This window comes from Ciconia boyciana, chromosome 2, assembly GCF_034638445.1.
Source record: "Ciconia boyciana chromosome 2, ASM3463844v1, whole genome shotgun sequence".
NCBI lineage: Eukaryota > Metazoa > Chordata > Aves > Ciconiiformes > Ciconiidae > Ciconia > Ciconia boyciana.
Window position 1 is genome coordinate 150,021,515 of NC_132935.1, and position 286,998 is coordinate 150,308,512.

General features: G+C 41.6%; 3 protein-coding genes across 6 annotated transcripts; 2 read left to right on the forward strand and 1 right to left on the reverse strand.

Annotated features, from left to right (window-relative positions):
- Positions 1-53,836: 53,836 nt before the first annotated feature.
- Positions 53,837-168,720, forward strand: MYO3A (myosin IIIA). Of its 2 annotated transcripts, none has more exons than XM_072851520.1 (35): positions 53,837-54,004; positions 58,271-58,405; positions 79,512-79,616; positions 80,410-80,509; positions 94,750-94,826; positions 96,123-96,268; positions 97,938-98,003; positions 98,411-98,566; positions 110,530-110,629; positions 112,953-113,069; positions 114,169-114,273; positions 114,358-114,441; positions 115,195-115,397; positions 117,708-117,806; positions 117,910-118,024; positions 121,384-121,510; positions 122,507-122,717; positions 124,775-124,922; positions 132,386-132,539; positions 133,630-133,718; positions 135,470-135,599; positions 135,717-135,887; positions 138,044-138,123; positions 138,752-138,829; positions 140,895-141,100; positions 143,104-143,215; positions 144,729-144,891; positions 145,545-145,631; positions 148,770-148,893; positions 150,027-151,002; positions 151,678-151,816; positions 162,352-162,461; positions 164,990-165,030; positions 166,759-166,899; positions 168,606-168,720. In XM_072851520.1, the coding sequence occupies exons 1-35, from the start codon at positions 53,837-53,839 to the stop codon at positions 168,718-168,720; spliced, it is 5,178 nt and encodes a 1,725-aa protein (XP_072707621.1). The 2 variants fall into 2 exon arrangements, with proteins under 2 accessions (XP_072707621.1, XP_072707622.1); XM_072851521.1 differs by lacking the exon at positions 135,717-135,887 and having other exon boundaries at positions 150,027-150,162; positions 150,220-151,002.
- A 3,151-nt stretch (positions 168,721-171,871) lies between these two features.
- Positions 171,872-210,664, forward strand: GAD2 (glutamate decarboxylase 2). Its single transcript, XM_072851522.1, has 16 exons — positions 171,872-171,947; positions 172,213-172,272; positions 172,429-172,578; positions 173,725-173,958; positions 178,888-178,978; positions 179,816-179,928; positions 183,905-184,020; positions 193,968-194,047; positions 197,421-197,475; positions 198,906-199,022; positions 200,142-200,206; positions 204,081-204,159; positions 205,873-206,022; positions 207,823-207,930; positions 209,692-209,781; positions 210,491-210,664. Exons 1-16 carry the CDS (start codon positions 171,872-171,874, stop codon positions 210,662-210,664), a joined length of 1,758 nt encoding a protein of 585 aa, XP_072707623.1.
- A 47,542-nt stretch (positions 210,665-258,206) lies between these two features.
- Positions 258,207-280,293, reverse strand: LOC140648463 (uncharacterized). Of its 3 annotated transcripts, none has more exons than XM_072854475.1 (5): positions 280,179-280,293; positions 279,358-279,937; positions 270,154-270,473; positions 268,527-268,593; positions 258,207-263,649 (listed from the first exon to the last, which is right to left on the reverse strand). In XM_072854475.1, the coding sequence occupies exons 2-5, from the start codon at positions 279,923-279,925 to the stop codon at positions 262,130-262,132; spliced, it is 2,475 nt and encodes an 824-aa protein (XP_072710576.1). In that variant the 5' UTR covers positions 279,926-279,937; positions 280,179-280,293; the 3' UTR covers positions 258,207-262,129. The 3 variants fall into 3 exon arrangements, with proteins under 3 accessions (XP_072710576.1, XP_072710575.1, XP_072710577.1); XM_072854474.1 differs by having other exon boundaries at positions 269,935-270,473; XM_072854476.1 differs by lacking the exon at positions 258,207-263,649 and adding an exon at positions 263,913-264,178 and having other exon boundaries at positions 269,935-270,473.
- Positions 280,294-286,998: the final 6,705 nt, after the last annotated feature.

Genomic DNA, 286,998 nt, shown 5'->3' on the forward strand with positions numbered 1-286,998 from the left:
ATCAGTTCTGTACTGAGCAGAGTCATGGAGCTGGGTCAGTTATAAAATACCAGTTTCGACTCCTTTGCCAGCCTGAACAGTGCATGTTTACTCCACAGAAAGTCCCTGTTTTTTTCAGTCTGATCATTGGTGAAAATGTTCAAGCCTACCATAGATGGACAAAACATACAGAAATGTATAGAAATGTATCTCCCAGATAGACCCTAGCAGGACAGCAACTACCACGGAATCCATTACTGCACTGTAAGACATTTGTCAGTTTGCCACTTTTTCGATTCTTTTCTCAGATTTGTATTTAAATAATTATTGTAAAATGTGGAAAAGTGTATTTATTGTTCGATACTTTTTCTCACAAGAGTGGAGTAGCAGCCAGACCACAACCACAGGCAGCCCAGGACTTTGCCCTGAGCAGCTGGAGAGCAGTAAAACCATAGGGCAAGCTTGGAATGAGGCATCCTGGCTCTACCATTCCAGCCTCTGAAAATTTGCACCTCAGACACTTCCTGAGACAGAAATAACTTTATATTTAATATCTGTCAGTGGATTTTTCTTGCTGGGATTTGTCTCCTTGGTCCTATGGAAACAACACTTAGAAGCCACAATTCTGCAGCAAGGAGTAACAGTTTTACTGTACATCATGGGAGAAACAACCTCATTTGATTTGCTTTGAGACTATGATTTTTTTAATCTGAAGTTCATCTACTCTTTCCTCACTGCTACATTCACCCTGTTCAGGTCACTCCTGCTTTTATAGAGTACCCTTTTCATTTATTGCTACCCCAAGCAAAAGCATCTTAGTGTACTTAATCAGTGCTGAAATGGAAGCTGCACTATACCAATTACCATCCTACTCCCTTTCTCTGATCTTCTTCCAGTTCCAGTATGTCCCCTGTGGGCTGGACTCTGAGGACCAGAACTACATAAACAAGTCAAGATGCAAACGCATCATGCATTTAGACAGAGGCACAACCATGTTCTCTGATTTGTTTGCTGTTCCTTTCCTATAACTCCTCATGTTTGTTGCATTTCTTTGACTGCTGTTGAACTTTGAGCTGACAGTTTTAATGGGATACTTATAGCCCAAGTTTTTGCTCAAGTCAGTTCAAACTTTTTTCATTGTGATTTACATTTATCTACTTTTATATCTACATTTCTACATTTATATGTACATTATCTACATTATATGTACATTATAATGTACATTATATGTACATTATCTACATTTATCTATTCAACTTCATTTCCTATTTTTTTGCCCGGTCTCTCAGCACTTGCAGGTTCTTCTGCTGCTCTTAACAATCAGCCCTTGTCTTTTTCTCCCCGAGTAACTTTGTGTCACCAGCAGGCCACGTCACCTCCCTGCTCACCCCTTTTCCAGATCGTCTATGACTATGCTGCACCACTCAGGCCCCACTGGTAACCACCTCTACTGTTAAAACGGACCATTTATTCTCATCCCCTTTTTCCTATCTTTTAACCAATTAATTTATTCAGGCCAGGGCCATCTCTGTTCCTCCCTGGCAGTTGAACTACTTGATAAGCCCCTTGATAAGGGACCTTGTCAAATAACTTTTGGGTATCTAAACACATGACACTATGTATGTTGATGTCTAGATCTATTGATGTTGGCTGGAAATCATCTGGTCTCAGCAAGCTGATGGAGTTCGGTTTGTCCATATTTGCTCTGTAACTTTTCCCACTGACCCTTCATGATATTTTTTCCACATGTATTTGGTACTAGATGTCTCTAGTACAGTCTGATGGTTCATAACCAGCACCTTGAGCGCAGGCTGTATGGGGCACATACTGTACAACAGCACTGAAGGTAAAACAACCTGAGCATTAGAATTTCACATCTTTTCATTTCTGAATTTCACATCTTCACAATTTGGAATCTCACATCTTTTCATTTCTGAAAGTAATTCTAGCACTTGTCCCTTTGTGCACAATGTGGATACACTCCCTAATGCACACTAGTTCTTTGTTAACAATTTGATATGTTATTTAATGAATACAGTAACTGTCATGTTCAAAAAAGAAAAAAAAATAGTGTGAGGAAAATGGTACAAATCCTCCTGTCCTCCTTCAAACAGAGTAGAAAAAGGTCCAACAATGCGGAGTGTCTGCTGATACCCCACACAAATAAATCAGTTTGACAGAATTGGTGGGATGGAAAAACCATTCAAAAGCTGTGAGGTGCCAAAGTGAAGGTTGGCAGTGCCTTGCTGAGAGCACGTCAGTGGTGGTCTCCTGGCTCCTGCTGGGACCCACCAGGCTGAACCCTGCCAGCCACTGGGACACCATCATGTACGTCCCATGGACCCCGGGGCCACAGACTGTGTGCCTCACTCCTGGTTTGGAGACCTCTTCCACAGTCTTGTTGCCCTTCATGCCTCTGACATCCCCAGGTTTCTGCCTCTCTGCCCCCTCTTCAGCAGCATTAAGAGAGGGTGCTGCCCCTCCTTCTTTATTGCTCACTGCTCTTCTTCAGCGCTGCACGTCACAGCAGGAGCTGTGTTACAATAACAGCCCCAGTGAAGGCAAACCACAGGATCCTCTGCCTGTCCTGCGGCTGGAAACAGGCTCCCCCTGACTTCCCCAGTGCTCACACAGCCACCCCTGCAGCCACCCCTCCAGCCGCCCCTGCAGCCACCCCTCCAGCCACCCCTCCAGCCGCCCCTGCAGCCACCCCTCCAGCCGCCCCTGCAGCCACCCCTCCAGCCACCCCTCCAGCCGCCCCTCCAGCCACCCCTCCAGCCGCCCCTGCAGCCACCCACCCCTCCAGCCACCCCTGCAGCCACCCCTGCAGCCACCCCTGCAGCCACCCCTCCAGCCGCCCCTGCAGCCACCCACCCCTCCAGCCACCCCTGCAGCCACCCCTGCAGCCACCCCTCCACCCCCCCCTCCACCCGCCCCTGCAGCCACCCCTCCAGCCACCCCTCCAGCCGCCCCTGCAGCCACCCACCCCTCCAGCCACCCCTCCAGCCGCCCCTGCAGCCACCCACCCCTCCAGCCACCCCTCCAGCCGCCCCTCCAGCCACCCCTGCAGCCACCCCTCCAGCCACCCCTGCAGCCACCCCTCCAGCCACCCCTCCAGCCGCCCCTGCAGCCACCCCTCCAGCCACCCCTCCAGCCACCCCTGCAGCCACCCCTGCAGCCACCCCTGCAGCCACCCCTGCAGCCACCCCTCCAGCCGCCCCTGCAGCCACCCCTCCAGCCACCCCTGCAGCCACCCCTCCACCCACCCCTCCAGCCACCCCTGCAGCCACCCCTGCAGCCTTTCTATGCTCCTGCCTCCCCCGCAGCCCCGCACCGCTGAACAGCCGGTATGTTTTAATAAGGGAGGAGGGAAAACAGAGACTGAAACGCCGAAGCTGCCAGTCAAATCGCCTTCCAAGATGTTATGTTTCCCTGAAATGGGGATGCTCTTATACAGCCTAGGAAGATTTTTAAATTGCTGTTTCTCACAATACCATCATTCAGGTTGTGGATACCTGATAGTGCGAGGGGAGGCAAACTGTGCTGCTGATGGAGGAACATGGGCTGTCCAACTGTGGCTGGGGAGAGACACATCATTCTTCTATTTTGAATGATGAAAATGATTCTATGTTATATGTAGTAAGTGGCACTACAATATTATTTTGGTTTTCTGTCAACACACCTCCCCCCCGCAAGATCTTAATTTTCCAAAAACAGGAGGAAAAAAATCAGCTTTCTGTCACAATTTTCTAACATTTTGTAGTCAGCTGCTTGAGGACACCATTACATGCCAGCCATTTTTTGAGCAGGGCTTTCAGTATATCATAGCAAGTGGTTATATGCCTGGGTTAGTCTATTTGGGGATAGAAAATCTACACAAGATATATGAAGTAAAAGGATCTGTGGGAAGTAAATGAGTTCCATTCTTGCTGGATCATGCATAAGATAAGGTCACAGCAAGACAAAATAGGGTCACTTTCAGATAAAATGTATATAATAATATCAGCAAAGAGTTTCTTCGATTAAAGATAACTTCTAGAGGAATTAAGTGATGTTATGAAAGCAATTTCCAAATATAGTTGCAAGATAACCTTTACTGCACTGCCTTTATGGTTATCAATTAAAATATCTATCCCCATGAAATTTAATCTGTCAGTTATAATAGCTTTCTAAATCTTAATGTTCTTCCATGTGTAGTTCAAGAGGTAAATTCATGGCACAAAAAGAGGACATACTCTTTCCTTCAAGGAAGTATCTGGTATTCCACAGACATACCAGGTATAAATAAAAATAAGCTCATACACATACTACATATATATGCATACATATACATGAAAGTAAGTTATTCAAAACCTTTTATTTCTTTTAAATGTGCTGCTTCCATGGTGCTCTGTGTTGAACTAGGTGATTAACTCCTTTATTTGGGGGAACGTGGCTTCAGCATTGATCACATTCTCCTTCGGCCACCACCAATAAAAATTAAATAATTCAGCATAAACTAGACAGACATGGATTCCTGGCATCTAGTCCACTGGAAACAAGGCAGAGAAATGAATAAAGAAATAGATGTCATTATCAGATTAGGCTTATTCTCAGGCACCAGAGTCCTGAGCAAGCCAAGCAATCATTTTTGCAGTACTGTTCAGGGCCCAGCATGGTTTTGATAGTTTGGGTCTCTAATTTCCTTTTGCCTACCTAAGGCATTTCAGCCCTTAGGGGCTAAGCGTGGCTTCCTAGCCCCACGCGTTTCAGATCATGCTAGCCTACATCTACCTCATCAGAGCTGATTTTGTCCACCGCATTCACTAAGAGGAGGGTGGGGTGACATGGTGGTATGCTCCGCGCTGTCCTCATAAGTCTCTCTATCTCACACTACTCCAGGGAATTACCATTAATTTTCCCAAGCTAGCAAAAGGTAATCCTAAAAAGGACCTCACTGGCAAAACTTCAGGAAAATTCAGCATACTACAGAAAATATGCTTGGTGAGACAGACACAATGTAGCATGCCTAGCTGTATTGCTTTGCTCTCCAATAGACTCCTTTTATGATTGTATTATGGTAACCTGAATAGGACTACGTGTCCTCTTTATGCTTAAAGATCCCATGCATTTAACTAATTTTGCATTCAAAATACTGGTGGGGACATTCGTTGTTTGTGTCATGGACATGCCATAGCCTTGATTAAAGCAATATATATTATTCAAGCGTAATCAAACGTGTTTTAGGTTTGGTGAGTTGCTGAACATCACAACCATAAATTGTATGTGAACATTTTCCAAAATAATGCAGATACCTCAGGTAAATGCTGCCACTGTTATTACAGAACCTTTTATACTCATACAGCTTTAGCAGATTTATTATTAAGTTTTCTTCCCTCAAGTCTCCTCAGTCTGCTGTAGGTGACAGGTATAAACCCAGAAGACTGACCCTCCACAAATGCCAAGCAAATATAAAACAATTGCAGTGCCTTTTACAAACACATCAGTCACTCATCTCTCAGCACATCAGTCACTCGCCTCCCAAGGCTGTAAGTTTTTGATCTGAGTCATTGCAGCCTTTCGTACTTCTTGTTCTCTGTGTCCTTTGTCAGGTTGAGGATTGTGTCAAGCCCCAAGTGAGCGTGCTGCTGCTTGCCCTCCTCCTCCAAAAATCAGCTGGTTCACTTCCAAAGGGAAGGAGTATTTGGCTTTAGTGTGGTTATCCTGCTTCCCTCAGAAGGTGTCCTGGTGCAGCCCAATATACCTTTGCTAGGCAGCAGTGAACTAAGAGGGTGCATTTTTTTTTCATTTTGCTTGCTAACCTCAGACCCCAGGTACTTCTCTTGGGTGTCTGGTTTTCAGAGTATTCCCTCCCATTGTAAGAACTTACTTTCTACTAAAACGAAATCTCAGCGAATTATGTCCAGCCTCTGCTTTTACAGGATACCCCAATTCAGCAAAATGTTCACACTGAAGTATCTTTTTAGTCCTAAAGCTGGTCCCCTTCAGTCTGGTGGAAATGTAAAGAGTTGATGGCACATGTTTTAGGATAAAACAGGGCACAAATCCATCTGTTCAGTGTTGCGTTTGACTCTTGGATCCTGATCTCTCAGATGACACTAATTACTCTGCATCCAGCAATTTAGTATCAATCTTTCTGACATTCTGGGGTCTCCATAGATAGAGATCTCGATGCTTTAATTTATTAGACTGACATTTTGTTCTGCTATTAAACAAAAAGAAAAGGAAGAGTGGAATGCCAGGGTTCATCAGAATAGTTATTTCTGATTCAGTCATTGACTATCTGGAGCATAAATATGGTTGTTTTATGTAGGAACAAGATATATTGCTTTTAGCTTTGCATTTAGGGAACAGATCATTCACTTCCCATTGCATTTAATTTTACCATAGGGAAAAACTTAATGTGACTTATGAATAAAATCGTTATAATCATGATTATTGAGCAAGATGAGAAGAAAGTTTGCCAGGAACTGAGCAATTTCTGTTCCTTGGCTTCATATTCTATTTATTTACTGAATAATAATGTCATTTGGAAAACAAATGAAGACTAAGATTAGCCTTGCTAAAGAGAAGACAAGAACTGCTATTAGGCAACATTTTGTCTCAGGTTGTTAGAAATAATGTTCCATATGTTTCAGCATTTCTAGTTTTGCTGCTGTAAATATTTTTCGTTTTACATAACTGACTTAAACCATATGTCCTAGAGATCCAAAAAGACACATGTCCCTCATTCAGATAGCCAGATACTGCTATCATGTCAAGGCTGATTAAGCCCAAGTCCATATCAAAGTGTTACACTATTGGCCATGGGAATCATAAGATGTGATTTTTTTCCTGCTTCTTGAGGACCCAGAGCTGATTCATAGGGAGGGCTTCTCCTTGACTGGGCATTGCTGTGCCACGTTAGCGGGTCTGTGTCCACATAACCACCTTGGTTCTGATCAGGAGAGTGCTGTTTAAGCAAACCATCACCACTTACCATGCGGTGTAATCCGAGAGCCTGCAAAGTGTCTCCCTTTTGGGTGAAGCTGAGCAGAAGCCAGGCTCTGCAGGCACACCTCAGGTGCTTCGGCCAGCCCTGGGTGTTTGGAGGTGGTGCAAAGTGGCCCCCAGCTGTGGGCAGCGCGGACATTTGGCCCTCAGCACCAACTGCTTCGCTCACCACCTCTTTTGGTGAGCCAGCCATGCCGCTCTTTCTGCCAACACAGACAGTGGTTATTTGCTCATTCCTCGTGTCAGGAAAAATGATGTTAGATGAGCAACTGACAGGTCTGTTTGAGACATGGCTGGTAACTGATGGGTGTCACGGGTCTGACAGATCGGTCTATTGTAAGGGCAGAAAGAGGCTGCTGTGCTCACTGTTGTATGACTGTGGATATTGCAAAGGAGAAAGATCCCCCCGTCATTAATAGCTGTACTACCCAGTCATAACACCTGCAATAGCTGGAGGAAGCAGGGCAAATATTTCAAAAAGAAACCCAAGATTTGTTTACATCGCCAAGTGGTGGCAGCAAGGACACTTCATCTGTAATTATTTGTTCCCGTGGCTTATTACTCTCCCTATTTAAAAAAGACTTCATTTCAAATCTGTTCAGTTTGCTGAGCTTCAGCTGTTCACCTTTGCATCCCTGTAGCAGCCAGCGAGAGCTGGATTGCTGCAGGGCTGTCTTGGTGAGGGTGCCCCATCCATGTCCCACCGCTGCCCCATCCAGCTCCTCTCCATGACCCTCAGCTGTGTCCGTATGGCTCACGCATGGGCCGTCACTGCACCCCTGGCCTTTGCCATCCCTGTCACATGCAACACATGAAGTTTTGGGGGAGGAGGAAGTAGTCTGAGGGGTAAGCTCCTTTCCCTGAGCACCACAGCAAGAGCAACGGCAGCCCGTTACCTCTGCGGGAGACTAGATGGTTTCCCAGCTGGTTCATCAGCGGGGCATCCTTGTGGCATCGTCTGGCTAGATGCCCAGAGCAAAGCAACGTGTGTAGTCGAGAAAGTGGTTTTCGAGGTGCTACCACCATGCTCTGAGACACGGGTGTAGACACAGACCCATCTCTCACCCTTGGAGCTGGGGACTGCCTGTGTGAGGAGCTGCTACCTAACGTGAATAACCCCTCTAGACTTCGGCATCAGTGCCCACACATATTTCTAATGTAAAGCAGATTCCAGCTGTGTATTTAAGAAGTAAAAAAAAAGAAAACACAAGAAGTTAGACAATTGTGTGCCATACTGGTTTTAAAAAAGTGTGTCTTATTTGGCATTTTCTCCCATATGGTGGCCTTGGGACGAGGGGAGTGTGTATGGAGGGGGGAGAGTGTCTTTCTTATGCTCTCTCTTTCAAAAAACTTGTATCCAGATAAGGTAAAATTTAATAATCTCACCCAGGACAATTACTTGGATTCTAATAAAACATGTAAATATAGTAAAGATTAAAATCCTCCTGTCAATAAAGAACTTGAATCTTTAAAAGTTCATACTAAAGCAGAGGGAATGTCTCCTGACAAAGGCCCTTCAGTTCAGCAGGATGCTGTGACTGTGGCTTTGCAGTGGAAGTCTGGCCAAGAAACAAACTGCTGTTCTGCTCTTCCCCCTCCATCCTCCTGGACACACAATAATGTCAATTAGCTGAAGGGCTTGCAAGGCTTTCACTGCTTCTGTGCCCTCGTTTCAGTTCTGCAGGCACATCTGGCGGTGTCACGCTTCACTAACACTAAGTGGTAGCATATAAATGGGTGAGAAACAAATGGAGGAATATTATTAGCCAATATGAAACTGCATCAGTCATGTTAAGATAGTTTTAAAGTAATAGCTATTGTTGTTTTAATTAGAAGAAAATGCATGCCATTATTAGTATCTAGCAGGCAACTGCAAATAGTTCATCTCCAGGAATATGCTATGTCTATTGATTCTGTATAATCTCACTGAATGAAGTCATAACTCTGAACTGTTTTAACAAGACATAACCCCATTTTTGTAAGATATTTATTTTCAAGAGGTGGTTTTAATCCTGTTTGTGTGCTTGGGAGAATTTGGAATATTTTACTTTCTTTAGTTCATTTGTATGTTAAAAAGACCAAATATATTTGTCTTTTTACAAACAGGATGATGCCAATTGCTGGACAAGGGCTCTGTGAAACCACCTGGTATATGGCATCTGTTTTAACTCTCGTATTGCCCTAGCACATTCAGAGCGAAAGCTTTACAAAGCTTTACAAAGCTATGAGCTTTACAAAGCTCATAGGTCTCCACATCCAGTAGCTGCTGCTTGATTTCCACAGCCTACAGAATACAGCTGGGCAACGGGGCTCTTCCATGCAAATAAGCTGCCTCCCAAATTCAGTATAACATTAGTGCCACTTAGCTGCTAGCAAGGCTGAAGCTGCGCAGTGTCACTAGGATGGATGAATTGACTCTTTATGAATGGTTGTATTTTAGCAAATGGTAAAGAAGTTACTTAAGGAGAAGTTTGTCAGGGAAATGCACTGGAATTTTATTGTGATGATGTCTAGCTTTGGGGGAGTCACATAGTTAAAGCACCGAACAGATGAGAAAATTAATCTTGGCTGACTGTAAATGCAAAGTGGTGGGCTGCAATCAACAGCAATCTGTCCATCGGTGCTTACTTCCCTTCTCTTTCTCAGCTTTAACTAAAGTACCCGTTTCTCTACTAAAGAGAACAACATAGGAGTATAACTACTGCTACTAGTAACATATAATTGACACTTTTTACCTTTAAAGTGTTTACAAAGATTAACTAAATAATCTGCAGAACTTCCCATCATGCATAGCCAAAGTCATTTAAAGTGTTTTCTAGACCTTCAAGGCAGAATTTTCATGTATTTTAGCAAGATTTCAGCATCTATGCAAGCAGCTCAGACGGATTTTTAGAAAAACTCTATTAAGATGAGGGATTTCTCTGTACACACAAGTTCCAGTTTGATCTTGTGAACTGTCTGTGTCCCTAGGAGTAACTTTCAGGACCCCCAAAGACAAGGTAAGTAATTGCCTGGGTCACTGTGAGGCTGGCAGCCAGCCATGGCCCTGCTGCCTGCTCTGCCCATGCCAAGCCCTAGGACCCAGCCTGGTAACTGCTGGCAGAGGAAGGAAGATGTGAAGACTGGCAGAGAAGCAAGTGCTTTCAAAAGAGTTTTGATACATTTTCCCAAAAGCACTTACTACTCTCTTTCACATAGCAGCAGCAGCAGAGCAATTGCATTAATGACCTTTCACTGTTCCTCCTTCCTCATTCTCAAACCCAGCCATACCTTCATCCTAGTTCGGTTGCTTCTCCAACACCTTCACTAGCCCCTCTCCCTTAGAGGGGGATTAAATAATTAAATTTGCCTGTACTGCGATTGTCAGCTATGCTGTATTTTATTCTATACACCCCCTGTGCTTGTGTTAACAAGACAGAGAAATTGCATACCACAAATAGATCTTGTCTGGGAAGAAAAAGGACACCGGCAGGGCAGCAGCAGGAATGGAGCACAGAAGTTCAGAGGAGAAATTGCATTTTGGTGTAGGACTCCAGGTACAGAGTCCCCTGGTCGTATGCCAGAGCAATGAGGGCAGTGAGACATGGATCACGCATTTGTGTCTTACCTCTTTGGTAGAACTATACATTTTTAATGTAATCCGATGTGAAGAAAGGGCTTTTTGCAAAGGATGCAGCCATTCAGTTCCCAAAGTGCTCCTGAACTGCTCAGCTGTATACCACAGCAGCTCTGAGTTTGGAGGTCCAAGGAGACTACACATGAGCAACTCACATCTAGGGAGGGTACCTGCACTGGGATGGAGTGTCCCATTTTCCAAGAAATGAGAAAGGGCAGCCAGTACATTGCACAGGAGGGATGCCAGAGGGGCTGAAACATGAGATAATTCTGGAAAATTTCCGCAAAATCTGGAGATATTTCAAAGCAAACTGAGGCAGCTGCCTTGTGTAAAGGCTGTGATATCTTGACTGCAAGCAGCTATCACTCCTGCACAGCTAGCTGTGAAACCAAGTGAAGGACCTTTTCACTCAAGGGTGTATCTAATTAACATCAAAATTCAAGATATTAAATTTCTGCCAGTTCAAACATGCAGAGAAGGGGACCACCCTGCACCAGTGCTATTGAACTGAACATCAGACAGCCAGTGCCCTGGACCAGTACACCTTCACTAAGTGTTCAGCCTTGTACCGTTGTAAATAGAGAGTCCTGAAAACCTTGCATCTGCTTTGCTGCAAAATGTTCCCTTTGCTTCAGAGTGAAACCATCTTGTTTGGGTACATATAAGAAAAAAAGAGCCTTGTGAAGGGGCAGCAGCACAGAGCAGCTGAGAGAAGAGGTGTGAGACCTTGCTGGGTTGTTAGGAGAACAGACATGCGGTGGTAGTGAGCAAGGTTTGGTGCTCTCCTCTGCATGGATTCAAGACCAGGACATCTCTCAGGAGACTGCTCTCTAAGGTATTTATCATGAGGGAAGGAGTGATAGCAGGAAGCACATTTCTTATAGATTTTTTTGTTTTTTAACATTTACATTTCCTGCCATCCACACAGAAATAGAGTGAGAATCATGCTCTCACCTACCGAGCCATAAACCATTTTCAGTCATTTGTTTTTTGTTTCAGTGAATCTTCAAGTATTTCAAAGAGCAAGGAGGACAAAAGCACCTTTCACAAGGATAATTACCTAACGCACGTGCATCAGAAGAGGGCCTCGTATTTGATTGTTTTAAAGAAGAATCCAATGGCAAACAATGGAATTATAAATCTATTATTTGGGATCACTCCATGACAATAAATCAATGACTGCATCCCTCAGTTCCATTTTCAGCCTCTGTAAACTTCTTGGTACCCCTTAATTGGTTGGATTCTCTTATTGATTTTTATAGCTTGCAGGGGTCAGCAAGGTTACAGAGAAGCTGTCTCTTTCCTTAGCCCGCTCTGTGTTGCCACCCACTGTATAATAAGCCTCCTGCTACCTTTTAAAATGCTAACTTACTTCTTTTCAGTATTTGAAACAAAGTACCAAAAATCAGCACTAAGCATATAAGGAACTCATTGTCTGTAAAATGCTAGTTTTTTTAATAGTTTTGAATGTAGTAAAATATTGCAGAACCTTATTATAGGGATTTTAGCATGACTGAGTTTACTTACATATTTCAGTATTTATGTCTGGAAGACAGACAAAAAACCCCAAGTAATTATTCAGAAATCAGTGCCTGAATTTCTGCTCACAGTAGATATATGATGGTGTCCCTCCCTTCCATCATTACCATCACCTGCAAGGTTGCTAATAGACATTATGAGGGTCTCTCAACTATAGAAGTGCTAATAGATGCCATTCTAATGCTGTCCATCATAACAAATTATAATAATTTACAGCATGTCCATAGAGAGGTAGGAACAAAGCAGAGATTATAATTGAAATAGTGCAGTGGCAATTAAAACACTTGTGGTTAGCAGCTGCTTCTAAATTGCTAGAAATGGGTATTTACATAAACAAGGGCTTTCCTTTACTGAAAGGGGCTTGTGTGTCATGTAGGGTTTGCTGTTCCCTTTTCTAGTTTCTGGGCATCCAGCAGCAAATGGAGAATTTCAGCTGCATGATCATATTTACTCCTTCCTCCTGTAAAGACCTACTTTATGGAATTTGTATGACTGGGTCTCCCCTAGTAACAAAGCAATTAAATTACCCTGAGGAATAAGCCGCATTCTTAACTTGTAATCCAAATGCAGACATTTAGTTTCTCATAGACTTTTTGAAAGGTCTTCCTTAGCTATTTCGAGATTCAATCCAAGACTGTCTTCTAAAGAAATCTGTTTGAGCTTTAGACCTTCAAGGTAAGTCCTGTTTGAAGGCTAGGATTTGTGTGAGCGCCCCCTCTATGGAATTGCCTTCTATCCCCGAGGATATGCAGAGGGGTAGCCTTGCCAGCTAAGGGTATATTACTGGCAGGTTTTCTCTTCTGATTGTTCTAGGTATTTTCCAAACATAAATAAGACAAAATTAATAGGGAGAAGATATTATTTTAACCCCCTTAGTTATGTTTGTACCTATTATTAATCAATCAAATTCCTCTTTGGTTGCAGAAGCAGTACTTTCAAGAGAGATTTCAGTAGCAAGTGGCCCAGGAGCAGCCTGTGCTGAGGTGTGGCAGGGGCTGGGGCCAGGGCTGGCTGTTGGTGCAGGGCACTGGGAGATGGGCGAGAAACTGGGAAGGAGAAGGGTGATGCTGGCTGTGAAGGAAGGGATGTCTCAGCACTCAGGTACCAGTGGGAAGGTCCGATGGCAGGGTAGGTATATTTCAGAGGCATGGCAGGGGCACACTTCTTCCCCGTGCAAGACAGGGCAGGCAGGGGAGGTTGGTATAGGGTCCTCCTATATAATATAATTAAATACGTTTCTGTGGTTGATGCTTTTAAGGGAGACAGAGACTACTTAAGGCAGAGAATCTATTTCAAAGATGATTTAAGAACAAGGTAATCAGTGAGCAAAGATGCTTGCTGGCTTGTTTGTTTGTGTTTCTAATGGATGCAACAAGCTGGGGAGAACAGAATTCTTCTAGGAAAAGCAAAAAGAATCGTATTGGAGCACATACTAGTTTACTTCACTTTATAAAGACATTTCCCCCTTTACCCTCTCAGCACAGAAAGTGTTCTCATAACATACATCCTAGGTAGGAAGGCTTTGCTAGTGCACTGTTACAGACTGAGAGAGAAACATCACCCAGAAACTTCTTGACAAAAGGCAATTTTGAATGTCAGACACTAGTCAAGGACTTCTCAGCTTCCCATGCTCTGCCAGGTGCAGAAGAAGCTGGGAGGGGACACAGCCAGGATGGTTGATCCAAACTGACCAAAGGGCTATTCCATACCATATGGCGTCACGCTCAGTATATAAAGCTGGGGAAGAAGAAGGGGGGGGGGGGGAACGGGACATGTGGAGTGATGGCGTTTGTCTTCCCAAGTAACCGTTACGTGTGATGGAGCCCTGCTTTCCTGGAGATGGCTGAACACCTGCCTGCCCATGGGAAGGAGTGAATGAATCCCTTGTTTTGCTTTGCTTGCGTGCGCGGCTTTTGCTTTCCCTATTAAACTGTCTTTATCTCAACCCAAGAGTTTTCTCACTTTTACTCTTTTGATTCTCTCCCCCATCCCACCGGGGGGGAATGAGCGAGCGGCTGTGTGGGGCTTAGTTGCTGGCTGGGGTTAAACCATGACAACCTTTTTTTCTATAGGGAAATTCTGTATAGGAGGCAAAAAGAGAACTTTTATAAGAGAGAAAGAAGAAATAAGAGAGAAAAGCTATTTTATCTCTGGGAATTGAACACTGTCAATTAAGTTATCAGATACGACAATGTGGAACAGTAATATATTAGAAATGTTTTTTGTTACTTTTTATAGACCACTGACTGTGATTTGACTGCCATCGGTAAGCATTTGGAGGGGATGAAGATTTCTCACAACACAAGGTTCATTTTTTTCAGGAAATAAAGATATTTAGTCAAAATGTCATAGTACAGACAGGCAATACAAGCTAATAGTGAGAAATTAAAAATGGACAATATCAACTTGATAAGGTATTTATCCTTCATGGTATGTGGCAGTTAAGGATTCAAATTAATTCATTATAAAGGTAGTGGTTTCTCCATTATTTGAAGTCTTAATACTGCATGTTTTTCTAAAAAAAATTCTCTTGGACGAAAGTTTGCAGCTATGTTATGCAGGAGGTCATAACCAAAGGAAGATAATGGTCCCTTTCTGCCTTTAAAACACATAATTCTATTAGCAATCTGCCATCTAGGCAGAAATATCAATTTGTTGGAAACTTCTTCACAGGTGTCGGGGGATTCTGACACACACCTTTCGTTCATTTCAATTCCCTTGCACAACTTTGCAAAGCTTTGACTAATATTTTTTCTTGAAACACTAATCTTCTGAGCCTCACATCATTTCAGTTTGATCTCTATGCTGGCAATGATTACATTACGGAAAATATAGAACAATAGTTACTATTACTGATTTCTATATCACCGTCTGTTGTGGGTATTACACCACTGATGAAACCTGCACGTGCTGAGAGCTTTCCACTGTTGCCCACCCAGAAAGCTGTAACAGCCCCATTTTCCTGTTGCAGGAACAGTCCTTGTTCACTCCTCACAGTTTATGGCAGAGGGAGTCAGCTGTGCTAGTATGATCCTTTTCTTTGTTTTTTCTTTTTTTTTCCTTTTCTCTATTAAGGGATATACCAGTCTTATGTGATAAAGTGTCAAAGTCATTATTCTGTGCTTTTTGATTTCTCTTATATCCTTCTGTTCCTTATCATTGATTAATGATTCTCATAGACTTTTGCCTTTGACTTCTTCTTTTCCCCATTTTTCATATTTTATGATGCATGCAGATGTGTGTGATAAAGACTCATCAATGTCAGCATCATTCTACATCTGTTCCTTTCCCAAAGATCGCTCTATTTGGCTGGATCTCTGCCCGTTTCAGAGATGGGGTACTCAGGCTGTCTCTCACTGATGCCCTGCTTCATGCTGGCTGTAATTTGCGTAGCCAAAAAATCTAAAATCTAGCATTTGGGCGATGGTTTGCTTTGTTGGTAGGATATGTTTCAAATTGAAGGTGAAGCGATGTCCCATTACAGCTGACACAGCATTAAGGTTTGGAAAATTTCAGTGGAAAAAAGTTCTAAATAACTGTGTTTATTACTGAGTGCACAAATCCTCGCTGCATTTATATCCTGCTGACCTACTGGTGTTTATGGCTTCCTCAGACAATGTCAGGGAGGCTGACTAGACATCATTCAAAACTTATAGTTGACTATACGGTACCTGTACCTCGGTCACTGGTAACTGGTGGCAGCTGCTTTTCTAACTGGCTTTACATGCCGCATCTTCCAGCCCTACAGTTTTCTCTGTCCATGTCCTTCCTTTTCTGGATGGCAGCTAAAATTTTCTTCTTCTCAGTGATGGCCTCCTCTGTTGTATGACTTGCCCGTTACCAGTTTTGCTCATTCAGACCTATTTTGTATCTTCACCATAATATCAGCTTTTACTGTGCCTGCTGTGCTGGTGTTACCTGCCACTTGGCAAGACCTGCATCACCAGGTGACACAAATGTGCTTGCGTCAAGCCACACCAGGGTACAAGCTTCCACCTATCAGTCCCAGTGCCTTGACAGTTTGTATTGCCTGGGTTTCTTCCCAAAACTTATTAAAGAAATTAAATTTCCATAGGATTGGAGTAAAGGTCCTTTTATAGGGTGAAAGCTGAGTAAGGAGCAAGAAGCAAGTGGTAGTATTTAACAATCACTTTTCAGGATGGGGAAAAGTCAGCAGTGTGGACCAGACCTGGATGAGTTTTGTTCAACATCTTCATCAGTCACAGTGAAATCTCCAGGTTTGCAGATGGACAAACCTTTACCGGGTAGTGATATACAATCTAATCACCATGCCAGATGCTGGTGAATGGAACTGGCAGGCCCAACACAGGCAGAAGATCTTTGATCTTCTGAAGTAACTGGTTCAATGTGCAGCAGCAAGCAACAAAGCCAGAAAAATGTTGCATATCAACAGGAACAATACTGAGAACAAGACGGAGTTTTGGTGCTACGTGTTTTGCGTGTTGGCACACCCACATCTTCAGTGGCCTGTGCAATTCTGGTGTGCACATCTCAGGAGAGACATGTGGAAGTGGCAGAGGCAGCCCAGCAGTCACAGGGGTGGGACAGCTGCCCTGCAAGGAGAGGTGAGAACACCACCACTCTTCGAATGGGGCACTGGAGGAGAGCCCAGCCTTTTAGTTTGTCCTCATAAGGCAATTGTAATTCCCCCACTGAGGATAAGCTCAGCATTTACAAGATTGTGAAGGTCATGGGAAAAATGAATGCAGACCTGTTATTCACAAAATCTCACAATCTGAGCACTTTGGAGCTCCATGGAACGAGTAGGAAGTGAGTTTAAAGCAGATGAAAGAAAGCACTTCCTCACACGGCAGGTAGCAACCAGCTGCAGGAACCTGCTGCCATGTGAGGTTTCAGAGGCAAACTGTGTCAGTAGGTTCAAAAGTGCTTATGCCAATTTTTTGACAAGTCCATAAGGAGTTCTTAAAAGGCTTAGGCTGGGATAGTCCTTCTAACATCCCTGATCCAACAGTCATGGATGCTGGGGAGGTGTGAGAGGATGGACTGCAGAATATGGCCAGGCGCACGTGTGCTCCCCAGACAGCAGCTCTGGCTGACGCTGGCAGAGACAGAGAGCTGGTTGACTGGTGTGACCCAGCAGGGCATCTCTCCTGTCCCAACACATGCGTGTCTCTGACGCACTAGGGCAGCCACAGCCACTACAGCAGCCAGGCCCTTCCTGTCCCATCCACCTGCAATTCCGATCACCTCACCGCCCTGTGCCAGACGTGGCGGGGCAGACCTGCTTGTAAAGGGAGAGAGAACATAGCTTATCTTCCATGCAATCTGCATGCACTAAAATACCCTGGCAAACAGAAGACAGATGCTCAGATCTGTCTGGTTTGAATTTCTGTTACCTGGAGAGTTACGATAGCAGGGTAGCAGGGTTGTTGGTTTTTTTTTTCACACAACCAGGTGCTCTCTGGCACAGGCAGAGCATGGTCATATCTAACAGACCTTCTGGATTCAACCTAATTTTTGCTGACCAACTTCAGTATCTCTCCATTGTACTCCCCCGAGCCCCAAGCTGTTGATTAATATCTCATATAATGAAGAATTAACAGTAAAAGAATTGCCCATGAGGCTGATGTTGCACTTTCTGTGAGGCTGAGATGTGGCTGATTCTGTTTTTAAAAAAGGAATAAATAAAATAGTGAAAGATTTTGTACAGTCTTTATCACTTTAAAGGAGGAGGAACATTAAAGAAGAGGAAAGTAAATCTCAAGGTCAAAAGCATTGTTGTCATTACACAGTCAATGTTATTTTCACTCACAATATTTCTGGTAAGAATGCACTTCATGTGATGCTGCTGTAGGAGCGATGTAGATGTTCTTTATATCCTTGAAAATCCTGCCCTGCACTGCTCGGAAGAGGATCAGGTACCTTACTGGATGCATGGATGGATGGATGGAGTCAGGAACCGCATCAGAGTCAGGATGTGTCTCGGGAAGCAGAGACAGATTTGACCCAGGAGCAATGTGCCAAAGCCCTTCAGAGGCCATGCTGGAAGAATGATAAAAGAATTCTTCCTCTTTTTTTAATAGTCTGGGGAAAGTATTCTGAGCCTACATGGCTAAGGGAAAAGAAATGAACTCCTGTAATAAAGCCCACAGTTTTAGTGTTCAAACACCTGTGGCTTCAGGAAGGAAGACCTCAATGCTGATTTAACTCTCAGATGTTCCAGATTTTCTCCTATGTCTCAAAACATACATTTTTAAATCTGCTGGCAGAAACTTAAGTAGTAACATGGAACAAGAACCTGAAGGACAGAAAGCCCAAATGTGAGTTTAAACTACCTGACCTGGAAGTAAACTGACACAGGCAGGAAGACTGCTGTGTCTGCCATGTCTACACAGGAGAAAGCAGAGAGCAACATCTACCCAGTGCACAGATAGCTCAAATCTTCTATACAATGTCCCCAGGGATCAGCTGTGGTACTCGGAAATACCTGTTCAGTTATATGCCACAATAGACCAGCTGTGATATATAGCTGTCACTGTTCTTTTTCCCAAATGCCAATCAAGGAAACCTTGGGATTCACAGGACTCTAAGGAATAACTGCTTCCCATATTGCAAGACAGACTGGACTGACTGTAACTTATTTTCCTCTCTGTTTCTGTCATTGCAGCTGAACATCAGATCTGAAATAGGGAGATCTGAAATTCAAGATTGAGCAGTGCCCTAAAAACTAAAAAAATAAAAAAAACCCAAAAAAACAAACAAACAAAAAACCAACCAAAAACCAAAAGCCAAAAAAGCAAAATCATTGGCATTGCTTCTGCTTAAAGCCAGGCAGTCTGCCAGTTCCTACAGAAAAGGAGATTAAGAGATGAGAGAATTACCGAGTTCAGAGTTAGAACGCAACTGCAAAACACTGAGCCCGATTCACTGCGTGTGGGTAGGTCCCATGTGAAAAATGGGGAGTCAAACAGCTTCTAGAAAAGACTTTTAGTATTTGACTGTATAAAACTGAGGTTTCTGCCTAAACTTTTCTGTTCTTGGTCCAGTGTACTGCAAGAACTGTTCCCAGGCTTAGCGTCAGTAAGAAATACCCTGTGTGTTTCCTTCCAATGAAAAGAGACATTCATTTTACTCTCCAGTTTAAGGGAGGTGGTACCATAACAAAAGCAACATCACCACCTGATTCAAAGCACTGAACCACTTACTCTGCCCAAAGTTGCCAAAAAAAATTTTTTTTTAATTATTTCTAACTTTTCTCTGGATCAGCGTATTTCTGCACTACATGGGAAAGTCAGTGTTTTCACTCATGCCATTTTACTTACCTTTTTTGCCCCTCCTTTCCTGGTTGTCTGCGGTCTCCTTTCTGAGCAGGCATCACACAGCCTCCCCTCCCCAGGGTTGGACCTTTCCTCCCTGAGCCAGGTACCTGTGCTGCAGTGCAGGTTACCCTGAACTGTGGCATGAGCGTTGCTCAGCCAGGGGCTGCCCTGAAGGCAGAGCTAGCCCATGTGGAGGAGGCATTCGCACTCCCCACTGGGTGTGATCCCAGCTGAACTGAGGAGGAGGACCCGATTGCCTGGGTTTTGAGGAGGTGCGTCTGCCAGAGGAAGTCATACTTGGAAATAAAGTGTAATGACCACCCTCTCAGCACTAGTAAGTACCCTAGTAGACACCCGATGGGGGAAAGGCTTTTAGATGGACCACAGGAAGACTGCAGAGGATGATGGAAGTGCTGGGACTGACATTTTCTGCCCTAGATACAGGAGGCTGAATCCTCTTGAGGGACTTTTGAGAGAAGCATCAGAGATGTTTCTTTGTTTGAAGGCAATTTGCCACTTCAGAGGAAGAGGACAAGACAGAGGGTAATGACCAAAGTTTGTGGAAGGAGAGGACACTCAAGAGTGTACGGAGAAAGGCTCACAGAAGCTAGGCTATCTTTGAATTGCAAATGCCATGAGAAGATACTCTCAGAGAACTGAGCAGATTGCTACCACAGTCCATAAATTAACTTTGTTCTTGGTGATCTGCCACATCTTACACACTTTGTCAACAGTATGGGCTGTTGCTTCAGGCCATATTTGCTGCAGGGCCAGTCTGTCCATCCATGCTGCATGGGCCACAGCCCCATCCTGGCTGGTCTGGCAAAAGGAAGTACAGAGTGGCAAGCTGAGAAAGTAAAGGCAGGCATAAATGCAGATTCAATCATTTTTTCTTCTAAAGAGTATTTTGTGCAATAACATGAAGCACTTCAGGGCCAACCCCTCAACCCCAGATGTCCATCTGTATTAAAGCAGCTGACTTCTCTGCTAACACAGCACCAGACACAGCCCATGTCCAAGACTCAGCACATCCACCAGACCTGTGTATCACACAAGACATACATGACTTGAGGGCAAGGAGTTTCTCTTGGCCTGGCATGACAAGAACCACTGTCAAACGCCTCACTGTGATTAATATGAAGGAGCTGAGAACACGTCAGGAAACAAGAGCACTATGAATACACTGGCCTGGGGACAAGGCAATTCCACATGAGGGGGCGACATGCAGGTGCCAGTCTTCAGTTCTGTAAGTATTTAGCGGCTGGATGCAACCCAGAACAGTTGTACATTTCTTTGGAAAACAAACAAACATCATCCCAAAAAAAAACCATTCCAGATTGACCCCAAACTTTTTTTAAGTTCTTCACTTTTGCAGTGGTATCAGAACAACAAAAATTATTTACACAATTATAATTTTAATACCTGATTTGTAACTGCAACTCTAACAGTAGAAATAATCCATTTCTGCAGTCCTCTGTGAATCTTCCCGTTATGGCATTGCCAATAATCTGTCTGCTTCTGATCTGGTCTTTCTAGCCCTTTCCTTCCAATGAGAAAATGACAGTATTTTTCTTCTTTGTTCTTTCAGTAGATCATGATAGAAAGTACCAAAATATTGGTATATATTTCCATGACTATATATGTAGCCAAAAACATTGTTGCCAAATACAGTCCAAAGCATTCAGCAAGAGTCACTGTATACAGCAAAATGCATACACAGTGCATAACTACAAATGGTTCAAAACGGCATGTTTGTATTATATTCATATTTCAAAATTATGCAGTCATTGTATCATTGACAACATTAGACTTTTCTTTGTGTTTCTCTAACTAAGAGAAAGCCAAGTAATGACACACTGACATGAAGCAAAAATATTTGTTTCATTGGTTTAACAAAATGTTGTGAAGAAGTCTTCGAATGTTTAATAATTCTTGGAATAAAAATTACAGTGCAAGAGTTTATAAAACCAAGCTTCCTTTATATGATTAATGTATTAGTGGTTATTATTGATTTCTGTTATTTCTAGTAGAAATTTGATGTTCCTCTTTCTTATTCTACTAATTAATTAAATAGCCAACTGGTATCAAATAGATTCTCTAGTGATTATTTCCTTCTCTGTAGGGTTTATGAGATGGGCTTGATGATCTGATATGATTTTCTACCTCACATTAGGCTGACTGCAAAATGAAGGAGTATTGCTGAATGAGCCAGCAAAATACCTGATCATCAACTCAGTTTTAAGCAATTCTTAAATCTCATTAACATTTGAATTTACTGTGCATTGATGAACATAGATATGACATAGTGCACCTGGATGCTTAGGGAAATGGTATCGAATATATACATTTATATATATAATATATATATTTATATTTTTATATATATACACAAATACATATTTGTAGGAGGATTGGGGTGAATCATTACTTGAAGACTTGCATTTTAGTAGATTTGGTCCTAAGATGGGGTAGAGAGAAGAGTTCAGCAACTGCACTCCTTCCTTGAGGGCTCTTGTGGATCCTATCTTGTTGCCGTAGGTCAGAGATAAAATATCAGAAGATGTACCTCAAAGAACATTGAATATTCCCTCCTGAACCCATTGGTGCTGTGGGATAAGTGATGGCCTGAGTGACAATGACAAGGCATCACAGGCTATCACTCCCTTCTCGCATGGAACAAGGAGTGTCACTAGAAGAGAGCCCTGTCCTTGTGCTATAGCCCTCCACTTAATGGCAGTTCCTGGAATCATCTCTGTCCTGTCCAGCCTGCCTTTCTGTAGCAGCTTTTAAGGAGCAGTACCCAAGTCTCTGTTGCCATTAATCACCTTTGGCTGGCCAAGAGACTGCAGACCTTACAGCATTCATCCATGACTCTGTCTCCGCCAGGTTTGTCTACTGTAGTGCAACTACTTTAAGTCATCTGCTGAGCAGTGCTGCTGATGGAGGGAACATCAAATGCCTTCTTGCAAGATTACCTCAAATAGGTATGTTTTTTTCAGTGATTTGTCATGCATATTTATACTGCTAAGAACATTACTTTCCCTTCTATATAGAAAAGTGATATAGTGAGATTTGATATTGCATGATTTCTGTGGTATCTCTGCCCTGCAATGCTAATCAACTGCCTAGAATAACAAACAAATACCTACGTAGATGAGCAGGTGTTTGCACACGTTCCATTGAATTATAGACAAAAAGAGCTTATGACTAGCTAATACGCTTTATGGTAAAAATGTGTGCTGATACCAGAGTGCGCAGGGAACGTACACGCAGTGTACTTGGAAGCTTAGAAGTGAGTCACTTCATTTAGGAGAGGAAATAAGCACCCAGAAATTGTCTGCCTACTAAGCTGCTCTGATTTTCTTTTACTTACAAAGATTCTTCCAGGCAGGCCTAGAAAAGATTTGAAGCCGTACAAGCGAGGTGTGCAAAAAAAGAGAGACATTAACAAGGTTTAACTTACGGTCCTCCCAGGATGAGTTTTTCCATATCCCCATGTCTGCAGAATCTGGCAGCTTTCCAGGACTCTTCTTTCCAGCAGGGCTTGATCCCATCGACCCTCATAACCCCTACAAACCTTTGAAAGGAACCGCTGGAAATGGGGCAGAGCTCCTGAGGTCCCAAGCTGACGCAAAATGGGTAGAAAGAGGGCCATTCCCCACGTTCCTTGCTCCCAGCTCCCACCCCCCACTCACCCACAGGGCTGGTGCAGGCAGCAGGGGTTACAGGGAGGTGCAAGCAGCCGGGTGGCTGTGGCTCTATTACTTTTTAAACCTTTCCCTTTTGCAGGGGAATTAAACCCCAGCACCAACACTGATTTCCTGAGCTATTTGCTGGGATTGCCCCCGCTGCACCAGGGCGAGCTGGGCTCCTGTCGCAGTGCTGCAGGCAGGGCAGGCACCAACGAGCCGACAAAATCACTGCTCCCTCCCTGCTCACGGCTGGCCATTACCTCCCCGGCTGTCTTGATGGTCCCTGTCTAAAAAGTGATTCCTAATGGCACCAGTGATTTCTAAAGCGGGGCTGCCTTTCTCTGTAGGAAAGGCCCTTTAGATCTTGGCTCCTCTCTCTCCTAGTCACTGGGAAAAGAGCAGAGAGAGGGTTTGATGTAGAGGAAGCCCAGTCACTTTGCAGCCTGCCATGCCCCCTGCAAAGTGTTGTTCTCTTCATGTAGAGGCTGCAGGTTGAAACTGCACCCTTGTCTCACGGGCCTGGAAATGCTACTGATTCAGCCAATAATGTCTTCTAGTAGTCAACTGTCACCACAGCCCTTTCAGTGCACCTCACCCCAGCCAGGGTGGACCCCCATCTAGAAACTCCAGCTTATGGGGTTTGATGGGGGCCCATCAAATGGGGGAATGGGTGGCACAGCTATTTAAAATGCTTCCTCGGTTATCGTGTGTTAGTAGGTTCCTGCGAAAGGGCGTGACAGAGAGGGCAGCAGGGTGGAAGGCTGCTCTTCAGCCTCTTCCTGATGGTTCTCCTCCCGGTCTGAGGAAACCCTCTAGAGGAGATGAGACCGTGCCATCCCGTGGAGCCACGCAGCCAGCTCAGGGGATGGAGGTGTCTGAAAGGCAGGCCGTGGGGGCATAAAGGCTGAGGAGGATGCAAAAGCCCTGTGAGGAAGTAGAGTATTGAGAAAAGTAGGATTCAGACACAAAAGGGTTTGTGTAGCGTTTGCTGCATCGCAGGAAGCCACTGAAAGGGTGTTAGACCGAGAGCGAGCCGCTATGTGTCAGACCTAGTGCTTCCGTGTCGACTGCTGCCCACATGTTCGGGGTTAAGAGAGTTTCCTCCTGAGTGGAGAAGTAAGCCAAGTGCTGTCTGATGCTTTCAGTTTAAGGGCTCAGATGCTTAGGCTGACAATTCCTGTCCTGGATACATAAACTCCTTCTTTCCTTTCACTGTGGGTGAACATTATGGGATGTAACTTGCAGGAAGCAGAAAGTGAAAAGTGACCTGCGACCAACATGTAAGAAATTAGTTTCTAGAAATGATGCTATATACATGGTGTGACCAGTAAGTACCTCACAGTTCTGCAAATACAGCTACAAAAGGAAACAGTAAATATAGAGAGAAAATTATAAGCCCCTGGTGACCATAAACCTAAATGGTCATAGCCACTTTTTACTTAAGTGTACATAAGAAAGAGGTCCCTTCAGAGATTTTATATAAATAATAATATTATTTATGAACTGTGGTATCGGCTGTGCTGTGCATGCTGGATCTCCAGACCCGCCTGCATAGGCTATGACTGTATCAGTTCTAACATAAATATGGCCAGGCTGGGTTAGTGACTGAGTGAAGGACATCTAGATCCTGCAGAGAGGCAGCAGGTAGCGTTCTTCCTTCCCGGTCTGTCTGATGTGGCACCTCAGAACGGTTTAGGGACATTATGGTACTGTGCCTTTAGTTTTATAAAATAATAAGAGGTATCTGGGTACTCTCCATGCACCTGGAGGAGCACAGGAAAGCCCAGAACTCTGTCTTTGCCTGTCTGTGATTTCCTACCACATATACATTTGGCATAAGAAAGGATCATTAGGCTCAACTTCCCATTTCTCTTTGCATGATTATGCCTTGTTGTAGTGAAACGCCCCCTGCAATTTCAGCTGACCGTGATAATCCTCTGTGTATCTCGGTGGGAACTGTAAAATGTGGGGTGCGTTACTAATCAGCTGCCAGGAATTACACTAGCGAACTCTATTTCCGATGTGGCTAAAGCAATTTCTTTTGCCCGTATATGCATTGTAACTTGCTATTACCCCTGCCTTATCTGGAACGTTTAGACTGTTACAGTATTTCACATAGGTCTATTGAACAATGGGCTCATTTAGTATTTCACTTAAAAAAATATTGCAGGTGGCTAGAAGTAATTTCTTGAAATACATGACACATGCTAGCATACGATCATTGCAGTTTCTCAGCCTGTGTCGCATCATTTGCCAGGTGTTAGCTGTAACCTGTCCCTAATGCAGGGCATTTTACCGGAGCAGTTTACTGCATAGAGCTTCACAGTTAAGTCCCTTGGGATACTCTCCTCACATGTTTGTGCAGTGGGTAATCTGATAGAGCTGATCAGAGTGTTGGCAGTTCTGCTTTACTTTATTATTGATTGAATTACAAGTTGAGTCTTAATAGAGGAAAATGAATCACTGAACAAGTGTGTACACTGCCCCAGATATGAACCACAAAACTCCAGGTAGGCAAGCAATGTCCAAACCAACCCAGTGACTGTTCTGATTTTGAATGACAACCTGCATACAAATCAGAAAACATCTATATTTGTATATGCAGATATAATTTGGAAAACTGCATCTCTTACTCATAAGAGAATTATTATTTTATTTATAAGCAGTAGTTAAAAAGAAGTTTTGATGAACTTAACAACGTTGCTTAGAGCCGTAGACTTTTGATTGCAGGATGGGGTTTGAGCAGACTGAAGCAATGGTTTAGCTGGGTACTTAGAGAAAAAGCAGAGCTAACAGACCCCCTGGACTTCTTCCTTTTGTATCCTAACACTTCAGCAAATAATTACAAGCTGAGTATGACAGGAATCAAAAGACAGATTGGTCCCTTAAATGTGATCTTTCATCCTTATGCCAAATTATGGTAGCCTTTCATATAGCCTCTCTTCATGAATTACTTTCTGTAAGACTTGCAGAACAAGGTTCATCGGGAATTTAATCCCAGAGTGGAGGAATTAGGATCTGGTGATATAGATGCTGTGTGTGCTGTATGCAGACTTCTTACTGACAATACTTAGCTTGATTCTTCAAGCCTGGAAACCTGAGTAACTGCTTTAAGAGTGTGTTAACAACTCACATTTATCTTGGTTCATAAAAATGCAGCCGGAACTAATATAGAAAACCCCTTTCTTTTAAGGAAGAGAGACATTTACAGAAGGTTTAGATTAGTTCAGTGGATATTTAATGTAAGCAGAAAAGATGATTCAGCAAGACAAGAGTGAGATAAAAGCTATTGTGGTTTTTCTTGGATACAAAGACATGTTAGCAGTGGTCAGACCTTTGACAACATATTAATTCATTGTTGAATCACTGATATTTGCCTTTTCTGTCCTTTGGTATCCCAGAGAGCCTTGGCATGCTCAAAGCACTCTGTGGTACTCTGTTGCTCTGGAATATTTCTTCTTATGGTCCACTATGCATGATTTTTCCTGAACAGAAGGTACTGCTTTGGTTCATGCCATCCAGAGTTACAAGCTACCTTCTAGCACCTGCATTATATACACACATGCATTTAAATGCAAAGTTTAAAAAAACTCTGTATTGTTATGCTTGGGATGTTAAAATAAGTAACATTTGGAACTCTGCCTGCAGAGAAAGCACAATGTACACACAAGTGCTGGTAAAGCCCCAAGTTTTGTTTGCTAGCCAGGTAGCTGGAGGGATGTGGGAAAGGAGACCATAGGTAAATGGCTTTATCCTTAATAGGTGAGAGACTGTTCTGTATTTTTATGGAATGTTCATTGGTAGCCTGGCCACTCATTGACCTGTGACTCATTAACACAGCTCATCAAAATTTTAAAAATTTGGTAGAAGTCAATTGCCTGAAAATCAGTTATTCAATCATCCAAGAATCCAACAGCACAGAGTAAAGGGGGGACACTGTGCATATTCAGTACTGTAAAGGGGGGGGACACTGAGCATATTAGGTACTAACACTGGGTCTCAAGTTCAATTTTAAATGCTTGGTTTTATTCACAAAACAGAAGGATGAAATAGCTCGCTCTGTCACACAGAGCCTGTGACTCTGGGGGCTATTTCAGAGTCATAAAATAGCTGGGTGAGCTTGCACTGCTCCCGTTAGGGTACAAGCATTGCCAGATAGGAGCAAGCAGCTGTTTTCTGTTTCTCCTGCAGGCCCTGTGCTATCTCCGGTTTGTAGCTTTGGTTCAGCATTCTGTCTTGTCTCCACAGCCCAATTTTCTGTCCCATTTGCAGCAGGATGTCTGTTGGGCTGTCTCATAGCAGTCCTTGCTGTCTTAGTTTCCTGACATATCATGGCTCTTTTTAACTACCCCAGGGCCTATTGTCTCTCACCCAAAAATAATGTGAAAGTTTGGCCCTTTGCCTGTGACGATTTCAATTAAGAATCGCCATGTGTATTTCTGACATTGCTTAATATATGGATCTCTCATATCTGTTGGTCTGCCTTTGTTGTCAAAGACATTTTACCACTGTGGTCTTGACTTCCTGCAGTCCTGTATGACTGCACATGGGCAGGTGTAGGTATGTTTTCAGCTGATGTAGCAAAGGAAATTGTAGTAACAAGGAGCCACAGCTATTATGTGGTTTCCATTGATCTGGAAAGCCATGCTGAGTGAGCAAGCTGTGGTTCAAGCTCCATCACAGCACTGCCGGTCTGTGGTGTGTGACCATCTAAACCTATGTGATTAGTTAGTCCCTACACAGGAGAAGTTTCTAGTAATTCAGACAGAAATGTAGGTATGCTTGGACAATTCTTATACACTTTGCCTTCTGTATTTCCTCTGGATTTCATTCATGGATATCTCCATCTGCGGCAGCTACGTTTCTTACCTGGTGACACACCATGAATGTTCCAGACTCATCCCCTGGGCCAGGTCCCTGGCTGCAATGCTGCAGTGCCTTGGGACTCCCAAATAGAACATTTTTCACCTAGAATATCACCATTTCCATCCATTTCATTTTGGTATTCTTAAGTGGGTAAGTTGCTATTTCCTTTTAGTCCAGTGTTGAATAGTGCTCTGCACAGGACATTGTTGAAGATGGTTATGGCCATGGCGCCTGTCGCGACGGGCTGAGCTTCAGCCAAGTGTATCCTCCCATGCTTTGCTGTTTCTTGACTTACCTGGCTCACTTCATACTCAAGACAGAGTGCCAAAACTGGGGCAGCAGGACAGAGTGGGAGGTTGGTCTCACATGCAAGTTAGGCCCAAGACTAATGTGACAAAATAGATTTGAGATGATTACAAAGTCCTCTTCCCATTTCTGCAGTTTGAAATAAATTATCTTAGCAGCTCATACTGACAGAGGGCAGCTCCGAGGCAGAGTGAGAAAGTGAAGTTTCTTACCTAGGTTGCGCTTAAATTCTAGACCTTCTATAGGACATAGATTAAAGGGGAAGAAAATAAATTACCAAACTTCAAGCCTGAGCGACAGCTGAAGCACCTAGCAGCAGCCTCCTTCCAAAAGCACAGCCCCTGATCCTGCTAGCAGTCTGTGAGGTGCTGGCGAGGAAATCCAAAGCAACAGATGAAGCACCCAGCTGCAGCCTCTAGCTAGCTGCAAAGGCCTGTATTTTCTGTACCCATGAAATTAACTTGGACATTGATAAGGAAAGTTGGTAAGGCAAACCAGACTAATGCAGCTAACCCACAGACATGGTATTGAATCCATGTGCATGACCAGTCATTTTTTTATAGTGAAAAAACTCACTGTGGGGCATCAGATCAGCTCCAGAAAGATAGGTGGTAATTCATGGGTAGCTTTATGTAGCCAAAATCTAGAAATCCCATTTTGGATCTTTCAAACCAAGAAGGTAGTCTATGAATTTAGGCCCAGAAGCTGCCCTGCTCTTGGCTCTAGGATGGGCAAGCACAGCAGGATTATGGTAAACCACAAAACTCCCAGAGTCCTGAGATTTTACCTTGCCAGAAGGAGAAAGATTAAGGTCTAGCAAAAGAACTGGATGATGGATGCTGCTTGAATTGCTGTCCACAAGACACACTGGGGGAGTCAAACTGGGGCCAAACAAAAAGTTCAGTATAAATCACAAGAAAAATATATTTCACAGGTTTGAAAACTATAGCAAATGAACTGGATGTAGGTAAGCTGACAGATGAACTGTCATTTTGAAACTATTTTTTGGAAAGAGTTCATGTGTCTTTCTAGTTCCTTCAGTGAGGCCAGACTGGACTTTTTGGGGCTTGTATGTTAAACTGTTTAAACAGAAATAAATTTCATGCAGCTGTAGCAGTGACAAGAAATGGATGATTGCTAGCTTATTCTAGTGCCTGAAGAGCTTCTTCAAGTGTGGTTGGCCAGCTCTTCCTTTCTGCACTGTCTCTGCTTTCATTTCCTCAAGAAATGCCTCGATTTTGCTGTCTGGGATCCTCAGCATTTTGAAAGACCTCCAAGGAGTCCACAGGCTGCATGAGGTAGGTCCTCAAACATTGAGGAGCCACTCTGAGCTTCACCCCCATTGGCATCGTTGTCAGTTCAGACAGCAGGACAGAACTCTTCAGATGCGCTTCATGACTCAAGACCATGCCAGCATCAAAGCAGACCACCAAGGCACCCACTGATTTCCACAGGGGTGACTTTTATTTCAGTACACCACAGGAGGCTTTTTCTTAGCTGGTGTCTTTTGTAGTGCCTTTTTGATGGGCTTTGAATTAGGCTAAAGCAGTAAGTCGTTATTTAGATATTTAGCAAATGCTGTTGCATCAGCGCTATTTTTGACATTTCCATGTATGCAGCACAATTAGCTGAGTTGGTTAACTCTCCATTTCCAATGAGAAGTGCTGCCAGTATGTCAATCAGGCAAGGCTGCATGTCCACTGGGAGGCCACCTATGGCTTCAGGCAGGCTGCCCTGTCACAGTGATCCGAACAGGGCCCTTGAAGGGCATTCCCAAGTCTTGCTGTCTAGTCAGCAGGGCTGCCTCTGGGATGTCTTATCAGCGCTCCCACTGCACTGGTAGGGAGAAACCTGAGGAGCAGCTGGTCCTTGCAGTGCCCTCGGCCAGTCTGGCCCCTATGGGAGCCTGTTCAGCCCCGTGTCCCACCCGTAAACAGCAAGGCATTGCCAGGCATGCTCCTGGCAGGACATCCCGCTCCCCTTTGCTGGGCAGACATGTCCAGGAGAGGATGGCCTTCCTGAAGCCATCCAGCACCACTGCACTTGCTGCATCTCAGAGAGGTTTGTGTTGGCTCACGTTGTGCACCAGACACATTCTCATAATACGGTAATTTACTCATGAATATACAAGTGGCAGAACAGGACAATAAGCCTTTTGCTGCTTAAGGGCAGATATGAAACATTTAAACATCCATGACCCAGAATCTCACCTATTCTTGCAGCACAATCAGATGTCTCTCAACATTTGATTTTAGTGTCTTTTTCCTGGTTTAGATACCTATGTGTCCTGTACTAACCAGTTAAGAGATTTGAATCTTTCTCACAGTTGTCCCTATGATGTTCCCTTTTAGTGTTACCATTTGTAAACAGTGGAGCAAGAAATTTGAAAGACATACTGGTAGGACTAGTTCCCAGATAACAGTAAATACACAGGATTTCAGAACCTTTGCCTTATTCGGACTGAAGGAGTGCAACTGTAAACAAATAATATTTATTGAGAAGAACCTATGAAATCACACTATAAAAACAGAAAATAGCTGAAGAGTAACTCACTGAGTACTACAAATAAGCATGTATGCATTTATGATAGAAATATCTGCTTATACTTTAAATAAAGTGTAAACAAGTGAATATAAAATTTACTTGTTCTACCAAAGCAAATGTAATCAATGCTTTTATTTTTTTCCTTGAATTTTTTTGTTTGTTTTTATATTGTCTTCTTTTCAGTTCTTCCCTCACAATGTGGATTTCGGGCTAAATATTTATGTTACTCATTCCCAGGTTTTCTTAGAAGCTGGAATAATGCTGGTGTAATTTACCAATATGATACAACAAAGAAAAATCCCAGCAGAGGTGGAAGGGTGGAGGGACACACTGCATTATCTTTGTACCTGTACTGATTTTAGACTGCATGGTACTAACAAGCCAAAAGTATTATTCTGTTCGTTGTTGCTGTTGTTGTCATATGGTTCAGGCTTCTGTAGCTCCTCAAACATTGACAGTATTTTTATTCTGCAGCTGAATGAATTTGTTCTCTCCTCTGTACATGAGAGATTAATTTGTCACATTCCCATTAGCATTAATAGGAGCTACTTGCAAAAATCTCTTGACGACTCTGAGCCAGGTCATTCAATAGCAATGCAGGCCTAATTCTGCTCTGGAGGCAGCTGTATGCTGTCTACAGACCGGTGTGAAATGAATAAAAATGGTGCTGTGGACTCAGTGTGCTGTGTTGCATTCTTTGCAAGTCACCCTTTTGAAGAACTGAGAGTGAAGCTGTCTGGGCACTGTGGAGTGTTCTCTAAGATAATGAGCCTTCAATTTTATCTTCCACATTTTTGTCTTCATTCTACTGGTCTAAAGCAAAAAAAAACCCAACCCAGAGATACGGAAAAATAGTAAATACAGAGAATAGTAAATAGTAAACATGGAGAAAATAGTAAATAAAAATGTTCCATTACGACTTTAGTGAAACTTTCTCCTTTGAGAAAGATTTCATGGAACATAAAAAGACAGCAAAATAAAAAAAACCTCAGTGTTATATATAACTGGACAAAGGTTTCTGCTGCCTATCTAATCTAACTTTCTTGTTTCTCTTCTTGAATAAGAAGCTGCTCAAGGTAAGTTGTAGAGGCAAAGTTATAAACTATAATCAATGTCATTGTTCATCCCAATTTGCCTAGTTGGATTTAGAAACTGCAGAACATATGACACGTGAGAAGAAAAAGTATTTTGAGCTATCTAGAGAACAAAAGCACAGGCCCTGATCCTGCTAGCAGTCTGTGAGGTGCTGCCAAGGAAATCCAAAGCAACCGACCTGGATTACAACAAACCTGAGACTCTGACCCAGGGTGACAAATGTGAAGGAGACTTGGAGAAGACTGACAGAAGCTGGAATGAATTTTTTGAGCAGCCCCAGACGGAATCTGAAGAAAGCTACTGCCAGCGAGGTTTGCCTGGAAGCCACATGAATCACATTGACTTCCCAGAAGCTGTCTGAAGGTTGGAGGTTGGACATAATTCTAATTTGTCACTGCATCTTTGACTGTAAGCACTTCAGTCTGTGTTGAGGGGCCTCACCACCAGGTGCTTCAGAACCAAAGGTTTTTACAGACTGCCACATCATCCACTTTGCAAACTAAACAGGTTTTGTTTAGTTCTCAGTTTTCTGTAGGGTGAATTACACATCTCTCGTGTCAGAGGATACAGCCTCCTCTCTGTGGAAGAAAGCATGACTACTTCAACTAGAAAACAGACAATGTGTCTGCAGTTTGATTTGAAGCTTTCTGTCCTGAGTCTCATGATAAAACTGACATTGAACCTCAGCATGTTGTGAAACAATCTTTACAGACCAGGGATGTGTCCCTAAACTAGTGAAGACAGAGTTGCCTATTGTGAAAAGAGAGGAAAAGAGATAATGCATCTACTAAGAAGAGGCAGGACAGTGGTTTATTGTACTAACTGATCATAACTCCACTGGTTCCTTGATAAATCCATCTTAGCATGCCTGCACAAGAAGACTACAAATCAGGAGATGCATAATCATCCGAGCTTAGGTACAGGCCTTCCAACTGACAGGCTCGATAAATATGGTATAAACTAGAACTACTTAAAAAAACAGTTCTTTGAAGAATATTAACTCAGCATTGATTCATTTTTAAATGCCCTTTTGCAGAAAAATGTTATCACTTTTAGAGCAGCCAGTACCTCAATAAGCCCTCTGCCTCGAAGTGAAAAAAAAAAGACCCTCTGCCTTAGTTAAACTGCACCTGGCATCAGAGCAAGCATTGTAAGATGGTACTGCCATCTTCATGAATAAGGAACATTTGACTTATTTATCAGTTTGAAAGTGAGAAGATTCTGGGAATTTGCTGTCAAGCCAAAAGACTTTCTATTGTATTACCTGTTCTTCCAATTTGTATTAATGAAGCTGCAGAGGAAACTAACAACTGCGTTAGTCTTTTATGAGTTATTTCCTCAGTTATTTCCTAAGTAAATGCACAAAGTAATGGAGTCCTCTATATTCATATTTCCTCAGTAGTGGTTTAGGACCCAAGTCACTTCAGGTTGTCACCTAGGTCCCAGGACACAGTCCTGTGTAAGAAGTGCCTAGGAAATGAAAGTCTCCTGTCACCTATGTGTCAGCAGAAAGTGATGGAAAGGTTATTTCCTACCTTGTTTCTCATGACTGGTCACTCTAAAGAAACAGAGGGGTAAGAAATGAGTAAATACTCACCCCATGTACCTTGTTGTTTATAATTTTGCCCATCAGGGAGTACAGTTTAAAGGTAAGGTACAACATTTATTTGAATAGTCCATCAGAGATGCTCTTTATGCAAGGTCTGCATCAGTTAACGATACTTTGCCATTCTGACAGATGGTATTTTTCTATTATATCAGAACCTGTAGACCTCCTGCAGGGTGATGAAATACTTTTTATTAGTCCCAAGGGTCTAGCTGTTCAATAAATTAAGAGCAGGAAATCCAAGACATGTTATCTCTTCTCTCTAACACTACCTGAATTAATTGGCAAATTGTTCTCTGTTGCATAACAGGTGCAAAACACATCATATCCCACGCCTTGCTCCTTCTGAGACAGCCATCTGAGGTGCCCTGCTGCTTTCTGTGCAGTGGGTCTTCTGTATCAGATTTCAAAATTGAAATCTTGCCCGCTGTCTGTGAGCATGGAGATCTCTACTGCTTACTGCAACACATTTGGCAATGGGCTGATGATGTGCATGTAGACTGTGCCATATTCAGAAATCCTAGGACTAAAAAGTGCCAGAAAAAGTAAAGTATTGTTCTGTATTGTTGTCATGTACCTAAACAGGCAGTAAGGGAAATAACTGAATTTCATTTAAAAATATTGCTTGTCAAGGGCCAGTCCCTAGTCCATTCCAAACCAACACAAGTTTTACTTTTACCTTGAATGAGACTGGGGTTAGGAATGTAAATCTTAATAGGTGCATCTGATCATCAGAAACTCGCATCTGCTCCCCAACTAGAAAATAGTGCCGTATTGAACTCCCTCACACAAATATAGTAATTAGCTGTACATGCAGTAGTGTTCTCAACATTAAGCCAGATGAGGTAGCTTTCACATACAAATTTGGGAGTTCCTTCTAGAGTCAGACAGGTACTGGTAGCAGAGAATCAGGCTCACTCTCCTTTGAGCACTTACAAACGGAGCAGTCAGGAGGTTTCCACTGCGTGGCAAGATACAGGAATAAGATTTTGAATCTCTCCTAAGCTGCAGTCCCTTTAAAAAAAAATAATTTGTTTGTATTTGTGGAAAGTTTGTAGGCAATTTTCTGCTTGCTACACACAAGTCCCTTCTTTGGATTCAAGCAGAATCGAAGGTAGAAATCCGAGCTCAATTGTCAGATGCAAGCAGGGGAGGCGGTGGGTGGTCCTGCTCTTTGCTGTGCCTCTGCAGCGAGCGCGAGCCTCCCCCCGCTGTTCCGATTTCTCTTTCCCTCTGCGTCCTGTGGTGCCTGCTAAGTAAGGCAGTTGCCACAATCAAAGCTAGAACCTCAGGACACAAAACCATCTCCGGGAAAAAACAACCTCTTCTATACTAGACAGGCTGATTGAGGATGGCAGTGCACACAGGATAGCAGCAGCAGCCCTGACCTTCGCATGGCTTAGAAAAACAATCAAAAATTGCATTGTTGCCTCAGTTGTGTGTGAAAGCAATGATTAACTACTGTGTTTTAGCAAAAAGGGAAAAACGAGACAGTCTTGGCTTGTGCTGAGGATGTTCTCCACAGGAGACCGTGGCAGGCAACAACAGGGTAGGAAAACACAATAATCCTGAGGCCAAGTGGCTGCAGTGGGAACACTGAATTTCCATAGCTGTGAGCCAAACCTGTGGGCCACCCAGTCCAAGCATCAGGTCTCCAGCAGCAAGCAATTTCAGCTCCATCAAAGAAAGGTGCAGGAAGCACCGTAACAGGCAAAGGTGGGATAAGCCAACCCCATATAAACTGCCTCATCTTAATTCTTAATTTGGGACTGGCTTGACATCTGAAATGAGAATTCCTCTGGTCTTTCCAAATAGCGTGTTTGTGGGTTCACAGTCGTGTAAGGACAGGTTAGGGGGGTGGAAATAGCATTAGTTATTATAAACTATTATATATCGTACATACAGCTTAGATGAAGAGAACATTATTATGGTTGCAAAGTCAAGAACAGACATGAGGACAGGCTGTGCTTAAGACTACCCAGGAATGAGGCCAGATCACATCTTGGGAAAAGCTGTTCTTCTCAGCACCTAGCTTTGTAGCAGTGGGTGAAACAGCCCACCTCTACTTCCAGCAACACATTTCCACCCCCATTCTCTTATCCCTTGAGCCACTGTGCTCTGGTGTGAGAACCAGTTCAAAGTCCAGTTCACACAGGACTCTGTAAGGGAAAACCTGACACCTACCTGATGCTCAAAATTTAAGGTGGATTGAAATTAAATTTCACTTTGCATGACCCATTCCTCAGAGACAGTTCACCATTAGCAGCTGCAAAGGCTGCTGAGTTTGAGGAGCAAAGTTTATTCCACTCAACCTATACCTTAGAGCACCTTCATAAAGACCATTTTCATCTCCAGGACTGGAAACTTCTCCATGGTTAGATCCATTATGCCTCCTCTGCAGGTTTGCTTAGCAATCCTTTTCAAAAGGCAACTTTAAGAGGCAAACTGAAGATCTAATTCTGGCACTGAAGAGCAGCTAGACACAGTAACTACTGGACCATTACACTAATTGCAACTTAAATGTTTTAAAGAGCAGCCAGATAAGTTTACCTCAGCTTTGCAAAGGTATATTATTTAACAAACACACAGAGTACAGTCTTCTTTGCTATCTAGATAATGTAATGGAGAAAACAAGCTTTTTTGACTGTTGGCTTTGGGTTTTTGAACGTTGGCTTTTTGATTTAATTTAAATATTGTTTATTGAAACCTTCGGAGCTTATTCAATCATTTTCTTTACTCTGGACAATTGCCATGTTGTTGTGACTTACAGATCATACTGAACCATGTCAGATACCATCTGAGGCATAAGTTTATATGAGCAACAGAAACAGGACCACCTGATGTAGAAATTATATATAAACTTACAAAAATGCATTCTGTGACATTTATTTGAATTTTGTATAATGCCAACCATAACATAGCACAGATAAGGTGCATTTGAGAACTGGGACTCTAGTCAGAAAAACATGGGGGGGGTATTAAGTTTATCTGGTTTGCCTTATGAGTGTTTTTGACAGAATACATTATCAGGCATCTTCTTAAATGTGGACCTTTGCTAACCATAGCAGCTTATATGAAATACCAAAGCCAGTCATTCTAGGTAAGTTGTATTAGTCCTAAGAATCTAAAAAATCAGTCTGTCACCATTGGACAGATTAGAAACTGGCTACTTGGAAGTCTCAAAATCTAACATGAAATGCAAAACCATCCTAAACCAGGTATATTTGTAATGGAAGTCTGTATCAATCGGTCTTGGTCCTAAAGAATTTTTTTCTGACAATAGCTGGGAAGCAAAAATATTTTCTGATAAAGTTTGCAGCTAATGGGAGAAATAGGAGGAGTTACAAATAACAGAGAGAGATGGTCATGGACAGAGCAATTGGGACCATTTAGCACACTAGCTGCCATAATCAATATGCAATTAATACTTCCATGAACACACAATTCTTGATGTTTTAACAGCCTCTCATTGTTTTAAATCCTTTGCCTTGATTTGAAGGTATTCTGAGATGGATAATTTACTGGTGCCTTTCACACTTCAGTGTTTAAATGACCCTCAGTGTTTAAAAATCAGTGGTTTTATTTCAAAGAGTGCCCGTTACCTGGAAAGTCCTAATGACAATTTGGCTCTAAAGAAACTGTCACCACAGAAATGCTGGAAGTACTCTGCAGGAGCGGAGAAGAATTGCCTCCATTCCTGCTAGCAGCCGAGATGACAAGGCCGTTCCGTCATTCAGGAGAACGAAGTGCTGGAAATGCTACATACAGTTAACTGGTAGAGCACTGGGACAAGTGCGGTAATAAAGATAGAGAAGAGGCCAAAAATCAGGATGGCACACAGCTTCCCTCCTTCTTCTTTCTTCTTTTTCTTTTTTAAGTCTGTAATTTTTCCAAAACAAATATGTTTTTTCAAGTGTGTTTACAATCAGCCAGAAAGGAGGAGGAGCAGCAGTCGGGAAGAGAGCAAACTGCAGAGCAGGAAACCGGAGCTGAGCATTTCTGTGTGCCGCTCGCATAACCAGGCATGGGCCCCTTCAAAATGTAATCCTGTTTGTGTCACTGTTTGCTATACTCGCTAACTGGATTAAAAAGAAAAAGAAGAAGACAAAACCAAATCCTCCGAGGGCTATCTTTGGAACATCCTCAGAGATTAATGACAGACTCACAAACAGGAAACTGTTTATAAGACTCATTTGTGGTGTGCCTCTGGATCAGGAGGCTGAGGAATTCATAATACTACCAGCAGAATAATGGAGAAAAACTTCAAAACAAACTTTTCACGTTATTCTCAGATTACGCTGTCATTCTTCATTTGGGGCTAGCGTGATACAAACAACCCGTCTCTTTTTTATTGTGCCTGAAAGAAAAAAAGAGTTTTCTAGGCTTTATTTATTTGTTTGTTATTTTGCAACTGCTCGGGATTAATGAAGTGTGGATTTGTGAAGTGTGTGAAGTCTGGCAATGAGCTTGCTACCTCTGGCTCCAAGGGGAGGAAGATCTAGCCTGACAGCAAGCTCCTGGTATGTCTGAAACAGTGTAAAATAGGAAAAAAATGAGCAGAACAAGGAACGCTTGAGACATTCTGTGTATCCATTGGAAGTGTTCTGCATATTATGTGATATTCCAAACTTGAAATTGTCCAAGAACAGTAATTTGAGTACTCCCACCCTCAAATTTGCAAACCTCACAAGTCATATCCCTTCAAAATCATGGTATTTGCTTTAAAAAATATTGTATTAAAAAAGGCACAGCAAAATAAAACTCATGAAATTTCTTAGGTTATCGTTCTTTTCCATCTTGTTCCCAAATACTTAGATGAAATTTTACAGTTCCTTACATATTACGAGGATTAGAAGCTTAATTTTTCCAAATGGTAACCTCAACGTCCAGTTAATCCACAGATTAAGGAGCTGGTGCCCTCTGACTCTTGCCAAGGCTACTGGAACTGATTCAGTCTTGAGAGAAGTTGGTCTTATGTAAACCATAGTGTCTTTAGTGCCTGAAATTTAACTTTGAAGAATTGTGATGGGGGTTTGTGGGAACTGTGAACATGGAGAATCTTTTGTCACTAGCCAAGGCTGACTGAAAGAAATCACATCAAGAAGAAAAGTGAGCAAGCGATTGGGAGACCTACTGGTCAGGCAGCTCCCAGGTGCTACTTTCTGTACAGAAATGTTATGTGCTTTGGCTACTGATCAAAACTGATTCCCTGTCCTTTTCACTCATACAAAATGCCATCCATCATTTCTGGCTGACACTTCCATTTATGCACTGTGACCCCTTCAGAGGGGGAAGAAAAGACACATTTGCTCAACACTGAGCCTTCTTTTATCACCTGATATGAAAAGACCTCTATTTGCCCCATTAATAAACATGGTTAAATGGCAGCACTTGGAATGCAATGAACTCAAGAGACCTGTAGAGCTAGATGCTATACAGGTATATATTATGTAGGAGCCTCTATACTGAACAGCGTCCGGGTTTTAGGTCTTTAGGGTGGAAAAAAAGTATAAATAACCTAATAGAAAGATTCTGCTGCATTTTTTTTTTTTAGTTAAAGGTCTTTAGTTAAAGGTCTTTTCAACTCTCCTGTAAGTACATACCAGAACAGCACAGATGATAACTAGATGTATATACCAAACATCAATTTAACTGCTTGAATTATCAATACATTGATGCTGCTTATACTTCATTAGTTCACAGTCCTACTTACATAACAAAGTACATTTGTGTTTAGTAATGTCAATGGTGATATTTGTTTAATGGGTATTTTTCTTAATGCCAGACTGCTGATTACCTAAACGTTCAGGGGCTATGAAGAAATACAGCTGTAAAGAAATACTTGGATTGTGCATAACACAGGCATTGCTACTCCAGGATATAAATAAGACCCTCTGTACAACGGATTCAAAAATATTTTGCAAAAAAATATGAAGTGCCAAACCTGAAATCTCTAAGCAGCTAGTAGGGGAACTGCTGTATTAACAACAATATTACCATGACTGGTGTTTATTGCTTAGTTTAGTTTTTTAATCCCACAATTTTCAAGCCAGCTTCATGACTCTGAGGGATCTGTTGTGCACACTTGGAAATGGCAGTACTACAACCCCTAATCTTTACCGGCACGTTTTCAAGATTGGCACTTCACATTACACCCAGGTATGCAGAAAGCAGCAATCCTCAGATGTCCTGCCACCTTCTTACTAGTTCACATCACTGCACATAAGCATAATCCTTTAAGGTTATTTTGGTGATCAGTGCATTCCAAGGAAGGGATAAGTGTATTCTCTAAGTAACTGCTGACACTAGAAGACATTTTGGAGCATCAATTTTCTCTGCAGTTGTAATTTGGCCCCTGACCTTCTGTGATTTTTTTAGAATAACTGTGGAAGGTTTTATATTCCAAATTTTCCAATACCTCTTTTCCTGATACTTTATTTAAAAAAAAAAAATTAAGAGCATTTTTTTTAAATTGAGTTTGAGACATGAGTTTGAATTGGGTCTGACTTAGAACTTTCTTAGATGGAAAACAATGCCTGCAAACCCCTAAAACTTTGATACCTCAAACTCTGTGAAGTAGAAACAGCTGTGTAATTTCAACACAATACCTTGCATATGTTTGCTTGTAATTTTTTTTCCCCTACCGGATATGAATCTATAAGTGTTAGTTAGGCTATCACCATTCAAAGGCAATACTTCTGTGCTAGATGTGCAGCTCCTGGGTCTAATGACAGGGGCTGATACAACGAAATTTTAGTGAAGAACTGTCAGTTTTCTAAAGCACTTCTACTTTCCAGCAATTCCTGCTTTTTGATTACTATAACCCTCACCTGTGCTTATGGGCTTGTTGAGACTGTGGAGATAGTTCTGGAGTGGGAATTTTGAAAATTCTTTTGATTGCAGTTTTAATTTGATTCATTAATTACCACAGAGCTTTTTAATTATTTTCCTGTTTGTCAAATGTTCTGTATTACACGTGCAGTTAAAAAAGCCTGAAAACTACATTCTGTAAATTTAAAGCAATACAAACATTTCTCCTTTAGGAACTGGGTTAGGTCACAGGACATGAAAGAGCTGTTAAATAGTCACAACTTTTCATCTGCATTGATCTGGGTTGGATGTGAAAGGTTTTGTATCCTATTAACAATCTCCTGAGCTAACCAGCCCCTTAAATGTGATTACAAGGATCACGCATCTAAGACCTTCAAAAGGGGTTACGGAGTTCTTTTGATCAACTAAAGAAAATATCTGGCAAAGCTCGGGGTTGCTTCGGAGAAATCTATGCATTCAATAAATAACTCATGCTTTTGGGCATGCTTGGTAATTCATTATGGTGGATAGTATTTATGATCAAAGGAATAATAAGCTAGCTGTAGATAAACTATGTGGTGGTTTTCCTAGAGGATATTTACTCAGGTGTCACAGGAAGTATTGTTTCTCTGTAATAAACACCAAAAGGGGAGGAGTTCCTCATATTTGCTCCAGGCTGTGCTCAGGTAAGCAGCCAGAGAGGTCAAAAAGCAGTTCCCCAGAGAGGTAAGTTCTTTAATTCTTATAGTGGTGATCTCTCTTCTGCTAGTTAAACATGCTTGTTTATTTTCTTAAGTTACCATTTATGTATCTGCTGATCTTTTTGTGCGTCACTTGTTATTTGCATATGTACATAATTAGCCATTAAAAGACCTCCTCAGGGATAGAATAGTACTAAAAGCTCAATTATAAAGCAAAGACAATAGATGAAAAGAGAGAACGTGTGCCTTAGGTCCCACAAGCCCTCCATGGCTGAGCTCTGCTGAACAGCAGGAGGACCTCCCTTTGTAGGGACATCCACGGTGTCCAGCGCAGCAGGATCCCGACTTTATTTGGATGTAGTAAGGACTTTCACAATACAGGAAATAACTTATTAAATAAATTAGAGTCTTAATTTGGTGCCTTAATCACAAGAGCATCTTCTTATCTTTTTGTCATTAGAAGCTTCTAGGAAGGTAAAAGGTTGAGTTTATCAGTTCTGAAGTAAGAGAGGTCCATTCTACTTATGTATGCCTCTGGACCATTATATTACAATGAAGAATAAGACTTATTCTATAAGCAATTGTCTGAAGATGCCCCAAAAGGGTGTCTGTTCACACTGCTTTCACATTTCTCATACAATAATTTAAAAATAGTTTTTAGACTTACACCCACAATATTTCTAATGAAATTAAAAACTATGTTGAAAGGCAAAGAGAGAGTCTGAAACCAATCTAATCGCAATCTGTTAAAAAGATAGTGTAGTATAAATGCTGTCTCGTGGCATTAAGCACAACTTAACCTCATACCAGGTACAACTGGAGATGATCATACTTAATTTATCTTTTAATATATATCTAGATATTGTCAATACATAACACTTGCCCTTAATTATTTCAAATTTATTTTGGGAGAGAGGGAGCATATACCCACATTCACTCAGGAACTTTGAAATCTCATCTGGAAGGCTTCCTAGAGAAAAGCAAAGCCATAAATGTTGGGGAAAAAGAGCAGCAAAAGCCAAGGCATGTTGAGATGGAGAAAGAAGAAGAACGTGAAGGAGTGAAATAAAGGGAAAGGAGAAGTGTGGCTAGGCTGCATGACACTGAATGTCACTTAATCACCTCGTGCCTAAGTTTTCCAGCACAATCAGCGTCTATTTGACACCTAGATTGTCACTCACTAATGGCTGAAACTCCTTGTTTGTTTGAACGGTGCCTACCTTTATAGGCCTCAGAGGTTGGTTGTGACTTTTGCTGGTTTAAACTAGGATCCTTTCTGCAGCAATGGGTTGTTATTACTTACACACCATTTGGGATCATCTAAATGAAATAGATACTAGTTTTGGGGAGTTTCACAGACCAGTTCACCTGAATAATTAATGCAGAAGACATGCAGAAGTGTGTACAACACTTCACTCCAAATGGACTCAGATGAGTCACATCATGGATTTTTGCCTTTGAGGCCCCTTTGACAGAAGAGGGAACGCTCGCAGGGAATTTCAGGCCTTCAGAGCCAAGGGACAGTGACTTCGGCACACAGATATTTAGAAGCAGACAAGGTGGGCAGCAGTGATTTCGTTTTCAGACAGCACTGCTGCGAGTGGAAGGGGACATATGAACCGATCACTGAAGTTATTCTCTTTTCTGGCTCCTAAGACTGTGTCTAAGCATTTCTCAGCTCCTTGCTCCAGGCCTCAGGTGCAAGCCAACTCTGTCTGGGAGGAGAGGTGTGAGTGTGCACCATCCCTTTTTTGTACCTAGTTTTCCACTGAGAGGCTTTTAGCCTTTTTTCATGGTGCACTCTGGTCAAGCTTCTGCATGATCGGAGGATTAGACTGTCACGCTTCTGCATGTGACCTGCCATCCAGCCAGACACGCAGCCTAAAGGCAGTGGGTGCTAGGTACTCATAAGCACAACTAAAATCAATGAGGGCTTTGCTCGGGGCGGGGGAAGCTTTCAGAAATGCCGCTCGTGTAGCGATTCAAGCCTAAAAGAGATGGATGTTTCTACAACTGAGGCCCTATTCTGATAGTGCTTCCAACCCCAATTAGTGAAATGGGATTATAAAACTGGGAAGCGCATTTTGTATTTTTATAGGGTCTCAACCAGGGGAGGAGGAAAGGTTATGAAGGGACAGAAGGGACAGAGCAGCCAGCAATGAAAGGAGTTAATAAAGACTATATGGCACCTTAAATTTTTCCTCATAAATTCCTATGTGCATAATGCTGCACACAGTCTAAAAATGTTAACAATTTTTATACAGTAAAGAAGTAGTGCTTTGATGAAGGGAATTAAGGAGGCTTCTTGTTCTTACAAATACCTGTCTCATGGCTGTTTAGCTTTGGGGTTTAAGAATATAGAAGTTTCTATTGATGATTTTCCCCAGAGTGAGGAATTTTATAAGGCTTCTTGTCCATGTGATTTCTTTGGTGTCTGGGATGGGAGAAGCAGCCTTTCCCATCATGGATATATTCACATGGAAAGGCCAACCATGAACTACCTGGTCTCTACTTTGCTTTTGTGAAAGACATAAAACACAGATAGCTCTGAAACAACTCCCCTACCGTCAGACCTGTATGAAAACAAAAACCAGGTTCAAATGTTATTAGAAAAATGGAAGGAGACAAACTCAATGCAACAGCAGAAGTCTCCAATGGAGGCACACATTCCCTGGTGCTGATTAAGTTTGGCTGCTTCTTTGCAGTGGATGTGGCAGGGGTCCTCCAAAGAAAACCTAAGAAGCGTAATTAAAGACTGGCTCATTATCGCATAGGAGCTCTACTGATAAAAATCATCCATCTCCCAACTTTTGAGTACTCTGTCTTGCAACTTCACCCTGCTATCATGTATACTTATGTTGAGCTGCCACTGTGTAGTGACCTCTCTGCAACTGGTAATAACATGAGCTCTGTGCACGCACCAGATCTCAATTATTTTTAGCGGTCCAGGTAAGTCCATTAGGTTTACGCAGGGCAGCGCGGCCATCGGCAGCCCCCGGGCCACGATTCGCAGCTCTCCCGTACTACGTCCGCAGCCTCCCCGGAGGCTCCGTGGCCAACAGGGCCGGCGTAATCCCCTGCTGGGTGGATCGGGCCCCGGAGGCTGCGACCCGGCTCCGGACGCGGCCGGCCCGCGGCCCCAGCTTGGTTCGGCCCATCCGGGCCGGGGCGGCTCGGCTGCACGCTCAGCAGCCGCCCGCTGCCCCGCCGGGCGGGGAGGCCGGGCCGCTCCGGCGCCCCCCGCCGCGCCCTGCCCGGGGCGGGCCAAGCCCTCAGGGCTTTGCCGGCGCTTGCGGGGGATTAGCGGGGCAAACCGCTCATCCGCCGCTGACCCCGAGGCGGGACTGCGGCCGAGCCGGGCCGGGCCGGGGCCGTCCGGAGGAGGAGGACGAATCCGAGACACGGTCGCCGGAGGTGGCGCGGCCCCAGCCCCCTCGGCGGGGCTGGCTCTGCGGGGACCGGAGGTTTCGCTGCGGGTAATCCCCGGCCCGGGAGCGGCGGGCAGGGCAGGAGGGGAGGTTCACGGGGCCGGTGACTGACTGGCGCCGCCGCCGCCGCTGTGTAACCCCGCTCCCCAGGGAGCTGCCGCGGCGGGAGCCGCGCTCCCCGGCGACCCCGCCCCGCCAAGGGGCTTCGGGGCGGCCCGCCCCCACCGCCGACATGGCGGACCGGCCCCCGGAGGGTGGCGCGGCAGACGGGCCGGGTCGGGCCGGTGCCTCCCACCGCCGCCGCCGGCAGCCGCCGTGTGGGGACGGGCGCTCCAGGCAGCTGCGGGGCGGGCAGGCGTGGCCGGGCGCTCCAGGCGGCTTGCGAGCGGGGCTGCTCGGGGCCGGGGAGATCTCGGCCTCGGGGGGCGTGTGGAGGGTGCGGGCTGGCCCTGGCACTGTCCCCTGGGCTCTGCCGTTCAGGCCCCCGGGTGAATCCTGCTTGTTTCTACTTTTTTTTTTTTTCCTGTGAGGGAGTTTCTGGGTAAGGAAAGTATTCAGGAGAGATGTCTGGACGGCTTCGTGCTTGTGGTGAAACCAGTCAGGGCACCGAGGCTGGCTACAGGTGCTCGCAGAGCAGGGCAAGTGCTGCCCGCCCGAGTGACGTGCAGGCCTGTAGCATGACCGTGGACCTCGGCAAGACACGGGTGAAATCTTACTGGTGCCCACAACATCCCAATATACACTCATACCCCATAACTTCTTGCCTGCTAATGTTAAGTGCTAGCAAATTTGGTGGTTGTCTGTAATGCCTTCCTTATCTTGCTATCGAATGACTATTATCACCTTAATTTCAAGCCCTGACAAAGCTCATTGATACAGCTGCTAAATTAATTTTGAGTTGCCACTTTACTGCTGTTAGAAGTTCTGAGAAATAGGGAGTGAGATGGCACCACATTGATTTTATGGCCTTATAAAGTTTTACTGTGTTAAAATAGGAAAATCAAGTGATGCTTTAGCTTTGAAAGCTAAGTTCTTTGCTAATATATTGATCTAGTGCATAGTCATTGAGAAATTATTCTCATCACTTGCAATGCCTCTCTTCTGGGAGCCACAAAATGAGCTGGATGTGATTCATTTCATGGATTGCTAATGTCAGTTCATTACTTCTGGTAGCACAAGGTACAAATACAATTTGATAATGACACCATTCCCCCTTCTGTTATTAATCTTGTTTTCATGATTGTAATGCCCATGCATAAATATTTTCTCTTGGATGACAATTGCAACAAAAATCTTTGGCTCTCATTTGTTTTCAAAATATCGGAGCTTTTAGAATTGACTACAATAACTAAATGTAGCATTTTGTTTCCATATTCTTTTCATACCCTCTTCCTATAAGTAAAGGTTGGCTTCAAAAAATTGGGATCCTGTACTGATGTCGTGTTAGAGCTCTGAAGGATTGTCATCCAGAGGGCAGCCCATATGCATGAGATTACATTGAATGCTTACAGCCCTTGCTGATTCTGTAACCTGTTGCTTAAAAAAACCCCTCCTCCCAATGGAGTTTCCTGAGAACTGTAAACCTCAGCATGCAGTAGGACTTCTACTGTTGCGGGACATGGGGGGGAACGGAAGAAAACCAAGGTGGAATCTAACACTGATGTAGATCTCTTCCAGCAGCGCCCTCTGAGAACATTCAGAGAGTGAAGAGCTGGAGCCTCCCGTGAGTGGGGGCTGGCCAGTTCAGTCTGCAGCAAGTCAAAATGTCAAGATCAGCTGAATAATAATCAGCAGATGAAATGTCAGTGTGGACACCCAATATGCATTTATCAATAGAAGGAGATCAGGTACCGATACCACACAGTACTGTTTCTCTACTGCATGTAGAAGTTTTACAAAGGTCAAGGAGTCCAGAGGCATCAAGTTTCTCTGAAAGCTGTCTTGCTTTGTTGGGAAAGTTGTTGCTGGATAACAGTCCACAAAGAGGAAAAGTGGTTTTAGAAACAGAAGAAGCAGTTACCCAGCCCTTTGGAGAATGAACACTAAAAAGTGCCCTCAAAAATGGATCAATTTTTTCCTTGAGCAGCCCTAAGATTAACATATATACTTTGAATTGTGCCCAGCAAATACATTGTCTGAGATTAAGCTAAATTTATCACCACTCCTTGCCTCCAAATGCTTTAAAGTAACCATTTGTTTCTGCATTTACATTAATTTAGGGTTCAGTTGTTGGGTTCAAAGTTTGCTTGGCAATGTCATTGCATGATTCTTGCCTTTTCTGTGCATCATCAGACAGTGTCCAAGTTGCCTGTCAACTTCAGGTGATGAGATGTGGCTGGCTTGCAGTTTCCCTGACTGTAGCATGGAGCGGATACTCATTTTGTCGGTTGTCAAGCTGTAACTCTTTGTTTCCAGCAGTTAAGTAGGATAGGATTAATTTCACCTACTGTGCCTACATCTGAAGCTATATAACTGGGTTCCTGTTGTAGTCAATGGAAACTTAGCCAATATAATCAATAGAGTCTGGAGAGCAAGTCTTCTTATGCTAAGGTAGATGCTAACCAGGTCAGGTAAATCAATTTTTGATTGCTTTGACTGACTAAAATGGGATTATAGTATCTAGCTTAGGTTCCAATAGGTATATTGTACACATATCAAGTTAGGTGAATTCCAGTTCTGGTGTCTTTCTTACTAGTGTAAGCACACAACAGTGAAAGAAGTGGACTGACTGCTAGAGAAGGTTGTTGATTTTTATTCTTCGTCAACCATAGCTGGAACTAAAGAGGTTTTTTTTCCTCTGGAAAATTTCTTGCAGATGGGAAAGACAATTTTTCAGTTCTGGGAAAACACTGGGGGATGTATAGAGTGGAAAGTAGTAAGCAAACTGATGTGCAATCAAAGGGGATAATTCAGATAGAGACATGGATAGTACAAAAATTATGTAATCATGCAAAATTATTGTTGTTGTTTTAGAGTGAAATTATAATGTTAAGTGTATTCAGCTTTTGACAAATTAAGTAAGAAAACCAGTTGTGTTCTAAACACTTGTTTTTAACTAATTGCCAAACTAGATAATCTGCTCACACTGAGTCTAGGTTTGACTGTAGTTCCCATTCAGATGTAGGTTGTATCATCATCAAAATCAGAGGCCAATATCCCCCAGAATTAAGTGGGGGTGGTATTGGAATTTCCAGAGCAAAACTTATTCTTTGAATGATGGATGAGATAGTATGCTGCATAAATGGCTCATTACAGCTACATTTATACTAGCTCAGGATCTGAGCTGCAATCCATGTTCATGGTTGAACAATCAAATTATTTGGACATTTATCCAGAAAGTGCTAGGTGTTAGTATGATGAATGGCACATTGTAGCCTCATGCTCTTAGCTTGTCTTAAGAATTCCATGCAGCAACCTTTAACTTTCTTATTAAGTACTTTTCAGTGTGGCATAAACTCATGAAATAAAAGGAAATGTGTTGTGGGATTTTATTGTTCTATTGCATTAAGTATTTCAAGGCCCCACTGTGCCTTATGATCAGTACCAGACCAAAGAGCTTATAAACTAGATATTGGATAAAGGCATCAGGTGGCAAAAAAGTGAGGTGAGAAGGGTTTTTTCTTTGATAAAACGAGCCTCAGTAGTCTCTGAATGAACATTGCCTGCAATTTCTTTTTCTTTCTTTGTCCTTTTTTTTTTTTTAGGGTGATTATTTTTATGGCATCTGTTGGGCAAGAGGTTTAAGTTTCAGAATCTGAAGGAGTGCAAGTGTCACCTCCACAGAGGTAACAGACCCAGTAGGCAATGTAAGATAGTGTTGCTGGCTCCTGACATCCACCTCCCGTGACACATGTGAAGATGTTTGGCAAATTAGAGGTTAGGATATGTGCAGGAGCTTTCTGGTTAAACACAAGTAGTATTTGCAATGGGAAGGGGGGAGTGATGTGGACAAATAAAACAAAAGAGATCAAAGAAGACCTCAGTAGCTCTGTTTTGAACTGAATCAATGAAGTCCTGGTTCTAATTTTCAAGACCAAAAGATTGTGGTAGCCAGGAGACAAGATCCTGATGGAACCTAAAGGCTGGATTCATTTTAGTCATATATGAATAGGTCTCCGCTTTGCTAATCATGTAGGCTCCCTTTATGGAGAAGGATGAATGACATGAGGCAAGATGCCCCTCTTGTTTTATCAGCACCTTATGGAGGAAATGGATATGCTTTCATCCAAGCAAGATGGCGATCCATTCAGAAACTATTGGGGGGGGAAGGTTTAGCAAGAAGTTGCAAACTTAGGTGATATGAAACAGTAGTAAAAATACTGGATTAACATGTAATGTTCTATGTAAAATTCAGGCTCCATTGTGCTTGCAACCCAGCCTGCAGAAGCAAAACCTATTGCTTTCTCCCACTTGACTCTATTGTCTGTAACACTCTGTGTCCTTGACCATAAAGCCCTCAACAGTGCAATTGGTATGTGTCTTAAGTTTTGGGTGTGATAAATGTGCTTCATTGAATTGCCTTTGCAGCAATCAGTCCAGAGGAGATACACTGTGTTCCTCATGAGGCTGCCCCTTCCCTGTCCAAACTAGCTACTGAAAATGATGGAAAATGTAGTCAATGCTGAACAGAGCATCTCTGGATATCTCTAGAACATGGCCTGAGGTCTGCTGCATATAGGGTGTGTATGTTTGATGTGACGTAGGAAGCGACGAATCACATAGGGCTGGCTCATAAGAATTCTCACCCAATTTATTCTTATAACTGTGACAGCCAGATCACTGACCAGATCCCCCTCTTAGGGGAAAAAAAGCCCCCACAAACCAAAAAACCCAACCATGTTGGCTTCTTGTCTTGGAAGTCCAAAATTATTTTTTCCCACCACAAATACCCTGAATTTAATCACTGCAAGTGTCACAGTCTGTTTGGATCTCTTGCCTTTATAGGACAACACACTCTGCAATATAAACTTTATTTCATGAGCTCATTAAGAAATACAACAAACAAACACAACAAACAGGGGATCAATCCCCTTTTGCCCGGATTAGTCTATCGCATGAATTCACTTATTCACCATTCATGTCCTAAGGTTTCATAACTTAGAACCCATAACTCTTAATTCAGGTGCCTACGAGCAAGAAAAAAAAATTTAGTTACCTAGCTGAGGGTGAAAGTGCTCATCCTTCCTCCTTTGTTACCATGTGGGCATCCCCTGTATCACACCAGGAAGCAGGAAAGCCTCCACTGCTGTTGGATCCACTTCAAAAGCTTTTTGGGTAAGCTGATGCTTTATACCTTCCAGCTTGAGGGTTTGGCCTATACCATTTACCTAAGTTAGCACATTCTGAGGAGACTACCAGGCAAAAGATAATGGCTGCAGGAGACAGTATTTGCAGGTGATAACAGTGCATAATGGCCCTTTAGCTCTTTCTGGCCACCTGTCCTGCCTACCTGGTGCTCTCCTTTGACCTAATGGTGCTGCTCCCAGCATACTTCAGGCCTTAGCAGGAGCTGGGTTAGCCAAAATCTGAGCAGAAGTTGAGTGAACAGTCATGCTGAGCACCCCAGAAGTATTTTATATATAAATTTATATATAAAAATTTATATAAATATAAATTTATATAATTTATATTTTTATATATTTATATTTTTATATATAAATATATTTATATATTTATAGTTATATATTTATATAATTTATATTTATATAAATATAAATATATATGTTTATATATAAATTTTTATATATACTTATATAAATTTATATAAATTTTAATATATAAATATATATTATTTATTTATATAAAGGGTTTTTATAGATGTTCAAGGGTACATTCCTAACTCAGGAGTTTGGAGCAAGTTGTAAGTTGTGGTTTTTTTAAAGTAAATTTTTAATGGTGAGGGGTATGGTAAATTACCCAGTTGCTTGGGCATCCAGACATATTCCAGAGACAGTCCAATTTATTGCTGAAATATGAAGTTAAATCATTATCAGCTTTCTCAGCTTCACTGAGATGTAATAAAACATTATTCCTCACCCGGAACAGGACACTTGAAAACATTCTATTTAATATATTTTTAATAATAGAAGTGGAAGCTAAACAATTTATCTGCAGGGGCTTGTTCTTAAACATGGTGGAAGTGAGGAAATATGGTGTTCATTATAACTTATTCAAGTTATGATTTTGAAGCTGTAAATCAAAAGACAAAGGATTAGGGTGAATAATTCTTTCTGGAATAGCACTCTTAAATTATTGAACTAAGTATGACAGCTATTGAATGTGTTATTGTTAAGTATGTGGTGACTTTTCTTAAGACAAGATGATGTGCAACTGGTGTGATTTGCAGAGGAAAATGCAAGCGTATGACAGTGTCTCTAGCACTCTTCTCTGGTAACCAAATGGCACCTGCAGGGTCATGTTTCTTCAGCCCTTTAACAGTTCTCCTTGTACCAGTCTTTGCAGACAAATAAGCAATTGATGCTGGGAGTCAATGAATTTCAGCTGTATTCTGTTAATGTATAGGGAGTTAATGAAGCCTGGGAAGCTGTCTGAAGCTGCAGGTTTTGATGTACATGGGTTTTCTTAGAATGTTTTACTTGCTGTAAAACCTCTGCACAGAGGGGTGGACCTTTGCTTAAGGGTCAAGGTATTGGAGTTCCCTGCATGGCTCTGGCATGGGCTAAATATGCGAAGCTGGTCTTTGCATTCCTGCATCTTAAGTACTTGTCTTTGAAGGTGAGGAAATGAGTCTTCCTGTCTTCAACTTCTGCATGTCTCCTACTGCAAGCTGCCTGGGTCAGAGGCTCTTACTGTGTATTCTTGTAATGTGGGACATAGCAGGCTGTAGATTTTGATGGAAAACTACATATTCTGGTAGGCAGTCTCCAATATGGTTTGGACATCTCAGTTCTTATGAAGACGTCCATTGATAGCTCTCTGCTTTTTTTTCCTCCCAATAAATCACTAGTTATGGATTGAGTATCCAGTAAAACTTTAAACAAATAGTTAAACCTCAATTCTAAAAACTAAAGCTCAGAGAGAGAAATTTTGAAATTCCATCACTGTTGAATGCCTCAAAGCAAAGGTTTGGGATGATGAATCCTAATCCCTTTATCATCCCCAATTTGGTTATATTTTGTGTAGCCCCAGTTATGAGCTAATTACAAAGCATTTATATATACATATAAAGTGATTTAAAAAAAACCCAGAACGATTGTATTTGGGCGCTATTTTATAGGCAAAAGAAAAATAAAGTTAAAAAAAGTAACTCGTTTGTGTTCATTTTCTGGGGAAGATATGGCTTTGCCTGGAAGTGGTGAAGCTCCCAAGGCATGGATAAATACTAGGCATGAGGTGGAAAGGTAATGCCTTAGGGAGAGACTGCAGTCAATGTCCTGGCTGAGTTGTGTCTATATGAATCCCACGGGGAGGGTTGGACAGAGGGAAAAAGCAAATTTTGAATCTGGAATGGAAATTTGAGGATTTACGTATTACAGCTACGTGTCTCCGGATGTTGATCCTCTATCTTTACTTTGGCCTTAACCTGGATTTGTGTTAAAGGAGATTTCATTGTAGCAGATAAAATTGGGTCATTTTGTTCCCACAGCCCATGAAATCAAGGTGCTGGGCCAGTACTGGTTGCAGTCCTTGGTACACAACAGACTGTTGCAGGTTTCCTGGTGTTAAGAGGATATTTCACTTTGCTGCATGAGTGGGTATAGAAGTTGGTAATGGTCATGTATATATTGAAAAAAGGGGGAGGGGAGAGGAGAGAGAGAAGAAAACCCCGTCGTCTTGCTCATCAGTGAGCTAATCAGCCAAGAGTAGAATGATGGGAAGAATCCCGAGCCCTGTGTTCCCCACACGAGCTTGTATTATCCAGCAGAAAATTAGTCTGAACGCACGAGATGTGCCAGTATGCGTATCAGATAATTGAAAGAGCTGGTACAATGTATGTTTGTATAGCAGTCTATTTCAGTTGCTTCTAGTTGGTATATATACTGTATGTGTAGTGGATATACATGCTGCATGTGTAGTGGGATATACATGGGTATATGATAAGCAGATGAATAAAGACAGCATGGCTAGTATGCTGGAAGCCATGGACAAAACTGAAATCGAAGCCATTCTCTTCATTGTCAAAAAAAGTAGTATGGTATCATGGTGCAATTTCTGTCACTGGAGTAGTATCTCATAAAATGCTGTATGTGTGTAGATTTGTGCTGTTGACATAAAAAAATCAAGAATAATTACATTGTAGTCTGTTTATAAAGTATTATATAAAAATTTAAAAAATGGGTATATGAACATGACTCTCCAAACCTGGCTCGTTTACTGCATATTGTGCTCAGGAAGGACTTAAGCACTCAGTAGCTGGCTCACTTATTTATTGCTTGCTTACTTAGTACGGGCTTCAGTCTGTCCTCTTCCCTGCCTCTTCTCTTTTTCAGTCTTGGCTCTACAATTAAGAATATGATAATGTAATTTTTAACACATTTCTACTTAGTTTTTGGCTGTTCTTAACAACGGGTAAAGGTGGGGTTTCTGTTTTGTTGTTTGTCAGGGAGGGGGGTGTGTGCTTAGTTTTTACCACTGTAGCTGCTGGATAGTTAGTCACTGTGAAGGCATGTATAAGTGAATTGTAGCCATCATTGACCGGGGCATAGGTGTAACCTGGTCAGTGATGGATACAATTCCATCATTGTAAAAGGTGTTTCCTTTACAGTATGTAAAACAGTTGTTAATGAATGTACATCAGTAAACACCCTTTCCATGACTGTGAATGCTTGGCTGTCAGAAGACCATAATATTGTGAAAAGGTCTGCCACTCCGATCTGCTTGGCCTTATGAGATCTATATAAAAATTCAAATGGTAAGAGTAGGATTATAAAACTGACCATTTGCTGTAAAAGTTTGAACAAACCTAATGCTACTATTTAACATGTTTTGTTTTGTGTTTTTTTTTTCTCTTCTTGCCTGATTCTTGGTAATGGAGCCAAATTCTTTTGGATTTTATGAACTTGACTCCCAGTCCCCTGCCCCTCAAAAAATCCCAGAGTGACATTATAGTTTCATTGAAGTGCATGAGAAAGCTACTACTGACTTCACTCTAGCCTGAAATTAGTTCAAATTATTATTTGAATTTCCCTTCATTTGATATTGGGTTGACTGCACATACCTGTATTAAAGTGCAGCATTTCTTGTTCATTATGCTTTCGGTGCATGCCCACTACATGCAAAAACATTTCTAGTGTTTGAGACTGGAATGTGTATTTCTCTTTGCATTTGTAGGAAACCAATTGCTATTAACCATTTGTTGAATGAATTGAAATCTCTTTTTCCTAGGTGCCATCATTTGAGATGCTTCCGTTGACTGGGAAAACAATAATATTTGATAGCTTTCCTGATCCTTCAGATACCTGGGAAATAATTGAGACTATTGGCAAAGGAACATATGGAAAAGTTTTCAAGGTGTTAAATAAGAAAAATGGCAGCAAAGCAGCAGTCAAAATTTTGGATCCTGTTCATGTAAGCTACTTAAATTACTTGGTTTGTGCTTATTTAATTGTAAGTGAATTTATGTAGTCTTTTTTCCTTTAATCTTGGTCAATCATTTGCATTGGAAGTGATAGTGAAATAAACTGCTTCAACCTGCTAAGTATCAGGCTAGCTACCAATGCATTTTTTGTATCATAAGTGATCTTGGAAGTGGTTGCATATGGTAGAAGTCAGAAGTATACCTAAACTTTGTTACTTTTACTTTTGGTTCCCCCTTGTTTATCTCTTACTTTCAGAAGCAGAGCTGATTATTTTCCTTTTCAGTACCTGGAGTCCTAGCTTATTCTATTTTTACTGTTGTTCCCTTTCCTTTTTTTTTTTTTTTTAACATACTAGCCAGTAAGAACATTACGTACTTTTAAGTACTTTAGATGTACCTTCAAGCATCTATTTTGAGTACATGCTTTTAGCTGAGTTACATGCTATGAGTGATACTTTAAAAATAAAATAGTATACTTTATTTTTATTGTTATTGTTGGTTCTGCGTTTTCAGAATGTGCCAAAATACGTAGGTATCACAGAGGGATCCATCTTTTCAAATGGAAAATACAAAGGCAATAACTCCTATGCACAAAGCACCAGGTGACTGGGAGGTGGAATTATTATGTTATAGAGTATGTTTTTGTTCTCAGTAACTGACATTTGTTGGGTGGCAGATTAATGCTCAAAGGGTAAAGGAGAATATTAGTCTGGTTTGTAAAGGCATACCCCATTAACTGCATTGGTGCTGCATGTGGCTTGGGATTTTCCTTGAGAACAGTAACCTGCAAAACATGGACAAGGAGCTGTTCCTGTTTCAGGTGGTCCCTTTAAGCTCATCTTTTGCACTCCTAGTATAGGGTTGTGAGGTATGTGCTGCCATTGCACGACCTCTGAGCAGGAAGGGAAGGGCTCGTCATGCCATGTGACATGCTGCAGGTCTGGAGCTGCACAGCCACCCAGGGCTCTGTCTACCCCTGCGTATCACACAGTGTCAAATTATGATCCCATGGCCCATAAGTCCATGAAATGTGTTTGTGAAAACATAGCATCTTGCATTATCTTTCTTGTGTTTCTTGTTGATCTACTTTTTATTTCGGCATGCTTTCAAAGCAACAAAAGGATGCTCATGTCAATTCAATATCATGTACCTCTCCCAAAGTAAACATGATTTGCAGCCAAGTGATAACGATCTTGCTGAATTCAAATGCATTGGAAACTATTTTTGACTCTGTTGCTTTCTGTAAACAAGGTTCTTGTGCTTACAGTGAATAGGCAGGACGTTCTTGCAGTTGGTGCTCGTCTAAATGCCTGTACGGCAGGAAATGCTTCTGCTTTCATCTATTTCACAAGTGTTCAGGAATGATTCTTAAGTGGCAGCTGGCTATGGCAGGGATTACTGAAGGCATTGGGGAAACTTTCAATGTTGTGTACACTTTGGAGGTTGTAGGAAAAGGATAAAGAATGATGACAGGAAGAAAGAAGAGGTAGTAAAGCTGCTGCTAGAGGAAAGAGAAATAGATTAAGTAGGAGATAAGGCAGTAGAACGTAAAGAAGACGGAAGAAATACAATGGATAAAGATGCAACATAAGAAATTGAAGAAGTGAAAAGGTATAACTGATGAAAACAGATTCCTTATTTTCATGAAAAAATTGAAGTCAGTAATGCAGTCAACATCACACTCCACGACTTGAATCTTTTAACTAAATATATTCTCCTTTTTATTCTAAGAATACTATTCTTCTTTTCCCCCTCCTATTTACAGGATGTCTGGAGTAACTGCTGTACCTCCATGTTACTGTTAAAATGGCAATCCTATATTAGAAATAGGGTGAAAGGAATAAACTAGTTCTTTTTGTTTAAACTGAAAGTATTATTAATGGCTGCAGAGGGAGCCATTGCAATGAAGAAAGATACTTTCTGTATTTTATTCTTTAAATTTTACAATTTTTTCCTTTAAGAAGGTTTCAGAATTGTGCCACTTGAGAGGTGGACTGAAAAAACAAGCAAAAGAAATGTGGTTTTGTATCACTTGGTTTAACTGATATTTCCAGATTAAACTGGGAAACTACATTATCATGGGTGACGTAAGACTGAAATAAGCATTTCATGTTTAATCCTTTAGAGCCCTCAGATTCTTTGTGCTGAATAACAGCTCAGCTTTTTGAAACGGAAACAGGAAAGTGAAGGTGTTGAAATGAGAATATATGAAGATGGAAGTGGGAATGCTCTTAGTCTTGTCCTCAGGGCTATAAGTAAATACCATTGTACTTTAGGGCTCTTAGCCAAATTATCCTATATCTAAGTTCACATGAAAATATTCCCTCTACCGTTTCTAAAAGAGGTATTCTTATGCAGGTAAGTATGTTCGATTCAACCAAATATTTCAAGTTCTCTTCCTTCATAAAATGCAGAGGAAGATTTTTCTTTCTAGTACGCATGGAATGAATATTCTATTAATTTCATTCTCTCTCTTTTCATTTCTCCTTATAATAGTAAAAATCTGATAAAACCTGAGTACCCCTCAGGAGACCGAAACCTCTATTAAATCACAGTAGGACAGTGGGCTAATTCTCTTCCAATTTCCCCAAGGCAGCTAGGGCTATTGTATGTTTTGTGTGTAGTTTTTTGGCTTCTGGCTCTTTAGTTTTTTTGTGGTTTTTTTTTTTTTTTTCTTTATGATCTGTCCTTTTGTTTTTGCCAGATGCATTTTCTCTCTTCATCCCTTCTTATCTTCCACGCTCCCTTTCCTTCCTCTGCCACCTTCAGTGTCTCGGTTCTTAATCTCTCCTTGGATCTCTCTTTTTATTGGCTGTATTCTGTGTTGTGCTTAGGGGAAAATTAACGTAAGGTGAGTTCCTCCTTTTTTGAAAGAGGAAAATTTCTGCTGTTTTTTGGCTACTCCAATAAAAAAATCTCTAAAACCATTCCTTGTGAGAAGATTTATTCTTGTAATCTCAGTATGAAAGTTTAATGGTCCAATTCCTGAAGATACTGGTGACGGGCAAAGTTCTTTGAGACCAGTCAAGCTGGTCTCAAGAAAAAAGGCTACTATGAGGAACTTGAGTTGGATTTACCATTGGAGAGACCTGTATAAGAAACAAGTGAGCAAAGTCCTGTTAGGGGCAGATGCCTTTGGTGGTGAACAAAATGAGGACTGTCATTCATTAGGAATACAAAGCATCCCTTTTATCTGCTATGGTCACTTCTATTTGGCAGTGGTGAGACAGGTTTTCGACACTGAGTAGGTGCTCTTCATTGATATGAAATCCATTCATATGGATAGTGGAGTTCATAGGTAGCCTTCCTCTAGAATTGATTTTTCATTTCTGTTTCTTTTTGGGTGGGTGTAAATAGCAAATTGTATTAAAAATGTTTTAAATCTAGAAACAAGTATGTTAACATTTTTTTGAGATCTAAACCATGGGGGGAAAATGACTGCAGCTATTCTGCCTTTACCTGTGCAGTCTGATAGTGTCCCTCAATGAGCAATTCCAGTGCATAGGTGGAAGGGGTTACCTGAGTCATCCAGTGCCCACCATTGCTAGCATCCATGTTTGGCCTGAAGGGGCTCGCACAGCTCCTGGTGCATGTGTTGGCAAAACTTGTCCTCATCTCTCACCACCAAATGGATTTCCTTCACTGTGTAAGAAACCCAAGGTCTGTAACGAAAGACTGACAAAAAGCCACAACTCTTATAGCTCAGCAGGAGAAGCCAGAGAGATCATGGATGTCACCAATTTCTATGGTAGTAGAAAATGAGAAAAATTCCCAGACAATTCTACAAAGTCGGATGATAAATGAGTAAGATGTGGCTGCAGTCGTACTTGTTTGTGCACAGAGGGGTAGAGAGGTAATTCCAGCTGCACCATCTCTAGCTGGGGATACCCTGGAGACTAGAGAAGTAACGTGTGACTTCCCGAGGCATCTGCATACCTACCCACTTGTGGATTGCACTGGCTTTGCCTTGAAATGCTCCTTCCCCATTCTTCTGAGGGCTGCTCAGTCATACCTGGTGTGTTCATTAGTTGAAACTGATAAAGACCAAGTGAAAAAACAGATGACTGTTTTGTATTGCGTAAACAGAACCAAGCTTTGTAGCCCTGCAAATGGTACATTCATGTTCTGCTTGGCTTTTTTCTTGGCATTATTTCAAACTGCATTTGAATAGCCAGAAAATGCTATGTGTGGGGTTTTAAAAATGGCTATCATTATTTATTTATTAACCACTATGTATTTCTCATTTGTGACACTAGGATATTGATGAAGAAATTGAAGCCGAGTACAACATTTTGAAAGCTCTCTCCGATCATCCCAATGTAGTCAAATTCTATGGCATGTACTATAAGAAAGATGTGAAAAATGGAGACCAGCTTTGGCTAGTTCTTGAGGTAAATAATTCAGAAAAATAAGAGTTTTCTTCCAGTTGGCATTCCTATGTTGAGTATAAACTCAATGAATGAGTTGCAAGTCAGTTGTTTGATGTTTTTCTTTAGAGTGGTTGCATGTGAAGTGATAAATGCTGTTGTTTTGTCTTTTCAGTGTTCTGAATTAATGGTCTGCTCTGAGTTCAGCATTCTTATTTTCATATTATACTGATAGTGCTGTGCCTTCAGAATTATGATATAAATTCTAATAGGACTTCATAGGATTTGCTGCCTAAAATCTTTCTTTGGTGAAAGGCTTGTCATGGGAATCTTCCTCCAGTAGCATTTATTTAAATAAGACTAAGATATGACATAACAGTTAAAGAAACCACTATCATGATTTTTTTTCGAAATGAAATGATAGAAATTAATGAATTGAATTGCTTTTTTTGTGCAAGTAAATGCACAAATAAATAAATAAGCCAATAAAAACAGGCTACTGCCCAAATACTGTTGAAAGCAGCAGGATTTCCTCAAATCGAGTCAGAGCAAGGTAAGGCCTGTAATTTGTGTGTTTCAGTCTTTAGTTTTGACTAATCTAGGAGCAAAGATCTTGATCGTTACTGTTTTCATATATTCACTATTCTGCAAAAACTTCCTCCTCTTCCTGGAGGAGAATGAAGAAGAATGTCTCTGACAGGAATAGTGTGCCTTTCATAACAATCAAGGCTCTTGCTGATGTTTGACCAGTGTTTGATAAGGTTGGGATTGAAGAATTGGTTGTATGTTATGATTTGTCAGCTAAGTGAATACAAATCTCCTGCCAAATATCTCAATGATACAATGGTATCTAATCCTGGAAACAAGCTCTAAAAAATGCTTACGTTTTAAAAGTTTTTCCAAATTCTTCTGACTTGCATTGGGAAGATGTTTTTAAGAATAGTTTGCATTGGAAATCATAATAAATGATTTGGTAGACTGACATCAAAAGATGTCAGCTCTTTGTGCAGTGAGCATCTTTGAAAATCTAGCTTCTGTTCTGTGTGCTGGGCATTTGAAACTCCATCTGTCAAACTTCTGGCCTGTAAAGGATGGATGCCTAACAGCCAGGATGGAGCAGACTGTGAGGAAACAGTCAAGTGTTTATATTTTAACTTTTATATTTCACATGGATTTATTTTCTTAATGTAAAAAACACAAGCCTACATCTGGAGTGTAGGTTTTATATTTACTCTTTGCATGCCAAGCTGTACATGTGCAAGTGCTAGTAGGGAGTGTGTGGAATAATCTTGGATGCTTTCTGTCACTGCACATGTAGATCCATGAATGCAATGGATTTCAGTTGGTGTGTGTATGCGTAGATATGTGTAAGTAGAAAAATAAATTCCAGTGGTGACTTTGGTGAAGATTTCCTTTTAATAAAAGTATACGTGAAAGAAAACTGTCGTGGAACAGATTCCTTTGTTGAAGTATCACCTTCCTTTCAGCTTCCTTTCAGGGGCATTGCAGTTTGTTTTTCACAGTAGCTATTTAGGTGTCCTACAGTTTAAAAGAATGAAGATATCTTCATCATCTCCATTCTGTTTTGTTGGGGTTTTTTTAAATAATATAATTATGTCTAAATTCATAAAGTTGGTGATTAGTCTTTACTTTAGCTTGCAGAGACCTCTGCTTCCATTGCTTGGGGTTTTGTTTTGGTGGGGTTTTTTATTTATTTTATCTTAAAAGAGCATTTTAACTTCAGAACTGTTGCTTCCCCTGAAGAGGGGAATCCAGTCTTGAAATTTAGATTTGCAGAGTTTGATACCAAGGAGGAGATCTTTCTCATCTCCTTCTCTCAAAAAAAGCTATCAACTAATCCCAGCAAATTCTGTGTGATCCTCTGAAATGAAGATGGACCTTTGGAGTCAGCACCTAGCCTGTTGATATGTTCTCAAAGACTGGAAGGACAAACAGTGTAGACCACTGCAGTTTGCATAATTTGAAGCAGCTTCCATAAAGTAGAGAATCAAATGCAGACTATTGTGCACTGTAGTATTCTGGATTCCTGCAAAGCTGCAGCTGCCAGGAAGAGCTTTCAGGAGCAGTGGGGCATTGAAAGCGGAGCTTGTTGCTCTGCTTTGCTTTTGTGATCTGTGATGGGAACTGTGGGCAGGAGGTTTTGGAGGGAAAGTTTCTCAAATTCCACTAGCAATGGGTTGTGATAGATGGCAAAACTCAGCATTTAATAATGGCTTTAGAGACACCACTGTAGTTTACCAACAAAGTTACTCTGTGGAGTGTTTGAATCCATATATGTAGATGTTATTAAATCATTTTTCCCTAGAGGAGAAAAATCCTCAGCTCTTTAAGACGTGTCCCATGCAATGTATCAACAGCAAGCCAGTCTGGAAAGAAAGATTGTTGCCAGGTTTCTTTTCTCCTAATTCAGTCTTCAGCACTGGCTATATGAACTGTACTGTTCAATTCTTACACCTTTTTTTTAGTATATATAGTGTCATGATTTTTGACATAACCCATGCTTTTCAGTAGCTGTTTTGTATTGCACTTGATCATGTTTGGGTTTTGGGGAAAAGAAGATAATCAGGTTTGAACTAGGCTAAGGTAAGTGGCTGAGGTACAGCTTTGAGGCCAAAACTGACCTAAAAAGCTATCCTACAATACTGTAAAGGGTTCTTGAGAGATTTTATTCCCAAATACTTGAATTATAATGAAGTTGTCAGACCTCATAAGTTACTACCCATTCTGAATACTGGAAAAGGCCTTGGATGGGTTTATGAGGAGATTATTGCAGTCTTGGTGTGAAATATTCCACCCCACCTTCCACCTCTGTTTTCCAAAATGAATCTATTCTTAAGTGATTTGGTACCTGTTAAACCTCTCAAATTCTTGGACAAGATAGTTGGACATTCCATTTTTAACTAAAATTGACACTTTCATTTGCTGCTCACTCGAAGGCCTATGTCAATAGTGAGGCACTGGATGTTCACAATCCAGGTTGAAGGTGGTGTCCTCTGACTAGAAATCATTAAACCAGATTACTATCAAGAAATATTTACCTACAACTGAATGGAATTTGGAGCTGACCTATTGGTGTGGGTCATCTGACAGTTTTTATGTCTGTAGAAGCCAAAACCAGTCGCTTCAGAATGATGGACATGATCTGTTACAGAATAATCCTGGGTAAACATGACATTTCTTCTGAATCTCTTCACTTAATAATTGCCTAATAACATGTGCCTTCATAGAAAATCTTTTTTCCAATTTGAAGTTAAATTCCTCGTTTTCTACTGAACACTTGGATTTCATTTTCTTTGTTGTATTTCTGTGTCTCTGTGCTAATTTGCAGATTACCTAACTGATCTTGTAAAGCATTTTGAAGGTGCAGTGCTTTGAGCTGAAAGTATGCTTCTGAGAGAGTAGGAGCTATTGTTCATTATTTTTTTTCTGTTAAAATAAACAGATACTTTTTTGATATAACGAAGTATCAAGAGATATGTAGTCAATCTCATACTTCTATTTAACCTTTCAGTGTAGACCTAATCAGTTAAAAAACGTGCATAATGATTACTTGGAAAAATAAACAACAACCTTTTTGCATAACACACTTCTGCATGTGACGCTCTAATACAGTATTTGTAGAAGTGTAAAGTTACTATGTTGTGTTCTTAACACATAAGGTTCTAAATCTGAGACTAGTATAGCATATGAATTTTATCAAATAATTAAAAACTAGAGGAAAAAATAATAATATGAAAGCTTTTAGCATCATTAGCATTTTTTGGTAATAAAGTAACCTAACTTTCTCAGTTCAGGATTTTTAAGGAAACCACCTACAGGAATGAATGTGAAACAGGAATACATCTGTACAGAATAACAGTACTCTTGACTCTCGGTTCAGAAATGCCCTTCTCTCCATAGGCTGCACTCAGGCTAAACGTCTGCCCCTGTGTGGATGCTGTTCTAATCACGTTTATAATAAAGAATATTGCTGGAGGAAGGATCCTTGCCAGGTGTATTAAGCCTTGTCACGTGTGACCAGAGATGCAGGCAGAAGAAATTGGCCTATTGAGTCTGTGTTGAAAAGAAACCACTTGAGTATTATACTTGGGATGAATCAGCTTAGCAGTTTCATGTCAGCAGGCATCAGCATGATGGCACAGCTAAGGCAGAGTGTGCTATAGCCCATTTCTTTCTGCTCTGCATGTTAGTTCAGAAGGGGATAGATCCGAGGTAGTTGGAAATCAGCTGATGGAAGATGGAGCAGATTGGTAAATCATATCAGGCCCTACAGGTGAGCATGTAGGTCAAGGGCAGGTGGGGAGAACAAGTGGCGCAGCCCTTGCCTGAGATCTGGTGCAAAGAACAACCTAGTCAAGACTGAGTGAAGGCTGAAAATACCACAGCAAGGTAAATGGTAGGTCTTACACAGCTTTTACTTGCTATTGTAAGCCAGAGGCCAAGAATCATAATGCAAGATATTTCTATCGTTCATTTCATACGCAGATCAGGTAGAACTTTAAGAAGCATCTCAGTCCATTTTCAAAAGACACATAGTTATGCATGCCATATTTGAGATGGATTTGAGTTTGTAAGTCACATAAGTAAGCATATTTTATCATTCTCAATATATTTTTATGCTTAGGAAATAGAGGGAACAACTATTATTTTTATAGTAAAAAAAAATACTTTGTTTTCATGAGTTAAAACTTAGCTTGATAGGGGAAAAAAGTTTGGATGGAGCAACTTCCCACCTGAAAATACAGTTTTGTAATATCAACGTCTCCATTTCTGGAGAGGTGAAGGGAATCTCCAGGAAGTTATAGAAATAAATCCCTTTGTGCTGAATGTCAAGAAGAATGTCAAAGCAGTCTTTTTAGGTGTTTTGGTTCTCCTAGTGTGTACATGAACATTTCAAGAACATTTGCAGTGCCCTGCTGAGTTAGACCAATGGTCCATGTAGCACAGCATTCTCTCTCCTGTAGTGGCACTAGAAGATGCTATTTAGGAAGAGTCTGTCCAATTTTTGCAGTCCCATTTCCCTCATGCTCTCCAGCAACCATGACTGTTGTATTAAGGATGTCTCAGACTATTCTGTTTAGTATCCATTTATGGACACAGTAAACCTGATGATGATACTGTCATGCTATACAGTCTCCTCTTAGAGCATGCAGTTTTAATTTTTGTGTCATTATATACTTATTACTACATATAATATTCCACACACTAGAATATAATGTTTTCAACTTTATGAAAACATTTCCAAATCAAAATATTTTTCAATGTGTGGTAAGAAATTTAGAATCCTGTTCATTTGAAAAGGAGGAATATGTTACCATTTGCAGTGGACTGCAAGCTCTGTTTTCTGACCAGGTACTTAAAAAGTACCTTCACAATATTTGAGTAGCTAGTGCAATCTGTACAGGTGCTGGTCATGCACAGTCCAGACTGAAATGTACCTGATTCATCTTCATTCTCATGTAGAACCTTTTCTTGCTGTAGTGTAATCTTCATTAGAGAAATCATGTGAAAGTGTAGAATATCTTATGCTTGGAACCTGTTTCTCTAAAGAAGTGGCATGTTAGCCTTTTCCATTCCCTCAACCTTATAACATGGGAAAATAAATGCATTAAATAAATTGGTAACTTGTATCATTCTGCATTGTTGCAGGCAAAGTGGTATGCTTTGAGTTCAGTCTTCTGGATGTTTCTTGATGTTAATTGAACCTGCTAACCAGACACTGGTAACTCAAAAGAATTACAGAAAGATTATCATGAAGGATTATTGTGATCCAGTTGGCAGCTACGTCTGCTAATTTAAAATTTGCCTGAAGTGATTCATATTTGTTACTTAACTTTGATCTTTTAAATTTAACATCAAGAGGAAAAATTTTAAATGTACAAATATCTAGATTATCTTTTTAAATCCTTGGGATGCTTCTATTTGTGTTGCTTTTTTCAGAAAGAACAAAACCACTAAAATGAGTAAATAGAAACTCTCAGGAGTTTGAATTAAACTAGAATACAGAAAATTGTAGTGCTTCAGTTCACCTGGTCCTCTTTTTGCAAGCATAGACAAAGTACAAACCCATGGTGTGGATTCCATTTAATCTGCGTGAGGACACTGTAGCTCCATATGGAAAAAAGGAATAAAGCGCCAGTATACCAAGCTGCCAACCTGCTGTACCGGGGTAATGTTTGTCCATTGCTACTAGATTACTTCTAGTGGCTTGCCTGGCCTGGGAAAGCTTGCACATCTAGCCAAAATGCTTGTAACAGGATAAGAACTGTGAGAGAGCCTATCTGACAAAGACTGTTGCTGTGTGATAAGCACAGGGTAGCAAATCAATGTAGTTCCTACTCAATTACCAATTATAAGGGCAGTTGCAATTGTCTGGTGAGTCACTTACATATACCGAGTATATAACAAGCTGAGATCCCCGATATAAGTCTTTTCTGGTCTTGTGCAGATCCTTTAGAAGAATCACCATTCTTGAATCTGCCCAGAGATGGAGAGCCCAGCACAACGTGTAGAGTACCAATTACTCACTCCTTTCCAATCCTAAAAGCGAGCCTTCGTAGCAGGGGGCTTACAACAAAGCTTTAAGCCAAATAGAACAAATGGGTTTGGAAATGGTGAACCAAGGGGATAACAGAAGTCAGTTGTGATCTCAAGCAGCTGCAAGCATTTATCAGCATTGCAGCACAGGAGAGTTATTAAGGAGGATTTGCAGGAGGATAGCAGTGTGGTTTTCTGTTTGTTTTGGCTGCTCCTTCAAAGCAGAGAGGAAAACATGTTATGCCTACAGTTAGCCAGTGATGGATGCCAGCACTGTGAATTGATCAAGGATAGGAGTAGATCTGTTGCTGCCGAAGGAAAGGTATTAGGACTGGTATGAGTCCTGACAGTAAAAGCAGCTAGCTCATATCTGATGTGATTGAGAAGGGGCAGCCAGTGTGAGGGTTCAAGGGAAGAGTGGCATGGCCAGAGGTGGCCACTTAGGGTTAAGAACTCACCAAGGCCAAGAGAAGGCGTTGCAGCAGCTCCTGGGTGAAATGAAGAATGCTGAACAACACATCTGCACTGCTGCATCTGGCCTGGAGTGAGTCTGCTGTGCTGTTGCACTGTTGTATCTCGTGTTTGGAGAGAGAAGTTTAGCAAATCAGATGCTTCCAGAAGTTTGCAAATGCTAACTGTGGTCACAGAGAGAGACCTAGAATTCATGAAATATGTATAAATTTTCCTCACAGATTCATAAATGAACAGTGACAGCACAATTTGCATATATGTCAGATACAGAAAAATGAGTATAATTAATGCCCAAATCTTCTGTGGCTAATAGTTTTGGATCCTTCAGTGACCTACACTATACATGGAAGAGTTTCTGATCATGTTGCTTTTTCAACATCGCATGTAATTCTAATATATGGTGTAATTCACTGAAGTGCGTCCTTTTTGTTTCTTTTTTTTTTTTTAATAAGAAGAAATCCTCTGCTCTGTTATATAATGTCCTCTCTGTGAAATATAGCAATGCATCTAAAGAAGGATCAGTCTCAGCAAGTCCAGTTGCATTGGGGAAGGGAGATACTTTTTTTTCAGCCAGGGAGTTGAAATACTAACAGTGGAATTCGAGGTTGCAGTGTGGCTTGCTACAAAAGAGGAGCAACCACTGTCCAAAGCAAGATCTAGGTATTGGTATTTTTAAAAAATTGGGGCTAAAATAGCCAGAAGCATACTATGAACTTCTAGGATCAGGACAACCTTAACAATGTGTTATGAAATTCAGATCCCTTTCCTATCTCCCCACACACAAAGAAAGGCAGAGATCTATCATCCAAATATTTCTGCTGCTGTTGTGTGGCTTAACATGGGTGAGGCTTCAGCTGTTTGAAAGCTGGGAGACTGGGTGATGTGAAACATGAAAAGAGACAAGAAACTGTAACCACCCTCCCCCCCAAAAAAAACCACCCACAAGCAACAGAGAGATTCTTCACCTTTTACACTTGTCTCAAGTTTTGCAGTAGGTGACAATGTATTTACTTCCAACTCATTCATTTTGATTTTATGAGCTGTGTAGGGGGACTGATAAGTTCTGTGTGCTAGGTAAATAGATCAATATTTTTAAAAGTCTGTTTACCTAGATAATCTTCCTTGCCCAGGGATGCAATGCCTTTACCTCAGTCCCATATCCCAGTCTAAAAGGGCAAGGAGTCCTGCAGGGCAAGGAGTCCTGCAACATGTATGGGGCAGTGAGAATGTGCTGTCACCCCCTCCATGGGCAACACAACAAGACTCTTCACAAGACACCGCTCCTTTTCTGCATCCAGGCATAGACTACTGCTTCAGGGTGGTGTTTGTGCCAAAGCAGGCTGGGCATGGAAAAGAAAAGCTCAGAGCAAGGCGGGTAGCTCTGTCCTTGTCTCTTCCTGAGCTTTCCAGCGCCAGGTAGGAGTCCTGATGGCCGGCAGTAAGCATTTGTCTCTCCATTAGCTTGATCTCTTTCCTTTCTCAGCTAATGGCATTGTCACTCTTCATGGCACCTCTCAGTGCATGAAGAGTGACAACGCCATTAGCTGAGAAAGGCACCTCTCAGTGCATGGCACCTCTCATGTGCATGAAGAGGGAGAGAGGAGCTGCTGTCAGTGTTGCAAAGCAGCTAATGCTTGTTCTTGATGTGGAAAGACGTTCGGCTGAAAAAATCTGCAGCCTCAGAGCCTGCAGCCTGCAGGAAGACTCAGAGCCTGGGGAGACACTGATCATACGATCTCCTTTTGGGACATTGCGTGGTGGGAGTGACTTAGACTAGTGTATCTAAAGTTTAGCAGGCAATTTCATGTCATTGAAGCTGTTGGGACTTCAATTGTTGAACTCCATTCAAATGAAGATTTTGTCTTAAAAAATAATACAATTGTAAGGAATGGGTAGGAGTGTGGAAACTGGAGTTGTTCTTATTGCTGTGATAGTTTTGGCAAGAGTGAGAAAATCTGAATTCAGTGACATGCGTTCTTCTGTGAGGCTTCTCTGAGTAACAAGTGCTGGCTGGAGTGTGTCCCGCAGGAGTCTGTGGGAACGCCCAGAGCAGGACCCAACGGTCTCATTTCGGCTTTCAAAGAGATGAGTCTACCTGAGATAAACTAGAGACATCGCTGTATTGGTTACTTCTCTTACATGAAATAGAGGACCTTCTGGTTTGTACAGGTGGGTAATTTATTTAGGATTTTCCTTTGGCATGTTTACAGTATGCTTTTGTTAGATACAGCAGTTACTATATGTAGATATGTTTCCATCTAAGGGAATAAAGGCAAGTTTGTGGAGTTTAAAAAAAGCTTTGGATGAAAGTTGTTCTGTATAGTGGAATATATAATAAGAGTTATAATAACAAAGCAGATATGCACCTTTTTTGATATGGGAGATTTACTATAAAACAATAATCTTTCAGGAAATTAGCATAGTGGAAAATAACTAGTCCATTTGGGGTTTATGAGGGGTTGGGTGGGGGGAAGGGAGTTGTCATTTGTCTAAATATTATCAGGTATTTCCAAATGACACATATAGAAGAAAAATTATACAATTGAAAATTGCTTTTTTGTATTTCTCAACATGGGTAATTTGTCAGTAATGTCTTTGGTTATAATTGCTCCATTCAGACCAACATTGAATATTTTGATCCATTACATATCTGAATCAGCCTTGATTTCTCCATTTCTAACGTGTCCCTCTCTGCTTCCCAATTATAGCAATTTTTCACTCTTTAATTATATCCTATTTTCTCAAGATCAAAGATGTGTGGCTACAACTATCATTTGATGCTTTGGGGTTTTAGTAAATACTTGTAATTTCTCTGCGTAATGAGTATTTCATATTACATTGTGGTTTGCACAGTCCGCATCTTTTAAACAACTGGTGAGCATATGTTATGGCCCACCTTGCTGGAGAATGCTGCACATACAAAAAGCTGATTCTGAGTAACCTCTAACAATTTTTGCCACCATGGAGTAAAGCAAAAGCCCAGAAAAAAACCCTTGAGTTTTACCATTCCACTATGTAATTAAATAGCATGTGAATACTATGCATCTCACATTCTAATATTTAACATCACTTTGCTTTCTGTACATTTTATTTTTATCACATCTTTACTAAAGATGTGGGGTTATTTAAAAAAAAAAATACGAACACCAAAACCCACATTTGCATAGCTTTTGGTTAAATCCCAGATTACCAAACCTCCTTTAGCTTGAGTGGGGGATGGCATCAATTATCATAAGAATGCTTGGGCTAAGGCTTGTCTCTTTTTGCTTCAGACACCTGAGGGTTAAACACATAAATTCAAGTGTGATAGACCATATAGTTTTGCTGTGTTTGTTCTCAGTTTACATGTTGGGTCCCTTTATAAAGGGAGTGACTGGAGCAAATGGACTTGTCTGTAGGGAGAGAGGTCTCCTCGTCCTTGTGCTTTGTCGGGCAGAGAGGGCTGGAGACTGCAGACTATGGGAGAACAGTACTATAGCAGGGAACAAGGAGCAGGGACATGCAGAAAGCAGACAGTCAGGTGTCAGTGGTGACAAAAAGAAAAGTTTCCTGTGCTCCAGAAAGGATGTCAGTGTTTGTTGCAGTTCAGAAAGCTGATGACTTTGCTGAAACCAAACCCTGGAAGCAAGGAACTGCCTTGCACAGACACAGTGAGCAGGGAGAGATTGGTTTACAGAGCACTTTAATTTCAATTCTGTCTGATCTAGTCTCTCATTCCAGTAGTTTATTTAAAGAAGAAGGAAAAAAAAAAAAAAGAGTCTTTTGAGTTTAGCATCCTTTTGGTTCTTACAAAATTCTCTTTAAGAATGTCTTGGAATGTCCAGGATGTTCTTGCTGTGTTAGTGTCCCGTGACAGTTACAGAGTCGCCGTAGCTCCTTTTGTAGTCACCAGAGAGAGGCAGGCAACTCCTAGAGTGGTGAAGCTGACATGTCCTGCACATTTCTGCGAGGAGAGGAATTGCCTTTTGGCTGAGGGTGTTTCAGCCTCACTCCTTTTGTGAAAGGAGCCTTTAGACAAGCCCCATTGTTTGGATCTGTGCTTCCCCAGCCATGCTTTCAAACTCAATAGGGAAGATTTATATTGCAGTAGTTTAAATTACAGGGAATTATACTAAATTATTGTCTTCATGTAGGAACACAGACATAAAATGAATTATGTGTAGCGTGGACATGGTAGTACTTGGAACTACTGTCTGAACCCCGAATCATATAGAAATGATGCTACAAAAGAGGAAGGTGCTTTGAAACATTTACTTAATTGGTGAAGAGTGAACAAAAGCAACATGGTGCTGAGCAGGCAATAAAAGCTGTGAAGTGCTCGCTGTTACCACAGGCTGCCCTATTTGCTTATGAGATTCTTGTGTGTTTTCCAGAGCCTCGGCTAAGTTTGCAGCAGTCAGTAGAAATACTTCTGTTGACATTATTGATCCCAGACTTAGGCCCTGCTTTTTCTCCCTAGCCAAGTGAATGGTTTTGCACTTTAAATGTTATTTTTACCATGGCTCTTGTGTATAATAAAATTATTAATTGCAGTAAGTTTTCTCTATCAAAATGTTCTGTCTTGGTAAGCTGCCTCTTGCATTTGCTCAGAAAGTCCTGGGCTGTTTACTGACCAGTGCCTTTCAGTTTTGTAGTTAGGTTAGCTCTGATTTTGCAAAATGATCCTTCCATATATTGATTTTTTTAAAAATTACGGCTGTATTATGCTGTTGCAAGGCTGTGAAGCTATAATTGAAGCTCCTTCAGAATTTCTGTTTTAAATATATTATCTGGTGACTTAGATCTCAGTTGCTTTACACAGCACTATTCCAAATCATAGCTTGACACTGCTTCAGCTGTATACTCTTTTGGGGAGGAGATGTAGACATGTGATGCATTAATTTCTTCATTAGCAACTTCATGGGGATGTAAATGTATTATATCATAACATAAAGAATGTGAATTATGGGATGGTGCAATATGAAGTTTGCATCAGGAAGCTAGCAGGGGAATTCAGCTGGGCTGTGCCAAGTGAACCTTTTGTACAGCTCTGTCACCTACTTGCTTTTTTTCATTCTGTTAGTGACAAAACAATATTACAAATGTTTTAGAACAGAAGAATTCCTTCTCTGAGGGGATTACTTTTCTTCCTGTGTATGTAAAGCCTGGTGGCTTCATTGAAATATGCTGAGTTTGAAAGAAGAAATTTAGAAAAATACAATATTGGCATAGATGTGGCTTTTCCATTTTGGCCACAGTGTGAGGTAGAGATACCTATGTCCTGACTGAGGAAGATAAGAGGCTGTGAAGGCCAGCATTGCGTAAGATAGAATAGGCAAACTTTTCCTCTGGCAGGTGGTCTTGTGAGTGCATGCACGTGACAAAGAAAATAAGAAGTTAAAAGCCAAACTGAAAGTGAAGAAATCAGAAGCAACAAACACACACCCGTGAGGCTGTGACTAACACAGCCCTGGAGGTGCTAGATGATGTAAAAGAGCAAAATTATAAATACCACATGGTTTGTGATCACTGAAGCTAAATAACTCAGGAAAGATGTGTGTTTCAGTGATACGTTTCATCATGCTAAATTGAAAGCAATCAACTTTACCTAGAAGCATAGAGCATTGCTATAGTTTCTATTGGCTATGGGTTATCTTGTACTGCTGTTAGGAAAAATAGGAGCCACAGTGCACATCTTTCTTCCATTTGAGGTGAAATTAAAACTACGCTGCACAGACAGGAGCTGCATATTGAACCAGTTGGCCCATTGAAGAAACTGATTTAGTTCCCTCTGCGTCTTCACAAGGACCTTCAAGTATTTGTGGTAGGTGTTAGGTGCTGTCAGTGGAATGTGCCCTTTGGCGGTAATAGTTGTGAAGACATGTCACACCGAAGGCAGAGAATAGGAGTTAATCTGGTCACAGCTGACCCTGTGTGACAGCCAGGATTGTGAGACGGACAGTCCATCAAGTTCTGTCTTGGAGACAGAAGGCAAAGAAAATGACTCTGGAAATGGCTGTATCAGGTTGATTCTGTTCTAATAGAGAAGATCTCTTTTGAAAAGTTGAAGATGGAAGGAAATTTCAGTTAAAAAGACCCCAGAATAATTGTATTCACTTTCCTGAGGAAAGGAAGGACAGTGGAGCAGCAGGGTAAGGATAATGGGCTTTAGGAGAGTATGCTTCACCCAGCTTGGGCAACTGGTAGGTACCTGTGCTTAGGCAAAATAGTGTAAAAATGAAGGAAAGCAGGATAGCTGGCAGTTATTGAAAGACATTAAACACGCAATAACAAATTATCTGATGGAGAGAAAAGATAAAAGCACAGGAAGAGACGAGTAAGAATGCATCAGGGTTTGCTTCTTTTAATATTTCAGAATACCTTCAAACAGGAGAAACAAAAATACACACCTAAGGTACAGACATTTAAGGATAAGCTCAGAGAGGCTAATGTGGAGGGTGGTAAAGACAAGATTAGGTTACTAAGACAAGAGAGAAATGAGATACAAGAATGTTTAATATATGTCTTTACAAAGTGAGGAAAAATAATGACCTAGGGAAATACAGACCAGTCTGTTTAACTTTGATACCCACAATGATTCCAGAACAAATTAGTAGAAACCACTGTAGAAATACCCAGAACCCAGTAACATGATAAGTGGTCGACTTGGATTGGGCCAGAACAAATCATATTAATAAAATATCTTCTTTTAACAGCATAACTGGTGTAGCAAGGGGAAAGCAATAGATGAGAAGTGTCTTTTGTAAGGATTTGATATGTTCCCATGTGACATTCATGTGAGGAAAATGTGGAAATACAGAAACTTCACATAAACAATAAAGCAGATAGATAACCTCTTTTTCATAAAACTGGACTCAGCAGTTCACTTTTGGGCTGGAAGAATCTCAAGTGGACATCTGCTTTTGGTCTGTTTCTGTTCATTAATAACTTGGGTGATGAAACAAAGTCCACATAAAAAGTTGGGAGTGGACACCAAGTTTAATTACAGGCATGTTGGAGAATAGCATCAGATTCACAGTTGCGAGTATTGGAGGAATTTTTTTGAATCACAGGAAAAAAAATCAGTAGACACATGCAAAGTACTGCTATCCATACGAAGAAGAAATGGGACATACCTGTCTAGGCAATGGGACTGCAGAAGGGGATTCTCTGCAAAGTAGAGATTGTTCTGTTCATTTTTTCCCAGCTAAGACAAGACTTCCAAAGGAATTCTGTATGCAGTTTGGGGCAAAACGTGTTGCAGACATCAGTGGCAAATTGCAGGCAGTCTAAATTTAGAAAACATGGATGATTTCAAAAGGTTACAGCAACTAACTTTGTACAGCCTAAAAAAGAGAAAAATGACATATCGTGAGAGTAGTCTGACAGAGATGGTGTTAAATAGAGAATAATGATAATTTATTATCAAAGACTACTGGAGGGAAGGGCAAAAATAAAGCAGTTTTATTGGAAGCAAAAAAGATTCAGGTTGGATAGCAGGAAAAATGTCTAACTATTGGGCTAGTGAAACACAGAAACAGGCTACTTAGAAAGATTGGAGTCTCCCTCAGTGGGAGATTTTTAGGAGCAGGTTAGACAAATACCTGTCAAGGACCACCTGAAAGTACCAGATGCCTACACAGTGCAAATGCAGTGGACTAAATTATTTCTTGAGGTCTCTTTTACTCCTATGTTTCTGTAGTTTCACGACAACAAAACAGCAACAAATAAGAAACTTTTGTTCTTACAGCAGTCAGTATTAAAAGGAAGGTAGAGTCAGCTCAGAGGCTGGCAGTGCTGCTGTACTGCATGCTCAGTGGAATAGGTCAGATTATTGATCTATTCTAAGAACAGAAAAAAATAGAGATTAGTGCCTGAGATGCTTTTAGCATTCTTATGTGTGATAACATTAAAGCAAGGTTGGACAATGTGACTTTTTCATGACTATAATTCGTGCATGCCATAAGTTGTGCATATGGGATGTGCTACCCAGTCATTTATGTCTGTGCAGCCTGTAAAGATAGGGAAGGCAGTAATTGTAGTTGCCCTGCTATTCGCATCAAAGCTACTGAAATAAGATGAAAGCACCTTGACAACTGCAGCATGCAAGCAAATGTTACCTGACAGCTTAGTACAGATGCATAAATCAGGAGCAGTTGGATGATTAAAGGCTGTAATGGCCCTAACAAAAGTGCAACTGATAGTTTTCTTAAAACCGAAGCTGATACTGAATCCTTATTCAATGGGCATCAGAATCGAGAAGAGCTGAACAGAGAGAAATGTATCCGCTGGGTCAGATGAAGAGTAAGACCTATGAAGAACACCTCCATGACTGTGATGTGATGGCAATTTTAACTGACATTTCATATGTTAGGATCATGCTATTTCATAAATCTGTTGCTGAAGGTAGCTTTGCATACTAATAGCTCAACTACAGTAGCACAGGGTTGTGGCAGATGGGTGGCTGGAGGACTGTATGTCATCCCAGTATGCGTCTTTGCCTTTTGAGTGCCAGAAGATCATAAGGGAGGAGCCCTTCGCTACCACTGTAGGAGAGTCATAAGCACCTCTTTTGATACACCTATATATGGCCATCAGAGCTACAGCCCTTTCAGGCAGGTTTTCACATGGATCAAGCCTTCTATCAAATTATTCATTCCCTTGGTCTGAGTATGCAAGATTTCCTTAGTCCTTTCCCCCTGTTTCTGCTGTCTAAATATCCAAACTAGGGACTGAATATTTTAAAATCCAAATATTATGAATCATAGAAAATTATAGCTTGGAAGGGACCTTTGGAGGTTAGTTGGTCCAGCCCCCTGCTCAAAGATTATTAACCTCAGTGTTACAGGTTTGCACAGAGTCTTTTCCATTCAAGTTCGAGTATCTCCAAGGATGGATATAACACAGACTTTCTGGGTAATCTGTTCCAGTGCTTAACTACTTTTGGTGGGAAAATTTTTCCTTTATGTCCAGTAGGAATCTACTGTCTTGCAGTTGGGGATTGTTGCCTCTTATCCTTTGCTGTGTGCCTCTGGGAAGTGTCTCTCTCTCTCTTCTCCACCCCCTTTTTAGGTAGCCCAAAGGGTTCCGTTTACACCCTCTTTAGTTGCTTGTGTTTGCAGGTAATATTTGCATTCTACCAGTGCAGGCAGTGAAAAAACTGCTGGTAAAGAAAATACCTGTAAATCACAAGGGAACAACAGAAGAAGTGACTAACATTAAATTGATGAAAATTGCTCATGTACAAAGTTATCAAGATGACATTTCTAAATAACATCCTTGTGGGAGGATCTTTAATATCTTCCCTTACTGTGTCTCATAGGCTGGTCATTTATAAGAGCCTCTCTCTTTAAATTAAGTTTATTCAAAGCTTAAAAGAGGATTTCTATCCTTCCTTGGGAAAATGCAGCCTTTGGAGACTTCCTAAAAACAGTTCAGAGTGAAGGGCTTTAGTTTTGCTTGTATTTCACATACCAGAGTATGTGGTATCTGAGAACCAAACTGAGAAAGTCCATTCAGTTTACATCTTCTACTACTTGTGCTGCCAAACCTGAGCTAACAGATGCCACCACCACTTCTCCCATACCTAATTTTCCTCCTGGGATTACTGGTTGCTTAAAATAGGTATTATAGAAGTGATACAAACCACAAGAAATGTGTCTGTGCGTGCAAGAGAGAATGTGTGCATGTGTGTGGTTTTGGGAGTGCGGGAGAGAGAAATAGAATTATTACTCTCTCCTCCCAGAAGAGCCCATGTCTCGTGACAGGCTGTCGTGGTTTAGCCCCAGCTGGCAACTAAGCACCACGCAGCCGCTCGCTCACTCCCCCCTGGTGGGATGGGGGAGAGAATTGGAAGAGCAAAAGTAAGAAAACTCAAGGGTTGAGATAAAGACAGTTTAATAGGGAAAGCAAAAGCCGCGCATGCAAGCAAAGCAAAGCAAGGAGTTCATTCACTCCTTCCCATGGGCAGGCAGGTGTTCAGCCATCTCCAGGAAAGCAGGGCTCCATCACGTGTAACGGTTACTTGGGAAGACACATGCCATCACTCCAAATGTCCCCCCTTCCTTCTTCTTCCCCAGCTTTATATACTGAGCACGACGCCATATGGTATGGAATAGCCCTTTGGTCAGTTTGGGTCAACTATCCTGGCTGTGTCCCCTCCCAGCTTCTTCTGCACCTGGCAGAGCATGGGAAGCTGAAAAGTCCTTGCCTAGTGCAGCAACAACTAAAACATCTCTGTATTATCAACACTGTTTTCAGCACAAATCCAAAACATAGCCCCATACCAGCCACTATAAAGAAAATTAACTCTATCTCAGCTGAAACCAGGACACAGGTTGAAGGACGTTTGCGTTTGGTGAGTTACTTTGACCTTTAGGGTAGGAAGCAGCCCTGTGGCACAGCTTGGACAGACACGTAGCTTCTACTGTATGTCTGGGCCTCGAGTTCTCCATGCGTTTCTTCTTTTCTGCTTATAGTGCCCTTCATCAAGGTATTCTGAGGAGATTTTACCAAATGATGTGGAGTCACGACACAGACTGATTAGCTATTTGGCCATGTGAGTTCACAATGCTTGCAACGAAATAATAGCTACCAGCACCTCTCTTCTCTAGATGCTTCACTGGGAACTAGAAAGATCTTTTTAAAAAATTATCTCTGTTGCCTTCATGATTTCTTGTCATTCAAGCATTACAGTTAGCTTAACTCAAAGTCAGTAACTTTGGTAAGAGGCTGTACAGGTTTTACTGTGGGCAGTGTGCTACTAAGAAGCAGCACAGATCATAATTATAAGCTGCAATATTTAACAACACCCCAGGAAGCTTCCAGTCCAGCAGTACTGCTAAATGATGTTTATCCCATAATCTCTCATTGACAGACTGTATGAGTTAAGGAAATGTGATTTTTTTTTTCTTTTTTTAATGGTTTAGGGTTTTTTTCTCCTTTAAATTTTTATGTCATAAACTAGATCCTGGTCAACATCCCCAAGGATAATTTCTCTCCCTGTCTACTCAGATTTCCAAGCAAGCATGGTCCAGCACTGCATCAGGCAGGAGTATCATAGTTTTCTGCAGCTGCTTCTTTTGAGAGGGAAGAGAAAAGCCTGACTCATTATGAGAGGGACTTTTTGAGGTGTTTATGATAAGCTTGCATTGAACACACATGCAATTTGATAGCCTGAGTCAGGAGAAAGAATTGCTGTTTGAACTTTAGTGATGCGCATGGTTATAGGGACATGTGGCAGCTTCACCTGCAAAAAATAGACAGTAGAAACAGGAAATGAGACCAGATGCAATATTTTACCTATGAGGACTTGTTTAGCCTGTAGAAAAATAGAACAAGGTTAATACTAACATGTGTCATCATTGTCGTCATCGTTCCCCCCCTCCCGCCCCATGCAGCTCAGAGCACACACGTACAGTGTCTGCCATAATCTCCTTTTCTAATTGTAGTTGTATTCCAATAATCCCTTTCCTTCTTATAGCTGCTTGCATTCTAATACCTAGCCTTTTTTCCCCTCTTCTTCCTATGCTGGTAGTCTCAGAAAAGTACAAATTGTCTGTAAGTAAAAGTAAAACTCTTTGAGACAGAAGTAGCAGAAGAAAAGTTGCCCTGTGCGTGCAAGAACCTGTGTCTGTGACATCCTCAGCTGAACTCTGCCTAAGCAGCCACCCTGCCTTGGGAGTCGGTGGAGGATTTCCATGGTGGTGTGGGTGACTTCTGTTTTTTTCCTCAAGACCTGCTCAGCTGACCTTTTATGTACCCAGGTTCAGTTTTGGTTTGGTCTAAAATAATCACAGTTTTAGTATCTTACTTCACCTGATATTTTAGATAAGTTTTACCTTATAATACAGATATTTAGCTCATAATAGGGTTTTATATCTTATGAGAGGGGTAGAAAAATTAGTTAGTGACATGTTTAAGAAAGTAAAAATTAACATTGCTGACCCAGGCAAATAAATTCAGTCTTGGCTTTACTGCCTAAACATTGAAGAAGGTGATTTCTGAGGTATAGTTTCTTCCTTCTCCCACCTACAAAAAGAATATATTCCTTTCTGGGTTAGTCTTCTTTCCCTTGAACAGAAAGACTAACAGATATCCAGCTCTGTAAAGAAAACAGAAGAAGATCCATCTATAAGAAGCAAAATTTTAATACTAGATAATGAAGAAAAATAGTTTGAAGAATATCATATATGATATATGATATGCAATTTATTTCACAATTGGCTTGCCACTTGTCAGACAGTTTCAATGCCCTGAAATGCCAGTGCATCATATTAACGAGAATTATCATAATCCATTCAGTTTGATTAAACATGTCGGTGATATGGCAAAGTTAAAACAATAGAGACCCTAGAAAGATAATGTCATTGTAAAAAAAAAAAAAAAAAAAAAGTAACTAGAAAAAGTCAATGGAGAAGGAGGCAGACCAGCATGGCTAAAGACAGTAAATTAAATCCTGCTTGGGAATCTGACCCTGATCCAGCAAAGCGGTTAATCTCATCATTTAAGCATATGAGTTCTTCCCTCTCTAAGCATGCATATTGTCCCACTGAAGTAAGGGTGAGATTAAGTGAGTTCCAAGATTGTTGCCGTAGAGCTCAGCATCTCTCAGACCAGAGCCTTCATTTACCTGATGAAGGACACATCTTGCAACAAGACTTACGTATTGAATGGTATTTGTGTAGGCATTCATGTGGTGCAAGTTCAATGCAACCCAGGGGTTCCAAAGGCAGTCAGAAAATTATTGTTATGTTTGGGTACAAAGGATTATAAAATGTTTTATACTTTAAGGTGCAAGTCTTGTTGTAATTGCAGCGCAGAAAAAATGTAGAGGTATAGAAGAACAGGTTAAAAAAATAATTTACCAAAGTATCTGATATCTGGAGTTCTGCAGTTGAAAGGTTTTATTGATAAATTATGCCCTCGATTTGAATAGACTTCAAAATCTGTAGTCAAAAGGAATTACTGTTTTGTGCTACATTGGTAAAATATCTTATGTGGGTAATTATTTTCATATGAAAAGCTACTGGATGATACAGTATAAACCTTACAATTTGTGTCACTGTTTTATTGGAAGCAGCTACTCCTTTACAAAGGCAATGGCTCTTCAATCAATGAGTATTGTTAGGTGCATTATGGATAGTTTAAGGGCTTAAGTCCCGATTTCATCTTTGCAGGTATGTAACTGCTACAGAGTTAGTCACTAAAGCTACCTTGTTGCTTCTTCCTGCGGAAAAACTGTAAGTGATAAAATATGAACATATGAAATATTGCAGGTCTAAACTAATCTGCTGGTAACATGTGCTCGCTAATCTTTTTAGAGAGCAAGGCCAAACCTCTGCTTCCCATGTATATGGGACAGGACAGGGGTTTGTGGGAGTCTAACTGCACCTTAGACAGGAGAAAGGATTGTCCAGAGTAGACTGTGGCTCTGCATCTCGAACAAGAAGCTGACAGGGTTGATGCTACAAGGGCTATAATTACACCCGTGGCCCACCTTGTTTCAGTGGGAGATGAGACCTTTCTTTCCACAGTGCTCTCATCATCTCCCATGATGCCCATCCCTTGTGTATGACATCCTTCTACACTAGGAATTCAGTGCTGCTTGGCAAAGAGGGCAGCTTTCCGCTTTCCGCTTGGAAGATTTTCTTGGGGGAATTCTCTGCCGCCTGTCTTCTGGTGCCTTAACTCCATTTTATGTTGTATGTAGCTTTTATACCTGAGAACTGATGCTGTTATAATCTGCATTGCTGGTGAGTTGCACATGATGAATCTGAGAAGCAATTAGCGTGCCCCACAGAATGTGCCTTCACAGCAAATTTGTTGCACTATAAGCTACTTCTGTTTCAGTGAAAAGCAATCATGTATATAGGAAAGCAGAGGTAGACTGCTGTCCTTGTGTTTGGGCAAGAAGAATTAAATGCAGAAAGTTGTGAAAAAAAATTGGCAAAAGTTGCCGTGTATGTTGTTTGTATAAATGGTAGACATAAGGACAAATTTGTGGTTTGCCAGTTTAATAGGACCTCATTTGGCTACAAATATGAAAACTACTGGAAACTAAAACCAGGTGGCTACTCCAACACTGCTTAATTCCTTTTTATATTCCCCTGATGTTTTGCAGCTGTGCAATGGTGGATCTGTGACTGATCTTGTGAAAGGATTTCTGAAGAGAGGCGAAAGGATGAACGAACTTATAATTGCTTACATTTTACGCGAAGCTCTGATGGTAAGATAAGCTCTCAGTGAAAGGACAGTCAATATTCAGCTCATAAAAATATTCTATTTTTTTCTTTGAATGAATGAAGATCATGTCCCCACTAACATGGCACATGATCTTGTATTATAGCAGTGTTTAATGAAATTAAGGTAATGTGTAATTCAGACAGTTCTTTTTGAACAAGCAAGGTCAAGAACAATTCATCTGTTTGTTTCATTATTAAGAGAATGAAAATTGATTTCCGACCATTGATTACTTTCCTTAGTAAAAACAGTTCTGCATCAAAATTGGGGTTTTTTGAGAAATAGCAGAAATATACCCAAAATACTGTTCAACTACTTATGTCTAGATCCAAAATATTTTTATAGCAAAAGGATCAACAGATCTAGTGAATTCAAACACTGCTACAAGAATTATTTTTTTTGGCCAATCAGGATCAAGTGTCTTTATTTTTCATTTTCTTTTAACCAGAATTTGACTTTCTGCAGTGGAATTTGGGCCTTAGCAGTTTTCTTTGAGTTTATACTCTAAAGGCATAATTTATAATATAGATTTATAGTGCTTTTTTTCTGCTTTTATCCTAAAATTTCTGTTTGACATAAAGTGGGGCAATTAAAAAATATCTATTCTTCATGGTGTGCCAAGTGTTTTTCCAGTAAGAATGACATCTCTGTGGTTTTGGATTAAAAAAAAATCTGTTTAAAATTTTTTCATACTTTTCTGCTACCTTTTTGTCTCTGCAAATGTAATACAGAGAACAGAGCTGTTAATAAAAAGTTCATGTTCACATCTCACCTTCCAGGGACTTCAGCATTTACATGAAAACAAAACTATCCACCGTGATATTAAGGGAAATAATATACTTTTGACTACTGAAGGAGGAGTCAAGCTTGTGGATTTTGGTATGTTATGTTTACTTATATATACAACCAATGTTGTACATCTGAAGTACAGAAAATAAAATAGAGTAAACAAATCAGAAAAGATTAATTATATTAAATTTTTATTAAGTTTTTGAGTTCTTCATTAAAAATCACTTGGATAACCAAAGTTACTTTTTAACTTGATAGAAATAGAATATTCACAGATTCAGTATTTTTACAACTTTGGGTTTTCCAGCCATTTTGCTGATACTGTTTAGATAGCATGCCTAACGAATAGAAGTTATAATATGGTGGTAGTAAGTGCCAAGTGCTTTGGGGCAGACGCAGGAAGTGAAGTAGCAAAGCAAGTTAATAGGGTTCAAAATAAGGTGGGTGTTTAGTTCCTCCAGGACCATGCGCTCGTTCAGTGAAACTGGGAGCTGATAGGCAAAAGCTTCATGTTGTAAATGAGAGGGCTTAGAACTTACTAGATATTGTGAGGAATGGAAGAGCTCCACCTCAGTCACATATACTTCATTAGTTTGATTTGAAACAAAACAGGGATAGTACGTGAAGGCAGAAGAGGGGGAGATATTATATAGGTAATCCCCACTTTCCAAAGCCTGGGAAGACTAACAGATTACTTTTGGCAAGTCTAAACCTAAGACTTGGCATTAAATGAAAAGGGTCTGTTCAAGTCTGTTAGGCCTAAAGTGGTTCTTGAGTGCTGTCATTTGGTTTTACCACCAGAAGGCAAAAGCAGAGACACAGGTAAGTGGATGCAGCCTGTTATTTATCAGCCATACCATAGTGATTTGCCTTAAAAGTGTAATGACTGTTGCTTTATATAAGGGGAGTATAAAAATTTGCAATGTTTGTTGTTAGGAACTATTATCCTCTGGTAGCACACCATCTTCTAATGTTTAAATTCAATTTATTGGTCACTGCTTTACAGCATAGCAGCCAATTGTAAATATCATGATTCCATTCAGCAGATGGAAAATCTTCATTTTTAGTTTACCCTCCTATTTTGTTAATGAAATTTATTCAATTGGTACATAAGAATTGTTTAAACTAATCATGGGATTTTAACTCCCATTAGTGTAGTGTCTTCCTGCCAGTAGACTGTATTTATGCAACTCTCATTACTTCACACACAAAACCCCCACAACTACTAGGGTTACTAGTTCTTCTGAAAATTCATGTATTTATGTTCGTTATTTTAGTCTTCAGATAAAATCTTCCATTGAAAAGCCTTCAGACTTCCTAAATTATCTGCCATACACTTACTAGTATTTTCTGATAGTCTGGAAGTTTAATGTGAGGCAAAATCAATATTTTTGCCCACAGGTTTTTAATGTGTTGTGGATACTAATTTTTTTAAGGTGCTGAAGGCAATTAGAGCCGTGGAGGATCAATGCTTCTGAAAATTAATTCACTTATGCAGATGTCAAAACATACAAGCTGTAGGGATGAGGACCTGAATTCTTTATTCCCCTGTTACTGCAATCTACTGCTAAGGCTGTAATTGAAAAATAATCTTAAAATCTTGTGGGAAAAATTGTGATGCCAAAGCACAGATGAGAACGTGCGCAAGAAACAAACATATATACATACACTTTTATATGGGTTGAAGAGGGGCCTGTAATCATATCTACAGACCTACAGAAATATAGGAACTACACCTTAACTGAGGAATAGATAGAAATTGTGTCTTCCTTCTTTTTTTTTTTCTTTTTTCCCCCCCAAAACTAATCTGAAGCCAATAATGAGTAGTTTCAAATGGGAAAAATTTATACATATTCAAAAAATCATCATGGAAGACATACCATTCACCCTTCAGGCTGATGTTTAAGGTATTCATCTGGGATTTGGGAGATTTGTGTCTCCTATTTAAGAGGATTTAAACCCACATTAATCAGATTCCAAGAGTATTTTTTAGCCAGGAATGTGAGTTGATCAAAATCTCTCATGTTGACACTGCTACAGACTGTTGTACATAAACATTTATTGGATCAGGGACTGAAACTCATAGCCATCTTTTTACTATATAAGCCTGTGAATCTGCAGGCTACAGAATGAGATAGACACGCAGGCACAATCTCTTTTTCTCCCAATAAATACTCAGTGGAAGCCAAATTTTTGGTTTAGGTTGAACCAATTATTACATGAGGCCAAACAAACAGACAAAACCAACCCAGATAATCACACAGCCCTTTCTAGAATGCACACAGGTTTTCCGTTGTGGAGAGGGGAGCAGAAACAGTGTATCAAGGACTCCTGCAACCCCCAAACAGACTTGACAGAGGAAGTGAGCCCTTCCCAAGATAATTTTGTCTGTGCCATTCTCCTGCATGCTGGTTGATGATGAGATGTTCCTGAAGAACCCTTTGCTCTCCTCCCCTGATACTCTTTATGGTGGTTTCCATTTAAACAGGTGCATAAAACCTGTATCTTAAAGATGGACCTGTGAAGTGCCTTACGGACCACAATATTAGAACAGGACCTATTCTCAGTCTATATGTGTTGTGTGGTCATTTAACTTGAACTTTAGTCTTTTTGGTTTTTCTTTTTGTTTTTTTTTAAGTACAGTTAGGAACTTTTTAAGAGTCATAAGTGGAAAAAAAAAAAAGTTAACCTTCAGTGCATTAAGTCAACTTTGAGAATGGCTTTTCTTTCCTTTGTTCTTTTTGTACTCTGAACTTGGTGTATAGTGTACCACCACTGTGAGTACTTTCTTGCACAGCAGTACTGACTTTCCAGAAGCTTCATTTTGTGACACAATTTATACACATTGCCTTATGGTTGTAGTGTCATAGGCATTTATGTAAGCTGTGACCGTGGTTTCTGAACACTGCACAGTCTGTAATGGATGACCTCCACAACACTCTTATGAGGAGGTAAATTAGTATAATTCCAAGTTAACAGCTGGGAATCTGAAACTTTGAAACACTGAGTTGCTTGAGGTGACACAGAAAGTCTGTGGAAAAGCTCTCCCAAAATCCAGGCTAACAGTCTGAACTGTTTGCCTTTCATAGAGGTATTGATAGTTAAAGAGATGAGAAAGACTTTGAAAGAATACCACAGCGGTGCCTTACCCAGATTGTTTTGAAGAGTTGTTGTGGTTTAACCCCAGCCAGCAATTTTTGCTTTCCCTTAAAATTCTGCTGTAATGTTGCTTAATCACCCCAGTAATATTCTGGGGTGATAAACACCCAATAATAACACCCAGTAATAAACACCCAATCTCAGTTGATAGATTAATGATTAAATCAAGTAAATGAGTTTATAGCATCTCCACACCAATGCTTCTGGACCTCAATTGCTTATCAAGAAGCTGCCAGACAGAAGTTTTCATTTAAATTGTCCAAGCCACAAGAAGTTCGAAATACTGTTACCAGGGAAGCATCCTCTCTCCTCACATCCATCCAGTATGATAATTTAGATCAGCAGAGATAAATGAAATAATTCTTTTTTACTACAGATAATGAGTAGCAGCTAAGGGGATCTACTCTAAGCACATCCCATGATCACAGATTCAATCCCTGAGCTCATTAAACTTCTAGATACATTACAAAGTCCATATTTTCCTTGTAAGAGAAGAAGGTTGACTGAAGATAGTTTCGCTACCTGAACATTTGTGGGAAATAATAGCTGTTAAGCTGTTCTGGTGGAAAACCTTTGGGAAGGGATGTTACACCTAAGAATTGCAGCAATTATGGTCCAAGCAAAGAGCATCCTCTACTGCATCAATACAAATAATAAATAGCTGCACTATATGCAAGTGTAGCTGCTATGTTTTCAGCATAGGATAGAGATTTGATAGAAAAATATACATTTACATTAAAGTAAATGCCCTGCAGCACTTTAAAGGGTGACAGCTATATAATATATTGTATAAAAAGAGTTGGAGGCAAGCAAGGTGTGAACCAAATTCCCTTTTTATAAGTATTCTTAATTATATTCACAATTGCTTATTAGTGTTCTGGGAAGGAAATCTTTTGTATCTGTTTCTCAGATTTCTGGTTGTGTGCAGTGGATTGATGTTAAAGAGCCAGATTTCAAAAGAAATTTTAGCCACTAAAGGTGTAGAAAAGCACATAATAAAATTTTCAAAAACTTCTAGCATATAAATCCAAATTAATTTAATGCTAGATACCTTTTGAAAGTCTTGTGACAAATTTATCTGCAGCTTTTACTGCCTAAATATCTTTCAGTGTCTGACCTTGTTTCATCAGGTAAGAAACTGTCCTGAAGTCACTTGCACACATAGCACACCTCATCTGTAATAAAAACTCATATATTCATTTGCATCTTACAATGTGTAACGAATTTCATAGAGAGCTGAGTGTATAACATCTGCTTATGCTGACAAATACTTGCTTCTGTGAATAGTCCCTCTCAATTCAATTTCTTTTCTTGAAATCAGGATGCTGCACGGGGCCTTTCCTGTATTAAATAATGTTAGTCTAAGACACAATTCCCGTTTGGAAATTCTGAGATGTCAAATAATGTGCTGTTCCAAAATGGGAGAAAGGAAACTTAGCTGTATTATTATTGTTATTATTTTAGCTTTGTTCAGAAAAAGCCCAAGTGACATTTCATTTTGAAAGATTTGATGTGTTTCTGAAATCCCCTGCCATTGCAGTGAGTCTGGGAGCTTGAAAGCCAGAGCTTTTCATGCTTATATGTTATTGAAAGAAGAGGATCCTAGAGGACACAACTCCCTATCAGCAAACTAGACAGGTTGCTGACATGTGGAGAGTCATGGAGGAAAGAACCATTTTTCCACTAAAAGTTTTGAAACATCTACAGTCATGTGGCAAGTGATTCTGTTAGCTAAAAAGAGGAGAGTGTCATGCTGATGGAAAATTCCTCTTCAGCTATGTTTTTGAGGGTTGACCTTGTAGGCTGATAGTCTTGAACAAGAGCACAGGTAGCTCATACTTCTCTGGGACTGCTGAAGCCTGCTGTCACAGACTACAAATATTTCAGGATGAGCAGCTGTTGCCTTGGAAATGTCCAGAAAAAATGTAAGTATAGATTGTACTCCACCACTTGGGCAAATGCATAGTTTTCCAGCAGCACCGTTCCTTGCTGAAGGCCATGTACTTCTATGCATCAAATGAAAACATACTTTCATACCACATGTAATCAGACTGTTGACATTGTTACCATGAAAGGTAAGTGGGGGACAAAAAAAAAATCAGATATCTAGATGGATATTAGAAATATTCACGTGCCCATAATGAAAATAAAATGTTGGAGGACTCATTAAATCTTCGGAATTCAAGCCTATTTCTAACTACAAGAGATCCCATGATTCCCCAAAGTTTGCCTAGTACTGGCACTGTGGGAAAGGGGATATTGAAAAGGATTGGCACTGTCCATTTTCAGTTTCTTCTTAGGCATTTCATTAATGGTATCTAAAACTCTCCATGGTTAGAGTCTCTGGATAACCAATACATAGGAAAGATCTAAGGATTTTTATAGGTAAAGCAGGTTCCAGTAGAAGATGTGGAAAGAAGGTAATGCAATCTCACTGCTGCTGGCAGATGGTGGAAAATTACAAGCCGTTCTGCATGCAGTTAATAGAATAATGACTTCAAGGGTTCCTTTAGTACTGTGGATAAAGAGATTGTATAATTAAAACATGTATTGTAACATTAACGGAATATATAGTATTTGTACTTCAAACGTACTTATTTTGCATTTTTCTGCTTTTGTTTCAAATGTTACAAGTGTTTGATTTAAACATTGTGTGTGAATTTTGTCTTTGCATTCCAAGTGCAGTTTCAGATACCGTACTTTGCATGCAGCTAGCACAGTTTTATCACGGATGTATAGTAGCCTGACTCAACTAGAGATTTAACCTGAGTATGACTCATTGGGGGAAAAAACGGATTGGGGGAGGGAATACTGTATTGCTTTATTTAGACATACTGAAAACTGACATTACTATGTTTAATACTTGAACTATTTCTTCCGTGTAGTTTGGAAACTGCAGGTAGACAGGGGCCAGCTTTTGTGTTTGGAATGTAATAGGGTGATTCTTTTGTTATGGAGAGAATGATCATTCTTCTTTTAAAGATATTTGAGGTTATCCAAGGTTAAGAGCCAAGGAAATCTTAATGGTGGCATTTCTGGATGGCCTTCTTATTGGTGAAATTGGCAATTTGGTGAAACAAGCCAATTGTAAGACACTCTTTTTGATAGTGTATTTTTGTATCAACTCTGTTTTTACTTTAAAATGTGTAATACTAGGTGATACTAGGTAATACTAAATGAACAAATTAAGTTCATTTCATAATTCAGTTGAGTTCATAAATGAAATTTCTTGGAGTTTTTTTCCCTAGAAAGAGTGTGTAGTAATTCTGCCAACATTCTCTGTTGTATCTCAGTGGCATGCTACTTCCTTACAAATTATGGAATGTTAGTAATGCTTTACCACTGTTAGTGATCGGTAACAATTGATCAATATAAGTTAGACTGTGCAGGTATTTTTGTTATGTTTTATTGCATGATACTCTTGCCTATTCCAATACAGAAATACAGACCAAAGTATTTAAAATTCTGTGACTGTACTAAACAGGTTGAGTTTTTGAAGTGTAGATGAGCCATCAGCTGCTATAATGACAAAGTGAGAGTAGTAAAATCAGTTACACTGGACAGTATGTCCAAAATAATAGGGACAATCTCAAAGTAATTAATGAGTCCATAGTAAGACTCCATCTTAATAGTTCCATCTGCTTAATTGTTGACCTCTCCTGCTTTTCTGATGCGTGAAGGAGCTTTCTGCTGGTCTTGTGGAGAAGGCATCTGAAATCTTGGGTCAGAGGCTGGGGAGGGAACCACAGCTCTGAGCTTCATTGTGACATGGTGACACTGAACCAACTCTCGTGTTCCCTTGCTGTGATACAGTGCTATGGCCTCTCCCTACCACGAACAGGCTTGATAGATGCAGTTTGTTGACTGATCACAGATTTGTCTAGCAAGCCTTGTGTGGCACATGGCATTGCAGAGGGAGAGAAGGCTCACAGCACTGTGCTGCAAATGCATGCAATACAGGTTGGGCTGCAATGGATTCTGAGTCTAGAGCCACCTTGTGCTCAGTGAGTAGGTTGAGAAGTCAGTTGTGAGGCATCCAGGTTTGAGTATTGGGGCATTTTGGGGAAGGACATTTTAATCTCTGTCCCTTTATATGACTGTTCCCAGGCTCACATGTCCTGCTGACACTGAAGAGGAGCTTAGCATGACCTTGAGTAGTTTTCCAAACTTTTGTAGGTTACTTAATCTGGAGTAGTCAGAATATCCTATTGCATCTCTTATTAGCTATAAATGCAGTCTGAATCATTCTGCAAAAATGAAACAATTAATTAAAATAATTTAATTTGAAAGTATTCAAAAATAAAATAATTCTCTTTCTGCCCTTAGCTTATTTTAAGCAATGAATCATAGCAAGACTTGTATTTGCCTTAGTCATTCTAGCATGCATCCATAATAAAGCTGTCTGCTTCACTGATTCAGATCAAAACCAGACTATTATTGTGTTGTCATTTCTGCATATCATATAGCATGACATTCACATGTTGCTTCTAAAAAGCATTTATTAGGGGACTATGGCAGAAGCCAATGAAAGTAAAAGACTTTGAAGAAAGCTTTCTTCATGAGCAGCTTGTCAGACTGCTTTGAACTCAATCAAAGTAATAATTCCAAATTTTTCAAACCAGGGTTAGCAGGGATAAGATGGATTGCATTGACTTGAGCTGTGGAGCATTTTCATTGTTGAATGTTTAATTCTTTGTGGAAGGCTTAGTCCTTAAAAACTTATTTTATGCGCCATGTGTGAATGAAAACCTTTGTGCTGTCCAGTAACAACAAAAAGAAATCATGTGGCCAAATGCTGTATCCAGGATAAGCTGTTCACTTGGTCTTTCAAATATTTTCTTCTACTAATTCACATAAAGATGTCACTGATGGCTTAAACATTAAAGAAGCTTGACACAGAAAGCTGGTGTCATATGCCAGAGACACATGAAGCGAGAAAATAGCCCTTTCTGGCCAGCAAAGACTTCCTCTTGGTTTTCTCATGAGTCACAAAATAGTCATCTCTTGAGGTTATTAGAAGCCCTCTGGTCTTACCTGTGTATACTAAAACCCATTCATTTTTACCTGAAAGTTGAACCCAATGACTCATTTGTACTGTAGTATTCCAGTCCTTAGGTATTTTAAATATTCTGTCCCATGAGCATAGATGTTGCTGGTAACCCAGATAATCCTAACAGGAAAACCATGTCATATAACAAGGAGAAAAATCTCCAGGGTTTTCCCAGTCATACAGTGAAAAAAATCCTTTTTGGGTCTCAAAAGTGGCAGTCAGTTTGAAGTCTAATATGTAAGGAAGGCAGCATCTAAAGAGGACTTTCCTCACCAGCATACCGCACCAGATTGTGTATAGCTGCACAAATCCCTGAGGCTCCAGAGAAGACTAGTTCCGCTATCTAAATGCATCTGGCCAATTGTGCATCAGGAAAGCAAATGTTCCTGTGCGTCCCTTTCAGGAAACCAGCTGAAGCCCCGGAGCATGAGATTTCATTAGAATTGTTGGCCTCGTTCCACACTGAACTGTTGAGCATGTGGAGGGCAGCCCATGGTCGCCTGCTCTACTGCGGGCCATGGAGAAAGGGTGCAGTCAGAATTGTAGACTAAGGGAAGCTATAGGACACTGTCCTGCCCAATCTCCTGTAATATGAAAGTTCTCAAATTTCGTAAAGAAAGAAGTGTTAAAACTTCTTATTTAAAAAAGATTATATATCTCACAGATGTAGTGAACGTTCAGCTTTTTTTAGGTTGCTGTTTGCTGTTTTATTATCGGTATGTACCTTGTAGTGATTCTGTATCTGATTTAGGATTTTCAATTTGTTCCTTGTATGCCTAAAAATGCCTTTTCTTTGTCTTTAATCCTCGTGGTGACTTTACTGTGAAAGCCACTGGACTTTGATTCCTTTAGTTTTCCATTTATATTGCCTCAATTGTTTATTTTATAGTATAGATTCACTGGGTTTTATCCCCCTTTTACTCCATGCCTCTTAGTTTTATATTAAACACAATGGATTTTTCATCTCCCAGGAAGTTCCTATACATGGTCTTCTGGATGCTAAGTTTTTTATCTTTCTGGAGGTGTAAAGGGACATTTGGTTAGTTCTTGGATATGCCTTATTTCAGTTAAAGATTTGCATCTGCAGTGTGTGTTTTCCTAAATGTTTGGGAAACTCTAGTTTTCCAGTGGCCATTGTCTTGGCAGTCTGTTTCATCATTAAAACACTATTGTGCATTAAGACAATACATAAAGACAGGGGATGTGGTGACAAAGGGCATGTAAAAGGCTAGGGCACTCAATGTCTTCTTTGCCACGGTCTTACTTGTAAGACTGGCCTTCAGGAATCCCAGGTCCCTGAGACCAGTGGAGAAGTCTGGAGAAAGTAAAACTTACCCTCGGTAGAGGAAGATCAGGTTAGGGAACATTTGAACAAACTGGACATACACACGTCCGTGGGACCTGATGGGATGCACCTAGGAGTGGTGAGGGAGCTTGCCAATGCCATTGCATGTCCACTCTTGATAATCTTCAAAAGGTCTTGGAGATCAGGGGAGGTTCCTGAGGACTGTAACAAAACTATTGTCACTCCTATCTTCAAGAAGGGCAAGAATGAGGGTTCAGTGAACTACAGGCTGGTCAGCCCCACTTTGAACCCTGGGAAGGTGATGGAGCAAACAATCCTGGAAATCATTTCCAAACATATGAAGGACAAGAAGGTAATTGGGAGTAGGCAGCATGGATTTATGAAAAGGAAATCATGCTTTATCGTAACATAACATAACACCTTTCAACATAAAATGCTGCTGAAAATTGTAATTTTTTGGCTCCTCATTTCAACTTTGTTTCCTGTTTGTTTCCACCATGTTAGTCAGAACCTGATTTTAGTTCGAGATTTAATTTGAGCACTCATCACTGAGCAGGAGTTCTCAGGCATGCTTTTCTGTCAACAGCTCACCCAAGGAAATGATATTGCCTCTGTGCTCTTTTCATTTAAAAGTCTGGTTTTGAGATCAGTTGATAGTCTATGAGGAATTCTGAATACTGACAATGTTTCAAAAAGGTTCTGAAATGTCTCTTGTGAACTCATCAAACCAACCACTTGTGTCCTTATGGCCCGTTAGTAACATTTTCTATTAAATATCTTTATGTTTTCTATCCATGCTACGTAATTAAACCTGGGAGAAGCTCTCTGATCTCCCTTTACAGTCTAAGTGGGGATGCCACCATACTTGCAATACGGTTGCATGTGGTTACGCACCCGGTGTGTTGTGACGTTTGCCATTTGGACTATCAGAATTGCTTTGTTTTTATCTTGTTCTTTCCCTGTTGTCTTTTGTCATTATGGAGTATGAAGGAATTATGTGTATTATTTTCTTAGCATTTTGTATGCATTTCAGCTGATCTGTCTGAAATTATCCTGTCTGGGTATGTACCATTACACAAATACAACCTGAAAGAAGGAAACAAAGAAGTGAGACAGTGTCAAAGATAACAGCAATTACAGAGGAGTTGAGTTATGACCCCACCATTGTTGCGTGGGAAGTAGCTACTTCTCTGTCTGCATCTTGACAAGAATGGCAGCTTCTCAAAGTGAAGCTTAGGGTGCTAAAGGAAAACCTTAAACTGTTAGGACCTGTTGCCTCCAGATCTAGTAAAAAGGTGGAGTTGAATGATTTACAAGGGACTGCCTTCACACCATTGCACAGAGAGGCAAGGAAGGAGAGGTCACTTTTTGCAGCAAACAGCATGGAGCAGGAATGCCAAAGCATATCTGCCAGCGGGCTTAAGGGGAATGCAGTGTAGGATGCTGCTGCTGTTTTATATATGTTTCTCTAGGAGATTAAAAAAATGTTAGGAAATAATTCAAAGCATTGCAGCCTGTTTTGATGTGCAGGGTTAAAAGTGTGAGCAGTTCTTGGTCCAGAGACTAGCTTGAGGAATGATCGAGCTGCAGGTTCTTAATCAAAAAAAGGTCACAAAGAGGATGCTTTGGTGGGGAAGTGGACAGTGAAGGCACAAATGAAGAAGGGTTATGGCAGAGGTAGCCAGCGGCAGTGTGATAGCTAGAGTGTAAGCCCTTTGGGGTAGGCTCTGTGTTTTTATGTATGAATACAGTGGCTAGTGTGTTGGCAATGCAGTCTCCCTGCTGCATGCCAAATGTGATTTCAGTGGAATTTGCTAGGGCTCGCCATTTTCCCATTGGCATCAACTAGTAAAATGTGCATACTTCTGTCACAGGACATAATCATAAAACGATGTTGTACAGCCTCCCAGTTTAGATCAGAACAGTGTCTGCTCAGATTGGGCGCTACTATGAGACAAATCTTTCGTAATAATAGGGAGCTCATTTCTGCACTGTTTTTCTTTTATTGAGTGCTAAGGTCATAAGTAGGTGGCTTTACTTTCAATGTTATTCCAATATGCCAGTTTTTGCAGTGAAAAGCTTGAATAAGCATGGCAGTGAAAAGCTTGTATAATACTCACGGTGTAGGTCTGCTAATTTCCAGTTTTTATTAGTAAACCAATGCCTGAAAAAAAGAAGGAAAAAACCCCAACCCTTTTCCAACTGTATGCACAATATTTTCATTTGGATATGGTGTGCATTGGTCCTATTAATGCACTTACTTATTAAGCTCTTCACTTGCATAAGATTTACAATTTGTATGTAATAAACCACCATTTTATCACATATTTTTAGATTTTCTTAGGAGAATATTTGACTCATTTGGCAGCAAGCAGTAGTAAAGGAGAAGGGGGAGGAGCAAGATGTTTTTGTTAGAAAAGATACAAGTTAAAAAAAGGTGGTCAGCTATATGCTTGACTGGTTACTGAAATGCTGGAAGAAATGTTACTAAGTGTGGAATTACATCATCTTTCCGCTAAACACAGAAAAAGCCCAAGGAAATATCATTTGTCATAAGACCCATGCTCCATAATCTGAAATGCCATTTTACTGCTAAGAGCGAAACGATAAAAAAACCAAACAAACAAAAATCACACAAAAAACCTGAGAGCCTGAAGAAAGTAGTGGTGAACAATTCAAATTAAATCAGCTTTTTACTGAAGTAAAAAAAGGGGGAGGAGGAAAAAATCCTTCAGTTTATTTAATCATTACAGTTCAAAGAGAAGCAAAAAACAGTGCATAGACACAGAAGATTGTGCACATTAATGTTCCTTTTATATTTTGCTCCTTATCTCCACAGAAAGTTATGATTATTTATAAAATCTGACACTGGAATAATAAAAATTCAGTTAGTGCCTTCCTTTGCCTGCAGATCTGAATCCCGGTTCCTCTTCCAAGACTACAAAAAAGAGCTTAGCACAGGGGACTCCCACAACACGTAGAAAGGGAGAGGGGAGAGTAGCCTCCTCTCCCTCCAAAACCGAAGATCACCTAACGATGTCCGTTTGCATCAGTACAACAGTGACAGACCTGTGGTGATGTGTGCTTACTCCTTGCTTTCCGAGTGACGTGTTTTGCTGAGGGCTCGGAACAGCCACGGGCTCTGTGAGCTGGAAGCTGGACCTCAGACAACTCCTTGAGGTAGCAGAAACAAAGCCCCTGCTTAGCTGAGCCAAAGCAGGATTGATGGACTTTGTGCTAAGACTCACGTTGTCCTGCTTTCCATGGTGCAAACACTGTGTATTGGAGTTGCTGCAGGCACGGAGAGAGAAACAGATTCAACTGTCTCAAGCCTGAAGTAGACTAGAGGGAGACAGCCACAAAAGCAATGGTTGTGTTTGTCTCAAAGGAGCAGGCGGGATCTTTCTTGCTGCCTTATTTTTGGCAGTTATATACATTTCTGTGATGGACAAATGCAGGTATTTTGTGAATCTGAGCTGAACACATAGCTTCAGAGTGAAAAAACAGATCGAGCCCTCTACGGTTTCTTGACCACCACTGAAAAAACCCAAACCAATCAAATTCTATCTAGACAGAGGTTTAGTTAGTATTTCCACTGGGCAGTTAATATGTGAATTGCTCCTGTTATGAACCATCTGCAGGGTTTTCAGGAAGATAAGGTCAAGTGTGTTCAAACCAGACAGTACAGAGTTGAAACTGGCCAGTGGTGCTCACTGGAGCTTCCTGTATTTCAGAATAATGAAATGGCACTCACAGAGTGAAACTGAACCTTCTTACCTTTTTAAAGAGAAAGCAGATGTATGTATGAAGGCAAAATAAGTGAGCTTCAGTGTCAATCAGACTGAGCTTGGAACAAGAGCAGAACACAGCACCTTTCTTGCCATCCACGATATCGGCACTTCAGAATATGCCGCTGGTGAACCTCACACTTGGCTATGCCTCATAAATCCATAATAGTTCAGGACTTGCTAGCGGAGGGGCTGTTTTTCTCCATGTGTTGTACTCTCCCCTTTGCACACACTAGTGATATTTCCAACCAATACACCCTGGTCTGTAAGAAAGGAAATTGGTGCCAGGCTGCTCAAAGTGTGCTGCAGCCCACTCAGATTCCTAATATTTCAGTGTCTTTTAATTTAAAACCATAAGGAATCTTTAGACTTCAGAGTTCACTTTCCAGCTCTTGGACTGAAATAGTTAATACCTGAAACTACAGCTCATGTTACAAAGCTGATTTGCAGGCATTTGATGTTGCTTTGAGAATTGCTTTGAGCATGGAGAGACTTCTGTTTTTGTAAGAATTTTTGAGGTTTCATTGTTTTGTTTCTTTTTTATGGCAGAGCAGCTAAGAGATGAGGATAAGTATCTTTTTTAGTCTTCAGCCTGGAATAGATAAATAATGAAACAGAGGTCTAGTGTCAGTGCCGGGCATTAAGAGAAAAAAATAATCTGTGGAAGGTATAGTACTTCTTTTTTTTCCTCCCCAAAGCGCTTTACCGCTCTCCTAAAACAGGATATAGAAAAACTGTAATTAGCCAGTCAAAATATATGGAGTCAGATTACTAATGAAATGCTCATTTGGGCCTAATTCCCGGTCCTACTAAAGTCACGAGAAACAAAGGATGCGGAGAACCTCAGCTGAAGTGCTGAGTACCTTTGAGGACTGGGCCTCTCTTTCCAGAGAACTGGAAAGATATATTTGAGATTCTCCTGCAGAGAAAGTCGTAGCATGACAAGACGAGGATGGCACCATTCAGAAGGGCTGTCTTGGATGGAAACAGCAGTTGCTCTGATTACAGCTTCCCTTCGTTCTTCCAGGTGTGTCTGCTCAGCTGACCAGCACTCGTCTCCGTCGGAACACCTCCGTCGGCACCCCGTTCTGGATGGCTCCAGAGGTTAGATTCATGTTTCAAAACATTTTGTCACTGGTATTCGAGCTGCCACATTCTGCATTTCTGCTCTTTCTTTGTCTTTCTTCCTGACCACTGGACCTTTCACCACATGAAATAGCAATGTCCTTTAAAAAAGTGTTTTAAACCTTTCTTCTTATATGTTTGCAAGGATTAAGTTACAATGGGGTTTATTTTTGAAATTACGAGGTTAGAGCCAGAGATCAAGACGTTGAATTGCTCACTAAAATGTTAAAGAGGAGAGAGTACTACTGTTGATCCTTTCTAGCCTTCCGAGCTCTGAAACTACAGGTATCTCATCTACTATGGGAGCCCGGGTGGTACTGTGATACATTATAGCTTCTATTTTTGGATTTCTACACCTGGAAAGTTTTTAATATTATATATCCATAGCTGACAGCAGGAAGTGGAAGAGGTTATTATGAATAAATAAGATGTACTGTGTATCTTTGGAGATTTTTCTGGCCTGAAATTGAAGCATAGAAAGATAAATTTTAAGCTGAGGCAAGAAAAATATTTCGTTATAAATAAGCCTATGTACTTACACTATTTGTGTGCGCACAAACACATGCATATACATCTGTTGATAGCACATGAAACTACTCTGTTTATACACACATATTTTTATAAACATACTCTGTTTATACACATTGGTCTAGCCATGTAGCTAACGGGATACATGTTGGTTTAGATCTGTAGCTAATGGCATGAAAAATTCTAGATTCATCTGGCATTGTGGATGAGCTGAAATGTATATGAAATTAAATACATTTGCTGTAATCCAGTGGCAAACACATTGTCTAGAAATTAGCGTGATCTTGAAATTGGCTGATTTGGCTGAATAAGGATCCAGTAGGAGACAGTGAATTCAACTTCTGCTTTCCTGCTTGTTTTACTTCATAGAGAGAGCAGTATAGCTCCATTAGTTATTTTGCAGGAATGATTCATAGAAAAGAGATTTAGGGTTGCTGGGTTTCCTTCTACTTGCCTCAGCGATGGGATGCAGTTTACCACCTTCAGCTGAAAAAGCCAAGGATTTGCATCCTTTTGTCAGATCAGGGAACATCTGGTCAGAGAACCTGGTGTTCATGGACACCTGCTTTCTCTAGTTTAGGCATTGCTTATTTTCAGCAAGAGGATGCTTTAGCTTGCTAAATGTGTGCAAGTCTGTTTGTTTCACCCAGTATCTCCATCCTGTAAGAGGTTCCCCCAACTGTGGGTGTACTCTTCAATTCAGACATTTGACCATCCAATGACCATCCCAGTTTTTCACTCCAACAGGTGATTGCCTGTGAGCAGCAGCTAGATAGCTCCTATGATGCCAGGTGTGATGCATGGTCACTGGGTATTACTGCAATAGAGTTGGGAGATGGAGATCCACCCCTTGCTGATTTGCACCCTATGAGGGCACTCTTCAAAATACCAAGGTAATATCTTGATGCGTTTGTTTCTTGCTGGGTTAGACTGAACTTTTTCCTTAACTGTTACTTTCTTCAAACTTAGACTGTTTAAGTATGTGCAGTTTCTTCATATCATTTTTACTAGGAGGAGGTTAGAAATTGTCCAGGTGTATTTTCTGCCCTCTCTGCTTCAGCCATGTGTGCACATTGAGAAGTTCAGAGCTGATTGTGGCTACATATGAGAAAAGGCCTTCTTCTGAGTGGACTGCTGCCCAATATACATGAGCACAGGACTCAGCTGAGTCCCATATATTCTGTTACAGAGAATGACCTATGATAGAAATACAGAGTCTGAGTATGCCACTGTGGTGAACAGGCCCCATACCTATCCTCAAGAGTTATCCCATGTCCTTTGAAGCAAAGGATTGTTCCACCACTCACACACATTTAGGCTGCCACCTTTCATTAGCTTGTGCTGGTCCTGGCAGTTCCACTGCTGCTGTCCTCGGGCAGTGCAAATAGCAACTTCTTTCACATTTTCTTTGAAGTTGGAGATAAAAGTACCCAAAGTGCCACTTGCGGCATTTCAAACATCAATCTCAAAGTCTGTAGGGGACGATCATACAGCAGTTTGTGGATTTCACTCCAACAGATGAAGTAGTACCACAACAGTTGAGACCACATAGTATACCTGAATGCTTCAAGTCCTTTTCAACCAGCTCACCCAAATTAGGTTAAATTACCTTCAGGTTTAAGAAATCTTGATTGACTTGGCACTGAAGCAAAGCATGAATGCTCTTCTCACCTTTACTTGCTATGGGAAAAGCAGTTGCAAACTGCTGTGGTCAGCCATTTCAGCTAGGCCTTCAAAACAAAATCCGGCTTATACCCTTACAAATATTGGGCACCTACCCTTTCTGCCCTGGAGCAAACACAAGATCAATACGCTTTCATTTCTGAAAGTGGTAGAGTAAACATTAAGCAGCACTCAAACAAAAGCAGTTATGACGATTAATCGAAAATAGACAGAAGAGTCACCTCATCTATAGGTGATACCTTTTGTCTTTGTGACTATGTTCAGTGAAAATGGCACCTCTGTTTGAATGGAAGAAGACTGTTAAAACAATTTGAAACAAATTAACACCTAGGATACACAGCTCTAACTCAACAGAAAAGAAATAAATAAAGAATTTACAATAGATCTGTATTTAGTCCTTCACTTGACTTCTGATTATCTTCTGATGAATGAGAAATAGTTAATAAAGAGGTAGTTCCTTCTGACACTTTGCTCAGCAAGTTGATTAATTCAGTCCTTCTGGGAAAACTTAAAATAGAATTTCTTTTAAAAAATACTCTTAAGAAGTACATTGTTTCAGGCTTGAAAAGAGAAATTTGCCATTACAAGTGAATAGTGATTAATGGGTTGTTAGTTTCATTTCCGTTTATTGATTTGATTGAAAAAATTATAGTGATTCTTAGCTACGCTTGGTAATCATTTCCATGCTATTTCTCCTTCTTAGTTATGTAAAGTAGGAGAACCAGTGAAACATTGTATCGTCTACCCATGCTCCTTCTACCAGTGGAAATCAATATCTTTTTTCAGTGGCCTTCTAAAACTCATTACTCAGCCTGCCTTCACACATTGCTTTTGTCAAGTGAGTAGCTTATTAACTTATCATCACACTGACCTTTGCAGGAACCCTCCTCCAACACTACAGCAGCCTGAACTGTGGTCACCTGAATTCAATGACTTCATTAACAAGTGAGTAACAACTGAGACCACTGTAGCTGAATATAGAATGTATAAATGTCATGTGTAAAATATCTTTGTATTCTCTGCAGAAATCTGTTGATACTAATATTTTTCCTTAAAACCTAGTTTGTAAATCCACTTTACAAAGGGAGGCTCCAGATTTAAAACATGAAATAACACCATTTTAACACCAGTGATATTTCTGTTTTTCTTAATTTGAAGTTTAGTTTAGTTTTTAAATGCAGTAATTTAACTTTTTGGCCTCATCAATTCTACGAAATCTTTCAGTTTTCAGTACAGAGCTGTTGTGATTAAGATGGATGTATTTATTATGGAGGCATGAATGAAACACAGACAAGCATTTCAAAACTTAACAGCGATCCCTCAATGATCAGATGCTTTTTCTGCCAGCACAGGTGCTTGACTAAAGATTATGAGAAGCGTCCGACAGTATCTAGTCTTTTGCAGCATGATTTTATTAAGCAAATTGAAGGAAAAGAAAACGTGCTACAAAGGCAACTCATGGAATTTATTGATGTTCATCAACAAATGGGAGTCACTGAAAAGGCAAGGTAAAAGTAGCTAAAAAGTAGACCAATTGGGATAATTTTGATACTTTCACTGTTTCAGAATGGCTAGAACTCAGAGAAAGATTCACCTCTCATAACTTTAGCTGGCCAAAAAATAGGGAGCTTAATCTTTGGGGTACCCTATAGAGCCAATGAAAAGAGAGGGGCATCATGATTCACACGTGGCATGAAACAATCTTTAGAAGCTGCCTTTTCCTATGTCTTTAGAGCTGCCTCCCCTTTCTCCTGTGACTCAAGATGCAGATTAGGATCCCAGTTTTTAGAAAACTAAGGTTAAGTGAAATTAATGTTTGGCATTTTCTTATATTTGCATCGTCAGCTAATCTTTAGTTAAGCAAGTATGCTAAAAGTAACTAGTGAGGTTCCTGCAAGAATTGGATGCTACCGACTGAAAGAAGTGATAGTGGTACCAGACCTTGTTTTGCAGACTTCAAATTGTATGTCTCATTGAATAGATACTTTCATTCTTCCACTAGTATTTAGTAATATCAATTCTGCATAAATCACTTAGCACCTGATGGCTTTCATTGAAAACAACTGAAAATGGCTTGGCTCGAGTTTACAATTTAAAAAGAAAAACCCACCCAGTACTTTGAAGTAATGTATCAGATGTGAAATGTAGTAGAAGATTAGTATTGATGTACTACTGGTGCAACTTCTTCTGTGCTTCAAGGTAAAGGATGAATTATTTTTTTTAAATGGAATATAAAATTTAAAAGACATTTTGGCATTATCATCTGCATGGGAAAAGCTTACTAAAATCTGCCACATTTCACTTCACACATATTTATAGTAACAATATATACAGCAGTCTTCAGTTCTCATCTTGGAGAATTTTCTATTCACTCTATCCTTTGAAGATAATAAAAAACATATTTCTAAATAATTTGTGATTTTCAAGTTTTCTTGGACTTTGTGTAAGTGGATGTGGGATGAGTAGTAGTTTCTCTTTTCTGGCATTTCAGTAAAAACCTATGCAGTTGGCTTAAATTTAAGCCTCAGACTGGATTTGTATGTTCTATGGGGTGCAAACTTGACATTTGCTTAATCCAGAAAGATTCTGGAATTGAAATAAGCTTATCGGATGTCAGTGCTGAGCACTAAAACACTAACGTACTCCAGACTTTAAAAAGTATTTATTTATAAAACACAGGGAAACGATATGTGGTAAAATACGTCCAAAACTAATGGACTAATTCATATAATTTAAATTATATGAATTTAAATCCTGATAACATTTGTGGCACTGGTCCTTTCAAAGCCTAAATAATTTTTGAAAATCAAGCTTCTAAGCCAATTAAGTATCATGAGCTTTTTTACCCATTTTATAGAACTCATATGTTTGTTTTCTATCAAGTCCTATTTTTTTTCAAAATCCTTTCATTTTTTCATGTAAATGCTGCATAAAGCAAATTACATGAACTTTCTTTTCCTATACAATACAAGCATAAAGAAAGTGGCCCAATTTGCATGTGCATAGAGCAGTCAAATGGCACAGGAACAGGACAATCTATTGGCACTTTCTCCATCCTGTTTAGACTGTGTTTTGTTAACTGATCACTCTTCATATGAAAGAGAGTTTAAGGGACCGTATTCCTATGTGATGAAGTTACCTATGCTTTTACAGTTGATCAAGTGTAATTTCTACATAAATATTCCCAAAGGAAGATGGAATTTTCTCTCTGAAAATGATAATAATTTATTATCTGAATCTGTGCCAAAAAATTACTTACTTAACTAAGGGTGTAATTTAAATGGCATGCTTAAACTAGTAGCTTTGTGTGTAGTGTCCATATTTCAGTTTAGCAATTTAAAATACTAACAAGTAGGGTGATACTAGTTTAAATTTCATTTGCATTGATTTAACCAAATCTTTTCATACCTGAGATCAGTGAAGGTAGTATGAAAGACTGCAAGTAAAAATCACATTTTACAGTCACTGTACCTATAATCACTTCAGCTTTAACACATTTATTGACTACATTTGCTGGAAGATTATCTTTCATAGGAGTAAATGCATAAAAAGGTTAGCCTTCTACTAAAAACAGTAAGAATACCTATCTTAATATCTATTGCTATCTCTATACAAGCAAGAAAAGCAGTCATTATTTTCCAGTAGCTGAAATTGTAGTAAAATATGTACATCATTTCACTTTAGAAGAAATTAGAATTCCAGGCCTGTAAAGGGCATTACTACAGAATGGCATTTGTTTTTTCTTCTGTTGAATGATAAAAAGATTCTACAAAGATCTTTGAATTCCGTAGTCATACTTTTTAAAAATTCTTTAAATCTGCACAGAGCAAATGGTGTTAACAGAAGTCTGTACAGAAGTACCATGTAAATCTGATTCAGAGTCAAGACATAGGCTGTATAGTGACAAGTCACCTGGAAGAGTCTCATCTTAAAATCTCCTGGCTTTCTTTTCTTGATTATCCTGTTCTGGGACTGTTTGTACACTGGTGTGTTAGGGCCCTACTGTGGAATTCCTGAACTTTCACCAGTTGCTGGCAACTTTCCTTGTAAATCTCCCTCCTGATCTCCAGCTCACGCTCTCTCGGTCCATAATTTGAAGGCATAGTTCTGCTTGTGGCACTGGGAGGCAGGTACTTTAAGGGATTAAAGAACCCTTCCTTCCACCCAGGGAAGAAATCCTCATACCTGTGTCATGTTGTATAAATGGGCATGCCATATACACTCAAGAAATTTGGTAATGTTGACTTAAAGCTGAAGGTGAGGAATCCAGTTATTTTCTCAGTATGTGTTTCCTCTCTTCAAATTACACAATTTTTATTAATGAAGTATATTTCAAAACAAAAAAGTAAAATGCCTGGAAGTTAATAGGTAAGGTCTGGCCACTGGGTCTTCCTGTGTGCGTTGTTCCTGTTTTCACTCAAAATCAAATCACCCTCTTTGCCCAGTGTGCTGAGGTGTAATTTGGCACTGACTGCCTTCTGCAGTGGTAGTCTGTTGTGGTTGTGGTCCTTTCTTGTTGTTTGCTGAATATGCAGTTGGTGTAGTTCAGTAAGAAGAGACCATGTTAGGTTATGTCACATTCTCTGAGGTTTTTGCAGAAGGCCAGATCCTCAGATCCAATCTTTGTGCACCATGCCTGCTGAGGAAGGGTGTGTGATCTCCAGGTATAGAGTGGAGCCACCCTACAGTCTCCATTAGCATCATTGTTCCTGCGGTATTTTCTAACATTGATGAGTCACTGAGTCATTAGGGCATTGCACTGGGCCCTCTGAACCTTCCCATTATTGTTACTATTCTAGTGAAGAGGAACCTACTTTTAGATCATTGTGCTGCATCCTTTTCAAACACCTAGCAAGACAAACAGAGCCCACCAACCTCCTGAGTAACCAGAGAAATCTCAACTTACACTGGTAAAACTTTTAAACAGCAATATGCCATAGATCTGCTCCAGGCTTAATGAAGGTGATGGAAGATTGTACTGGTTTTTCAGTAGCCTCTGAACAGAGTTTTATAACACTAACATGTCCTGTGCTGCTCAAGGCTCAAAAAGCATGAATACTAGCAATGAGCTTCATTACAAATTCCACTTTTTTACTTTGAGCAAATGCAATACATTTTTCTCTAAAGTCATCACTTCTTTGTGCTAAAAAAACCTGTTTGCAACTTAACCTTTCCTAGTTCAGATCGCAGGTTGAAGAAATTATGATGGGAAGAGCATAAGAAAATGTCCCTCGATAGATTAATATTTTCCGATAGCATCTTGACTGAAACGTCTCTAAAATCTGCTTTTTGGAATGATGAAGTAAGCTATGGGAGATAAGTTCATGTTAGGGAGGAGGTGAAGCAGGCAAAGTTGCATACTAAGTGTATTTAATTTGTGGCTTTGTTGTTTAGCATTTGGGTTCTCACTGAACTGTGGATTCCTGGTGAGTGGAGTCACTTTCAGGACAAGGGCCTTGGGCTCCTGCAGGAGTTGCCTTTCTCATGGCAGCAGCAAGAAAAGCCTGTTTCATTGTGCAACTTCCTAAGGTGGTATTTGCCTCTTTTCAGAGGGGTTCGTGACTCATAATCATCTTGATACTTCTTTTCCCTCAGTCTTTTAAAACTGATGAACTTTCAACTAATAGAAAAAATTCTGTTACAACCTAGTAGTATGATCTCGAGGTTTTGTACAAGTAAACTTCATCCCATATCTGGGACTCTAGTCCTCGGGACCACCTAGCCCTTTAAATATAGTATTTCAGTTCTTCTCTGGGTTGGTAGTGACATGAAAAGCATGATTATGGAATTTATTGCACAATCTTTAATGAAAATAAGACAAATTCTATAATGAAGAAACAATCTCATTTGAGCCTGATCATTCACCTTTGAACACTGTTTAAGTTTCCCCTCATTTTTAGCCAATCCCTCAGTCACATACTTATATTCTTGTAAGTCACATTATAGCTGTTAAAATTTATAATTAGTGATGAAAATAATTATTAGAAATGAGTGCTGCATCATATACCCAAAAACTGTTCTAAAAATACACTTCTTGCTAGGCTGAATGAGGGAAAAAAACTGCATTGTAAAGAGTTTTACTTTGCAACAAAAATAGCTGTCTTTGAAACGGCCTTCAGAACTGTCACATCTACACCTGACAGTCAGGCTTGTAAGACTTTTATCTTGAGTTGTTTGGCTGTCTTAATCTTGACTGCTTTTACAATAATCTCTGCAGAAATATGTAATGATTAGTACAATGTGTATTTCCCGGGTATTATGACTCATTCCAGCATGAGCTGCATATGGGAGGGATATTCACTGCACCTAGATTTCAGCAACTGACTCTGGTCCCCAGGTTGAGAGACTCATCTTTATATACCCTCTGAATAAATATGGGAAAGAGACCCATTCTACTGCAAAGGGATTCAGAGTGAGCTGAATTACTCTTAGAAGAGTTTGTCCTTCTGTATTGGCCACGTAGGGATAGCACAGAAATCCAGTGGCAGGGTGCTAAACAGTTGCTCTATTTAACTCTTTGAACTTACCTCCCCGAACTTTCCATAGAAGTTCATGTGCAACATGCACAAAGGTGGTTGTCAATTTATTCACCCCTTTTAGAAAAAGGGAGTACCATATAGTTTCCTTCTATGACTTTCCCTGATTGCGCAGACTAGTGTCACTTGTTTTCTGGGTGTTCTCTCTCTGTCTCCCTCTCTCTGACTCATCCTGCCAGTTGAAAGCAGCTGACAGCAATCCTTCAAGCTTAACTCTGCAGGGCAGGCTGTAGTGAAGAGTAGGAGATCACCAGACTAGCTTGACAAAGGCAGTATGACAAGCAGAATAAGATAGCTCACACGCAGTCCAGCATTACCTTGGTCAAGGTCTCCAGATAAAATCTGTAGCAGAGTAGGGGCTTAAACCTGAGACTTTGGAGTTCCAGACTTTGGAGTTCCAGCCTAATCCTTGAGCACTTAAAGCCACTTCTTCCTCTTCTGTAACTCAGTGTGAGCTTTGCTGTACCAACAAGGAGTGTGTATTCTTGCATTGAGGACACTCCTATGTAGGATGACTATGCTGCAAACTGTTCTCAGGTTGTAGAAGCAATAAAGAGTTTCTGGCAACACAGGCCTTAGAATAAGCAGATCTCGAGTCCCATATGCTTCTAGCTAATACATATCTCTATAGCAGAATAAGAATGCAATTCCCGTCTCCTTCCGTACAATATAATGGGCAACAGCAATGCCTGAATAGAGAATAGTTTACCTCCTGAAGCAAAACAGGAGAAAGAAGTTCCTCCTGCATTCAGGACTCCCTGGGAGTAATGCTCTGCAACTGCTACTTTACTGTCGTGTCAGTCCACTTGCTTAGCAACTCATTTCTCCTGAAGGTGGGATACCTCCCCAGGCATCGCTTACTTTTGGAGCTTCCCTTTCATCTTCTCAGTATGGTTCTCACTGCAGTGCATGGGCCTGATGCATGAGGGCAATAAAGAAGTATTCCCAAAGAGTCCCTTTAGAGATCTCTTATTTGCTCAGTCAAGAACACATATTTTTACCTGAAATTTGTCAGAGGATACAGCCATTTTGTGAGCCTATTATAAAGGACCGATAATCTGCAGGGCCCTGCAGGGCGTGCAGTTTTTTGCAGGGCATGGTAAACCAGCACGGACTTTGGCAAACAGATTTTGCAAACCAGGACATGACCCAGCTGGCTGGACATGGGCCAGCTCTGAATCAAAAGACCTGTAGCTCTGCTGGGCAGCACTCTGCTCTCAGCAACGTTGCATAAGCTTGAGCACAGCTCCCTGAGACTGCAGCCGGTGCTGTGCAATCATTTAAACATAGAGGGAGCACAGGTTTGTCTGCAAAGCATTGTGCAGATGCAGCTGGAGCCCATCAATACACTTTTCTAAATTCAGGTACAGATTTTGCAGATATAAGACTGTACTTTTATTTAAGCATATTTCACCAGATACACCTGTTGAAGACACAGTTTTGATTTTAAGTGTGAATTAATATTGCTCTTTGCAGCCTTCAGAGAAACAGGATCACCAGCAATGGCAGACCCTGCACAAGTTTCTCTGTGTTGTTTCTTTTCCATTTGTCACTTTTAATGCTGTCTGTAACTGCTGGGAGGTGTACAGCTGTTCCCACCTTCACCTTACAGAAAACTTGATTATTTTTAGTTTCTTCTTTAAGGCCAGCCCTTTTCCTGTCACTTTGTAGTCTGTAGATGATTCTCCAACCAGTTTAGGCAGAGAGTTCAACAGGGCATCATGAGTCACACTTCCCTTTTCATGGTATTTTTGGAACTATCAGGAATCTTTTAAATACATTCTGACAATTTGAAGAAGAAAAAGCTGCAGTTGCCTCATTTTGATTTAACTGAATCTTGAAAGATAAGCAGGGGGGTGTGAAGGAGGATGCAAGAAACAATGCTGCCTTGACTCATTTTCTTGTCCATACTGCACTGATGTTTCTGGCCTTTAGCTGCTTGAATTGCTTGTCGAGCATGGCTCTAAGATCTAATGCCTCCAACAAATAATTTCCAAACAGAACAGAGAAACACGGTTATTTCAGTTCACAATGTCTATGTGCATGACGATAATGAAATTTCAGCATTGATGTCAACAGCACTGATGTGGGTTTTTTTAAGTGGTTGGAGTTTTAGCAAGTGAAGCAGTATAACTGCCCTTGAGGGGTCTGTGCCCTTTGACAGCAAAGCAGAAAAATACTGTGTTCTGCAAATCTGCCACTCTGCTGTACTCTTGAGAATGGAGAATATAATCTGGTTTAACAAGGGCTAGTGTTCTCATAATGTCAGCTGAAGAGGATTACAGGAGAATCAATTTTATGTAATTAAACTTCCCTGGCATAAATGGAGATGGTTTCCTTAAAAGAAAAAAAAAAAAAAATAGAAAAAGAAAAGTCTCCATGACTGGAGCATTCCCCTCCCTTCCTGCAAGGCAGTTGTTAACTTCCTACATTAAATTAAAAATGGTAATTGAAACAAATCTTGGGACCTATCACTCTCTCACTGATATGCAGTAACATTTAAAAAAAAAAGTGTATTCAATGTGTAACAATTCCACCAGAAATGGAAAGCATAACTTGACAGATGTCTTGTTTTGGGTCTTCCTTCGGCAATGGAAAAAATAGCAGAGCTTGACATAGTCCTGCAGTTCTCACATCTTTCCCTCACGATAGGTCTTTCTCAAAGTCATATTGATATTAGATGCATCCTCTGGACACAAAATTACCTTCATGCAGGAACAAAGGAGAAATTGTTTCAACTGTCCAAATTTAAATTTTCAACTGAAACTGTTAAAAAGAGGTATAGATAGGAGTGTGGGTTATAGAGGGGAGAGATTTCTATTGAGGCGGTAGGATTTTGGTTGCACCTCTGGCTTTGAATGCAGTAATATCCTTTAGATGGTAAATACAAATCAAGCAGCAGCAGACCAAGCAAGGCTGAAGAGTTAATTTAAATCTTAATATTACCACATCCTTTTTAATACAACCTGGGGGTACAAAGAACCAAAAATTTTCTCACAGTGTTATTGAAAGGACAGTGCTACCAGGGCAGCTCTTGCGGTACAAATGGTTTCCAAAGGAAAGGGAAGAAGAGGTCGGACCTAGGAGAGGCATGATTGCTTTACATCAGACCCATCCCTTTTGATGCTGCCTGCTTGTGTTCCTGTGATTTTTCTTCTTCAACATATTTAAATACATACCAAATTACAGCCCGGTTATAGATTTATTGCAGCAAAAGCTGCTTTTCTTCCCCCACACAGACACGCACTTCTGCTTCTCTTTTTGTCTATTTGCACTTCTCACGTTGGAATAGGCCCACGCGTTGCATGTTCTGTGCTGCCTGGCAGTAATAAAGCTCTGGTACTGTGCTGTGTAGTATTCATGTTGCTTTTCACCTCTGTGTAATTCATTCTCACCATCATCCTTACAACTGTATCTGCAAGCAGTCTTTTTTGGCCTGTAGTAAATACTGAAGGAAAGAAAACAGTTGCTTTCTAGTGCAGCTCCAGGGTCCTAATGACAGTTTGAGAGTAGTTTGCAAAATATCCAGGTGTAAAAGTGGCAAGACTTGGTTCCTCTCTTCCATCAGGGCAATGCAGATTCTGTTGATCCATACTGTTCATGTGCTTCCTGGTCACTTAGCCTCCACACTGGGTGTTGGGCTGCGATACTGGCACAGAGACTATGAAACCATGCTGGTTCTTGCAATGAAGTCTTACACGTTTGTGTCTTGATATTAAGGTTGCAGAATTAGTCAGCTGGGGTGGGTGTGAGACTCCTGCCTTTGCACTATGGACAATGGAAAGACGCCAGTGGTTGCTGGCACCTGCCTAAGGGAGGAAGAAACTGCTCCATTACTGGCACCTGGGTGAGGACAGGCCATTCTGTCACCCTCAGAGAATGATCATTAGAGACAAGAGAAACTGAAAGAAGTGCTAGATGAAGTGCACTCGTGCCTGCACTTCCATCATTCAGATCTTGATTGCACTCGCAGTTTAGGAGGGCATCATTTGCCCATTTCTTCCAGCCCCTTTTCAGTCCTGGCAATCAGTAGCTAATGCCGAGTGAGCGCCTGCTTGACTTTCTGCACCTGCATCCCACATCAGTGCACAGCCTGTGTGAGCTGAAGTAGCACCCATGAAGTAGGTGATGTTCGTGGAACGGGTACAGCCCACTAAACTCTGCAGTAAATCTTACTGTGGGAGTTCAGAAGTCTCTTAGCTTGCCCCATCAGTGTGATGTTGATTCATTCTAACTTTCCATCTTGGTGAAACTGCCCTCTTTTTCCTGTCCATTGTTCACTGTATATTAAAGTTCTTGCCTGGATAGATGCCCACCTACAAGAAAGGCTGGAAGGAGGATTCAGGGAACTACAGGCCTGTTAGTCTGACCTCGGTGCCGGGGAAGGTTATGGAGCAGATCATCTTGAGTGCCATCACACAGCACGTACAGGACAACCAGGTGATCAGGACAAAGCAGTCAGCATGGGTTCATGAAAGGCAGGTCCTGCTTGACTAACCTGATCTCCTTCTATGACAAGGTGACCCACTTAGTGGATGAGGGAAAGGCTGTGGATGTTTTCTACCTAGACTTCAGTAAAGCCTTTGACACCATTTCCCACAGCATTCTCCTGGAGAAACTGGCTGCTCATGGCTTGGACAGGCATACTCTTCTCTGAGTAAAGAACTGGCTGGATGGCTGGGCCCAAAGAGTGGTGGTGAATGGAGTTAAATCCACTTGGTGGCCAGTCACCAGTGGTGTTCCCCAGGGCTCAGTGTTGGGGCCAGTTCTGTTTAATATCTTTATCAATGATCTGGACGAAGGGATCGAGTGCACCCTCAGTAAGTTTGCAGATGACACCAAGTTGGGCGGGAGTGTTGATCTGCTCGAGGGTAGGAAGGCTCTGCAGAGGGACCTGGACAGGCTGGATCGATGGGCCGGGGCCAATTGTATGAGGTTCAACAAGGCCAAGTGCAAGGTCCTGCACTTGGGTCACAGCAACCCCATGCAACGCTACAGGCTTGGGGAAGAGTGGCTGGAAAGCTGCCAGGCAGAAAAGGACCTGGGGGTGTTGGTTGACAGCCGCCTGAACGTGAGTCGGCATTGTGCCCAGGTGGCCAAGAAAGCCAATGGCATCCTGGATTGTATGAGAAATAGTGTGGTCAGCAGGACCAGGGAAGTGATTGTGCCCCTGTACTCGGCACTGGTGAGGCTGCACCTCAAATACTGTGTTCAGTTTTGGGCCCCTCACTACAAGAGAGACATTGAGGTGCTGGAGCGTGTCCAGAGAAGGGCAACGAAGCTGGTGAAGGGTCTGGAGAACAAGTGTGATGAGGAGCGGCTGGGGGAACTGGGGTTGTTTAGCCTGGAGAAAAGGAGGCTGAGGGGAGACCCTATTGCTCTCTACAACTACCTGAAAGGAGGTTGTAGAGAGGTGGGGGTCAGTCTCTTCTCCCAAGTAACAAGCGATAGGACAAGAGGAAATGGCCTCAAGTTGCACCAGGGGAGGTTTAGATTGGATATTAGGAAAAATTTCTTCACTGAAAAGGGTGGTCAAGCATTGGAACAGGCTGCCCAGGGAAGTGGTGGAGTCACCATCCCTGCAGATATTTAAAAGATGTGTAGAGGTGGCGCTTAGGGATATGGTTTAGTGGCGGCCTTGGCAGTGTTAGGTTTACGGTTGGACTCGATGATCTTAAAGGTCTTTTCGAACCGAAATAATTCTATGATTCTACGATTCTATGAAAACACCTGTCTGCTTTTACTCATGATATGTATCCAAATGTCAAAATTAAATAAAGGATTTCCCTGGTCTTGTCTGGAATCAAGGTAAAGAGTGATTGTGTTCCACACAAAACAGTTTCCCTGCTGTCTCAGTTTACCAAGGTATATGTTCCATGTGTTTGAGAGGTGCCTTCCTACCTATAGTATGAAGGGGAGTGAGGTCATATCAGAGGATCGGATTTACTTGGTAGTCTTTCTGTGCTTGTGCCGTATTGCACATCTAAGCTTGATTTAGTTTGTGAAGTCTGCTGTTACTTATCCAGTTTCCCTTTCCCTGATTTTCCCCCATCTCATAAAGCAAGTATAACTAATGTGAATTGTAAACCTTGCATTTTCTGCTGCTTTTGCTTTGTTTATCAGTGCCTTTACTCTTGGATAGAGAATGATCCAAGTCTCTGCGAATTTTCTTGCTAATTTTGATAAGACTGCATAAAGTTTTCTTTGGTTTGATTAAAAGAGAAAAGAAATTTCACTTTAAGACAAACTTAATTGAAGTTTAACCCTGATAAGAAAAAGATTTGAAATTTTGTTTCCTTACAATTCTGTACGTACAGGAAAAATACTGCATGATTTTTTGCCTGTAGAGTCCAAGAAAATTCTTCTTGGCCAGCATGTATTTCACATTCCCCAGTGGTTCTGTAGCACTTTGCTCTACTCTGTAGCCACCTCAGCCAGGCTTAAGAGCATTGTCATTACTAAGCTAGAAATGTTTCCATCCTGAATGCTTTGTCTGCATCATCCTTGCTGTACTATTTCATCATACACCCCTGGTTTCATTCCATTCATAATTTTTATCTGGGTCATTTCTCTTTTTGCAGGTAGGTGCCAGAGTTTGACTATTACATGCTTTATAAATATGTTCTTTTTTTCCCTGTACTGCATAGCTCCACTCTTGCAGCTGATATAGGGGTGTGATCAAGCAGGGATCTGTACAGTGAAAAAGTTCTTCATGGTATCAGTTGTGGGATCAAACCATAGATTTTGAATTGTCAAGTACAGGTGTGCCACACTAAGAAGTTATATCCTGTCCTGTTATTCAAACATTCATGTGTTTGAATTCAGAACAATGGAAAGCTGGAATACTTTGGCTGAATTGCCTTCAAGATGGTTACAGATGAAAGATCTGCTCTGTGTTTCCTTACATCAGGAAATTGCATGTCTTTCTTTTCTAGATTTGAACGTATTCATACAAAGAAAGGGAACTACAGTAAGTCACTAGTTTCAAACCAGGAAGAGGTAGATGATTTAGCAACCTTGGAGGTACTGGATGAGGTAAGAACCTCCTTTTTCATGTTTTCCTGAAGAGAGGTAATCACGTATTAAAACACAATGGTGTGCTGTTGCTTTTCAAGTTCAGCTTTGTTGTCACAATTCAATTGTGTAAGTGTACAATGGCATTTTACCAGTTTATGCCAAATATTTTAGATGAGATTTGCTGTGTCAGGAATGGTTCCAACTCAAAGCTAAAACACCCTCTGCAGTTACAGCCTTAGACCGAGCAGTATTGTAGCACCATTTGCTTAAAAGGATTTATATAGCTGGATTTTACTACAGCTAAATATCTAGTTTGCAATGATGCGTTAACCTGAAATTGGTCCATGTTCAAGAACAAGCACCTTCTCTCCCCTGTTGCTTGGACGTCTAGAGTTGTCTTAAATTGGCTTACCATACTCTCCTAGGCTGGGTTCTCACTGACTGACTTCGGTGTGGAGATGCATTGAGATCAATTTATGTCAGCTGAGGCCCTGATCTGTCAATGCCTTCTGGTGAGCTTTTGACAAAATTACTGATACAAATCTCACTGGTTTGTCAAATTTGAAATGAGTCCACTAGGAGCAGGGGAACATGCATAAGGGAAGAGGGAAGCCTGTTGCTTTTATGCTTTAAGCTTCAAAAACAGAAGAATCAGGCTATAGCACATTATCTGCAGGTCTTAGAGGCCATCAGTGGTTGTAAACAAACTGTCATTCTTCCTCTACTGGGCTTTGCATAAGACTATAATTCACATTCTCTTATCTGTAAAACTTCTCTGGTATATTGTATCTTCGTCAGTCCAGAATACTCAGTGTGGCTCTTGAGCTGGTAAACTATATAATGGTAACAGCCCACAGAATATCTTTCATCATCCAAGAGCTTGGTTTAGTAGCTTAATGTTTAGTTAATACTAATTGAGCTAATCCAGACTTCATCTACTGCACAAAGCTCAGATTTAAGCATTTTTTAAATATTGGGAATAGCCATATGCTAGCAAGAGTGTTTTTTATCTTTTGCTGTGAAGCACATAAACAATCTGAGCTAAAGACACACAAAAATTACTTCCAGACGAGCCGGAAGTATATCCCATCTCCTCAGAGGTGAACCATTCTCAGGAATGTCCTCAAGAAGCCTCCATCTAAAGGCATCATTTGACTATGTGATATTTTACTAAATCCAATTCAGTTTAAAACCCCTTTCACATATGAATGACAGCTTCTCAGAACTGTCTCCTTTCTTCCATTCAAACTTTTCTTCCTGTTTAGATAGCCCCATCAGAAGAGCAAAACAGGAGACCTTCTATCGGTGCAAGAAATAATTCCAAAAAGGGCAGAAGTTCCCCTAAAAAATTCTGTCAATGTGAATCTGGTTATGGCCAAAAGCAAGGTAGCATTCAAAACCAAAAAGGGAAGAGTTTATCAAGGCAACAGAAAAACAAAGTTTTCTCTTTATGTTTTCCTGTGAAGGAAATGTAACCTCTTCAGCTGTTGAGAATTCAGGTTTTAAGTGCATCAACCAGAACACAGCGCACAACACTGAAGAGATGGATGTGGAGGGAAAACAATTCCTTCTGTAGTCCTCTGCTGCCGGTTGTTCTGTTCCAGTGGGAATAGGGCCTAAATATTTTCACATGTACCTCAGAATAGTCGCAAGGCTGGTTTGAATTTCTTCATCCAGCTCTATGTCCTGTTTTGATTGGAAACCTAACCAGGCACTTTACATACCCAGCTCTGTATGCAGAAGCAGCTGAGGGAAATTATGTCAAGCAATTGGGTATGCCGCTAATGGGTCCTTCTTTTTACTTGGTTCAGGGACAACTGGCTCTGCAGCAGCAATAAAGAATCACAGCAGAGACTAGTTGTTAATATAGAAAGATGCCTGATTGTTTACATTAATAGGATCCAAACAGTTGAACATCTGTGTCTTGTCATAACTGAGAGTAATGTTAGAGCAGCTGTAACGGCAGTTATGAATTCAAGCATATGGCTCTTGCTTGATGAGTTACATGAAGCTGTAGTGTTAGAAATGAAGACAAGACTGTCTCATGGAAACCTTTGATTAATTGAATTTAAATTGAATTTAAACTTATTAACTCATTTTTCTACAGCCACTTGGGGATCTGTAAGTATATATTGTTCAAAGTGAGTTTGGACACAAGAAATTAGCAATGCCAGTGTGTTTGAAAGTGTTACTCACTTTTGATCATGATCAGTTGTATTCCTGACTATTAATACCTTCCCTCTCTATCCTCAGTCATTATAACTACATAAATATTTTATACATTTTCCTAATATTTTTTTTTTCCCCATGTGATTCAATGTTCCTATTCTTCCTCCGTCAGAATACAGTAACAGAGCAGTTGCAGAAGGGTTACGCCAAGGATCAGATCTACACATATGTTGGGGACATTCTCATCGCTGTCAATCCATTTCGGAACATAGATATTTATTCTTCACAGGTGTGAAAATCTAGGTTTGGTTCTCATAAACTAGCACCGATTTCCATTAAAATAGGAATATTTGTGTAAGACCATTCTTGAGATTTACTTCAGTTCACTCTGAAAAACAGAATTACCAATACAGTTGTCCCTTCAAGTGCATGTTGACACACATCCTTATCCTGTGATGAATTTCAGCACAGAAATTAGAAACTCCAAAAAATTTAATTTCTGGTATCTTTATGTCTATAGTGTGGATCATGTCTATATCATGTCTAAAGTGCAAACAGCTATATCTAAGCAAGTCATCCATTTTAATCAATGGATAGAAATAGGATTTTTGAGGTTATTGTTCTTCTAGTGACTTTCGATATGCATTCTACGATGAGATAAATGGTGCTAAACTTAATGAGATTTGTTGACTAGAACCCCACGGAGTGTAAAGGTGCTAGCTGCCCATAGCAGCTAGTCCAGAAGTAGTCTCTGTACAGATAAGTGCATTCATTCAGATGAATCTTACCCCTCTTTGTGGGAGGGAGCATTCCTTCTCCTCCAGTTCCCATGGAGAACTTCTGTGAATGGCAGGAGGTAGGAGCTGGGGGTGTTCCTCCCAATTGATCAGACAGTTCACAAAGCAACCCTGTAAAATTTTAACTTTTGTGAATTGCCTCCCCATTATACAAAAGGGAACAGATATGAAAGTCTAGTCATATGAGAATTTGGCATTATTAATTATCAGATACTACAGGTACAGAAAAAATCTTAAGTTTTGACATAGATATCATGCAGAAGTACTAAGAGGATGTGAAGTACAAATAAAATGAAATTATAAGTTGGTCCTTGATGTCTGGCAACATTAAATTTTCTTCTAATAATTTGAGTTTCATAGCATAATCAGGGCTGACATCATACAAAATTGTGCTTCACCTTTTTTAGCAGTTCTTATAGTATGAAGTACACATACATTCATGGTATAGTAAGTGCAGCAACCGCTCACTCAGAAAACATCGCTGCTGGTAACCTCAGCATGCTGTACACTCATCTGAAAATAAAACTAAACTCTGGTAAAAAAAAAGTTGTTAAGGGACACTGATAATGTTTTCATTTTTCTTATACTTAGCATTCCAAACTGTATATTGGAGCCAAACGGACTGCCAACCCTCCTCATATTTTTGCTGTTGCTGACATAGGTTATCAGTCCATGGTGACATACAACTCCGATCAGGTAAAGATGAGGTGTCTTAATTATATTCTTTGCTAGGCTGAGAGATGTGTGATGAGCTCAGAGTCATGCTCTTGTTCTCTGCAGTGTATCGTTATTTCTGGAGAAAGTGGAGCCGGCAAGACGCAAAGTGCCCATCTTCTGGTTCAGCAGCTCACTGTCCTGGGCAAGGTATGTTTCAAAGGGACTGCCTCTGTAAGGTAGGCATATCTTAGGCCAAATTGACTGAACCTAGGGGGGCAAGACTGTAACACATTTGCCAAAGAACTTCTGTAAGGTCAGATTGGAACGTGATGCTGATCTATCTACACCTTCCTCCCTCCTGAACTAGGGTCACTTGAAAATATTTTGGGGATTCCGCAGGGAAGTATCCACTGCAGTGAGGGCTGTGGTTTAGTCTGTCCCTTGTTTAATTGAGTGTTTTCAAGTCACCCAAACTGTACTAATTAAAATACTCTTCTGGCTTTTCACCTCCTTCCACAACCTGATTGCTGTCAGTGGGACATGGTCATTCTGGGAAGTGACCACCGTAACTGTCTAAATAAAATGCCATTTTTGCATGTCCCAGGTGAGATGCAAGCAAACTGATCTATTGGTACGGTGCAGCACAGCAGTAAGCAGATGCTAACAAGGATCCTAAAAGCAGGCCGGCCATCTCAGAGTGCTGGACCACAGAAACTGATTAGTTCTGGTGTTGTTGTTATCATTATGTGTGTTACCTCTTCCAGCCAGCCATTAGTTCTGCAGATTGCTATATTCCGACAGGTTTTATGATATATACATGCCTTTCTTTCCATACGATTCAGGTGGGAATGGCTGCCCTGATGATGTCACAATACCAACTAGAAGAGGAAAGAAACACTTAAGAATTAATGTATTTGAATGATTACTGATAATTTTAAGCAATATCTTTTTCATATCCAGGCTAATAACAGGACTCTACAGGAGAAGATCCTCCAGGTGAATAACCTTGTAGAAGCATTTGGGAATGCAGGCACCATCATCAATGATAACTCAAGCAGATTTGGAAAATATTTGGAAATGAAATTCACTTGTGGTGGCACTGTAGTAGGAGCTCAGATTTCAGAGTATCTTCTTGAAAAGTCCAGAGTTGTCCACCAGGCAGTGTAAGTATAAATATTATATTTGACCTAATTTGGGGGTTACAGAGTAGGCCTACAATGCAGGAAATTATCTTGGATCAAAACAGAAAGATGAATAAGGTACTAGGATTTTTTCTTATGAATGATACATGAATAGCTTATAAATCTGTAGCTGAAAACTACTCCTGATTTTTTTTTCATTGCTTCCTGCATTATTCAAACGAATCTCATAAAAATGCATATGTGATATATAAACTGTATCAGAATGTGTAAAGAATTAAAAACTTTCTAATAGTTCAGTTATAAATTCCTTTGTGGAAGTTTGAAGTTTTGTGTTAAGTATATCACTTGGATTTAATTCCTCAACGTTTCCTCTAGTATTGTAGCTTGTTTGTTTGTTTGCAAAGTGCTCGTTTTCCATTTTGGAGCATCCAGTAGGATTTGGTTATAAAGGGTTATGGACCAAATGTAGATCTCTGTCATGTGTGTATCTCATAATATAAAATGACAGAAAAATTAAATGGCATTTCCAATTAATTGAAATTATTGACATGTATTTTCTATCCTAATATATAGCACATCCAGATAAAAAGTATTTTGGCAACTCTATTTCTGCCATAATAACAATAGCAAAAACAGAGTTTGAGACGAGGAATGTTGTCACTGATTTAAATTTTTCCCCTTGCTGATCTCTTACTCATTTTTACTCTTTTTGTAGTTCTGCAGAACCTTGTTGCCTGTTGTAGATTTGTGACACGAAGAACATCTAAGTATCACTTGGAATGTTTCAATAAACAATTTAAAGTTAGAAGCAATTTTATGAAATGGTGGTTTTTTCCCCAGTTCAACATAAGCACAGAAACTGCTTTTTCAGAATAAAACCAGCTTTTTCCTTAAAATACCATTTTTTTTCATAACTTTTCATGGGTTTGTTCTGTGGCTGTCAGTTTTGTATTTATATTTAGCCACATGCTGAGACAGGAAGTCAGCAAAACATTTATGTGCCTCCAATGCTATTTAAGTAGGTGTTTAGACATCTGAATTCACAAGACAATGCCATCGACGTGTTTAGCATGAGAGCCACTGTAAGGAGGTTAAATTTTGAGGCATGAACTTGCAGGGGCGCCTGAAGCTGTTTGTGTTGAGCGTGTTCTCCTCTTCACTGAGGTCTCTGTGCAGCTGGTCCATATGGCTGTGCCACGGCAGAGAACTGGCATTCAGTACCTGCATTGCAAGGACGGTCTGTTCTGCTCTTCCGGGAGAACTCGACTCCCAAACTCACATGGAGACCTAGGAATGACTTTTTGCAGAAAACCAGTGACTGATTACCCATAAATGGGAGACCCAAGTTCCAGACCCACTTCAAGCCAAGAGATTTTGAACCTACAGGTTCCCCTACCTTTCCAAGAGAATACACAAACCATCAGGACACCGTGAGGTTTCAGAGAGCGTGCAAAGCATGGCTATGCAACCTAATGGTTAAGACACTGAGGGGGAAGATAGGGGATCTGCTCCTACTCCTTAAATTGATCTTGTTTTCTACTACTGACTGTCCACAGTAAAATATGCAAACTCAGTTGGCCCTGGACTCTGATCTAGGCACCCCCATGCAGAGAGGAGTGCATTGGGCTCTGATCCTGTTTCACAGCAGCATGTAATGGTGCTCCTGAGACACACGCCTCAGCTCATGCAGAAACCAGAGGTTTGAACACAATTCCTTTTTGCCATTTCATAGTGACTGACTTGGCCATCTCAGAGTTCAGTGGGGGTTGCAGATTTCCACCTAAGCATTCAGTTCTTCCTCATAAGGTGCACAGGAACCTTGGATGTGCAATAAACCTTCTGGCACCTAACTTTTAGGCAAAGCATGCCAAGTCATAAGGCCTTCTGCTGAAGGTCTGCTTATGTGCTTTCTTAGTTCAGGGCTAAGGACACAGCAAACATACTGGATTCAGTGAGTGTATAGCTCTCCCGTGGTCAGAAGATTTTTTTAAAATAACTGGAGGTTAAACAGCCCGTTTAATGTGGGTGGATGAGCAACATGCAAGAACTCACCCAGCATCTACCATCTACTAATTGCATCAAAGGCAGAGCAGCATTTAGCTGCTTGTAGCACCGAGCAGCCACCCTGGCAGCTTCAGAACAAACACATAATGGCACAGAAAGGGTGTTCACTTCACAGGAACTGGTGTAATAAAGCTTCTTTCAGAGTCCTCTGCCAGTTTGCATAAGCCTTGCCCATTATTAAAATAACATTTAATAATAGCATGTATGTCATCAGTAAATGTAACATACTTACATTACTAAACCAGTTTGTTGTTTCTGTTGTTTCAGAGGAGAGAAAAATTTCCATATTTTTTATTACATTTATGCTGGTCTGGCGGAAAAGAAAAAACTGGCACATTATAAACTGCCAGAATATAGACCTCCCAGGTAATGCAGTTTATTTTTACATAAATTGATTACTAAGAAATGTGGTGGTGTTGAATTCTCAACCTCATTTACATTCTAACTCTGTATCCATCAACTCTTTCAGATATCTGCAAAACGATCATTTCAGAATAGTGCAAGATTTCATGAACAATAGCTTTTATAAGTCTCAGTTTGAATTAATTGAACAGTGCTTCAAAGTCATAGGTTTTACACTGGAGGTGAGTGCTGATAACCCTTTGTTTTTGGTGAACTTTAATGTCTACCTTAATCAGGAAAAACTTATATAAAGCTTTCAAATAACCTCCCTTGTTATTTTCTTCCTTTAGCAGTAGTGTGTTTATGTTTTAGGATATTGCATGGTCAACTTACTGTTATGTTACCACATTTAAATTTTTAAGGTTCCAAGGCATCGATAAACTAATAAAATGGTATTAGTCAACAAGACTTTGAAATCAGTGAACACAGCACAGCTGAGTAATTGGGAAAAAAAAGGCTTTTGCAAATTAAATGCATAGAAAATTATGTTGTAACTATTTATTAGCCTATAATTTTAGGCCTGTGAATATAAGCCTCATCTCTGTTTTAAGATGAAGTCCATGGTGAGAGTTCTAAAAATTCATTGAGTTGATCTGGGTTTTGATGAACTCAATACTTTTTCATAACTCCAGGGGTAAAGTTGAATGAAGTTTTTACATCCCTTTGGAGTGAATCTCATCACTAAACATTAACTGAACCCATTCTTTCTTTATGATCTCATATCATTGCTCTGCTGGCCATTAAACCGCTCTCCTCAGGCTGTCTTTGGTATAATTAAAATAAAAACAGGCCTCTGGATTTATAAAGTAGGATGCAAGGGAAGGCAACCCCATCCTGCACCCTACTTCTCTCTTCTTAGGAGAAGTGGTGCATCACAGCTGTAGTTTACCGCTGACTTTATCTATCACAAACAATAGTAGGAGTATGATCTGTATAGTGTCTGTGAAATATAGCACTAGTGCTGCAGAATGGATGTATGTTTTAATATCTTTGACAAAACCGCATGTTGTAAGGAGCTTTTCACAGAAAATTACTCACTTCTGTTGAGTATTTCTGGCTTCCCTCAATGTAAATATTTGAATACCTAGCAGAACAGATTTATTCACCTATTCTGTTCCTCTATACTCATTTTGCATTAAGTCGTAGTAGCAGTGGAGTTCACAGTCTCTTTCTCCTCTACATTCTTATTCACAACTGCACTTGGTAATATCACACCTGTACTATCACATCCTTTCACACCTGTACTTTCACCTTTCTAGAAGCAGCATGGAAGGCTATGCACAGTTCAGCACTGACAGCAATTTTGTCACAGCACCAGAGACCTTGATAAGTCCTAGTTTATACCATGAAAAGCAGCAAGACTGTTTTTGTTCCTGGTTCTTTTGTTCACTTGGATGGATGGAAACAATAATCCTGATCATCCAAAAGAGACAACCTTCCTTGCATATTGAAGATCCAGTTAGAACTAGGTCACTGGCCGCATTGTGCAGTTCTAGCATGGATCTTAACTTTATTAACTTAGCAAGCCACCGTGAGCTGAATCTGTAAAGAATCATCTACCTGCCGAACCCCCACAGTTTCAAAAGCAGGTTGAGTACCACAGGCAATCTAACTGTGGTTACATGTGAGCCCCATCATGTTAGCCTGTCTTACATTCTCCACAGGGTGAATTAGCCTGTCTGAGGCTGTTTGCAAGACTGAAAGAACAGAGAAGTCTTCTTCCCCCACTGAGGTTCTGATATAGGATACATGTGCAGAGACAATTTATTTTCAGTGAGAAAAAGATACTGTAGACAATTAGTTCCTTTTCTAAGTTCACTTTTTAGTAATGCAGCCTTAAGCTTTGACATTGATCCCAGTGCACAGAGGAGGTTCTACATAAGCATGTTCCAAGTTTTATTAGCAGAAAATCTTGGACAGAATATCTTCTCCACTCCATTCCAAACTGAGACCTAAACAAGGCTTTATTTCTTTGAAATTTGTTTTTAACTGACTGACAGGCTTTAATAGTAACTACTGTAAGTACTCCCTGTCTTAAAATCACACTGTTTTATTTCAGGTTGCATGGCAAAATTAATAGGAAAGGACTGACTGAGGTGAACAATAATCATGCTGTATGATACAGATCAAGCCAGATTTCAAACATGCTGGAAAAGGGCACAAAAATGTCAGCAGCTTTACATACTGTATGGCATAATGGCAGAAGTTAAGCTATCCATTTCTTTGCATTTCATCTGTGTCCCTAAGCCTAAAATGAAAATGATTGCTTAAAACCTAGGTAAACTGTATGCCAATTATCCTTAGCATAATTTTGTAGAGTGAGTTTATCTAGTTTGTCTTGCTGTCACTGGAATAATTAATTTATTAACTGCTAGATTAACTTCTGAAAGTGTTGAAAACAAGATCAAGTATTCTAGAGCAATTAAGGATTTTATCTGACTAAATGATGCCTGACATGGTACCAGCAAACTATTGAATTTTAGGGATAAAATGCTGTGCAATTACGAAAAGTCCATTGTTATAAAATACCAATCAAATTTACAAAACTGCTTCTTATAAAACTACTATAAAACTTATAAACCTGCTATTTATAAAATACACTATTACTGCATGCCTCAAAATATATAGTATCACAGATTCCTAGCTTAAAATGTAGTCTGCTTTACAGGAACACCTCAGCATTTCTGAGTAGAAAATACCCACAGATCATCAAGTAAACATTCACAGTTCAGATGAAAATTCATAGTTCAAATCTAAGTCAAATCTGCAATGAAAGCATTATTTCATTAATTGCAAATATGATTTTATTTGTCCTATGTAAGTACTTAAAATAATTTACTATATATATCACTTCACTGTCCAGACTAATATTAGCCTTTTTCAAGGCAGAATCCCTCTTCAGAACCTACTAAATCATTTGAAATGTAAATGTGTTTAAATAAAGTCCATACTAAAGTGCTTTGGTGAGTACACAGTTCCTAACTGACATTTTGAAGGGTAAAGTGCTTTGCCAAATCAGAGAAGTGAGGTCTCACTCTTCTCCCAGTGAAACTTTTTCTGATGACATCGGTGGGAGCCGTGGCAGGCCTATTATTTGGAGTACCTTTGTTTCTGTGATCCCAGAAACATAGCTGAAGATTTGTTTATATTTTTGTTGATCTAGGTATTACGTTTTTAGACATGGTTGTGCCTGCAGACACAGTGAAGAGTGGATATAAATAACCTCTGAATACTTCCTGTGTAAGAGGATTATCTTCACCACTGTTTTGTGCTTCCCCTATTCCATGTCAATCCTGTCCTGTCGACAAGTATGGAAGAGAGATTAGGCTAGAGTTTGTCTTGCCCTCTTTGGGTGTCTTACACTTGAAAGACTATGCTGAGTACAGAACAGGGAATAACTGCTGAGAACAGTATTCTTAAAGTAGTGGGCATGTGGCAGACAACAGGAAACAACACACACACACACGTGCCCATCGCACAAACCAAAGTGACAAATCTATCTGGCTATTAAGTATTGTATATTTTTTAATATACTTTTCAGGAACTTGGAAGTGTGTACAGTGTCCTGGCTGCCATTTTAAATGTGGGTAACATTGAATTTTCTGCAGTTGTATCTGAACATATGATTGACAAGAGCAACATTTCCAATCCAGTAGCCCTTGAGAATTGTGAGTGTTTTTTCTTGATTTAAGATTGTTTTCCTTTAGTGTTTTGATAGCAAATTTCCTTTATTGCAAGAGAGTTATCAATGAAAACTGTATTCATGTGGAAACTTTGCAAGAATAATTAAATGCTGAAGATAGACTAATTCCAAGCCCACCTGAATTCAAATGCAAAAAGAAAAAATTTTCCATGTTATGCACCTTATTTGACTAACCAGTTCACTGGCATTCAGGAAACATGACTAATACTGCAGATGCCTGAAAAGAAAATATTTGGAATTTTTCCAAGGTTATTTGAACATTTGATGGAGAACCTCATTAACACATTGAATAGTTTTTTCCCAGTTTCTTTCTCAGATACTCATTATTTGTTCCCCACATGTGCCTGTTGAAATATGGCTCACTAATTCTTTGGAAGGGATACCTTACATTGTAGGCTGCCGGGAGGCAGAGGAGGGAAAGGGGCAAAGATCCTCAAGAAAGTTGCTACTCTTTCTCAGCAGTTACAGGTGGGGAGATAATCAAGTCTTCACGCTATCTTCTTACATGTTTTCCTGCCATAGGTAGAAAAATATTGTGGAACTGGGAAAGAAGCACCCCTTTTTTGGAGCAAAAGGAGGACAGCAGTGGCTTATATGGGTGGATTATAACTGAGAGGGTTATTCACACCTCACAACTTACATACTCCTGACCTAGTCACCTAGATTCCCTAGCATTTCTCCGTAGACAGTTTGGAGAAATAGCCTCCTTGATAAAGCAGTTTAGAACCTAAAGGCCTCTGCTTTGAATCACTTACTCATTGACTGCGGTGGAAGCTAGGAAGGTTGGTGACTAAATTAGATACTGACAGTTGTTTGGTGTGAACTCCCTCATTAGTCATAGTTCAAGACTTTGATTTGGCCCTTATTCATAATACGTTGCACTTGCAGCTTTGACTGGAAAAGTGCATTTTTTTCCTTCCAAAATCTGCCTCTGAGCTATGCCTGTGACCTTCCTTCCTAGGTGCGTCCTTGCTTTGTATTCAGGCAGATGAACTGCAAGAGGCCCTCACCTCTCACTGTGTAGTGACTCGAGGAGAAACAATTATTCGTCCCAACACTGTGGAAAAAGCCACTGACGTCAGAGATGCCATGGCCAAAGCACTGTACGGGCGCCTCTTTAGCTGGATAGTCAATCGCATCAACACTTTACTCAAACCTGACAAACATTTAAGGTAAAAGAAGCTTTTTCCAGAATAAAGAGAGATTTTCTGTGGGAATAATATCATCTACACTAGAGCATTTAGTGTTCTGATCTACTTTTTCTCTGCTACCTTTTTGTTTATGACACCACCATGTTAAAAAAAAAAGAAGGTTTTATCCTGTTCATAGTATGCAGTGAAAATACGGTAGATGTGGATAGCACAGGCGTCTGGTGTTTTCCTGTTTGACCATTACTCATTTAACCCTTTGTAAATTACATACTAACTACTTTTTCCTTTATATTTTCCTATATTTTTCAGGGTCAACTTTTGACAATCATCTGTTGATTACATAGATCAAATTCTGCTCTTATTTGCACTGATGCTGTTGCTTCTGTCGCTTTTATAAGCGTGGTTTCATATATGTGTGAGAGTAGTTTCCAAACACATTTACTGAGGTTAATGTCCACCCTACCCTTACACAGTGACATTTTAAACACAGAGACAAGAAAGATATTGGGCATGAGGATGTAATACCTTTTGCAAATTAAAGAAGAAATGATGTGGCATGCATTGTAGATCCTATAGTTCAGGGCCCTCTATCGCTGATAGTAGGAGTGAAAAGGGGCAAACTTTTAACTACCTGAAGAGGAATATCAATAATAAATAGCTTTGGTTTGCAAATCTGGGTTTTCTGGGTTTTTTTTTTTTTTTTGAAACATCAGAGGAAAGCCAAGGCTTTCCTAAATCCTAAAATTTGTCTAAACTTTCAAATATTTGGTTACAACAGAGCAGCAATAAACAGAACTTTAATCAGTAAATGATAGGATAAAATTCATGATAGATGGGGCAGCACTGCTAGCCTGTGTGCCTCTCTCATGTGCCTGTTACAGAGCCCTTTTCAAATTGAATACTTAACTATGCTGGTGAGGAAGGAGAAAGTTCGACCTGCAATGTTCACTAGACAAAAAACTCCCCAGAAGTCTGCTTTGGTTTTGTGGTAGGAAAATAATTTGTATTTGCTATTTTTATGTAATTAGCTCTGAGGAGGAACAGGGCAGACAAATTTCAGCAGTCTAGTCACCAAAAATGTAATTTCCAGGCAGATAAAATAGTCACCAAATTCAGGTCAAAATCAACAAATACTTTTGATCCCTCCACAATGAAACATGGCCATTTTTGAGACGGGCTTCACAAAGAGGTTCAAGTGCTATTCATGAGTATCTTGAGGCTGTTTTTTCATATCCAATTTCCTAAACTTTTTATTAAAAAAAAAAAAAATTGCTTACAGATAGCCCCTCAAAGGGATTTTATAGATAGAATGTGATGTATTTTTTTAATTTAGCTAGGAAAAGACACTAATGTCAACTTCAGTTTGATACCAAATTTTATCCTCTTAATTTTTTGTTTCAGCAAATAGACACAAATATTAGAGCTTTTTTCCAGTTGCAGAAATGACCACGTATCTCTCAGAATGCCTTAGCTAAAATGTCAAACTGAAGTTTCTACTAGTAGTACTTCTCTGGAACTTAATTGGTAATTTAAATTCATACCACACTCCAGTACTTAAAGTAGTTATTTAGATGCATAAAAGGTCTAGCTGTTCATTCTTTTGACTTTCATATTAAAATAAGCCATTTTAATTGTTGTGAATAAATAATATGAAGAAATAATATTTAATGACAGCAATCTTTAATTTCAAGATGCTGGTGAGTAAAGCCTGTTTTATTACAAGAGAAACAAAAAGAACTGCATGTTGTTTCTGTACTGTAGTCAGCTTTTTACAATAGAATAATAACTAGCAAATATTAGTTTAAAAATAAAATTGTAAATCCTCTATATGCTTATCAGTTGATTCAGTCATTATGTGATTCAGTGTATCTGGTCTGCAAATACCTTTGAACTGATGTGCATTTATTGTATTTCAAACAAAAATTGATTGTTATTTTAACAGATATCTGGTTTAGCAAAAATTATCCTGTTTAACTGGCGTACAGATTTGGCCCATTATTTCCTTTTGTGAAATAATAATGAAGCTAGTCATTGTAAAATAAAGATACAACAATAGAAAGTTTATTTAATCTTTGCAGTGGAAACGATGATGGTTTGAACATTGGAATTCTTGATATCTTTGGCTTTGAGAATTTCAAAAAAAATTCTTTTGAACAACTCTGTATCAACATTGCCAATGAACAAATTCAGTTCTACTTCAATCAACATGTCTTTGCCTGGGAACAGGTATGTGTTGAATATTTTGATAAAGCTTTAATATTGCTGAACATACAAAACCTTGTCTCAAGAAACTACATTGTTCCTTCTCCATAACAGGTTGTAAATTGCAGATTATAACAAATGTTTTCTGAGTATGTATTCTGTGAAGCAGTGCTTGCTATTTGCAAGTAAAATGCCTACATAAAATGCATTAAACTTGAAATTTACGGTATCTATCTAAGCAACATAACACAGTGATAATCAGTTTGATGCAAATGCAATGTTGTTTTCTTGAGGAATAACGAGTGATGTAATGTATGATTCTACAGTAAAAAAATAAATGAGTGGGAACATAATTTTTAAAGTGCAGTGTTCATAATAGCTTACTAATAAGCTTAATCAACACTGAAATTCCATTATTAAAAACTGAAAATCTCACAATTATTTTATTCTTATTCAGGAACCAGATCATCTAAGCTTAATAATGATGGATTTAATCTAAATAATTTGATGTAAAACAGAGAAAAGGAATAGAGTTGTAATTATAAAAGTTTACGAAATTGAAGAGGAGAGTGAAAAACCTCAAAAAAGATCATCTCAACTTTGTAAATAATTCCATGAGAATTAAATTAGCCATCTGTAAATCATTATTCAATATTTTTATTTGAAGAAATAACATGTCCAGGAAAAAAAAAATCAATCTTGCCGAAAATAGAAATATTGCAGAATTCTGTATGAGCAGAACAGTCGACATTCAAATTTTAGGTGAAATAATGCTTTCTCTGTTTTATTGAAATTATTGGCTTTATGATACATAGATTAAAATCCTCCGGAATACTGATTTCAATTATTAGTAGAAAAAAGAGTATTTTGTCAGTGTTAATCACTGTTTGTTTAAGGATGAGACAGATACAAGTTTGGAATGTGTCTATGTATGCAGGTGTGTACATGCATGTGTCAGTCTAGAGGTGTGTAAAATGGAATTTTTTTTATATGGAACAATGTTTTATCCTGTCTCCAATTATTTTAGGAAATGCTGTCTTGCAGTCTTAGACCTTGTAGTCGTTTTTATAGATTTATGTGGGAGATTCTCAGTCACAAGTATTTCCTTGTCTTTAATGCCATCTAAAAGTCAGAGAGAAATTAGCCTGAACTACTATAATTACTTAGGCGTCTTCTTTCCAAAGTGCATAAATTCACACAAGAAGAGCACTTGGCTACTGCTGTTTCTAACAGCTGTAGAAAATAATAAATAGCACAGAAAATATAAATAGCACAGACTGCAGAACCGTTATTTATTCCTGTCAAATCCAGGCACTGACCAGGTCCCATGGACTTGCGTATGTCCACTGGGCTCAAATGTTCCCTAACTTGATCCTCCCCCACCGAGGGTAAGTCTTCCTTGCTCCAGACTTTACCTCTGGTCTCAGGGACCTGGGATTATCAGTCAAGACCGAGGCAAAGGCGGCATCAAGTATCTCAGTCTTTTCCATGTCATCCACGCCCGTTCAGCAGCAGGCCCACATTTTCCCTAGTTGCCTTTTTGCTGCAGATGGACCTGCCTTGGCTTTCCTAACCCGATCCCTGTACACCCAAATATTGTCTTAATATTCCTTCTCTTTTTTAATTAGACTTGGGTCCTGTTCAGTGTAATCTGCCTTTACTTGTTTCTAGATTTCCTAATACAGAACATTTTGGCCAGACCTATATTAATGCAGAGGTTTGTGGTGTCAGCATCTAGTAGGAACCGTTTGCCCTCCTGCACGTACCCTGCTGCGGAGAGGTCAGGGTGGTTATCTTGCTACTGAGTAGCTGAGGGAGAAAATGAACTTCTGATTATGACAACATACAGTTTACCCATTTCTGCCTGTAGGAAATTAGTATGACAATTACAGACCTTCTGGAAGGGGAAGGTGATCTTTATTTACAGAATCTCTAAGTATGTCAGTTTTACCCACTCCCACTCATTCTCTCATAGATTTCATTGACTCACACCCACATAGAAAGCACCAGGATGTGTATGTTCAAGTGGTCTGGCCAGGATCATTTGTGAGCAACACAGAGAATAAGGGACACCAGCTAGCAAGTCTTCATCATGTCTCTTAGGTTCTTCTTGCTGAAATAGTTTTTGGACATATCTTTTACACCCATTAGCAATCATCAGTTGTTATGAGGCAGTTCTTTGCCTCAGAACCTTATTTACTTCAGCCTCCGTAATCTTTAGGGAAGGTCATTATCTGGTTTTGCTTGTTTGGAATATATACATCTTTATGCCTACAGTCTGTTTCCTTGGTGGGTTTGCAGGAAAAGGAAAGGCGTATGTGATGTGCTGTAACCTTGCAGTCATCCTCCTGTTGTCAGATTTAGAGGGTGTTCCACTCGCTAGCTGTCTGCGCTGTGTTTTTATGTGAGTGAAGGCCTTCTGGTCTTCATGTAAATAACACTTTCCTCAATTTTATTGCTGTGAACAAATGTTCTTCATTCAAATCACAGGCCATTCTTCTAAGACTCTTTCTTCTGGTGCTTATACGCACATTTCCATTCATATTTCATTTATACCAGTCCTAATATTCCTATTACAAGTGTCTACATCCTGCCGGTAATACCAACCAAGAAAGATGTCTACTTCAATTTACATGACACCACTACACCAGATTATATCAAACTTCATTATATTATCTTGTAGCGGTCTCCAAAGATATTACTCCGGCAGTGCAGAATGAGCTATATAGATTAAGTTCCTGCAAGTGTAGGTGTAAATCCACCCCCCACTCCTCAGAGCCAGGAAATGACAAATGTTTTATTCTGCATTACAACCCAATGGCACGGGATGATTTGCAGTATGATTCATAGTCATTATAAGACATCACTTTTCACTTATTTATAACATGGTTTTTCCAGGTTTACATCACAAGAACAGTCCTCGAGAAAGCAGGTGCCTTCAGAATCTTTTCTGTTCACTGTAAGAACTCTCCTGTGTTAACACCAGTAATGTACTTTAATTGTAAATACAGGACCCCCTGCAGACAAACAAGAGAAAGCTATTTGCAGGAAAATATAAAATCTAATTACTAAATTTTCTATACATGGAAAAAAAGGAAATATTTTCAAAATCATATGACTGAAATTGTTCTTGTTAATGATGCAAAGTATCACTTATGTAAAAGCCAAACAATAGGATGACCTCTGCCCTTCATTGATGTGTCTGCCTGACTTTACACACATGTAAGGGTTTGCGTCTTTAATACTGAAAGACAGGAGTTTAGGAGAAGGCTTGATGCCAGCAGTCACCGAGACCTTTGCGCTGACTTTTCATTAGCCCAAGCTGACTGTCATGCTGATGGAGCCATCCTGTTGCTGGGGTCCCAGGCTAGTATCTCTCCACAGCCCCATGCAATGCCAGACAGGCACATCGGATTGCTCTGTGCTAGCTCAGAAATCTCTAATGTGACACTGCATTGCACCATGTAGATCTACCCAAGGAAGACTGCAGAATTTCATTTCTGTCACACTTCCCTCAAGAGAAGTAAAACTTATAGGTACATTATTTCCTCATTTCTTTCCCTGTTTTGTCCTGTTCAATTCCATACCACATACAATTAGATTAAATTTGACATATCTAGTGGGAAGTCAAGGCCTAAATCAGTTGATTATAGTCTAGTTCTCTATTAAGCCATGTCAACCTAATGAATAGTGATTATATAACTAGGGAAGGTGAATAATTTTTTGGCAACTTGAGCAATAAAGCCAAATAGTAAATGAACTCATAAGGCTGAACTGTCCTTTCAGTGTTGCAGGTGACATGTTTTTAGCATTGTCAGTGGTTTCTTTTCTGTATCTGAATCTGAAAAACGTTCACCGTTTTGCTTTCCTTGGAAGTGTGACCTACAAAAATATGGCCTCAGAAGTGACAGGAATAGTAGGAAGGAAGAGTGGTACTATCACCACCCGAGGCTCAGGGTGTCTGCTAGAGCAGAGTGTCTGTGTGCCAGCGTGGAGAACTCAAGTCAAAATTAAGGGAATTTATTCTTTATTGTTGACTTAATGTTTGCATTTAAGAATAAAGGCTTTTAGGCCTGAATGCAATCTCCTTTCCCTAATTTAACAGAAAGGCTGAAGTGGGGAGTATAGTTTAAGATAAAGATAGTTTAGATTCCCGATAGTCAGTGGAGACAAATAGATACATCTCAGTCTCCACTGACTGGGGAGGAAATGTGGGCTCTCAACTTAGTCACTTCTTTTCTGTGTCTATAGTTAAGTGGAACGAATGCTGGCACAAGCTTTTTTTAGATTAATATTAAACAAAGCACAACTTTTGCACCTTCGGTCCTGTCCTTCAAGGTGTTTCCTTTACATGTAAGGTACTGATGTATTCTGTCAGCACCATCATCTGCAGGTAACATTGTCCAGCAAGACAACCTTCCCATTTCTTTCTCATTTGTGAGTCTTCCATAAAAAGTAAAAGGTGTAATGTCAAATACCTAAAACATTTTGGAAAGTGGCAAGTTCACTGTCAGTTGGAAGGATACTACTTTTTGTATTAAATGTATGCAATGTTTATTTTACATTCATATGACAATTTAATCTTCTACTTTAAGCTGGAAAAGGTTCATTCTGAATAAGTCTCTGGTGTTCCCATTTAAACCAAAGCATCATCATATCATGTTCTCAGCAAGATGCCATTACTTTTATTAAACATGAAGACCATTTCCAAATGCATTTAATTACTCTTTTGTTATTAAGTGAAACCAGGTTGCACAAGCTAATGTTATCGAGTTTTGATCACAGAAAAGATACCATGCAATACTGAGATGAGATAGCAGTCCAAGTATTAGTGTAACAACTCAGTCATTCCTTTTGACATCCCATGCACAGGAATACTTTCTAGTGGATTATGCTTTAGAATTTCAGTGAGCAGATGCTATTTTAAGGAGCTTTCTTGTCATAAAACATCATGGGGATTACAGAATCCTGTAGCTGATTCAGCTTATTAATTAAAATAAGATCTATTTCATTACAGTCTTATGATGTGCATCGTTAAGGCTTTTATCCTTGCTGCTTGTATCCTAATAATATGGTTGAAGACCAGCATTGCATGAGAAAATGTAATATGGTGTCTTATTTCTGAGCCATCTGTCACACTGCTGCCTGGAAGACTTGGTTATCAGCCATCCTCCAGGAGCCCATGGGAAGCGATGGAGTGAACTCCTTCCATATCCTACCGGGCAGACGGCAGCGTTACCGAAACCATCAGCGCTGACACTCATTCAGTTGTCAAGGTGCAGACACAAAAGACCGAATGGTCACGTATGCTGCAGCCTTGGAGGTCAGGTCCCGCACACCGGCCAGGCAGGGAGCGGAGCAGATGTTGCTGTTACGGTGTAGTAGTACAGCTATTACAGACCTCCTTTCGGTTTCGAGAACTCTTTTATCAGCTCTCTAAACCAGCCTCTCTCACAAGCATTTGAAGTTGGAAAAAGTTAATCATTAGATAGGTTGTCTGTGAGAGCTTGTTTGAGGATGTCTGAGTGTCACAGAAACACTCTTCTCTGATAGATTCATCCTGAGCAATCTCTTCCCTTTTCCCCCTTGGTAAGTGTACTCGTGACAATCCTAAGCAGTCACTGCTGGTTTCATGAACGTAACATCTGTGTGTCAGTACAGCCTCAGCCCTCAGACCTCAGCCCCTACTCCAGTGTTATCTTTGGGAGATAACACAGACTCATTCTCTTCCTGCCACTAGCTCCTACAGGTATATAATTAAACTCTTACCTATAACAGTGATACATTTGTTACCCTCCTGTCTTGTCCGGCTACTCAGGTCATTGATTAAAATCAAAAGCAAAACTCCACCAATGCTCCAGGGGAGACATGAATGAAGTTAATGTTATGTGTCTGAGATGAGGAGCCGTCATGGGGCTGTAGGAGAGATTCTTACAGCTTACATCCTTGTATGGGCATATAAACTGAGCCATAACCTATCCTTAGAGTGCAGAGTGTCCTGGGAAATTAGATCAATCTGGATACTGGAAGCGTTTAGGTATATAATCTGTGTTCTCTTACAAGTGGATCAGCAGATTTCTTTATTTGGGCCTGTATTTCCAGGACAGTGTTACTGATGTTATTCATTTTGCTGTTCCTCTCTGGTTTAGAGATTAAGAGGTATGAAATCTAATAACATGTGCTTTTCTGTTGTATATGGCAGTTAACTCCTTTTTGAAATGCTCAATATGTTGCCTTCTTCACTCATTCAAACTCAAATAAATGACACATGAGGAGAGGTCTTTCAGGGTTAGAGGTCTTTGAACTCATTAATATTAGCCATCATTCACGTTCATGACACTCTTCTCACAATGAATTTGGAATGGCACAACTGTGATGTTAACACCATACATTAATACAACACTTTTATAAAGTCCTATCCTTTGGAAGAGGGATGATTTTTAAAGTAGATCAAAAGGCTTAATTGTGTGTTTCATAGTATAGCCTGCATGAGACTGAAGGCAACCCTGGTATATATGGAAGCACTGTGCAGTGGATAACTGCTATTGCATTGTGTAATGCAGGCGAAATAATGGGGCGGAGGATGTCCCTAAAGCAACCTTCTCTTGGTAAATCTACGGCTGTCCTCTGCCTTGCTGAAGGATTAAAGAAAGTCTTTCTTGTATTCTTCAGCTATAATTTAAATTATTTTCAAGATAAAACCATCGCAACATACTGTGGACACAGCATTTGTTATCAGGTTTGTCTCAGTCTGGTAGGAATCCAAAGATATTTGCAGTCTTCAGGAGAAAAAAAAAAAACAAACACAAAAACCCCACCAGCTTTTCTGTTGTTTTTTAATCTTGCTGAATACCTTTCCCTAGTTCCTTAAAAGGAGTGAAAATGTTGTAGAGGCCAACCTGAGACAATTTATTTAATTTTTATAAAGTATGTACACCATTCTTTCATTATGAGAAAGTGTGTGCACCATTCTTGTCCACATAAGAACTTTTCCGGGTGTTTGAGGAGGGGGATCAAACAAGTGAGGCCTCTGTAATCTGTAGTCACTTTCGTAAATCTTGGCCACTGTACATCATGTAGATCTGAGCAATGAATTGGGAATGTAAATGTAGCTCTAAATGATTAAGAAATATTTTTTACATTGCAGACCAGGGAAGTAAATAGACACTGTCTCCATCTGCAAACACTATACTTTATCTTCTTCAACTCTGTTTCTTTAATTCTTGCATATTAAAGCATTGGAAAGCATCTTACTTTACCAAATATGCCATAGGAAGCACTTACATACCCAAAGGCAAATTAAAATCTATAGCCTGACAGTGTGATACATCCAACTGACATTTGTTGCTGCAAAACCTTGATGTCTTTAGCCCCAGGGCATACTTTTTCAATGTAGTTTTAATTTGCTACAATTGAAAGTTTCTGAATTATTTTCTGAAGTGGTTCTGTATACATAGACAAAACATGCCTTCTGTTGCTTGTTACAGAATGAATACCTATATGAAGGTGTTGATGCAAGAGTTATAGAATATGAGGACAATAGGCCCCTCTTAGATATGTTCCTGCAGAAACCAATGGGTTTATTGTCCCTGCTGGATGAGGAAAGTCGATTCCCACAAGCAACAGATCAGACACTTGTAGGTAAGTATATGGTTTATTTCACAGTTTTGCAGGATGTCTCCCTGTTAGATTTCTGTTTGGCGTGTCCAGTTTAGGCTATATGCTACTTATGTTTTTAGTGAGCCCGCATTCCAGTGTCACAGTATGTTTGAGGGAGGCATGCATGCAGGGATGGTTGTGTCTTTGAAGTCAATACAGAAACATCAAGAGTACAAACGAACCTAAGCTGCTGATCCAGGTTTTGAATTCTCCTGTCTTCAGGAATTTTTAGCTGCAGGGCTTGAAAGGTAAAGATCAAACTGAGTTAAAACTCTAGGTTCATATGCCAAGAACACTGTTTTCAAAGTTGAGTCATGTCCAGCTCTGAGATTTTTGATGAACCGTATCTGAACAAGAATTTTAGTACTTTTTAAGGGTAATGGCTGCAAACCTGGTTCAGTGCCTTTCAGCAAATGATGCTTCCTGTTTTTTTCTATTCAGAAATTAAAATTAAAACACCTAAATATGTTGTAATTCAGATCCTGAATATTTCAGTGCTGCTAGGTAGTTGCAGTTACAGTTGATTTAGTTATTTCAGTGGGGTTTCTGTGCAGATAAATCCTCAGTTTACTCTTTTTTTATGTGCAAAGTGTCAGATGAGAGTTTTGACCAACACCCAATCACAAAACCTAATAACAACTGGTAATAGTGCCCATGCTAAAGCAATTACATGAGCTTCTTGTCTTTCTAACCTCATACTTTTCAGTCTACAGTACAGAGGCCCTCAATCAATTGGTAAATGTTTCCCACAATTCCCCAAGGAATCCTTAGGAAGGATTACTGCATTGTTTCATATATGAAGATCAAAAGCTTAGAAAGGCAAGTGATTTTCTGAGGTCACACAGAAAAAAATTGGTACAAAGTAAGTAACTGATCCAAGAGCTCCCATATTCTCTATCCAGTGCCTTTTTGTTACAAGACCGTTATGGTATCTTTGTCCTTAAAAACATCAGATTCTGTTTTGTGCCTCTGCATTGTTTGAGAAGTCAGGCAATATCCTTAGAGGGATACAGCTTCAGAAGACAATTATTGTACAGTAACTCCAGTAAGATAACTATGTGTTTCCTTTCAGAAAAATTTGAAGATAACTTGAAGTCAAAATATTTTTGGAGACCCAAAAGAGTAGATCTAACCTTTGGGATTTATCATTATGCAGGAAAGGTAAGAGACCTAATGATATTAGTTGGGGATTGTGGAACAGTAGGGCTGGAAGGAAATAGAAGAGGTCAGCTGGGATGGTTGTCAACCTTCATCTATTCAGGCCTCACATGGAAATGTTGGCAGTGCCTTACACATCAAAAGTAAATTGAAAAGTTATTTTCCCTCATAAAAAAAAGCAATAGCAGGAGTGTATTTTTCTTAAATGTCACCAGGTAAATGAACTGACTGTATTATAGAAGAGCCAAAACATAACCATTATGTAATGCAACTCAGTGCTCTTCCCTGGAAGTCCTGTGCCATGCTTGTTCCCACTGCTTCGAATCAGGATCCAGCTCCGTTCTTTCTACTACCTCCTACACCCCATCAGCCTTACTTAGTTCTGTACTTTGTCATCAGCCAGATAGATAGTGCAGGCCCTGCTTTCTGCTTCATTTGATGGGCAGCGTCTTGCCCTCCTGTACAAGGTGACCTGCTGCACATGCCTTTCAAACTCAGGAGGAGTTTCTGACGCACTGCAGCAAGACACCACTGGTCACCTGAACCTTGCCTTGTGAAAGCAGAAGCTCCCACCTCCTGTTGAGCTCTTTTAAAGGGTACGGAGTGGGCATTGCTGTCTCACATAGGAAACTATGTTGGGTCTGTGCAGTGCTGGAGCAGCTGGCCTGGAAAGAGCCAACATACTGCCCATCAGCGGATGGAAGATAACTTGCCCCTTGTGTAAGACAGCCAGCTACAAAAGGCCTGCAGTAACTCCTCTGAACCTCATGTCCAGCTGAATTGCACTTCACCAGCATAGCATATCTCACTGCTGAGGAGCAGAGAGCCAGCTCTCCCTGTACCATTCCTACTACCAGCCACTGAAGGTGGGGATTCCACCAGTGCCCAATCAGCCCTTTCTAGTGTTCAACAAGCTTTTTCATTAGGAAGTTTCTCCTACTGTCTAAATTATATCTCCATTGCTGTGATATATGTTCATTACTCCTAGTCCTGTTTACTGTGGAACTGGAGAACAATTTATTTCCTCTTCCTTTACAAGCCTTTGTTGTAATTTAAGACTGTTATGGGGTTGTTTTGTGAGGTTTTTTTCTAAACTAAATACGCCAGTATCTTCTACCCTTCTTCACAGGCCAGGTTTTCTTGTGGGTCCTTTACAGCATCATTGAGAGCGAGCCCTGGAGGTACATTTTGAGTTAGGTACACCATTCCTGGAATTTTTAGAGATATTTCAATTGCCAGTATGCGGTTTGTGATTTTGTAAACTTCCTCTACAATTAATACAGAGATCTCTAGGAAGAGTGGTAAGTCCTGGGTCCAGTACAGCACGATATGAATGGGACAGAAAGATTGTACAGTCATATGGGTAATCCTGTGTGATATGGTTGCAATCAAGTGCATTGTTAATTGTGCATTTACACATGTACTGGTGTAAAGGAGGACTACAATCCACATGTCCTAGTGATAAATCCACAACTGGCTAAAACAAGTATTAACATATCTGCATTAGGGAAAATAAATGTCTCAAGCGACTTTGGAATGATGGATTTGCTTTTAGTGATCTGCATCATAATGGTTCTCAGTATTGAAAAGTTAGAACTTTCTGTGATCAAAAGAAAGACTGTAAGCAAGAGCGAGCGTGATGGCTGAAAAACTATTTGTGTATCTTGATATATTAAAAGCCACATGCCAGAGTGCTTAAATTTACAATTACTTTTCAAAAGCCCAGAAGATGCATAAATGCACTTTTTAAACAGGTTCTATATAATGCAAGCGGATTCCTAGCCAAAAATAGAGATACTCTGCCAGCTGATATTGTGCTGCTACTGCGATCATCTGAAAACAATCTGACGCGACAGTTGGTAACCCATCCTCTTACAAAAACAGGTATTGCTATTGTGCTAATCTTCTTCTTCTCTAGCCTTCGTGATGACCACTGCTAGGTTTCATATGACCATTTGTTGATGACATTATACACTTTGTGGCTTAACTTTCCAACCCTAGAATCTATACAGAATGGAGCCCCAGCCATCTCAAGCTGCAGGGGAGGGATTGGTCTGGTCAAGTGCCAAGGAAGTGGTAGAGGCTTCTTTCAGGGTCCTCTCTTCAGGGTAGGGGAGCAAGACAGGGAGTGGAGTGCGTCCCTTGAGTTGAGGACTGGACAGAAAGGATCAGGTAAGTCACTGGCCTTTTTTGGGCAGGGCATATATAAATTGCCTGTTTTGTCTCAGTGCAATTTTTCTCTAAAGTAGTAGAGAACCAAGGTTGGGGCTCCTAACATCTGCTGCAAAGGGTGAGGAGACACTTCTCTATTTCCCCAGTCTTTTAGTCCTTTACAATAGGTAACTGATGGGATCCTAGTAGTGAGCCCTTCCTTGGGGAGTTCATAAGCTGGGGTGGAGGAATACGACTGGCTCTACAGAAATTACTCCTAAGTTGCACCTTAATTGAACCAGGTCCTTGCACAATACCCTGCCATTTTAGGATGATGGGTAAGTCTCCTTACAACCAGTTTGCTCTTGTGTTGTATTACTCCCTGTGTGATGGCATTGATGCCATACAGTAAGTACTTTACAACATTACTTTCTTGTACAACTACATGGGAGATGTACTTGTAGTAGAACAGAAAAGCTAAATTGGAAGAGTCTAATGGAAATGTCTCTAAAACGTTATCTTATCTTACAGAAACTGAGGTTTTGGCAAGGCTCCTATTCTTCACAAAGGGAGCTCTGCTGGTGGAATGCAAAATTTGGTCTTGAAGGTCTATTTTAAGTCAGTGTTCCTGGGAAAACACTGAGCTCAATGTCCTTGCCTGAACTTTTGGCTCGTTGATATCTGCCAAGATGCTAAACTATAATTTCTGTAGAGCCAAAGTCAGGGCCCAAATGGTCCCAAGAACTGATCCCAAGTCTTATGTAATGTTTTGCAAGGTAACTCTGAAGGTTGTTTCAGTCTTCTTGTTAAATATTATGAAACACTGTGTGTAGCCTTTCGAAACTGACCCAAACCATCCAGCTATAGCCAACTAAAGGTTAGATTTCTGATCTAAGTTACTCATCTAGAATCAGTAGAAATGTAGAGGTTTACCCAGAGTCCAACCCATCTTGCCTATCTCAGGTGTTTCTCAGGATGGGATAAATCTCCTCTGAAGGTGCCTCTCTCCACTGAATACAGCAGGGATGTTGTAGACACCTCACTTTCAGATAGCTAAAGTTAGGTGCGAGTAACCCTCTCTCTTTCCTTCCCGTCCTTTGATATTCAGCTAAGCCCAAGGGAGGTTTAGCACTTGATATCATCACATAATACATGACGCATGAGCTCAGCATGCCATATATTTGCAGCTGTTTATCCAACCCTTATCCACCTCTTACTGATAGTAGCTGAGCACAGAGAGATTACAGGCTCTCCCAGTGGAGAGTGAGATTCCAGAGGTGATACGTTATTAGCAGGAGCAATGGCAGCGTGCAGCAATGGTTGGGGTTTATCAACATTGAGTGACGTGATGGAAAGTTCAGCAGAATTTTCATTATTCCTTTAGAAGACCACTGTCTGTGTAAACTACTCCAGTGCACCTAATTCTTCAAGTCATCATAATAAAGATATTACTTGATAAAGAATTCCAAGGTTAGAGTCTTAAGACTATTTCTATGCTAGTAAACCAAACAGGGCCTGTGGACAGTAGCTGAAACACTCCCACAGGATTGCCCCTTCTGATTATTTGTTAGTGTGCCTCCCTGGGACAGTTTTGGACCATGTCAGCTAGCAGTCACCCAGAAACACCCAGGCACACTTCAAGAGAAAGCACAGGCCACCAGCGATGGTTTCCAACAAGCTCTGGAAAGATACAACCTTATTTTTACCAGGAGGTTAAAAGAGTAGTGAACTATAGAGTTTAGCTGTATAGACTTGAGTCATGCCATGTCACTTGCCCTCGGGGCCAGAAAAGGGTGCTAGCACTTTTTTTTTTTAACTAATATATATGTAGCCTTAGAACTAGAATGGTACAATAACATCCTTAGGGTAAAACCACATGGATGTTCTAAGATGTTTCTTTCTTACCTTCTGCAGCAGTCTGTTTAATTTTTTGCTCTAGTAGGTGACATAAGTGCTGAAGGAGGAAAATTCAGCCCATGTTCCATCTTCATGCAACTTCTTCAGAGCTTGTTCCATCCCAAGGGTGAAAGGGGAAATGAGGACATACTCCGAAAAAGTCAACGACCTTTATAATCATATGGTTACACTGGGGGCAAGAATAAGATGGTTCAGCATAGTTTCTAGTTTAAATGAGATGTAAGCATTTTGGTAGGTTGCTTTCTTTCATCTTCCCATAGGTAACCTGGCACACACTAAAAGCAAAACTACAATCAGTTACCAAATGTGGACCCCCCAGAAATCAATCAGTCATACAAAGGTAAGAAAACTGATTTCGTGATTCTGCATTGAACCCTAATTTGAACTAGAAAGGCAATACTGTTATTGGTACTAAAAGTAAGCAAGTAACCCCTTCCTTGGTTTTTCTCCCTCTCCTGTTTTCTTTTCTGTTTAGCTGGATATCTTTGTGTTGTGCAATTCATATTCCTTCCGTGAGGTAAAAACCTAACATTTCCCTTCTTTCTGGCTATAGTTTTGTAACACCTTCAGGGGGAAAAAAATATTATTTCCTAGCTGTATTGTAGCAAAAAGAGAAATTAAAATAGTGGTGTGGAGTATAGTCAAGTTCCTTAGAGAACTACCAAAATAACAGTGATGATGAAATAACAGACAGGACCTCAGACATTGTCAGGTTATTTGTGGCAGTTATTTAGATTCTCCATTATCAAATTGTGTCCTCTGTGTGTGAACGTTTGTGTATTGTGTAGCAAAGTAACGTAACGTACTGGTGTAACTGATTTGTGCTAGTGATCATGCTGTAACTTCCTCTGTTTAGAATACTTTTTTTTAATTGATGTTCTCCGAGGGGTGCTTTGTTGTGGCATTGGAAAGGGCACTACAGGCTCAACAGAGATAAAAAGTGTCATTTTCTTTCTTCCTCTTTATAGAACGAAGCAGGAGATACTGGACATCATCCAAGAGAGACAACCAGCATGAAAACACAGACAGTCGCTTCTTATTTTAGAGTAAGATATCAGATCTTTTAATAATTTTTTCTAGAGTAGAATGAATGTTCATTCTTTCACCTTTTGAAATGCACCTGTTGACTTAGAGTCAACAGTGATCCATTTAGGGTTTGGGAACTGCATATACGTCACAGCGGTCTGTGTCGTACAAATATCTAGAGGAGATTGTGATGTTTCATCTTTAATTGTACTTGATTACACAGCCTCATTCCTGTCATGATGATGTATGATGATCGATATTAATCTTTCACTTGCTTGTTTTTCCACCAAGGGAGATAAAGGCAGGTTGGACATTAGTGGTATAGCATTTCTTTAAGAGTTTAAGAAGCAAGAGGGCAAAGTTAATTTGAAGCAGGAGCTCCAGAGAAAGATCTTGATGGTCACTGCTCAGAGGCTGTCCTGAGTCCATCCTTGTGGCTCCTTCAGCAGCGCTCTTGTCCTTCCCAAGCACTGTCTGTGCTGCTGGTCCTGCAATAGAAAATAGCTATGAAGAGCATTCTTTCCTCCAAAAGGGTGCACAGAGTTGGTTCACTTGGGCTCAGCTCTGAATTTCCAACTCTTATTTAGTCATCTCTCCCAGCAAAAACTTAAAGATGGCTGAGGTGATGTTCATGACCTGTAAGAATTCATTTACATCTATGACAGAGAACAGTAAGGAGCAAGATCTCCGTTTAGTAGATACAATTAGACAGCTTTGTGGACTGCAAAGGATAATTTCAGCCTAGATATCATGGTGGTCCAAAGCTGCATGGTGTTTTAAAGTTCTAGATGGAAAAATTTACTGAATGTCATTCAAGCCTAATGTCTGTGATTCAGTGCAGTACCAGCACTTCTAGCATCAGAAGCTGCAAATGAGTTAATTATATTTACATTTTTCTGTTACTATTTTCTGCAGTGGAAATCCCTGCTCAGATCATGCTAGCTAATGCTCTTAAATGAAGATTCAGCTTCAGCCCCACTGGTTTACTCATACACAGAAATCTATGGGTGATTGAGAAAAGCATCTGCCACCTCAGACTGAGCGGAAAAAAAAATTATCCATTAGCGTGTACTACTTGTTTGTGTTCGATTGGCACACTAGCGATGAAGCTAATTAAGCACTTTGCTGCATGGTGCAGCATCTGTCCAGAATGGAATTGCACATTTTAATAGGAAACATACAGCTCTTGACGTCTTACACTAGTTTCATGTATCCAACCTACTGCTGAACTGCATTAACTCCTGGCTGCCTCTTTCTGTTGAGTCAGGTTGAATCTTGAGGAATGAGGCTCTTCATTTGTGTTTTAATAAGATCCTCCCATGAAGCAATTTTACAAAACACTGGTCAAGGTTGTTTACAGCCAGATTCACCTCAGTTGGCATGGGGAGCTACAAACTGCATCCCCTCTGCTAGACTGGTACCCTGGTGAGGTGGAAGAAGTGCAACTTTGGAATCGTAATTTTGTGTACTTCTAGTTTTGCCCTCCTCAAAAGTTTCCTCTTGGCATGGCAGCTATAGTATCACCATCAGCCTATGCAATAAACAGGACGTGCTAGATCAGAGCAGTTTAAGCAGCCCTTCTTCTGGGGTGGCCTTAGTTTCTTCCAGTCTAATGAAGGGATGGCAATATTTACTGGCTTGCTGCTCTTCCACTTCCCATCTGTAGACAGATTGATTTACTCTCTGGGTGAATAAGGATCTTCAAATAGGTGACAACAGGAAAAAGAAAAAGTGGGCTGTAATTACCTAACAAGGCTCCTAGAGAAGCAAGTAAGTGTAAGGAGAGTTTCTATCATATGTTAGACATTATGGCAGTTTGTGAGAATCTTCTGGGTGGAATTTGGTACATGCATTTGGAATCAGTGTTTCTTTCAAGTAGCATATGCTAGTAACTTAGGAATCTTATCAAAGCTAGAATTGTTGTTGGGTCATTTACTTCATCTACCATTAAAGTACCAGCTTACTGAAATGTAAATGGGTTTGGACATGATTCTGATCATATGAAATAAAATTTCAGCTACACATGGACCTATATACAAGTTTTATAAATATCCTGGTGGCAGATATCTTGTTACTTTCTTGCAGTATTCTCTGATGGATTTGTTATCCAAAATGGTTGTCGGCCAGCCTCATTTTGTCAGGTGCATCAAGCCAAACAACGACCGGCAGGCAAACAAGTTTGATAAAGAAAAAGTGTTGGTTCAGCTGCGTTACACTGGAATTCTGGAGACAGCAAGAATTCGAAGACAGGGTTATTCACACCGTATACTGTTCGCTAACTTCATAAAACGGTAACATTGATGTGAAGAAGCCTTTTTCTCTCCTATCATTGCTGCCCAGTGTTTGCTAAGCATCAGCAGTGTCTTTGGTATGGTCTTTAAAGAAAAAATACAAAGACATTTCCTGTGACAAAGAAGATTACAGACTGGATGACAAAGAGTAGTTCAGGCACAAGATTAGTGAACTGTTTTGGTCTGGTAGGGGAAGATGAGGCATCTCAGGATGATTTTTTCAGGCTCCCTGTGCATTTGGGTAAAAATTGTCTTGCTTATAATCTGCAAGCTTTCTTCAAAGACTTGAGGTTTAGAAATGTAATGCTTCAAATTAAAGCCGAGAATTTGGAGCAATAGCATCCAAGGAGCACCACGGTTTCTCTGGCTCTTGACATTCAGCACTGTGCAGCATCTGCTTGTGCAGGGTGAATGATAATTTGGTATTGCTAAGGTTGAGAAGTTCATTAAGTGCATAATCTTGTTTAAAATATAATTTCTAAGTATTAGTCACTTGTTAAGAAAAGGAGTAATGAACTCACTATGATTTTATAATTCCTTTAACTATCTCTTCTTCCTCCACCCCAAAAAATTAATCCTCAGAACTTAATCTGTACTTCTCTCTTACTAATAAAGACCCTCAGCATTTGCCTCAATCAGAACTGAGATTTATGGAATGGAGATCAAAATGGGAAGAAGCAAGCAACACCCATTCAGACAGAAGCACTTAAAAGTAATAGTGCACTAGAAACAGAGAGCTAGTAGCAGAGTGCTGCAGGTGGACAAGGAGAGAGAGGAAGGACAAAGTGATGTTTTTATAGCACTGTTTCTGGAAAGAATAATCCTGGGACTATTACTGTTTTGGAAGAGTGCAGAGTGGGAAAAGGTAGTTATCACTGCACCAAGATATGCTGTGGCTTTTGGTCACTACTTTTTATAAAAAATTTTACTGTTCAGGTAAAAGACCCTTTGTCTTTTTTTTTTTTTCTTCTTTTTAATAGTTGAGAGTTACAGGTAGACCTGGGATAATGGCAAAATTATTTTGTTAGAATAAAAATAAGCCAATTCACTGTGTAGTAAAAAGAAAAAAAAAAAGGAGCTGTAGGAATTGGTGATAATGCAGGAATCAACATTGTCTCTTTATTATTCCATGAGGAAATTGTTACCATTATTTAAAGCTGGTACAACCCAAGCTTTGTGTATAAAGGCTGAATAACAAGAAAAAAGCAGAATGTACTGTCAGGAAGGAGACATAATTCATGTAATTTTCCTGAATTAAAAAAAAACAAGATAGGTATGGTTCATTTTGTTATGGAGCATTTTGGAAAGTCCTGGAACACAGAAGAACTTTTCTACCCAGCAGCTGAGCGGGTACATTACAGGTAATTTTTATGCGTGAGCATCCTGACCTCTTTTCCTAGTCAGAATTAATTCTGAGTAATGAGTTTGCCAGATTAAATGCTTACATATGATATGTCATAATGGCATATATACGTTCCAAAATTATCTGCAAAGCTGAATCCAAGGAGGTAACAAGAGCTGGGAGGAGGTAACAAGAGCTGGGATGCATCTCACATCATCTTAACTATCTCAAAGGTAGATGGTCTAGCACATGAGATAAGAGATTAAGTTTTCATGACATTTCTAGATATGAAATAAGCTAATTTAGACAGAAAAGCTTTAAAAATATTTTTATTTTGCCACTGAAATCACTTTCACAGAATGCAGAGAGCCAAAGAAGTGGTGCACAACTCTACTTGGGTTGCACACTTTTTAAAAGCCTTCTGGTGTTGATATAAGATTAAACAACCCTCCAGGGTGTGCAATATGTCATTCTGCTGCTTTTGATTGAGTTTCTCTGTACTGCATATAAATCACAGCAATTTCTTTCATATGCTGGGGGTTTTTTTCAGTGCTACGTTTTCTTTCATGCAACTGTTTTTATTATTTAAATGAATGGTTTAAATGTATTTGCATCTATTCCTTACTATTAATGGAAAAAAGAATCATATATTTGTCTTTAGGTATTACCTCATCTGTTACAAAACAAATGATGATCCTCCAGTCAGCCCGGAAACCTGTGCTGCCATCTTGGAAAAAGCCCACCTTGACAACTGGGTTCTTGGAAAAACTAAAGTAATTTTTTAATATACTGTATCTGCATTATTGCAGTATGTCATTGTTAACTTACTAAGCAAGTTGTTTTCTCACCCATTTGGTTAGGGTAGCTCTTGGTCTCTACTGGTTTAAAAAAACCCCACCCTTTACTGGTACTGTTCCCTGATATCTGGCTGAAATCCTGACCCTGTGAAGCATTAAAATTCTGATCAGCTTTAGTGAGGCCACAGTGCAAAGCAATATGTGACAACAACAGTGCTTGCATTTTCTTTCAAAAAATGTGGTAGTAAGGATCCCAATGAGCTTGGTCCAAGCTTTCTTAAGGAAAAGAAGTTATACTCCTTCCCTGGAGCAATCAGACCACAAAGGAAGAGGAAAACGTTTTGGCTTTCCAGCCAGAGGCCTCTGTTGCAGACTTTGCTGAGCACTGGGGGAAGAGATAGCAGGATGATCCCATATATGTGAAGTGGGGAAAGACTTTATTATAAGAGAAACACATGCCTGTTCCCATCCTCTTGCTTTTGGTTCTAGCTCACTAGTCTTCCCAGTGTGCCAGAGAGGGACACCCACCCACCCCCAACTGACAGATCTCAGGAGGTCTGCCAGAGAAAAGAAGCATCAGACAAGTACTGCCCAAGTCTCTCTATTTGCTAATGTAACAGAAGTGCCCAGGAAGGATATGGAGAGAGAGAGAGGTGGATCCTAAACTATTTGAAATCACCTCAGTGTAGAAGAAACAACTGTTCTTCTGAGACATCTTCCTGGATAGGTGGGACAGAAGCCATGAAGTTACCTCCTCCTCAACCTTTATTTCCCTCTGCTGTCTTAGTGAGGCTAATGGACAACATGCAGCCAAAGGAAGCATATCTTGAGATGCGAGATCTATAGCTTACATTTACTTTAATTAGGGTTAATCTGTATCTGTACCAACAAGTAATCAAAGATTGGGGAATTCTGCAAAATAAGCATAATAATTAGTCTTAATTGCACAAGCTCTTTCTATACATTTTATTTCATCCTAATATATACCAGGAATGTGTTTGTATCCCTTGTGCTGGACTAGTTTTTCAGGGGTTATATGAGCTTCATGCTTGATAAAAGCAATTTAGTAAATAAACAATGCCTTTGATTCAATTGGAAAGCAGAGAGGTTGAAGGATCCAGATTTGGATCACGTTTATGTAACATATATCAGATTTGTGAGGTTAGCAAAACTGTTACCTTATAGTTTTGAAAACAGATTTATAGTTACAGACTGAAGTTTTGCACTGGGACTTTAAAACATCTTCCCACGAAAGCATGAAGAAGCAAGCACTGACAAAAGATGTTGAAGGGGAGAGTATGGTAAACTAATACCCCAAACAATCAAAATGCTATCTTTAACAAAAATGATCCTTTAGATACTATAGCTAAAGAGTCCATTCATCATTTGAAACCAACTTGTAACTCTTGTTGATATTAACTGGGTTGAGCTGAACACAGGGCCCAGGAGGGTAACTAAAACTTTTGCTTGTCTGCCTACTCTTTTTAAGGTATTCCTCAAATACTATCATGTGGAGCAGCTAAATTTAATGCGGAAGGAGACAGTTGACATGATTATTTTGATCCAAGCTTATGTCAGAGGGTGGCTGGGTTCGAGGAGATACAAAAAGATAAAGGAACAAAGGGAACAAAGTGCTATTAAAATACAGTCAGGTAATAGCTTTACAACATTTAAAATTTTGCTTAAAGCTAGTGCATGTGTACATTTGATAGATGGATGTGCATGCTGGATGTGGATTTTGCTGTTTTCCTGCTGTTACATTTGACAAAATATCTTATACTTGGTGATATCTGTTCTTATGAAGAAAAATTTATTTTAACCAGGTTATAACAATCTCTTTACTGAAGTTACGTTTATCAATGTTACATTTAAAAGGCAATTTTAACAATGGAAGGATGTGATTGCACAGATGATACTGTTATTATTAATATTCTGGAACACTCTGACAAGGTTGTATAATATAATAATGAAAATAAAACGTATTAACCGTCCTAGATAATAAGACCAATTACACTGTTGATGGAGACATCAACTGAAATTTTTAATACATGTCAAACATCATCTTATTTTACATTCTGATTCTCTTGTGTTTTGTATTCATTTCATTCATAACTTTACTCACCAGAAAACATACTTTTTATGTAGATTTACTGCTTCTGCTTGTTTGCCATTTTGTTTGAAAGATAAAGCCTGCAAAATATTTATGAATATTTTCATGGAGGTCTGTAATTCCTTCCAGACTTTTTTATTCTTACAGTCTTTTGTGTAGCTAGTGGATTATTTAATTTTTGACATCTCTTTTCAGCTTACAGGGGTTTTGTTGCTCGTAAAGAATACACAAATGCAAAACGTAATAAAAAAGTGGAAGAATATATTACTAGACTTCAAGCAAGTAAGAATTGTTTGCTTTCGTGGCTTTTAATGTGCTATCTGTACACAATATGTTGATCCAGATTCTTTGCTGTTACCTAGCTACACTGATTGACTATACTCATTTACACATTCCGAGGTATAATTTATCTATTATGTCTCTATATACAGTGGTTGAAACAGGTCAATGTATTCCGTTACCTGTACCTCAAAGTGGCTTAGAGGCACCTTCCACAGTTGTGAAGTGAGCTGCTTAAATGCCATAGCAAGCCTTCTCACTACTAGTCTGATATGTCTAAATATTACAGCTGATATCGTTGAAGCCCCAGATAATACTATCTGCATATTATCTGTGTGTGCATGCTGTTCTATTAGCAATAGGTTTTGTTATGTATCTGTAATAGTTATGTTTGAGAGGACTACAACCTATCTGTAATAGTTTTGTTATGTATCTGTAATAGTTGTGTTTGAGAGGACTATGTTTGAGAGGGCTACATTTCACTCATGTCTCTGCTTCTTTTCTGCCATCGCTCAATCCAACCTAGCAAAATATTCCTTCTCTTCTGCAGCAATAATCACCTTGGGCCAGATATATGCTATGCAAGATCCTTTTTTCCTCCCTGTATTTCTGCCTCCCCTGTCCCTGCAGAGATGTCCCCGAGCCAGATGTAGTCAAGTCAGCTCTGAAATCAGCAGCAGTACAACTAGAGAGGCACAGGTCTGAAAAGAGCTGCCACAAATCTGCACAGCACTTTCAGTAATTACAAAGGTGGCAACCCCAAATATAAGCTAATGCTGCCAGTATCCAGGCTATCTAGATTTAAACTACCTCAGATATGCCTTCATGAGTATATACCAACACCAGTGCTGGTTTTAATCCTTGTCAGATGCATCTGTTAATTGCACTGAGCCAACGTTTGTGTGTACTGAAGAACACTTCACTGCAGTTCGTAGAACTTCATCAGTGTAGAAAACAATCTAAAACCAGAATAAAATCCAGTGATGTGCCAAAAATAATTACACATCTGAAAGCTGTCAATTATATTAGGATATTTAGCAAATGCAACAGTATGAATTTACCACTTTGCTCTGTTTGTTGATCTCCCCAATATTTCTTCTCGTCCACCTTCTCTGTCCTGTCTGCAGGTTCATTTCAGCTTTTTTCAGTGCACAAGAAGCCAGAACAAAATGGAAGTCCATTTTTACTTAGCTCTCAGGTTTTTTCCCCCCATTTATTTCTAAAGCAATACAAAACTCCTCTTCCAGTTTGAAAACAAAGCTTAAACAGCTACTGTCTCATAACAAAGTTCTCAGGAAACTTCAAAGGTGAACCACAATAACTCTAAAAAGACCAGACTTAGCTTATATTGGTATGTCCATTGGCAATGTAACTTGACTTATTTCAAAATAACTCCTGTTGAGTTGCTTTTGTATGAAAATGGAAGGAGGATTGGCTCAGAAGTCCAATAAACTCTAGAAGTATTCCAAGTGCTTTATAATTTGCACTTTTTAAGGCCCTGCCAGACTGCAGTATAAAAACCAGTTGTGCCACTTTCAGTAAGTATTTGGGTTCCTTTACCCTATATCCAATTATCAAGATGTAATTTATGTCCCTTCTATACAGTGCTTCTTACACTGAACCACTGCATCTAGTGGAGCCCAAGTTGGTCTAAATTATGGGTAGGGAATGCTAAAGCAAATAAAATCTAGCACCAAGTTATATGAATGTGTTAGAATAGACTGCTTATGCTCCCTTCCCATTCTTAAGTGAACTTGACCTTTCCCTGTGATGCAAAACACTCTCAGCGGAGTTGGAGTAAGAGCTCCCATATCTACCATCTCCTCAGGGTATTTAAATCACCTGAATCCTCTATCCCCATAGTCTTGGTACTGCATTTGTAATCAGAGTTCAACAGAAATATTTTGACAAAACACTATGTTCTCTTTATTTTGCCAGGGATTAGCAGATTTGTGCTGAATCCCTGGAATTGCAGACTTGTCCAAATCACAGCACTGTGGAGACTGTGCCAGTTCCCATCAGGAAATTATTTTCAAGTTCAGGAATTTTTGAAGCAACATTCTGAATGCAATTCAGTTTCTGATTAAGACACTTCAGTGTAGATGTCTAAAAGTGACCTAGGTGTCTAAACTCCTCTTACAGTCAGCAGAGCCTAGAGTTTGATTCATTTTATTCAAAACCACCAAATGCTCAGCTCATTTGCCCCCATATTGGTATCTAGCGTCATTTGAGATGCCCTAGGTTATCTTGCCTGGCCTCCAGCTTTATTTCATGTGGTATACCCAACTTTCTCTCTCCAGAAAGTCCTGTCTGTCTTGTTCTTTCTGCCAGCTCCATGCAGATGCCTTGGCCATCCTGGAGCACTTCAGATGGCACCAGATACCTACGTGCCAGCAACTGCATCAAGCCCCTAGTGACTAGTCAGCACCTACATGTCTCAGGGAAGACCCGTGTTTGAGTCCTTATTCATCCTGGTTCAGACCAGAAATTTGAACTTCTGCCTCCCACAAAGCACAAGTAGTGGGTACCCTTGCCACAGTGCACCTGGTTACTGTGGAGCTTAGCACATCTTTCATGCTGAGCTTTTTCATTTTGAATAATGAGTCTGCAAAAGGAGCATGAGCTAAGTCTTCTGTAACTGCTGAGCTATAAAATTTTCAGTTTATTTCTGATCTAGTGAATGTTCAGCTAATTCCAAGCCTGTGCCAGAAGAGAGCCTGGTAATCTCTATAGCCTGATAATCAGGCATTTCCCAGAGAAGTGAAAGACTGAGTCAAATCAATTGCCTGAATCAGGCAAAGCAGGTACATGAAGCTGAGCACTGTGTTCTAGAAGCACTTCTATAGCACTATGCTTCTGCTTCATTCTGCATCTTCCTGTATTTTCTTCAGTCCAATAAAATACAAAGACAGACCTTGTTTGTATCCTCATGCAGAATGGGTACAGCTTTCCAAAATCTCAATAAAGTTTTGTGGGACAGAATAATTTCAGATGAAACATAATCATAACATAATCATGATAACCCCAGTCCATATTTCCTTATTGTTTTTTGTTTAGTGCTGTTATCATTTGACTCTCTGAAATGTGTGGGACACCCATTGCTTGTTGCCTAAACTTGTTTTATATTACAATTTGTATCAGTTGCCAGAGGATACTTACTCAGGAAGAAGATAAAAGAACTAACTGAGACAAGAAACAAAGCAGCAATAACAATTCAGTCTCACTATAGGGGATATAAGGAGAGGAAGATCTTCAAAAGGAGGAGGTAGTGTTATTTTCTCTCTCTGATGTCATTCAAATGTGTCCCTTTTCAGCAACTACGCTGCTGAAGAACAGCGACGTAAACTGAGAGTGAAGCAAATTAGGATTGTTCTAGATATGTATGCAGAGGTAATGAACATTTATGTGGAGGTTTTTAATGTCAGTAGCCAATTTTCTCATATTTTTAAGCCCAGGGAATAAAGGCATATTTAGGGAAAAGATCAACAATATTGTGCTTACCTGTAATGTTAATGTAATCTGTAGATTAGTCTCTTTTTGGAACTAACTCATCATAAAAAATGCTCAGACAAGAGCAAGAAATAGGCATCTGCAAGGAACTGTTCTTCTCATCTTAAGTCGCTGTTTGAGATAAGCATAGGTGATGACAGCAGGAACCCAAATGTCTTGCTCAGATCAAACAGCTAAAAGTTAGGTGAGGTAAATCACCTTCTAAATATCTCTGCAATATGGTTGTAGTCCCAGTCTCTGAAATGGAGCTAGTAGCACTTCACTCATCACTGTCATTTTTTCAGTGATAGCATTTAAGTAGGTGGAGACTCATCCAGAGAGGTGGAAAACAGCTGTGAAGGAGTCCAAAGTCTTTCAGAGGGAAGGAACAGGGTGGCAGATTTCACCTGGCGCTGAAGTTTAATTGATAGTAACAAAGACAGTTTAGTGAATAGGTCTTTTAAATTTGACCTGGTCCTATGCCCAGGATCTTTCTTTTTTCATTCCTGGTGTGACTTGAGGCAGTTTTCTTTCATGAATACATTTAGGATTGTGTATATTTATACATATTTAATGTGCTAAAAAGTTTCTGCCTTATGTTTTTGTTAACATTTAAATTAATTCTTTACTGTTTTATCAGCCCTCATGCAGCCTAGATTGTCCCCCTAGCAATTTTCTGTGAAGAGTTTAACAGGGATGTCCCTTTTCACTTTAAGAAATAATCATCATCAGAAAGGCAGAGATTGGTTTGCTATCTTTAATTCCAGCTATATGCACCAAATCTTTCCCATGTTGCAATGTATCAAATTGCCATTTAGTACACAAACACCACCAAAGGTAGTTGTAAAGTTGTCACTATCCTTCATCTCCTTCAGCTATAATTTTTGCCCAAAACTCTGTTCCATTCAGGGAATCACTTAGAAAGAAACAAACTGAAAATGCAGCATCCATTAGGGAAAAGGAAAAGGATGAAGAACTTCAAGATAATGAGGAAGGTCCAGCTGTAGTGAAGAGTGCCCTTCCTAAAACAGAAGAAGAAGCAGCTGTCATTGTTCAGAGCCATTACAGAGGCTACAGAGTCCGTAACAAAATAAAGGAACAGCGCAAAAATATAGCAGAAGAAGAATTATCTGCTGTGGAATTCCTTGAAGCACAACTGCAGCCAGCTCAAAATGATACACTGGAAGAAGCAGCAAATGAGGAGACTCAAGATGAAGCTGATGCTGTTACTGACAGCAAGTGCTCTGGGTACACTGACACAGGGAATGTGCAGGAGCAACAGAAAGCATCTACTGAAGGAAAGGGAGCTTCTGTGAAGCAGAACCCTGCAGTAGAACATGGTGAAGGTGAAGAACAGGCCTCTTCGGAAGAGTTGTCCAGCAAATCTTCTGTCAAAATCACAGCTGAACCTAGTCCCCAGCAAGAGCAAGATAATCAAGACACACTCAGTGCATATGGGCAAGATCAAGAATCTGCTGTGGTCCAGCCCAGGACTGACCTGGATGTGGAAAGAAACCACCTGGAAGATGAAGCAGTGATGCCTACAGGATGTAAAGGAATTATAAGAAAAGAGTCACTAAGAGGTTCACGGAAGCAAGTTGAGGCAGAAAAACAAGGTTCAGAAGACAAAGAGAAGGCAGCAGTGGTTATTCAGAGCAGTTACCGGGGTTACAGAAGGAGAGGACAACTCAGAAGAGAAGGGAAACTACCTTGCAAAAGTCAAGAGAAAACTATAAAGGAGCCAAAAGAAGCAGTGCACATTCAAAATAATGATCCCCAAACAGCAAAAGATAGGGAAAGCACCGGTATGGAGGCTGAAGACCCTAAGACACTAAAGGGAGACTCAGAGAAAGAGGCTTGTGATTTGGCAGCCTTTTCGCGGCAGGTAAGAAGCTTATAAGCTACATATGTTGAGCATAATACCCTGAGCAATGACAGAATGGCATTTTACTATTTTACTGGCCTCAGTGGCACCAAGGTTTTATTCTCTAAACTGAGACTCAGATTTTGCAATGAGTGTTCTATAAAAATGTATATTTTGGGCTGCAAGAGAAAATACACTTTTCAGGAAGGAGGGAAAGCCAAAGTTAGAGCACTGGCAAAAAATTATGTTCATTTTAACCTGGTTTAGGTTAAACACAGAAGCTTTGCCTTTGTTTGTTGAAAAGTGCGTTTAACAGGCAAGGCCCTTAATTCAGTAAACTTGTGAAACGTCTCTGTAAATGAAACTAAAAGTTGCTGTGTCAATGTCAGGGACTCACAGATGTGCAGAGAAGTATGCCTACAGCTGTAGGTGCTATTTTGCATCAGCAAGGCACTGTCTGCTCACATGTATGAACCAATATGAAGTGGCTGCAGTGTGGAGTTTCCTATGTGTCTTTTTTTTTTCTTCTTGTTTTCTTCTTTTTTTTTTTTAAGGCGGATGGGGAGGTAAGTGTTGTAGGGGCCTACACTGCAGTACGTGGAACAATACCTATTAAATTCATTCTCTAGTCCACTGTTTTACCTTTGATTACCTTGGAACATATAATAATGTAAAATCCTGTGGTGTATTTTTTAGATATCAAAATTATCTGAAGACTACTTAGCATTGCAGCAAAAATTGAACGAAATGATATTGTCACATCAGCTGAGACCCGTGATGCTGTCCAAAGACAAGCAAGCTAATGGCCGGCTTTCTTCTCATGTTTGTCAGTCAGGTAATGTTGAACCTTACTGTTAGCAGAATTTTCATTTGTAAACAGGACTGTCAAGAAGTCACTCCTAGGCATGTTTTTAAAGGCCAGGGAACTAGTAGATGAGTTAGCTCTGGCTTCTCATATAACTCAGGCTGTTCATTTTCGTACTAAGCCCCGTATCAGTACATGTCCGGACCATAGTTTCCAGAGAAATATCCAAGCCTGGTTGGGATTTACATATTTACCATTTTTCCTGGTATGTTGTTTCAGTGCTGCTTAAGATCAGTGAATGAATCATTGTGAGACCTAGACATAGCATCTCTAGAAATACTTTTATTTGGTAAAAATTCCACATTGGCTCTTTTTTACTCATATGTTTCTCAACTGTATGTGCTATTGGTAAGATATGAGACTATGTTTTGAAAACAAAAGATTTTTTTAGGTACTATGTCAAACAATTTACCAAAGTTTGTCATGTTTATGCTGAGTAAAGTTTTAGCTATCTACAAATGCAACTGAGGCAACCAAAACTTGTAAATCCTACCCATGTTGGTGGGTATGTCCTTGAAATTACAAGTAAAGTTTTATTAATAATTGGCATCCATTTAACTCACACACTTAAGAGGACATTACCTCTGAAAATACACTCCAAAGTTATTCATATTCCAGTTAACATGGACAGTGGGGGTTCCCAAAATGCAAGCATGCTTGGAGCAGGTTAGGTGGCAGTGGGGAGGAGTACTGGGAGAATAAAGGTGGAAGACATGGGGTTTGGAGCATGCAGATCATTAAGACCTGTGCCCTACAGAGAGGTCCACAAAGAGCTGACTGAGCTGCTCAAGCCTCTTCAGTTGGAATAGACGTAACGGGATTTCCTCAGCCTGTGTCTTGGGCCTCAGATGTGGAGGAAGATGAGAGCAAAAGTAGCAGATGACTGGCTAGGTCTCCATTTCTGCAGGGCGGCTTGCGCCAGCCCATGCCACTGCCTCTGGGGAAGATCTCTGCTTGCCCTTGCACAGCTGGGATCAGATCCAGGACTGTCCCTTGCTGCCCAGAGCTAATTGTTCTATTTTCATTATAACATTGTGGATTCAGTTGTCATGTATGCTGAAACTTCTTTCTGTTCCCATGGCTATGTTGAAGAGATCCTAAAAGTAGTTCACTCCCACTTTGCAGCCCTCTCAAATGGGCAAGCTGCTGAAATGAGGGCTTGGTGTTTACAAAATCTAAACCTCTAAGTGTAACCTGGCTGCTAGTAGATAATCTATGTAGTTCAACCTGCTTCCAATACCAAAGACTGCAAGAGAAGACAGATGTGAAATGGAAAACTAAGGGCCATAATCTTTCATTAAAGACAGAGCAATGCTTGTGATCATCATTAATGGGTTTGTACTGCGTTCTCTATTAAATATTGCTAATTTTTGACAAGATAAACCTGAGAAATTAAAAATTCATGCTTTGGAAAATAACTCTTGTTTCTTACATATTTTCCTACACAAGCTAGAGAAGAGAGGTAGAAAGAGGGAAAGGGAATACACAAATCCCTGTTTTATCCATTAAAGATCTCATTACTTACACAAGTGAACCAGGTGAAAATGTATCAGTATGTTCATGCCATGTGCAAAATGGAGCAAAGTCTACGCTTCACATTGCTATAAATTTAAGTAGCTCTACAGGAGGCAAAAGGATGCCAGAGTTTGTCACCTTTGCATGTAACCCTGCTTAAAGTGGTGACCAGTCAGCCACTTCACTTCCCTTTATCTCTGAAAACGTCCCACTCTTTAAACCTCTGTGGTATCATAATACAGCATTTTTCCAGTGGTAAAGTGTGTGAAAGTGCTGCGTTGTATCCTTTTGAACACCGACATGAAAAATGTCATACATTTCTTTGAACCAAGTCAAAACGCTTTTTAAGACAACACTGAAACAGTTGTTGAGTTGCACAAGAGATCAGGTCTTTGGCCTCATTTTAATAAATAGAAGGAAATAAGATTTTTTTTTTTTACATGCTAATGTTGTGTGGCCTTAACAAAAGGAGGATTTATTTTCTTTATGTTTTCTCCCGACAAATGTCTGTATGTGTGACATGACAGCACTTAGCTCTTTTGTGCACCAGGCAAAATCTTTACAGAAATTCTGATGACTTACAAGTCCCCCCTTTTTTCTCTTATGGATGCAAAAATTGAATGTTTGCTATTTTGACTAACTGCTTTTTGCAAAAAATGTCACCAATAGCAATCATAACTTTAAAATAGTAGAAAGCATCAAAAAGAGAGTCCTGAATGCTCATATTCATATAGATTAAAACATACTTTGTAGTCAAAGCATGTTCATTTCAAGATGGCTCATGCAGAATTTTTGCAATTTTTTTTTTTTCCCAAAATAAATATGGTGGACACGTGCTTTGGTTTTGATTAAATTGCTGCAAGTTGGCATGTAGACAAGGTGAGTACAGAGCTCAGAAGCAGTTACTTTTTTCAAAGGTAAATGCATTTAAAATGAAATAGTGGGTGCTATTTGACTAAGAAGCTATGACTGACTCACTACAGAGAAATGTGCCACTAAAGCACAGGCCAGCTGAAGTTGTCCTACCAGCCCTTAAACACTGTAAAGCATGAGTTGTCCCCTTCTATCTCAAACCAAACTAGCCCTTCCAGCCTGTTTGCTGCTGTCCAGCTAGTCGCTCACTTGAATGCTCTGCTCCAGTAAGTCAAACTACCCCAAAACCAGTCCTCATCCAGTTCTTATTAGAACTCTTGTTCCCAATCTTTCTGTAGCCAACTTTCCCTTGATACAACAGGCTTTACATTTTGAGCTGGGTCTGGCTCCTTGGCCCTTCTTGCCCAGCTTGTCTGAGCTGGGCAGCCATAGTTTGCTGTGTTCTGTTGTTGTCTCACGTACCTCATATAACTTGTATGGCTACTCATGATAAATGTAATGAAGGTGACTTTTGCCAGGCATTGAACTTTAAAAAAGTGAGTAGGAAGGCCAGCTGGGCTCTAGTCAAAGACTGTGTTCTGCCACCCTTCCCAGCCATGATGTGAAGTTTCACTCTCTGCAACACGGTTGAACAGCGGGTGCCAGGCTCAGCCACTCACCTAGGATATGGAATGATGGCAGCAGGGACCTGAGCCCTCATTTCTCATATTTATAACTGCTAACCAGTCCACTGAAAGACCTTTCTCGGTTTGGAATGTGAACCTTCTTTTTCTACATTCAAACATAATTCACACGACAGAAAAACAGTTTCCTTTCCAGCTATGATCAATGCACAGGGTACTGAAGGAAGGGAATACACTGCAGTAATTCCCCAGCTTGCCTGTGAGCTGGTTGGAGCCTAAGCATTACAGAGCTCAATCACAAAGCTGCGTTGTCTTAAGTAGATGTTTATTATAGCAAACATGATCTATCTAGATGTAGAGAATATTTAAGAAAAATATGCCTGTGTTCAGTTCATTTAGGTTGTACTGTCTACAGCACAGGAGTTATCAGCATTCTGGATATCATACTTTCTTCCTGTATGCAATATAGTAAGATAACTACATAAAACAAAGACTTGAGCTAATGTACTGCAGACTGTCATGCTGAAGTGAAGCAGGTAGATGTGGTGAGTAATCCACTGTCTGTTAAACAGGGAGGAGTCTTCCTGTCTTCTTGCTGACATTATGTGTTACAGTACCATTTATACACACACATCTAGAGAAGGATATGCTTTTTCTGCAGGTTTCCCTCTAGAGGTACCTTTGCTGTCCTACCCTCATGAAGGCAATGATTGTTGAGCTTTAGCTGTTCTTTAAATCATGTAGTATTTACCTATTTGTAATTCCTTTGGTCATTTACATTTATTTACACTTCTTCCTCAGCTTCACTAGTTTTATATGGCATTTTACAGCTATAACACATGAATTGTATTTTATAGCTGTATGCCAGATAGGAATACTTGTCTGCCTTCATCTGTGGGTAGGTGGCCATTGTTCAGTTTGAGAACGTACTGGCTCTTCTGATAAAATATTTTATTACATTGCTTCCCACAGAAGGGTAGGAACTGTGAGGCAGCTGGATCGTATACTGTGACAAATATTCAGATTTTCAAAACTGTTTAATAAGAATGCAAAGCCTGCAGTTTAAAGAACATATGAGCAAAAAGGTTAAATGAATCTTAAATCCACAAGGTTAAGTTGTTCTTAAGTGGATTTATTTGTATTTATAAAAATGCATAAAGCAAGCTGCCCAAGGTTCCTGGAATAAACAATATTCCCTGTGGCATGAATTTCTGAGTAGGTCATATTTGCTTGCTAAATGCTTTCAGCTAAACATAATGGCTGCATCCCAGGACTGTACCTTTGGACTGCTAGTGAGCCTTGGGTTACTGTGGTGTCAGAACAGATGCACAAATGGCCACCGTCAAGTTTTTTAAGGTCAAAGCCTGAAGTGAAGGGAATTTGATCATTATGGGAGCAATTTTTTTTTTTCTCCAGATGAATAATGGCGCCCATCCTTGTAAGTATTAAATGACAGTTCAAGTACAAAAATCTCAGGAAGAGAATTTTCTATATTTAGAATGAAATTCACATGGTACAAGGAACTCCAGTGCAGCTGAGGACCTTTTCAGGTACACAAAGCAGTGAGACAGACAGTCCAGGATTCCTCCTGCTGTAGGCTGCCGCAGCACTATTTATGGAGGTTTCATCAGCAGCCTTTGCAAGGAAAAGGGAGCCCATGTAGCACCGGGTGGGCAGAGTTCACTGGCTGGTCTTTCGTCTTCGCAAGTGAGTGTCCAGCCAGGGAGCACTGAGGTGTGGGACTGGAGAAGAGCGGGATAGTCAAGCACTTCTGCTGTCTGGTTGTTCTCAGCTACTGGAGTGGCCCTTTAGACACCATGCAGCCAGGACGTACCAGATCTGTGTTGGGAGTTGGTCAGATCCATGGCAGAGCATAAGATTTGGGAGGTCACGGAAGTGGAGTACGGCCATTTTCCTTAAACATACTCTCTTAAATAGCAATAACCCCAGGTCACTGGACTCTCAGAAATGAGAGTATTAGTGTCAGTCAGAGACTGAAACTGCTTCCCTCAGTGGGGCTGGCGGGACTTGGGTGCAAAAGATCAAACATTCTCAACTCCTGCTGGATGCAATCAGAAAGTTCTCAGGCTCTTGCAGTTCCTAGTTCTAGGTCTGTGGCAGAATAATCCCTCTGTTTTTTCCAGATTGCTAAGAATTTGCGCCCATTAACCATAATTTCCAAATCTGGCTGTGGTAAACATCCCATAAATAAACAATACCTAAAAATTATTAACCAGAACGTTAAAGAGCAGTGCTTTTCTATGTGCAAATCCCAAACTTGAGTAATTACATCCTCATACTGTGTACAATTAGGATAGTAAAAAGGTATGCACATAAATGTTGTAAGCAGTAATAGCTGTTCACTTATTATCAAGTCCTGGAATTCCGGTTGCTATATTTGCATTTTTCTGATTACTTCCAAGCCCCTCTACAAAACCCATACAATTACTGCTCTTACTCTTGTTTTTCTTCCTGCTTCATTCTGAGCCTGTCTTTATACTTCCTGTCCTCATAAGATGTGGAACAGCACTGAATCAAACACGTAACATTTCATTTAAATGACCTGAAGACGAGTTTATCTGTTTCTCCAGGTGGCCTAATAAATAGAGACCTTTCATCACTTAGATGCTTATCACAGCTGTAACCACACTATTTCTCCAGTCTTCAGTATAAGATCTGTTGTAAGTCATACATTAATTTACATTAGCATCCATGGATGTTGATTCCTTGAGATCGTTGTCTTCCAAGCTTATCACTGTATGTCAGAACATGCAGACACAGTTCAACCTAAAAGGCTGCTGATACTGACTTATCTTTATTCAAGCATTTCTTGCTCATACTTGAATGTTTCGAGCACGTACAGCTCTCCACAGTTTCTGTAGTTTGTGGTGGTGTTCAGGATACACATACATTAAATGAGCTGGTCCTAAATTTCATTGTCCCTTTTCTAATTTTTCCAGTGTATTTGGAGCTTTCAGTGAGGACTGAGTATGAAAGTAGTAATACCTTGTAACTGAACACCGCAGAGTCAAAGAGTGTGTGTGCAACTTAGGTAGGAACCTTTGAGGTAGTGTTAAACGGGCCAGCTGAGATACTGATAGAAATAAGGAATTTTCCATACATTTGCTAAACCTTCTTTAATGTTACCTGGCAGCCACACTGTTCACATGCCTCTGCTGACCCTTAACTCTGTAATTCATTCATTCTCATGGAGAATGACCTTAACTTTTGTTAAACTTTCCATCATCACTTGATCAAGTGTATGTTTTGACAGTCTGCTTCAGGTTTGGGCAGCAGAGAGATATCACTTCCTGCGCATGGGTTACAGCATGGCTGACATTTGCTGTTGAGGTTCAAAAGCAAGGCATCCATGTCACACGAGCAAAACCTCTTTCTTTTGACTACTTGAGTACTGACTGCATGCACTTAAGCAGTTTGAGGAAAAATCCTTCTCCCTTTCAGCTTGTTCAACTCGCCTACCTGTTGGTAAAACCTTTAAAAAGGAATGTGTGGCATCAAATGTTGTTGTTTCCAATTTCTCCTATGTATTGCTTCTAAGGCACGTGAATGTGTGACACTGACAGCATGTGTTCAGGTAGATATAACCACAAGGCATGGGCTGGCTGCAGAGCCGGGAGCCTCAGCACAGTCCCTCAGTCCAGCTCCTTAGCTGTGCTAGTGACTAACTGGGACATAACCTTAAGCAAGCCTCAGTGTGTCTTGTTTGTGCATCTCATTTACCCTGCTAGTAGAATAGGGCTGATAGTGCCAACCTGACATTTCCAAAGTGCTTTGACAGCTACTGTTGTGAATGGGGTTCTTATTGTCATGGTTTAGCCCCAGCCGGCAACTGAGCCCCACACAGCCTCTTGCTCACTCCCCCCCGGTGGGATGAGGGAGAGAATCAGAAGAGTAAAAGTGAGAAAACTCATGGGTTGAGATAAAGACAGTTTAATAGGGAAAGCAAAAGCCGTGTGCGCAAGCAAAGCAAAACAAGGGATTCATTCACTCCTTCCCATGGGCAGGCAGGTGTTGAGCCATCCCCAGGAAAGCAGGGCTCCATCACGCGTAACGGTGACTTGGGAAGACAGACGCCATCACTCTGAATGTTCCCCCCTTCCTTCTTCTTCCCCAGCTGTATATACTGAGCATGACGCCATATGGTATGGAATAGCCCTTTGGTCAGTTTGGATCAACTGTCCTGGCTGTGTCCCCTCCCAGCTTCTTCTGCACCTGGCAGAGCACAGGAAGCTGAAAAGTCCTTGCCTAGTGCAGCAACAACTAAAACACCTCTGTATTATCAACACTGTTTTCAGCACAAATCCAAAACATAGCCCCATACCAGCCACTATAAAGAAAATTAACTCTATCTCAGCTGAAACCAGGACACATATCAATGTTGTAACGTATGTATTTAAATGTTTGTTAGATACAAAGCATCAGTTTTCCGTTTACATATAAAGCACATGGCCAGATCTTGCTAGAAATACTTGAAGTCTTAAGGAAAAATAGGCTGTAAGATATTTTACTATGGAGAGACTGGGCTTCAATAAAAACCTTTTCTTTGTAATGGACTCTAGAATCAACATAATTGGCCTATTAATAAGTGAATGATTTTACTCCTTTATGCTTCATTGCCTACTGCAGAAAGGTATAGGCCATCTGCAAAACAAGCGCATCCAACTCACCATTTATAAGACTTGGGTATTTAATTTGCCTTCCACCTTAAACTCTACTAAGTTAATGATTTCTGGAATCATAAGCAACTACTAAAAAAGCAAATTTTACTTTGTGCAATGAGTTATCCAATACAAGCAACTACCACATCAGCTGTATTTCAGTAGCAATGAACACACAAATCTAAGGGCAGAAGGAAATCACAGGTTCACTTTCTGGTGAAACAAAGCAAGCTAAACCCATCAAACTATTTTTTACTTACTGTGTAATTTGGAGACAAAACTCAGAATTGCATTTTCAGCCCTCTATGTAATTTTAAAAAGGAACGATGGAGGTCCAAGCTTAGAAGGCTGCCTGCCCCAATATGGTATTTCTGTGCCCTCAGTTCGTTTGCATAGCTCATACATATGTACAACGTATGAGCCGAGATGAAAAGCTATTTTTTACTGAAACCCTTATCATTGTCAAAATGATGGTTTTTGAATGTAAGAGGAGTCTTCTTTGCAGAGCACATATGCAAGAAGTATACAAGTAATTTCAGCTGGAATAATTGTAATCTAGAATACGATAATGCTTTATGTGTTTGACAGTGATGAATTAAATAACATAACAGCATACATAGTGATGAATTCTTAAGGGACAATAAAAAATCTTTAGGTATTATGAGAGCCTTTTCCTTGGGATTTTCCTAGAGCCCTCAATTTGGCTTCATTTTCTTTTTCCAGATTTTCATGCAGCATGATCTTTGACACAATTTTTGAAAATATCCTACAGACAAGAGGTTAGGTGTTTCTATTCAACTACACTGAATTTTAAGGGTTTTTTTTTTAAGGTATTGTTTCCACTTTAGGCTCCTGTTGTGTTTAAAAGTAAAACAGGGAAGATATGCCTCTACTCTGTCACAAATGGAAACTCAGATAACTCCAGGTGGCCCATTTGAAATGCAGCACAGTAACAACAGCGCACATAAGAGCACAGTCAGGTCTGCTATACCTATTCAAATCAAAGAATGTAATTTATATTTAATGCAGGTTACTGAAATGAATTTATTGCATCTAAATTTCATTGATTAACATGAATTATCTGTACCCTGGCTTAGAAAAACACCATTGTTCTCTTAAGTGCAAAATGTTAAAAGATACTTGTTCATTCATTACATGAGAAGCAGTCTGCGTTTCAGATAAGAAACTAAAACAATAAATGTAATCATTATCCAACTACAATTTAAATTAACATTATTCATTCTGCCTCCTCTGTATATCCATGACCTTTACAAGCCTTTATTTATCACACGTAACAAAAAACTTACACAGCTAATTTTGCAGGAGTCAACACTGATGTATTACTGATCATTTCACATTTTAAATGATTGTGCCACCTCCTTAATTAAAAAGATGTCTGATGTACATGGGAGAGTTTTTATTTGTATCGTGTAAAAGGATTTCTGATGGCCATTAGAGAACAAAATACATTCTTCCTTCTAAGACTCAATCACATGTAGTTAGCACATTGGGGTTATGGAGTTAAAGTCACTTCATGTGCAAGAGGATTAGATCAGCAGAACACACTTCAGTAATTAATTGGGAGCTAGATCCTCATTCCACCCTCACATTATATTCATTTATGAGTAAGGAGATGTTTTTTCTCATGGACTGTCCTCTGAATACTTCTGTGATGGGACAACGACAATCTAAAACCTCACTGGATAATGCAATATACCTGGACACACAGTTTACCATGCCTAGACCTTGTGCTGTGACTTCATTCATCACCCTATATGTGTCCCTATGATCCATCTCTATCGTAAGTGTTCTGCTGCCCTGCAACCCCTGCCTCCTTCATCATGAAGGAATTGCCATAGCCCCTATTAACTTTTCCTATAGCTGAAGCTGAATGTAAGGTGGTCATGCTCACCGCACGGTACAGTTGTGGTTCTTCAGCCCCCCAGAGTCAGTTCTGTGGTCTCAGAACCTATGAGCCTATGAACCCTTAGCAGCCCTGTATCTTAGCACTGTCAGGATTGCATATAGATTTTTAGCAAGCAAATATCCAAGACATTTGTCTAGTTCGCCACGTGCCAGCCAATGTGACCCACAAGTCAGTGTCTAACTCTTGAGTTTGGAGACTGCCAGAGGACAGCAGTTCCATTTTGTGTTAAAATCTTGATTTTGTTTCCATTAGAATGAAAACGTTTTGCATGTTTGCAGAAAGTTTTTGTAGAAATAGACCAGAAGTTAAGTACACTAAACTAGGTTACACTGGATGCAATGGACATGGTCACGCTGTGTTGCCCAGTGGTACATGAAACAGAACAGCCTCAGCAGGAGACCATGGGGAAAGTCTACACAATGGTAATGTAGAGGACTAACCTCTGAATTGGCAGTCTAATGCGAGTTCCCTCATTCGGCACCCTAATGATTGACTTGAGTCTGAAAAAATATCATCCCCACCACGCAGGTCCCTGTTACGAGATGGTAGCCTTCCGGTAGCCACTGCCCTTCGGAGTCCTTTTCTGAATATGGAGCATCAGCTCTTTTCAGGAGAAGCCTGTGCCAGGCAGACTGCTGGGCTGTTCCAGCCTGACATTCGTTACGTGGCATGTGTCCATGTGGTACTCAGGACTCAAACGGATAAACCCATTCTCCTTTCCAGTCTGGTCATGGGAATGCCCCAGACAGTTGCTTTCTTGAGTTACTGCAAGCAGTAAAAGTGGCTGTGTGGATTCTTTTGCTCTCTTTGGTGAAATTCTCTCCTGTGTTTGTAAAAGCCTCCCATTCTGTGAAGAAATAAGCATTGCCATCTTCTGCTTTTTTACAGTTGCGGCCAAAGTAGAAGACTCTCGCCCAATGCAGAGACCCCCAAGGAGGCCACGGAAGCCTAAGACATTAAATAATCCAGAAGACTCTACCTACTATACTCTAATACATGTGAGTTTAGCGAGCTTTTATGGGCTAAGACTGCCAGATAATTCCCACCTAAACTTTCTTTCTAATTGCCTGATTCCCTGTATTCCTTTCTAATACAACATAAAAGCTGTGCCCTGCTGAAAGGAGGCAGGCCACAAACTTCACATTTCAAACTAGATTTCAAATTATTAAGGTTCAGTGTTACCCTGATTGGGGCCCGAGGTCAGGCCAATTTTTAGTTTTGTACCTAAACATACATACATTCATTATACGCATAAGCAGCATTTGCACTTTCAATACCCAAATTAAGTGCCTGGTCTCCGTAGTTTCTTTGTAAGTCATGAGAGAGAAATAGGTTCATTCAGAGAGCTATTTTGAGTGTCTAAATTAGTGCTTGATCTTGCAGAGAGAGCAAATATTAAAATAGGCTGTATTAGTATGCACACTGTAACTTCCTTTACAAATGTGTCAGATTGTGATTATGAAGGAATTGGCACATACCAACAACTCAGGAGACTAATGGATTTGAGTGTCTCTATATATAGCCTTTGGTCCAAGTTTGGATACCAAGGGCTGCTTTCCACTCTTGACTTCAGTGCCCTTAAATGTAGAAAAAAAGGCAAGAAAGTAAGCAGAAAGAGAGAAAATGTAAAAGCAGCTCAGAAAGCAGTTCCAACAAAAAAGCAATTAAACTCATTTGCTGGAGGTGCCTGTATCTTAGTGACCTATTTTAACAGCCGGTGAGAGCCCAGCTAATAAACTAACCGTAGCAATTGCTTCTCCTTTCAACAGAAGGTGTCACCAGGGCCTTTAGGGAGAGTTGTGTCTGGCATACCAAAAAAGACAAATGCAGCTACATTTTATTATGGGGGCTTTGAAATAACACAGCTTTGGAACAGTGATATTCTGAAAAGAAATTATATTCTTAAAAATAAATTGGCATGTAAGAATAAGATTTGTTTTGTGAAGGCCAGATTGGTGAGATAAAGGACTGAAATGAAAGGCATGACACTGAATTCTGTATTAGGAAATTTCTGAGGTAAAGTATAATTCTGAAGTAAATGCCTATTTAGAAAGCTCAGACTATATAGTCAGAAACATAGTATTTTCTGAAAGCTAATTTGTTACACGGCCAGCTCCATATCAGAAAACAGCCATTGCATCAGTGCAAACAAAAACTGCAGTAATGCCGGGGAATTTTTAAACAAATTTTTAGCAGCAGTTTTTCAAGGTATTAATATTATCTTCAATTAGTTGTATTTTTCAAGAAGGCGGGAAAAAGAGAAGCCTGTCTTCCTAACACTGGTAAGGGAAAGGTTCAGTGTAAATATCTACTACACTGAAGCTTAGAAAGGGGACCTACTAGTTCTTAAATTGCTAGACCTTGGGCAAGTCATTGAGCTCTAACTTGAGGGTAGTCAGCTTTTCCAGCTATCGTGAATTTTCTACCTTATTAAAAATCTCTGTGACCTGCAGGTATTCACAGATGATTATCAAGCCCAGATCACCTGAAAGTGAACGCACACAATATGAGCGCATTTTTTGAAAAATTTCCTCTGTCTTCTGCAAAACCAGATATTTCTCTCACATCATGTTACAGATATTAATTAGACACCTTCCATTCTCACTCATCTCCTTGCATATCAAATGAGCTGAAGTGGCGCACAGGTATAAATGAAGTCTGACAACAGCCCATTCTTCATGCAAGGCACTAAAAGTTTATTTTGGGGTATATTTCTTTAGATCAGCTTATCATTTTGAAATTATATGTCTTGTGCATTTACCTGCATGAGAAGTGTCTGTCCATGAGGATTTCTGGCTCTCAGTGACTTTGCAGTGGTACAATTCACTAATTCTAGTAAGTTTTCACTCTTTCGCAAGAAACACGATTAAGACCAAAATTAAGACCCTCTGCACTTAAAAATACTGCTTTTGAAGTGTGATGCTTTAGATGCTGCAGCATAGCATTGTTTTGGCTGTAGGGACAGAACTCTATTAGAGATAAGAAATTATTCACATTCCCTATAAATCGCTCTCCTCTGCATTTCTGGATGTTTGGTATCCTAAAGGTGCTCTTGCCACCTAGTATACTGCTTTTTAAATGTCCATTTTATTCTGCTCAAACCTGTGACAAGACTGCATTGACATTAATGAGAAGAGGATTATGCCTGCTCCCACTGCGGTGCCTGTATTCATAGAAATTCTCATGGCATCACAGTAAATTTGCCTCAGTGAGACAGTGTTGTCAACTTCATTAAAACAACTATAGATATTTGAAAGTTTTAGATCTCCTTTTGTGTTCTGATCACGATTACTTTAGCTTCTTTTCACAGTATGGCAACTGAAATTTGGGATAACAGTGCTAATCCCATTCTCAGTCTCAAAGATTCTGAAAAGATATTTTTCTGGGGCGCTTGCTCAGCAAATTAGGTTATCTATATTTTCTTTTAACGAAAAATATACAACACTCTCCTACCTAACATATTGATGAATTGTATCTTTGCATAAGCTTTCCTTTTAGTATTTTTAATTACTTTGTATTTTCTTAGAAATCAATACAAGATGAAAAACGGAAACCAAGAAAAGAAAGGTAATTTTTTTCATTATCTCACTATTGGTGTTTTAGTACTCTAGAAATAGTTCTTAGCTGTACTTCAACCAGGAGAATAAAGCATTAAAAAAAGCATGGTAATTTGGTGATTCACAGGAAGGGCATCGTATACAAAGTCAAAATATGCAATTTTCAATGACAAAAATCCATTATAGAATTCAGTTGTTCAGTTTTACTACAGCATGGCCCTTTACCATGGCAACACAAGCATAATAATAAGTTAAGATAAGGTCCACATCAAAGGTAGTTCTGACACAGAAGGTGCTTAAAATTCCAGTCAAAGCAAATAAGCAACCAGTTCTTTTTTGTTAGCAAAAATACAAAGACTGTTGAAATTCTCCCCTAAAAATATATGACTGTTTGGAAATAGATAATAAAAAATTAAAACATTAATTATTAATAACAGGTAAAGAAGAGTAGCTCTTGAAATTTCAACCAGAAGTCTTTTCTTCACAGTGTAACTAACCTATTTTGATGGATCTCTGCAGAAATAAAGCAAGCAATAGATATATTCTGCCCTTCTGTATCTCAGATCCTTACGTGTGCTGTAGACAAGGTTCGCAGCTCCTGACATACATCATAGCTTTATTTTATTTGTGTTTCTATACTTAAGCTTTTTTTGCTGCTCCCCAGTGACACTGCTATGGCACTATAGTATGGGTGCTGCGGTAGCCTGGTCCTAGACGCAAGATGAATGGGCTCTTAGCACCATCCTCGGCTGAGGTTGCAGAATACAAACTCTGTATCTAAAATACATATCTTAAAGGAAGTTACATGACATTATATGCACATCGTATGTGCTCACAGCATCTAGCTTCATTCAACCACAGTTTAAACTGCACTTGATTATGCCACTGCTTAAAGGATTTACTTAATGTCCATGTCCCCTGTGTCTGGTCTGTTACAGCTCTTCTTCTGATGTCATTTGGATCCTGAAAAAATTTCACACCTATTGTTGTCTCCTGTTTAGCCAAAAAAAACCAAAATCCAAATCTAGTGTTTTCTCTCATTTGGCCTCAGTTAGGTTTCACTCATCTGAAATCAAGTTAACCAGTTCCATGACTGCATCTTCTTTCATGTGTAGACTCCGTATTAGTAGAACATAGCAACAGATATCAATGAGTTCTTTCTGGTTTCTACCAATGTGAGAACTGAATTCTGAACTTATTTTTTCAGGTTGCTTTTAGGATATTATTTTTTCCCTAGCCATTCTAAACTGGATGTTGGGATTGTTTTTTTCTGTACATGTGATACTCTGGATAGCATTCCTCTAACAGAATAGGAGACATCTGCATTATTGACACCGATATCTGAACTAGTTGCTTTAGACTCTCTTCTTGTACTCAGAGAGAAAAAATAGTCATCTTTAGGAAAATGATTCATCTCTTCCTCAAAGAGATATCTAAAATAGGTCAGATGAATTATACCATAAAAATGCCTCTCCATTGAGTGTAATGGCAAACCCAAACAACTTCAGTCATATATGTCTGCTTTATAAAGATCTAAAACTATTTAGCATTTCAAAATTCTCAGTATCTGCATCCTACAGCAGTCACATTTCAGAGACTGATTTCTTGTGCTTATATATATTTTTCCTTAGATCCTCAACATATAAACACAACTAATAATGATATTTGGTTGCCTTATATTTGAATGTTGAATATTGAAAAGTGAAACTGTTAACTTAGTATACTTATTTCTTGACAGCCTGAGCAAAGTGCTAGATTTAGATATCTACTACCAAGAAATTTCATCTACTGATTCCACCTCAAAGGACAGCAGTTCTACCACAAGAAAGAAGAGACACACAGCTGAGCGCAGGACTTCAATTTTAAGAGCTACTGAGCGGTAACTCATACAAAATAATAATAGGAAAAAATAAATGTTGTATATCCCTGTTGAGATATTCAAAAGACTCATGAAAAGAAAGATGCACTTTCAAATTAGACATAAATCTGTTTTTTTTATTCATGGAATCTTGACAAATTAACTTGTAAAAATTTGATCTAAAATCAAATTAAACTAAAGCAGAACCTAAAAATTGTAGTTCCGATCAGTTAGGTTTTAAATAGAGTGAGTGTGTGCTGAACTTTCTGCCTGCTTTCTGCAGATAAGACACCAGCTTGACTGCCTCCTTTTCCTGCTGTCCTGTGGCAGCATATGTGTTTATAGCCTGTGGTGGACCCCACCAAGGTGGACAGCCAGGAGAAAAACCCTAAAGGGAGGGCTTGCTCGACCTCCTCCCTTCCCACATGGACTTCATAGAGGGTGACCTCTGCTGGGCTGAGGAAATTCATATCCTCACTCTTGCCAACGCACCCACACACACTGCACGTGCAAAGACGTATTTATGTATCTTTATATATTTGTATTTTCTTGTGTCTTCATACATGTAAGAAAAACTTGGAAAATATCTAGGTCAAAGGCTTAAGGAAAACACTAGGTCTGGGAGGACTGCTGAATTTGAAAACATATCCGTAGTAGTGAATAAAATGTTTGTAGAATGTTTTGTGCCCCTTACATATTTTATTTTTGACATTTTTTCAGGTAGGATCTAAATTAGTTTTAGAAAGGTGTTGTGAAGGCATGGAATTAAAAATAATTGTATCAGGGAATTACCATACCATTTACATCCCTTGGAAAAAGTTGCATTTCTAGGGATGTCTGGTTTCGATGAATGAGAACCTTGCCACTGAGCTCACTAAAAGGAATTTCTTACCTTTTACTGTGTGCTGCTCTGATTGCATCCTAATTAGCCATAGTGAAAAAAATCTGTGTAACTTTTAAATGTACACTGTTACCTCTGAGGGCAAATGAATGCAATTAATAAACATTTCTGCACTTCAGTATCTCTTGAATGGGGTCACCTGGATCTAAGGACTATACAGTCATTTCGATCTACAGAAGTGAATCACTGAATATTTTTTATTTGGCAGTTTACCTTCGACACTGGTGTAGGACCAGTGCTGGGGTACACCTTTAATGTAGAACACTACAAGATTTTGTAGTTATTTCAGAGTAATATACTTTTAAAATAACTGAGGTTTTTTTTTAATCTTGCTCCATGGTAACACCTGGTGGCAGGTCACCATTCCAGCCTGTCAGAGGTGGCTTCCAAAATGCAGCTTGCCATCTGAAAAAAAAAAAAAAAGAGTTGGACACGTAGAGTGAGCTCCACAGGCAGGTTAAAAACAGAGCAAACAAATTTACACCAACTGAAAATCTGGTTCAGTAACCATCAGGCAAACACTACTGCAAAACACCCCCATGTTCTCAACGTTTTTATGTCTTTTTATTATGTCCCCTTCGTAGAAGAACATGTAGTTCTTCTGTGTTCATCTGCTCTTAGTATATGGCGTCTGTATATAATGTGTTTGTTCCGAGGTGCCTGCTTTATGCAGCACAGAAAGAGGCCTAGCAAAGTCAGTTGATTTTTTTTCTTTCTCCTTTTATTTTTTCCCCCAAGAGTGGAGGTTAAGCAGTTGATTAGGAGCATTTGCCAAGGTAAATGTTTTGACTTTAATTTCTAAAACACTTCTGCGCTTAATCCCTAGGTCGAGGGTTGCAGAAAGCCCCCTGGAAGAGAGTAAAACCGAAGATAATCCCTATGACTACAGACGACTGCTGCGGAAGACCTCACAGCGCCGGCGCCTTATCCAGCAGTTCTAGCTGCTGCTGCTGCTGTTCCTGCTGCCATTTGGCTTTTATTAGCATAATCTTTTTTATCATTTTGTACCATGTGCTTCCTTTTTTTTTTTTTAAATCTCCAATGTTTCAAGTTTACGACGTGTGTGTTCATGTGAATATGAATTACTGTGGTTTACAGCCCAACACCATTGCAAAGGGATACTGTCAGTTGCATATCATATACTTTAAAAAAAACTAATATAAAAATCAGCTTTCTTTCAGATACCACTGCTACATCTTAAAATTATTTTAAGCAGCTTAAATCTAGTTTACTTTCCTCAATGCATATTTCTTTCTTTTTTGCATTTCATCAGTCTCATCCAATTAAAATAGATCATGTAGTTCATAGTTTCCTAGTTAAGCTTTCAAATTCCCATATGCACCTTCAGAAAACCTTAGTTATTGTTTCCAATAAATTGTTTGACAGGAAAAAAAATTACAAGAACACCACAGGGCAATTTCTGCTCATTTTAGGTTTACAATGCCTAAATTTTGGGATGAACTGTATATAGCAAGCATCCCTCTAATGAAACAAATCTAAATGATTAATTGGATAGCATACTATGGCAGTTTATTTCATTATTGACTTTACTGTAAAGCTAGTAGCCAGTTTTAAAGGTCAATATTGTGTGTATAATCTTTATGTTGGAGATGTTCATTTATGGGAAGTGTATCCAGCCCTCTCCTCTGCCTCTGAGCTTTGTGACTAAGTGATGAACTTTTAAATCATGTTTGCTTTGTTCTCCTTTGCATTAGATTTTTAGGAATCTTAATCTCTGGGGTGCCAAGAAGGGAATAGAAATATGCTCTCTGATTGATTGCTGCCTAAATGTAATGATCATTCTTAATCAGTTCCGCTAGAAATTAAGTGGAAATAAAAGCAATAGCCACCGTGTTCAAAACTTCCCCCGATTCTTTATTCAAAAGACCTTATTTCACAGAAACCACACAGATAATTGCTGCGCTTCCTTTCAGGATTCATAATTGCATGTTCCCAGCTGCAAAGCAAGAGAAGGCAAATCTCACAATGCCAGTAAGAAGGCCTGATCCTGCTCCCTTGCTTAGCTCCCTTCAATACTACGACTGGCGGCAGCAGCGAGCCGCAGGAGTTGGGTGTTTGTTCCCCCCACACACTTGGTCCTTTCCCCAGAGACAGGTAACCATTGCTTCCTGATCTGTAACTAATTTTAAGGCTCTGCACTGGATTAAAATTTCCTGCAATGTAAAATTTGCGATAAATCGTTTGAATTTTGAAATCGGTTTTAAAGTTGCTTTCTCATGTATTATTAAATCGGTAAATAAAAATGCACAAAGCAGTGATACGGTTGGCTGGGTCTGAATTACACCCAGAACTGACGAAACACTGTGGACTGGGGCACGAGTAAGTAAGGCTGAGAAGAGCTCACAGCAGCCGCTCGCTGTGGAAAGCCTGAGTTACCAGCTACGTTTCCTTAAAGCTGATGTGATCTGGAAACTGGAACAGACCTGTGATTTCAGACATGCCTGGGCCGGTTTTCTTTTACTTTCTCACGATCTTGATGTTGAAAAACATCAAGATGATTCCCTGAGATTTCAGGGGGGGACTGTCCTAGTAACCATGTGGGTGCACGGAGAAAGCGGAGAGAGATGCCCTCTGCCCCAAACACAGCCTGGGAGCCCCCAGGGCCTGGCTGCGAGGGGCAGCGGGGGACCTGGGTGACCAGTGCTCTCGGCAGGGCCAAACCCTGGCCTGGCACGGTCTCGCCTGCCTCCCTCCTAGGGTTAGGGCTTGAAATCCCTCCTGTGCGGGAGGAGAGGCAGCCACGGCAAGAACGGGCTCCGTGCTCCCGCGGGGAACCGGCTGGGTAGAAAGGGGAGCTTTGGTCGCCTTCAGAAACGACGTCGGGTAGGGAAGGGGAGCGGTTGTTTTCCTCCTTTTCCAGTCTCGCCTGCGAGACCTGCTGCCTCCCACAGGGCTGGAGCGGGGAGGGCGGCTCCGCTGGGACCCCAGCCCCGGGGGCGGCTGCGGAGAGACCCTGGGAGGGCCCGGGGATGCCCGGCGAGACGCCGGGGCAGGCAGGCGCAGGAGCCAGGGGCCGCTGCGCAGAGCTCCTCCCGCCACCTCCGCGGGAGCGCAGCCGGGACCCCTTTGCCCAGCCCGGGCGCGGAGGAGGAAGCGGGAGCCGCCCCCGCCCCAGCCCCGCACGGGCCCCTCCACCCAGCGCCTTCTCCGCGGCGGCCCGGCCCGACGGAGCCCCCGCCGGTCGCTGCGGGCAGGGCCGGGCCGGGCCGGGCCGGGAGGCGGCGGGGACTCGGGAGGGCTGTCCCTTCCCCGCCCCGGGACTCCCCCGCTGCTCGCCGCCTACGGCAGGGGCTGTCCCGGCCTCGGCGTCGCCGCCCGGGAGTCTCCTCCTCGCAGGCGCGAGGGTGCTGCGGTGCAGGGGGTGAGGGGGATTTCTCGGTGCTTTGCAGCTCGGGGGATTGGGAACGCTTCCCCGTAGCCCCAGGGCCGGTGTCCCAGCCCTCCCCTCGGGGTACCGTCGCGGGGTACCGTCGCGGGGTACCGCAAAGGCCCGAAAAAGCACCCTTCCCCTCCGCTCGGCGCTCGGCGACGGGGGGCTCGGCCGCCCGCTCCCCGGCCCGCCGCCACAGGGGCCGTCGTGCCGCGGGGCCGTCGGTGAGGCGGCGGCGGCACAAGGCACCGCGCTCGCCGTCATCCCCCGAGGCAGCTGCAGCCCCCCCCGCAGGCTGCCCTTGGGCTCGGGTCTGCCCCGAGCGCCCCCCACTCCCGCCCCGTCGGTGCAGGGTGCGGGGGAACCCCCCGCGGCAGGCGCCGCGGCCGCTGCCCGGCTCGGCGGGGCACCTCCCCCGGCCCCCGCGGCGCCCCCCGTCCCGGCCCAGGCGGGGGGCTGAGGCCGGCGGCGCGGCGGCTGCGGGGAGCGACCGCGTTAGCTCGGCGGAGCGCGCCCCGGGGGCGCCCACGGGAGACGCTCCCACCCACGCGTGCCCGGGGCGCCCCCGCCCCTTCGCCTGCCGCCGCCTGGCGCAGACGCACGCACTTACACACCCGCACACTCACACTCACGCACACGCGCTCAGGCCGCCTGGGCTGCAGCTCGCCGCTCCTCGCCCGCCCCGCCGGTTCGCCTCCGCCATGGCAAGCCCCGGCTCCGGCTTCTGGCCCTTCGGGGCCGAGGAGGGCTCCGCGGCCGCCGAGAGCCCCGGCACAGGTAGGGGGGCGCCGAGCAGCCGGGCGGGACCGGCCCGACGGAGCCGCGGGGCCGCCGCGGCAGCGCTGCCCGCTCGCCGGAGACCCCTCTGGGGCAGCTCGACCGGCGGGACGGAGCGGCGGGGACCGACGGCGGCTCTAGCCCGGGCCGGCTCGGCTGGGCTCGGCTGGGCAGGGGGGTCCTGGGGAGCGGTGGCGGGTGTCGGACGAGGCGCCCCCGGCCCGCGCCCGTCCCCACGGACCCTCCGCTCCATTTTCTCTTGCAGCCAGAGCCTGGTGTCAGGTTGCCCAGAAGTTCACGGGAGGGATCGGAAACAAACTCTGCGGTAAGGGCAGGGAGGCCCCGGCAGCCCGCGGCGGAGGCAAGGCTGCGCGCTCGCGGAGCGCTGGGGGCGGCCGCGGGCCCTGCCCCGGGGCGGGGGGGCGGGGGGACGGGGGCTGGTGCCGCGGTGTTGAGGCCGTGTGTCCGTGTCGCTGTCAAGCCCTGCTCTACGGAGATGCTGAGAAGCCCGTGGACACCGGCGCCAGGGCAGCCCCGGGGACAGCGGAGCCGCGGCCGGCCTGTACCTGCGACAAAAAACCCTGCGGCTGCCAAAAAGCGGAGGTGAATTACGCCTTTCTGCACTCAACAGGTAACGGCGCTCCCGGGCCACGCCGCATTTCTGAAACTAGCAAAAAACCAGCGGTTCGGTCGGGAAATTGCCTCCGCCCGCGGTGCGCGGAGGCCGAGGGGGCCCGACGGTGCGCGGCGGCGGCCGCTCCGCGGAGCTCCGCGTCCCCAGCCCCGGCCCGCTCCTGCGGCGCCCCGGCACCCGCGGGCGCTGGGCATTTCTCAAACCCGCCAAAAAAAAACCCCAAGCCCCAAAGGAAAAAAGATCCCGAAAAAAAAAGCAATGAAATCCCGGCGTGCTGGCGCCTGCAGGTTGCTCTTTCTCAGGAATACCGACAGCAGCGACCTTCTCGTTGAAGTCCCTGCGATGTCATTAAGGTTTGCGGGGGGGAGAGAGAAAGAGCTCTCTCTTACTGATTTATTTTAATGCGAGGTATTTTTGCACTTCATCTTTTCTGACCTTGGCGGTAGCGTCCCCGCCACTGAGTAGATCCCCGCTCCCGCAGGAATGCGCTGGCCAGGAGCGCTGCCGTTCGCACGGCAGAGCGGGCAGCTCTGCCCTCCCGGCCCCGCCGCGGGAGAGCTCCTGCAGACGCCGTGCGCTTGAGCTGCTGCCTGCCTGGCTGCTCCCGGGTTACCCCAGATTAGGGGGTTCCGCTACAGCTCGGCTCTGCCTGAGCCATCGCACTTCAGTGTAAACAAAAGATGTCGGTGTGTGCACCGAGAGACCGTGCGGCATCGCCTCCGAAAAAGGCATTAAATTATCAACAAGTTACTTGCGTTGGAGAGCCACGAGGAAGGTTTTTTATTGCAAGGCGAATGACAGTTTTTAGAGTGCTGCTTGTAGCGTTTGTTTCCCAGTCTTTATTTTTCCTGAGGTTCGTTCTCCCTTTTTTCTTGTTTCCCTGCTCTCTCTCATTGTCTTAAAAATTGGTCTGAAATATACTGTGGGCAAAATTTGCTATTTTAGATAGGATATTGAAACCTATTATGTCTCAGAACATTCGTGAAAATGCAATCTTACCAATTAGCTTATTAAATGAAAACAAAGTCTATTTGTATTGGTCACGCTGAAAAGATTTCCTAAACATAAATGGGAGAAGCCTTTGTCCAAAATCTGTGTGTATGGTCGTAAAACGAAGTTAACTTTTCATTTCTCCGTTCCCAGATCTTCTGCCGGCATGCAACGGAGAAATAACAACTATGTCTTTCCTACAAGACGTTGTGGACATTTTACTTCAGTATGTGGTGAAAAGTTTTGATAGATCAACAAAAGTTATTGATTTCCATTACCCAAATGAGCTGCTCCAGGAATATAACTGGGAACTGGCCGACCAGCCACAGACCTTGGAAGAAATTTTATTGAACTGCAGAACAACTCTGAAGTATGCAATTAAAACAGGTAATAGCCGTGCTCATTTTCTACCCTGTATGGTCTCATCCATTGATTAAAGGTGTCATTTCATTTTGTCTTGAAACGTTAAAGATTGAAGCAGCAACTGTATTTTGTCAGCTCCAAGCAATTTCTAGCAGAGACAGAAATCGTTTTCCTAAATGATAAAATACTCCGGCAGCCCCGTCCCTGTAGCTGTCAGTGCAGCATCGCACACCCTTTCCAATTTAAAATTAATGCTTCTCTGCGTCCGAGTTGCCGGCTGTGCGGCTGAGCAGCCTTTTCGCCACCTTTGCGACTCCCCTCCGTTCCTTCCCATCCCTTGCCCATGAGGTGGGCCGGGGGCTGCCCCTGCCTCCCTGCAGGGCGGGGGAAGGGGGGGCGTCCGTGCAGGGGCAGAGGGACCAGCCCCTCCAAAACAGCCAAAATCGCAATAAACGTCCTGTAAATGGGAGCTCCGAGCGGCCGTTTGCCGTTTCTCCCCTTACCTGCAGGACATAAAAATAGGAAAATTTGGTAGAACTGCCCACAGGAAGGAGCAGTGGGGTTTTTTTTCCCAACTTTAGGCTCCAGCAATAAAAACAAAGCCCGAATTGTTTTAGTAGCCTTTTGTTGTTGTTTTTCACTGGGGAGGGCAGGGATGGGTTGTCTCCTGCCTGTCTGGGACCACCACCCTCCACCCCACCCCACCCCCCACCCCCATGTGGGCTTCGTGGCGGGGCGGCAGCGTGGGGCTCACCCAGGCGTGGGGAAGCCCCCGGCTCCGCACCCGGGGCCACCTTAAATCAGCTGCGGCGGAGGGGACAAACAGCGTAGCTACAATGACGGCTGTGCTTGAGAAATAATGTGGAGTGCAGGGAGCTCTTAGTGGGAATTGGAATTGCTGAGAAATCGCTTAAAAATAAATGTGTAGCAATTACTGAAAGAGACAAAAGGCTGATTTGTGAATAGAGGTTGATGGAAAACAAAAAAACAGATTTTGTCAGCTTCTGGGAACAGAGCAGACTGATCTCAGTAAAGATTGTGGGGGATCTGTGTAATCCTCCTCGTTTAGAGGTGGAAACGTCCAGCTGAATGTTCTTGATGCATGAGTCGGGTGCTGTCAAAACGTCCGTAAAATATTGGAACAAATAGTTAGATAAATGATGTCCACAGGAACAAAGTCGATCAGTTCAGTGATCCATGTGATGTGTCTGGGTAGGGCATAGGAAACATACTTTCACAGAATGCTGTGAAGCACAGGATCTGTGAATCTGCAAAAGCAAAGAAGAGGCTTTCTTAGGCGATTTTCGTTAATCTTTTTTTGTCATAGTCTGTTCCACATAACGGCCCGATTTCATTTTGTGCATCCAAAAAAGACCCTTTAAAACAATGTTACCATTTATCTTCCTCCCTGTCAACGTGTGAGGCTTTCCCTTCTTGGCATTTTTTAATTTGCTCTAATGAAAATAATGTTTTCAAGGTCCGAGGACCGGTGCTGGGGGGGTTGTGTGAGATGTGGCAGCGCAGCAGGGTTCGCCCGCGGGACCGTGGGTCACGGAGCCACCTCGCTTGGCTACTGCCGCTCCTCGGCATCCTGGGGCAGCTGCCCCAGCCTGGGGGGGGTCACAAAAAGCACGGGATTTACACCCGGAGCCCTTCAGCATGTGCTTCAGAGTAAACTGCTTGAATTACCCTCAGAGGAAGGACAATGTGGTAAGGTTTCTGGCAGGAGGGGTCTGCATCCATTCCTGCTGCAGGAGCCCTTCAGACATGGCCCCTCCTGGGCTGGGGGGGGGCCTGGGCTGCGTTTGGCTGCAGGTGCCTGGCAGGCAGATTGGAAAATAAATTGCATTGCTTAGATTAGCCTCACAGCTGGATCCCCAAGTCCCAGCACTGATCCCCAGTTGGGATTCGAGGAGCTGGATGGCTGATTTTTCGGCCGAGGGGTGGGTGTGGGATGCTCCCAGGTGTTGCCTGCATGCTGCGGCTCGCTGGGGTGCTCGGGGGAGCCGCACGCGGCTTTCTGCCCCCTTACCGGCTCCCGGCATCCATGCCTGGTGAGAATTTCATCTGAGAGAATATAAAAGGCAGCATCTGCAAATGCAGGGGAAGATAGATGTGAAATTCGGTTCCTGTGCAATGCTGGCAGGGGAAATTGAAATGCGAGCATTTAAAAATGGCTTGGAAACCCCAGGAAGGGTGCGAGGAGCTGGCGCTGGTCCAGCCTTGCTTCTGGCAGGTCCTGATGCCAGTAGCAGGCCGTGTGTGTGGTGGGGCTGTGAGCAAGGCCAAACCCAGTGCCGCCAGCCATGCCTTCATTCGTGCTGTCCAGCTTTGCCCTGCCCTTGTTGTCGCTTCCCTGTTGAGGCTGTGGAGGCTGCATGTTAATGCTAGGGGATGTCTGCACCTAAAACCGAGTGCAAGCGGGAGGATGTTTGAGAGTAGCGTGCATGGGGCGAAGCCACGTCCTCGGCAGGGAAAGCCCGTCCCTGGCTGTCCTGGTGCCTCAGCCCGGGCTCTTGCCCATCATCTCTCGATTTACTCTGGGATATGCATAAATATGTTGTATATTGCTAAACCAACCAGTAAGCAGTAATCTCCTATTTTCACATCTCCCCCGCTCCCTGCACCCTGTCAGTCTCTTTTGCAGTCACCTCTTTGTTCGGTGACAACCACGACAAAAGGTTTTGCGTTTCAGGCAGACCGCACCCGGATAGTGATTTTTTTTAGCATGTCTTGCAAACTCTTCTTACCTGGACGGTAGAGCCTGTATTTTAAGCAAAGCCACAATTTTCTGTGGCCATCTAAATGAGGGAAGAGAGCTCGCTCACATATTAGGGTGTCACACGGACGGACTAACCCTTGCAGCTGAGGTTGGGGTCAGATTGGGGCATTACGTTCTCTGCCATTGCATGTTAAAGCCAGGTTGCAGAAGGGAAGGGTGCTGAGGGAGGGGGCCGCGTTACAGGTGTAGGCACTGGGGGCTCTGCCAGCAGCCGTGCCAGCAGCAGCAGCTCCTGCTCTCCCTGTGCTAAGGTCTCTGTAGGAGCACAGTGCTGCTCCCCCCCAGCTCGCTCCAGGGTAGGGCTGCCCTGACCCCTGCCTGCAGCCGGCCCTGTTCCTACAGCGGTTCCCAAAGCAGGAGGTGTGCTGGGAGGTTTCCTTGAAGAAACAAGCAGTGACAACAGGGCTGTTGCCTGGGGCTGGGTACGGGGCTGATGGAGAGCCGCCGAGACACTGCAGCTGCAAATATGAATTCTGCTATTCCCCAGCTTTTCAGTGTGGATTTATTTCCAAAGCAGGAGTTTTTCTGGCCTCTTTGAGCCTTCCTGTGGCCCAGATTCATCAAAGGCTTTCAGCTCCTAATTTTCTATTGCTTTCCAGTGGAATTTGGGAAGCTGCTTGGAGCCTCGCTGTGGGATTGAACCCGACCTATAAATACCGAAATCTCTCTCAAAATCCCAGTGTCAGGAGAGATGCAGTCCTCTTCAGGCCGAGCCCCTGGTGCGGGATCGCTGTGGCTTTGGCAGTGGTGGCGGGGTGTTTGTGTGCCCCAGGCCCACCTACCCCGCTTAAGAGCATGCGTGGATCCTGTTCATCCTGCTGGATCTCGGCAGTGTCCCTCGGTGCCTGAGGGGCTTTGGCCGCCTGTCCTGGGCAGCACGGACCAGGGGAAGGCAGCAGTTCCTGTCTCCGGTGGGGAGGGCTCGGTGCACAACGCAGCCAGGCTGGATGGCAGCAGCATGGGGCTCGTCTCAGGTTAAGGGTGCAGGGAGCTGGATTTTGCGAGTGTGCCCCCCAGCCGCTTCTGCCCTGCTCCGGTCTGCCTGCACAGCCCGATTACTCTGCCTTTGTGTGTGCAAGGTGGGAGCCGGGGAGCAATTCCCTGGGCTGTTCTGCCAGCCATGTGTCCGCGCCTGATAAGAGGCCACCGGAGACCGAAGATAAGTTTTCTCTTGGTGCTGGGTCTGCATTTCCTCAATCATCTTGCTCTATCTTTTGTTTTCTGTGATGGCAATAACAGTACGTCGTCTGTGGGTCAGGACAGGTGTTTTCCAAGCAGAGGCTCCTGTCCTTTGAGTCGGACAGCATTTAAGTAATTGTGAACCATCCGTAATTTGTACCGGTAATTATGCCACTTAATAGGGGCTTGCGGGGAGCAACTAGTAAAAACTGAGTTTTAATGGTTCCTGGGTTTAATGGCTCTAGGCACATTTTTAAGAAAAATCTCTAACAGGATTTTAGAAAAAAATCAGGAGCCAATTAGATTAACCAGGTAAATGGACTATCAGCTCATTGAGTATATTCTTGTGCATTATTCTGCTGGGGCAGCAATGCTGGTTTTCGTGGGGTTTGTTTAAAATCACAATTGTGAGCAGCCAGGCTATTTGTAATTGCACTCTGACAGGGAAGAAATGACAAGGACCGCCACCTTCCCTGCCATCTTCGTACAATCATCAGCCTTTGAGTCATGTGCAAAGCAGTCACCAAAATGTTCCATTTTCTCATTTCGCCCTGTCTATTATAATCATTAGCCATTCATCACTGATGTTATATGTACTGGCAAGCTCTTCAGATGGTGTCTCGTGCGTGCCTTTCAAACCTAGCCAGGCAAAAACACATCCAGTGACAACATGTGACACACTAACGGGAGCAAACAGCTATTTTTGTGAGGCAACGATGTGCTAATTTTCAAGGCATATTGAGAGGATAATAGGGAATGTTGGAGTTCATTATTCTGCGTTCAGTGTAATTACTCTGATTTCACTGAGTTTGGAATGAGAAAGAAGAGAAATCCTGCCTTTTCCAAGAGATGTATTTATTACTGTTTGCTTTGTTTCGTACCTTGAAAGCACTTCCTTCTCCATAGAAATCCAGAGGTAAATATACCGCTCAGCACTGAATAGTTTCATTCAGTCTCATCATCCTTTTGATAACATTTTCCATCTTGTGCAGGGCACCCTAGATATTTTAATCAACTTTCAACTGGATTGGACATGGTTGGATTGGCAGCAGACTGGCTGACATCAGCAGCAAATACTAATATGTAAGTAGCAATTTTTTTTCCATAATAATATTTAATATAATTTTACAGTTATACTCTAAAATATTAGCTGCTGTAGCTGAATGAAAGAAAGAATACTTTTATGTTAAGGTTGCTGGAAAAACAATTGTCTGCTTTTTAAATGGTTGCTACAGCTATTTACATGAAGACTTTCAACATTGTCCTGTATGCTGTCTTCTATAAAATTTCATCATACTAATATGATGTCGGTTTTGCTACCCCCCAAAAAAATATACAGAAAAAAATATTTTAGCATTTTGCATGCATAAATATGTAAAATGGAAGGTGTGCTAAGTGAACAGTTGCATTCATGTAGAGGGGTTATGTACAGTCGATACTGAGAGCAGTTAGAGCCATCGCTTTCTGCAAGAAAGAGGTGCAGAATTTAAAGTGTGGGGGTTTTGTCACTTTGGGACTAGGAAGCATTTTTATGCACTTACTTAGCTTCATGCACTGTCTTGTCATCACGAATAGGACTGCTGACATGTATGCTTTTAGGCATGCACACAGATTTTTGCAAGGCAAAGGTCTGGCTCTGCCCAGCAGCTCTTGAATACCGGGCAAAGCCTTGAGCCTAGAAAAGGTGGGCAAGATCTGTTTCACTGAAATGGGTGGAAATGGAGTCTCAAGTGCTCTCAGCATTTCTCTTTCTAGACATTTGACGTCAAATCAAAAGGAAGATTATCAACAGTATTGTAAAACAGAACTCTATCCAGTGCAAGATAGAGTATATTGTGGCTATAATGTAATGTAATATTGGAAAAAGATGTGTTAGTGTTGTAGATGAAAGCATTAAATATGGACATTACTACATTTCAGGTTCACCTATGAAATTGCTCCAGTGTTTGTACTTTTGGAATATGTGACACTAAGGAAAATGAGAGAGATGGTTGGCTGGCCAGGGGGCTGTGGCGATGGGATATTTTCACCTGGTACATGATATTTCAAGCTTTCTTTATTTTTCAGACTATGCTATATGACATCCCCTGTAGTTAAAGAGTAAACATAATTAAATATGCATGTTTGAGAGGACACTTGCTAATAACCACCAGTGGCCTCCTTGAGATAAAGTATTGCATGTTTATGAATTTTAGGGATGTGATTATGAAGGTCTGTTTGAGCAAATTGCACTGCATTATGAGCAGCTGTAATAGCACATGGGAAACATAATCAGAAGAGACATTTGCCTTGCAGTTTCACTTTGCCCCCACTTTTTATGGATTACATGAAATAGAAAGACTATTGTATTAATAATGGAGGGAAGAAACACAACAATGCTCTCCATCACCGCTGGGGAAATTGGAGCAAAGAGGGAAAGACGTAGCATCCCTTTAAGTAATTTTACTGGAGTTGGTAAGATCCTGCCAACGTTACAGGATGCCGTTAGCTTCCCACGTGTGAGCTGGCCTGTTGAGCTCAGTGGGGGTACTTGGGTAGCTAGTTAATCTGAGTGCTTAAAGGCTCAGAAACCTGGTTCCTTCAGGGCAAGTCAATAAGGCAAAAAATGAGTGTGATTAACTGTGGAGAAATCATTGACTCTGACAAACACTACGTTGTTAAGACTGTTTTTTTTTTTTTAATCATTCCACTTAGTCTTTTGATTTGTACTCTTTGTCATCTCCTATCTTACTCTGGAATTTCATTGCTAAAAATTTTGGCCTATCTATCTCACCACATTGCAAAAAAATTGAAAGAAATTACATTGGGCATAGCATCTTGGCTTGTCAAAAGAGAACAGACTGATAGCTGGTGGGAAGGAGCCCTTCTGGAAAGAAAGTTCATTGACCTAATGGAGAGGGCAAGAATGTTTGGACTATCAAGCAAAGGAACAGTGGTAACAGCCTAGGATGTTCAGCTCTCTGAGGGCAGGAATGGTAAAGTTCATGCTGTGCAGAAGATCAGGCAAGGCTCATCTTCAGTTTCTCACATCTGAATGCACACGTGCGAAGTGGTGCAGGAGTTTTGTCCTGGGCCTTTCCACAAAGGTGGAGAAAAAGACGCAAAGAATTTACGTTACTTCTTGTTGAGTCCTTATTTAAAAAGCACTGAAAGCAAAAGCTCTGACATCTTCTACTGTAGTGCGTAGAGGTCCTGACCAAAACTGTGGCCTCCATCACACAGAGCAGCATCTAAAGATGTATCACAAGCCCAGAACCTAAGCCAAAGTTTTTGGGAACTGGACAGCGGTTGGTTACTGTCCAGTCCCTGGCCTGACTCAGTAGAGACGGTCTTCAGTTCCTCACCTTGCAGGCTTGAGCCGCAATAGCCACGCCGGGCTGGTCAGGGACCTGAGAGGGGAGAGAAGAGCAATAGCAATGCTGCTCAGTGGACGTGGTGGGCAGAGGCAAGGCACGGGCGGCAGGCAGGGGTGAAGGGCTCAGTGCATGCACCAGATGTGCCCAAGTCTGGCATACTGCGCTTGAGATAGTGTGAGTCAGGAAAGATGAATGCCTCAGGAGGAACTGCGGTCCCTCCCGGGTCAGCGAGAGGTCCCTGCCTGACCTGGGGGGCCAGGGTGTTGCTACTGTGTCAGATGCTGGAGCTCACTTCATCTAGCTGAAACCTGCGTGGGGACGGGCTCTCTGGCAGGCGTGTGCCTGTGCTGGCCTTTTGCAGTGCTGCCCCCTCTCATGCTTGCTTTCTCTGCGATTTCTGGTTTGTGCAAAGTGCATCTTTCTAATTCACTCTCTTAAGGCAGCGGTACCCAGTGTGCAGGTTCTGCTTTTTTAGGCAATAATCAGAATCATCTCTATGATGTCTTCTTGTTTCAAACCATCACAGCTTCAGCTGAAGACCTTACTGTTGCAAAGAAAAGGTTCTGGCTCTCTGCATTCTCTGGAATGAAATATACAGTATCAATACATGCAAGGCGTAAAGGCCTGATTAGGTTCCCCAAATTCTGTAGGTGTGTTTTGTTGCCTGCGATTAACTGTGGCTGTAAACACAGCTGCAAAATTAAAGGCAGAATGCAGGCTTATTAATAAGCTTAAGGTTAAATGGCTAGGTAATAAATACTAATAGGAAAGCCTGGTATTGAAGAAACTTAACGTTTCAGTCTTGATTCTTTTGACACTGAGCCAATGACTTTGGACAAAATAGGTCAAATTTCTTCAACTTGGACACCTTGGCTCAGTCACCTAAATCATCAACAGCAGCCATTACATGGCATCTGCATTTTTTTAGGGACAGGTACCCGAGCATTTCCTCTTAACCTCTCCATTTCTTGTTTTGTCGTTTGTGTAGAGGTGTAGAAATATGTTCATACCTCTCAGAGAGTTGAAAGGGGAAGAAAAAACCCGATCTGTACTGACATCCATGCCAGCAATGCCATCCCTCTGTGGCATTTTCCCTTGGATTCACAGGAGGACCAGTGAGGTCAGGGAAAGCCCACAGCAGAGGCAGCCTCACTGCAAGAGCAGAGCTAGGACACTGATTAGAAATGAAGGGCACAGTTTCTGTGGGCTGTGGAACAGTATGTATATCTCTGGTGGGATAAATACAAATCTTACAAAAGTCAAAATGATGTTAAATTTTCCAGCACATATACCCTGCTGGTGTAACATGGTGTAACGTTGCTGCTTTCAGCAGTACTACCTTGATCTGCTTAAAGGGTGGATTTTGTCTTATCTCGCTTTGGCTGTCCAAGCATTGGGTGTCTACCCTGGGCTAGTTACAGCAGCTCCCCTATATTCAAGGGAGAGGGGTGGATGCACTTGCAGGGCAAGTCATCCCACCTACCACAAGCAGCTACCTTAGGATGAACTGAACCATCTTCTGGAAGTGGCTGTCTTGTGCTCTTCAGTCCATTTTTAGATGGATGAAAGTTGGGTTAGTTGAACTCGACCTCAGCTGCACTCTGACCTGTTCATTTAAAAGCCTAAAACCATGATCAATATACGCCTTTGCTTTATATAAATAAATGTGCATAAACATCAATATATGATCAATCTGTATATATATATAGTATATATACAGGATAGAACCGGTGGATTTTATGTATACATGTCTGTGTGCGTGTGTGTGTGTTTATGTGCATACATATGTAAAAGTACTCAGACTCTGCCTCAGGTTCTGCATTATATTCCCATAGTGCTCATGCAGCATTAACGTATAACCAAACATTGTTCCACTGTAGACACAGATGCTCAGTTTGTAAAAATCTCAAAAAGGAAAAACAAAGTGCTCATTTTTAATTTATGCATTGATAATTGAAATATGGGAATGGAATACTGTAGAGCTGTCATCTGATACCCATCTTGAAGTGGATAAAATACCCATCTTGAAATGGGTGTTTTAAGTCAATGTATGCCAGTGATTTTAAGGCTGGTGTTAAGGACGTGTAACCTTTTCCCGTTGCTCCTGTCAGAGGACAAATAAAAAGAAAAATACATGTTAGAATGACCCTTTTTTCTTTCTCTTCCCCCCCCCCTCTCGTTATCCAGAAGATAGTGTCTGTTGGGACTCACTGTGTGGGTTTCCTCAGAGCCAGGGCATGAAATGCCACCCTAATTTGGGAGGGAAGAGCACAGTTTAGGTTGCACTTGGAAGCCACTTAGGAAGTTGCCTTGTGGTGGCATCTGCTTGGGAGGTGGAACAGAGTGGGGATTATGTGTTGATGGCATATGGAAAGATAAGACTGGGGACTAAAGGAAAAATGGTAACAAAAATGAGAATTAAAGGAAACCCCCATCATTTTTTGCAGCAGCACTTTTTGCATAAATTGATATTTGGGTGTAGCAGATCCTGTTATTACACAACCCAGCTGTGAGGAGCATCAGGAAGAAGAATCTGCCATTAGGCAGAAGCATTAACGTTAGAGTTAGAAAAACTGTAGCAAGACTTGTCATTTGTTCTGCAATTATATTACAATGCATAGAAAAAGTAACAGTATATTACTGTGGACTCCAGGTGGTGCCATATCTAACATGTATGCTATGTTGATTGCACGTTTCAAGATGTTCCCAGAAGTTAAAGAAAAAGGAATGGCAGCTATTCCCAGACTGGTTGCCTTCACATCAGAACATGTATGTGTTTCTGTTTTTTCCTATCTGTTACAGCTGCTTGTATGAATTTATGATGAAGCAAATAGCTGAATGGGAATTTGTAGCCAACTGTCTTCATTTCTGTTATTCCTTCACTGGGAATAAAAAAATGAGAAGGGGATGGCTTTTTGATATATAGAGGGATGAGCTGTGCGGTTATCTGTGGCTGAAACCCAGGGAGAGCAGGTTCTACAAACCACTGCCATTTTTTTGCTCTCATTTGTGCCTGTATAAATGTCGATGTGAATGGTAGGGACCACATCAAACAATGAGAGCTCATCGTTGGGCTTCAGCACTTTCTGCCAGGAATGTCTTTTGTTTGGGTCACTCTGGGGGAACAGAACATCACTGGGAGTCAAAATGTTTCTAGCTGAAGCCACTCCTGCTGTTATTTAATGAGAGAGAGGGTGATAACATGCATGAAGACAGTAGTATGGAAATGCTGTGTGTGTGTACAGCAGAGCAGCTGCGGTATACGGTGGGGAACCAGGCTTTACTGTGGGTTTCTGTCTGTGAGCAAAAGCTTCAGCTTCAGGGGTTTGTCACAGGCACCGCCGGGATCTGGCAGCGCAAGAGGTGAGGGGAGGTGAGCACAGGAGAAATCAGAGTGGTCTTCATGGGAGAAATGCAGAGTTTTTTGCTCTTTGAACAACCATACAGAAGTCATATTTCTCTCTGTATTGTGGGGGTTGTTTGGGGTTTATGGCCATTTAAACCTCCTTGCAGCTTGTAGTGGAGAATGCATGTGCAGGAGGAAGGAGAAAAGGAAGGGTTATACTCAGGAGGGGCTGTGAGCTCTCTTCAGGCTTCATGGTCCCCTTCTAAATTTCTCTCCAGCTGCGTGGGCTTGGCCAGAAAGGACTCTTTCGTGGCTGGGGCTCAGCAGGATGCCATCCATGTTAGGTGACAACATCCTCCTGGCTACCTTTTTTGACTTATCAGAGAATGTGTTTCCATTCTGTGCAAGTGTGAAGAGCAAAGTGTCCTAAAAACTGATCAGAAATGTCTGGGAGGAAATCCCTCTGAGGATGCCTTTCATGGCAGTAGGATGAGATGTGATACGCAACTGTGGGCTCCACATTGCAGAAGAATTGTCCCCAAAGCAGTCAGAGAGAAGGATATTCTACAAATGAGTAGCAGCTCTCCAAAGTTGGCTCTACAGCTAGAATGCATTATTCATATGAAAGTTACAGACCTAGTAAGTCTTGCAAATAAGGTTCAGCATGATTATTTAAAACAACAGATCTTATTAATCATTAGAGAATTTCATTGTATTCGTAGCGATGGAATGTTAAACAATGAACCAAATTGTGCTATCAGTCTCAAAATAATGAAATGAGCTTTAATAATTGTGTTTTCATGCCAGGGAAGAAGCAGTTCCCTTAGCAAATTAAACATTCCAAAGTCAAATATACTAGCGAATCCATAGAACAGCATCTGAAATCTGTTACATTTTAAAAGTATCTTGAAATTGCAGTTTTTTCCCTTCCTCAATCAAGGTTTTTTGTAATGGCACATCTTCTAGGGAAGTTAAGAAACCATGCTAAGTGAAGACAGGATCCTTTAACCCTTAATTGCCCAAAGGATGTGGGATCAGGGTTTAACCCTCAAAATAGCAGAGACTGTTGCAGGAATTGCAGAGGCCCAGAAGTACAATCCCCTTTTTAGATAGGAAATGTCCTGCAGAACCTGAGTAGACACTAGGATACGAGAATGTCATTTGTCTCATTTACCATGTCATGGTGATCTTCTACTTCCTTTTAGACTCCCCAGCCTGATTGTGGTTTCTCTCTGCTACAGTTGGATGCTCTTGTAAGATGATGGCCATGGAACAAGCAGTCTGTAAATGGGATACTATCATTTCCTCATGCTCTGCACATGTGGCATGATGGTAAACAAAGCTTAAAGTTACTTTATGTGTTTAGAAACATTGAGATTTTTGTCTCAAAATTTTCAGACAGAATTAAAGATTCCAATATCAGCAATTTTCAGACAAGAATATCAGCATCACAGACTGGACTCCATTTTCATTTCTACCAATCTAGAGCTTCCATTACTATAAAGTAATGAAGTTACGCCACAATTGCCACCAATATTACTGTAATCAGAATCTGGCCTCAATCTGATGCCGTGATAGGTTCAGCTGCCAGTGGGGGAGAAGGGAAGGAAGGAGTAATTCACAGCTCTGAAGTAATTCCCTTCCTAATTTAGGAGTGCATCATGTTCCTAAATTAGGAGCCTCACTCTCTGCGCAATCAGTGAAGAGAGGTACCTCTGGTGGGAAACTCGGAGCATCCAAATTAGAAACCTAAATATTCCTTAATTTAGATGTTCTAAATCACCTTCGGGAGGGGTTCACCTACTTCTGTGCATTGACCATACAGAGAGATCAGCCTCCTGACAGACGCAAGCTACATTAGGTGCCTAAAATAGGTTATGTGACTATTCCAACTGTGCATGTTACTAGCAAGCAGATCTTCCCCAAGCTGTTCAGTACAACCGTGACTTATCTCTCACTCTGCTTCTCTTTATTTCTGTTTCATCAGTGATGGTGAAGTACACTATAACTGCTTAGGTCAGTCTTGGCGCAGGTATAATTTCACTGAGATGCACTTCCTCAGGACTTAATTCAATCCTCTGTATTCACCAGTGCATCGTCAGTGCTTCTTTCATCTGCACTGGTGCAGGAGCAGAGTGGTGTCCTTCAGGGCAGCTGTTCTGGACTGCGTGTGACGCAAGAGACCTTGACTCAGAGGGGTAAATTTATGGATACCAGTTGTAAAAAACCTATTTTAGTCTATCGTTTCAAACACAATGAAAAATCTAAGATGAAGGCCTCCTTCTGTCTCCCAGTGCATCAGTGTTAGGCTGCTGGGAGTGCTCAGCTGAGCACATCCCTTTTTCAGTGTGGAGGAAGTGGCTGAAAGGGAGAGCTGCCTTCTCAGAATGTTTTCATTGATCCATTTGTCTATAAGGCAAGTCCTATTGAATTTTAACCCATTCCATGTTGTGATTTTGACCTGGCCAACTAGCACTCTCTTAGACAGCATCCAGCAGTAGCTGGGAATAGCATGGAGCAGGGATCACCCCTAGCAGGCGAAAAGGACAAAGTCATTGTACTCTGAGGAGGAAAGGGATGTAGAGGGGAAAAGTTTAGCTGTAGAGAACTAGTTGGGTTCAGGTTACAAAACAGTCCTTGGCCTTTTTATTTGATAGCATAAAAATAGCTGAAGAGACTTGCAGCTTTTACATGGACTCAGTGTTTAATTGGGGGCTATACAGACTCAATCCATAGTTCAAGGAATGAAAAAAAGCTGGGCATAATTGGAAAGACATAGAGATTTCTTCATCTCTGCTGTTCTCCAGCCCAGCAAGACTGTGCTCATGTAATCCACATCAGCTTTCCTAATTTCCCATCCCCTCTAGCAGCTGCCGCAAGGAGGAACGCCTTGTCACGTGCTCACCAGGGAAATAGCAATACAACTCCTGTCTTAGTTTTGGAAGAGAAACCACAGAGTAAGAACTGGCAGTTCACCCAGCTGGAGAGCCAGGGGAGCACAGAGAGGGTGTCTCTGCCTCTGGCACCCCCCCATCTGCACTGCTCTTGGGGTGAAACGGCTCCTGCCCAGGGCTTCACTGGGAGTATAGCTCCGGCAGCCGCTGACTGCGAAGGGAGGGTCTGTTGGCAGCTCGGGTGTAAGGTGTCAGCATTGTAGACAGCCGGACGTACTCAGAGGGACCTCGTTCTCTGGAGGAGCACTGGGAGCATCTGTGAGAGGTGGCTTGTCTGTGGTGGTAGGGGAGCACCCTCACAGCCATAGCACGCAGCATCCACACATCAATTAGATCGGAGGAGGCAGTTTGCAATAAATCACCACTTCAGCTTCTTGCAGGCCGATTTCTCCTCGCGGACAAGCCCCATTACTTGCGGGGAATACAGCAAACTACACCAGTAGCTGTGGGAGAAGAGTGGCTTTGGTAAAATTTTTGTCTGAACAGTTTCTGAAATCTGAAATGGAGGTTCTTGGCTCTGAGTCAGAAGGAAATTAAAAAGTGACTTCTGCCTCAAAGCAGGCACCTCAACAGACCTCCATTTCACACAGCCTATGGAAGGTTTTGGTTTGGTTCCTGTGCAGAATGAAAAGCTGATCTCTAGTCCCACCACTTCGTGGCACGTAGCGTTGCCCTCTGGCCGGGCTACTTAGGAGGCAATTTCCAGGACTGGCACCTGCAAGAAGCTGTCCAAGGGATGACCCGTGTGGTGGGACTTCCAGGGAAAGATTTGAGGAGCCTGGAGATCGTGTTTTCCATTTGGTGGCATAAATTATGAAGCTCTAAGTTATACTTCTAAGCATACAGAGTAAGTAGGGAGTGTTTTTGTTTCCACCTAAGGAAACTAAAAATCAAACTCATGGATTCACACATTCTTTCTTTGCATTACCTAATGCATAATAACTAGAAAAGTATTGCTTGGTGGTATTTGAAGCCAGAGGGAAACAGTGAAAATGTTGGTCTTATTTGAGGAGCAACTTAATTCAAGTAACTCCATTCAAATCAAAGTAAAACCATTTTCCAGAAAAGCAATGCTCTAGGGCAGCCTGTCCCAAAGGAGACATTCATCATTTGGGTCTAGTCCTTCATCTGGTCAATACCTCATGACTTTTACACTGCCACAGGATCTTCCTGAACTCTGTGCAACGTTTCTTATCCACAGATAATGTTGTAAAACTGTCCACACTGGAAAAAAACAAGTTGTGAATCTTGCTGGATTAGAAAAGCAGTATGAAGTTTTGTATTTCAAAATTGCAAAAGATGGAAATATTATGTGCAGAAACATTAATATATTCATTTCTCCCTGACATTAACAAATAACTTTAAAAATTGAATAGCAGTAGCTAAAGGAGACAATAGCAAACGTATATCATTACAGTGTATTTAAAAATGTGATGGGACACAGTACACTCTTTTTGTAGATAATTGAAAGAAAAGCTATAGCTTACAATGAGACATTAAAGATAGGATTCATGTCACTTCACTTTAATCACCTAAAATGTAAACATTTAATCTGAGTTAGGCTATGCACTTTTTATAGCCAATAAAAAGAGAACGAGATCTGCAGAAGACAACTCATCCTAGTCTAAAATGGGTGCCAAAGTCTTGGGGATGAGGTGCCTTCTGGAGGTACGTTTTCTTCCCTACTATTGAGGGAGCCTGGACAGCAAGCCTAGACCAGACACACATTTTTATACGATTAAAATTAAGAGAGAAGTAGCCCAGCCTACACATCCAGGGATCCCACATTGCTTAAAGCCCAGGGGAGATGGAGAGGAAAGCATGTGCGCCGCCTTTGCTGGTGCGTGGCTGGTGGGGTGAGTCTGGGGGTCCAGGTCTGCAGAGCTCTGGGGTGCCAGCGACCAAACCTGCAGACCTTGGAGAGGTTTCGGCTGCTGGATGGCTCGGTTTGCTCAGCATTCGGGAACTCACTCCTGATGAGCTCCCTCCACAAAGCTTGTGCCATTCTGGATTTATGTGAGCAGGGAGAAACTGCAATCTGAAAAACCAGCCGTGACCTCTGGGGCTCACAGCATTAGGATGGTTCTTCCTGACAGCTTCAGCCATGCCAGATTATGAGCAATTAATTTAGCAAGCTATCAAAATAGTAGCATCTGTATATTGAAGCAGTGTTCATTTAAGATAACGATGCCATACTTTTCAGCATCGTAACATTTTTAATTATTCTAATTCTTCCTTTTTCGAAAAGGCCTATTCATTATTGCACCTGTAATAAATTTACAATGTGTTTTTACTTTACAAAGCTAACTATGAAAAAATGGCTGTCAGGCAAACAAACTTATTCCTAATAGCATTTGAAATTTTAGACAAAGGGAAGATTCCCCTGGCTCAAGATCACCTTTTTTTTTTCCTGACTGATAATACGCTTTTGTCACTAATTTTGACTAATACTGTATGCCTTCTCCTTCACCATCGAATTTTAACCACATTTCTTTTCAGAGACAAATTGAGGTTCCTCTCTATTGGGGATGTATTTGTAGTCTTCCATGCACCCTTTTGCAGTGCAGCACCGCATGAAGGGAGGCAGCTCGAAAGCCGCAGCGACAGCCCACTCCCACCTGCCTGTCCTCCTGTCTCTGGCAAGCACAGGACAGTGGTGAAACTCTGGTCCTGTCGGCTTCTCCCAGCGTGGTCTTTCCTTCAGGATGGGCATCAGGCAGTCTGCCCCTGTCCTCCCTTTCTGACCCTGGTTCCCACCGTAAGGCTTCAGAGCTGCGTAACTCCTACATGGCTCTGTCGTGAAAGATGGTGTTCAAGCTCACTTCCTTGCGTGGCCGAACAGTCTGTAGCCCCCGTATTCCCAAAGGGGTCACAGTTAAAGTCCTTCTTCCCTGTTAGCCCAGATGGATCTGTCAGTAGTTCTGTCTAACCAGGCTTATTTCTGCAAGCCTTTTCTTCTCTTTGACCTTTATATTTCTCTGTGTTTACCTTTATATTACACAGGCAACCAAATTTTCAGCACCATCCCAGGAATATTAAAACAAACTTTATTATTCATCATCATTAGCAAAGTTTTCTTTGCTCTTAAAACTATATTTTCTCATTTTCACTTTCATCCTGGCTCTTTTAGAGCATCTTAGGTAGTTGGAGTAATTCCTCTGATGTTACCCTGAGACACAAAAACTTAACAGTAGTCCTATACCTGTGACTATATACACAGATTGAGCAATTTCATATTCAAAGTTTGTTTAGAAATTGTAATTGCATTTGCCCTTCTGTGCACAGACTTCTGTATTTCTTCCCAATTTATCCCTAAAGCTGTTTTGGTTCCTGACCGCTGAATTCCCTTCAGTCTGTAAAAAGCCTTCAGGCAACAGAGCTATCAGCACTACATTCATTTTTTTCCCCAATGCTGTTTTAGCAGTGCCATGAGACTTCTCAAAGAGGCAGCTGAGCTTGGCCATATTCCAGTGGATGCCTTTGAGCACATGGGCTTAATTTTCTTCCTTATAGTAAATGATTCAAATCCATATTTTCTTTTTTAAGGCATTTTGAATAGTTCTATTTTCTATTAGAAAAACAAATTACAGTAGTAAATCTATTTTAACTAGTATGGAATAAGGAGCAAAATTTATCAATGTAATGTCATTGACTCAAAACCCAGTGAAATATATATGTGATTCTTCACTCCTACATCTCTACCTGTGTTTATGTATTACACTACCTGGTATGTGCACATCAGTTTGTGTAATGCAAGAATAAAAAACAGATTAATTTTTTTTAAGTATATAAATTCAATTCTACCTTCACAGCATATCAATGAACTGACATTATGCTGGCAATTCTAGCTCTGTTTCAATTTTTGCAAAGTTCAAAGATATCTTCCTAAACTTGAGCATTTTTTATAAGCCTCCTGATGCCGGTAGTCTCCTCATGGCCTCTCCTGCTCCCTGCTCTCATAAAGCTGTACTGCTGCGCCATGGGGCTCAGGGAGACCCACGAGGCTGGGAAGAGGCTTCAGTATCTGCCACATATAGAGGTTTGAGGATTGGTCCCAGTCCAAGCCTTCGTCTGTAGTGCATTTGTACTTGGGAAAAGTCCACTGATTTTAGTGGAGCTGATGAAGCTCGTGGAAATGTGTTTGTTTAAAAACTTGGTTTCATGAAATAAAGAACGTGCCATGAAAAATATCAGTGTGATGCTGAGCAGGCCCATGATGTTCAATGTGTAAATACTTCTGGAGTCACTTTGTGACTCCAGCTAGAAACACAGCAGGGCAAACTCCGTATCTAATCTGAGCATATCACTAACCTGTGGTTTTAATAGGCTAGACAATAACAGTGTGTTAAATATCTACCAGTTTCCAGAGCACTGGTGCCTGCAGCTGCTCTACACTTTCCACTCTCACAGACAGCACGTATCACAGGGCTTGGTCCACAGGGAGGGGGTAGAAATCTCCTCGCCTGATGTCATTCAGCACCCACTCCAAAACAGCAACCCTCATGCTGGATGAATCCTTCCCTGGAGGTGCCTGTCTCCCCCCCCCCCCCCCCCCCGACTGCAGAGGGAGCCTACATGATGACTTAAGCCTGATTAGGCTAGCTGCAATGAACCCAATCTAATTCAGCAAAACACTGAAGCACAGGCACAAATCCCTTGTTGCTCATCTAAGCGCATGGGTATGCATTTCATTTGATCATCAGCTTGTGCAGAAGTCAGTCCGACGTGCATGTGTTTACATTTCAGAATGTGCTTAATTCAGGGGCTAGGATGGTTTGTTGTACTAGGGCCTTAAAAACTGATTTTAGGTCTGGACAGGGTGATCAATGCTGTTCAGTATATATTGTTGGTATACTGCAGCCGTGCCCCATGGGGGAAAGCTATACCAACCCACTGCATTAAAAAAAATTATCATAGTATGAAAAATAATTATTCACTTGAAGAAGTATTTTCAAATTGTCCATGTATCATCAGTGAATCATGGCTCAAGAACAATCTGAACTTCTTCGAAATGTCTGAACATTGAAAAACTCTATGGGCATCATGAAAACTTGAGGCATTTCAGCCAAAATGGTGAGATACAGGCATATGAAAAAAGGGGTTTGGAGTGGAAACTCTTACGCAACCTTAACCACAGCAGTCAAGACTGTTAATGATAATTACCCCCATAGTGATTTTTAAAACACAGGGGGTTTTTCTACTTACTAAATTGAAGGTACATGTTGCAGTTCTACTCTTCTTCCTCTCTGTTTCGTGAAGTTGATTTAGAATTGATTTTCTGGTCATTATGAAGGGAGCCCTTAAATATGCAGTGAAATCCCAGTGACTTCACAGCCTTTAAGTGAAGCAGACGCATGTAACTGTCGTGTCCATCTCTTCCCCTATAGCTCTCCACTGCTCTCATTACAGTTGAAGCCAAATACTCACTTGACAAAGCAATAGTGATTACTTCTCTGCTTTGTGGTCTGCTTCTCTGCTCCTGCAAACTGTATGTCTTCCTTTCTTCTTTAACATCTCAGACACCTAAAAAACCCTGATAGATTTTTATCTCCTTGATCTTTTTATAGTGTTACATCCTGAGCTAATGGTACTGTAGTATATGCAAAGAATTTCCATTTTTTTAAAGTTTAATAATCTGTAGTTAAAATCACTTTGGACAATATTATTACAGCTGTGTTTGAGTTAATAAAAACCAGATTCTTGGTGGTATAATTTGATATAAAACTATTTCATTATCATAATCACTAGGATTTAAATTAGAATTATAAACCAAGACTGGCTCAGGAGTTAAGTTGTATGAGCTAGAGAAAATTAGGCTGACTTGCACTCCAGTATATAACTTCTACTTTTTAGTCTGGACATACAAATTAACTAATAGTCTCTCTAATAGCCCAGTTCTGATTTTAACCTGCAGTAGCTCTGTTTATTAATGGGAGTTATTACTAGCTTTCACTGGCATGAGATCACAATTAGGCTTCCTATCTTAATTTCTCTCAGTATATTATTTGTCCAGAAGTTATATAGCAGAAATACATCACTCTGGATGCTACGAACTAAATGAATTCTCTAGGGGAGAATTTTTTGTTTCAGTGAATCAAGTTCATAGCTGAACCTGTACGAGCAATAGAAGCTGCAGGTATGCATCAAGGACAGAATTTGGGTCCATCATCAGCCACAGTTGTGTATTTAATATTCCAGGAGTAAATCCAGATTAGAGTGATTGCTGTTTCTCTAATTGACTGTAGTGACCTGATATGAAGCCTCAAATTACAGTGATTGGTTTCCAAAAAGTCTATGAATAGAATTACTGCCTATGTGGGACTACTTGCCAAAGGGCTTGCAAGAGTGTAGTGTTTTATATTAAATTGGATTAGAAATAATAATAAAAATAATAAATAATAAATATATTTTTTCAGAGTCACTTTTCTGTGAAAAAGGGAGCTGCGGCCTTGGGTATTGGTACAGACAGTGTGATTCTGATTAGATGTGATGAAAGGTAAGTAAAGATGCCAAATACAGCTCTTTTTATCGGTACATAGAAGAAGATCATCAGGTGTTCAGCTCAGGGAGAGCATATAGGATGCAGTCAGCAGCTGGTATAATTCATCATAGCGCTATCATCTTTAGCAGCCTTACAGTGCTTTATCCTGCTTGAGGAACTGGCTCTGTCAGTAGCTTCTTTACGAGTCAGTTTTTGGAGCTCATCGAAAACCTTAAAAGTTCCTTTCCTCAGGGATTTCTGATATTTCTTTTTCTTTCATCCTGAAGTGAAACAAAAAGTCCAACTAACAATCATTCTTTACACATTCTGCTAAGAAATGAGGAAGAAGCTTGTTTTGGTCAAAATGGAGCATTTAGACACTCACATTTTGATCTATTAAAATGAACTGAAGTGGGCCTTTTAAAGCAGTAAATATTGAGGTGCATTTGCTAATGTAATTCTATTACTTCATGCTCTTGCCATCCTTCTTAGCTGGACTACATTTCCCCCAGTGCCCCTGATGGGGACACCCCTGCGATGGGATGTGGAGAGAAGGGTCTTGGCAGTGTTGTGAGCAGTGTAGGCCAAGGAGGGGGATGGCCCATGGAAAGAAGTAGCACAGCAGGCACCTAACCTACAGGTCCCATCAGCAATGCAAAACCAGTGGTGGATAGCTTCTTGTTTAACTCACCCAGCTAAAAGGTTTTGATTCTCTATGAAAACCCATTTTGAGAAAGCAAAGGAATGTTAACAAAATCAACATGTTCTGATGAAAGTTTTTAAATTTTAGGGAAAGCGTGCTTTCTATGCGACAAAAATTAATAGAACAGTCCTTACCGATTCTACTGAGAATCTTTTCAATAGAATATGCTCTTACTATGAGTCCCAAATATCATTGTTATAAAGTATTGAATTATTATGGCTCTAGCATAAATGGGGGGTTTTACTGCTATCAGAATACTCTGCTCCCACATTAGAAGAAGAGCATCAACTGAGCAATTTACAGTGCTAATCACAGCGCCTGCATATTGACTTATGGGCTTATTATTTCTTTATTAACAAAAGACTGAGCACACCTTGAAGAGGAATTAATGACAACATCAGCACAACCAACACACATCCAAATAAACCTCCGATTGTTTCTGTTCACTAAACACAGACGTGGATCAATGAAGTTGTGTCTTCCTTTTCTCCTTGTGCAAAGTCAGTGTTTTTCTGTGAAGACCACAATGCATACCCTGCCCACCCTGAAGTAAACAGCGGGATTACTGCTTGTCTCACCAAATCCCAGCAGATGCCACTGGGACAAAGCGGGCTGTTTGTATGGGATGTGGGCTTGTGCAGTGGAGAGGACCCTCTGTGAAGATGCGGACCTGTGGGAGGGTGAAGGAGCACCACGAGGTCTTTTTGATGTTTCCAGCATGACCAAGCACACTTGGTCATGACCCCGTCCTGACCCACACCCACCAAGTTTGCCTTGTTTTGCTGTATCATGGGCCTATATAAATGTGTGGTGAATTTGAAGCCAGGAGAACATGCAGAAAATCATGTTCTTGTTCATACCCCAGACTGAACAATCATACATTTCCATGGCCTCTTTTACTACCATGCAGACATCTTGGTAGCAATAGCATATTACCTGCAGGTTTTGGGGTCAAAACACTTTAGTATGGCGTGGCAGCAATGTAGACTGTGTACAGATGTGGGTAATATGAGAAGATTTTGACACCAGCACGTAGTCTATCTTCAGTGTCCTTTCGCTGCTGAGTCTCTTCTGCCTCTTCCGTAGCCAACATACTGCTTGCTCCTTGGTAAAGCTTGGCATACTCAACATGACCAGGGGCTGGATAATCACTTGTCTTGGTAAACAAATTCTGGCAATGAAGGGTTCTGCCCAGCTCTGTGTGTGTTTGTATGCACAAGCTCAATAAATTAGAAACCATTAAAGACCAACATCTCAGCTATGTTTGGAGGAGGAACTCATTGCCTTCCTTTGGCATGAATTTTTTTTTTATTATTTCTCTAATGATCCCAGAAACAGTTTTTGAAGATAAAACAACTGCTGCTTTTCTCTGAACATGTCATGTAACTGGGGAGAACTCACAATGAGTTGAATACTCCTTAGACCTTGAACTTCTATGAGAAAAATCAGAGCTAATTTTTAGACAGATTTTGCAAAAAATTCAGTAGTGCAAACCCATTTCTACTGAAATAATTACTGACTTATTGTGAGCTGTGTAAGTATGAAAACTTATAAAACCTAGCAGTATCTTATTACAAGAAATTAGTAATTTTTTTTTAATTTACATCCATCCAAATGTAATGAAAACACTTCAGGGGTTTTTTTTATGTAAAACTAAAACTCATGGTTTTATTTGTTTCCCTAAAACGGCTATTTTGAGCTTTAGTAAAGGGGTTTTTTTATAGTGCTTTAGTGATAGAAAAAAAATGTGTCCAACTATACCAAACACTGAAAACGTCCTTCAAAGTACATATACACATAAAAATCTAAATGGACAACACTTAAATCCAGTGAAGAGTTTATTCCTGTAATGTGGGGAGCTGCCATGTTTGTATTGCTGTTATGCATATTCTCTTCTTAGCTAGTCTTGCTTGTGACTAAAGCAAACAAAAAACTTAACCTCAATATTCAACATCAGCACTGTTTTACCTTGCGCCTAATTCATTTACAGGATTTCATAAATTAGCCTTCAAGCCTTATATTGCTGAGTCTGAATGTCATGTCAATGGTTCATACTAAATGTGTTGCAAATACAGTATACAGTCAATACAAAGGGCCTGACAGTGCATTGAATGAGTCTAGACTGGTAGCTTCTTCTCATATCCTGCTTCAAGTAAATGCGAACATGTAATGCACCAAACTGTGGAACAGTCGCCGTGAAAGGAGTTCGTCCCTTGGATGGAAACATGGAAACAACTGCTTACACCAGAGCTGAGTCGCGCTGCTCAAGGCCATGCAGCTCAGCTGGCATTTTTTGTGCCTGCTGAAAGGGGACCGTGGGGTTTGGCACCCAGCGAGCTTCTTGGGACCCTGGGCTGAGCCTCTCCCTGGGAGCCTGGAGCATATTGCCAGGGCTGTAATGTCAAACAGGAGCAGGAGGCTCCATGGAGCAGCATCAGTCTTTAATGAGGGTGGCCATGAGATAACTTCCCTCAGTTACCATCACCATATTGATGCAAACTGGTTGACAAAATAATTAGGGTAAAAACTCAGACTAATGGTCAGAATCTTTTGTGCTCTTCAATGCTGCATAAGCCTTGGGCAGAAAAGTCACTTTGTTCATTATTTGGGTTTCTTATTAAGTGAAGGAGTAACAGCAAGAGCTGATTTCACGATCAAATTTCTAATATAACTCTCTTGCTCCAGAGGGAAAATGATCCCATCAGACCTTGAAAGAAGAATTCTTGAAGCCAAACAAAAAGTAAGTTAACTAGCTTTTCTGCTTCCAAAAAAGAAGAAAAAACCCCAAGAATGATAGAGCTAGTTGTTCTGCTTTCCTTGGTAAAAAAACATAGGCTTGCCCATTAACTTTTGATTTATTTCTCAGAAATGTAGCCTGGCAATTAGTGAGGCAAGAGCTGCTGAGAAGATAGGTTTAGAGCTACTTTATAATCTCCATGAGGTATTTGGCTTTTTTTATGTGTTCCTCTGCATACCATCCTCCTTTTTTATATTATCGGCCTATGATGCAGTTCCTCAGCTGAATATTGGCAAAAACAGAGTAATCATTTGGGTAATTTGTATGTGTTTTAATGTGTTGAAAGTATTCCTCATAGTCATCAAAACAATGGAAGACAAACTAAAATCCACACATCCTTAAAAACACACTACTTTTGTATGTCATTAATAGAAGCTAGAATTGAAACAACAGATTAAAGTGTGCAGTGAACTTAGCCCTGTGCCTTCAACAACATTTATGTAAATAATCATTAGAAACACAGCATTCAAAGCTCATTCATAACACAAATCTTCATTAAAAGCTTACTTGGTCTAAGAAAAGCCCTATAGTAGATAAAAATGAAAGGCAACATGGCAGTAGAGTACCACCGAAACTTACTGACCGTGTATTTCACTTTGCAGAGGGAAGTTTAGATCTTTTTGATAGTTTAAACCCCAGCTCTGCAAAAAGTGTAGCCACTCTTTACCTTTGTTGCTCTGAGTACTGCTTATGAAATCAACAGAACTACAAATGAATTTAAAATGAAACACTGGTATAAATTATGGCATGTGATGGGCAGCGAGTCTTCCTCTGTGAGGCACAGCATTTAGCAGAGGGAAGCCAAGAGGTGGTCCCTGGCCTCTGTGGAGATTGCTGTCTCTCGCTCTGCATGAGGGATGGGGCTGGAGGTGAGCCCCACACCTCCCCTGTGCATTGCCCCCAGGAGACACCCCCAGACAAGATGCTCCCACTGACAGGATGGGGCCACCACACGTTCGGACACTCAGTGGGATGACTGTAATACAGCCCAGGGCACAGTCCACCAGAGATGCTTCTTGCGCTGTGGTGCCTGGGTGAGGCTTGTTTTACGCAACGTCATGCAGAGCAGACCTCTTTGTTTCAGGCAGGTGGCATGGAGCAGAATTGTTCTTCTGAGCCTTACCTGTCTCATGCATCCTAATAAATGGAGGATGCTGGTTTGGAAGTTTGCTGCCACCTTAAGGTAGAAACTATAATATCACTAGCATCTGAACTAAGAGAAAACCAGTGTAATGCAGCAGGGCTGTCCTCTAGGAGACACTTGTAGGCTCACTATGGAGGCAGGGCTGCTGCACAAGCGGAGTGGGGGCTGCTGCAGGCTGAGGAGGCTGCAGCACCCTGGCCTTGCCAGACACCTCTGTGCTTTGTTGCAGGGATTTGTTCCTTTTCTGGTGAGTGCCACAGCTGGGACAACAGTGTACGGGGCGTTTGATCCTCTCATAGCTATTGCAGACATCTGCAAGAAATACAAAATCTGGATGCACGTGGATGTAAGTATCATCTTATGTGTGGGGCTGGATTACAAGGTGTATTACCATTCATTTATTCATATTGGACAGTGTCATCTTGTACAAAACCAGTTGTATTTGGTTCCTGTAATTAAGACTAACACCCAAGCACTGACTTGCCACTCCTCTGAAAGGCTCAGGTCGGGGGACGTTTTAGGAGCTGTCACTGTGTGGTACTTTTGGCAACTGGAACACTTAAGATGACCTAGTTTCAGTGCTTTTGGCCTTCAGTTTTATCTCTAAATACTATTAGTACAAGAAATATGTAAGGACGATACTGAGCACTTGCTCAGCTTCTGCAGCAGCTGCAAAATAAATACATAAGGAAAAGGCTACATTTGTCTGCAATAAAGTACCGGTTGCTGAACAGGTTAATGCAAATGCTAGAGAAATTTATCAGATTGGCTACTTAGCTTTATCTGGGCTTTTGCCAATAAATCTTTCTGAAGGATCATCTTTCAGCCCTAGAATGGCTTTTGTGTCATTTTTGCAGATCCTTTCTCCAAAGAGGCTTGGCAATTGAATTTCCACAGGGCTGGGTATCTCACTTTTGGATTACTGTGTCAGCCAAAATCGCTCCAATTCAAAGGAAGAATTCATGTTTACCTTAAACTGCTTCTCAGTCACATGAAACGCCTGCTTGTCCCAGATCTCTGTGAGCGAAAGCAAATGAGTAGGGGGCAAGCAGTAGTGATCTGAAATACGATGAAAACTCACCAGAGGAGCTGACATCCCAGTCTGGTTTGTTATCATCACTTAGGCACTAAAAGAGAAAAGGCAGCTTACCCAGGAGCAGCTCCACAAGTCATAAATTAGTGTGAGGCAGCCCAATGTGGCAGTGTCAGAGGAGGTGGCGAGGGAGGGGTTAGCAGACGATAAGGGTTGGCGCTCAGATTATGGGCTATAAACCACCGCTTCCAAGGTACTGGAGGAAAATCATTAGTACAGCTAATGCCTCAGGCCCCATCTGCCTGGTCATTTTGGAACACGCCACATCAGCAAGAAGAAAGAAAGGGCCCCAAACTGATGTGAACGCACAGATGTCATCACAGAGAAACGCAGAGTTCTCTTCTCATTAAGATAATGTGTCTTGCCTTCTAGGGAGCATGGGGTGGCGGGCTCCTGATGTCAAGAAAACACAAATGGAAGTTAAATGGCGTTGAAAGGTATGATTTATTAACATTAATTAAACACATTTATTAAATATATTTTCACACGCTTGTGATTACCATAGCAATGTCTATAAATAAAAATAAAAATCAATGTTATCTCCAAGATACAGTATGAAGAAATTATGCAAACTGTTCCTCCCGTTGAAGTAGCATTGCTAAGTGCCTTTGTTCAGTGCTACAGTAGTGTGGCACTTTGTTTTGTAGTACGAACAGCAGACATTTCTTGTTTGCGTTTTCATTCCTTCCAGCATGCATTTGCAGCTCCAGAATGGTTCCTGCAGCATCCACTGATTCAGTGGGCAACATGAATTAGCAATTGCATTCCTCTAAGAAATGAATCTTGGAGGTCTTGCATGCTGAAGTGTAAGTATAAAAGGTGGATGCACCTGCAGTTTGGACAGGTGTCCTGGCAGTCACTGACCACTGCTCTGTCACGTCTGGAGAGACTATCCCCCTCCAGCCTGTGTTAATGACAACTTCGCAGTAAATCTGTGCCTGGGTATACACAGTTGTAGTCATGAGCTCATGAACATTGCACGTACACACAGATGAACATAAGTGATGCTAGTCCAGTTCAGAGTCTGGAAAGACTGAACTTAAACTTGCAAACAGCTGCTTATTCAGAAACTTTTAGTTAAGCTGTGGAACTCCTTGCCATAGGTTGTTAAGATTTACCTGCGTTCAAGGGAAGACAAATAAAAATAATTCGGGACTTCTGTGAGCCACAAATGACTGGGGGCTCAGAGAATATTTGGAGGAAGGTCGTATATGGTTGCCCTGTTTCGCATTTAGGCCACTTGCTAGAGACAGTATACTGGGCTAGATGGAGTCACTCTCACATTTGTGTATTTTCTGAAGCTCATGCTGTTCAAGAGCAAATTATTACTCCGTTCCACCTTTTTAATCTCTAAATTGAATTGCTGTTCCTGGCCAATTAAAATTACAAACAACTTCCTCATCCTGTTCCTAAAGATTAGGAGCATACCTTGATGATTCAGTTCCTTTCTCATACATCTCACAGGCAAAATGTGGAAAGCAGCCAATGGTTCTATGAACTCGATTCAGTTAAGACTGGCTCCAGCGCTCCAAACTTAGATATTGTGCATTAAAAGGATATACACCCAAATATCTAGCAAGTTAGAAAAATCTACCCAGTTGCCTGTGAGGACAGAGTATGAAAAAAATTGCTATCCAAATTCTGCTGGAATGAGAAGTTCAGGTTGAATCTATATTGGCAAATTTTCCAAATAATATGCTTTAGATCCAGATCTTCACTGGATTTTATCTGGTGCTTTGATAAGCAACCTCTCCATATGTTTGGCAATGAATTAATGAAATTTGTCGTTTCCAGTGCTGTTCCTCTGCTTGATGGACCTTTCAGTTTGCCCAGATTTCAAATGTGGGTACCTTTAGAGGGGGGACTTATGAGACCCAACTTTTATGGACATTCCTGTTTCATGGTAGATGCTGGAGTACAACCCAGTCGTCACAGTCTGGATAGCAGAGAACTGGAGCTGTTACTCATGTTTGATAGGGGAGAAAGGGACAAGGAGGGAGCGTTAAATGGAGTGCTCTGTGCTCTGAGTACTCCCATCCTTCTGGTAGCAGACAGTCCAGCAAAAATACTCCTGTCAAAGGCAGGAGGAGTTGCAGGACCATCCAGTTACAGTGCCCTCCAGCCCCACATGGCAGATTTCAAGCTGCTCCAAGGCACCCTGAAGGAAGCATTTCGCCTGGTGTCTGGAGCAGATCAGTCTGGCCACTGTCAGGAGTTTCGGTCTGTTGTCCCTCTCCCAGAGTCTGGGGCAGGGGGTGACAGCTACGTGAGAAAAGCATGTTTGCAGCTGAACGAGCGCTCCCATACAGGGTCTGGGCATCCTCCCCGAGGCTGTGGCTGGTCAGTGAGTGCACCTCAGTCTGTTTTTAATGATGGCTGAAGACCAAATTCTGACAGGCTTGAATCTCTCCTGTCATCCATTTGAAATCTCTAAAGGAAAACTTTTCCGCTTTTTTTTCTGTCTGTGACCCACAGCCAAAAAATCCCGTAGGTGCTTGGTGCTCAGTTATTGGGGCAAACATGAGATACTTTAAAAAAACATCTGTGGATCCGTGTAGCTTTTTTCCTTCACTGTTTGTCTCAGCCAGCAACTTCTTCAAGCACATACTGATGGCTGAAGCCCGGAATAATGGATAACAAATGAAAAATGATGGATTTTTATTTTACATAATTGATTTTTTTCTGTGTGCAATTGGTAAGTAGTTAGGGAAATAAATGACCTTAGGGTAAATTAAATGTTTTAGGCAGATAATTAACATCTGACTGTTGTCAGTAAATAATCCTTTTGCTTGAGAAAACCCATACTACTACTATTACCTAGAAGTCTTTTAAAGAATTTCTGCCTGATTCTGCATAGGCACAGATAAAAATTAAAAAGTATCATATAAAAGGAAATTCATAGACCCGAATGCATGTTCAGAATCATTAGTTTTGGTGTTGCAATCAGATGACTGACTCTGAGCTGATTAAAAGCTGCCAAATACTTGAAAAGCCAAGCCAAGTGGCCAGATGTTGCCTGTGGAAGACTGTTCCCTACAGATTTTGCATCAGACACTTGTGCAGTCCCATTTAAATAGAAAAGAAGAAAGCGCAGAAGTGCTGCCCGGTGTCCATGTGAATTTTGGAGTTGCTTGCTTTGAAGGAGTGAAAGCAATTTGGCAGGAAATGATAAGGACATGCATAAACCTATAGCGCTTGTCTCCAGATCCTACAAAGGAAAATACTGCCAGATTCCAACATGCTCACCTCTGTTCACATAAATGTTACCTCCAAGTGTGTCCTGGGTCCTTTAAGTTTTTACATGCCCCAGCTGACTGATTTATACCATCAAAACTCAAATCGCTGCACTACATGAAATCCTGTGCACTATGCACCCTTGACAGCCTGCCAAATAGGACGCAAATGTATACATCTATCAGCTAATGATCGTATGTAATAATAGTAATTAACAAATAGGCAGTCAAGCGTAACACAAAATTAAAATAATAAACAACTGGACAATCTTCCATTCAGCCCTTGCCACAGTCCCAAATGTCTCTTCTCTAAGCTGTATTGTGACAGGACCCTGTTTGTTCACAAGATCTGGGCTGACAGTTATTTTTGCAGTGAATATGTCCTGAAGGGAGGCAGGATCAGGCTCTTTTGTGGAAGGGTGGATCAGTCCTATGTTTATTACTATGGTAGTTTTGGACCCAGTCCTTCAGTTGTGTGAATTATCATAGCCAAGCTAAAATTAAGGAGCTATGAAAATTTACCATCAGCAAAGCAATGCGAAAAATTACTTTGGCCAGGTTTTCCAAGTTACTCAGAGACTTAGAGGTACCCAGAATTATTTAAAGGAATTTTCAAAAAAGTCTATGTATGTGAGCTACTTACTAAAATCTTACTGAAACTGGAATCAATGGGAGGGAATATGCTCGTTTGCCAGCTTCCTATCTGCCTCTTTAATCAGCTGTGTGACTTTAGAAAGTTCGTCAGTCAGGTGGGTGTTTTTAGGAAGTTTGCCCTATGTTTATGAAGTGTAGATGACTCCCCGGAAAGTTTAATACTGATTAAGTGTAGTGGATAGAGCAATTACCCTGTGGTAAGTTGCCAGAATTGTCATCCAAAAACCAACTGGAGTGGATTAGGTCCTTTATGAAGGCATTACTTTCCTAATATCTGCCATGATTATTTTCAGCTTTGCTTGCTCAGAAAAAAAAAAATGTGCACATTACTACATGTTCATTATTATTCTTATTATTACTAAATGTCTCCATGGTTTCAACACCATAGTACAACATCTGAGTTTCATGTGGTTTGCTGTCCCAGGGCCAATTCGGTGACCTGGAACCCTCACAAGATGATGGGCGTCCCACTGCAGTGTTCAGCCCTGCTAGTAAGAGAAGAGGTATGTCCCAATATGCTCACTTCTGTGATCTTTTCCAACATTTTGCTTCTGAAAATACCGGATGTTTTCTTCATAACTGTGTCATAGCTAGTATTTGCTAATATGATGGGGATTATAAAAGAAACTGAGAAGTAGACCTCTAGTTACGTGCTCAGGCTGTTACTGCAAAAGGAATTAAAGCAGCTGTCTAGCAGAAATGATAGATCCAATTAATGGCAATGTCTCTACAGAGTTTTGTGGCTTTCCGTTCAAAATGTCCATAGTTAAGTTGTGGGTGCATAGCTGTGTAACCCCACTGGTCTCTGTGTAGCATAAAATGTAGCTGTACGCAAACTCTAGTCCCATGCCATAGGGTGAATGGTATGGTATACATGCAGCATGTCATTTGGTCCAGAATCTCGGCATCATTACACTTTGTAGACTTTTATGATAAGTATTTCAGCCCAGCTCTGATCCATATATCCACTTTGGGGCACATGGAAATAAAAAGGGAAGACTAAGTTCACTTGGAATAAAAAGTAGACATTTCATTTAGTGCTAGAATTTGAATTACCCTTCAAGCCTGTAATTTTCATATAACATCAGTTACTGGGACAGCTGCTATACAACCACCACTTACTAGACCAGCTATCAAAAAGCTGGTTGCTGTTTTGCTAACAGCTGTACAACAGATTGTATACAAAGTGATTGTACTTAGGAAGAGAGAAGCTGGCTTTCATTTGCCCTCTGGGTCAGTTCCCCAAGACAAAGCCTGCCTGGTTGAAGTCAGTACCATCCTTGACCTTTAGTGAGAACAGGTGGCTCAGATTAAGAGAAAGCCAATTTTTTTTCACTCTCATTTTACTATCTCAGTTTTGAGTTACACATAAGGATTAGACTGGATGATAAACAGACAAGTTTTGTTTCTTCTTGGACTGGAAATTGCAGTTTTAGGCAACAGCCCTAAGGTATACCTTAAACTTGGTTGAGGACTTAACTAGAGCCAGAACATGACTCTCTGCATTTCACTTAAAAAGCTAAAAAGGAAACCTCGTGCTTTCATGAGCCAGGTTTCTTCACCGTGTTGGCTTCTGGCCCTCCCACAAAGCTGATTCTCAAAATGGTGTCTTGCATCCCAGAAATAGCTCTAGCTGGCTGTTTAAAGGCCATATGCTCTTCTGTCTGTTCAAAGCTTTCTATACCACTTAAGCATCCAATCTGCAGCTGAGGGTTTTGCAGAAAAGAACTGTGCCTACAAAGAAAGAAAACAGTGAAAATCAGAATTTTAGAGACCAAAGCAATTAGAAGAGTGGTGTGATATTATTTAGATTAGTCATCAAATTGGCTTGATCTGACTCAACCAGAAAAAAAGCCTTCCAAGGAAAGGAGGAAAAAGGAACCAGAACAAGGAATAAAAAGCGAGAAATGAACTTACGCATAACAATGCTAGGAAGCACAATGTCCAGCTTTTTCTAAAAAAATGCCTTGGCTCTGGGAGTGGATTACACATTGCTGGGTGAGGTACCAAGGTGTCCTGGGCACTGAATAGGATATGAAAAACTTAGTCCACTGAGCAACTAAGTCTGGTTCTGTCCTTTTTTTGTGATCTTCCTTTTGCACTTGGACACATATTCCACTGAATTTGAGTGTTTGTAATTTTTCACCCAAAGCAACCCTCAAAACGGTAGTCACATCTGTGCCAACATCACTTTTTTGTGTCTTTATTTCTATAAGGGATTGATGCAGAGTTGCAATCAAATGCATGCTTCCTACCTCTTTCAACAAGACAAGCACTACGACCTGTCTTATGACACGGGAGACAAGGCTTTGCAATGTGGACGGCATGTTGATGTCTTCAAGCTATGGCTGATGTGGAGGGCAAAGGTAGGACTGCTTGCAATATATTTGTTTGCATTAAAATAATGCACACCAGATACAGGGTTTTTTTCTGTAATCGTCATTTTAGAGAATATCTGACCTGAATTTCCCATATATAACATGAAAGAAAGAACATTATTATTTTCTGGGGTTTTATACTTTTAACAATTTAGCTTCAAAGCAGCACACATGATTTTGAAACTTGAACTCCATGGCTTTGCATAGCATTTGCTTTGTGTAACTGTAGGAGTCTAACACCATAAATCATATACCTAAGAATGTTGTTACGAAGATTTCTGGAAATAAGAAGATGTTTTAATGACATAGAGAAATTAAACATGGCAAATCAAGACTGGAATGCCTAGTTTCATTGCGTACAGTAGATACAAAGTCATCTTTTGAAGAGTAGAGGAAAACTCATAAAAATCTGTTTTCTGGGAAATCTGCAAACACCAGCTCTAATAATTAATTCATCTGTATTTGTAGAATGCTGCTAAATAAGTTCTTCCATGTACTTACGCAATCTAATATGTCAAGTTGCCTCAGGTTTGTTCAGAGGAGATGACATCACTGTTTTCATTTCCAGAAAGCCTTAAAGATCCTCATGTGCTTCATTAAAACTCTGAAAACAATTCTGAGACAGACATCAAATGTAGCTGGAGGTGTGGGAGTCTGTAAAGGAGGATGCAAGTTTCTGTGGTCGCAATAGCTGTTGTGCTAACTGGGGTCTCCAGAGTGGCAGGCAATTTTAGCCACATGTCTCTCTTTAACTCCCAGCCATTCTCCCAGGGCTGGGCTAGCTCTACTCTGTTTTGAAATCTCTCTACATGGAGGGATAATGACAGGGGCTTTTAAGTCAGTTCTGCACTGCCAGAACAGATTTAGCAGGGACATGCATCCATTACTCAGAGACTTTTCTTCTTCTAAACCCCATTTTTCCAATATGCCTTGTACTGCTTTTTCTCTTCTCACACTCCACTTGTAATATTAACATTACAAAATAAGATGTGTGTTTCTTAAACGGTTTATCTATTCCAGCTGTTTATTCCCCTTCCTCCCTCATAAAGCTGGATCCTTTGTTTGTGGCATCACAGCTGGTGATTGCAGGAACAATTACGATGTCACAGAGAGAGGATTATGACTTCTGCCAGAGAAGAAAAAGCAGGATTTGCTGCAGCTCTTAACAACACAGCTTCTGAGTTTATATGGTGTCAATTAGAAAAGAAGAGAGAAAAACACTACAGAGGCAGGGCAGTATCTAAACAAAATGTGCATTTTCACAGGCATCAGGCTGGGCTCTAAAAGCGTATCTGCCCATTCTGTGTTTAACTAAAAAAGAAAAATTATTCTTGGAAAAGCCCCCAGCACATCACCTCTGGAAGATTAAAATGCCCTGTTGTGAAGATAGCAGGAGACTCCCCATGTCTGGAACTCAACACCTTCTAGAGACCCTCCTCTGTGCCAGCCCAGGCTTTCCAAAACTGTGCTCAGCCTTTCTGCAAAATCTACCAACCAGGACACCCTTCATCAGAGGTGTTGGCAATATTTTGCTGAGAACTGAGCTAGTACCCAATGCTTATTTTGCAGAGGTGGCTGTAGGGGAGTCAGTGGCAAGAGCTAGAGACAAATGAGCTCTGCTTAGCATAAGTGTCCTTCGTCTCGTAGAATCAGATCCTTATTCTGTCCCACAGAGAATTCTGAGAGGTGACTTGTGCTGGTGCTTTGGCAAGTGCTGCATGGTCCTTTCGCTGTTCGGTTCACAGAACAGATAGTCACATAACTTTTTTTCTCCCTCTGTCTCTAAAGGGAACCACAGGATTTGAAGCACAAATTGATAAGTGCTTGGAACTTGCAGAATACCTATACAATAAAATAAAGAACAGAGAAGGATATGAAATGGTGTTTGATGGAAAGGTAGGTATTGCAACTTCTTTTTCCCAGTTGGTCAACAGCACTTGCCTTAGTCACCTATTGGGATGCTACCAACAGGTGAAACCAAACAGCACGTGACAGAAAGCAGTGCCCCTTGTAACAAAACCTGTTGTTGTGCCAGTATCTCTCTTCCTCATGGGATCCAGGGACAAGGGAGATGAGGGAGCTGTGCATAAGATTTCAGTTTGCACAGTTTCACCCCACTGAAACTAAACACTGGCATCTCAGGCTAACCCAGCACACACGCAGTTAGAACCAGCTCTTAAGTAATAGAAACAAGTTGCGGTTTCCTAATAGCAGGGTCTGTTACAAGTCAGGGGTTACAGTGCCCCACACCACTCTGAAAGGACGGTTGTGCAAAGCACTTCTATCAGCATCCTCAGGTGGGTAGTCACAGGGGACCTGGGGTGACCCGAGGAGGCCGTCTGCACTGCAGTCCCTGCTGCGATAGGTGCAGTACAGTGGGGCAGGGGCTGGTGTTGCTCGGGAGCCCAGCTGGCTCATGTGGCAGAGGTGACACCACCATGTGGGGTGCAAGTATCTCTAGGCATGTTGTTTCTGTTGAGGGAGTCCAGCTGAGGCAGGACTGCTGGGTGCCAGGTGCTCGGCTGGAGCACAGTGCCCAGGGCAAGGTAGTGCAGCCTGGGTTGTGGGCTGTGCCTCAGAACTGTATTGGACTGTCCTGCGTTTGGTCAGCTCCTTGTGGGCAACCCTCTCCAGCTGTGATAGCTGGGGACAGGCCTGGTAGAGACCTCTGTTACAAAGTTAACTGGTGTTTTGCCTGTAAAAGAGAAAAAAAAAATATCTCATTTTAGCTTTTTTCCTCCTACTTGCGATGGTTTTTGCTCTCTGTACTTGCCCTGGAAGGTTTTGTCTCTCAGAACATTGCTCCCTGGTAGTGATTGCTTAGGGCGTGCCTAAGTGCTCTGCAGCACAAGGATAAGCGTCACCATGTTTCTTCAGAGATCACAGGCTCATACCTACATGCCACTGTGTGATCTATTTCCTGCACCTCGCACATCACCACTGAATTCGGTCTGCTGGGTCTGATGATGAGTAAAGGAACCAGCAGCAGTAGGAGCTGCTGTAACTCACACATTTAGCATCCAGCAAAGAGGAACGTAGCAAAGCAGGCAACTGTTGGGAGATTGAAAAAATACACAAAATGTCAACTGGCTCTTACTTTATGCCTTTCTACTTGGTGCTCCCATATAAGTTAAACTAGCTAAGATGCTGTGGTGCATGTGTATTAATATAGCAGCTAGCTGAATCAAACTGAGAAGTAATAAATTTCCTTAAAGGTAAGAAAACCTTAGACTGTCTTATACACCACCTGTGACTCCTGTTTAGAGAACCAGATTTTATATTGTTCTGTCATGTAATAAAAGTAAATGACACGGTCCTCACCTCTAAATTATCTGTAATAGACTCTTGCCTTAGCCACACGATCCCTTCAGCCTCTGGAGGGGACAGCACCTGCAAAATTTAGATGCCTCTCAGTAGGGGATAAATATATTTGCACAGCTGGATGATGTGTTTCTGTGTCTGACACCCTGGGAATAAATTGCCTAAAATTATCTTTTCTGCATTAATAATGATGATGACTCTTAGTGGACCACAATAATGAAAACCATTGACTGCTGTCACAATATGATGTATGAGAGGGGGGGAAAGGCATGAACTTAATTGCGACTGAGATATTATGAGCATTTCTTACAGTGTAAACCATTATTCTGTGTTTAGCCTCAGCACACAAACGTCTGCTTCTGGTATATACCTCCCAGCTTGCGCAGTATGGAAGACAACGAAGAAAGAATGAGCCGCCTGATGAAGGTAAGCAGCGTCCTCCAGGACATCATGTAGTAAACGGTGAAATCCTTGCAGGCAGGCAACCCTCAAAATGGTCTCCCAGGGCACAGGGCAAGGTTACCTCGTGATATTCCAGCAAATGACACCTCCGTGGTCATTTTACTGCAGGTTAAGCTGGCACCGCCTTACTCTGGTCTCCAAGTTTGGAATTCCCGGGGTTTGCCTGGTCTCTAGAGTACTTCTTTGAACTCTGTGTATATTTACTGAAGTTACTGTAGCCTGCAATTGCTAAACCCAGCAAGTGCAACAATAGCTTGATAATACCATGGCACTCTGGTATACAAAAAGAAGATGGAAAACAATTGTAACAGTATGTTTTGAGCACTACAAAAAACAGCAGCTGCGTGGCTGTCAGCAATATTGAGGAAGTAGGAGGGGGAAAAGTCCCCGGTGATTTTAAGAGCAGGACAAAGAAACAGGATAAACCCTATGTCTTTTCAGTGAGCCATTTATTCCTTAACGGAGGTTAACTTTTTTATCAGTATTGGATGTAATTTCCTTTTAAGTGCTTCTTGTAGCTCTTCATCTTTTTTAAAAGAAGAAAACATACTCTGTGTTTTGTTGTAATAATAATAGTTATGATGGTAATCATGAAAATAATTAAAATAATTATTATTATAATAATGGTAATGATAATCATCATGATTGTCCCCTGCTTTTTGTGACGTTGCAGGTGGCACCAGTGATAAAAGCCAGGATGATGGAGTATGGAACAACCATGGTGAGCTATCAGCCCCTGGGAGACAAAGTGAACTTCTTCCGGATGGTCATCTCAAACCCCGCAGCAACTCACCAGGACATTGATTTCCTGATTGATGAAATAGAACGCCTGGGACAAGATTTATAATAATCGGGTGTGAAAGTCTGTTCCTGGACCTCTAAGTAGACAATTAAGTTGTCACAAACTGTGCGAATGTATTTGTAGTTTGTTCCAAAGTAAATCTATTTCTATATTGTGGCATTGGAGTAGAGTACAGTTTAAAATCAAGAAACATGGCTCCTTTAAAGTCCTTTCCTGAGTTTAGAATACCTCCTTAATAATTAGCTGCACAAAAAGCTGCATTGAAACAAATAAGGAAGAACAGAAGATACTTAAAATTTTATCCCCGATTTTAACACAGCGACTACTTTAAATGAAAAGCAATCAGACTGACGCCAAATTTGCCCAAAATTATAAAAAAATCAAATTGGGGGAAGTGGGAGGGGGCAGTGAGAAGCAGCGTACACAAGCTGTATGTTTAAAAGTGAAAGTATTTTGCCTTTTTCGTAGTATTAGAACAGAATTTCTAATTTACCTATAGCAACATTTCAAATGTATTTAAATAGGTATAGTTTTACAAAAGGAGATATATATATATTAAAAAAATCCTATTTTGTAAACTATATATTTTTATTTTATATGGGTTATAAAACTGCAAGGACAGAAGCTGAAAATTAACTAGGGTTCTTTTTCTTTTGATGGAGGTGCCTCAAATATTTATTACTGCTTATTTTAAAATATAAGCCCACATACTACATTGTTAAGAGGTACCAATACCTCATTTCTCCATGTCATATGGATTGTACATCTCCAGGGTTGATTACTGAAAAACCTCAAGAGTACTGCAGCTCTTAAAACCACTTAATAAGATCAATTACAGTACAACAATAGGATGCTGTTATTCCTAATTGTTTCCCACTTGGCCTAACTAAGCAGACGCACAATCAATATACAGTGCTAACCAAGACTGAAATAAGGTTGTATTTGGATGGTTTCTGTGTTCTGTGGTAAAAAAGCCTATCCAAAAAGAAGTCACATGTCTGAATAAATGCTTATCTCATAACCATTTCTGCTATGAGCAGTCCAAAACTACATTGAAAATTAAAATTGACTGAAATTCTTAACTAAAGAAATAGCATGAAACGTCCCAGCTACATTAAGAGGGTAAAGACTTCTTACAGATGTACAGGTCTGCAAGACAAGGCCTAAATTAAATGTGACTGTAATCTGAGTGACAGGGATGGGGTCTAAGTAACAAACTGCTTTGTCAAAGGTTTCTGCCAGTGCTAGACTCCATCCTTGTCTGCAGCGGCTTTTGAAATTGCAGAAAAAATTGAGATAAGGCTGCACCTGCCTAAAACAGCCCATGCGGAGCCTCACAGCCTTTTTAGAAACCATGGGCACAGCTCTTGCAGAATTAATGTGCTGCATCATTCCTTAACATTAGAGGTGACTCTGGCATGGAAACTGAAATTTACCCTCTTTCACCCCAACATCTGGAAGTGTTGGTAAGAGTTCTGTGGCTCGGGCCTGTCTACTTATAACCCTACCAAAGTTTTGGTTTTAACTTTGCCTAAAGGGCCAACTTTTGTTTGTAAAGCAATATTGTTTTGCTGTCTCTAAAATACTTGAAGAGGAAAAAAAAGTGCAATGTGGTTTTAATTTCATCTAAAATAGATAAATGGAGTATTGATTCAATGTAATAATATCATGAGGACATGAAGCAAGAGGAAATAAATTGTGTCTGTAATTGTGTTGCCTTTATTATATTGATAGTACTGTTTTGTCACCTCAGATTGAGGCTGTGCACTTTAGATTTAAACTGTACAATGTTGCAAATCAACATGTGTTGCTGTATAAGCTTGTACAATATATTATTGATATGTCATTATTTGTGTGGTAGTAGTATTGACTCTTGATATTGTAAGAACGGCATTCACGCCGGTCCCTCTACTATATCTTTGCTTGGTATTAACCTCTTCTCGTCAGCTTTTGGGCAGACGTCTCACCTCACTTCGGTGGATTTCCATTGCTACCTGCGATGCATATAGTGTTACAAGTCAAGCTGTAGAGGAGATGCCAATTCTATCAGGAAGGACTTCAATGTGACCTTTGCTAAACACGTCAAAATCAGCAGGCTAATTACTAAAATACTGAGTAGAGCAGCAAATTATATTCTTTTTTCTTGCTGGGAAAAAAGCAAGCAAAGAGCTTAAAAAGTAAAAATAGTACAGGGACAATGCTGAAGGTGATCAGTAGCTTGGTTACATCTTGCATGTGCAATTCTGTTTTAAGTGCTAAGTGCAAACAACGTATTTATTAGCTGTATGTGCCAATCCAAGATTTACATTCAGTGTTCCAGGAGAACCAGCATTTTTTTTCCACGTTACTCTACTTATTGCAGCCAGGAAAGAGCGGCATAGCAACCTGTTCTTGTGTTTGACCAAAGTATCTTATCTGTGGTGTTGATCTAAATCCAAATAAAAGTGTAAAATGTGACTCTGGGTCTTTTCATTAGCAGCACTGACGGGCGCTCTGAGCATTTATCACTTGTGCCATTTCAGAGCAAGGCCCCAATAAAGAGAATGTTTAATTGTAACTTTCTGTGTCTCCTGCTGGATTTTTTCATGACAAGATGGATTCTGTTAATTATTGTAACATAAAAAACCCAATGCCATCACCAGACCCTTCTTGAGGTGATAACTCAGCACCAGCATACAAGCGTAAATCTGGCGTCTGGCATGCCTTTACACTATCTTTACAAGACGGATTTAGTTGCTTTATTCTCCTCAGACAGGCTCAACAATTTTTTATGTTTTGTTTTGTCTTTTTATTCCACGAGCACTTATCCTCAAATTAACCATAGACTCTAATCAGCCTCCAGCACAGTGGTGAAAGCAGTCAGGGCACTTTCCAGGACAACACAGACTATACGATGGCACCAGTTTAAAAGGGCCATGAAATAAAAAAGACAAAACAACTGATACAAATGCTAAGATTTTAATTCTCATGTCTCCCCTGGCCCAGGGCCTCATTCCTCCAAAATCTGCCACCTGTCTGCTCTATTTTCCTTCCACCCCCTAAAGTGCTGCCCAGCCTGATGCCAGCAGCAGAGAAAGAAAACAAAACGATGCTGTGAAAGCAGCACCAGTCAGAAAGCTTACACCTGAAAAGAGATTTTTCTGCATCATTTCTTTAAGTCTGCAGCCAAATTTGAGATGAATGCCTGCACCGAGTACCTGGGCAGAGCCCAGCTAGGAGCTTTGTAGGGAAATACAGAGAGGGAGAAGATGCGGGAATAACATACTAGCCTTACCCCGATGAAGCTCATCGTATGGCACTGGGAGAGGGAGCACCAGGTTAGTATTTTTAAGTACTACTCCCACGGGAGTGCATGAAGCTTGGGCTTTGCTGTAAACCTGTTGCACCCAGAGCTGCGTGGAGTCTGCCTGAGAGATGGGGGCTGAAACAGATTTGCCCAACGAAGTTGAGCACAGAGTCCTGGCCATGCTCAAGGAAGGCAAAATAGTATTGCTGAGTAAGAGGGAATTCAGGCAGCAGCCTGAGCGCCCGCTCTTTACAAAGGCTGGTTCCTTTCACGTTCTCCTATGAGAACGGAAGCTCTGTTTCTGTTCTCCTTACCACAAAACCCCCAAAAGAGCACTCTGCACAGGGAGAATTGTGGATCTAGAAGAGGAGATGACCTATTTCATTGCAACAGCATACCAGCATGGTGATCTTGTGTCTGTGGCTGGCGGGTTCCCGTGCTATTGTGCAGTCCCATGAAGCTCCCAGGAGCTGTTGCCCCTGTGGGACGCTCTGCCTATCCCTGCTGCCCCACTGTGCTGCTTCTGCCTCTCTGCACCAGTCCCCTCCTCCACCTTTTCATGCCTCTCTCTTCCCTCTGACCCCTTTCCCACAACATGTGTGTATGTGAGCATCCTACCCAGCTTCATAACTTTATGGGACTTTTTTTTTCAAAGAGATTAAGGTTCCTTTGAATTGCAGCCTACAAATTCAATTAAAACTCCACTACAACGAGACTGGGGTCCTCAATCTAAGAATCTAAGAAGCGGCTGTTCTTTCCTTTATCATGGGGTGGTCCTGGTGCAAGCTAACTCCACGAGAGGCACAGTACCAATGGGTGACCCCATCCTGGAGCCAGTCTGCTGCAAAAGGAGGCAGAGCACCAAGGAAGAGCCCCGCAGAGCTCAGGGAGGCCTCAAAACCTGCCTGGAGCCATCCCAATTGATTCACCTCTACAGACCACTGACTGTGTTTAGTGCTTTTGATAAAGTGTTTTGTAGTTCAATTCTTAAACCTGGGTTTAATAAAATATGGTTTAGTAAAGCTTAGATAAACCACGTTCTGTGAAGCAGGGACTAGCTGAATGAGCAACCCTAATGGTGCTGGTTACATGACCTCATGCAGCTTTGACATACTAGCATGTGATATCCTCTGGGGTTTTACTCTGTGGTCCATAATTTCATCCAGAGAGATACTCTTCCCACTACTGAAGATATCCATTCTTCCCTAAATGGATGCTGTGTCGGGAAATGGACAGAGTGCAAAACTGCATCGTGTCAATAAAATACAGCAGAATATTTTACTGATGCTGCTTGTGTGCTATGAGGAACTAGGAAACAAATTCAGCTATTGAAACAGCGATTACAGGCACCATCCAGTGCCAGCAGAACTGCAGACCAAGGACTGTGTCTGCACCAAAGCAAGCCACAGCTCAAATTACATAAAGCCTGTAGGGTTTTTTTTGTTGTTGATTCTTATTGGGGGGTAGAGGGGGGGCACAAACACTGGCACACGATTTTTGAAGTCCACAGCTATAAAGAAAAGCAAGACAATATGTAAAAGAGATTTCTTGACATGATGTTTGCCTCAATACTCAGTAGTTAATAGCTACTGGGGGGGCTAATGCAGAAACAATAATGTAGGTGGGCTCTCCTGCGGCTCTTGCAAATCCGCAGCCCTGGGGCCATGCTGTTCAGAGCACAGGAGAGGCTGAAGGGCAAATGAGAGGCAGAAGAAGGCCCAGCTGGCCTGACAACACAAGATGGACCACCCAAGGACATAGCTGATGAGGTGGCTGGGTCTCAACGATTTTGGCTACTCGTGAATGCTGCTTGCTCTTCTGCAAGTGGCCTGCAGGAGGGACCCAGAGAGACGCCCTCACCTACCCTACAGCCCATGGCTCCAAGGAAGGCAAGTTTAATTATCAAGATAGTTGTATTAAACTAATGTTCCAGCATGGCTAAGGAAGGAACAAAGCAAGACAGAGCTCAAGGAAATGTAAAACTTTTATCTGACTTAGCCAGGCTAATTGCTAAGTAGAAAATCATTCTAGGTAGAAAGCGAGTCCCATAGAAAGCCACAGGATACCATCTTTAATGTGCTAATATCTTAGACCTACAATGTCTGAACTATCAGCTTTCTACCTGACCAGCCTAACTAAAGGGAGTAATTCAGCCATTAAGGGAAAGGCAAGTGCTGCAGCTGGAAGAATTACAGACCTGACTTGGCTCTTTGCTGAGAAGACAGAACGGCTGCCAGTTGTGGCACTGTTCATTACAGCACTGAAGCATGCAGGTGTATAGATTTTACACTGTACTTTGGAGCAAGGAATTGTGTCTGAGATTAGAGTCAGAGGAAAAGGAATACATACCTCTTTTTGTATTAGAATAAAAGCCTATGTACGTCGCCACTGAAATTCTTGCATTAAAGAAAGATGAAAAAAATCTGTTCTGTAAATGCACATTGCATGAACAGAGCAAAGGCTATTTTCTCAGGGCACAGAAAAGTTAAGTCAAGTCAGGCAAGGATGGAAACCTCCAGTTCTCCCACTACTCTGCAACATCTGCTCCTGTGCATGTCCTCACTCCAGCTGATGCCTCGTGCCAAGTATTCCAAAGACATTCAGATACCTAACTTCCATGATGTGAACCCAGATTGCTTAGTCCCAGTCCTCTAGACTATTCACTTTCAGCCTGTGACCCATAAACCCCTACGGATAATTTCCCAGAGGGCTGTGACTGATAACTGGGAAGAACAAGTTCATGTACTGCTCTGAAGGATGTGACATTTCTAAAGGGGTCCTCACCTTCCATAGATTTTAGAGGCTCACAACTCAAAAGAGCTTGAAAACCACACAACTAGGCAACCTTTCTTTCTAAAACACTTCATTTTGCATTACAAGTAACAGGGCCTGGCATACTACTGGCATCTCACCTGCACTGGGCACTACAATCATACAAAATTTTAATTATTTAGCAGCTGACAGATATGCTCTGCACAACAAGCATTAAACTAACATGCAGGACAGGGAATATAAGAATAAGTATACATAATTTGCCCCACTGCCCTAGATACTTTTATTATTTTATATAATCCTGTATCAGTAAATTTGCATTTTCTCACACTTCTGCACTGCCTGCATGATGGACTTCTATTTTCCTACGCATCCTCCTCTGTCCTGGTAATGAAAGCAGTTCTGGAAGAAAGAACAGATGTTTGGGACTTGATGTAAACATGCTTTTGCTGCTCTGAGAAACTAAAAGGAAATGGCATGTGTTAAAATAGTTAGCTGCAGACTGCAGCTTTTCAAAGACAGTCTATAAAGAGCGATGAGGCAGTGTGGTTGAGGACTGCACACACAGCAGGACTGCCCGGCAGAGCTCCACAGGTGCTCCTGTGCTGAGGGGCAATGTCTACCGTGGGGAGCGACTCCACAACAGTCCCTGCCAAACAGCTTACTCTGCTAAAGCTAATTCAGCTAATTTCCCCATTCAGATGAACCACTGCTGTCTGTATGACATAGGCAACCAGCTGAAGCCCAAGCCTTGTAGAAGTAAAAGCTGTCAGCTGTAAGACTGTCAGCTCGAGACCTGAAAGCATGGAAGAGACTTGGTACGCAGAGCTTGTCTCAGGTCTTTGTCTCACATGATGATTTTTCTCTTTCACCAATCTTTCCTTCTGATCAGGAGAGACTGTGGAAATAAAATATGAAGCTTTCAGGCAATTCTCTGTTTGGATTAACCTTTTGATGAACTTGATTTTGGGACACAGGGAATTCAGAGCTGCTCTGTTTCCTTTCACCACTTGCCAGATGCATGACTTCCATCAGCCTGTTTGATAAAGCCTCCTGGCTGCAGAAAGCTCAAAGAAACCAGGACATCACCTCTGCACAGTGTCTGTGAAGAGGATTCCCAGAGACCAGGCCAGTAAAGCTGTCCTTCCTGGGGGAGGTAGGATAGTGCACCTTCCTCCTGCAGCAGAGACACTGAGGTCCCACCTGGGAGCAGAACAGATCTAGACAAGTTATGACTCACCTGCAACAGATTTATTTCCACATATCTTCCCCATCCCTTATTCCATGGCTATGGCTCTTGCACCAACAGTTTGGACAGCTACTCCAGACAAGCCTGTCTGTATTAAATTTGGGAGACTGAGAATTAAATTGTATTAACTGTGATACTAACAAGAGTTGGCAAGGATGATATTAATAAAAGGGAGAGTGCTTTAAGTAAGCTCTTACTACTCAGCGAGATTCATGACAGTTCTGATAGCCGCTTCAATAGAAATTTTTAGACTGCAAGGTCTAAAAAGGTTGGGTTATTTTCTGTAATAGCTTTAGATAAAAATATAATCGTTTCCTGTTTGCAGTGTACAGATCCAATAAGCTGCCTCAGAAATTAGTATCCAACAGGCAAATGATAAATGGCAGGGTTATGAAATAGTGCAAGTGCCTCCATATCTCACTCTGTCCTTTTACCTTCAACACAAAGAGGTGTTTTCCATGCTTAACCAAACAGATCTGTCTATTTATATCTCACATTTACTAAAATTTCAGTAGATGTCAGCAGTTGAAAGAAATTATCACATTAAAGTAAAATACAAAATACATACGATTAACAGTAGTGCTCAGAAATGTTAGTTGATGCACACACTTTACTTAGTGCCTTGTTTGTGCATAATATGGTTCAATTTGTGTTGATTCATTTCTTGCTTTGCCATTTCTCTTAATTCACAGTGTCATGTTTTTATGAGCTGCTGCTGCAGAAAAATCTACAAGCAAAGCACGTATTGTTGATATGACACTGGCAACCCAAGAGGTATGCAGAGATCACCTCACTACTTTGCCATTGCTTCTGAAACAGTCTGCCTTTTGTTTACTACTGTGATAGACTTTGTCTTTTACAGATGACAATATGCAATCACTTTTCTCCTTTTCTTCAGCTAGTTCAGCTACAGTCATTATGAAAAAAAGAGATAAAAACAATCAAACTCAAAAAACCTTCCAGTGATTGGATCTGATTGTAGATGCCTCAATTGCAATGCAGCTGAAATCACTGATGTATTACAGTTCTTGAAAGCCTTTTTCTTGCAGTAACTCTGGTAGGAATCTCAAATAAATTGTAGCTATTGATCACTAACCTTCATATTTCCTACACAGAAAATCTGTCTCTTTGTCCACATTGTAGGCAGCCTCACTTGCTCCCAGGCTTGTTTTTAGAGTGAACCAACTAATCCTTTTCTATGGGAAACTGGGCACATTTGACAGGATAGGTCACCACAGAGTCTGATCCAAGCAGACAGCATAGATGCAGACTGCACCAAGTTTGACTTCTGCATCACAGGGGACGTTGCAATTTCAAAAATAGTCCTGCTCTCTCTTGGGTACACAAAAAATACCCTAGTGTCATGCATAAAGAGATCATTCTGCAGGCTGTAACAGAGCCCTCTCAGAACTCATAGAATCATAGAATCATTTTGGTTGGAAAAGATGTTTAAGATCATTGAGTCCAGCTGTAAACCTAACACTGCCAAGTCCACCACTAAACCATGTCCCTAAGTGCCACATCTACACATCTTTCAAGAAGTGTTGAAAAAGTAATAATTATGTCTCAGGACTACCCCAAAGAGACCTGGTCAAAGTGCTATGCAATGCGGATGTGGGCAACATGCTGGCCTTCAGTAGGGTGGACACAAATCAGCCCAACCAGCCAGCCCAGGGTGTCTTTTGGGTCAGTCCACAGAGGTACGACAGACATAGTGACAGGACCAATGCGTTAAATTAATCCAAGCGGCTCTTCTGCTCCAGACAAACACCTCATAGCAGGGGTTAGGATACGCCGGGATATCTTTGTTCAAGTGTATCCAATAAGGCACTACAGTGAGATGGTGAGTGGTTTCATTTTATCTCTGGCTGCCTTGGGGCTGACAGGAGGTTGATCCTCAGAAATGGGGAATGACTTGTCCTCATGGGTGGCAATGGCCTCTCTGGAGGGCTGTCACTCATAGTGCATCTCCTATGAGACTGCTGTGCTGCTGCTCAAGGGGGTCCTCAGGGGTAGCTGGCAAACAGTTGTGCTCCATTACCTGGCACGTGAATATTTAGAGCAGAGCAGAAGGGACAGCATTTTGGAGCAATGCCATAAATAGCGCTCTTCTCTGTACTTTCCTGCTTTCTAGCCCAACCAAGATGCTCCCTGCTCCCCTTGTTCTTGGAAGAGGGAACTAATGCTACTCAAGTACTTCCCCCCCTTGAGAAAATTCACCCTGTCGCAGGACATTTGGTCATGCGTAGTGTGAGCTGGGCTCTGTCCTGCAGCAATCGCAGCACCCCTACTTCTCCACCCAGCAAGGACTCCAGCAATTTGTTTCTTTGTTGTCTTTTGCCCCTTCTGTAGGAAGATGAATGTATACAGTCATTGCCTCCAGGTTTTAGCTCAGTGCCATAAAATAATTGAATGGAAACAACTGTGTTCTTAGCTGCCTTATACAGTAAGTCCCAGTGAGGAGGCAAAGGCCTCTGGTACTGCTCCAGCTGATATAACCCTACCTCGAGGTTCTTACTGCCAACTGTAAGCAGAAATTTAGAAAACTAAGGGTGGATCCTCGTTTCTGGCCACCTGTCCCTGGTTTCAATGCCCAGGACCATGCACGAGCTGTTGGCTGTTGTTGTCCATCATCCTTTGCTGTATTACTACGTAGTCATTGAATGTGAACTAACTCAAAGTTGATTCCCATGAAGGATTGCCACAGGAAGAACAACATACAGCAGACATCCTGAAGATCAAGAAAGGCTCACAGAGGAGGAGGTCTCCCCTCTCATTCAGTGGTTTGGTGGTTGGGACCTCCAAAAACACCACCATGAGGTCTCAGGTCCAAACTCCAATTTTGTCTAATGAGACCTGAATCCACACAAGCACACTCCAGTAAAGTGCTCATTGGTGCTTATAGGGGCAGGAAATGCTCTTAATCCCTTCTGCTGACATGTGGTCTGGATGAAGCTATGATAGGGTTGGTACAAAACTGGTTAATAAATGTGCCCAGAGAGTTTTCTGGAGGTCAAACAGAGAGTGGGTCTGCAGGGGCCTGTCCCAGACCTGATTTTGTTCAGCTTCTCACTAATGACTTGGACAATGAAATACAGACTACGTCTATCAAGTGCCTAGATGGTATGGTGCAAGGAAGGGCAGAAGTCTGGGAAGAAAAGGGGAAGGGGGACAGCTGAATTCTAATCAATCTTGACAAATTGGAAAAATAGGCTGAAAAAATAGGTTAAAGCTCAGTAAAGGCAAGTGAAGGGTGTCACTTCAAGCAGGACTAATCACAGTCATAGACTGGGGGGGTAGGTTATGCAGCAGCCTTTCAAAAAAAGGGGCTCAATTATTAGTGAACAATGTCCTACCAGAGAGAAAAAAGGATGTAGTCGTTCTGGAATATATGAGTGGGGAAATGGCTTGCACCACAGACTGACTCACCCCTCTGATCTGGTCACCAGTAATGACTGGTACAGCCTCAGTTGGGACATAATACTCCATTTTGGGCATCATACTTCCAGAAAGGCATTAAGATGACAGCAACAATAATTATTAGCAATTTAAAAATGTACAATCTGCAAGGAAATACTGAAAGTTGAACTGTCTGCCTAAAAAACATGTCAAAAATTATAACTAAAGTTTTCTAATATCTGGATGTTTGCTATAAAGAGGAAGGGACTTTTTTTTTTCTCTGTGGTCATGAAGGCTCAGATAACAAATAATGTGTTCAAAGTCTAGCAGAAAAGATTCAATTCAATATTAAAAATAGCTTTCCAGTGGTAAAGGTAATAAATCCTCAAAACCGCTTACCTTGGGAGACCACAGGGTGCTGGAGGTCTTCAGAAGAGGATGGATGAATGTTAAGCAAGGAACAGCTGATCCTGCTTTGAGCAGAGGGATGGACCAGGGACCCTCCTGAAGTCCTTCCCGCTCTATTTTTCTGTGAGTCAAGGCAGCAGCCCTGGGTTAATCTGTGACTACCTGTAACTCCTTTCAATGACACTTTTCAAGACTGTGTCAGTGCTGTGGATTAAGATGAAGTTAATTTCTAGGAAATCCAATGTAGCAAGGGAGCTGTAGAGATCTCGGGAAATCAGTGTGGTAACTAACGTATAGAGCTGTACTGATTATCCTCCATTGGCAAAGGCAGTGATCTAATCTTCCAGCTCCCCAGACTGCTGCTACCCTATGTTAACCCTACAGTTAGTTGTCTCCTCCTAAATCCTTAAATGTTTCAAAACACAGCATAAAATTCCTAAACAAGATTCTCAAACCTGAGTACTGTGAGAGAGGTCAGAACTAGAAATCCAGGCTATACCTGTGACTGCATTTTGAAGGTAATGGAGAAAAAACAAGAAGAGAGAGAGAAGGGGGTGAGTTCGGACTTGCTCCCACCAGCTCTGCTGGAGGAGCAGCCTGGATGCTTGTCCTAACCCCTTAAAACCAGGACTGGGGAAAACAAACTCAGTCTTCTGTGTTCGTTTCAAATTCATCAGCTTGTTTTGCCTACGTATTCTCACTACACTAGGCGCTGGCACATTAATCATTCGTTTATATAGATATTACAAGATTTTAAGTAGACAAAACACAGCGTGGAGCTGACAGCCCTCCTACACTGGGCTGTGCCTTCAGGGCACGGGGAGGGAGAAGGGAGGGATGGGTGTAGGAGCAAGGTGGCTGGACAGGGGACGTGATTTCCCTTGGGGCTGGAGAAGGACGACAGGCGCCGATGCTGCACATCGCAGGACAGTCCAGGTCTAGTCCCTGATGAAATACAGAAGCCTGATCCAGCTGGCGGTGACTCCTCTTTAATCCATTTTTCCAGCTGGGTGATCTTGGATGCTCTCTCACCCTGACTCACCTTGAAAATTAACCCAGTGCAGTGGTGAACAAGTGATAAAATACCCTGTAGTCTTAGCTACTGACAGATATGTGTTGAAGGAAGGTAGCTGTAAATCCCACTCCTCTACACCCACACAAGCTGAGTTTGATCCAGCCCTTGCCCAAGCCCGTCACAAAATTCCCACTGACTGCAAATAGACTCGGACAGAGTTTATGAGCCACATAATTTATAGGATATCTTGGCTGCCTGAACTAATGTCCATCTGTTTCAATGCCATTTATGATGCCTAACAAATTGTTTGAGCCCAGGGGCTAGGCAGGGCCTGACAGGCAAACGCCAAATGGAAACCCGGACTGTCACTGCTGCTGCAAAACAGCTCTTCGGACACAGCCATTGCTCAGGGAGCCTTCCCTGGAGCAGCGCTCATGCGCCTGCTCTTCATCTCCCAGCCAAGGGGGTACCCGAGCAAGGGGGTGCCTTTAGGGTCAGCTGGAGTGGGAGGAAGCAGCTGAGCGTCCATCCTCACGTCGCCCCGCCGGGTCCTCACGCCCCATGGCAGGCAGTGGCTGGCAATGAGCATTTGTCAGCTTTCTAGACAGGTAGGATGTTGCCAAACCATTACAAAGGTCTACAGGATAAAAAACTGGTTCCTGACCTACACATACTTTTGGAGGTAAATATTCAGTTTGTGTGCATGAGGGAATTAAAACAAGCACCAGAAAGTGGTTAACAGCTACTATATTCTGGCAGTGCAATTGAGAAAGCATATTTACCTTAAAAAATGAAGAGGGAAAAATTAAGAAATAAGAATTAAGAGACTTGGAAGAGGAATAATGGATTTTTCAGTTCAATGGTAAGAAAAATATATTTTTTAAAATCTATTCAAGTTGACCTGAAGTGAATTTTTATTGCACAAACAACAACAAAAAAGATATGTCCCCCCCCAATGTAATTTCTGGTCAACCAAATGATATTGTTAGAAATAATGTTATGTTTTATTTTGGAGTTATTTAGCCTTTTAAACCTGTTGTGAGTTTGGGGTTTTTTTAAGTTGGGTAAAGTTTTCAACAAAAACTGTTATTTCGAAATTAATGCCACGTCTTCAGCTTAAAAAATGCAGAAATCATGTTTCTCAAACATGTTCAGATTACAACTGTGCTTCTGTCCAGCATAACCAGGTAATCAAAGTTGGTTTGATCCAAGTTGCATTTGGAGCCTACCTGGCCCTTTTCTGCCCCCAGACCCCACTTCATTTCTGGAGGATTTTTTCCTTCACCCCACATGCTTGCCAAGCATGGGAAAGAGTCGGTCACAGCCGGCCGTGAGGCAGCTGGGGAATGAGGTGGCCTTGCACTGCCTCCTGATGGGGCCATATTTGTGCATTAATTACAGCAAAGTGAGTCGTCTCTCTCTTTCTACATCATTTTGCCTGTGCCAGGTTGGTGAGGGCAAGGCAAAGGTGTAGGCAGAAGAAGCAGTTTAAAGATGTCCACCCACCATCTGCTGCACGGTGATGAGAGATGAGTCTGGAGTACCCTGCAACAGATGCGGCTTTTCCTCATGCACACCCTCCACCTGGAAACGTGGGGCTTCGATAGAAACTTCCACCAAAGCAGAGTTACCGTGTGTGCAGATTCACTCATTTCAGTCTCATCAAGTCATAAATGTATTTCTCGCTCCTTGCTACAATTATCTTGAAGGCATATTTGTAGAGCATCAGTGTTTAACAGGCAGAGGCAGCCTGGCAGCAGCCCCACACAAAATGGTGGATTTTGTGAACCAGTGAAGAATCGTGTGACTATGCAGCCTTCCCTACACTCAGACCACTGGGTACCAGACCCAACTCGTTGGGGTTGAAAGGAAATGAGAGAAAACTAGCCAAATGCCACTGGTTAATGTCAAAACTTCTTATCAGATAGAGATCGGAGGTAAAAGCTGAAATGCACAGCGCAGACACAACCACTGGCAGGAGACAGGATGGCTCAGAGGGCAGCAGACGCTCCCACAGGTACTGCCGCCTTGTTAATGTGTTTTCAACTCACCATAATTTTTTTCTACTAAATGGGGATGCCCTATTCCGACCTTACATGTAATGGTTTCAAAAAGTCTTCTACCCACAAGCAGTGTTTTAGGGGTAAGACAGCTAAGTACCAAACAGCAGTTAAACCAGTGTGGTTTGACCACTCCAATGTGACAATTCCAGCTTTTTTAAATTTAACTACCTAAATGCCCAAGTTCCTCATATAGCTCATGGAGAAAGGTAGGTGACTCTTCAAGGCCTCAGAAAAGACTGAGAGCCAAGTTAGAGGGGCAGAGAAGATTTAGGTACATGGAAATTTATTTCATACAAATGTAAATCTGGCTTTCCTGCAGCCAAGGGCAACCTACATTTGTACAGAAAGAGTGCAAGTGTGGTCCTTACAGTAGGCTGGATATTTTAAATATATAGATCAATTGCAGGTCTATGACATGGAAAATGTGGGATTTTATTGACTACAAGAGTTTCAATTTAGAAGTGGGAAAAAAGGTACCAAGCTAAGATCTGTCCTTTAATTGAGAAAATAAAATATTCTGAGTTGTGGCAGTGGTTGCCTGGGGCTGCCTGGCCAGCTACAGCCTGGCTATGGGAAGGGATTCTGCAGTCCAGCTGCTAGATGAAATCCCAGCCTTGCAGAAATCAGCAGTAAAACTCCCATTTATTGTAAGGAACACAGGATTTCCCTGATATCCTTGTGTCGTTCTGAACTTGATCAGGTTTTCTCTGTGAAAAGGACAATGTTTCCAGAGTGGGTAGTTATTTTCTACATCACACGGTTGTGATCTGGTTGTTCTCACAAGAATCAGACCTTCAGTGAGTGGCAGGTTTGACTGCTTAATAGAAATCTGAATTTGACAGGGGAAGGGACAGAAAGCTGCTGACATCGGACATCAATAATGCAGAGTTCCACTGACCTAGAAGAGCGGAAGGATTTACCTGACACACTGGTACCCATGCAGGGAGGCCACTAAATGTGAAAGTGACTGCCATCATTAGGAAGATGGATTTCTTTGTTAGTCTTTCCTGTAATTTTTCTGTATGTCAGTTGTATTCAGGAGACCTTATAATTTTCCCCCGGTGGCTAATTTAACAGCCTGAAATGTTCTGTTTTGTTCTCACCTTGGATGTCATTATTTTTAAAAAGAGACAACCTGACCCAGGACTGTGCAATTAAATTGTTAAATTTGTAAACAGACTAATAATACATTGGTAGCAGTTGCGATAGACTTTACCCTTCATTACTAGCTAGCTGGAGAAAGCTGCTGATACAATTAAACAGCATTTTATATACGATTACAGTGATTCCTCATTTTTTTCCTAGTCACGTATTTTCATCTAAGCACTTTAATAACCAACTTTTATAAATTCATTAGATAAAACTGTTCCTCTAATCTTATTTTCTTATGTTTCTAATGCATGAATCTGTGTCTCTCCTCGTACCTCATTTTCTTTTATTTCTTTTTCCTCTCATGTTTATACCTATATCATACTTTATCTTCATCCACTTTTTACTGCCCTATGTCCATAAAGGTAACACTTTTATCAATGAGGCATGCATCAGAGATGAAGAGCAATGTAGAATTAAACCTACTAAGCTGTGAATAAAAGAAACCTTAGTTGTACTTTGTAGTTAACTTTCTGCCTAGAAATAATTTACTTTTCTGTAGAGGATATTTTACATAATGTAGCTTAAAAAAGAAAAGCTCAAAGCATAGGTACCTGGACTGGTTTGGGGAAGAATGAGTCAGAGAGATTATCAGAGAGATTCACATTTCAGGCATTAATTGGCCACTAAGAAGGAATGGCTGAAGTATAGGAGGAGGGTTAACTTTGGTGGGCACTAACAAAGAACAAAGAGCTTCCTGGTGCTTTTATTTCTCAATCCTGCCCCAATACAAATTAAGTCTGTGAAGGTTTTTTAAAAGTCAAGGCAAGCAGATATGAAGACGCTGCGCTGGGATGAGGAGATTATGTCTGCTTGCAGTCTTTACCACATTCAGCCAAGTCTTCTGCTCCAAGTATCGCGTGCAGCAAAGCAGGGCTGGGCTGCAGCACCTCCAAGCATTCTGGCACACCGCAGAGCTGGCCATCGGGTTAATGCTTTCCTCTAGATCATAGAATCATAGAATCATAGAATCATTTAGGTTGGAAAAGACTTCTAGGATCATCTAGTCCAACTGTCAACCCAACACCTACATGCCTACTAAACTATGTCCTGAAGTGCCATATCTACACATTTTTTGAACTCCTCCAGGGATGGAGACTCCACCACCTCCCTGGGCAGCCTGTTCCAATGCTTGACCACCCTTTCAGTGAAGAATTTCTTACTAATATCCAGTCTAAACCTCCCCTGGTGCAACTTGAGGCCATTTCCTCTTGTCCTATCACTTGTTACCTGGGAGAAGAGACTGACCCCCACCTCTCTACAACCTCCTTTCAGGTAGTTGTAGAGAGCAATAGGGTCTCCCCTCAGCCTCCGCTTCTCCAGACTAAACAATTGCAGTTCCCTCAGCCACTCCTCATCAGACTTGTTCTCCAGACCCTTCACCAGCTTCATTGCCCTTCTCTGGACACGCTCCAGCACCTCAATGTCTCTCTTGTAGTGAGGGGCCCAAAACTGAACACAGTGTTCGAGGTGCAGCCTCACCAGTGCTGAGTACAGGGGCACAATCACTTCCCTAGTCCTGCTGGCCACACTATTTCTGATACAAGCCAGGATGCTATTGGCCTTCTTGGCCACCTGGGCACAATGCCCACTCATGTTCAGCTGGCTGTCAACCAACACCCCCAGGTCCTTTTCCACCAGGCAGCTTTCCAGCCACTCTTCCCCAAGCCTGTAATGTTGCATGGGGTTGTTGTGACCCAAGGGCAGGACCTGACACTTAGCCTTGTTGAACCTCATACAATTGACCCCGGCCCATCAATCCAGCCTGTCCAGATCCCTCTGTAGAGCCTTCCTGCCCTCAAGCAGGTCAATACTCCCACCCAATCTGGTGTCATCTGCAAACTTACTGAGGGTGCACTCAATCCCCTCATCCAGGTCATTGATAAAGATATTAAACAGAACTGGCCCCAAAACTGAGCCCTGGGGAACACCGCTTGTGACCAGCCGCCAACTGGATTTAAGTCCATTCACCACAACTCTCTGGGCTTGGCCATCCAGCCAGTTTTTTACCCAGCGAAGAGTACACCCACCTAAGCCATGAGCCGCCACCTTCTCTAGGAGAATGCTGTGGGAGACAGTGTCAAAGGCTTTACTAAAGTCCAGGTAGATAACATCTACAGCCTTTCCCTCATCTACTAGGTGGGTCACCTGGTCGTAGAAGGAGATCAGGTTGGTCAAGCAGGACTTGCCTTTCATGAACCCATGCTGACTGGGCCTGATCCCCTGTTTGGCCTGCACTTGCCTGTTGAGCACACTCAAGATGAACCGCTCCATAATTTTCCCCAGTACTGAGGTCAGGCTGACAGGCCTGTAGTTCCCCAGATCCTCCTTCCGGCCCTTCTTGTAGATGGGCGTCACACTGGCAAGCCTCCAGTCATCTGGGACCTCCCCTGTTAACCAGGACTGCTGATAAATGAAGGAGAGTGGCTTGGCAAACTCCTCCACCAGCTCCCTCAGTACTCTTGGGTGGATCCCATCCGGCCCCATAGACTTGTGAGCGTCCAGGTGGTGTAGCAGGTCGTTAACTGCTTCCTCCTCGATTATGGGGGGTTTATTCTGCTCTCCGTCCCTGTCTTCCTGCTCAGGGGGCTGAATTCCCTGGGGATAACTGGTCTGACTAGTAAAGACTGAGGCAAAGAAGGCATTAAGTACCTCAGCCATTTCCTCATCCTTGGTGGCAATATTCCCCCCCGCATCCAATAAAGGAGGGAGATTCTCCTTGGCTCTCTTTTTTTTGTTAATGTATTTGTAAAAACATCTTTTATTATCTCTTACAACAGTGGCCAGATTGAGTTCTAGCTGGGCTTTTGCCTTTCTAATCTCTCTGCGTGACTTGACGAGATCCCTATACTCTTCTTGAGTTGTCTGCCCCTTCTTCCAAAAGTGGTAAACTCTCCTTTTTTTCCTGAGTCCCAGCAAAAGCTCCCTGTTCAGCCAGGCTGGTTGTCTTCCCCGCTGGTTCATCTTACAGCACATGGGGACAGCCTGCTCCTGCACCTTTAAGATTTCCTTCTTGAAGAATGCCCAGCCTTCCTAGACCCCTTTGCCCTTCAGGACTGTCTGCCAAGGAACTCTCTCAACCAGTGTCCTGAACAGGCCAAAGTCTGCCCTCCAGAAGTCCATGGTAGTCGTTTTGCTCTTCGCTCCGAATCGAGAACTCTGTCAGATCATGGTCGCTAAGCTCTAGACGGCCCCCAGCCACCACATCTCCCACCAGCCCTTCTCTGTTTGTAAACAGCAGGTCAAGCGAGGCACCTCCCCTGGCAGGCTCCCTCACCAGCTGTGTCAGGATGTCTCTTCCACACATTCCAGGAACCTCCTAGACTGTTTCCTCTCCGCTGTGTTGTATTTCCAGCAGACGTCCAGTAAGTTGAAGTCCCCCACGAGAACCAGGACTAGCGATTGTGAGACTTAAGAAAGTGTATGTCAGAAAACTCTCAAGAGAGTATATGTCAGAAAATTATGTTAAAAAAAAAAAAGTTGCAAGTACTGGAGGTGCTTCGGAGCTAACTCCAGTTCCTACTGCCTGCCTAGTTCAGTTGGTGGCTGAAATCCTGACCATGTTGAAGTCAGAGATAAAAGTGCTGCTGACTCCAGAGGTCTGAGGAGCCCACTGGCCATCTTTGCTGCTTGCTCCCACCAGAGCTCTTTGGGTTTGATGGTGATTTTTTGCATGCTGACAAGCCACAGTAACAGAGGGGCTGCATTTTGACAGTGGGTAAGGTGGTATCCTCTCCAGACCCTGCACATCTCATCACGCATAACTGTTACGCATGATGGAGCCCTGCTTTCCTGGAGATGGCTGAACACCTGCCTGCCCGTGGGAAGGAGTGAATGAATTCCTTGTTTTGCTTTGCTTGCATGCGCAGCTTTTGCTTTCCCTATTAAACTGTCTTTATCTCAACCCACGAGTTTTCTCACTTTTACCCTTCCAATTCTCTCCCCCACCCTGCTGTGGGGGAGTGAGCGAGCGGCTGCATGGTGCTCAGTTGCTGGCTGGGGTTAAACCACAACAACAAGCTTGACACAGATTGACAATTTGGCCTTTTCAGAGCTAACCTGTAAAGCCACCCTGGGCATGCACAGAGGATAGAAAGGACCTAAGGCTACAAAATCAGTTGCTTCCAACCTGTTGCTTCCAGGCAGAGTGATGGGCAGAAACTTGCAGGCTAAAACAGAGATGGTCAGGTTGGGGTCCATCCTACAGGGCCAGGGGTAAAAGAGGGCTGCCAGTCACCCTCCAAAAAGATGCTGATTTACTCCCCAAGGAAGTCAAAGAGAAAGAAGAATTTAAACTGTGTAAGTTTGTCCAGGTCCTGGACACCACAGCAAGTCATTGCCCCCTATTCTGGGTGGACTGTGGTGTGACAAAACAATTCTTCGCCAAAAATTAAGCAAGGAGTTTGTGTTTTATCTGAATATGAGCAGAGTGCATGCAATGGCTTTAAAATACTTCTAAAATGATGACTCTATAATGTTTAAAAAAGTATTTGGAAAACTTAGTGAATATAGTATACCAAAGCACTGCACTGCTATATAAATAAAAAGAAACTGGAACATTCAAAGGACAGTGCAAGGTCCTGCCTGTGGTTCTTGAAGCATCCTACAGACCCTCATGGCAGGGATTACATTCTTTGTTAATTCTGCAGCGTGGTTTATTTTCTGCAAAATTCCATAATGAAAGGATAACAGAAGTGTTTTGAAAATGTATCATGAATAGGTATCAGCTCTGCTCAGAGTCTAAGATATATATACACAAAATACATATGGAAATCAAGCATTTGTTGAAAAATGAAAGTAAAATAACTCTACCAGGGTCAATGAGACATTGTCTTTCATTCACTATCCCAAGCTGATGTTTTCTATTAGAAGAGCTTTCGGTGGAATGTGCCTGGGATGTTTTAAGCAGAAGAACAGGGATCAAGACAAGATTAACTACGATGGTGAAAACTTTGAAGTACGCATTAGCCTATGTTGTGTTAGCTTGTGCCTTTCTGTATACAAAAAAGTGGATTATACACGTATGCCCTATTATTCAATAGGCATTAATGATGGTTAGCATTTACACACACTCCACTAAGTCAGCTGCATTTCATGGCTACTGACTAATCTGCTACTTTTTCTATGTCTTTCTAGAAATAACTTGGAAAATACCTAAAAGTATGCTATCGATTTCTTCCTCTTTATGAGCTGCTAAGACTACAAAGAAATCGCTACATTTTCTAAGCGTGAATTAAGAGAGAACAAGGATTTTTTGTCTAATGAAAGAGTTTTACATGTTCTTAGTCTAGCTGCTACTGTGAGAGCTGTAGTTTAAAAAAAAAATAAACACAGCTGCATTTAGTCATAATGTTTAGTAAGCAAGAGGCCTTACTACACAGAGATGCAATGAAAAAAAATCCAAACCTGTAGTTTTAACAACCTCCCAGTTCTTAAATTCTGAAAAAAACATGTAGTTCAGTTTTTAAATGGTGGTTTTAAACTCATTACACTCTTCTGTAAACCCAGTGAAGACAAGGATATTTTCTGAAGTGGTCATGAGTTAGTTTGCAGAATTGTAAGAAAATTATAAGGATTTGGCTGCATATATAGTTGTAAATGGAAACTATTGTGTTAGTCTGATTCTAGTACAGGAAATTACTTTCTCAGACATACGCTGGGTTTTTTTAATACGTTTCAGGTTGTTTAATCTGCTTTGTAAACTAAACTATTGAGAAATTGTGCATGAGAAATATTTATTTTCAGGTTCATCCCCTATTTTACAACAAAAGTCTACTGTATATTTTTTTTCCTCCATCTTATTTGGATAAAGAGCCAGAAGCAAAATCTGCTTGCAAAACTCAACACTTGAGTAATTATGTGGCCATTAGTGTATTCAGATGGACACTTATTAACCACAATTGTCTAATGAGAATAGATATTCTGTGCATGTAATTGACACCACAGAAAATGTGCAGGCACACTATGTATAGCAATTTGCCCTATAATGCTTTATGTGTTAGGAGCACTCACCAGTCCTCATTTTCTATCTATCTGGTGCTTCATAGTCTTTAATATCCTTCTACAAATAGGAAGCAGATAATCTCTGCTTTCCTTAAAGTACAAATGGCTATTTAAATGAAATCAGTAACATACCCCACCTTACAGCAAAACACTATTGATGCATCTCCCAGCTTTCCTTTGCCAAGCCCTAAAATGACAACACACTGAACATTAAATTAAGCGGGACATTTTCATATGCAGCAAGAAATTGTCCAGCATTAACTCAGCTCCCTTATTGCTTCTGAGTATCCTGGAGGTTATTCTGGGTACTGCTGCAGTATCTCTGGGAGCTCTAGAAGATCTTGCTGTGGTCCATACTCAGGTGCGTGTTTCCTCTCTTGGCCGGCACAGTCATCAGCACTGTTCCTCTTTTCAGGATATCAATCAGAAAAGCTATTTTCTTCTCACAAGTACAGGCTTTCCTGTTGAAACAAATGTCGATAATTTCAAAGCGATCAGGCAGATACTGAAATCAGTCTGAAAAATGCCATGTCAACTAAAATACAGTGTAGTGACAGATGTGGAGCTTAAAATACCATTTTGACAATTTTTTTGAAAAGTCAGGCCCGACTGAGAGATGTATTGCAGGCTCGAGGTCTGGGCACAGACATGGACTAGTGAGCAAGAAAAGCAGTATGTGGGAAGAGCCAAGGGCTGGAGCGAGGTGAGGCTGGACCATCTCACTGATCTCTGGAGCACAACCCTGCTGGGGGCTGGAGCACCGCGGGGTTAGAGCAGCTCTGTGGGACCAGCCGTGCTGCAGCAAGGTATGGTCTTGTTTTATCCTCTGTGCCAAAGCTTTGGGTGCCCATCCCCTGAGGATTCCCTTGTGGAGGGAGAAACTGCTACTGTCCACTCAAAAAGCCACAGGAGATTTAGCACAAAGGCAGCTCTACCCTCCATAACTCATACTCATGCCATAGTAAGCTGTGTTTCCATCATGTGCAATATAAAAACATGGGCACTCTGCCCCTGGCAGACTCCTGAGCCCTGGTTATTACATTATTGCATTACAAATGTTTACCTGTTGTGGTTTAGCTTCAGTCGGCAACTAAGCACCACACAGCCACTCACTCACCCTCCCCCCAGTGGGTGGGGGACAGAATCAGAAGAGCAAAAGTAAGAAAACTCGTGGGTTGAGATAAGAACAGTTTATTAATTGGGGAAAAGAAAAAAATAGATATTATTATAATAATAATAAATTGTATTGAAAAGGAAAACAACGGGGGGGGGGGAACAAAACCCAGGAAAAAAAAAACAAGTGATGCAACCGCTTATCACCTGCTGACCAGACAGTCCCCAAGCATCGATCGCTGCCCCCCAGCAAACTGCTCCCAGTTTATATACTGAGCCTGACATCATATGGTATGGAATAGCCCTTTGGCCAGTTTGGGTCAGCTGTCTTGGCTGTGCCCCCTCCCAGCTTCTTGTGCACCTGGCAGAGCATGGGAAGCTGAGAAGTCCTTGACTAGTGTAAGCACTACTTAGCAACAACTAAAAAATCAGTGTGTTATCAACATTATTCTCGTACTAAATCCAAAATGCAGCACTATACCAGCTACCAGGAAGGAAATTAACTCTATCCCGGACAAAACCAGGACAGTATCCACCCCTTTTATTTTATACCATCTACATCATGCCCAGGTTCTACCCTTTATAATACATTCCAGTTAATCACCACCACTTTCCCTGTCTTTTGATATATACACACAGATATCATTCCCTTGGTCTATGGGCCATCCCTCTAAAATGTCTGTTGAGTTCATTTAGCCCACGAATTTGGGCTCCATCTGTCGTAACAGTCCTTCAGGGCAGGAGAGATGGTGTGTGGTGTTGGATTGTTGTATGCTGAAGCCAATTCTGGTTCCATCACCGCTGCACTTTTCTTGGTTTCATCAAAGTTCATTCTTCATTAATCTGGGTGATTCTTACTGTAATACTATTGATATGGCATATAGCAACCATAAAAGTGATGTCATACTGCATTATATAGCAAGTAACATCATACCATTTAGCTCACTGGCTATTTTCACCCAAAATCATATCCCTTTGAGGTACACAGTGGACTTCCCCATCCTTTCACATTACCCACCAAGTGCACCCAGGTCCTTGAGCAAAAGCAATCCCACAAATGGGTTTTCCTTTGCCCGAGGCAGGAGTAACCCAGATTGTCTTCTCCAGCATATTTTTTATGATGTGCATTACAGGGACTTTATCCCCTTCTACAGTTCGTAAAAGTTTTGACTGGGCAGGGCCAGCTCGATTGGCAGATCCCCTAGTGTTGACTGACCAGGTGGCCTTTCCTAAATGTGTATCCCAGTGTTTAAATGTCCCACCACCCATTGCTCTCAGTGTAGTCTTCAACAGTCCATTGTATCATTTGATTTTCCCACAGGCTGGTACATGATAGGGGATGTGATATACCCACTCAATGCCATGCTCTTTGGCCCAGGTGTCTATGAGGTTGTTTCAGAAATGAGTCCCGTTGTCTGACTCAATTCTTTCTGGGGTGCCATGTCACCATAGGACTTGATTTTCAAGGCCCAGGATAGTGTTCTGGGTGGTGGCATGGGGCACAGGATTTGTTTCCAGCCATGCGGTGGTTGCTTTCACGATTGTAAGCACATAGCACTTGCCTTGGCGGGTTTGTGGGAGTGTGATATAATTAATCTGCTAGGCCTCCCCATAATTATATTTCAGCCATTGTCCTCCATACCAGAGAGGCTTTAACCACTTGACTTGTTTAATTGCAATGCATGTTTCACATTCATGGATAACCTGTGCAATAGTGTCCATGGTCAAGTCCACCCCTCGATCACGAGCCCATCTGTATGTTGCATCTATTCCCTGATGGCCTGAGGTGTCATGGGCCCACCGAGCTATAAATAATTCACCATTATGTTGCCAGTCCAGATCCACCTAAGCCACTTCAATCTTAGCAGCCTGATCCACCTGCTGGTTGTTTTGATGTTCTTCAGTGGCCTGACTCTTGGGTACGTGAGCATCTACGTGGCGTACTTTTACAACCAGGTTCTCTACCCGGGCAGCAATATTTTACCACAATGAGACAGCCCAGATGGGTTTGCCTCTGCACTGCCAGTTGCTCTGCTTCCATTACTCTAACCACCCCCACAGGGCATTTGCCACCATCCATGAATCAGTACAGAGATAGAGCACTGGCCACTTTTCTTGTTCAGCAATGTCTAAAGCCAACTGGATGGCCTTTACTTCTGCAAATTGGCTCGATTCACTGTCTCCTTCAGCAGTTTCTACAACTTGTCATATAGGACTCCATAGAGCAGCTTTCCATCTTCGATGCTTTCCTACAATATGACAGGACCCATCAGTGAACAGGGCGTATTGCTTCTCATTTCTGGTAGTTTATTGTACAGTGGGGCCTCCTCAGCATGCGTCACCTCCTCCTCTGGTGATATTCCAAAATCTTTGCCTTCTGGCCAGTCCATAATTATTTCCAAGATTCCTGGGCGATTGGGGTTTCCTATTCAAGCACATTGTGTGATCAGTGCAACCCACTTACTCCACATAGCATCAGTTGCATGATGTGTAGAGGGCACCCTCCCTTTGAACATCCAGCCCAGTACCAGCAGTCGAGGTGCCAAGAGGAGTTGTGCTTCAGTACCAACCACTTCTGAAGCAGCTCGTACCCCTTCATATGCTGCCAATATATCTTTTTCAGTTGGAGTATAGAGGGCCTCAGATCCTCTGTATCCCCGACTCCAAAACCCTAAGGGTCGACCTCGAGTCTCCTCTGGTGCTTTCTGCCAGAGGCTCCAGGTTGGCCCATTCTCCCTGGCTGTGGCGTAGAGCACATTTTTTACACCTTGTCCTGCCCAAACTGGCCCAAGGGCTACTGCATGAACTATCTCCCATTTAATTTGTTCAAAGGCTTGTCATTGCTCAGGGCCCCGTTTGAAATCGTTCTTCTTCTGGGTCACTTGTGTCATGGTTTAACCCCAGCCGGCAACTAAGCCCCGTGCAGCCGCTCGCTCACTCCCCTCCGTTGGGATGGGGGAGAGAATCGGAAGAGCAAAAGCAAGAAAACTCAAGGGTTGAGATAAAGACAGTTTAATAGGGAAAGAAAAAGCCATGCAGGCAAGCAAAGCAAAGCAAGGAATTCATTCACTCCTTCCCATGGGCAGGCAGGTGTTCAGCCATCTCCAGGAAAGCAGGGCTCCATCATGTGTAATGGTTATTTGGGAAGACAAACGCCATCACTCCCAATGTCCCCCCTTCCTTCTTCTTCCCCAGCTTTATATACTGAGTACGATGTCACGTGGTATGGAATAGCCCTTTGGTCAGTTTGGGTCAACTATCCTGGCTGTGTCCCCTCCCAGCTTCTTCTGCACCTGGCAGAGCACAGGAAGCTGAAAAGTCCTTGACTAGTGCAGCAACAACTAAAACATCTCTGTATTATCAACACTGTTTTCAGCACAAATCCAAAACATAGCCCCATACCAGCCACTATAAAGAAAGTTAACTCTATCTCAGCTGAAACCAGGACAACTTGATAGAGCTTATGATCAGATTGTAATTTGGAATACGCATTCTCCAAAAACCCACAATGCCTAAGAAAGCTTGTGTTTCCTTTTTGCTAGTTGGTGGGAACATGGCTGTTATATTGTTAATCAGATCCATTGGGATCTGATGACGTCCATCTTGCCATTTTATTCCTAAAAACCGGATCTCCTGTGCAGGTCCCTTGACCTTACTTTGATTTATGGCAAAACCGGCTTTCAGAAGGATTTGGACTATTTTCTTCCCTTTCGCAAAAACTTCTTCTGCTGTATTGCCCCATACAATGATGTCGTCAATGTATTGCAGGTGTTCTGGAGCTTCACCCTGTTCCAGTGCCGTCTGGATCAGTCCATGGCAAATGGTGGGGCTGTGTTTCCACCCCTGGAGCAATTGATTCCAAGTGTACTGAATGCCCCTCCAAGTGAAAGCAAACTGTGGCCTGCACTCTGCTGCCAAAGGGATTGAGAAAAATGCATTAGCGATATCAATTGTAACACACCATTTGGCTGCTTTTGACTCCAGTTTGTACTGAAGTTCCAGCATGTCCGGCACAGCAGCACTCAGCGGTGGCATGACTTCATTCAGGCCATGATAGTCTACTGTCAGTCTCCACTCTCCATTAGACTTTTGCACTAGCCATATAGGACTGTTAAAGGGTGAGAGAGTCTTGCTGATCACTCCTTGGCTCTCCAGTTGACATTTGTTGACATTTGACAGGTTATGGATGGGAATCAGGGAGTCCTGGTTGGTAGGATATTGCCGCCGGTGCACTGTTGTGGTAGCAATCAGCACCTGTTGTTCTTCGACCCTCAGCAACCCCACAACAGAAGGGTCCTCTGAAGGACCAGGCAGGGTGGACAGCTATTTAATTTCCTCCGTCTCCAAGGCAGCTATACCAAGAGCCCACTGGTACCCTTTTGGGTCCTTGAAATACACTCTCCTGAGGTAGTCTATGCCAAGGATGCATGGAGCCTCCGGGCTAGTCACAATGGGGTGCTTTTGCAACTCATTCCCAGTTAGGCTCACTGTTATAATAACAAATCTCCCAGGCAAAACATCGCTAATGACTGCAGAACACAGCAAACTGCAAAAAACAACACCGATCTTTAACGTGTACAGCAAAAAAATGAGCATGGTGCAGATCAGATAAACCAATATCGAGAACAGATGAATCAATATTGTGACCCACAACTATTAACAGATCTAAATTCCTTAATACGCTCTGGTTAACCTGTTATTATCTCAAACCCTTCCAGCCCCACGTTGGGCTCCAAAAAGGACTGTCGTGGTTTAGCTTCAGTTGGCAACTAAGCACCACACAGCCACTCGCTCACCCTCCCCCCCAGTGGGATGGGGGAGAGAATCGGAAGAGCAAAAGTAAAAAAGTTCATGGGCTGAGATAAGAACAGTTTAATAATTGTGGAAAAGAAAAAAAAATAATAATAATAGTATTGAAAAGGAAAACGAGAGAGAGAGAGAGAGGAACAAAACCCAGGGAAAAAAACAAGTGATGCAACCGCTCACCACCCACTGACCCACACCCAGCCAGTCCCCGTCCAGCGATTGCTGTCCCCCGGCCAAATGCCCCCAGTTTCTATACTGAGCCTGATGTCATATGGTATGGAATAGCCCTTCAGACAGCTCAGGTCAACTATCTTGGCTGTGCCCCCTCCCAGCTTCTTGTGCACCTGGCAGAGCATGGGAAGCTGAAAAGTCCTTGACTAGTGTAAGCACTACTTAGCAACAACTAAAATATCAGTGTGTTATACTCATACTATACATTATTCTCATACTAAATCCAAAACACAGCACTAGATCAGCTACTAGGAGGAAAATTAACTCTCTCCCAGCCGAAATCAGGACATTACCCAAGGAGCTTATCTTCTGTTTCTGCCTCTGAAGATAGCCCCTTTCATGAAACATCTGTCCCAAGCACTAGCTGACCCTCCTTGCAGTTTTACCCCTATTATGGTTCTCACTCCTGTATCTTTCCTGAAATGAATGTGACAAATTGCTGTGAGCTGGACATCAGCTTTTTTCCACTGCAAAAAAATTAACCCTTTTTTAATTTCAATTTTTTACTATTCTGCTTTAAACCAAGGTCAAGCCTTTCCCCTCTACTCAAACCATTTAATCATGCAACATCTGTTACTTTTGTTTCTTTTTTCCCTAGTATAGTTCCTAACATATACAGAGAAAAGTGCTGGAGCTTGAATTCACTGGTAGAACGTTCTCAAATTTTCAGTGTCTTTCCAGAAAGGTGTGATTAAAAATGGACAAAGGAATTGCTTTGCAGACCTCAGCATCTTCTGGATATTTTCTCCCTCTAATTGCTGAAATTGACCACTAAAGCCAGGTTTACTGCCCGATGGGCCATTTCAGTGTTTGAAGAAAAGACACTTAGAAAAATGCAGTGGCCAGCTTTACCAAATCATTGTGTCAAACCTATATAAAGTCACCCTACCAATAAATTTAATGAGAATTAACTAAATAGCTTTCTACTGATGTAAAAGGCTTGTATTTCCAGACAGAGCAAGGGACTTCGTTTATACCATACTACTGGCAAGTGTCTGCTTTTGTCTGTCATTTTCCTTCTCCGGACTCTGATTTTATTATCATATTGCTGTAATGAAAAGCACAAATCATCTGGGCAGCAATGGCAAGGAGCCATATCTCACCACTCTGATGTCACCAAACGACTATATTTCAAGGCTTTGTCATCATATAACTTTTGTGAAAAAATACCGACTAGTTTGAGGACTAGCATGCAAATAATCAGGAGCTGGCTACATGGGTCTCCTCTGAGTCACGTCAGACAGATATTTCAGCCCTGCCTTTGCCTGTGCCCTTCACTCCTGGCTGGCTGCAGCAGCTCCCTGCGCAGCGGCTCCCTATGGAGCCTTCTCTCCCAGCCCCAGGGGCTGGGGCTCAGGATTTCCCCGGGGGGAAAGTCAAACATTACAGCACAGCAGGGAAAGTTGTTTTCCCCGTAGTTTCACACACTGCGAACAAGTGTTTCAGTGCTATTGCTCTATTCGTAATCCAATTACTTCATGCGTTGATCCCCCCCATCCAACAGCAGGAAATGTTGCTTTCTGAATTGCATACATTTATTGCAACTTGTATGCAAAATTCCCACGGTAGAAATAGTGCTGTGATATTGTAGCTTTTTTCAGGCTCTCCCTCTCCTTTAAATTAAGAAGGCACTGGACTGGAGCACTAACTCAGCATTGTTTCAGCTTTCTGTCGATATTCAAATCGCCTCCCAGCAAACTAAGCCCACTCATGTGCTAAGAAACAGCTGTGAGCAAATCTTATTTGGGTCTTTGTGTAAAAAGCCACGGGATGGAGATCGAATCTGGAGAAACTGAGTGACCTTGCTTTAAAAGGCAGCTAAACTTCAATGTCTTTAGATGAAACATTCCAGAAAGAGCTAGTGATTGAGATATGTAATGTGATACCTGGAAAACTGACCCCAATTTCTGATTACTGACCCTCATCTTACCTGCTACTGCTGCAGAAAGCTCAAGCAGCTGTGCAAAGGCAAGTGTGAACACACTCAGATTCTGCCAAAGGTAATGATACATTTCTACCGACAAGAAGAATTAGGTGGGGAAAAACTGATGGTTTTTGTTTTGGAAAATTTTGCGAGTAACTGCACCATTAAAAAAATCAATCCAAAACTATACAAAAAGCCAAGGTGATTATTCACTGCAAATCCTTCTTAATTACACTATCATGAAAAAGATATTTTGGGCTGAGATTTTTCTTCTTGTAAGTTGTTATTGGTGCATGTAAGGAGAGCATCGCTGCTTGCATTCCTGTGCTTCTTCAACAGCAAGATGGAGTCAGTGGGGCACCAAGAAATTCTCACCTGTGAAAAGAATGTAGGGTAAGAAAAGGTTATGAGAAAGGGCAATACAAAAACCACTGATTTCACACCAGAAACTGTATTAAGCTACCCTTATTGAAGTGGCTCTCCAGGGGCTCTGTGTGTCCACAAGGTAGGCACAATCCTGCCAGCAACAGCTGCTTGACCAGTGCTTTCCTTCACGAAGGCATCTTGGTTCACCACTGCAGAACCATATTGCTCTTCCTGTTTATAAAGCAAAACCTCTCATACCCAGATATTTATGGCATGATATGAACTTTAAGCAGTGTTTTTTGTGAAAAAGTGACACTGCTATTTGTACACTTAATGGTTGTAACAACAATTAGCATTTTAAATCCATGTATCTCAAAACACCAGTATGATCCCTAATGTGTAGACAGGTTAACAGAAATACTTCTGTGGCCAATGCAGCACTGCAGGCTAGAGGCTTATTTTGGACTGAAACATGGGTCAAAAGCAATTAGATCTAATCACCAATAAAGCCTCAAAATCTGCAGCCCCACCTCGAAACATAAGAAATTTTGAGGCACACATGTCCTCACTATGGCCAGTCTGTAGGAACCTACTAGGTGGTGTTCTGGGCATGCCTTGGAAGACCTACATACTGGTATAGCTTATCAGGTGAGTGCTTAGTTCAATGTAGTCCTTTCTGGACTACAAACTGGATTTCTTACCATCTCATTCCATAGACTCCTCCCACCAATTTCCCTCATGTACAAAAATCAGACAGGGTTCAACATATACCCATGGAGACACTGGTCTGTCGTTTATTCAGGCTTCCATGGTCAGAGATGGGGCAATGACATTTCATTCTCCCATCTGCTTCAATGGATTTAATCTCATACCTCAAGGAAAAGTACCTTGCACTATAAAAAAATTTTAGGTGCTTATTGATGGACCCTTTTTTTTTTTTTTTTTTCTGGAAAATATAGGGGGTTTTTGAGTAAAAGATGGTAAGTGAACCTCACTCCAGAAAACTGTATTTATCCTAAGGGGAGATATGCTTTCTTCTAGCTCAGAGTGATTAGTATGACTGTGTACATTTCCTAAAAATAATTAGCACATGCTTATAAAACTAAGGCTTTGTTTTTTCATTCACGTTATTTTAATGTGTATATATATACACCACATGTTATATATCTACATGGACCTGCACGTACAGCTTGCACTGTATTGAATATATAAATGTATTGACAGCCCTTTTTTTTTTTTTTGCTTACCTACGTCACCCTTTGGAGTACAACAAATAGAAATAGTAGCAGTATTTATTATACAGCAGTACTACATGCTTGAGTCTAACCAATATAAATATGTTACATTATGAACAGTGTTACATGAGAGGTGGCTGCTACACCGTGTTATCAGCAATGTTCCTGCCAAATTCCAGAGCTGTTCCAGGGTTGGTGTGCTCCAAGGGGAGGCCAAAATGTTGCATTAAATGCACATTGTTAATGTTTAAAATTCCACTGAATAATGATATTTAAATCATTATTTCAAAAAAACTTTAAGAAAATACAATTAAATCTGATTCTATTTGGAGCAGAGCAAATGACATGTAAATTTTTTCTTGTTGGTTCTTAACTAAGTTCAAGGAGTATTGAATTTCTGAGTTCCAGAATGTTGTACAGCTATTCTAGTGGCTATTTGTGCTTTCATTATATCCACTGCAAAACTTCTTGCCTTTAGAAGATACAAGATCAAGTACCCAAAACCAGATTCTACCCCAGTGGGGTCAGTGTGGACTTTGCCATTGATTTTGTTGGAAGTGGAATTAAGCTTTTATGCGTTGCAGAATCTTGTTTGTGAATGACTAAATTACCAATTTGTTTTAGCACCTCTTTCAAAGCCTATTGAAGACAATGAAAATCTTTTTTCATGAAAACCAATCTTTCATCACAGTATTTTAAAAGTCTATATAACTATCACCATCATGAATATCACCACTATTTTATAAAGATACCCTGAGGCAGCTTTAGGAAGCAGAAAATGCAAGTGCAAGGAGAATGGTGGGCAAACACACAGCTGTGTCTCTGAGGCATGTGTATCTCCTGAAGGTTTGACTGAAAAGGACTGGTCAGAAGCAAAGACAGATTGAACTCAGGACTGGTCCACAACATGAGTCTTCAAACTCAGAGATTTCAATAATTTTTTTATGTACCATCTATGCCCTAATGTAGTTGCTCTCTGGATGAGTGGATATTGTTGCCTCTATCTGAAGTCAAGAAGAATTAGATTACAGAGGATAAGTACAAACCCATAAAACCAAGAAAATGTAACTTCTGTGATAAAAAAACAGAGGAGTTGAAAGTATATACTGTTTTCTGTGCATTCTTATAATGCCACAGAAGCTGAACATCTTCCAGTGGTGCATCAAGTGATGCAACTAATATTTGTTATGTGTGTTTTGCTTTCTCTCCTGTTGCCGCTCAAGGGTTTAGCGTGTGTCTGTGAAATGTCCTGTCCTGTATTGGTAGGGACTCTACCTGACTGGGCATTTAGCCTCCTTATTGCTCTATGTCAATTTTAGACAAGTGAATTGAAGAAACACTCTAACAGAAATTCTTCATGACTGTATATTTTTAGACTTGTCCCCAGGAAAGCTCAGTCTTTATCCTTAAACTAGAAAATTAAGGTTTACCCCCCCCCCCTCAAGTTTTTAGGGTACCCCTTCAGAGACACTTTCAAACAGTGCAAATACTATGGATTTTTTTGGCTTTTGGCTTTGGTGAAGCATAAAGCATCATTTATGTGTTAAATACACACAGACACTGCAACTCTCCCCAAGACAGCTCAAACAAAATTTTAGTGTCCTCGCATTCTGATGCCTGATGGTCACAGCCCAAAAAAGTATAAGGTCTGGTTTTAATCTCTTTAAGGCAGAAAAGCACTGTCCTTTAGTGAAAGCAGATGGGAAAGCCTGTGATTCCAGGCAATTACACACACGTGGTGATCCAGGAATAGAGCAGCTGATGATGTTAAACTCTTTCAGCCCGCTGGAACGGATGAGTCCTCTTTAAGGATAGACTCAATGGAGTAATATTTTTCAAATTGATGGATTATAACTCCTGACAGTCACTTAAAAATAATAGAAACTTAAGGAAAACATAGCCTGAAGGCAATCCCTCTTGGTACATGATTTAATTTCCATTCTCAATGTGCCTGTGATGACCCAACATTGTAACTGGGCACACTCACGGAGAGTGACCTAAACAGCCCACACCTTGCCTCCATTGTACGCACTGAAATCTCCTTGAGACATGAAGAGTTTTGCAGCCCCAGCAGCAGCAAAGGACTTGTGTTACCACTGCATGATTGCATCTATTAAAAGTAATTATAACCACTAGCCACCAAGCACAGCAGGCAAGAAAAGGGGAAAATACTGTGAAGCACAACAGACATATGAGATTTAAGTTACCTTTGCAGCCTTCTAACACTGAGCTGTCATGGACTGTACAGTTCATTTAAATGAAAGCAGACCAAGAGTCCTCTGAAGTGTAGAGTGTTGTGGACTGCTAGTGAGCAACACGGAGTCCCCATGTTCTTGGCATCAAGCAGCCCATTCTGGTCCAGGGTAATGTCCATACCCAGAGATTGTAGGTTATGTCTTATGGCATATCCCCACTGAGTTTGTACTAAGTGATTCCTGCTCTGAAGGATGATAGAGATTTCTTACTTCTATGCTCCTCCAGATCTGCTTGTACGGGCAAGAACTCAAGTGAGAGTGTCCCAGAGTTGCTGTCAGTGTACCTTTCTAGGAGCTTGGGAGAGTTGCCTGCAAAATCAGAGGTCTGGACACTGTGACTACATTCCTTAATCCTACAGAAGCATTTGAGGTCCGCCAACAAGAAGGTTGCTATTCCAGGTCGTTATTATTTAGAAGATGCTGAAATCATAGGTCAGAAGTCTAAGTCAATGTATTAAAGATCACTGCTGGATTTGCAAGAAGGCAGTTTTCTGAAAAAGGATCATTGATCTCCGTACAAGAGGGATTTTACCTCTGTTTTTAAGCCCCTCCTTCTCCAAATAGTTGCCAAAGTCTATCAGCAGAAGGGTGGGGATGAGCTGGGATAAAATGAAACACCTTTTTAGATGTAAGGGCATTTTAAGGTTGCTGGTTCTTCTTAATTTTAAATAAATTGAAATAAGCCATTTTAATAAAATGGAACCGTTTCATTCAGGAATAGCCAAAAAAGAGCATCCTGAGGATAATCACATAAGGTTTTTCCCACCAACAGTTCTAAAAGTCAAGATGAAATTGTGAAACAACTGCAGGTTGCTAACAAATCTGTAGCTGGCAATAATGTGGTGTGATCAGATGTGCTGCAAATAACTAAACTGAGGTCTGGATGCTGCTCTATTTCCTCTTTGTGGCTGTGGCCAGTAGCTGTTTATCATATAGCTGAAAGGCACAGGTAGGCTGCATTCTTCATTCCTTGTGTTCTTTCATGGATTTCCATGTTTCTTTCATGGACTTGCACTCAGCTATGACATTTATTGTGCAGCTATGCAATGCCGGCTGTGATGACAAAGTTGGCTTCAGAAGTATCTGCCCTGGAGCCTCTGGTGACTATTTTAAACATTTCAGTGACCTGGTTTACAGCATGGCCTCAAAACCAGCCATAACTTCACAAGTTAGAGGCAGTAAACTTCAGCATAGCATTGCAACACTTGTTCATGGCTGTTATGAAGAAAGGAAGGAGCTTCTTAAACCAGCTTTCCCACTGGAGCCAGCACACAGGCTTGACTTGATTCCCTACAGAAATGCAGTCCATTAGGCACTGCACAGTGGAGAATCCTGGGCTTTTTATTGATTGGAGGCAATCTAGAAGTCCAATCAGTGTGAAATGTGGTGCACAGCTACAGCAAACTATAATACGAAGGGGCATGCTTCCCTGCTTCTCACAGTTTTGCCATGACCCAAATATAATGGGCTAATTGGTCTGTATTGAATTTAGGACTCTCTTTCTTGTTAGAGGCAAGTCCACGTTTGCTTCGTTAATCCCTTGCAGAAGTGCCTACTGAATCCTGAAGTTTATTTTCACTGAGGTCTGTGTCACACTTCAGTCTTTTTCCCAGTACAGGGAATTGCTGTTTCCCCATATGGCTCCCACATTTCTGGAGTATATTTTTGCCTGTAGAGATATATATATATATGTTCTCCTACCCTCCCCTTCATTAAAGTAAACATGTGTACCATAAGATGTCTTTGTCACGTAGCCAATGCTTTCTTGTTACCTACGTCAAATGCAAAGAACATTCTGCCGTTCTCTGTACACTTCCTATAGAGCAGCTCTGCTGCTGTGTCCATGCTCAGCTGTTTAAGATACCTGCTAGGCATGAAAATGCTCAAGTCCTTTCATAATTTTCAGAGAAACTGAACATCCCTAACAAAAGTCAGTATGCCTGGAGATTGGGGATTTGCATGAAACAGTCAGTAAGAAATGGGGAGGAGAGAAGTTCCATCTCTTCCAGGAATTTTAAGTCCTACATGAAAGCTGCAGAAAGTTACTATTTTCAGTTTGGATTAGCAATCCTAAACCCTGTCCTGGAATTAGACATCTGTGTCAGTGCTTTCTCACAAACACACGTAAGGAGATTTGTCATTTTTCCCAACAGGCTACTTTGGATGTCTTAGAAGACTTGGCTTCAGTGGGGTCCTATACCTAAGGGGAATTTCAACCCACATCTGCCCAAAAAAGCTAAAGCTCCATTGTTTTTTCCCTCTACTTCATGTGTAGGTACTATATGTGTGTGTATGTTTATGTAAAAACAAAGGCACTTAATTAATTAACTTGCACAAAACACACTGAGGGAAGATCTCATTAGAATCAAGGAAAACGATGTTTTGTAAGATATTGGTAGCATGTAAATTTGGAATAGATTCATGTTAACATTGAAGTACAAACACTTAATTAGCATTGATTTTAAAATGGAAAATGGTCTCCCAGGGTACTGTAGAGCAATTCCTTATGTCTTAATTCGCAACAAATACTACTCCAAGAAACAGATTTTAGTAGGGACCAACCTAGTTTAGGTAAAAGGAGATGTATAAACTTGAAAGAGTTAGAACATGTGCTGTAAGGAGGAACTGTTAGGATAATCTTCCTAGATCTCACACAGAAGAGCCTCCTTGACCTGCCTTCAGTGCTTGCCAAAAATAAGCAAGGTTCTCCTTTCTTTTACATCTATTCTCATTCCAGCTTTTACATAATGGATGGAGGTCTCACTCGCACTAAAGATGTAATTGTGGTAGTATCATGCTCACATGAACACTGAATGAATGGGCAGATTTACAGGACAGCCTTTGCGGCCCACATTCTGTGCTTCCTTTTCCTTTTACTCCTAAAATGTTTCTTAACCAGAAATTGATTTTCCTGTTAAGTTTTTCAACACCTTAACCCTCTTTTTGGCACTTTTTCCTGGAACATCACCCAGCACAAACGCACAGAGCTACAAAGCTGTTCATGAACAGAGGTGCAAGTAAGTGAAGTACTGGTCAGTGCAATGAACCCCTGGGGAATCAAGCTGCAGAGACATAGGTGCTGGGAACAAGCAGAGTGTCAGAATTTGAAGTCAGGTGCCTTTCCACCACTTCGTTGCCTATATTCCTCTTATATCTTTACATGGTAATTGGGCCAGACTGACAGTGAGAACTGACCTCTTGAAACCTGAAGTTTTTATTTGGAAATTGGAGACAACTATTTAAACATGACATATTTGCTTTTCTCCATATGTAGGATTGGATCTTTGGCAGCCACAAATCATCTTAACAGGCGGGAGTTCAAAGGAGGACAAAGATACTGGCTGCATTAGGAGGATGAGGCTGCACTAAGTTTACACACTGTGGTGAGCACTTTCTCACATGAGCAGTCCTTGGGCTTCCATGGGCTGTAAACTCTCACCCGCCCAGAAACAGTGACCATATGCAGCTCAGAACTGCAGAAGATCTCTTTGGTATTTGTTTTATGTAAAGGCATTCATACAACCATGACACATGTCAAGATAAAACTGTTAGATAATATCAAGTATCTCTACATTGCTAAAAGGAAAACATTTATGGATAACATAAGTGAACTACAGACAGCTCTTTCCAAGGAAGCAAACACAAGGTTATCAATCATGTACACCTGCTGACAGTAACAGATGGCAGCACTAATTGTCGCTCAGAAAGTTCATGTTGTTTTAAATTTCTCAAGGGCAATGCATGGACATGGACATGGACATGATGTGTTTCTGTATTACCACATTTGTGCATCGCTTAGAGAAGTGCTGCTGCTTCCCACCTTTGGAGGGGTGACCCTGAGGCTTCTGCTGTAGGCAGAGAAGAGGGCTAAGCTGAGCTCCCTCTCCATGGCTCCCCTCTCTCTTGCCTCTCTTTGCTCTTGCTTGGCCCCTGCTATACCCGCAGCACCAAATGCCAGTCTGACCCCTCTGAAAGACAGCTCAGCAGAAACCTATTCCTTTATTTCATTTTTGCACGAGGTTAGTTTGCTACCAGTCAACTGAACCGAACTGGGCTCCTGGAGGGGTGAGCGTGGATCCTGATGGTAGGGAAAAAGGGTGGACTGCACCCCTGAGGAGGGAGAGGGAGGAAAAGGGGAAGGAACAGGGAGGAATAGACCTGCACCATTCAGAGCAGCACACTGTCAATGCAACAAACAGAAATTTTTTAATAGCAGAATATGAATGGAGCAAAATGTGAGCAAGCTTCAGTAATGATGCTTGATATTTCCACATACTGTGGACAGCAGCTACAATGGTACAGATGCAGAGGGGCAGTCAAGGAAACAGACGTGTTTTGCTTCAGATGTGCAGTGAAGCACATACTCCAGACTTCCATATAGCCTCATTACCACTGCATCTGAATACCTCACAGTCATTAATAATGAATTTTACCCTCATAACACCCCTGTAGTATAGTGGCACTCTATCCCATTTTTAAAGGAGTGAAAGCAAATAGATTGAGCCACCTGCCCAGTCATACCAGCACTCTGTGATCAGACCCCTGAAATCTAAACAAGAACACAGCAGTTGTACCCATCAGCCAGCCAGTGTCGTGACTTTGATATGGGTCAACAATAAACTACTAGGGAAGAGCATAAAGACAACAAAATGCCAGCTGTGATACTGGCCACCAGACCATTGCCAGGGAATGGTGCCAGGTTCATTTCCAAGGATCTGTGACACTTTCTTCCCTGAATGTAGCAGGGAAACGTGGATGTGGTTTGGGGCTCTGTACTTCAGAATCAAATAAAGCTATAGGAAAAATCTCTTATCCTAAGAATACTGGTAATTTTATTAAAAACTCAATGGAAAGATAGAGATAAGGAAATGAGCAGGCATTACCCATCAAAACCCAACTTTTTATCATGCTCCATTCACTTCTGCCTTCAAACCAGCACAGCTCCCTGTAAGCTTGGAAGAGAAGAAAGGGTGGGAGGTATTCTCTGTTTAGAGAAGATGAAGGAATGGCCCAAACAGAGGCAAATAGACCATCTGATATGCCACCCAATGCTCAGGCTGTATTTTCCTTGCCCTTTATTTTCATTTCCTTTTCTAGTCTATCACATGCCCACAAAACTTTGTTCTTATTAGAACAAAGAAACAATTAGAACAATAATTATTTCTCATTATTCTTATAGTAGAAATTGCTATGCTGAGACACGCATTTTTTTAGATTCCTAGTGAAGAAGAAACAGCACAGGGCTCTCAGGGTAAGCTGTGGCTGACAGGTAATACACTGAAAACACAGGCCATGGTAATAGGCTTTCAGTCCCTTTTAAGAAATCTGGAGATAAGTAGCAAGAGCACCAGAAAAAGCTAAATAATGGTCCACGGTGAATAGAGTAGTCCATAGTGATTTCAGGATGTATGATGCGTTCGGAGTCGCTGCTATGAGCTCTGTGTGTCAGGCCCTGTTCTGAAAACCTATTTCAAAAGCTTGGCAACATCCTTTCTTCAAAGCACAGGAGTTCTCTAATCTGTGGCTCAATCGCACAACATGAGCTATAGAAAGGAGGAATGGTGTATCCTGTTCTGCCAGTCTTTGGTTAGTTTGTCAAAGGTACTGTTTCCTTTTAGACTGTCTGGTCTGGACAAATAGGTAACTGAGCATTAATTCACTTAGGTGGTTGAAGACGACACTTTTGTCATTATTGATACAGACCTGACCTCAATAGTCCTCAAAAAGGAAAAATACCTGTGTCCTAAAACCATCTTTGAAGATGTCTACTGTCTACTTTTCTTTAAAGAACTTCTTCATCTGCCCATGAGAAATATTTTTCTCATATTTTTCTCAAATTTAAAATATGAACAAGCTGCAAAAAGACAAATAAAAATAAATAAGTGTCAAGAGTACAGAATCCCATCTAATTTGCCTTTAGAAACACTCTTAAATACTTCTGCCATGAAAGTTTAAGCCCCAAAACATTTTCAAGGCCTGTGATGTAGAAATTCTCCAATTTCTTCCCACACACACGCTTTTTCTTTCTAATAAAGCAGACCAACACATCCCATTGTATTAAATGAGGTTAAGGGTTTAGCTGGAATCCACAGAAATTGAGGGAATGGAGGTGACTGTGACCTCCTCTGTTTTCATGCTTACATCCTCTCTGTCTGAGTATTTTATTATGTCAGATTAATTCAGTCACTGCAGACTTCAGTATTGACCTCAGGGCACCTAAGGCAAGTCAGTATGGATGTTCACATTCAGAAACAGACTCAAACCCAAAAGAAAAGCTACCTGAAACATAACATTTATTTTTACAATTATTTGATCGTTCAGAAATATGAGGAGAAATATAACAAAATCTGTATTGCTCAAAATGTTGTACAAGGCAAACTGCAGACTGTGTATTCCTCTCCTTTTGAAAATGAGTGTGTATGGAGGTTTAACATTCAGTTACCACTCATCTAAATCTGTACAGAAATTTCTAACAAATGGTTACAATGAATATCAGCTGATGCATATTGTGATACACTTAAGGAAACAGAAAAGACAAAAATTTCTAAGAGCAAGGACTAAAATGAAAATCTATCGTGAACTGATTGCAAATCAGAAGCCCATGTAACTTGTAACAAAACAATTTGGGGCAAAGACTTGTCACAAACACAGCTGTTTAATGTATGGCACCAAAATCAAAAGACATCCTTTTCTTTGTGCCCAAAGAGCTCACTCATCCCTCACTCCCTGGTCTCTGAAGGTCTCTTCAAAAGAAAAATGAGTTAACTATGAAGGCAAAAGATGCCAAGAGTAGATAAAGAGATTGTTGTAACTACCTCAACTACGCCTACAGTAATTTCTCTATCATTTACCTGTAGGATTACCTACATTCGTCTGATGAGCCCATCTGTCTCCAAGCCAGCAACATCTCCAATCTAGCGAGCAGCCATTTGTCAAAACCTTCCCCAGGGTTGGAGACCTGCCTTTTTACTGCCCTTATCAGCTAACTATTATTTCCACTTTTATGACTGCTAAGCCAAGGCAGTGATAAATAAGACCTTCCCCTGCTCAGAGCTTTTCACTGGAACAAAAAAAATCCTCTCTAGTAGTCGAACCTGCTACTGGCAGCCTTGATGGGCACAGAAACACCTCTGGGGCAATATGAACACAATCAGCACTTAGCGGCCCTGAAATCAGAAAACTTTTTTCCTGGCTCTGTTTCTCCAGAGGCTGCTGCAGCCCCCCATCCACAGCCTTCCCTGGCCTACAGGCAACCGCATTGTGTGGCCACATGCTGCGGGCAGTGCCCATCTTGGCTTTCCTCTCCACGTGGCTGGCTGCAAGGATGTGAAGTCTGGGGGGATGTTCCTGCACACGGGCTGGGGCAGCTGTGGCAGAGGAAATGTTGGTGTTGGGTGCGTGAGTTTCTGCTTTTGTATGGGGGCATTGACCATTTCGGGGAGGGGTTGTTACTTTTTGCAGGGTCCCATTCATGTATAGCTATTTGCCCTCCTGGTGTGGATACAGTCGTTGCTACTGCCTGGCTCCTAAAACACTGTTAGCAGGGCTACAGTGCTACTTTGGTGATCGGCAAGGGTATTTTAGTTTTGAAGTCTGGACTGAGAGCTTGAATGTGGATTGAATAGCTGTCACTTGAAGCAAGCATCCAGACCTCGCTGATGTAGCTTTTCAGTTAGTAACAGTAGTGCTACTGAAGTAAGGATTTTCCATTTACCAAAAATACTGTAATTCAAATACCTACTTCAAAGTGGTTATTTATTAGAAGAGAGCAGATCCATGTGGATGTTTTAGATAGCTGGAAATAATGATTGCAGAAGAGATTCCATAAGTTTCACTCCATAAATTTAGATGCATGTGACTAGAAGCCCTCCACACTTTGCCATCAGAGTCAAGTCCAGTGAATTTATATCCATTGGTTTCCTGGGAGGCACTGTGGTATGTAGCACATGCTACAGATGTGGTGAACAACAGCACAGACAAAATGAATGGTCTTCTTTGAGTTATGTCAGAACCAGTTTTTATTTATCGATCGAGGACTACCCACAAGATTACCCCCATTCCTAATATAGACCTCAGACTGTATACTTCCATAGTTTAGCATGCCACGCTGAACCCACCAGAGTGGCATTTTCACAGTACAAAAATTAAGAGTATATGTTACAGTTCCAGCCTAAGTCTCTCTGTTGTCAAGTGACATGTCCTGTGCCCCTACTGAGTTGTGAAAACTCAGACCACTTAAGGAAGATCTCCATGCTACAGCATCTTTAATTTCTAGGCATTTTGCTCAGATATTCAAACCAGGTTGGACTCCTGGAACAAATTTCCCTTAAGTTGCAGTTAGATACAGCACTGAATATAGGCAACCTTCCAAGCAAAGCATTAGTTACCCTTAGGAGTACAGCAATCAGCAACAAAAATGCTACAACAGCAAAATAGCCTCAACGCACCCCAGCCATACCTAAAGCTTTAGCTTACCCTGGAGGCTGGTCAGGTCCCACATACTGCTGCTCCTGCGAGGGCCAGGCTGCAGTGGGACCCTCCGTCAAGCCGACTCCTGAGCTTCAACAAGGGGTCCCTCTCGTAGAGCCAGCCTGGCCTGTTTACCCGTGTTTCCATACGCTCTCTGACCTGTTTCTGGTCAAAAAATATTGCACCCAACTTGGACAGAAATGAAACTTCAAAGACTTTGATACCTGCGTTGTGATTTAAACACTGCCTGCAGAGCTGGCCAAAATCATTATCCCTTGTAGCCGTAGGCAAAGTTACAGAAAGTGCTTTAATGCTTAGGTGCCTTGTAGCAAACAACAGTGTCAAGCCAACAGATCAAGGGTCACAGACCAGTCATTGAGCATCATAAGCCTCCCACATTTGCCTTATGTAAATAAAATGCTAGCATTTACAGCTCAAGTCCCCAGGATCCTAGCCATCAGTCACATTTATTGTGCATGAGTATTCCTGTACTTCTAGGACTTACACTTTTACACTTACACATACCAATACCTTTTATAGAAACAAACCCCTTGCAGCATCAAGGTCTGCATTTAATATTTTCTTCATCACATAAAGTTCACTTGAAGGGACTTTGCTAAGGGATATTTCATGTGAAATAACTGTCCAACCACTGTTACCAGGTATCAAGGATTGTTCCATTTATTTTGCCCCCTGGAACTCTTACTGCTTATAAATCCAACTCAGAACCTGATAATGCTGCCAGATTTATACCAGATGAGCTGTGTGGAGCAGAGTAGGTTGGTAGAAAGAAAATTTTAATCCAATTGTGCACTTTCATGGCCCTAAGAGGAACTAAGAAATAAAATGGCTTCTGGCATAACCTCAAAAAAGCCATAAACTGTTCTACATGATGTAGCTGCCATAATGCCAGAGACCACATCTAAATAAGTGGGGCTGTGAGAAAAAGCATCTTTGTGATAGTCTTCACCAAAATAGCTTTTATAAAAGGTGTTCGTGACCACGAGCTAAAACGTCCGTTTTCCCAAGCATGTATTGCAGATCTTAAAGAACTTGTATTTCTTATTAGCCAGAATATTAACATTAGTATTAGGACATTTGTAGTATTAATGTTATAGTCATAATTAAACCAGCTGAAGTATTTGATGATTTGGATTACCCTGAAGTTAAAGATTATCAATTCTGAAATAGATTTTATCAGTAGCACACCAATAATATTCTAGGTATTTATCAACTTCTTATATGCAGAATAGGAAACACACTGCTTTGTGTTTTGGTCTCTGGAAATTGCCAGGAAGACTGGATGAAAGCAGATCTCCTATATAGTTGACTTTGGGGGGCAATTCAAAAGGTAAGAAAAGAGAGGTATTCCCTCTTCTCCCAGGATATAAGTGAATTTTCAAGTGTACGTGCATACACACAGACCTGAATGAAGTTTTCAAAGACATCAATGTTTCAACAGCCTTACTTAGAGCAAGGGGTGGTACCAAGAGGTGTGAAACGCTGCAAGAGCACTGTTACAGAAACAGGTCATCTCTAGGTATGAAAAGCAGAACTATGGGAATCTGTTAGTGAATTTATATATTTCCAGAAGTGGGAACTGAGAAAATGAAACCTCCACTGAGAACAGGGCCTATGGGTGAATGGTGCACCAAAGTCCACTCTGAATCTTACCCCAAGCTAGGCAATAGAAGAGAAATGACTGTGTGCTTTGTCATGGTAGCAAGCACATTGTAGGCTCTGGACTGACATTTATGGCTTACTTTACCAAATGTCATTTCCATAAAAAGTTACTGGTTTTAGGAGCAGAGTTGTATGCTGTTGATGGATAACCTAAAATTGTGCACTTGATTTTTCCCCATTTCACTTTGGGCTCTGGCTTACTTATTCTGGCTATGAGGTGGTTCTTCAAGGCTCACAGCAGGCTGGCAGGATCAGGCTTGTCAAAATGTTCTCAAAGCTTACAGCATGAAGCACAGTGACACTGTACAAAAGGAAAGCAGGCTGTTTGCTGCCTTAGCTTGAGATACACAAGTAGCAGGGAGAAAAGCTGGGTAGAGAAAAATATGTATTTGTTCTCAACATTACAAGAGTCTTTACCTCCTTTCTTAACCAAAGAAAGGAACTCCTGAGGACTGTCAAAACACAGAATATCAAAACCCAGTCTTGACCAGAGGAGGGGTTTTGCATGCTTTAACCATCTTATGCTCTGTACAAATGCTGCTGTTATGACTCCCACCATTCCTGCAGAATGCCTCTACCCTGGTCTCCCAGGGGTGTAGGCAGGTACAAATGGGACAAAACATCTCTGGTTGTGCACATGTCTAAGCCTCTCAGAGGTATGTGGTGCTTAAGTGTATGTGGTGCTTCACAGATGAGTATGAGAGGGAAGTCTACAACCAACAAAACAACGATTCAAATCACAGTCACACACCGAAACATGAGAGAGCAGACGTAAAGGTGCACATCAGTGGTGGAGATGTGGGAACGGTGGATTTTCGGCCTCATGGCTAACCATGAAAGGAGAGTGGAAGGCAGAACGGCTGAAATCGGAGGAAAAAAACTTTCATGGCTGATCCAAAACAAGTATTTGCAGCTTCCCAGGCAAGACAGCTGTCACTGCACCCCTCTAGCAATGCCAAAAGGTGGGGGGAAGCTTGACCACCTTGGGACAAGGGCTTCAGGAGGCTGAAGCAGCTGAGGATAACAACTGCTGCCTCAACCAGAATCACAGGGCTCTCATCTCTCAGGAGACTTGCAGTATTGGATACTATTTTCCAAGGGTTGATCAGATGTATTTGAGATGTATTATGTTTGTCTGGCATACGGGGAGAAAAATATCCTCAAAGAGGTTCTAGCACAAATCAAGCCTGTGTTAAGTCATTGATATGGCAGTAGTTTAAAGCAAAGGTTTAAACAAATCTCGGTATGTGTTCAAGAAAAAGTGGAAGTACAGAGCATTTTCAGGCATAAAGGCATCTTAAGCAATTTGTCTTATCTACCTGGCATAAAGCACACGTTTTCATTCTCCTCTCCTAATAAAACCAACAAATGTACTTCTCCTTCAACAAACAGCATATTTTACAGTATATACTAAATCTTTTTACTTTTTTGACCTTTTGAGTATGAGACTTTTATTTGAGTTTGATGCAAAGCATCTCCAGCTCTTTACTCAGGACACCTGCATTTAATCTATGAATATTCTCAGAAGTTTTTTATACTCTGCAAGAAAAGGCTGCAATTATGCAACTCAGATGTGATTACCAGTCTAAATCACTCACCAGGTCACATTTGCTTTGAAAGCCCATATCTATCATATGGACTCCTGAACCGATTTCAACTTATGATTTAAAACAATGAAGCAAGTCAGGAAAAACTAACTGTGACAAGAACACTCTGTCGACATCCCCCATGTACAGAGGTCCTGAAGACACTTAGTACACGTCTACATTATTGACTGCAGTATAATAGAAAAATACCCAAAGGAGACTTAAATGAGCAATGTTAGGTCCCATTAGCAGTCAAGTGATGATAACGTGGAGCTCAGAGAAGGCTCATTTATCTAATGAGAAGCAGTTCCCAATATAAACATAGTTTAGACGTAATGATGAAAACTGAGGTTTGCGTGCCAAAACCCACAAGTATATCCACAGGTTTCCCAATATAAGTTGGCACTTAATTAATCCAATTACTCAACTTAATGTTCCAGCTCAGCAAAATACTTAAGCATATTCAGGATACTCTAATGTTACTGAAGTTTACAGAAGTTGGTGGGTGGGAAGTGCTTTGATGAAGAGACAGAAATGAAGCCAAATGTGATAGACATCATTTTCAGTTGAACAAATTTTCAATTACAACTGGTTAAAAAACCTAAGAATTTCTTTCAGAAAGTTCTGAAGAAAACTAGTTTAAATTCTCATACATTAAATTACCTAAACACTGAAGATTGCTTTTTCCTTCTCCCACTTTTCTCCCCTTCTATCTCCATTTCCCCTACCTTCACTTTCTTATTTTCTTTTCTTTCCTCTACCTTTCCAGTGGAAAAATGGCAAAGGGGAAAGTCGGAGAAGTTGTTTTTGTAAGAAGATGTAGGAACTTTTGAAAATCCTTTTTCCACAGTTCTTCTTTTACAGAAAATGCTATTTAACCAAGGATATAGATATTTTAACATGACAGGCTTTTACTGCAAGCTTCTGCTAAAGCCAGGCATTAACACTCTTCTAGCGAGGAAATTACATCCAGCTTTTTAAGGCTACTTTCAAGAGATGCCATTTAACAAGATTGCACTAGACTGTCTGGAGAGCGGTTAGTTTCTCTTCTGAAGAGCCTATAAACAAAAGATGCAATCCTGCAGGTCACAACGTGCCTGCACAGCGCCAAGGAAGGACTGAAGAAAGCTACACAAACTGCAGCTGGCCAAGAAACTCTGTTTTAGCAATGACGATTCAATTATTTAATGCAAACAAGACTGTCTTGGATCCCCCTTTTGCAGTCATTTGGCTTTCATACATCCAGAGACAGACAGTGAAAGACATGTATACATGTATAGATAAAGAGGTGCTGAAGTCCAGCATATTGGCAACACAGCTATTTTGAGGCCCACTCACTATGTATTTCTGTCAGGCAGCACTACCCCAGCAGCACAGGCACTGCCACTACCACAGTTAGTATCTTCTGAGCTTTATTTTAAGGTAAACCCTTCAAGCAGAGGAAGGGGCACCAGGCTTGGTCGTACAGCGTGCTTCTAGACACGTATGTATGGATGTTGTACAAGTGACCGTCAGACCCCTGAAGAGAAACATAAGATGAATCTGAGAGCACCATTGCACGCAGCAGTCAAAGATCAAGGTGGTTTGGGCGGTCATGGAAAGGGCATAAACCATGTCAGCTGCTGAAGGCCAGAAGAGAAAGGGGCAGTTTTGGATCCAGCCTGGAGGAGAATGGTTTCCCAGTATTTCACGAACACGTCTTTTCTCCTTCCTCTGAATTTCATCCTTGGCTAATTTAGGCTATGTTAATGACATCTGTAATCCCCTTCTTATAGGAATTATTTATTTGAGCCCTTAAAATCAGTACAAATGCAATTGGTGAAAAACATACCATGTAAAATTTCTCTTTTTTGCTTTTAATGGCAAAGGCTGAAATAACTACCAGTTTGGTCTCAAATAGTTTTTTTGGAAGAATCTGTTTCAAAATTATTTCTAAATGGACATCATTTGACAGCACCTTTCTTTCACTCAGATCTAATAACCAATAACATCTCTGAAAAGAAGAAACAGTTGTGTAATTTAAAATAATCATAGAGAGTCTCTACTGAGAACACATGAGCTTTAACTTGCACAGACCCTGACAAAAGCATAGCTGTGCTACTGCAAGGGTCTGATCAGGACCCCCCGCAACACTGTCAAAGCTTCCACATACAACAGAGAGTCTGTGAAGCACCAAGGCAGGACAAATTTCTTCTTTTAAACAAATGTATTCTCTTTTTTTTTCTCTGTATTACTAGGGTGGTAGCAGGTAGCAACAAGATAAACTGTACTGCTCTTTCGACACAAGTATTTATTAGTACAGTAGCATCAAATGCAATTTTCATCTTCTCAGATCTACAGTTACAACAGTCGGAACAGAAAACAGGTAGACTAGATGATCTCTAGAAATGTGTACTATTACTGTTCTTGCTTAGTGCCACTTTAGCAAACACAGGTAACTAATTCAGATAACATCTGTGAAATCCTGGCCCCAAGAGTCAGTGGTAAAAATCACAATAGCCGCAATTAGTCTTCCTCAGAATAGAACAAAAACACCAATGAAGCCTTATTGTTTTATTTATTTCTGTAAAGTTCTCTTAAAACATATTACAATATAATATTAACAGAGGCAAGTGTCTAAACAGTATTTTAAAAATACAGTAATATTTCAAAGTAGGAAATTTCATAAAAAAGCACCACTTGAAACTAGTGTGGTTTTCACAGTGTACTGCAATCTGCAGAGACCACAGAACAGAGGAAGCATCCACAATATTAAAATAGACTTAACATATTCTGCCAGTTTTCACTTCATAGAAAGCATAAAAAATTTGTATAGGTAATAAAATGTATTCAGGTAAAATCTTTAAACTTGCAAAAAGTTTCACAATACAAAACAATGCAGGTTTTTGTAAGCCAAATCCTTTTTTTTCTTGAGCAGCACTATATGACCTAAATTATTTTCCTCCTGTAATGGTCAAGTTTTCTGTAACAACTTGTTACCCATTATCTGCATAACATAAGTGCAATAACCACCTGCCTTCCTGGATGTATTAACTTAAACTCTTTCTGTACAGCTAGATTCTGCCAGGCTCATACGTACTCTATTACTTTATGAATACCTCCATTGGAAACACTCTCTGGCAGAAAGGATTGGAGAGACTGTCTCCAGCTATTTTAACCATATTCCTGAACGTGGTATCAAAAGATGCAAAAGAAAAGTTTTTAAATGAATTCCAGACTTCACAGTATTATATTGTGCTACTAACAGAAAGAAACATATGAAAAAACAAATTTAAAAGTTCAAAAGTTGTAAATATAATTAATAAGATATACCTGTCAATAAAACATGCAATTTATTACAGCAAATGGGATAAGTGCCATAAAATTAGCATTCATTGTATATCATCTGATTCCTCTTGAACTTTATCTTATTTAGGATCATAGTGCACCACTTAATGTTGCATGGTATGAGGCAATATATATAATTTTCATAGATGCAAAGGCTATATACTATGCCGTTAATCAGGCTATCATAAATCCACACTGACTCCAACACACTCACTCCAAATTCATGTTACTATAACCAAGGTCAGTGAGTGGCCTGAACTATGGATCCAGGCTTTTTTTCTTCTGAAAGGGAGAGATGCAAAAAAGGCTCAAATGATCAGCCTTTTCTTGCTTGAAATAAGGCTAAGCTTACTCTAAGTTGCAATTAATACTACATATTTAATAGACTTTTATTTCATCATGTGAGTACCTTATCACAGATGAAATTAGCAAAACAGTATTAGATGCATTATCACCATCAGATGGATGCAAAATACTGCATTTCTGCCACTGTGCATCTGAAAATCTACTCGGAATTTAAGGGAAATTACGGGCACTCCCCCCAGAATCCTCTGAAAAGACTGAAGAATTCAAACTCTGAAACCTCTCTTAGCTGTAATAATGTTCACTTGTACCTCCCTGGTAGTTTCTGCATCCTTTAATAACGGTGCAGTTAAATGCACGTACCCCCAACGTGTGCATAATACAGGATTTGAGCATCAGTCTCTTCCATATTCAAGCAATTCCACTGGTATCACAATCTCATTCAAATAAAGCATACTGATACAAATCATGCCATTAGATTTGCTATACGCTATATATAGGCAAATGCTTATTATATTCAAGTAACATCTGGACTTTGCTAAAGATGTACCAGATTATGTCAATATTAGATTCTGATATCTGCTACACAGGTTTAAATCTAGAATGGCTCTTCAGTTCACGTTATACTGGGGAGTGGCAGCCTTTAACACAACAGCATAGCGCAAAACAGCAAAGGAAAATAAGGGGTTATGTCTGTGAGAAAGTGACTTTCTTAACTTCCTCTAAAACAAAACCATAAGCCTATCATTTCGAGCCTTGTCTAACGTTGTATTCCCCTGAATTCTTACCTTAGAAATACCCAGGTCTGCTCTCTGCAGAGCTCCTCTTGCATCGCATGCATCCTTCTACAGAAAGCAGACAGATATATCGGAAAACTTTAACTCCTGTGGCATTTCATCTTTGTTCAGTCTCAGTAAACTTCCAGAGTGAATTACCCAGAAAAACTGCTCTGCTCCCAGGTAATGCAGCCCTTCTGTATATAATGGATAACACATGCTCTCATTCCAGAAGTCTTTCTCTACCACTACAAAATATCCTCTGTAACGGTAACAGGATTTTGCAAATGTTGAACACCTTTAATATTCGCTTTAATTCATCCTTCCTTATGACCTTGCGAGAACGAATGAGACCCTGGCTACACACATGCACTGAGACCTCTGTCACAGACTTTGGGGACACCAGGATTGAACTTACTGTGGTTTGCATACTTATGCTGGCTTCAACACAATGCCCAGTGAGGTATCTTGTGGTGGACTGCTTAGACTTTGCAGCTGAAAGCAAGAAAAACTACTGTTCTCTGTTTGGATTAGGAGAGCAATTTGTCCAAAGCCTGCATCTTTGAGTATACACTTGAAGAAAAAAAAGAGAATGGAAAGATAACCGCAGGTGTTAAGGACACAGTTATAAAGCTGCAAGTAAAACCAGAACCACCAGAAAGAAGAACCCTTGAACCTGGGTTCATTCTTTTACATAAAATTACAGGAGGAGACTATACAGCAAAAACAGTGTGACAAACTCCAAAACAGGTGAAGAGCACAGGAAAATACATATATTTTAGACATACATACTCAGGCAGATGCCTACATTAAAGTTGTATCGCACATAATATTCTGTCTTTCAGTAAGGTTGATGTAAGGCAGCCTGCAAGTGCATTATTAATGTCCCTCTTCTATAATTACGTATGTGACATGCATACATCTATTCTTTAGTAGGGATGGTAAAAGAAGGCCGGAAAGAGTTGAGCTACGTGACAGAGCATGCCATTTACTCCTAACAAAAGAAACGAGAAAGGAGAGTGAGAGTGAAGCAGCATTTGTGGAGGAGAAAGGAGAAAATGACAGAAAACACTCTACATAGATTAGAAAAAGAAAGAATAGTTTAATGGAAGAGTTGGAAGAAGACAAAAATTAGTGTCACTGAATACTCCATTTCTTTGAATTAACTGAGAGATTTAACAAAAAAACCTCCTTTTTAAATTAAGTACCTGTTCAGCTAAATAAATATGCTTGTGAATGGTGTTCCTTTTTAGTCAGAAGAATATTTTGTCATTTATAAGAAAAGGAATAAAAATTTGTTTAATTTCCAGAAGTCTCATTTTCAAGTCATTCTTTTAATACTCATTTCTTTTCTCCTATATACTCTTACTTTTTAGAACAGACTTCCTTCTCATCCTGCAACTTTTCACTGGCGAAACTAAAAACGGAAAAAAGCCTTCCCAAATTACTTAAATGCAGATTATTTCCAAATTAAATTAGAACAGTCATTAGTTCCAATGTTCTTGTTGTAAAAACAACGTTCTATTTTCAACCCAGGTCCATTTCTATAATATTAAGCATGTATACTGAAGTGTTACCATATTATCACCTCTAGTTTGAGGCATGCTGTCTCCATTTATAGAAAGCACAACATTTTATAAGATGTAGACAAATTAACCTCAAAGTGCATTTACTCATGTTATTAGCCTGTTGCAATGAAGAAACTCAAAGCAGGTTGCCATTATTTGGCTGTGCTGCTTTCAGTTACAGTACTAAAAGGTATGTATTTACCCTCACCTGCAATTTTTTGTGGTCCAGAAATAACCAATTTTAAGAGATTGCTTTATTGAAAATAAGAGAGTTTGATCTGAATTCAAGGTTTCCCTGCCTGAAGATGTTAAGAGAAGTAAAATCTTGCAACACTGAAAGCTCTTTTTTTTAAATACTGATCATTCAATTAAGATTATATTTAAATATTCCTAAACTTCAGAGCATTTTAGTGGGACAATCTGCTCATGTCAACACAGTATAAGGTGTCAAATATGTATAGAATCAGAGTAGAATCCAAATGCAATTTAAACCCCAATTCTGTGCTAACTTCACTGTACAGAAATTAAGATGAAATCCATAAAATAGATATACTGGTTCCATGTTCATGAGTGATCTGATTGATCCTTCCACGCACACAGTCAAGAGAAACTGATATCAGTGTTCCGTTATGTACTTCAAAAGACGCACGGAGGGACACACTGGTCCATATGCTTCCCTCTGGCATCTGACCTCCAATCTGCTGAGCAATTGCTGTGGGTTGCATGTGATCCATGGTCAACTGATTGAGAGTCATTTTGAGCACACTGCATGAGTGGATTAGCTTTAAGTTAAATGCAAGGCTGGCAACTCCCTTTTCAGTAAAAATGAAATACTTCTGAGCAAGCTGTCCAGAAGAAACCAGCTGTATCTGTTTCTCATTGGATGAGACCTGGGTGAAATCCAGTAATTTGTTTCTCACAGCTCCAGTAGGCAGACCTGTAACAGAAACTGTGGCTGATATGGCACTAGAAACCGCTGAAGGGATCCAGATGAGGCTAAACATACTAATTCCAGAACTATCTCCAAAATACCGAACGTTACACTGTGCAGGAGAAAGTATCTCAAAGCTGATCAGATCTCCAGCACCAACTTTTGTGGCCCCAGAAGCAGATATTGATGTGTCTCTGTAATTTACCCCAGATTTAAATACATTCATTAATTCTCTGTTGGTACCATTCCTATTGATATAAGAAATTAAGGAGAAGCCCTCCCGGACACATGTATGACCCATGGAATACAATGCTTGGTGGAACACAAATTTAACAATGCCAGTTTCAGTGAACTTTATAGCTCTGTCATCATGAGATAAACTTAGCATGTAAGGGTCAGAAACAGAAATTATTTTAAAGGTAGGTCGATAGTTGGTTTGGTAATGCATTGCTGTTGACATCTGTGCACTGAGTGCCACAGCACCTGTGTCGTGGGACAACCAAAACAAACTGAGTGGGGTATTAAGATCATAAATATTTAAGTCTTTACTTTGATTGCAGAATTGATTGGGGCTCCTCAAATACACAGAAAGAGTTTGGCTGGGCTCCACTTCAGCAGCACTGCTTAAACTAGTGCTCTGGAAATACTTTCCTTCTGGCTGTTCAATGCGAACACCGCTCAGTTCATAGCCTTCCTCAGTGCCATTTAGCTTTAAGGAAAGTTGCAAAAAATTCCTGCAGTTGTGCTTTACTGCAAAATTTAGGTCAGTCCACAACAGACCATGTTGCCTGAATACCAGGCTGTTATCTTCAACGGATAGGATTTCACAGGGAAGCTTTCCCTTTATCTTCAAGTTCAAGCCAGAGTAGACCTGAGAGATGCCAGACTTTACAGAGGGTAGAATGATGTTTGCAGCCCAAGACTCGGAGAGCTTGTTTTCACTGGTTGCTAAACAAACCGTATCACTGACAGTGGAACAAGGCATGGCCACCATTCCATCTTCACATTTTAAACACGCTTGGCATTCCTGCATTTCCTTATTAAAGAAATACTCCTCTCCACACATTCCCAAAGCTGCATCTTTCTCAGCAATTCCCAGGCATCGGAAACCACCTGTTCACAGGAAACAGACAATTTTTATTGTCATACCTTTAAAATACTAAAAATAAGAACTCTACAGCTCCACATATCAAGTATCTTTGATAACACACCTAATCATAAGGGAGAAAACAGAAGGCAATTATGATGTTAGATCACTTTGTGCTATTAAAGGAACCTTGATAGCAAACAGAGGTAATATTAGGCATAACTCACCTTGTCCAAGCCAAGTCCAGTGGTTTAGAGTGGGAAAGGAGCTACATAGGGGCAGTTCTAACCAAAACCGGTAACGGATCAGATACAATGATATTGCTCCACAGACACTCTCTCCCTTCCCTGAGGTAAAAGGTATGGTGACTAACTAGTGCACTGAGCAGCAAAGATATTTTCAACAAATGGAGAGTTCCCCTATACAAGGAGAAATGTGCACTGTCTGCCCAGCCATGTTATGGGGTTGCATTGCTATAGCTGTGATTGCTAAAGCAGTGCTTTTCAACCCAAGGGATATGGACCCCAGGCATTCTGTGTACAGTTTTTGAAGAACCTGCAAGAGACAAGTAGGAAAAACAAAACTGTAAACAGCAGCTTAAAATCATTACGCAGAAGTCCACACATTTAAAAGGTGGAACACCACTGCCCTAAGACACAGGACAGCAGTGGCTGTGATAGTCTAAAGATAAAATAAAACACTGCTGCGAACAGTAAAGAGAATATCTAGAGGTGCCATTTGAAATTACTTTATTTGACATAAAGCAATTTTGTGCTGTTAAATGGTACACCATGACCTCTGGATCAAAGAATGCACACCCAAAGAGCAGGTTTTAAAAACAGCCAGTAATTTTCTGTGGCCATTTTCCAAGAGCACCGCCAGCTGCCAATGCCTCCAGCTGGAGCGACCAGTGCCCAAAACCTTTGTGCACAGAGCCTTCAGGATCTAAATCATCACACAAGACTTGAGGCACCCTAAAGAATAACCACTTGCAGTTTGTGCCTCAAAGCTGAATCACTAATGCGCTCGCTTCTGCTTTTTTACCACCATAATCAAAACTCAATAATCATCCTTCTTATAGCTCTTCTTAAATATCCTTTACTATCTAAATACTGTGTCATACATTTGCTTTACTCCTCGGCTGGAAAGTTGCTATATCTGGGCTGGGATTTGCTCTGAGACTGGGACTACAAGCATTTGACATGGACCGCAACAAGACACTTTTCTCCATTTGCTAACCCCAGGGTGGAGCTGGCTATGCAGACTGCTGGTGCAGGCAGAAAAGCACACTACACATACTGCGAACTGCAAGACAGAGCAGTACACACGCACCTGGCCCACAAGGGAGGTCAGAATACTGGCTAAAATTCAGTTCTGATACTACATTATTCAGCAGAGAACACCAGACACTGTGTTAATTTATACAGGCTTCATATATTCACCCTCATATCTCTTTGTCTATTTATGTTTCATTCACTTAAGCGATGATTCTCCACTCACACTGATATGTAGGACTATACAATTTATGATGTGAGAACATTCTTTCTGAGACCAGGTATCATTTTCTCAAAAGAGCTCACTGCAGAACAGTAAGATTTTTCTATTTGAAAAAAGTCAAGAGAAACTTAACACTTTGTTCCCCCAAAAGTGTCTGGCCTTTTTTTTTTTTTTTTTACAAGAAACAAAAGCCAAATAAGTAAGATCACATTTTTTCATCTAAGAACATTCTAGAGGGAATACAGAAAAAAATCCCAGACAAACTTTCCTGTTGAAATCAGTTTTAACCACAGTGTAATTGCTCACATGATACTTCTTAACCAGTCCTACTTCTCACATCAATGGCTCCCCCATCACTGACAAATACTGGATGAACTGCTATTGAGTACACAGATACAGCTGGTTCACATAGCAGAGAAGATCTGCAGTAGTGCCTAGAAATACTTTTTATGCTATTTGCTTCTTTAAAATATTTTAATGTATATTTAAGGATTTTTATAAATATCAAGTTTTACAAATACATGTGGTGACTACTTTCACCAATTCACTGTCTAGTCTTTAATTGGTTAGATCTGCAGCAGGTGTTCCCCCTGCATGTACTTCAAATAGGTGACTTCAAAGCAGCACGCAGGCTGCTTTATACTGTGGACACAGTGGCAAGAGCAGCATCCTACCCTTTGCCCGGAAGAGGTCAAGCAGCAAATGACAGCCAAACATCAGAAAGCCAGCACAGCAGCATGCTGTGACTGCATCCTACTCCTCTTTACTGCCCGACAACCTCTCCCACCTCTTCCTGTCTCCTCCCCTGGGCACTGCTGCACCTGGTTTAACAGCAAGCAGCCCAGCTGCACCCAAGCTGGTTTTGTGAAATCGAGTATCTCTGCAGCACATTCACCAGCCCTCACCGTTCATGGAGGCCAGGCAATTGCAAGGCAATTAGAGTAAGCCGTGCATATGTTTCTCTGCTGTTACTACTCATAACTGCCTGATGCAAAGGTTATTCTTCAAGCAGATTAAGTATGGGAATCCATCTCTTTTTAAACCTTCTACGTCAATTTTGGATCACCACAAATCAACACAGCTAATTACAAATCAGGGCTATCTGTCTAGGTTCTCGTTCCTCCTCCCCCTGCATCCCACAGTAAGTTCTACAGTAAGTCCTCTTCAGCTTGCATGGCATTCTGGGGAGAGTGCCTTTGGTTGACTCCACTTGCTGGCTTCACACCAAAGACAACAGTCTGACCACTCTCCCGTGATTGTTTAAGAAGGAAACAATGCACTGGACTCCATTTTTGCTGATTAGGTACCTTGAACTGTCACTGCCCCTTGATGACTAGCCTTTAATCAAATAACCTAACAACTCTCATCCCAGATAAAAGCAAGAAAAAGCAGCAGGGGAAGAAGGTATGATGTAAAGGAAAGTAGAAGGGTGAAGAAAGAGAGGCTCCTAGTTGCATGTTTCTCTATTGTTATTTGCTCTGCCTCCCTTCACACTGTACAGTGAACATGAGTTGCTACAGATGCAACAACCTTTGCGTGCAGCTCAAGAAACCACATACAACATCTGGAACTCATCTGTCAGATCACATCCCTATCTCCCCTACATTACCCAAAACAGACATTCAGTTTCAGCCTCCCTTTTGACAAGTTAATTGCACTTGTATAAGATAAGGAGCTATCGTGAACAGACAGGCTGAAAGTAGCAGTCCTCTCTAATAAAAAATAAAAAGAACGCTCTCTCTTCCATGACAGATGGGGACGACATTGACAGGACATTGATTCCTGATCCAGGTAATGGGAAATAGTTTGCTTTCACATCTTTACAAGCCAACATTAAAACTGGGAGTGGAGGAATCATGAGAAGAGTCCTTTCCTCTCAAATACATTGCTATTGCCTTTCTGTGGTCTAACACACCACCACTATCTGTCTGTTTCTAGGCAGTATGTTGCCCTCACTTACTTTCCTCCAGCAGCTGTATTGACCCACTCTTGGTCTGGGTTCCCCCCACCACAGAACCCTCTGGATAAATTCCTTACAGCTTCCCTCTTCCAAGCCACAGAATAGAGCAACACCAAATGACTACCACATTGGTGGCTCTCCTTTCCTAGGGCTGGGGCCTTGTGGGCTTCCTTCCACAAAACCACCAACTCAACCAAATCCAGTCTCTTACTAAAGAAGAGACAAAGCCTTACACCTTTCCAATGCTCTGTCTCAAATTTTGTGCCCTAAGCTGTCTTGCCTCTAACTGCCACCACTAAGGCTCCCTGAAAGTGTCTTGCCTCTTCTTTTGTAAGACTGATGGTACCTCCTCTACAACATTTACCACATAAGGCAACACTAAGTGCTCTCCTCCTCTTGTCATTTCCAGTTTCCTGTGGTGTTTGTAGTAATACCATCCAACCTACCACAGTCCCTGCCCAGAGGAGGTAAGGACAATATAAGTGAGCCCATGTCCTCTTTTAACCCTTTCCCAGGACCAATTCCCTCCCACTTTTTTCTCCACCAGTGGCAGGGCAGGAATAGTACAAAATCATTCATAATCAGCTGAAAACAGCCCTTGCCCCTCAGAGAGGCCACCCTCTTTTTACAAGTAAGAAGTCCAGAGGAGGAAAAACAGAAAACCTAATGAAGCCCTCCCTCAGCTATTTGACTGGGAGCCCTCAGGTAGAGGTCACAACTGGTGGAATGCTCTATTTGATCACACAGTTCCTTTCAAGTTTTTTTGGCTGACCAAAAATTAGACAAGTAGAAAGAAACCTAGTACCTGGATATAATTTGCTCAGTATGTCTATTAATTTTGCTCTTTTGCGTCTGACTGCCATGAGAAGTAATGAAGGTGAAGCCTGCAGTGCAGAACTCCAGTCAAATCTGTTCTTCAATGTCTGAAAAATTCCCCCAAGCTCCCACAAATAATGGAAACTGTTGATCGTTCCTCAGTATTTGACAATATTGTTGCTAAAGGAGAATAAGATTGATGGAGGGAGGCCTTATAAGAACCTTCATTAGATCAAATCAAATATCTACCCCAGTGCAGCAGAAGGAAAATGACAACTATTTTTCTCCATTAGGAATAATATATTTGATTTTGACCCCATTTGTACCAGCATAAACAAGAAGAAAGTCAGGTCATAAGAGAAAATTAAAACCAAAGCATATAAAACCCCCATGAAAATAAGGTAAAAGGGACCATCCAATGCTCCTAGTGGATATTATGTCCTAAATAGCCCATTGTCCACAAGAACTGCTATCAACTTAGAGCTGAGTGTTTTTCATCCCCTTTGATTCCAGCAAGCTGAGCATGCCATTACTCACAAACATACAAGCCTGAGTCCTTATCTATCTCTTTGGCCTGTTCCTGAAGATCTAATTATCTTCATTCTTTAATTATCAGAGAATATAACTTACCCGGAGTATTCAGGCATTTTATCCTCTCACCACAAATGCCTGGAGATTCAGTGCATTCATCTCTGTCCTGTAAATCACAAGAATCATATTGAAACACTTTAACGCAACAACTTAAATTTGAAACAGGCACTTCTTCAGGCTCTGTGACACCCATCTGCCAGTAAAAGGCATATGTAGGGATGGAGAGGGGGCTGATCCAATAAGCGCGTTGGAGCAAGACAACTTGTTTTGGATTTGTCACCTGTTTTAACAAGGTATCCAAAAAGACTGTGTGGTGTCCACAGAAAGCTAGTAATGTGCAGATGACAAGCTAAATGGTTTGGTTGTACAACTAACACTTGTTACGATGCATAATCTGTAAGACAGTACCACGTCCCCAAGAGCGATGCATCACTCAATTGGTCTTAAGGACGTTGTAACAATCGAGACAGTGTTAGGAAAGGCTCTTAAAGACATTTAGTCTGGGAGGAAGGTGCTAATTGAAAAACACACAAGAAAGGTAAATGATAAAGTAGTATTTCCTGTCAACAAGCCCTCCTTTCACCCTACAGCAGGCAGAGGGGAAATAACAACAGCCTACATTTGCATTTAAATGCTAGCGTTAAAGAAAACTGAGACTAGTAGAGAGGAAACCAGACAGACTCTTTCAGGTTCTCTTCTCAGTATCTTAGGCTTAGGTCACCAGCCGTTTGGGCTCGTGTTAAGCTAAGAATTGGGGGCAACACTTGGCAAACAAGACACTGCTTTAAATATCAAGTTCCCCATATATCTGAGGAGTTCTAAACGAGAGAAAGTGACCAAAGAACTGCCTTATTTTGCTTACACACTGTTTTTGTGTTGTATAATAAAATGTATTTAATAATAAAATGTATTTAATAATAAAAGCATCCATGTTCTACATTTTTATATGTTTGTATGTTATGTTTAAGCTGAAACTAGTTTTTACATTTGTTTTAACTGACAACTTTTGTTTCCAAACTTACAAATAAATATCTGACCTCTAGTTTTGCTTAGTAAAGCTTTCCTCTGTTTTTAAGAGATGTCTAAAAGTTCCTGTAGAGTGGACTGGGATTAAATAAACAAATTTAGCATGCATAAGTATACATGTTTTAGGATGTCTTTTCCTACCATGATGAAAAGAAGCAAAATCTTGCCAGCTGTCAGGTTTGGGAAAGCATCACACCCAACAAGCACAAGCTAGTGCCCCATTTAGAGCAGTAAATGGTAAAGAGAAAACCCACAAAAAACTTCAGGCAGACTTTGAAGTGCCATAGACCCATTCAGTAAAACACATGCTTCAAACTGGATCTCTCCAGCTCTCAAAATAGTTATTTCCAGAATGTTATCCCAGTATGTCCAACACAACACTTCATAAGCAATAAATGAAAGATACAGAATTGTATTTCACCTGGCAAATCCGATCAGAGTTTGCAGAACACTCGGCCATTTGGAAAAAACCAGCAGGACACAATGTGCATTTTTCACATTGTGAAGGTGTCTTTTGGAAATTGCAAAATTCATCACTTTCACAAAGGCCACAGTCCAGCAAAGACTCCCCAACATTAATGACTTTTGCATCCACTTCTACTTTATGCACAGAGTATGACTTCTGGAGATGATTTCTGACCTGGTTCTGAAGTCCTTGAAGATGACTTTCAAAATAATTTTGAATATCTTCTTGCAAACTCTGAAATGACATTTGTTTCACTGTATCAAAAAGCATGCCATACTGGACTTTGATCAGATCCATTTGCTCATACATTTTTCTTTGCTGTTCAAGAATCTCCCGTTGCTGGCTAACCAATATGTGCTGCTGTTCAGCAAGTTTTTGCTGCAAGTCGACAATGATTTGCTGTTGGCTTTTTAGCATTTCAGTAAATTTCTCATGCCCTTTTGCAAGGTGCAGCTGTAGTATTAGGGCATCTTCAGATGGAACTTCATTTTCTCCTGAAATACAAATGATCGATTATTGTCCAAGAAAAGTAATTTTCCAGCTTGCTATATTATCGCTTCAAAGGCATTCAAATTTTAATAAGTTAATGAAAAGTCTCACTAAATTCAAGTCATGATTATAAGGCCAGTTCCTTTACTACTTTTGTAGCCCCTTCATGGGACCATAAGGTCTTCCATTTCATAAGCAACAACATTTATAGTTGCAGACATTAAAAAAGTCATAATCAAGCCCTCTGCTTCAGGGCATAAATTAATCATCACTGGGGTTCAATAACAGATTAATCATTCCTATGTACATGTTCAAATACAGTAAAGAGTAAATGGTCAATTTTCACTGTAGAGGCAATAAAATGAGGTGATAAAACTTGCTGAGAATACTAAGTATTAAGGGCAGTAAAAGTAAGGGTCAATTGCAAAGAGCTGCAAAAGGAGTCTATGATACTGAGTAGCACCAATAAAATGGCAAAAAGAAACTCAAAGGAGATAAAGGTGAAATGAGGCACCCACTGAAAAAAAAAAATCTAAGCTTTTTATATCAACTGTTGTACTTGTAGATTATTATTACCACTTGGAAACAATCTTGAGGTAATATATCTAGATATAGAAGTTGGGCTACAGAGCCATGTAATCATCAGTTCAGTGCCCAACAGAGGTCAAAAAGGCAAATAAAATGCTAGGACTAATTAGAAGGAATACGTAACAGAAGACAATGTATCATTATGACATTATACTAATCAATAGAGCATCTTTAATACATCATGCAGTCCTGGTGCCCCATCTCAAAAAAGGGCACTGAAGAACTCAGAAAGTTCACAAAAGGGCAGCAGGGAAAATCTAACGTATGATACTCCGCAATATGAGAAAGTAGGTAGGACTTTTCAGGCTCGGGGAAAGAAAAAAAAAAAAAAAAAAAATCTGTGTTATATTACAGGTGTCCTAAAGCAAGTGGATATGGAAAGACTCTTCACTCTTTCTTCCAGTACAAGAATTAGGGGACATTAAATGAAGGCAGCAGTTTCAATACATGTTAAAAGTTCAATCGGGTCCAGAAAGTTGCTGGCCCAATATATAAAATAAAATCAATTTGGGGCTAAAAGATACACAGACATCAATCAGGTTCAGGAAATCTGAGCAACAAACTGTCAGAGTTGGGAAAATGATCTAGGCAAATATCATGCCATGCTTTCTACAGTATCCGCTGCTGGACACTGCCTGAGAGAGAATCCTGAATCCAATACGGTCACTCATCTGTTCTTATGCAGCACTGAATTTTCTTCAAGTGGAGAACATCAAGGATGACACAATGAAAAAGACCATAGCCAGTTCCTGTTTACAGTTCTGAAAATATTTTGCTGTTCAGTTACTTTTATTCATGGCATAAGGCACATATTAATTTTTATTTTTCAGTATTCACTTAAATATTAAGGAAGTTTGCAGGGTACTGGATTTGAGAAAGTAAAGACCTGGATCCAGGAAAGGCCACACACCCCCATCCAAGTTGGAAATTCCAGATTTTGAAATATCTGGTAAATTATACCACCAGATCTCCTTCCAGCTAACATGAACAAGTAGTTCTGTGAAGAGCAGAATCAGTGTCATCTGATTCTCTGTGGATTTGTGTCTTCCATTTGACTGGCTAAATAAGTAGCACAACCTTTGCTACCATTCTTCTTTAGAATACAGAGCAACAACCAAGCTGCTTTTGTCCTACCAGCTGAAAGGATTAACAGCTAGAGGCAAACTTTGAAATGCTCATATTCCACTCTCTCCTCTCTTTAATCACCTCTTACAAAGTTTATACAGCCTTGCCTACTTTTAATACCTCTGCCCGTTGTTAAATTTGCCTAAAAACAGCCCATAGGTTTGACAGATACTGCGCAGCAAGACAGTTACAAGCACACTGTGATTGCCTATCAAGATTTTTCATCAACCTACATGGGCTCCATTTGTGCTTGAGGTTGGAAAGACATTAACAAATTCCTTTTGACAAAACACTTGCTCTCAGAAGTCTGGCTTACAACCAAGAATACAGGCAGAAGAGCACAGGTCTTTGCCAAGTATTTTGGCTGTACAAGTGACAACACAGTGCAAAAGGACTATGCCATGTATCAGCAAGAGTTATGTCTTCAAAGCAGATGGAAAGCCTGTGAGGAAAATGGCAGCCCTTACCTGGCCACATACAGCATATGCACCTAGAAAAATAGCTGATGAAAGCTGGCATATTGAGGCTTTGGCTACCGTGTGGACTACTGTTACTTAATTGTTTCTTCGTAGATCTCCCTGTAAGTTTTCTGAGAGTGACTTCATCCTCTTGTCCTACATTAATATGATTTCTTACATGCTAGGATCACATATGAGAACAGGGCTCCATGCTAGTACTGCAATACAGTTATCAATAAAAATAATAAAAACGTAGTAAATAATGAGCACAATATTCTTCTAATGCCAGAAAACCTAAAATCTAAATGCATTCCCCCAGGAAACTGCCACACAGTACTAACAGCCATTGCATTTACTGTCAAATGAGCTGTGTACATGTCTGCCTTTATCAATAACTTCAGAAAGAGATTATACTTTAAGCTTGAAATGTTAACAAATCCAGGTTTGTAAGGAACAAATAGTAATGAAAGTAACAGCATTAAACTCACCCTTTCTCGGCCTTTTGACTCTCTTTCTCAATGAAAAAGGAAAAAAAGAAATAACCTTCACAGAGGTGAGGAAAAGTCCAACTGTACCACCTAAAAGTCAGCCCAGGAAACTGCCTCTGGGGAACTACAAGAGGGAGTGAATCCTATAGTCAAGGATATATTACCAAACCACTTTTTGCCAAAACCACTTTTCTTCCAGTTCTCAGTGGCTGAGATTCAGGGATCAATAACAATAACATTTTGAAGGATTCCAGCCATCACAAATTTATAGACGGGAAGAATACAGACTCTTCTAAGACAGGGTTATTGGGCTCTTCCTGTCCTGGGAATCTGGGGTTTTCTCATATACACAAGCAAAACTATCAGAGCAAAGAAAGGTTAACTAAAGCCCTGATTCGATGAGAGGCATAAAGTAGAGTTTATTTTTAAGCACATTCTTAAGGAGCATTGTCTTCAACCAGTAACTGTCTGACTTTCTGGCAGTAACAATGGCTATAATTTTAAGTACTGACTGCAGTGAAGCTTACTCACGTGATGGACCAGCTTTCTATTATCTCTGCCCTAAATGGCCTTACAGAACTTTGTAACAACAGCTACATTCCAGTCAGTCAATTTAGCTTTGCTCCTTTTGGCTGTCCAAAGCTCAGCTGGTGAGAATATGAGGCCTAAAAAATCCTTTGTGACTTTTTTTCTCTTATTTTTATCCATTTTGCAGTACTACGACTGAACTTACTCTTACCAGTACAAGAGGTCCTTCACTGCACAGTACAGTCAGTGCTACTGGCAGTTCACAATGCAGAGCAACCGACAGCTTAATAAGCTCTTGAATGAAAGAGAAGACTCTACTGAAAATAAACTACATTCAATTAAGCAGAAGGGATATCTTGTTTGCCAAAAGAATTCTGAAGGAGAAGTCTCACATAGCTCAGATGCAGAGTGCCCTAAATGTGGCCTTGTTTCTCTCTATTACCTATATAAAGGTAAGGCACTGTGAACATGTCAGACGGGGATGTCTCTATCGCAGACATCTAAAATTATGAGAATTCCACTGCAAGTGATGTTTACACATTAGTAGATGCCAACTACCCCACTTAAGTACCTTTCCACATTGCCCAGACAAGTATCAAACAGGTACACCCACTAGCAACACTCAGATGTTCCCATAACCACAGATGCAATATTACTTTCCTTGCACATGCACACCACACGCAGCCATGGCAAGGTCTGTTTTTCAGACATCTGCTCCATGCTTCCAGGATCAATCCATGGTGCAAACATAATATCACATACAAACCTCTGCTACATTTCCCTAGTATGCCTGGAAAGGACGGACATGTCATCCTGAGGGCACGCTGCATGGACAAGGTAGCCCTCAGGCACAATCTGCCACTGCGCACGGGGCAGAGGCTAAAAGCAGGCAGTCATCCTACTGCGAGGAAGGGAAGGTGAGATCTTGATCGGGAATGGAGAACACAGGGCCATCTAATGGTGCCAGTCACTCCTGGTAACCACAGCAGATGAGAGCAATGGGCTGCAGGCACTGCTCAGTGCACAGATAGCAACAGCATGAGAACCTATAACCTTGTTCACAAGGTTTGGCAGGTATGAGATACAGCGCAGCACATTATTTTGCCCAAGTGCAGGTATTTGCAGCTGCAGAGAAGTCTGCCCAAAAGAAAAAACAGAAAGATGGGTCTGATAAGAAAAAATGAAGGATTTAATGGCAATTAATGAGTGAGGAGAGAAACACAGAGGAATACAAAATGATAAAACAAAAACAGGTCCTCTGCATTCCTCCTTTTGGGATGCTAGTCTTCCATCTGAAGTAAGGTGTACTTATGGTGCTGCTGAGATATAGCAGTGACAATCTTGCAGGGGAATGGGCTCATCTGATTTGAAAAGGGAGTACAAGTCTGCACTCCAGCATCTTCACCTGGCCAACAGAAGTGGTGGTTCAGCTGCAGTTGGCAGGAGCTTTCCAGATAGTAGCTGTGGTGCTGGTGATAGTGGCTGAAAAGATGACGAAGATGTTTGTGTGATCCCCACAGAAGCGCTGTGCAGGTTCTGGCTGCTTCATGCAGATGAGCCTGCAAACACAGACACAGTGCTGGGAATCAGCCAGAGCCCCTGATACTGGCCTGTATCTTGGAGGGCTGATATCAGGCACGGCCTTCAGCAAGCATTCAAGTAGACTGCACCTCACATGAATGGGGCTACACAACAGGTTGAACAAAAGATTATTCTGCTCACCAAAACACAGCCTTCTCCACCAGGTAAACTGGAGGGGCGGTCTCTCTTAGTGACTGAAGAATCATTACAAATCTACTCATGAGTACTGTCACAGAGCTGGCAGTCATAGGCTGGGGTGGGCCACCAGGTCTCCACCCGTGGATGGTGAATTAATACAGGCAGAAAAATGGCCTTAGGGTCACCTAGGCAGTATATTCCAGCTCCTCTGCTGTCCGAGGAGAGGGCAATGGCAAAGAAACACCCCATGCAGCTGGCCTTAGAGTGACGTGCTGAAATGGTAACCAGACAAAATGTTCCCCTAAAAACAAGGGAAAGACAGGAACAGTCACTGACTTGTTTCTTCTTGAATAGATGGTTTCCTCTGTCTTCAGCTACAACATCTTAGATGTGAAACTGAAGGGCCAGACAGCCTTCTGTTTCTTTCTTCCACCAGGAACTAACCATACCTTTATCTCTGATCTAAAAACACTAGAAATCCCCAAGACAAATCGTCTGCACATGGCTGCCAAACAAACCTCCTCTTTTGGGGTGATTAATTGAGGAAGAATTAGGAGGACAGGTGAGGATGTAGAGGTGGCAGATAATCTGTCATAAACTTGTATTCTTTCCGACTGTGTGACAAGTTCCTGGAGGCTAAAATTAATGTATGATTGCCCGGGATGGAGGCATACACCTGTGCTGTCTGTAAAATGTATAGACATCACCCTGCAGTCATGCAAATGATGTACTGTGCACAGGAAAAAAAATACTGCCATATTTTCGTCGCCTCCTGCTCACTTAAGTCACATGCTGAGCACATGGAGCAGCTTCATCTCACAAGACACTGCAAAGAGGACTGGGAACACACAGCAGCCATTCTGAGTACTAGAGGCAACTCTGTGCGCTCTGACTAACCCCAGAGACTCCTAGAGCTCAGCTAAGCCTGACTGCAGCATATTCACCGCTGCACTCAAGAGGTCCCTAGATTTCCTTCAGGGGGGCTCTTGCTGGTCGCCACACAGTACTGACCACCACGGGCAGTTCTCCCTGAATCTGGTTCTTCTCCATGAAGTTGCATCTGTACTGCACATCTGTAAGAGAGACTCCTGCCACACCTGCATAATGAGATTTATCCACAAAATTTCATGGCAGGAAAGCCACCATCTCCATCATACAGAGTGGGCACAGCTCTTGAGTGAGCTCTCAGTCTCCCCTAGCAGGGCTCTTCAGAAGCCTAGAACTGCAGTACGCTCATCATGATCCTTACATGCATTTGCCCTGTCGTGTTCACTGCATGCTGTTTGAGTAGCAGCTCTCCCCAGTCAACTGTAAATGCATTTCCCCTAATTAGATGTCTGATTATCACATTCTGTTGTTCTGTTTGTTCTAGTAGACAAACCATGCTGGAATTGCTATGCAGAACCATGCTCATTTCCAAGACCCACCACTCCAGCTGCAAATGGGGATTGAACAAGGTATTCTCTGCACTAATGCAGGAAACCCGCTGACCTGTGTTCAAAAGAAGGTCTCAGGCAAATGCAGAGAATGTTACAGGTTGCAGACAGAGCAGAATACTGGATGCTTGCCTGTACACTGACTTGAAGGAAACCAAAGACTGTCAACATGGCTTATTTTTTTGTTCCTGATGCCAAAACCATGGAATTTCTGCTAGGTGTTGATAAATCCAGTACACTGTTCTTCCAATCCTAGGAGAGAAAGCTGCCTTGTGAAGAAGGCCTGGGTCCAGTCTTTGGAATGGGCAAAACGTACACATGTCCTTTGCCCAGTCTGGACAGAAGTATGGCTACAGCAGGTCTCATCCACACCAACTGCAGCCATGATTGCTGCAGTGGGCCTGGCTGTGAGCTGGTGCCAACCAGTGTCACTCGCTGTCCGCAAGGCAAAAACAGTGAAAGGGGAGAACTTCTGAGGGTGCAGTCGTCCTCATCTGAGAACTCTCTCTCACACATAGAAGCTCATGTGTTATCACAGGTTTGCTCATTGTGTGCTTCCATGCTGACAGTGCCTTCCATAAGACTACGTGGTTTAGTGGGCAGTGCTGTGCACTGCTTTCCCTCCACCATATAGGATGCTTCTCTCTGCCACAGGAAGGAGATGAACACACAAATCCATGACTGCCACTGGCCATAAGGTATAATCCATTCTTGATGCATTCAAGGATTTAGTTAAGGGAAACTTCTAACCACACTTCTGTTCCTCCAAGACTTCACCCGGCACCAGACCTGCAAAGAGCGTAAAACTGAAAGAGTACAGTGAACTCTGCATTGAGTCTCCAAAATCCCCAGTATCTTCACTTTCCGACCCTTTTGCTTTAACTTCCCACATCAGAGGGGACACAGGACCTAACCCTAAGGCCCAGGAGATGAGGGGTGCGTGTAACTCACCATGTTAGCTGGACGTGCTGATGGTACTGGAGACTGGGCAGAACAGACTGATCCGGGTCCTCTAAAGACGGCCAAAGAATAAGAGGATGTTTGGAGAAAGAGGTCATGCTGAGCTGGATGCTCTTTGTAAGACCTTCGCAGAGATACAGCATGTCTGCTTTCAGCACCATCCAAGAAGTATTCGTCTCTTCTGTCCATGCCGAATGCCCTTATTATTTGCCAGGGCTTGTATTACACAGAGATGGATTTTGATAAGGACAAAGAAAATGCAAATCTCCTCAGTCCATTTGCAAAAGGGAGGCGTGGCAGTTAGGATGCTAGTACAAAGAGTACACACAGAAGCAGAGAAAATAGAGGGTAATCACACTGATTTCTCTGTTTTCCATCCACCTTTGGCCACAGAGCATACAGAGGTTCTGTAAGACATCTGGGAGCAATATCAGGCAAGATGAAGGCAGACAGTGTCACTGCACTAGGCACAGGGGGAGTTAAATCTCAGCCCTGGGACTGAGATCACCACTAAGTGCTGGAGTCTGCTTTGGAGGAGATGTCACTTCACTAAGTAAACGCTGGTAATGAGGCCTGGCACGTGCTCTGGTGTCTGAAGCAGCCACAGCCCTTGGATTAGCCACGTGGATGTGACGATGTCTAAACGACTTTCTCCATGCTTTCCATTAGCTTTTAACGTCAATGGGGAACAAAATAAATCACCTTTCCTCATACATTTTATATCTTTCAGATAAGGCATTAAACCAGAACCTGAACTGCTTTGTGGTCATTAAAGATCTGCTGGTGCTTTTCATGTGGGTAAATCCACATATCCCAGGCAACTACATAACACCTTCTGCTGACCTGTGCATATAACCATGGACATACCTGGCTTCCTACAGGAATACTGAATTGACCAGAACTGCACTCTCGTCAACTGACAGACAAGTGCTCTGAACAATGTGCAGTAAGAGAGGCTCTGCGATTTTATTTTTTCTTGCTGGCTATTACAGTGAGACAATTTGTGAGCAGCAGCAGCAAGTTTCTTACCAATGGCACCAGTCCGTTCATCGTGGGTGTGGAACGTACACACACCCCACTGAAGTCTTGTACGATGTTGGTAGAAGCTAAAAACCCCAGAAATACCAGACTGTGAAGAGAGAGACAGTCAGAGGTCTTACACTTGTATAAAAATAGCACTAGGAAAGGTTTTGCCATGTTTCATCTGCTGTGGGTCTCCTATGTGCACGTGTGTGCAGAGGGGAGACGAAGGGGAGAAGAGAGCGGAGCCGGGGCAGCAGTTCCCCCATGCGTCACGAAGACCAGTGCCAGATTTGACTCCTAGTTCTCCCACAATGCGGAGGCCTGGCGTACCTGCGCGGGCGCCCTTGCGGCCGGGCTCCCAGAGGTGCTCAAGCCCCTCGGCTCAGCGGACTCCCGCCAGGCGTGAGACGACCCAGCACCCCTGCGACTGCGGCTCTGGGCGAGCCACGCCGAGCCGCCGCGGCCTGCAGGAACCCCGGTAGAGCCCCGGCCGCGGCCCTCGGCGCTGGCCGTCCCGGGGGGTGGCCCCTCCCGCCCTCCCGGCCCCCTCAGGGCGCCCCGCACCTGGCTTGACGTCGCAGGTGAGCTGCACCCCCAGGGCGCCGCCGCCCAGCTCGGGGGCGGCGTAGGCGAAGTCGTCCCCCGCGAACTGGGCAGCTCTCTCGGCGGCGCGCAGCAGGGCGGGCTCGGGGCAGCCCTCGGCGGAGCCGGCGCAGCCCGGGCCGCGGGGCCGCGGGCGCAGGCGGGGCGGCAGCCGGCACTCCAGGCCCTGGCACTCGCGGCGGGTGGCGTTGGCGGCGCAGTCTCCGCCGGGGCAGGCCTCCGGCGCGCTCCCCCTGGCGGCGGGGTGCGGGGCGCTGCCGGCCGGCGGGCGGGGCGGCGGGGCGGTGTGAGGGGCGGCGGGCGGCGCCTTGCCCTGCGGCGGGCGCAGCGGCGTGGCGGTGTGGAGGAAGGAGCGCGCCGGGCGGCCGGCCCTGCCGCCGCAGCGGGCCCCGCGGCAGGGCGGCGGGGGCGCCTCGCCGCCGCCGCAGGGGGGGCCGCGGCAGGGCACGGCGGTGCCGCCCCCCGCGCCCAGTAGCGAGAGGCAGACGCCGAGCCAGCAGCGCGCCCACCACAGCCGTCTCCCCGGCATCTCCGGCCGCGCCTGCAAGAGAAGAGAGGCCGCGGCGGGTCAGGAGAGCTGCCTCTCTCTGCGGGGCGGCCCGAGCCCGCCGCTCCCTCCGCCCTAGCCCGGGGCGCGCAGAGCCGCGGACCCCCCCATCCCTCTCCCCCTCGCTTTTGCAGGTCCTGCCAGAGCATCCCAAATCCGGGAAGAACTTTTCACACCACCCACCCGCCCGCCGCCCCGTCCCGTCCCGTCCCTCCCCGGCGTCTCCCGGCGTAACCTGCGGGAAGGTGAGGGGCAGCGCCCGGAGCAAGTGCGGCCTCGGGGCTGGGCTCCTCGGAGCGGCTGCCCGCAGCGGGGACTGACCTCCTCCGAAAGCTGGAGGGGAATGGAAATGTGCAACATTCCTGAGGCTTCGTTAGCATCAGATTTCCCAAGCGCCTCCCTTTAACTCCTTCGCTCCTCCAGCCCCTCCCGGCTGCCCGGGGCGGAGGAGGGGGCTGCCCCCCGGCTCCCGCCGCCCGCCGGGCTCCGGCTCTCCCGCGGCGTTTCTTCGCCGTAAATGTTATCCCAAGGCGCCCGGCGGGGATATGTACACGTCTTAAAAGGTGGGCTTTCATTCCGAGTGATTTTACTTCTCCTGAAAAATAATAATAATGACCCCGAAACAACAGGAATAAAGTACACGCGCGACGCAGTTTCCAGTAAAGAATATTTCACGCAGCTGGAAAAAGTTACTGGTAATTTGGATTTCTTGTTTCTCACTTTGATCGTCAGGAACCTACATCAAAGATGACCACGATCGGCAGGCTGCCGTTTTCTCTGAGGCTACCTATAGCCGCAGCATAAACCGAAGCGGAGGACTGATTCTGGCTTTAAATCAGCCATGCGGCTGTGGTGATGTGTATTGCTTTTTGATAAAGCAGCTTTCCTAGACCCTTTCTGGCAGCGCTTACACCGATGTGTGAGAATCAGCATACCTTTCAAGTGCTCCGAAGCGTGAATAACTCCCCGCAGCAGGAGCCACCTCACTTATCTAATCTCTTCCACATGCTACTGGGGAAAGCGACACCGGGTATGTGTCCCCTTCAGCACTAACAGCGATGCCGCATTTTGTCTTTGGGAAGCTGGCCAGCACAGATACAATAGCTATGGACAGAAGAACAATTACAGAAAATACTATTCATTGATTCATTATCTTCAGCTTCCTTCCATCCACGGGCTCACACACATGTAAACTCCCTCTCAGAGTATCATAGAAAGGGACTTTCACACAGTCCCTTTGCTATCACTTACACAGGAAAGAGGAGAAACAGCACATTGCTTTTTTTTTTCCCCTACAAATTCTATTTGAAACTTGTTGGGAATCTCCATTTTTTTAATCCAGACAGGCTGGTTTACTGTTTCCCTTGCTACAGAAAAAGCATACCAAATACATCACTTACAACTGGCTGGCCATTTTTTGACTAAGCATTATTTCTTTTGAAAACACCAGCTTGTCAAAACTGAAATGCTGTGCAGCAGCAGCAGCAAAGGCTCCAGATGCAGAGAGGTGGTACCCGCAGCTGAATTCTGCGGGGCTGGTGACCTGCCAGGTTGCAGGGCTCCTGCCCGGGACAGGGAAACCTGGAAGCCCTGCCAGACCCAGTCCTACGTGAAATGCCCAACAGTTCCTAGACTCTCTGCCTTGACCTTCAACTGAAGTAGGTCTCTGGGGTTAACTACTCCTAAGACATCCTAGGTTTTCCTATGGTTTCCAATATCTCTACCACAAAAAGACATGGAATAAATGGGGATAAACCTCCAGGATCTGTCCCTCCAGGGAATCCGCAGCCCAGCTGTGGTAGTATGGAGCTCTGCATGAGCTAATTCTTTTCTTTTGAATTAATACCTCTGTATTTTCTTAGGTTCCTTGATAGGTTTTGCAACCAATACATTGCTACCACAGCTGTATTATTTTGGGGACCCACGCCAGTGCATATAAAGCTACCTAAGATGAAAACTCATCTTTGGATTATCTTCAGAAATGGCATAGAAAAGCTATAGAGTTGGGGATGACTCCCAGAATAGCTACACCTGCAGGCTAATAATTCATGAAATGACATGAGACCTGACATTTGTGCTCAGTCACAGCACAAATCAAGAGCAACTCTACTGAAATTGAGGTGTTTAAATACTGCTGGGAAAAACAAGAACAGAATTTAACTTCAAACCTGAATCTCAGTAACAATATTTTTGCAGGAAAAAAAAAAAAGCCTTTGGATAGGCAAACATCATATCAGTGATAGTGCAAACGAGTACTGATTCATAGGTTTTGACTTTGGAAGTGCCTATACTGCAGAATGCAGCAGTGTGAAATGCTGCCATTGGTTTGACAAGCAGCATAAACATGCGTATGTTATCCTTTATGATTGAAAAACTGTGCATCAAGTAAATAGAGAGGGGGAAAAAAGAAAAAAAAAAGATGTTCTGCTGATGTCTAGTATAAGGCATATAAGCTATATGACACTAGTTGTAGGTACTGTCTACTGGTGCATAGGTGCCACAGAGTCACCCAGCAAACCTGCCAAAGATCCAAACTGAAGTCAGTGACTTGTATGTCAATACACATAAAGCAGTATTTATCCCACTCTTGCTTTCCTTCCCTGCACAGGCTCTGCGTAAGCGTGGAGAGTCCATAGTTCATGTGTTTGCAAGACGGTTTGGTGCAAGGCAATTTTTTTTTTCTCTTCACAGCATTTTTTGATTGGCTGTGTTCAGTAGCACAACAGGAGTGGCTCAGGTCAAAGAAGCAGGTAAGGAGGCCCCTAAGTCTAAACTGTGTGCAGTTTGGGGATGGTACTTTAGACTTTGCAATGATTAAAATTCATACAGAGTTGGTCTGGACCCCTATGTCCCCAGTCAGGTGCTGGTGCCCATCTGGTGGTTGTCCAGAAAAGAGCTTATATGTCAGGTTCCTCCAAAAGGGACCCCCTCTGCAAGCACCAAAACTGAATGTGATCGGTGAGGAAGACTGGGACAATTGCTGCAAAACCGCCGTGCTGCTCCGAACCAGCACACGAACCCAGAAAGAACCCAAAATCGATTTGCTTAGCACCATCTTCAAGTAGACGCAGCAGCTCTAGCGCGTCCCATGCAGCGGGAGGTGGGCTTTGCTCGCCTCGAAATCCTTCTCACCGAGGCCAAAGAGGCCCTTTACACAGGCTCAGCATCTCCTCAAGGCCTGCCGGAGCCCGCCGTGCGGCTGGGGGGCCCTGAGGAGCCCTCAGCCCTCCCGGGGCGAGGCCGGGGCGGGGCGGCAGCCAGCAGAGGGCAGCAGGAGCCCGCGCCTGCCCGGCAGCCTCGTCTTGTCCCCTCCCGTCCCCGTCCCGTCCCCGTCCCATCCCCGTCGCCGTCCCGAGCGAGGAAATCGCTTCCCCCGCACTCCCCCGCCTTTCCCCTCCGATTTTGCTCCCCGTGGCCGGTGGTTTGGGGTCTCTCGAGACCGTAGAGCGGGGCCCAGACCCCGGTACCGGGCCCTGGGGGGCACCGCTTCCTTACAGGCCATTGGCTTTGTCAAATCCTGAGCAGCACATTTTTTCTGCTTGTTACCTTGTTTCTAATCAGTTGAGGCAACCGGATGCTGTAAAATGTTCTTTTTTGTGTGCTCTCTGCACAAGCCAGTATTTTGCAAAAGTCCGGACAACCTGTATTAAGCATGTTTGAAGCTGGACATATTTTGCAATATGGATAACGAAAAACATCCAAAGCGGTCTTACATAAACATGATTGCTCAATATGATTATTTTTTCTTAAATCTCTAGTTTAACCATGCAGCAGTTTTGGAAAAATTCCATGCCAGGTGCCATCCAAACCCCATTTTGTTTTCCTGCCTTTCACGATCTTTTACAATAGCAATTTACTACAATTATTTGATCCTACAGGCTTTACAGACATGCTTAACTTAGCAATCTGAAATACTATTACATCCAGCAGGACTGCTTACAGTGCATACTTTTCAAGATATGCATTTTTCTTTAATCAAAACCCAAACCAGAGCAAAATAAATATTTTTGTCTGGTTGTTTTCAATTATTTATTTTTTACAAGTCTTCATTTTTCAGGCTAAAATTCTGCATATTACTGTCATCTTTAGTAAATGTTGGTCTCTAAAGAAGATTGATAGCTAAATAAAGAAATAATTATGAACCAGATGAAAAGCATGGGAATAGTTTTGAGTTTTTCCATTAATACTATTGGGGTTTTTGCATGATCATTGACTAAGAAAGAAAGAAAAAGAAAATAAGGAGAAACAAATCCTGCTATAATATATCTAGCTCACTATCAGCCACCATTATTTTGCTCAACACCTTGTATCCTTCACTGGTTTTCAAAGCATTATCAAATTTAAATTCCAAGGTGTTTTCAGTATTTTCAGAACGGCTAAGTTTCCTGTTTAGAAATTCTTTTTAATGACTACTAACCTTCAGTCTTTATTTCTTGACTGGTTTTCAAGCAATTTATTCTATACATTGTAAAAGGATTCCTAATCAAAGTATAGATGAGCTGATTAATAGTACATGCTTAGGGATTGACAAGTTTCTCCTAAAAGAGCCATCACCTATGGTTGCTGATACAGAGTGGAGAGACCTCAAACTTTTATTCCTTCTTTTGTTGAATGATTTTATGTCATGCAAAATAGCATGTAATGATATCCGTGATGATTAATTTGCCTGTAACTGTACCTTAGAGCACTGAACAGCTAGATAAACAGAGGAGAACACCATGTCACTGAAGTAGTACTTCTCTCTGCTATGTCCTCCATAAAGAACTGACATCAATCTTATGAGACAGCCAACCTCCCTTAGATGTCTAGACTGTTATCCCTTTACAGGTAACAGTTTAGCATCTAGTTGGTATGGGAAAAGAAATGTAAACTCACAACTGTCCAAACAGAGAAGATGCAGAAATCCCACTTAAAAATGACAATAATAAAACAATAGCCCCACAGAGATGCTAGGTTTTCATGCAAACAATAAAAAAGGAAAATAATGTAGTTCAAAAGATATAATTTACTGTTGCTAAGTCACACACAAGAAGAAGTCAAGTTACCTTGGCATACGGGTACTGAGAGTCGGGAAAAAGAAGAGTTATTCTGTGTGAGAAGATCAATCCCATAGACCTCAGATGACCCATACTGCCAACCCCCACCTGTACAGAAGCAATAGCAACAATTCTGCAGTGTAGCTATGAACAAAAGAGGAATCCCCTTTTCTAAGTAAGTTTGGGAATGACCTGATTATCCAAACAATTTTAAGGAATCACCTAAAATAATTTTTGTGTACGTTGATAAAAAAAGCACATCAAATTAGGCTGACAGTACAAGTTTAGTCTTTGTAAGATACTTCTGTGGTTAAAATAGTACAAAGACAGGAAATACAAATGTTTTTCTCCAGTTGCTGAGAGAAAACTAGATCCTTTTCACAATGTAGTTCTTAATTGTACTATAGCTGAGCAGGAGAATGCACACACCACAGCTTGAAAGGCTGCCAATACCATTTCACTGTTTCCGCAACCCAGTGTAGTTTCTCTGCACAACAGTGTGCTGCGTCATATCAGTGTGCTAATTTGCTGCGCACTGGCTCACAGGGCCGCACACAGCTCTGCAGATGCGCTCTGTGTTGCAACTGCTTCCTCCAAGTGAGCTGTATCTGTCCTATGGATAAGCCTTCAGCCTCTCAGACTCGGCCTCTTCTAGGATTTTACAGCTGGAGCATACTATAAATACTTAGAAGTTGCTCATGGTTAGAATTGGTCACAGCTCAGAATTTACATTTTCTGAGAAATGTTAGCACTTTGAAATCTTGATTTGTCCCAATTTAGAATGAAAACTGTTAAAACATTTTCTAGGAAATGGACATTCCAGTAACAACTTCATTTGGGAAACGAAGATCTACAGCATTTCCAAAAAGCAAGAATTTATTCTAGAGCAGTGGAGCCTTGAATCCTAGGAGGTCCTTGTATTCCCTGGATCCTTGAGACAAGGAAGAGGCCACCATACAGGAGTAGATCTGACTGAATGGAAAACTGGCAGCTGACCTGCCTAGCAGAGAACTATCAAAAGTTATCTGTATTCCATTATAAGTCTCGCCGAGATAAGCTTTCATGAAATGTTTCACTCTCAATGAACCAGCAACTTTTGACAGAAAATATTCCAGCAGAATGGCATTTCCAAAGAGATGCATTCATAGCTGGATGACACAATGATAAAAACATCTCAGTCTTGGCTACACTGATCAGCATTAGTTCGGTACTACAAGCCTCAGCCTCCTGAAGTAACAATCTTTGGGTCACCTTCTGTTCTCCTAAGTGCTGATTGCACTCCTTCAGCAATGCCACATGTGAGCGCTAGTAGCGCAGCACAGAATCCTTGTCAATGTATTCATACCTGGATAGAGAGAATCTCTTGGACAGAGATTTTTGCATTCCACTTTGAAGGCTTATAGTCAAATACAGATTACCAGGCTGCCCAGAAATTCTCATGATCAAACCACCTTAACAAGGTGGCTGTCTTGTTCTGCAGGGTCCCTATATCATGGTAGTGAGAACAGCATGCAAGTGATGAGAAAAGATTTATCTCGAGCAACTCTAGAGTTAAGTTTTGGAAGATCCTATTGTTTTCACAAGCCTTCATACAGAAGGTCTTCTACTAAGAGAAGATCATACAGAAGGTCTTCTACTAAGAGAAGAAGGTGTGCTTGAGGTACATCACACTAATGTCCATTTGGGCTACTGTGAACTGTGGAGCAGGGTCCCCTGCTGGACATAAATAATGTTTTTAAATAAATGTCTTTAGTGCAAGAGATACCTAACTGTTCCATATTAACTGCTGTATTTCCTTCCATATATTGTTTCTAATGGCTAGAGTACAACCTCAAATCTAACCTGTTGTCTCTCTTTTTCATTACAGGAGTAGCAGAAACTATCACTTACGAGGCAAACTGTCTCAGATTTTCCCATTATAAGATCTAGTTTGAGTTTTTTACACTTTTGCCAGTTTTCAACTCTTTAGACCAACACATACTCTGGTAGGTGTTTGCCTCTGGCAGTGATCTATGGAAA

Bases quoted from the DNA above. Each gene is read 5' to 3' on its own strand.
- MYO3A (XM_072851520.1), top strand. From the start codon at position 53,837: ATGCTTCCGTTGACTGGGAAAACAATAATATTTGATAGCTTTCCTGAT. The intron at 54,005-58,270 runs GTAAGCTACTTA...TTGTGACACTAG, and splicing joins AAATTTTGGATCCTGTTCAT to GATATTGATGAAGAAATTGA. The intron at 151,817-162,351 runs GTAATGTTGAAC...GCTTTTTTACAG, and splicing joins TTCTCATGTTTGTCAGTCAG to TTGCGGCCAAAGTAGAAGAC.
- LOC140648463 (XM_072854474.1), bottom strand. From the start codon at position 279,925: ATGCCGGGGAGACGGCTGTGGTGGGCGCGCTGCTGGCTCGGCGTCTGC. The intron at 270,474-279,357 runs GTGCGGGGCGCC...TTTGTATTTCAG, and splicing joins CACCTGCGACGTCAAGCCAG to GAGAAAATGAAGTTCCATCT. The intron at 263,650-268,526 runs GTAAGTTATATT...TCCTGTGAACAG, and splicing joins AAAATGCCTGAATACTCCGG to GTGGTTTCCGATGCCTGGGA.
- GAD2 (XM_072851522.1), top strand. From the start codon at position 171,872: ATGGCAAGCCCCGGCTCCGGCTTCTGGCCCTTCGGGGCCGAGGAGGGC. The intron at 197,476-198,905 runs GTAAGTTAACTA...GCTTTGTTGCAG, and splicing joins TTCTTGAAGCCAAACAAAAA to GGATTTGTTCCTTTTCTGGT. The intron at 207,931-209,691 runs GTAGGTATTGCA...TTCTGTGTTTAG, and splicing joins AAATGGTGTTTGATGGAAAG to CCTCAGCACACAAACGTCTG.